Source organism: Xiphophorus maculatus, chromosome 14 (genome assembly GCF_002775205.1).
Source record: "Xiphophorus maculatus strain JP 163 A chromosome 14, X_maculatus-5.0-male, whole genome shotgun sequence".
Taxonomy (NCBI): domain Eukaryota; kingdom Metazoa; phylum Chordata; class Actinopteri; order Cyprinodontiformes; family Poeciliidae; genus Xiphophorus; species Xiphophorus maculatus.
Window position 1 is genome coordinate 3,252,842 of NC_036456.1, and position 287,385 is coordinate 3,540,226.

General features: G+C 39.3%; 17 protein-coding genes, 2 long non-coding RNA genes and 1 other non-coding gene across 32 annotated transcripts; 6 read left to right on the forward strand and 14 right to left on the reverse strand.

Annotated features, from left to right (window-relative positions):
• Nucleotides 1-1,176: 1,176 nt before the first annotated feature.
• On the reverse strand, nt 1,177-2,954 carry LOC111611162. The gene is made up of 3 exons (XR_002753922.1): nt 2,883-2,954; nt 1,965-2,791; nt 1,177-1,252 (listed from the first exon to the last, which is right to left on the reverse strand). It is a non-coding gene; the product is annotated as an uncharacterized LOC111611162 (long non-coding RNA).
• A 1,353-nt stretch (nt 2,955-4,307) lies between these two features.
• On the forward strand, nt 4,308-13,565 carry cd99l2 (CD99 molecule like 2). Of its 2 annotated transcripts, none has more exons than XM_005800043.2 (10): nt 4,308-4,498; nt 5,924-5,983; nt 7,631-7,681; nt 9,107-9,202; nt 9,438-9,491; nt 10,471-10,539; nt 10,637-10,687; nt 10,781-10,900; nt 11,502-11,567; nt 11,819-13,565. In XM_005800043.2, the coding sequence occupies exons 1-10, from the start codon at nt 4,438-4,440 to the stop codon at nt 11,878-11,880; spliced, it is 690 nt and encodes a 229-aa protein (XP_005800100.1). In that variant the 5' UTR covers nt 4,308-4,437; the 3' UTR covers nt 11,881-13,565. The 2 variants fall into 2 exon arrangements, with proteins under 2 accessions (XP_005800100.1, XP_014324620.1); XM_014469134.2 differs by having other exon boundaries at nt 7,634-7,681.
• On the reverse strand, nt 12,551-28,028 carry LOC102235299 (myotubularin-related protein 2-like). 3 transcript variants are annotated; one of them, XM_005800085.3, is made up of 18 exons: nt 26,326-28,028; nt 25,267-25,372; nt 23,723-23,746; nt 22,978-23,065; nt 22,715-22,809; nt 22,504-22,608; nt 21,795-21,893; nt 21,037-21,120; nt 19,249-19,398; nt 18,472-18,660; nt 17,091-17,276; nt 16,792-16,950; nt 16,027-16,074; nt 15,760-15,852; nt 15,536-15,649; nt 15,316-15,359; nt 15,105-15,237; nt 12,551-14,919 (listed from the first exon to the last, which is right to left on the reverse strand). In XM_005800085.3, the coding sequence occupies exons 1-18, from the start codon at nt 26,577-26,579 to the stop codon at nt 14,782-14,784; spliced, it is 2,109 nt and encodes a 702-aa protein (XP_005800142.3). In that variant the 5' UTR covers nt 26,580-28,028; the 3' UTR covers nt 12,551-14,781. The 3 variants fall into 3 exon arrangements, with proteins under 3 accessions (XP_005800142.3, XP_023202871.1, XP_023202872.1); XM_023347103.1 differs by lacking the exon at nt 23,723-23,746; XM_023347104.1 differs by lacking the exons at nt 12,551-14,919; nt 15,316-15,359 and having other exon boundaries at nt 15,205-15,289.
• Nucleotides 28,029-28,098: 70 nt separating this feature from the next.
• On the reverse strand, nt 28,099-46,493 carry LOC102223974 (myotubularin). 3 transcript variants are annotated; one of them, XM_023347105.1, is made up of 16 exons: nt 46,405-46,493; nt 43,136-43,216; nt 42,146-42,218; nt 41,467-41,561; nt 40,934-41,044; nt 40,246-40,347; nt 38,695-38,778; nt 38,412-38,561; nt 38,034-38,222; nt 36,413-36,595; nt 36,189-36,344; nt 36,065-36,112; nt 35,493-35,585; nt 34,198-34,311; nt 32,960-33,136; nt 28,099-31,869 (listed from the first exon to the last, which is right to left on the reverse strand). In XM_023347105.1, the coding sequence occupies exons 2-16, from the start codon at nt 43,190-43,192 to the stop codon at nt 31,678-31,680; spliced, it is 1,824 nt and encodes a 607-aa protein (XP_023202873.1). In that variant the 5' UTR covers nt 43,193-43,216; nt 46,405-46,493; the 3' UTR covers nt 28,099-31,677. The 3 variants fall into 3 exon arrangements, with proteins under 3 accessions (XP_023202873.1, XP_005800101.1, XP_023202874.1); XM_005800044.2 differs by having other exon boundaries at nt 28,099-31,872; XM_023347106.1 differs by lacking the exon at nt 43,136-43,216 and having other exon boundaries at nt 28,099-31,872; nt 46,405-46,476.
• Nucleotides 46,494-51,310: 4,817 nt separating this feature from the next.
• On the forward strand, nt 51,311-80,978 carry nat16 (N-acetyltransferase 16 (putative)). 3 transcript variants are annotated; one of them, XM_023346327.1, is made up of 6 exons: nt 51,311-51,620; nt 69,890-70,116; nt 77,291-77,516; nt 79,121-79,345; nt 79,445-79,779; nt 80,651-80,978. In XM_023346327.1, the coding sequence occupies exons 3-6, from the start codon at nt 77,301-77,303 to the stop codon at nt 80,877-80,879; spliced, it is 1,005 nt and encodes a 334-aa protein (XP_023202095.1). In that variant the 5' UTR covers nt 51,311-51,620; nt 69,890-70,116; nt 77,291-77,300; the 3' UTR covers nt 80,880-80,978. The 3 variants fall into 3 exon arrangements, with proteins under 3 accessions (XP_023202095.1, XP_005800102.1, XP_023202096.1); XM_023346328.1 differs by lacking the exon at nt 51,311-51,620 and adding an exon at nt 62,422-62,495; XM_005800045.2 differs by lacking the exon at nt 69,890-70,116 and having other exon boundaries at nt 51,312-51,620.
• LOC111610976 lies at nt 56,971-69,866 on the reverse strand. The gene is made up of 5 exons (XR_002753843.1): nt 68,308-69,866; nt 65,195-65,267; nt 64,795-64,920; nt 61,013-61,128; nt 56,971-59,245 (listed from the first exon to the last, which is right to left on the reverse strand). It is a non-coding gene; the product is annotated as an uncharacterized LOC111610976 (long non-coding RNA).
• Nucleotides 80,979-91,802: 10,824 nt separating the features above from the next.
• On the reverse strand, nt 91,803-106,128 carry acox3 (acyl-CoA oxidase 3, pristanoyl). The gene is made up of 19 exons (XM_023346324.1): nt 105,889-106,128; nt 104,497-104,644; nt 104,003-104,100; nt 103,723-103,858; nt 102,131-102,205; nt 101,875-101,964; nt 101,018-101,161; nt 99,932-100,020; nt 99,444-99,540; nt 97,730-97,912; nt 97,311-97,433; nt 97,117-97,237; nt 96,921-97,043; nt 95,975-96,088; nt 95,546-95,661; nt 94,824-94,998; nt 94,662-94,729; nt 93,753-93,839; nt 91,803-92,974 (listed from the first exon to the last, which is right to left on the reverse strand). Exons 2-19 carry the CDS (start codon nt 104,614-104,616, stop codon nt 92,855-92,857), a joined length of 2,079 nt encoding a protein of 692 aa, XP_023202092.1. The 5' UTR covers nt 104,617-104,644; nt 105,889-106,128; the 3' UTR covers nt 91,803-92,854.
• A 735-nt stretch (nt 106,129-106,863) lies between these two features.
• LOC111610975 (zinc finger and BTB domain-containing protein 17-like) lies at nt 106,864-112,304 on the forward strand. The gene is made up of 3 exons (XM_023346325.1): nt 106,864-107,703; nt 108,693-108,911; nt 110,679-112,304. The coding sequence occupies exons 1-3, from the start codon at nt 106,962-106,964 to the stop codon at nt 111,377-111,379; spliced, it is 1,662 nt and encodes a 553-aa protein (XP_023202093.1). The 5' UTR covers nt 106,864-106,961; the 3' UTR covers nt 111,380-112,304.
• Nucleotides 112,305-113,466: 1,162 nt separating this feature from the next.
• Nucleotides 113,467-117,009, reverse strand: LOC102235558 (endosialin-like). The gene has a single exon (XM_005800086.2). The coding sequence runs from the start codon at nt 116,864-116,866 to the stop codon at nt 114,710-114,712; it is 2,157 nt and encodes a 718-aa protein (XP_005800143.1). The 5' UTR covers nt 116,867-117,009; the 3' UTR covers nt 113,467-114,709.
• A 13,539-nt stretch (nt 117,010-130,548) lies between these two features.
• On the reverse strand, nt 130,549-138,547 carry rce1 (Ras converting CAAX endopeptidase 1). The gene is made up of 8 exons (XM_005800087.2): nt 138,235-138,547; nt 137,388-137,490; nt 136,698-136,781; nt 136,366-136,444; nt 134,619-134,786; nt 132,902-132,973; nt 132,743-132,805; nt 130,549-131,715 (listed from the first exon to the last, which is right to left on the reverse strand). The coding sequence occupies exons 1-8, from the start codon at nt 138,372-138,374 to the stop codon at nt 131,486-131,488; spliced, it is 939 nt and encodes a 312-aa protein (XP_005800144.1). The 5' UTR covers nt 138,375-138,547; the 3' UTR covers nt 130,549-131,485.
• A 4,935-nt stretch (nt 138,548-143,482) lies between these two features.
• LOC102224924 (arachidonate 5-lipoxygenase-like) lies at nt 143,483-155,626 on the forward strand. Its single transcript, XM_005800048.2, has 15 exons — nt 143,483-143,674; nt 146,497-146,643; nt 147,056-147,257; nt 148,075-148,156; nt 148,236-148,358; nt 148,674-148,780; nt 150,408-150,580; nt 150,723-150,866; nt 151,459-151,662; nt 152,021-152,107; nt 152,629-152,798; nt 153,085-153,206; nt 153,853-153,953; nt 154,097-154,267; nt 154,735-155,626. Exons 2-15 carry the CDS (start codon nt 146,497-146,499, stop codon nt 154,912-154,914), a joined length of 2,013 nt encoding a protein of 670 aa, XP_005800105.1. The 5' UTR covers nt 143,483-143,674; the 3' UTR covers nt 154,915-155,626.
• Nucleotides 155,627-156,663: 1,037 nt separating this feature from the next.
• LOC102236064 (P2Y purinoceptor 3-like) lies at nt 156,664-174,575 on the reverse strand. Of its 5 annotated transcripts, none has more exons than XM_023346619.1 (9): nt 174,222-174,574; nt 173,437-173,682; nt 171,468-171,592; nt 169,253-169,367; nt 169,037-169,165; nt 167,961-168,078; nt 167,811-167,887; nt 167,557-167,737; nt 160,947-161,086 (listed from the first exon to the last, which is right to left on the reverse strand). In XM_023346619.1, exons 2-9 carry the CDS (start codon nt 173,680-173,682, stop codon nt 161,031-161,033), a joined length of 1,047 nt encoding a protein of 348 aa, XP_023202387.1. In that variant the 5' UTR covers nt 174,222-174,574; the 3' UTR covers nt 160,947-161,030. The 5 variants fall into 5 exon arrangements, with proteins under 5 accessions (XP_023202383.1, XP_023202387.1, XP_023202385.1 ...); XM_023346620.1 differs by having other exon boundaries at nt 160,948-161,086; nt 169,037-169,162; nt 174,222-174,573; XM_023346617.1 differs by having other exon boundaries at nt 169,037-169,367; nt 174,222-174,575.
• Nucleotides 174,576-176,272: 1,697 nt separating this feature from the next.
• Nucleotides 176,273-200,172, reverse strand: ache (acetylcholinesterase (Cartwright blood group)). 2 transcript variants are annotated; one of them, XM_005800050.2, is made up of 9 exons: nt 199,929-200,172; nt 185,468-185,974; nt 183,928-184,151; nt 183,557-183,817; nt 181,444-181,666; nt 180,861-181,091; nt 180,589-180,781; nt 179,860-180,029; nt 176,273-179,128 (listed from the first exon to the last, which is right to left on the reverse strand). In XM_005800050.2, the coding sequence occupies exons 2-9, from the start codon at nt 185,892-185,894 to the stop codon at nt 179,007-179,009; spliced, it is 1,851 nt and encodes a 616-aa protein (XP_005800107.1). In that variant the 5' UTR covers nt 185,895-185,974; nt 199,929-200,172; the 3' UTR covers nt 176,273-179,006. The 2 variants fall into 2 exon arrangements, with proteins under 2 accessions (XP_005800107.1, XP_005800106.1); XM_005800049.2 differs by having other exon boundaries at nt 185,468-185,979; nt 199,929-200,171.
• Nucleotides 200,173-206,853: 6,681 nt separating this feature from the next.
• On the reverse strand, nt 206,854-218,284 carry LOC111610848 (mucin-12-like). Its single transcript, XM_023345848.1, has 12 exons — nt 217,975-218,284; nt 217,740-217,855; nt 215,321-215,379; nt 215,105-215,150; nt 214,949-214,998; nt 212,851-212,957; nt 212,689-212,742; nt 210,715-210,889; nt 210,010-210,171; nt 209,191-209,285; nt 208,209-208,390; nt 206,854-208,114 (listed from the first exon to the last, which is right to left on the reverse strand). Exons 1-12 carry the CDS (start codon nt 218,003-218,005, stop codon nt 208,070-208,072), a joined length of 1,122 nt encoding a protein of 373 aa, XP_023201616.1. The 5' UTR covers nt 218,006-218,284; the 3' UTR covers nt 206,854-208,069.
• Nucleotides 218,285-220,419: 2,135 nt separating this feature from the next.
• Nucleotides 220,420-221,189, forward strand: LOC111611055 (putative mediator of RNA polymerase II transcription subunit 12). Its single transcript, XM_023346675.1, has 2 exons — nt 220,420-220,595; nt 220,722-221,189. The coding sequence occupies exons 1-2, from the start codon at nt 220,426-220,428 to the stop codon at nt 221,173-221,175; spliced, it is 624 nt and encodes a 207-aa protein (XP_023202443.1). The 5' UTR covers nt 220,420-220,425; the 3' UTR covers nt 221,176-221,189.
• An 8,914-nt stretch (nt 221,190-230,103) lies between these two features.
• snapc2 (small nuclear RNA activating complex polypeptide 2) lies at nt 230,104-239,928 on the reverse strand. The gene is made up of 7 exons (XM_005800090.2): nt 239,867-239,928; nt 239,541-239,777; nt 237,414-237,587; nt 236,333-236,435; nt 234,035-234,562; nt 230,765-230,853; nt 230,104-230,510 (listed from the first exon to the last, which is right to left on the reverse strand). Exons 2-7 carry the CDS (start codon nt 239,751-239,753, stop codon nt 230,226-230,228), a joined length of 1,392 nt encoding a protein of 463 aa, XP_005800147.1. The 5' UTR covers nt 239,754-239,777; nt 239,867-239,928; the 3' UTR covers nt 230,104-230,225.
• An 8,374-nt stretch (nt 239,929-248,302) lies between these two features.
• On the reverse strand, nt 248,303-252,847 carry LOC111610843 (neurosecretory protein VGF-like). The gene is made up of 2 exons (XM_023345828.1): nt 252,823-252,847; nt 248,303-250,681 (listed from the first exon to the last, which is right to left on the reverse strand). The coding sequence occupies exon 2, from the start codon at nt 250,629-250,631 to the stop codon at nt 248,478-248,480; it is 2,154 nt and encodes a 717-aa protein (XP_023201596.1). The 5' UTR covers nt 250,632-250,681; nt 252,823-252,847; the 3' UTR covers nt 248,303-248,477.
• A 3,735-nt stretch (nt 252,848-256,582) lies between these two features.
• On the reverse strand, nt 256,583-262,757 carry LOC102225969 (AP-1 complex subunit sigma-1A). The gene is made up of 5 exons (XM_023346877.1): nt 262,587-262,757; nt 259,667-259,845; nt 258,807-258,915; nt 258,577-258,714; nt 256,583-257,426 (listed from the first exon to the last, which is right to left on the reverse strand). The coding sequence occupies exons 1-5, from the start codon at nt 262,587-262,589 to the stop codon at nt 257,379-257,381; spliced, it is 477 nt and encodes a 158-aa protein (XP_023202645.1). The 5' UTR covers nt 262,590-262,757; the 3' UTR covers nt 256,583-257,378.
• Nucleotides 262,758-265,103: 2,346 nt separating this feature from the next.
• On the reverse strand, nt 265,104-269,652 carry serpine1 (serpin family E member 1). The gene is made up of 9 exons (XM_005800054.3): nt 269,537-269,652; nt 268,549-268,787; nt 268,063-268,287; nt 267,415-267,609; nt 267,107-267,305; nt 266,908-267,008; nt 266,576-266,662; nt 265,623-265,706; nt 265,104-265,532 (listed from the first exon to the last, which is right to left on the reverse strand). Exons 1-9 carry the CDS (start codon nt 269,635-269,637, stop codon nt 265,489-265,491), a joined length of 1,275 nt encoding a protein of 424 aa, XP_005800111.2. The 5' UTR covers nt 269,638-269,652; the 3' UTR covers nt 265,104-265,488.
• A 16,707-nt stretch (nt 269,653-286,359) lies between these two features.
• On the forward strand, nt 286,360-286,433 carry trnat-agu. The gene has a single exon. It is a non-coding gene; the product is annotated as a tRNA-Thr (tRNA).
• Nucleotides 286,434-287,385: the final 952 nt, after the last annotated feature.

Genomic DNA, 287,385 nt, shown 5'->3' on the forward strand with positions numbered 1-287,385 from the left:
AATGACGAGGCAAATAACCTCCATCAGTAATGTTGGGCAGGTATGTAGGCACATTAGCAGGACTCTGGGGGACATGACTGCATAAATCTCTTTTGTTAGGCTAAACTTTACATATGAACATTTGACAATCAGGAAGTAAGAAAGTTGAAAGAAGTACTACAAGCATTACATTTTATTGTACAAATGATTACTTTATTGAAATAAATCAGTGACTTAATCACAAACTAAACATAGGAATACAAGAGAAATAAAGGTTTTGGTTTAAACAAACTGATACAGAACACCTGCAGAGAAAAATATGTCAACATTTATTTATGAAGGTCTAGCAGGATTTATTACAGATTATGTTCCATCACTCTTTTGCGTTTCACCCACAGCACTAGTGCTATTTTTCAAATAAAACAGAATTAATTTGTCACACACTTAACATTCATATCTCCATATCGTCCACAGTGTAAGCAGTACATGTCAATTTATCTGTGGTTCTGAAAAATAGTCTCTTTTAGGTCTTCCATATGATGGATGACACACTGTAGAGTCAGCCTCATCGTTTGTAATCACAGATTTTGAAGCTTATAAAAGAATGGAGATGATTAACTCCTAAAAAGTTCAAGCCATAAAACTCATGTTGTGCATATCAGATACATTTACTGTATATCAGAAATTTGCAACCTTTTTAGACTCTTAAATGCATCTGTAAATATATACTTACTGTATATCTTATATTTGTTTTAGTTTGTCATGCTGTTGCTTTAGTTTACACTGTATCTGCATAAAATATATTTTACCAATGTGTTTTCTTATATGACTCGGATCAAATGGATGGTGTAGACAAATGGATGTTGGCATTTAAAAAATAATAATTATGACTTAATTTAGTGAACATTTTCCTGTGTTAAAATCTGGCAACAAACAATAAATCTGGGGTTTATATCTTAAAGAAAAGGGATCACTGCTTGTCCTTCTTTCTTGAAGACTTCACCATCAGGCTGCTCTCTCCACTTTAGGGTGACCTCATTCCCTCCGTTCTCCTTCAGCCTGTCCTGGAGCTAGGAGATGTAGATAGCAAACATTTTAAAAAGCATTTGGTTACAAAACCCCCCCTCAAATTCTCAGCATGATTAATACAACCAAATATCGAGCCCTAATAGTTCCAGCCTTGCCATTTTAAGGATGCTCTCTTTCAGAACGGCCTCGTTGAGATTCACAGAGTCCTCAGTCTTCAGTCTCAGCTTCACCCTCTGCTTTGTCACTGGGTTGAAATAAAAAAGAGATTAAAGTTCTGACTAGTAGTCACTCACCAGTTTATTGTATGCAAATTAGATAAGTGCCACGAATTCAGCCTGTTTATGCCTGTTACATGAAATGGTTAATGTTTAGTTTAGTTTTAGGAGGTGGTCAAATTGGATGCATTCTGTAGATCTGTTAGTTTGATCTAACTTCTTTGTCCTGAGACGTTAATGGGTTATTCGTTCACATAAGCAGATTAAAATATACTTTCTGTTGGTGCTCTTTACTGTTTGGCAACTCTTTTTGTTTCACGACGGTTTTCCTGGGCATGGAAAGGGCTTGCTAGCTTGGTTAGCTCGGTGCTAACTTAATTTAGCATCGGCGCTGATCGTTCTGATTCTGTCTACTGCTGTGTCTGTCTGAGTCTTGTCCTCTCTCTTGCTGTCTGTATCAGATGCTTAACTTAATTGGTCCTCTGCCTCCATTAGTGATAATAATAGTTGTAATAAATGTAGAATTTTTGTAGCTTTGGAGGAAACGGCATCTTTTTGTGTAAAGTGCCACAAGACGACGTACGTGACTGTTGTTGTTAATTGGTGATATACTGTATGGACACAATTTAGACAAAAAAAAAAACAAAAACTTTTTTTTTTTACCATGAAGTTTTTGTGATTGATTTAGAGCATAAGTAAAAATAAAAATCAGTCTAAAAATCTCATCATTGAAACACTTACGTGGGGGGTCGTAGTAGCAGACAACAGGTAATTTTGTTTCACAGGACAAAAACCTCCATCTTCCATTACTGTCTCCAGATGTTATGCCACAGATCATAGTCATTGAGTTAATTGGATTGTCGGCATCATCCCAGTTGCTGAACAAGACGCTGCTGCCATCAGACCAGAAAAAGTTTGGAAATCTAAAGAGGCCAATCCACAAGTAGGCTCCAAAAGGCACCAATTCCTTGACCATGCGATTCTGTAGATCACTGCTTACTGTAGCCAGATCTACAAAGTTCTCCCTGCAGTACATCTGGGCACTGGACCAATTCATTTCTTTGTCCACATAAACATATTCAGGTTCCAGCTGTGTGCCTGTCGTTTAAAAGAAGTCAGAGGTCAGTAAGTTGTTGACATCCTATTTTAGAATAATGCTTTTGAAAAATCTTGCTAGACATGATTACCATTGTAACAGAGAACTGAGTAATTTATGTCACAGTAATCATCCCACCACAATCCAGTGCTGCCAATAGACACACAGAACTGACTGGCTCCAATAAAATTGGGCTCATTAAAAGAGATTTCCCAATTGCTGTAATTAGCACCGGCCCCTATGAAGCCATCAGACCACCACCAGTCTATTACACTGTAGAGACCAATCCAGGTGTCAGAGCTGTGCCTAGCAGATAAAAGCGTGTCCATGAGCCGGGTCAGTTCTTCAGAGTCCTGGATTGTGACGATGTCTGTATAAGTCTGTCTGCAGTAGGCCAGAGCTTCAGTCCAAGTCAGAGATAGATTAACAAAGTGGTACTGACGGGGAAGGCTGCCGGAGAGGACAGGGCAGGCTGCAAAAAAGTAGGCATTTTTGAAAACAGTCAAATTTTGAAAATAGTCAATGTATATTTTTTAATAGAAATGTAGATAAAAATATCTGACCTGAAAGAAACAAGACTAGCAGGATCCTCTCCATTGTGAGTCGACACTGTTGACTGCAGAAGAAAACGCCGGCTTTCTCAGAGCAATCTGGGAAAATGACAACCCTTCTGTGTGCTTTATGACTATTTGTCTTTTGGTATGCAAAACATGTTGCAGCAGCAGGCTCCAAGAAAATATTTGAATTGAAACTACGGACAAGATTTGCAACTTGAGTTCATCGTATCTATGCTTCATAACCAAATGATTTACATAAAAGAAACAACTCTCACCCGTATGCACCATTATCCACAGCACAATGCAAAACTCCAGAGCTGCAATTTTGTGAGATATACATACATACTCATTTAGGATTTGCAAAAACATTCAGAAATTTTACTAAGATGCTATATGCTCTGTAGACCTAAATCATGGAACAGATATCAGATTAAACATTCCTAAAAGAATCTGTCAATGTTGTAGAAGTCCACCATAGTTATTTGTAATGGTTGAAGAGACGCTGTCCATTCTAATTGAAAACAGTGGAATGGCTGGAATTGATGTAATAAGCAAGGCAGTAATAATAGTCACTTGGCAGATGATACAATCCTTCTCTTGACAAGTCGAGATTAAATCCCTTTAGCTCTTCAAACTCTGGACTTCAACTAAACTTAAATAAATGTGAGCTGTTTTCCCTGAAGATTATCAACTAAAATACTTGTATGGTGATAACAAAGAAGAATGCTTGGAACGAATGACAAATGTAAGTTGATTCTAAATAGACAGACAGCTCAGTTTTTGTTAGGATATTAGAGTCTCTTCAAATTTGTCTTTGCGGCCTATTTTCTTTCTGCATCGACCAAGGTCATTAAGGATGTTATTAAATTAAATTGTAATTTTATTAGGAGGAATAAAAATCACTATATGTGAAAAGATTGCCTGGTTAACCCTGAGAACATGTGTGGTAGGTGGAAGAAAAGGAATATACTTTGAAATTATGAATGGTATTTTGAAACTCATATGGTTACAATTTTATGTAAATAATCTTTTAATTTAATTTTCATATATACCCAGTTTGGTGTTTAAAGAGACAGGAGGACTTCTCATAGTGGGTTTGAGCTGAGGAGATTGCCAGTGAAATAGTATTTTCATAAACAGGTTCTGCTTTACTTTACCTTTTTGTAATGTAAACCGTTAAAGGATTTTTATGAAAGAAGAGGCATCTTGTTATATTGAGGTATTACAATGAGATAATGCGTAATGAGTATCTCAATACAATGGGATTTTTTTTACCACAGTGACAGAAACGGGCTTCCATAGAAATTTGTCCTTTTTTGCTTTCTAGTAAAAAATTTCCTTAGCGTTTGCAAAAAGCATACTATGGCGGCCATTCTCTCTTTATTTTCTGTAGGTTTTGCATTGTTACCAATTATTCTTCGGTTTTTATTTTGAAAGGTAGTAGGAAGTGGCCCAATGTGGGAGTGTCACTGAGTGCCGCACTCAGAGGTTTCTGCCTATTCGGCTTTATTCTAAGGCGAAGAAAATACCGTTATCGCAGCTGAACTGAAGTCTGCGAGTCATGCCGACCTTTCGCTCTGCGTGGACTCTGTGTGTCCTGGCGCTCCTGCTGCCGCTCGGAGGTGAGAACCCGCGGTCACATCTGAATGCAGCTGCGGCGTCGGCCCTCTTTGTGCCGTAGCAGGTTGGTGAGGTTGGCCGCACGAGGTACAGTGATGCGCCTCAGAAACGCACGAGGTTGAAAAGCTCCGCTTGCTATCATCCATTTGATTGTTTTCATTTTTTCAGCAAACCCTAATAGACCCGAGACTTGTAGGATATTTAATTTATTATAACAACTTGGTATTAAACCTTCGGTTTATGCAAATAAAGAGAAGGCTGCTGACAGAGCAGAATAGCAGTCAGTGCAGACCCTCACCATCCTCATCCTCTTTATCCACCCTGAGGAAGATAAAGTAGGGATGTCCGACCTTTTACAGACCAATTGCTTCTATTTTTTCTCACCAGTCGGCTGAGAACTGACAAAAAAATATAAAATTATATATATATATCATTTTAAATGAAACTATTGACTTGACTTTGTATATGCGATTACACATCAGTTATAGCAGACATATTAAAGTGATAGCCTTTTGACACTGGGAGGATTGCTAGTTTTCTCACCAGCAGGAGCTGGTTGCAGGTGTCAATCAGTTATTGGTCGATCTGAAATTTGGTTTAATGATCTAAATGTGAGAGAATGCAGACTAATAGGAAGAACCAATTAGGCCCCCTCAGTTCATCTTCTGAAGTTGGGACATTTTTTCCTACAACGACACTCCAGACCTCTTACCAGATGTTGGACTGGATTTCTATTACAATGTCATTTGTGAACGTTAGCTCCTCGTTTTCAACAGCAGAGCTTTCCAGACTGAAAAAGGTTGTCAGTTTGGAGAAGATCTTGTCAACATTAATAGTTGCACTAAATGGGAAACGCAAATAGTTAGCAACAGGTTTGATGGAGGAAAAGTCAGCAAAACGCCCCTCACAAACTCAGTGCTCAAGGCAAGAGGCCAGAGAGCATCAAACTCCATTTTCCTTTATATTGGACAATCAATTTAATTTTACATAGTTGTTGCAGTAGGAGTATAGTTTGTTAAATACTTCATGAAATATTTTGTCCTATTTGGTGACCGATGTTTGTTGTGAATATTGTGACGTATATTCACAAAATGCGCAGTGTGCTACAACAAAGGTAAGATAATGCAGAACAGATGAACAGCAACTCAAACCTCTTGTATCTTTTTACTCTCAGTCGGTTTTACTCCAAAGCCATTCAGACCGTGAAACAGAGTGAAAGACTCAAAGCTATTGTAATCTAGTCAACGCGTTGACTTGATTGAAGGGGATTCCCTTTAGCAGACCACTACTCCCTGTAGTTGTAGCATCCCCTCAAATGAAGGATGACCTCCCCTGAGCAGAGTTGTGTTCAGTGTGAACAGTCATCTGGGACAACATAGACAGACGTGTAATTTCTGTTTTTCTCTTTCGTGTCCTCTGTACTAAAGTCCTGTCTCAGTTCGACTTCAATCTGGCTGATGCTTTGGATGATGAGAGCGTTAAGCCATGTAAGTAGACTCTTGACCATGTTTATTTATTTTTATGAATTGGTAAAGTAAGACTTGCTTTATGTTGGCATTATCTTTGTTTGCTTTTCACAGTAAAGTAGTTCTATTTTGCGCAGGCTTTGCCCTTTAAGGCTGCCCCTAGTGGGTTACCCACTTTGTGTGCAGTGCAGAACTGAAAACCTAGTACTGGCCCATCTGTTATGTGGGCCTACTGGCCCACATAACAGATGGTTATGTGCTACAACTACACCTGCTACACCCACATATCAGGTGTAAGTGTAGCACCATGTGCACCATGTGCTACACTTACACCTGTTATGTGGCACCACCTGTTATGTCCATCTGAGTCTGTCCAAATTATGGTGAAACTGGACAATCGGCTCCCAGTTTTCTTCAGCAAATCAAAACATCTGATCATAAGAACAAGAATGAATAATGAGCAAGACGTCTACAATCTCCCTCTGCTTGACCTGCCAGACCAGCATGACCTATGACCTTCATGCCATTTGTGCAAGTTGCCTTGTTCCAGACCATGCCATGATTTGGAGAATGCTCCTAACAATCAGGATGGGAGGCTTGCTGCCCTGGAGCCCTCAGTTAACTCATTAGTTGTTTTACTGGACACGTTACCCAAGAAGACTTGGAAGATCGCTTGATATTAAATAATAAACAGCTGGTGGGTGTATCGGAGGGATTAGAAGAGTTTATCTGTACTGCTTCAGTATTTGCTTAGCCTTGATGCTAACCAATCCTCGACCGGACCCATCGTACATTGCAGGTCAAGCCAACAGAGGGGGGCCCCAGAGCCCGTTGGTTGCCTGTGTCAACCTGTTTCAAGTACGGAAAGAGATTCTATCAAAGGCTGATCGCTCAGCCGCAGATGGTCCAAAAACTTGCCTCTTTTTATTTAATAATCTTGACAGTGAGATAGAGCAATCTAAACCTTTTTCTATATTTAAAAGAAATTAGAAAGTTGCTATGATGATAAGGCGTTGACTGGCTGTTTTGTGTATTTATTTTTTGGGTGTATTTTTTTGTGTATAAATATGAAATATGTTTGTGATAGTACCATGAGTTGAATAGCTAATTTTATTTTTATGTAACTAGGGGGCAGCAATTATAAATTCATGCTTCCTTTTTTATGATTTCTTTTAGATATTACATTAACTATTCATTTTTAGTATGGAGTTAATGAAATAAAATAAGAAAATGGATTAAATGAAAGTGAAGAAGGAGCCAAGTCTGGTCTTTTCTTCCAACTCCATGGATCACTCCTCCTGATGGAGGATTGGTCTGCTGCTAATCCGAGGCCCAGGCCCTGCTTTGTTAACTTTGATTTGATTGCACAGCATTTTGCTTGGGCACAACAGCACAATCAGTATACAACATTTAATTTACTGCTCCTGAGAGACTTTTCAATTAAATTCAAATTCAAAAATACTTTACTGTGATCTCAAACGGAGATTTCTGGATAGATGGTGGATATACTGTAGTTCCAATTGTGGTCTTTTTATTTGACTTTTGTAATTTTGTTGATACAAGCCAGTTAGCCTTCATGTTACTCTGTGCAGGTTAAACATCTGCTTCAGCTTAATCTCTAACAACACAGCCACAGTCTGCATAAAGCCTGTCCTCTCATCCTAACAGCAGCTACTGTTAGACCAAAGCCAGAAGCACCAACTCGAGGAATAGAACAAGGTAAGAAATGTGTTGCATGACTTTTGTTTGACTCTCTTAAATGTGTCATTTAAAGTCACTTTAAAGTCAAATATCCACTTTGGGATGGAGTATGGTCTTCCCGGAAATATTTTTTTTACTTGATTTAAAATAAAATGTGAGCCAGGTGTGTAGAAGATGAATCATTGTGCTGAAGATGTTCTGTTTCGTCAAGATGTTTCACGTTCAAAAGGTTATTTCAGTTCTGAAAATGATTGGAAGCAACAAGCTTATAATATAATAAGTTGTATTCAGAACAATCACACTGGAGTGAAAAATGAGGCAATTTGATCACCGCACACTAAAAGTGTTGGTCATTACTTCAAATTGAGGATTCCCTGGGCTTCTGTTAAGGCAGCTGGGATTTCAGGAACATACAGTTGAGTTTATAGAACCTAGAAGATTTTTTTTTTTGCCATTTTCTTGAGAGTATACATGATAACACAAAAACTGTTTTTCACTTATTGTTAGTGGTCGGAGGAACAAAACTGACCTAATGTTTCCTTATAGATGCATTTAATCCTAAAAAAGAATTAAATGGTTAATTCTTTGGTAATATATGACATTCATATTCTCTTAACAAATGACTATTCCACCAGGGTATGTAAATTTATGAACTATAAATAATTCAGTCCTCTAAAGAAGAAAATAACTGTAGGAACATTTTCATCTCATATGTGTTTATAGCATCTGAGATGAGGATAATAGTCTGGTGTATATTTAAACTCAACAATAATCCCATTCAGAGATTGATTCCATAAAATATCCAAACACAAGCTCATTCGTAGGGTGCATGCAGTCTGAATGTTTAGACTTCTACACTGGAGAAACTAAAGAGCAGCTACATGAATGTGTGGAACATTTTGGACAGGTGAATCTGAAAAAGCCAACTGTGTTGAAAATGAAAAATCAATATGAAATATAGAAGAGGGCTTGAGATTTCATCTTTCTAACTCATACTCCAGATATATGATCAAAACAATTCACATGGCATCATTTAAGTACATATTTGGATTGTCAAGCAAACATCGAGTTGAATGGATCTAGTGACTCATCGTCCCATTAGTGATGTTAATGGTCCCATTAGTTTGATTGTTCTGACTACCACATATAAATAAGTTCCTTACTCCCAACCCTGTCAAGAACTGAAGGACTGCTTTAGACGTGAGGTCTTGAAGAAACAAAAGTAGCCCAGTTGCCTTCAACTGAAGTACTTAGGACTGTCACAGCCTGGATGATGACAGAATCTAAACCAACATGTTGGAGAAGTCCCTGGACATGGACACAAAGTGCAGGCGGACTGGTAAACCTGGAGTGAAAGTCAAAGTCTGCTGAAGTTGAAGACAAATATCCTCCATCATTTACCAGTTACTGTGTCAGTGATTTGTTTTGTTTTTTTCTTACTAGCTACAGTAAGAACTACAACCACCAAAGTCCCAGTAAAGGTCAGGCCAAAGCTCCCTACAAGTACTGAAGTATCAAGGAAGACGAAACCCAAGTCAAGTGAGTTAAACAACTTTACCAGGTTTGTTGCTTCTGCTTTAGATCTAGAAAGAACTTTTTAGAAATTATTATTATTATTATTATTATTATTATTATTATTACTATTAGATGAAGAGCTTTCAGATATAAATACAAGTGTTCGAGTAGATAAAAAAATATTCTGAGTCTTGGTTTCCTGTTGGTGATATAATCTAAAAACAGACGGTGTTTATAATTGTTCTTTTCATCTTTACAGATGGACAAGATTTTGATCTGGCAGATGCTTTGGATGAAAACCAGAAGCCAGGAGGTAGAATTTATAAATGATTATTGATGATTATAAATGATTTTTAAACCCAAGTGATTTGACAAAGATCCACAAAAAGAGAAGAGACAAAAAAACACGGCAATCAGTAATGTATTAAACAATTTTTAATTTCTATTTCAGTTCTGTCTGCATGATGTCAGCTTGTAGTGAACAGTACTTTGCAAATTTATAGTTACTGTAATATCCCTGTATGTATATACCATGTAGAACAGCTTGAAATGCAGTGAGTGTTAGTAATTAATTATTTAAGTACCATGCATTTAAGATATCAATGTTTGTATATTTGATGACACTTGCAGCATCAAATATGGCTGACATTTGACCTTTGTGAAATTGAACAGATTTATTCAGGGAAAGCACAGATCATATACAAAATTGTGAAGATTAGGCTAAACTTTTCGGGGCAAATTTGATCAGTAGGTGGCGCAATTATGAAGGTCAACGTGTTTTGGGTTTTGACTCCCAAACTGTAAGTCCCACAAAATGCTTGTGTTAGCAAAATCCTTGAATCAGTTTAATCACGGACTCAGCACCAGTCTGACTCCTGTCACCAACAGAAACACCAGGGGCCTCATGTGGAGAGAATGCCTTCACCATATTTTACACACAAGTCGGCATGTATAAAAATGAACATGGCGTAAATTTACACAAACTTTTTACCTGCTGTGAAAACGTGCGACAGCCATGAAAACTTTGAGGACAGTTGCAAACTACAAAACTCACAAAAATCCACTAAAATCTGCGGAGGAGCCCCGTTCCTGTAGGAACCAACTCAAATGATGGTGTACTGTCCCTTTAAGGGACATCTCCTCTGAGCTCAGGGTGTTTGGAAACAGGGTTAGGAGCTGGCAGCCACTGTCCCCTGCAGGTCACAGCGGAACAGTTGATGCAGTGAATCATCAGATTTATTGCCTCTAAGCAGCGCGGTGAGTCTTTACCTTCAGCGTTGTTTTTTTCTCAGGAGGATTTTCTGACAGTGATCTGGAAGGTGTGAGCAACGATAACTCCTACAAACCCGACAAAGGAAAAGGTCCGATTTTATTCCCTTTACTGAAAATCAGTCTAAAGTTAATAGTTGTGTTTTTTTAAAGAAAAAATCTGATTCTATTTGACCTCTGTTTCCTCAGGAGGCTATAAAAAAGGAGACGCCAGCCAGAGTTCCCATGATGAAAGCAGTGGTGAGGTTTTATTGTCTGATGTTTTTGTCCTACAAATGGATGGCTTGCAGAGCTTCATCCTTTTTCTGCCTGTGTATGCGGCTGTGTTCACAGAGGTCACTGCAGAGGTCGGCACCATTGCAGGAATTGTCAGTGCCGTCGGCATGGCGCTGGTGGGGGCCATCACCAGCTACATAAGCTACCAGAAGAAGAAATTGTGCTTCAGTATACAACGTAAGGTTCCTCACTAAAGTCACCTTAAGCTGTGAGCACGTTGGAATCGCAAGTTACTGCGTCATAAACTTAAGCCTCTGTGTGGAGAATGTGATTTTCAGGCCTGAAAAAAAGTGGTGAACTTATATTTTAGTTGTGTAAAAAATGTAACTGACCTGAGTATAATTTGATTTCATCTATCTTTCAAAAGAAAAAAAAATCAATGAAGTAGAAACTGTAAATTCCTAAAAACAAAAAACTGCTCTGTCAGCTTTTACTAATTTAAAATTTGAAACTAATTAGGTTACTAATTGCTTAACAATTTTAAAAAGAAATTCTACCAAGAAGACAAATGAATTAAGTAAACATTTTGTATGGATTGCTTGGATTCAAATAGCATTCAAATTAGGACTGGGTGAAAAACGTATCACGATATGAGAGTTTCATATCACTAGATATCGATAATTATTGAGGGGTTTTTGTCTTAAATATCTGAAATACTGCCAAGCTATCATGACCTTTCCTCTTTTATCTAAAGTTTTCACACCAACCTGTTGGTTTTTATTTGTAGGCAGTTATGACAAGGTAACAAATGTGTTTCTAAGAATCTCTCTTTTTACAGAGAGCATGAATGTTGACATTAATAAGGCTGAAATCCCAGAGGGAGTGGTGGCAACCGAACCTCAAGGTACTTCATCTACCTCATTTCCAATGCTTGTTATTATCATTCATAATCATTCATAATCATTCATACACACACCAGAAGTGTTGATGTCTTCATCCCTGAAGAGTTGATGTCATCAAAGTTTGTGGAGACTACTAAGGATTGCTCCACTTTCAAACCACTTTATTGTTTTATGTGGTTTTTTTTTTTGTCTTTTATGAATTTATGTTTTCTGTATGACTGAAAATTTTTTCAATTTACTTTTCTTTCTGCAGCACAACAGACGCTTTTGGAACAACCAAAGTCTGGACCACCTTGTGATGAGAATGCAGTTTAGGAACCAGTCAGTCACTGAGTCAGTCAGACATTTCAGCTGTCCTTTCATCCACATATAGTGTACTAATATATAAACATAGCAAATTCCATGTTTGTACCATTATAGGCTTTGTAAGGCATGGCGCTTATCTAAGCTATAAACTGTTTACACTGCTGAGCATTTCATGTTGTTAGACGTAGAACCACTTGAATTCAGATCAGCATCTCCCATTTGTGTTTGAATTCCATTTAGTGTTATATAATGAAGTTTGCATTAGAAAAATGCACATCTTTGAATGGAGTCTGTAGGAAGTGAGTCTGTAGTTTGTCTCAGTGCTGACCAGTGAATGACCAGCAGGTTCTGTAGTTTCTTCAGAGCTCAGATCAGCGCCATGTCTTCGCTGAGTAGAGAAACATTTGTTTTAGAATTTTTGATGGTTGAAATGATTTCCTCCTGTTAATCTCACATTCTGACACGTGTAAGTAAAACTGCAAAACGACTTTATTTAAATTACTTTTATTTATTTCTCTTGCAAGTTTAGAAATTTGTACCTGACTAGTGTTTTTACTAACGTGTGACAGATCTACTGGCATGGCTGCAAGGGGCAGTAGTTGGTAGCAATGTTGCCTTGCAGCAAGAGAAGGTCCTTGTTTCGAATCCTGGCCTAAACTCAATTTACAATTATATAAAAATATTATGACACGCTGTAAAATCATCTCTTCTAATCTGAAAATGTGGAGCAGAAGAAATTATGAAAAGGTTTTACAAAGGCTTAGATATGAGTTTACTCTTTAATCTTTTTCATTCTTATTTACACTGAAATCTTAAATGACTTCACACACACACACACTGTTGTCTTTTAGATTCAGACATTTTTTTCTTCTGACTGTAGTTATGTGAATATTATGAAATGTCAGCACTACCACAGTCCCAGACCAGATGGGATGAGACCTTTTCTTTATAAGACACAATATGACCATCACTCCTGGTCATATGATGACCTCTGTTCGCTCCACACGCCTGGATTCAAGTCAACACACACACAACTCATTTCTAATTCTGGAAATGTCTTTTAGTGACCTTCACTTACTGCTTTGACCAATTGTTACTCAAAAAAAAAAAAAGAAAAATCACTCGTGATGCCTCTTCAGTGCCTGTTCTAGACATGAATGCTTCTTTCTGCAAATCAAATGATTTGAAACGTATCACTTCTCTGAATGTCAACAAAATTATGTCCAGGTCAGAAATGTGAAAAGCTGCTGCTTGAGTTAGAGACTTTAACCGTAGTTGGATCTGTTTGTGTGCTTTGTACTTCTGCTGTTATAATGCTGTATCTAACTGAGACTGTTCCTTTGTACTCTCTGCTGCATGTTTTTCTCTATGTGTGTTTTAAAATGTTAGCCATTGTAACAAAAAAGACATCCTTTGTCGGTTGTAGGGTTTTGACATAATGTGGACTTTACCAGGTTTTTAATTATTCAAGGTAATCCAAGGGGAACCAAGCCAAATGTTCTAAATTAAGAAATGAATATCTCAGTACTAAAACCCTAGAATTTAAAGGAAATGTACTTTTTTTTACTATGACTTTTTCACAATATTGAACTCTGCTTAAGATGTGCCAGTTAACTGATTTTACTTGAATTATTACTATATGTACTCCAGTTGTCTCCAACATAAACTAGTAAAATAAAGAATTAATAAAGAGACTCAGCTTCCACTGTGATCTCTAAAGGGAATAGAAGAAAATATTGAAATGTCGAACGTGTGTGTGGCTTAAATATGGAAATTGCTTTTATGTGGAACTTAAAAACATGTCCATAATCTAGCAGTTCATCAATTTTTAGATCATATCTCAGATTTTGTTTATGCGATTCAGTGGTAAATACTGATATGATCATTATAGAGGTGGACTTTTAACGTTTATGTCAACACTTGCGGTGACAGCGTATGTAGACTTTAATGCTAAATACTAGATTTAATTGGCTTTACTCAAAGGACTCAGTCCTACATAATTATGGCCGTATTTTAGAGCTTGTGCTGACATATGACATTAAGTATGAAGAAATAATGGTACTTCCCTATTACCCTGTGCTGTCTGCTCATTTTTAATTACCTTTGAGTTTATTTTAACTGGGTATTCCAACCCTGAGAGAAAATGTTATGGTGTCTTTATCAGACAATGATGTTAAAAACCTGAACAGAAGAAAGTTTTTAAAAAGAAGCTGAAGAGTTTCCTTTTGGGAAGCAATTTACCTACAAGCAAAATTATTATGCATTTTACAAATTCATCAACACTTTTGTATAAATTATAATTAATATTTTTGTATGCTAAATCTGTCATTTGTCAAATATTTGAATTCTATTGTAATGAGTGTTTTAACGATGGACCCCAGTAGTAAAGGATATTCTGTAAACTATTCTGTACTTTTATCACAAATTTTCTGCACCGTGTAATCTTATGTTGCAGCGAAGCAGGTTGTTGTGATAAATCTACCAAGTAGGTCACACTAAACGGCCGATCTGAGCACCACAGTTTAAATCAACAATACCCAGAAAATGTTACATAATCTTTGGTCTAAAATGTGAGCCTGGTAAAACCCGGACTCTTGTCTTGCGCTACTTGCTGCGTTCCGAGGCTCTGGGCTCTCACATGCCTGTCAAGTCTCTCGTTTAGGCCAGGAAACCGTTTTTTTTTTTTTTTTTACCCCCTTCCTCGCCGTGCGCCCGGATTGTTATTTTCCTGCAAACACCCCGTATTGTGCCGCCTGCTTTCACGTTAGTTCCGTCGCTGGAATAAAATCCTTTCTGATATTTGACTTTACACATTTTATTTGAGGAAAAAAAAAGAAAAGATTTTCTTCGACTGAAAACATTGTTGTCCCTATTATTTGGTCAAAACTTTGGATAGGACACTTCGGTGTCTCAAACAGCAGAGTGAAGTGAGGTTCCTGTGTAAGGGCTCGGGTGTTCCGGTGCTGGGTGTGTGTTCAGCTCCTCCACCCTCCTCTGCAGCTCTGCTCTGAGGAACAGCAAGTCCTTCAGCGTCTGATGCACTGGCACCTGGGAAACATCACAGAGAGAAAAACTTAAACTACCAAATACAGGGGAGAGAATCAGAATAATAACAAAATGTATGTAATTAACGTGCTTAAAGCCAGATGGATTTATTTTAAATATAATTTTTAAAGCCGCTGCATGAATACTTTCTGCTAATCTGCTAAAGTAAAGCAAACAGCCGCGCTTACCTGTGGCCTCATGCGTGGGTTCCAGCGGGCGTAGTAGCTGGTCCACAGCTCCAAGTGTCTGGAGGAAAGCAGCGGATACAGAACGCAGTTCTCATAGACCAGGTAGAACGGGTTGGTGAATTCACTGGGCTGGCTGGAGGACGACATCAGGGTCACAGCAGGTCAAACGTTTGGTTATTAGCTACCTGCAGTCAGACGGACAGATTTTCACCTGTTGATGTAGGACCACAGGGACACTGTCTTGGTTTGAACCTCCTGGATAAGAAATGAGAACAATTTCAGAAAAAAAAAGTCTCATAATGAAATCGTATTTTTGGTCAATAAGAATAAAATCTACAGATTAAAGCAAAGGAAAAAAATCAATATGTTGACATGTATGACACAATTACAAGAGTGTGGTGTTACAGAAATATTTAGTGTATGTTACACACCTTGGCTGACTTCTCCTGCTCACTGTTGCAGAGGAAGGTGCCAAAGAGGCAGCTGTAGAGATGATCCAGGACGGTGATGAGGAACAGCTCATTAAATTCAAAGGCCGAAGGAAACTGGGAAAAAAATGAGAGGAGAATGATTGAATGATAGTGTCACATGCCGGTGGATACGCATTTCATATTTACAGTCTCAAGCTCTGAAGCCGAACACAAAACGCTCTCACCTGTCGGGTCATCTGCCAAACACAGTCCATAAACTGGACAAACAGAGGTGAGCGCTCTGTGTTGGTATGGCTCTTATCACCGTGTCCAATGCGCTGTGTGGAACAGGAAGACATCCAGCAGTGAGTACACACACACACACACACACACACACACACACACACACACACACACACACACACACACACACACACGCACACACACACACACGCACACACACACACGCAGATACGCAGTAGAAACATTTCATGAAGCTAAACAAATCTTACAGAAGCAAATCTGTGTCCGAAGCTGATCCACTCCTTTTCCAGCAGAACCTGAAGAAACCAAAAAAATGTCAAACTAAATATAAAGGACTTAAATGTGCAATACACTGTTAACTGCGGTTTGTTGTAAACGTAGTGCGTTTTGAATGTTATCTTCTGTTGTAAAACTGCTCAAGTCACGTAAAATATGACATAAAAAGAAATTTAACACCCTGAAATTGGGCCTCTGTCGCTTTAAAAAAACTCCTCCTCTTTCTGAAACTCCGCCTTCAGGACGTCATCACAACATGGCTCCTCTATTAAACCCTTTAACAATGTTTTCACCATCGTTTCACTGAGAAGTGGCTCCTGTAATGAGCTCAGCAGATGTACAGCTCCACCAGGTTTTTGCTAGTTGCTGCTGACTAGTCTGAATAGAATAGAATAGAATTACTTTATTCATCCCAGCAGGGAAATTATTTCACAGTTACAGCATAGAGACAAGACACACGACAACCACCACTGAGTAGCAATTGTAGACAAAATTAAAAGCTCAGAGGAGGAGCTGCGCCTCGAAGGTGGAGCTAGGTCTACCCAGGCATTTTGCACAGCTGAACGGTTGCCATGGAGATTACAGAATTTCTCAAACATGAATGACAGAATCAGAGCAACACTCCAGATATGTCTTTGACGAGGTAATGGCATTATAAAATAATGCAAAGCCTAAATTTGTCCATTTTACATGACACTGCCCCTTTAAAACCGTATTAATGACTTAAAGTGAGTCACCTGGAATCCTCGGAGCGTCCGGTAGTAGCTGTCCAGCATCAGCATTGAGAGGGAAGTGAGCTGGGCCGTTCTGTCCCAGCCGTCACTGCAGTGGACCACTACGGACGTTTTCCCAGATTCCAGCTTGTCGGCTATTTTCACAGCTCCTGATAGTAACAGCTGCACACAACAGGGACAAATACAGGACTTATAATATCCTGTTTATACAATACAGGAACATATTGCATAAAACAAAAGGTTCTGTTGTTTTGTTTAGACTGTAGCACATTTGTATTTGTGGATATTTATAAGAGACTTACTCGTAGATAGTCCAGCCAGTGAGTCTGGTCGATGGCAGAATGCCAGCGGGCCTCATCAATAGTTGGATAAATCACGTCCCTCATCTTCCTGAGAGACTCCCGGATCACATGGATATTCGGAATTTCCAGGAAAATAAGCTCAATGTTGGGATAGAAATTTTCATTTTCATATCCTCCGTCTTTTGCCTTCAGGTTGTTCGGGTGAACAGATGGAGAAAATCAAAAAGGAGACAGAAAAAATGAACAATTTTGTATTTACATGGACTAAATAAAGACACGTCCATTTTGAAATCAAACCTAAATGTTCCTGTTTTAGGTCATTTAGGATCATCAAAACTGTCTATGACAGAATATTAATTGAGATCTTTTATGGATTGTTTACTTTCTTTAATAGAGGAGATATATTTACATTTTCTGAATATTTTGGAAGTCTTGGTGTTTTAAAAGGTTTTAATGGGTATACCGTTAAATAACTCAAATTATATCAATCAATACATTGAAATCTTGGACGGTTTTAGTAAAATTTGTGCATTTAAACTTAAGACTTGGAAAAAAGAAGCAAAAAAACTTTTAATTATCTTGAAATCTAGCAAATACAAATGTTTTTGATTATCATAACTGATCTAATACAGGAAACGTTTGCATTGATTTATTATCAGACATAAATCAGGTTACCAGGTGTTTTTTTTCATTCACCATAGGATTGTGCAAATTGAAATGACAAAAATACATTTGATTAATGGAAACATGATGATTTATTTAAAAAAAAAAAACAACTCGCGTTTTTCACCAAAAGGTTTTTGTGCTGGGATGAGGCTGTTTTTCTGCCACAGTCGATGTATTTCACAGAACTGCACTTTTTTTTTTGCATCACATGATCAACAGCAGGTTGTTGCTACTGGCCAAAACCACAAAGAAGACGACAGGAAGTGGCCTTCTTTGTGGTTTTGTGGTTTCCCTAAAACGCAGCATACAAGTAGGCGGGGCTTGTTGCTCCGATGCCTGAATAAAACGCCGACGTCTCCTCTGATTGGCTGACAGACGATGAGCTCTAACACCACGGCTAAATTATGGATATATCATGTAAATGTTTACATCCGTCACTCCCATCATTTTTAATAACTTAAAGCAGGAACAAACTTATTCACATGTGATTTTTAGTGTCATTTCTCATTAAATAGAAACACAGCAGTAGTGAAATTGTGTTTGGTTTTTTTTTTAACAGAATATAGACAAAGATTTGTGCACATTTGAAATGAAAACACAGCTGGTGAGAAAAAATAGCTTTGTCCTTTTATACAGTGTATATTATCTGATTGCAGATCAAACAAAAATATTTAAAGAACACACATCTGTGTTAGTGTGTGTGTGTGTGTTGCACCTTGCTGGACAGGGCTTCACTGGTCTGTCGAGAATCGAAGACGGTGAGCTTGTGGGACTGCGCGTTGGCGTCCATGACGATCTGGAGGAAGCGCTCGTCCTCTTTGCAGCGGCTGTCCAGAGGGCCGACCAGCGGCTGGCTGCAGCGCACCACAGCGGCCTGAGACTCCGGGTGGATCCAGGACAAGACCTGCAGGAACCAGACAGGAAGTCTCAGACGTGACCTGAACTGTTCCTCGCTGTGCTGCTCTTTTCTATGACTCTCAAAGCCCATCTGTCTAAGATTGCTGACTCTTCGTTTCCTCGCTGTTTGTAACGTGTTGTTGTTTTTCCTTACACTGATTGATCTATAGATGTATACAGTGTCTTTGAAAGGCTCTACATCAGCTCGTCTGGTTGTTGTATATCTGCTCCGTCTCCAGTCGGCCTTGGCGGAGCTCAACACAAAGTTAGCCTGTTTTTCTTTTCTTTTCCAAATGTCTTTTTATTGATTATTGGCAATATAATGAAAAATATGGTACAAAGTATAGTCAAAGTCAGTTTTGTACATGAATATAACTGACTGTTACTTTACAAACAGTCATGATTATTGCTCTATTTCAACAAAATGTGTATTTTCATTTTAGGTTTAGATTCAACCCCGTAAACTTTTGTTTTTAAGATTCTGGTTGGATGTGAAAGATGATTGGCTTTAATCCATGTGATTTTGGGAAGAACTCTGTCCTAATGGAGGGAAACACAACAGAAATTGCCGAATGTGTCTGTGAAAATGACTGACCGGCAGGCGGCGCTTGGCTCTGAATGACGCCACGCGTTCTGTGTCTTCTTCTGTCATGTTGTTGGGGAGAACCAGGATGGAGGGGTAGGTGTCACACAGCTCATAATGGAGGTTCAGCTTACTGATGCACCAGCTCTCATTTGGTAGACCCTGGTGCAGCATGTTCAGACACAAAGATAAGAGAGTGAAAGATGCATAATCTTCATCTTTAAAGGAGATGGGACAAAAAATAAATCCACAAGCTGTTAAAATCTAAACTTTCATTAGATTAAGACAAGCAGAGTTCGCCAACAGATCAAGAAGAAATGGGAAAGCTTAGAACCTTTGTGCTGTGGTTGAGCTTGTTGATTTCTCAACAGTGGTACACAGTTTTTATTATTTGTTTATCAGGAAATCAGATGAGTGAGAACCTTCATTTTTTAGTATGTCAGGGAGCGCACAACACGATAAGATATAATTGTGAAGTCCTGCAGGGTGTGTGGGAGTTTGCCCAACTCGTCTACATGAACTTTGTTGACTTGGAAAAGGCGATGGATTGTGTTTGGGGAACCGGGCCCTTTGATACGGACTGTTGGGTCCCTGTGTGACCAGGCTCTCAGCTCGGTCCGCACTGCCGGCAGAAAGTCTGGCTCACTTCTGGTGAGCGCTGGACTCTGCCAAGGCTGCCCTTTGTCACCGACTCTGTTCATAGCTTCTATGGACAATTTCTAGGAGCAGCCAAGGTGTTGAGGGGATTCTATTTTGGTGGCCTTACGATCACATGTCTGCTTTTTGTAGGTGATGTGGTCCTACTGGCTTCATCAGGTCTTCCCTGGAGCGGCTCGCAGCCAGGATGAGGATCAGTGCCTCTTCCATGGCCGTCCAGGTCTGTTGGCGTTGACGGCTTCACTGGTACTTTCTTTATTTATTTCTCAGGATGTACCAAACTGTACACACTATTGTAGGAATTCCTTGGATGTTTGTTTTCTGTTTTCGTAGCTTAAGGGCGGCTTGTTTCATCTGCAGGGAGAGCTCCTTTGACCGGATGTTTTCTTCTCAGAGAAACCTTCACTCAAACGCGAGCAACAAACCTGAAATCACCTCCAGGGTGAAACAGGATGGCACGTTAAGGAGATGGAACTCCCGCACACATCAGCTAATGTTCATGTGGATGGAAACTGAAAGTCTGGACTTTATGTCCATGGGACGTCCATTGCATGAATATAACTTGAATAGCTCTCAGTAAACAAGTGAAATTAATTACATTTGTGTCAATATCCAAATACAGAAGGACCTAACTGTATTCAGAGAACTTCCCCTGACATCCTGCTGCTGTAGAGCAGCGAGGAAAAGCTGCTGTAAGGACTATTTTCTCAAGGTAAACACAAATTCTGATTTAGTATTTTTTGGCACTCAAATGTTACAGATTACAGTTTGGAGTAAAGCATGTCCAGCACCGCAGACGAGCCACTGCTAAGGTTTTTCCTTTTTCACTTTTAGACCAATGTGTTTATTCATTTGAAATCCAAATATCTGAGACAGAAACGCGTCCAATCAGCTTGTTCACGTCGTTTCTGCCAGTTCAAGACTCAACTAGTTCTTTTCTCACTGTAACATACAGTAGTTAGAACGTGAACCCATACATGTCTCCATCTGTTACACCTCTGTTGTTTTCGCTAGAAAGTTCGACCGTGTGAGAAACTTGATTTGGGTTTATACTGATAGTTTGCCAAGGGAACCAAACTAAAGAAGTGATTCACACCAACAGAGATGTTTTGGTGTGAGCAGCTGGGAGCTGGTTGTGGTTACCTGTCGGTTGTACTCTGCTGTGGGATCGTAGACCTTCCATCCGTCCACAGGAAACTGTTCCTTGTACTTGAAGGCGAAAAACGGCTGAGGAAGAAAGTGACAACGTTCAGTCTGTTGGACACAAAGTTCCGAAACTCAAAAAAAAAAGGCGCAACGGCAAGAATACGTCTGTTTTCGTCATCGCCTTCGATAAAGACAAAAAAGGGTTCAGATATATATAAAAACAAAAATAAATAAAATAATTAAAAAAAAAACAACACAGAAATTACAAACGTAAGTTACAAATTTACACAAACGCCTGTGGTTCCGCATTCTGGATTTAAATCTGCCTGAGCTTCATGCAGCAGTAACATCATGATGTTATTCCTAGAATTATAATCTCCACATAAATCTGTACATAAAGTTACATAATATCACATAAAATGACTGACATCCACCAGTTCATCTCAGCATCCTCACTCCATCATTACACGCCACTCTGAGTTTCTGCATACTGCTTTGCTTGTACTAGGAGTTTGTTTTCATATTAATAATGTGTTTTAATATTCTTATATTCGGTGTGAGAATCATTTTGTTGGGAGCAGCTGTCGGCGTTCAGCGAGAGGTAAAAGGTGTTGTGATCATTTCTAATTGCTGCATGCTGAACTTTTGGTCATTTGATCTTTAAATAGTTTTAATAACCAGTAAGCTAACAGCCTGGTCTTTGTTACCTAGCAACGCCCAGGTTACCATTGTAATCATTTATTAACTGGACTAACCAGACTGCAGCACAGAGGGAAAGCATGTTTGGACAAAACGTCTTCAATGTCTGGCTGGTTCTCTTCTGGTTTGTAGGTAAACCTGGCGCTCCTTGTGTCCTGGACAATGAGAGAAAAAGGAAACGGTCAAATTGAAAGATTTAAATAATAATAAAAAATAAAAAAACTAAGGATGCTCGATATTATCGTCATGGTATTGGCATCGGCCGATATTAGCTGTAAAATTTAATATCGCCCATTCTGTCAAGAAGACGGTGAGATTTTTTGACAGAATGTCATATAAAAACAAAACTGGATTGTTTTTATATGACAAACCAGTGACAGTGATGCACAACGTCAAATTTGCACAGTTCGAGTGTTGTCAGTGTCTTAGAGAGCAAATGTCATGAATAAATTAGACATTAAACATAATGCAAGTTGAAAGTGTTGCATCATTTTCAGCCTCATTTTTAGCATTTGCATTTTTAGCATTTGCATTTAGTAGCAGGTTAAATTGACAAAAATAATGCAGCATTTTAATTCCACAGTAGAGAAATCCATAAAGTTTCAGTAGGCATAGGAAGAAAATATTTGTATTGGTATGAATTTTACTATATCAGCATATCAGATTTCGACCAAAAATCCAATATTGTGCATCCCTAAAAAAAACTGTGTGGACGAGATTTGGAGGTCGGGTTCTTAGAGGAGAGTAGAGCATAAAAGGTTTTACCTTACAAACCAACTCGATTCCCTTGGTGTCATCTCCTTGGTTAGGAACAGTAATGCTCTCCAATCTGCTTATAGCTCCCAAGTTAACATCAAGAATAAAAGAGTCCTTAAAGACAACAGGCTGACATTAGCTCACTGCAGAGACACCGAGGAGAATCCTGGAATGTTTAACACAGAACATTGTAGGAAATAAAAAGGAAGAGAAGGAACACCTTGATCGAACTGGTAAAGTAGATCTTGTAGTCAGTGATGGTCAGAGTACCAGTGATAAGACCACTGAATGGACAGATATACATAACATCTTTAACTGAATACGATTACATCCACAAACACACACAAACACGACAACAAGAGAGAGAAGACAGAGAAAAGGCTGTTAACTGGTTAATGGCAGAGTGAGAAGAAAACCTGGATATGATGAGACTGTGACAAATATGATGCCGGAAGTGAAACGCATGAAAAAGGAGAACAGTACCTGTGATCTGAACAGTTTCTCCTGGCAGAAGAGGCACTTGGTTGTGTGAAAGTTTGACAAGAGCGCCGAATCCCAGAGCTGGACGGTTCTGAAGAGAGCAGAGAGTACGATCACACACCAGTCTACAACCAAAATATCTGTTTTAGGGTCATGTTGATGTGCTGAACCCAAAACTCCCATTGGTTTTGCTCAATCAGGTCAACTTTCTGAACTATGGAGCAACATGAGCATCAAAATGCAGGACTTGTTCTGACATCTGGAGAATCTGATCAATGAGTGATGAGCAGGAGGAGAGATTCCATCAGGACAGAACAGAGACGGAGAATTTTACACAATGAAGACGTCATGTTCAGTTCACATGTACCTACATTTATCAGTGTTTATTATTCAATTTATAGAAATCCAAGTTTGTAACATTTAATTAATGAAAAAAAAAAATTCTCCTGAAACGTTTTTTGGATGAGAAATATTAACAGAAATGAACTGATGATGTCGCAAAAACGTCATCAGTTTAGTCAGAAGATTGAATTTCTCTAAAGCAAATTAGAATAAAAACCTGACCTGACTGAGAAACATGGATGTCACTTTTGGATTCAGTGTTGCAACTGAATCTGTGCAACACTGTTTTAGTTGAAAAAACATAGACAACTTCCAAAAATGTTTTATTAGTAACGCTATGTATGAAATATGATTAACCAGGTGAAGGAAATGCACTGTAAACATGTGAGACAAATATAAATATTACCCAGGAACTCAGCCTTTTGGACACCTGCAGATAAAACAGAGCAGAACACATTCATTCATTCATTCAGATGGAAATGAACTCAAGCAACAATGCAGCGAATAAGATTCACTTTCTGAATTTTGTTGCTTCTTGAAAAAATGGCAGCAGAAATGCACAGTATGAAAATGAACAAAGGTACAAAAACAGAAAAACATGAGACAGGAAGTGATGACTGTATTCAGACAGACAGACAGACAGACAGACAGACAGACAGAGCTGTGAGGGTTGAGTTCAGATCTACACATTTGGAAGTGCAGGTGTACATGGAGTTCATAGTTGGAAGAATAATCCAACAGCTATAATAAAAGGCAAATTTATCACAAAGACTATTAATAGTAACCAGTGTTTAGACATGACTACACATGGCTGACTGCAGCTCAGAGGGTAGAATCTCTTGTAATCAGAAGTTTGTAGATTCAGTTCAAACTTCCTCCCGTCACTTTTCCCCGTAGAGCTTTTAGTGGGAATATAAGGTTCAACGTTTAGGTCAGGGAAGAAATCAGGGATATATTGGTATGGTTTAGAGTTCGGCTAAGATCAATGAAAATTGATCGATTTTTATTCCCCAATTGGCTGCAAAACTTCACACAACCTTCACTGACACAGACGCTCCGACTCACAGAGGTTCAGCAGCAGGTTGTATCAGACGCCCAACTCTGTTGGACGATTATTTTCAGGCCTTATTCTGGGTAACTTATTATTCCATGTGGACTGGTTGAACTGATCAATATGTTTGAATGGGATGTTCAGTTACTTGCTGGTGGCAAGTAACTGAATTTTGGGGGACAGTTTATTTTATTTTCACCCATCCAGAGTCACAGAGCAGCAGAGACACCCAGATCCTCCAGGTATCTAAACAGAGCTCCATTCCATAATAATAATAATAATAATAATAATAATCGTTATCATTATTTTACCATCTAAAAAAGTTTAGATCCACAATCTCTCTTTCAACATGCAAACACCACTTCCATTTCCATTTATCATTTACATCCGTGTAGTGACATATACTTATTTAGTTTTAAACCATCAAACATAAAATAATATGTCGAGCTAATAAAAATATGACCGACAATGAAAATCGACATAATTGTCCTCTTCACAACCTTTCAAATGATCTCCTAAGTCGACTTTTCCCCAAAGAGACAGAAACAGAGGGAACCATTGAATGACTTCAGATTCCTGTGTATCCAGTAACAGTTTCAAATGAACTTGAACTGAGTTAGACTATATGTAGAAAATGCAATACAATATCTTCAGTACCTTTCAGAGGCTGGATAATGTTCCTGTTTGGGCCAAACGACCGGAGCAGTTAGGACTCTATTAAATGGTTTTACTCTAACTGGTGCAATGAAAACATTGGACATATTTTTCTGATCTGTCAGAAATAGCTCAACGTTTTCCAATAATGTTGCCCTGATATCCAAAATGTGACTACAGATTGTCTAGTTTATTCTTAGAATCAGCCTCGAGTTTGTCGGTTTTAGATGGTGTGTGATAGTTACCCTGGTATCCCTGTTCAGAACATCTGGTGGCGCTGTTCTTGGGATCTGACTGGATAAGGTGGCTGCGATTAGCTGCTTACACCACTCCACATGAGAACCTGCAGAACTGAAGGAATGACGGGAAAAGCAGCTCAGGAAAACTTGTTCTTAGTTTGTTCCTATTTCGGTTCCCATTCAAACCGTAAACGTTTCAAAGTTAACTTACAGTGCCTTAAAAAGATCAATATCATCGGTTAAACTCTGAAAACAATTTCAGAAGCAACTGTAGACCAAAGAACTGAGAACACCAAGAAGGTCTATAAATAGGCGACAGATGACGCTTCATCCATTTATAAAAGTATGTAAAAACAGACATATGGATTCAAAAACAATTACAAGGGTTTCTACGTCACAGACCAAACATCAAAGATGCTGAATCTAATGTTAAGTCAACAGCAGTAGTCATAATGTTACTCAGTTCTGTTTTAATCATCTGAAAATCACAACTACAGCTCCGTTAGTCTAACCTGGTAGAAACCAGGCCCTTGTTCTACACGGAGGGCCTGGGCTGTCATTGATAAAACGACAGGCAGACGACAATTCTAAAACCTAGCCGAAAACCGATGTCGTCACTACTTCTCCTGGTCGCTGATTGGCCCGGTAGAAATTCTACCGGAGGGAATCAAAGTGAACGGGAGAAAGTCCGGACTGTTTGTCTGGCGGAATATACAGGAAGGCAGCGATCAGGCTGCAGTCCTGTCCTTCAAAATGATGTTCGTTTCATTTGAAAATTATTTTATTTATAACCTTTTTATCACTTGTTTAAAGCCATGGAAGACATTCGAACCCAATAACTTTTTATTACAACTCCATTATGTACTCTTTGTTTATTAACAAATGCGATAACTTTTATCATAACTTACTTTAATCGTTGTTTTTAACTCAGACGGGAACGAAAATATCGAGAGCAAAAAAAAAACAACAACAAATTGGCGAACGGGTGAAACATCCAAGCAGCCAAACTGATGTAACTTTACTGAACCGGGTCGGATCAGTAAAGCTGGGTCTAAACCTGCTGACCTGTCCGCTGCATCGGAGCTGGGTGGACTGGAGGTCGGAACACTCCAGGCGCTAGGGATCGCTCTGGCTCCATCCTTTTTCTCCATTTCGCCCAAGAGTTCAGTCAGATGAGATCCGGGCAGCTTTCGGCACCGAAGCTGCGCTCGACTCGGTTCCGTTTCCCTCCGGGTCGCTGCTTCGGTTTCGGCTCTGCGGTTTCCTCTCTCTGCAGCGTCTCTTCCTCTCTGCAGCTCCGCCTCCTTCATGCGGCGCATCGGTTGATCTGCGTGATGATCTCCGTATTCAGCAACCGGAAGCGACAGGCCAGGCTGAGCTCAGCCTCAGCCTCTTCACAGCGGCAGGACGTTTCATGGAAGATGTCATCAGAAAACAAAGCCTCTGCAGAAGCTGGACAGAGAACCTGCTCTGTGGTCAGTCAAGTAGAAGGAAATTATTTGCTGTATTTTGTTTGATAGTGATCCCCCCCAACCAGCTAAAACGCCATTTTGAAATGTCTTTGAAATACACATTTTATACTAAATTTTACTATACACTTGCTAGAGGTCGCACTCTACCAAATTTCTTCTACTGTTACTGTAAATATCCACACGGAGTCATTTTGGAGGCCTCATGTGATTCAGCTTCTCTATTTTCTCACATTTATCTTTAATGTCCTTCTAAATAATGACATAATTCAAAGGTTGCTAAAAATTGAAGAGGCATTTAGAGTTTCAGGGAATAAATCAGGGAATAAATCTTTAACTCACCATTTGACTTCCAACTTTTATTTCCTCCATCAGTCAGTAGAACCTCTGAAGGACTCGTTTCAGTGGACTCGTTTCAGTGGACTCGTTTCAGTGGACTTGTTTCAGTGGACTCGTTTCTCTGAAGACATTTTTAGCTGACGGTCTCATTTATCTTTAAATGTTAATCTGCCCAGCACACATTTCTTCAGAAACTATCAGTAAGCATTTTCCTGGCCCTCCCACCATCTTTGCCACCACACTATAACGGAAATCAAACCTTTTTCCAAAACGACACAATTTCAAAAATGTATTATTTCCTGCTTTCTAACTTCTTGGTAACATCCGATTACTCTGGTACCGTTTGGTCCAATAAACTTAATATAAAAATAATTGATGTGCAATTACCTGCCACTCTGTCCTTCTGGTCCGGTCATATTCTATACATCTACAATATTACAAACATCTATTTATTATCTCCAGGATCTATGAACCCAAAATTAACTGAAAAACAATATAAAAGATAATCAATCATAATAATAATTGGACAAAATGGATGAAGACAAAGCTTCAAACTAAGGTGAACTAATCAAATTGTATTGAATAGTTTGAGCAGGGAGAAAATTGCACAACATATTTCTTTGACTGGTAGGAAAACTGAAAGTCAATGTCGTCATAAATGAACATAATAAATATGTAACTCCTCTCCACCAGGAGTTAGGAAAGCATGGAGGTATTAATTAGTGGTGAAAATGAGGATTTCAATGTTACTGATCACCAAGGTTAGCACAGTTAACTAACAAAATAAAAACTGGAATTGAGAAAACATTAACTGTAATAAATAAAAAAGATAATTAATGGGGGGAAAGTATAACTAAATGGAACTACATCATGTGTTTATAAAAATAAAACGTGCTGAAATGACATCTTTTGTTTTTGTGTTCATGAATCCATGTGAAATTGATTCAGCAGCTGAAAGAAACTAAAACGGAGAAAGAAATGGTGCATCTGTCCAAATGAGACACAGCGGCAATCAATGCAGAGGGAAAAGTTGAGATTTCAGAAAATCGGAATTTAATAACAAATATTTACACTGAAGACAAAATTCAGGGAAACCCCTCCAACCCCCCAGAATATTACTTGACAAAGAAACATTAGAAACAAAAGCAAATGGAACTATTTTTCTGATGTTTACAGTTGCTCCGCCTCCACAGCCGTCACTCTGAGGCGGATGAAGACGGATACGGTCAGAGTCAGAGGACAGTTTATCAGGAACATCAGCACCTTCTGATCCCCTCAGCCAAAAAAGCAAAGTTCAATTTCATATCCACAACTTCTGAGTCAACACTCAAAGACTCAACAGAAAGGTAAATAAAGAGATAGGTTTTAGACAATAAAACAGGTTCTGATTGAGCTAACGACGTTATAGTGCAAATTAAATAAACGAGAAAATAGTTTGTAACTAAAAAGCTAACAGTTCTGCCAAAATAGATGTTTGCTGTAGCTTCCACCGAGCTGACGAGTTTCATTTCATTTTCAATTGAGCTGAAACTGACCCACACATACAGGAGATCTAATGCTGCTCTGAGCTTTTCCCTATGTCTCCAGAAGGTGGCAGCAGTACGCCTGTCTGGTGAACCTGCCGTTTGTAGGGTGAAGAGGTAGAATTTCGATGGACAAAGGTAAAATATAGCACTCTGAGCAGGAGATGAAGTCAGACAGCCAGTTCAACGTGTGTGTGCAAGACTGAAAGGCACAAGTAGACAAACAAACCTACGAGCGGATTGAAAAGTCGACTGAGGAAGTCAAAATAAGAGATCCCACACACACACACACACACACACCAGATATCTGGTCAGTGTAAACACTCGTGGCGACTGTGAAGAGGGTTTCTGGTTCTGAGAGAGGAAAAGGAAATGTGGCTGGGTTTAAATTAAAAAGAGGAAGCGCTTATAAAACAAGGCACTTTTCGTTTGACTTATTTGCAAAAGCAGGGTCTGAGAAGGGCTCAAAACAAATCTGATGTAATGACCATCATTAAAGACCGTTAGAGCTTTGAATTCAAGAGTCAAGAACATAACTGATCATTTGTGACATGGTCTGAATATTACTCAAGAGCTGATTTTTAGAAAATTACATTTTTGAAAAACTTTCATAAGCCTAAATGAAAAGAATCGGTTTAGTACCCACAATATCAACTCCTAATGTATGACAAAACCATCTTTCTTTTCCTCTGCATGCCCTCAGTCTCAAACAGTGGCAGGCACAAGGCACGATGTGGCTCCTGATCCCAGGCACATTTTAAAAACCGTTAGCATGTCAATCTGCTAATGCTAGGGCTAACACTGGGGTCTGTTTTTAAAATCAGAGAAATTTTAACCTTCTGGACTCATTTGAAGTCTGGTCAATTTAAACATCCAGAAAAAATTCAAGGTTGGTGAAATATTTAGACAGCCACACTTACACCACAGGAAGTGAAAGAAAGAAGTGTGAGGGAGTTTCACCTCGAGGTAAACAACATGCTGTAGCTGACAGAAACACATTTATCAAGTTAACTCAACAGTTTTCTCGCCACAACCACAGTTCTAACTTCATCCCTGCGAGATTCATTTTACTCTAATAGAACCTTCGATAGAACCTGCAGTTTACTGGAAACTGTCCAAAAGTCCAGCTTTAGCCCTCAAGTTTTTTTTCTATGCGAAACAGAAATATGAATGCAATATTGCTTCAACAACGCATATCTTCTTTTTCCTCTTCCAAGGGTAATGCACAGTTCCAGTCCCTCTGCAAGCCTCAGTTCTATCACCATCCAGGAAGTCAACCTAAACACAGCTAACTAAAAACACTTCACCTGTTTTCATAAACTCTGCATTTCACCATCCAGCTTTTAAATTTGATGACTGGAGCCTCAAACTCAATCCCTCTGTGTTGTCTGCATGTAATAACATTCACAACGGGTTTTTTGAATATTGTCATTTTAAACACTCTTTGCCAGTTTCTGCTTTCAATTGAACAGTCTGGTTTCAACTGATACAGGAGTGGAGCAACTCTTCAAAGGACGCACATTAACTGCAGCTGGACTCATGGCAAAAAATCTAAAGCTTAGCTTACAACTTGTGGGGTAGTGTTTATTATTCCTAGTGTGGTTTCGCTTTGTTTTTGTTTTTTTTCATTTCAATTCTAAAGTTTCATTATGATTTTTTCTATTCAACAATACTAAAACCGCTGTTGGTCAAAATGATTTGTTTTTCAGAAACTCATCTTCCAGATTTGAACTCTTATAGTTACTTTCATGGCTTACTGGTTGTAGGTATTAACTGCAAATACATAATGTCCTGCACCCGTCTTTACCTTTAATCCAACATGGCAGTGAGTTCCACTCAACTGTTATTATTATCAGTGATTACAGAGAGGAAAGAGGCTCACAGTTCCTCCATGACGGCTCGTCTCTGATCAACATCGGTAACAGATGTTTAGAATCGCAAAAAGTTCCTGATAGTGACGACCTCACAGGAATAGCTGATATTTAAATTCATAATAAATCAAGTTTTCATCTGTCTTCAACTGAAAAATTTGCAGACGCAGCAGATTTAATGCATTTTCACTGCAGGATCAGAGCAGGGATAGATGCAGCGCCTGAAGTCTTTATAGCACAATTCTTCCACATTTGGTAATGTTACTCTCTTATTGAAAAGATATATTCAGTTAATTTGACAGAAATCTACATACGACTCTTCTTTTGCAATTTCAATGAAAATAAAAAAATAACTTTCCGAAGCATATTTGACTGCAATCACGACCTCCAGTCCTGCGGTGAGCCAGGTAAAGAAAGTCCTTCTCAGACTAAAACATAACTCATCACCTGTGCAGCTGTGGGCAGCCCAGGTGTTTGCAGCTCACATAAATACATTTGACTCACCGCATGGAAGCTCAAACATCCCTACAGATGAAGCACATCAATCAGTTCCCTTTCAGTCGACCCAAACAGCTGCCAGGTGATTGGGCGTCTTAACGTCGTCGTAATTTCTGATTCTGCGCTCGGCGGCCTGAAGTGGAGAGCATGTGGAAGTGAAAGGGATTTTTCTGGACGGGCTGAGTTTGAGTTTTCTTTGTTGGTAACTGGCCTGAGAACACTCACGGTACCAAACAGTCGTTTTCCTAAATTGTCTGTTCTCTTGTCCTCTTTTAAAAAAATAAAATAAAAATAACCTTAGTCTCTCTTAGTTAATATATTATTCAAACTTCTGATGAACTCAATAATGTTAAACGGTGGTTTATATTAAATAAGAAACTATAGAAAACCCGACCTGCAGCGGCTGTGTGTGCATCCTGTCCTCTGGAGCCCTTAAACGTCAAGCATTGAAATTCTTCAAAGCTTTGCTGTGTGTTTAAAATGTTCAGGTAAAACGCTAAAGAGAGATATTGCATAATTCACCAATTTGTCAACTTTTCTATTAGGTACAAATGAAAGAGATAGTTTTCCAAAACCAAACCAAGCCTCTCCCTGTGCAGTGTGTGTGTGTGTGTGCGTGTGTGAGTTAGAACAAAAAGAAAGAAGACTGCAGATAAAAGAGGACATGAACAGTGCAATCCAAAAAAGGTTCTGCCTCTCGTCTGTGAAGGAAGAGCTTCAAAACGGAGTCTGTAGGTGTGTGTACTGCTGTGAAGGTGTGGAGGCTGTAGACGAGGTGGTGTTTGGCGTGGTGCTGTTAGCCAGCAGATAGGGAGAGGAAGAATCGGATAACTGAAGCTGCTGCAGTTTCTTTAAGTATTCTTCTCTGAGGGCCAAAAGCTCCTTGTAGCGCTGCTCCACTGGACTCTGCTGCTGAAGGCACACACACACACACACACACACACACACACACACACACACACACACACACACACACACACACACACACACACACACACACACACACACACAGAAATGTTATTATAGTTTTCAAAAAAGACAAGTCTATCACACTTCTCACAAACACTGTGCCTTCAGAATTTGAGAATTTCTTTTATATGTTTGCCATTATTCACCTTGTTGGTGTTTAATCTGAAATCTTTGATAGATCTGTCAATGAGAACTGTTGTTCTGATGTCAATGGTGGCTATGCTAGCTAGCCTTAGCATTCAGGACAAGCTGTGCTAGCTAGAAAGAGATTGTGATTGACAACACTAAGACCCTCCTCCTGGCTCTGATTGGTCATTTCTAAGTAGCACTCACAGCGCTGGGAGAGATTATGTGTTTCATACCAAACTGTCACGACATAGTGAGAGTTTCAATGAATATGTAAAAATATATATATATTTTTTAAACAAACGCTACATACTGCAGCTTTAGTGCTTATGCTTCAACACAAGTCCTTAAAAGAGCCGAGAAGCTTCTGCTGGTTTTACCAAAAACTGAAGCTCAGAGGAAATGGATTCTTCTCAACCATGGCTCTAAAATCATAGACAAGTTGTTCATAAATCAAAATCAATTTGGGCTGTTTTACTGTAGAGAACAGTATGAAAACAGCCCAAATTGATTTTGAACAATTTGTCTACACTTGCAGAATTTTTATTCCTGTTTTATTAGAAAACAGTAATAAAACTATTTTATACGGTTTTATTACTGTAAAAGAAAAAAGTACAGTTTTTAGAATACTAACTACAATTTCTGAAATGTTATTCATAAATAAAATGCATGAATACATTTATGAATAAATGGACTACATGATCAGAACAGGAGGTAGGGTGAAATATCAAACCAAATAGTATGTCAAAGTGACTTACACTTATAGCAGAACTTTGTAGGTTTTAATGTTTTCAGAACATTACAATAGGCAAAGAAAATGTGCATTTTATTGCTAAATCATAACAAAAAGCTAGAAAGCATCAAGATATTCTTCAAACACACACACACACACTGGATGCCCTACCTGGTGTCGTATACGTGGGTTCCAGCGGATGTAGTAGGTTACCCACAGCTCTAGGTGGCGCATGCTCGCCACGGGGTAGAGAACCTGTCCAGACTCTGGAGTGTAGAATGGGTTCAAATAAATATCCATCTTGCTGTTGACCAGAGACCACAGGGACACCGTCTTCGATCTCAGCTCCTGAGTCAGAGACAGAGCAACTCAGACTGTTATCAATTCAACTCAGGTTATTGATACACATCATGTTGTCTCAAGGCACTTTACAACAAACAACAAGAAAGTAAATACAATCGAATCAGAGAGACACATTTCAAGTCAATGACAGAAAAATGACTGTGTGTGTTGATCTTTGTAGGGGTGTACTTATACGTACTAGATATAGAGAACCACTTTTGCAGTATTTACCAACAAAGGGAGGCCATTTGTGGAAAATCAGAACCTTTTCCTGGTCCTCACTTTTTCTGCAGCTCTACTGAACTGTACTGGATAGATTTACAGCAGTCTGTCTCAACCTGTGGTCCAAAGACCGTTCTCAAAACACAGCATGTAAACTAATGTTTATTTCCTGACAAGAGGTCAAAGTGCAAGGCGTACTGCTAGCTTATCAAAGGATTGTGTTTAAAAATAACGACGGAAAAGTGGCTTAAGACTAAGGACCTCAAGTATGCACAAAAATATCAGGTGTCATATTGCAGAAATGTGGACAGTGGACAGTAGCAAACTACAAAGCACCAAAACTCACCTAAAGACTCTAAAATTTGACTCTGCACTTCTGAGAAAAAATAAATAAATAAATTAAAAAATCGGCCCTATGTCACCTTTTGGTGTGAAAGTTGCGTATAATACATGACTTCGTCTAACACCTCATATTTAATGTTTTCTTCTTATTATTCTTATTTAGGCAAGGTTTAATTCTACTCAAGTTCTGGGTTCACAGACAACTCACTGACGAAGACAGAAGCTCACAGCCCTGTAGGAAGATGGAACAAAACCCAAAAACTTCTAAAGATATATATTTGAAGTATAAGGATGTGTGTATCGGCGTGTGCGTGTGTGTGTGTACAACTTTTGCAACAGTACACCAACAAAAGTGGTTTTAAGAAGTTTAATTATGGCTGTAGTTGTTTTGAACCAACCTATGACGCCTTCTCACCAAAGTAAGACAAATAAGTTTAGTTGTTTGCCGACTTAAACAGCCATGTTAAAAAAAGTAAGAGAAGGAACCCTTGATGGTCACTTACCTGCTGGTCTCGTATACTCTCACAGTTGTAGAGGAAAGTCCCAAAGCGGCAGCTGTAGAGATGATCCAAGATTGTGAGCAGGAGATGCTCATTGAACTCAAAGGCTGTAGGAAACTGAGAGGAGAAAATCTGGTTACATTTCCAAGACACAATCGTGTTTAAGCTCCTGCACCCAAATTCTCCGTTAACCCTTAGAGCAAACAGCCACAGCTTGACAGACCTTTAGATGAACCACATTTCACTTCTGTTCATGTTTGCGCTAAATATTTGTCTACGTTGAATTGACCTGATTTCAGAAATAAAATGTAACAATTCTTGAGTTTACATTTCTAAAAAAACAAGCTGCTTAGAAAACTTTCTGAAAGCCCTACAGAAGAAATCAAAACGCTAAAGTGAATGTATGCTCACTGAATTCATCTCATATTATACTGTCAGGTCAAAGAGTTTTTAAAAAATATGTTAAAAAAATATATATTTATTAGTGCCATCAGTCAATTAAAATATTTTAGCAGATTAACCACACTCTAGCTTTGTGATTAAACACGACTAATCACTATGCTTAACTTTGTAAAAAACTGTTTTATTATCTCCAAACAAACATGCCAGAAGATTCTTAGTTTTCCAGGTTTTCATATTCAGGAAGGTTTAAGAGAAATTCTGTTAATTTAGAAAAGCTAACTATAAATTGATTGTGCTTCGGTGGAAGGACAATTCATTGTTACAGAAGATAGGCGACATACCATCTTGGTTTTATTCAATATTCTCATTGGGTGTTTTTTTTATTTTGCCACCAAGCACAGCAGCAGCTCGAATAGAAAAACTGTAAAGGTTTACAATGTCAAATTTATTTATATAGCACTTTAAAAACAGGTTTAAAACTGCACCAAAGTGCTGTAATAATAAAATAAGTTGATGAAACAAAAAAAGGAGAAATATTACAAGAAAAAAAAAATCCATATATCTGTTAAAATAATCTGAGTAATAATAAGTAAAAATAAATAAATCCAAACAGAAGAGCTACGGTCTCAGGCCTCAATTAAATGCCCAATAAAAATGAGTTTCAAGAAGCGATTTAAGAGAGAAAGACAAAACTATGCTCCCTCCATAACTTCATCTGCTATAAGTTAAATAGATGCAATTCAACCAAGCTCACAAAACAACTTATTCTAGAAAAAAAGATTTGAAGACTTTGTAGATTTTTTTTTTTTACAGTTTCATCAGATATAAACAGTTAATTAAAAGCAATGCAAATAAATGTCTTAGAGTATCTTATCAATCACTTGTGCTTTACTAACCTGTTTGGTCATCTGCCATACACAATCAATGAACTGAACAAATATTGGCGATCTGTCCTGGTCTGCGTGGTTTTTGTCACCGTGGCCGATCCGCTACACACACAAAAACACAAACGATTAACAGTAAACTCAACTTATTTTTTTAAAGGGGCGTGTTGTATTACGTGTTTTCTAGCCAAAGAATGCCAATTTATAGCAAAATTAAGTAACTAATGTTGCCTTCAGATGTTATAAAATGAGTATTTTATTTTTTATTTAACCGTTTAACGTTTTTACCAGCGTTTCACTGAAACGTAACTCGTATAATGACATTTCTCAAACATGCATGAAAGAATCAAAGCAACAGTCCAGGTATGTTTTTGATGACATTACAGCATGACACAAAGATCAAAGAAGTGGATTTACATAAAACTGCCCCTTTAGTAAATAAGTTGCGCAATCAATTGCATTCATGTGGATATTTCATTGGCATGTCTTATAATAAGTATGACGTAATTATACAAAACTACACAACTGTAGAGTATTCTGAAAAATAAATAAAAAAAATAAACACACACATATCAGAATCTTACCGATGCAAATTTGTGACCAAAGCTGATCCATTCCTTTTCAATCAGGACCTATGAAGAAAAATTTGACAGTTTATTTAAAATCGGGACGAATCCAGCTGGTTCCGGTTGCTGTGAAGTTACCGACCTGGAAGCCTCTTAGGGTGCGATAGTGGCTGTCCAGCATCAGCATGGCCAGTGAGGTAAGCTGTGCCGTCCGGTCCCATCCGTCACTACAATGAACCAGAACTGAATTCCCACTGGAAACCTTGTCTGCCACTTGGATGGCTCCCGACAACACCAGCTACACACAAGGAGCTTTTAGTATACATACAAAACGTTTGAACGTAGAATGAATCTTTCTGTGCTTACCTTAATATGTTCTAGCCAGTGTGTAGACTCTAGACTGGACAGCCAGTGGGATTCCTCCACGTTTGGGTAGACGATATCTTTGAGTTTCTTAAGGGACTCCCTCATGACGTGAATATTCTGGATGTCCAGGAAGACTAGCTCAGCATTTAGGTACTCGTCCCCTTCATAGCCCCCTCCAGTGGCCTGAAATTGCCAACACAATGTGAAGCTAAAGTTACGTCGGTGGACGTTCAAAGAAAATTTCTGCAACACTCTTATTGGAAGGACTAAACATTCACAGTATTCATAACAGACCTAAGCAAAAAATAAAGGAAACTCCTTAGCAGGTGCAATCCATTTATCATGTATATAAATATGCAGAACATATGCTGATCATTAGAGAGAGCAAACTACTGGGAGGAGCATGTGCAAGTGCATTGATTTACCACCCACATTTATTAAACCTGAACCATATTGCTAGTGATGATTTTGTGTCTATTTTTATCACATTGGAATAGCTGGTGCAAACTGGCACAGTGAAACGTCTACAGTTACTGTGGGAAAATAGGTATAGATACAACGACAGAAGACATTGCTTGTCAAATAGTTGGAATATTTTAAATATATATATATTTTAAAAATAGATGAAACATATTCTACAGCAAAGGTAATTTAGAGCTGCAGGACTGCTTAATATTTCCAGGGCACCATCAATTCATCGTTTCGTGTGGACGGCCTGCAGCCAACAAAAGATGGCGCAGATTATATTTGCCTGCCACATGACATTGTGTGGGCAAAAGATTAATGCAGCCATGCTACTGACAATATTCATACAATCAAACCGAAACAAAATAACCACCGCAAAACTGAAATATTGTGGTTTTGTTTGTCATTTAATCAACAAAGCAGCCTTAGCTTTTCCTCTAACCTGCTTATTTCTCATCCTGTCATCTTGGTCACAGAGTCCAAAGGAAAAATTGAAGCATTTTCAACTCTGCCACCTCCAGTTAAGCCTCTTGCTCCAACTCATTTTAGACAGCGTCAGTGCATCCAAACCAAATATCACGGGCAGATTTCACAATTATCTTATTAGCTGTCTTTTTTTTTAACTTGGAGCTACCCTTCTGTATGCTGCAACCACACCCTTACCGTGAACACATCAGTGACTCAGACTGCCACTTTCTCACTCTCTTTATGCATGTCTTCCACTATTCTTTCTCTTTTTTTCTGTTTTGCTACTCTTGACTTCCTTATGCAGTGTGAAAGTTCCTCTTTTGGTCCACTCTCATAATGCTCCTTTTAGATCCTCAAAGACACAGCAATGCTCTTTCTGACCCTCTGACCTTCTCTACAAGACTTCTAAGAGCAAATATGGCTTGTGAAAACTTCCTGTGCATGAAATCAAACAGCAGCAGACTGATTTTATCTCTCTTCATGAACTCGCTTCAGCCTGATGCATTTATTTCATCACTTGATGCTCTTCAACGTTTTTACTAATCTATCCTCCTGTCCATTTCCCTTTCCTAGTTCCTAACTGATGCGGTCAGAAGGTGGACACAGTAACACCACAGTAGTTTGAATTGTTGAAACATGACTCCAGGTTGGTTGCTATTGTTTAAAAGTACTTCTTTTTCCTTCCGACCTTGTTTGCAACGGCGTTGACGTTGGGCCGGGCGTCGTAAATGGTGAGTTTTTTGGTGGTGTCGTTTGCCTCTCTGATGAGGTCCAGGTATCGCTCGTCGTCTTTATTTCTTTTACCAGACATTCCAACGAGGGGCTGACTACAGCGAACAATCACTGCCTGATTTTCCCGGTGGATCCACGACAGAACCTGGACCAAAATCAAAGATGGTTCAATTTCAGGTGAAGGAAATACAGTGGTGACTTCAGAATGGCGAAATGTAGGCACAACTCATGTAACCCAGCTCATGTGCATGCATTTTAGGAATGCATTGAAATGTAAACACTAGACCTCTGTGAGGTAAAGAAATCCTATCTGATTAAAAAAGCTTGCTCTTACCGGTATGCGTCCTCTTGACCGGAAGGAGGCCACTCTTCTAAGGTCATCTTCTTTACATTTGAAAGGGACTGCGAGGACAGTCGGGTACGTGTCACACAGATCATAACTCTTATTGATGAATGTAATACGCCATTTGTTGTTTGGTAAGCCCTGTAGGGAAAAACATTAAATTAGAAAAGACCGACCACAGCACTGTGGTGTTGTCTGAGCGCTGTTTAGATTTGACACAAGTTAAAACACAAATTCTAGCCTGAAAAAAGAAGCAAAGAATCCAGATATTTACCTGACGCCTAAACTCCTCCATAGCTTTATAGACGAACCAGCCATTCTCAGTGTACTTTTCCTGATTCACATAAGCAAAAAGAGGCTGCAAGAAAGGAGACAAGCAAACACATTTTCAGTTGACATCTAAATAACACAAAAGCGAAGGTCAATCAATCAATCAATCAAATTTTATTTGTATAGCACATTTCAGCAGCAAGGCATTTCAAAGTGCTTTACATCATAACAAACACAGAAACACAATGCAACATCAAAACACGACATTAAGTCAGGTCACTTGACCTTTACGTTTACGTTTCAAATACAATCCTAAACAGGTGGGTTTTTAGTGGAGTTTGCATCCATAAAGATTTACCTGTTACACTCCTACTGTGTTATATGAAACAAAATACCTATTGGTATTTTTATCCCCCCTCACAATCACACAGTTTAAAACGATGTAGACAGCATTTTGATGGACTTCCAGCACAAGGCTCCCTACACCCTTTTCACGGAATTTCGAGCAGGGACTCCACCGTCCCTCACAGATTTTTGTGCAATTCTATGGTACCTGTTAGTGTCTAGAATTTACAGGGTTTGTGTTACGTGCAATGACCCTCAGTCACTCGCCATTTTTCTTCCGGCACCAGGTTCCGTACACCTCTCATGGAATTTCGCTCTGGGACTCCGTCGTCCCTCACGGATTTTTGTGCAATTTGAACATAGAATCAATAATCAAAACATGACATTAAGTAAAGTTCCATCATTAAATTTGTAATTGATTACGTTCCAAATACAATCCTAAACAGGTGGGTTTTTAGTCGAGATTTAAAAGAAGTCAGTGTTTCAGCTGTTTTACAGTTTTCTGGAAATTTGTTCCAAATTTGTGGTGCATAGATGCTGAAAGCTGCTTCTCCTCATTTGGTTCTGGTTCTGAGGATGCAGAGCAGAACCAGAACCGGAAGACCTGAGAGGTCTGGAAGGTTCATACAACAACAGCAGATCTTTAATGTATTGTGGTGCTAAGCCGTTCAGTGATTTATAAACTAACAACAGTATTTTAAAGTCTCTTATTTGAGCTACAGGGAGCCAGTGGAGGGACTTTAAAACTTGTTATGTGCTCTATCTTCCTGGTTTTAGTGAGAACGCGAGCAGCAGCATTCTGGATCAGCTGCAGCTGTTTGATTGATTTGTTGGACAGACCTGTGAAGACGCTGTTGCAATAATCAATACGACTGAAGATAAACGCATGGATGAGTTTCTCTAGATCTGGCTGAGACATTAGTCCTTTAATCCTGGAAATGTTCTTCAGGTGATAGAAGGCCGACTTTGTGACTGTCTTTAGTCAAGTTAGTCCTTTTAGATTTGTCTCTGTGTCACATCTGAATTGCATAATTAGCAGGACGCCGTTGAGCTTGATGAATCATTTGATTCAGGTGAGCTGCACTTGGGGAAAAAAGTTTCAGGACGCCGGCTTTGGAGGACACAGATACATTACTCACTATTTTATTCTTCATTGAGTTTTGTTTTTTAAGTCATTTTTCTGCTCATTATCCGTCGCAGTAGAACTTACCAAACTATGCGAAAGAGGAAAAGCATATCTGAAGATCATCTCAAAGATCCCTCTCCTGCTGTGGCCTTCCTGCTTCAGAGCGAACCTCAGATTCCTCATGTCCTGAAGACCCAAAAAATCAGACACTTTACCATCATCACAGGAAAAAACATTAGAGAAGGGTATTCATATTTACATTTTGAAATAATGGTCAAAGTATATAAAATGGACGGGTGTAAGAGACTAATGTTTTAATAAGAAGATTAATAAGAGGATTTTCCACTGTCTCAGGGAACCAACAGGGACAACCTCCTTCCTGACAGCTCACATCATCGCTGGTGTCCAGCAGAGGCTCCAACGGTTGCCACAGCAATGGGCAAGGACATCATGGTCACACCTATTAGAAGCTACATCTGCAACAGAAGCCTCAGGTTGTTCACTCAGCTTGCACGAACCTGAACTTCTTGTGCATTATCTCATTTTTATCCCCTGGAAAACCAGCGAACCTTTCCCAGAGTTAAAGAGTTCTCAAACAGCCCCACTGCTACAAACTCCTAACCCACCATCAACACCTGCTTGGGTTGTAATTAGCACCGAGCTAAAAAGAAATCTCAGAAATGGAATGTGGGAAGTTTTTACTGCTCCAAGCTGCACTCCTCCTCAATTTTTGGACATTCAAATAAAAACAGCAAAAGCACGTGTTACACACCTTGCATGTGATATCCAATCCATATGAGTTTTCTCCACGGCTCGACGCTCCACCCATCTTCTCCACTCGACTTATGACACCCAGAGGAACGTCCAGGGTCAGCGGCACGTCCTGCCGCACAGACGAACAGTTATCGCTGCACTCATTGATAAACAACATGGACGGAAATATAGAATCCGGAGTTCAGGTACACGCCTGATCAAAAATCCACTGCATATAGGAGGAATATTTACATTGAACATGATTACTGGATATTGATTTTTTTTTCTGGTACAAATGTAATGTACAAATTGTGTTCTGGAGTTTTCTGAGTTGTTATTGACAGATTCTGGATGTTTATAGACTACCATTAGAAATATTTCTTTACCAACAAGTTTTTTATTTGTATTTATATCAAAATTTGTGCTATGAAGTTATTAATGTTGACAACAAACTGCAGCATATCAAGCTGAAGGCTGAAGAATGACTGTTAATAATTGTGTTTCCACCGGCAGACGGCCTGCACCGACATACAAACACTTTAGAAAACTTACAGCATCTGAGCTCTTGAAGTACAGTCTGTAGGTGGTGATCAACACTTTCCCTTTAACAGCTCCATTGAATGGACACATGTAAATGATCTCCTGATCTGAAAGTAGACACAATATCAAATTACTGCCACGACTTCCAAATTTTTCACTTTGTGTCATGTTTGAGCCCGTTACAAAAACAGATACAAATAAACAAACCAAAAACAAGAAAGAAACAAATTAGTAGCAAAAAAATTCCAGGGCTGCTTATTCTTAATTCTGTAGAAATAAAGTATTTTAAAAAGTGATAATAAACCGCAAGAGCTGTACTTATAATGAAAATGACCCACATGTGACACTTCTAGGCCTTTTAACTCTTATGTCAGTTTGTAGCTGCATTACAGGTTCACATCTTGATCTTTTGTTTCATCTTATTTCTATTCTGAATTCGAAAAATAATTTTTATTATCACATATACTTGCGAGTTGAGTGTAATATGTTGGAATACTAAAGACCGAGTGTCTCAAAATGTTTTGCCAAACTCAAAAAAGAAAAATAAATAAATTTTTAAAAATACGAACACCGCTCAGGTAAAGTGCATCTGAGTGACTTTACTCACACACGTGATTTTAATTACATGTGTATTTTCTGCAGCAAGGACATTTTTTTTTGCATACATCACTGACAGTTGCTTCATCATTACCTGTAATTCGATCCTCTCCTGGAAGTAGAGAGACATCCGCTAACAATTCCATCTGTAGAGAATTTCTGCCAGTCTAAAAGGAAGAAACATTTTACTTTAGTTTATTTTGCACAATTAAAATATAGATTAAAGATATTGGTAAAATAATAATGATAATAATGCAGAAGGAGGCTAAATAAACTACATAAAAACACATCTACAAAGCATTAATGGGAATTTAAATAGAATATAGGACAATAAAAAAACGTGACAATGACACTTTCACATAAAGTTTACACTGTTTTACAGGAGTATATTGTGTCTGTTTTAGTATAAGAGCTCATTCCAAAGTTTACCTCCGCTGTACTGGAGTGAAAACTGACCTCCACTGGTCTGATACTTAGGAAGATTCCTTCCTCAAGAAGTACAACCTAAACTCCAAGCTGCTGTTGACCTTCAATCCATGGAGAGCCTGCTGACAGGCAGCTGCTCTGCTGCAGACAATGCTGGGCTCCAGAGTCATAACGACAGCTCAGAGGATTGTTGGTCTGATGGATATTTGTACCTGTGAGGTTATGGCTCACTAGGGCCATAACCATCACCAAAGACAGCTCCCACCCTGGCTTCTCCCCGTTTCACCTCAGGGAGGCGCTACAGGTGCAGCCAAACTAAAACAAACGGACTCAAAAACAGCTTCTTCCTGAAAGTAATAATCACCCTGAACTCTCAAACACTGATTCCGGCTTGTCCAAGCTCAAGAGAACATGGTGCCCAGCTGGTCATGGTAACAATGATCACAGTCCCTGAACTGTAGGCACCATGGGCCGTTTTTACACCAAACCAATTACAGGCAGTTGTGTTCATATACTGAATATTATTTTTACTAGCTTTTTAGGCATGTGCTTTGCAAAGCAAACTATTACCTGACCAAAATGTATTCAAGTCATCTCCTGAAATTTGCGGAAAACATTTTGATTCCAAATACAAACAGAACAAACAAATTCAACCTACACTAGCGATGTGAGAGTCCAGAGAGCTGGAGTGGTACACAGAGACGGGTGAGGCCATCGCTCAGTGAGTGGCTTCCACAGTCTGAGAAATCAAAACACAGGCTTAGACGTCATGAGCAAAAATCAAGCATACTTAGAACGTATATTTCGACTAGAAAACGTATATGATAGTCGTAATTATCAAGGGTCTTCGTACGACGCAGGAACCTTTTATTCTGCGCCATCTAAACTGAAGACTTTATTTACTTCTTCCTTCCTGAAGCAGAAGTAGCAGAGGCCAAACCGAGCCGTCCATACCGAGAACAAACGGAAGGCGTTTTGACGAGGATTTTCTGTTTACATGCAGGAACACTGGACACAACACCAAGGTTAAGTCTGATCTCCGAATATTTTGTGGCATTTACTGTGATAACTATAAAAATGTCAATAACTGTATGGCTGTGACTCAAAACTCCACAAAGACACACAAAAAAAGACTCAGCAATTTGCTTGACAATTTAGCAAAATTCTGCATACTGACTCAAATCAATTTAGAAATGCCTTTTGGCAGTTGTATGTATAGGAATTGTGATCCACTCATGATTGTGATTTTACAATAAAAATTGTCATGCGTTTGTCACGATCGCCCACCCCTAGATGTAAAAATGCTAGAATTTGTACATTTAAAAAAAAAAAGAAAAGCTGGAAATCAAATGGGTAAACGTAACAACAAACTTTGCATTTAAGTGGAAGAAGTGGGTGATTAAAAATAGACGTGGGCAGACTTCAAAACCAATAGATAAGCTACGGTTTCACACAAGAAATGAGTACATCCCACAGCAGCCGCCTCACAGGATGCTGATGTCACTTGTAGTTTGGGCGACTTAAAACAGAACGCTCCCCAAATGATTGCCTTCAAAACATGTTTCTCATTGACAGAAACCATCTGAACGGCTACAAAAGACCTGCTTTTATGTGAATACAAGCTTCACTTTGCAGAAGATCTAGCAAGACCAAGCTGGTCAAGCTCTGACCACCCATCATGAAAGCACAAGCAAAGAGATAGCCTGCATCCCACATTAGAGCAGTCTTCAATCACTGGACAAGAAATCCCTGAACAGAGTCGCCTTCCTAATCATAACAGTTGTGTCTCTCGTTTTAGCAGGGAAGTGCGTTCATCTACATTCCACCTACATTCTGGGTAGGTGGAATGTAAGTGACTCCACCCACATTTTAATTGTACACAATATTTATCTTTCAAATGAGTCATCTGCAAAAATAAGATGTCTGTTGTTAATGACTTAAGATGAGAAAGGACTTTACCCAGTTGAACTGGGTAGTTTAAACCCACATAGACACATTTCAGCTAAAAAAAACACGTTAGTTTTCTACCACTCTGGTAAAAACCAGGCCTTTGTTCGATACGTTGCTTCAACAACAAGGTTAGGGCTCTGAGTCCTTATGAAACTACTTCTTCTTGGAGGTGTGGACTGTGCTGAAGTTTTAAATTTTATCCAATCGTCTGTGACATACGTAATGCGAAAGTTTGACGCTACCATGCTTACCGGAAATTGCCTGCGCTGTAAACAATAATCCGCCACAGCAAAGAGCCGACCAGATACTCGATACTGAGGCCTAGATACTCTGATTTAAGGATGAGATCTTGCGGTAGAAATCCACGATTCACGTGTCCTCAGTGTGACACACACATCTGACTTTATAGAGCCTACCTCACTACAGCATGTGGTGCAGTGTTTTGTTCGAGGGGTCATTTTCCCGAAAACAGAACCACATCCATCAACTAAGAATGTTGATGGATCCTTAGTTGATCCATCAACCAAGTCCACGTTGGTTCGCCCAAATATGCTTTTAATTAATTATATGCTAAATACAAGGAAGAGTGACTATAATCTGGTTCCTCTTGTCAACAATAGAACAATCCATTCAAAAAGAATTAGAAACAGGATACTTATGTTTGCTAGCAAATGTAGAAAATGTAAAGGTTGTTAGATCGACAAAGACTGACACAGTCGGTCCTTTCCGACGTAAATGTTTTACCATTTTACTTTTTAAAAATAGAATATTGTCCACTTGGTTCATTGTTGAACAGGTTAAAAAAATACAATATCGGGGTGCTGTGGTGGCGCAGAGGTAGAGAGCAACCCACATAAGGAGGCCTTGGTCCTCAAAGTGACCATTGTAGGTTCAGTTCCTGGCCTGATGACCTTTGAACATGGCTTCCCTCTCTCGTTATCCACTTTCTTGTCTGACCAAAAAAGACTTGGGGGGGGGGGGGGGGGCAAGTTTTTTTTGTGATTTTTTTTGAGGGGGGTACAGTACTTTTGACTCGTCGATCATTTCTTTGAGTTATTATGTATTCAAAATAAAGTTGTTTTGTCTCTTGAGTCGCTATGTTTGGGATTTTGATGCTCTTGTCACATCTAATTTGTGGATGATACTGAACTTTTACAATGAGAGTCTGCCTTTTCAAATCAAGACCATCATAGATTTTAGACACTGTGAATATCAAAGTTGATCACATGCACGGTTTTCATTGTACACATTGTCCTGAAAGGATTTATAACGATCTTAGAATTATAAAGAACCTGCTGTTATTGAAAATGTCCTTTTCTGCCCTTTCCACTGGTACTGATATTTAGATTTAATGTTAAAAAGAAAATAAAAGCAGAAATGCATCATCTCTTTAAAAAGAAATAAAGTGAGTTGCTCTGCTGAGTAATTATTTTTGATCAGGTTTCAATCAAAATGTAGGCAAAGTCCACAGGTGGTGCAGTAAAACAACGATACCATACGATAAGTACTTTCATTTCCTCAAACATTTCTCACTTGGTCGGTTCGCAGTTCCTACATTCAGCGAGGTTACACAAAGAAGAGCAAGGAGCCCAAACCACACATAACATTCAAAACTTGGATTTGAGCACCTAGGCTGCAATAACAGAGACTACAGCTGTTTCCTGCCAGCATACAAATGGCTGCATCAGAATTTACTGAACAGGTTGTGGAGCCGGTGAACACGTCAGAGCTGTGAGCACAGAAAGCAAAAGGCCAGACAGCTCCTTTTAAAACCCTTTTAAAGTTAGCAGCCAGCAGCAGGCTCAGCTGTGGACCTGGACCAGGAAATAGTGAAGGCCCTGACCAAACGGCAGCTTGTTGCTCTACAAATGAAGCGAATTTCTAGCTCACAGTTCAGAAAAACACATATCAAAGCCCGCTTCGCAAAACTTTATCTGGGCTGACATGACGCGGGGGCAAGCAAACGTCTTCACGTACCTGAAAAGTGCGATTGTTTTTGTTGCTAAATGTCGGTGTGTTCTCGTCCAGCCACAGTAGCGACTCACTCTGCGTCACGTGCCGAGCTGTCACAGCTCTGATTGGTTAAGTTCGGGTCTCCTCCATTACAACGACGGCGCACTTGCCGGCGCACACAAGCGGTGTCCGATGGCACGCGCCCGCCTTATCTATCTAAAATGCTATGCACGTGCACCGTATGTGTGATAGAAGCAGAGACACTTTTTCAACACCATAGATATCTCGGTGTTATTTAATGGTATTGTGTTCTAAATGTGCTTCAAGACGTAACCTTTATATTACTGCTATTATTGTTTTTATTCTATTTCTCCAATGCGTAATTCCTATTCACTGTAAGCTGCTGATGACATGATCATAGTTGTTCTATCTTCTTTAATTCTATTCTGCGATGTTATTTTTGCTAGTTAAGAGATAAACTCTCACTCTGCTAATGTAGTGACAGGAAAAGGAGCAGACCCACAAGCTGCTTTCTATGGAATCTATGAGATTTAATTCGTAATATTTCACAAAATGTGACATGTCAAGGAAATTTATCAGAAAGAAAAAAACACATTCAGTTCATTTATACGAATATCCAACCAAATCATATTAGAATCCATTTTAATGTGTGTAGTATTGTGCTTTACAACGTTTGTTCACAGGGAGCCACCAGGGGGAGTGCGTGTTTCACTTTTTGTTATTTATGCAAACCGGGGGTTCCCAAACATTTCCATGTCATGGCCCCCAAACAAGATTAGCATCAGAGTGAGGAGCCCTTTTGCAAACCCACAGCCAATACTACAAAATGTGTAAATAAACATCAGCTTTTAGAATGCCTTTTCTCACCTTTGCTCACTATTAAATAATTATTACGTTCGCTTAATATGAACGCTACCTCACATACTCTACAGTCATTCAGAGGCTTAATAAATGTCATTATATCTATAAATGAGATTACCTTAATAAAATCTTTGAATATCACAAAAGCGATCATTTACTGAAATAAATTCTTAAAGCATTTACAGATATTTTTGTTTCAAATTAAGGTACTTTAGCTACATTTATTTAACAGAAAACCTCCACTAAACCTCCACTCCACTCACAAAATACCTTTCTTACATTTACTCAATATTTTGGTTTGAACTTGAATCAAAAATCTTTGGGAAATAGATATCTATACTTATCAGTATCATAGACTGCAAATATTATGCATTGGAATCGATAGTATTAATCTTCAGCCATAACAGTGAGCTCTAACATTTGTATATTTTACTCAGTACTTTCAAATTGTAGAAAATCATTTAAACACATACAACAAATTGCAGCTGCTGTTGTTAGTCTTAGGGCACACTTATATCTTTATTGTAAGCGTTGTTACAATGTTCTCTTTAATAATAATAATAAAAAAATTGTTTTTGCGAAATGCAAAACATATTATCATAATCATAAAAATATACTAAACCAACTCAGATTAGGTCACCCCACTCTGTGGATAATACATTTAATGAACAATAACTCAAGAAAAGAAAAGAAAAGAAAATAGAAATATTCTCACTAGTTTATATACTTCACTAAACCCAGAACAAGATTCAAAACTACTAGTTGGGACAAAAAGAACCAAAGGAACTCCTATTAGATTATACAAGAAAAACTCCTGGTGTACCTATTCTTATTCTGCCTAGAAACCCACAACAGGAACAATTAGTTTATTTCACTCAACCCACAACAGGAATCAAACCATCCATCCATTTTCTAACACTCTTGTCCCTAGTGGGGTCAGAAGGTGCTGGTGTCTATCTTCAATGAACGTTTCGGGCGAGAGGCGGGGTTCACCCTGGACAGGTTGCCGGTCTGTCTCAGGGCAACACAGAGACAGACAGGACAAACAACAATGCACACACACACTCACACCTAGAGAGAATTTAGAGAGACCAATTAACCTGACAGTCATGTTTTTGGACTGTGGGAAGATGCCGGATCCAATTGAGACAATCATCCTGTGGCACTGCGTAGACTGAATGGAATCCCAGGTTGCTTGCCTTCAGGTCATCTATGTTTGGTCAGGTGTCTCTCATCTTCCTCTTAACAGCCTATTGATCCAATCAAAAACAGGAACACCTTGGTCACTGAACAGCTTTTGGTACCTTTGGCAGCGTGTGCACAGTGCCAAGTACGGCTGAAAAATAAAACCAGCATCTCCAGACAACTTATCAGCAAAGGATGAAACGCTGTAGGATTTCCAGATAAACAGCGTCACTGTGCTCTTCAGAAAACACAGTGGACCAGAACCAGCAGATGATGTGGCACCACAAACCACCACAGACTGTGGAAACTTCACAGTGGCTCTGTTCATCTCCACTCTTCCTCCAGACCCGGGACCTTGATTTCCAAATGAAATGCAGAATTTGGTTTCATCTAAAAACTCTGGACCATAACACAGCAGTCTAGTTCCTTTTCTCTCAGCCCAAGAGTTGTGATGTTGTCTCTGGTTCAGGAGAGGCTTGAAGCAGGAAATGTAATACAGTATTTGTAGAGAATTCTAGTGTGTGTATTCACATGTCATCCTGGAACTAGTCGCATCATCAACTCCCTCAGTCTGGTGGCCTTAAAAACATTCATTCTGAAGAAGACCCAAACCTATTCTGTTCCCAGAACCAGAACCAGAACCTACACCCAGCTGGTCTACGGATACCAGCCTCTCCTCAGCTGAATGTTCTTTGGGTTACCAGCTGGTCCTTTTCCCTTCTGACAAAGGTGAACATGTTAGCCTGGAGTTTCTGCTCAGGGTTAACATACTCAGTTTTCATATTCCCACCCTGGCGAAATGTTTGCTTCAGTAGGACAGTGAGACAGAAGAAAGATAGGGAGCGGACCGGTTTGTGTTTGTGAGAGAGAGGGAGAGTACCGCGGGGGTTGTCACAGCAACAAAGTCAACCAATCAGAGTTTGGTCTGGGTTTTTCATCTGCTGTCTGAAACACATCAACCTGAGTTTAATTTCAGACCAGAGAAAACTAAAGAGAATAAAATGTCGTGTTAATCCATTGATAGTCTAAACGAAGAGCCGGAAGTTTATCTTGAGGGAAACGAATAACGGTGCAGAAGTAAACGGTAGCATGCACAGCATGCAAACAACGCGGATGCCGATATTAATATGATTATAATTTCACGAACGACAACGACATAAATCTAACGCAACCTCTGCTCCAAACTACGAACATAGTCATGGGAACATTGTCAGCGCTAAAACTCACCTCATGCCTCTGATTGGTTGTTTCTAGAGAGCACTAGAAGAAGGCAGAGGAATTAAATTGTTGTCAGATAATCTCTCAACATATTAACGGTCTTAACAAATATGTACTTTTTGTTAATAAAAGTTACATACTGCAGCTTTAATTTCACTGAGGAGGGGACGAGTCAGGAGGGACGTGGCAACACATCTGTAATTTAAATGCAAGCTAAGGCAGGACTATCAGGACTGACAAGAGGCTGCTTTTTTATTATGATTTTATAAATATTGTTTGAATTTCTGTCACTAATAAATATATTGTTTTGTTGTGTAACTGAAAAAGAGCAGTGAGAGGAAAAATCTGCATAGACTCCCTGGAATGATGCTAACTAGCTTGTCTCTGAACACAGTGTTGCTCACTGTTTTCACTGGGAGAGAGAGGAGGGATTATACTGGTATCAGGGTTAGAGCTGCTGCTGACTGACTCATCTGTTGATAAGCGTGGTAAAAGGAACAGGTACAAGTTAAATACATGAATATGTTGGTAGATTTTTTCCTTTGTTCTTTAGATGCTAGTGACATGGAGGCAAACAGTCTGTAGCTAAGCTACCATCCTAAATGGTTGATAATCTCACACAGTCAACTCCCCTCTCTTGGAGAAAAACTGGGCTACAAATTGACAATTGTCTTTTTTCTATCTCTCTTTTCGAAAATCTGACTTTATTATTAATTTTTCTATGAAGAAAAAAACAAAACTATTTTGTGGAGGGCCCCCTGTCGGTCAAGGGCCCTTGGAATTGTAGTAACTTATCCCCCCCTTCACGGCGCCCCTTGTTCCAAATAATGTATAGGAATGACCTGGTCCTGTTACATGTCAGTCAGGGGAGGCCAATCAGATGTCAGGGGGCCCCCCTCTGGCTCCGCCCCTGCCCTTCATGCCAAAGTTGGTGCGGACATGTCCACACCAGTCCTTCAGGAAGTTACGCCTATGATTCTGCACATGGTGGCGACGTGAAGAAACACGACTGTTTTCACCAGAACTCTTGCTTCTGTTTATTTTGGTTCACACACATTTGTTCTGGCACAACTGTGTGAATGTCCTCTTACAGAAACCTACTTCACTCACAATTGGGTCTGGAGTTTTACTGGACCTGCAGCCTGGAGCAGCAATAAATAACAGAAACGGTTTCAACACGAAGACCGTCAGCTACCAAAGGGCTTTTTTCTTCATCTGTTCTTGTTCGCTTGACGTTAAATTGGAATCATTTTAAAACCTGTAAACCAGATACTAAAGTTCTTATTTGTCATTACATCTACTCCTAAATCAAATAACCTTTAATCTCTCAATATTTTCCAAGCACAATAGCTTCCCTCAGCTTTGGGGAGCGTAGCTGTTCCCCCCCCCCCCCCCCCCCCCCCCCCCCCACTCTTTAATTAATGCTGGTTTTGTCCCAGTATGGAGTCAAAATTTTATTTTAACTTTTTAATGAAAAATTAAACACTTCAGTTCTGAATACAGAAAAAAAAAATGAGATGCAGCTTTTATTTGTAAAGCAGACATTTATAAAACAATATTATTTTCAGTTTTTAATATTTGCATTTTTAATATCTAATTTATTAGATCTTGTTGGAAAGGGACAACATTTACAGCAGAGGTGCAGGCGGTGGATGGTGGGCCCGGTGTCGGTGTCGGCAGCACGGTCAGGCTCTGGTCAGTGGATGCCTGCTTTGGTATTGAATGACATTGAAACACTTGAGAACCCGAAGCGTCACTCGAACGGTGACGTAGGGGCTTGCAGTGGGCGGGGCTTGTGACTAATGTCTCCGGTGGTTCTCCGACAGAACCGGTGTGACGGCTGCTCCTCATTCATCAGCGGGACGGTGAGCTTCGTGCAGCGTTGCGATCCCGTCCGCCACTCTGTCTGTTCCGGCATCTGACACCGAGGACACCGCCGCCGGCCACCATCCGCGGTAAGAGCCGAGCTGCGGCGGGGCTGTGGAGCATTGATCGGGTCAGAGAGAATTGATGGCTCAGCGCTGTCCTATAAGGCCTGTGGCTGCGAGAGGGAAAATTACCAGCCATAGCATCATCACTGCAGCATCTCTGCAAAGTGCTTTCCCTCCGAACTCATCCCATCTCATTCACCGCGATCCGCCGCAGCAGCCCGCGATCATTCCCACGCCAGAAACGCGGTCGCCATCAATTGAACGCGTTTCTTGCATTTTAAGGTCATAAATTGGAATTTGGGTCACTACGGTCGTTTCAGGTCCGCTCAAGCCATCCTTTCTCTCTGCCCCCGTTTTCATGGGAGAGCGACAAATAAGAAGTTATAGTTAGGCCATCGGGACACGCTTCCCCTGTCGAAAACGGATGCGCGTTGGACAGAAATGGCCCAGGATGCTTGTTGTTTTTTTTTTTTTCCACATTATGTCCGAATCTCCAGAAAATTTCTTTCTCTTTCTCCGTCTCTCTGCGTAGCCGCTCTGACTGACTGTTTCTGCGAACCAGGCGTTCAGCTGTATGGATGGGAAAGCCTGAGTATGCTTGTTAACTGACAGGTGCAGTAATATCAGCGAAATCCAAATGAATATTCAATAATTAATTAATAGTTACAATAAAAAAAATGTTTCAGTTACCTAGAAGTGTTAACATTTGAACACTGATGTACAATAACTCTATTTTGAAATTGTGTTGTTAAAAAAAAAGTTTAATAAAACAGAGGAAGGCAGCTTTAGTTGGAAACAGATTTATTTGTAGAAAGTACTTGCTTAATTTTTTTAAAAATTATTCTTAGTAAGAAATCATTTTAGATCTTTCCATATAGTTGTCGATAGTTTAATTTGTTCAATTTGACCCTGGTGAGACCTTTGCACATAAATATTCAAAACATAAAAAAAAAATTAAATAATTTAACATTAAATTAAAAATGTGATTTAATATACCTCATTGTTAGGTAGACATTTTCTCAATTTGCATACCGCTGTATGAACAACATGGAAGTTGCATTGAATGTTTGAAACTAGGACATTTACAATAGTAATAAATAATATATAAGTAATAAATACAAATTTTAATTTTTTTTCTCTGCACTGTAGAAATCCTGCCTATTGTCAGGATTCCAACAGTCTTGTAACTTCTGAAAATGTGTGAAATCTGCTTCTGTTCTTTTCCATATTTGGATAAATATGAAAAAAAAACAAAACGCCAAATTTTGCAGAGAAAATAAAATGTAAAGATGCTTCATAAATGTAATATTTTCCCCATTAATCTATTGTAATCTGACATGTTTAATCTTATTTGTCACTTTTCACTTTGATTCTAACAAATTTGGCTTTTTTGACTTTTGAATTGCTGACTAAAGGAACATTTACAGAAATATGTAAGACAATTTTGCCATTTAAATTCAGGTTGAACTGGACTCCTAAACTGGGTCTAACTTGCTGAAAAATGTGCTGACGGTTTTTTTTTTAAGAAAATAAAAACAAACTGTTGAGCAAATCTATTATTTTAACATGTCCAAGAGGTTTAGATCTCAAAATAAAGCTGAGTGCTTGATCAGTCCAGATGCCAAAAAATGTGTTAAAATGTCTGTAAGCCACACTTCAAAAAAAAAAAAAGTCTCACTTAGTGTTGTGTTGTTTGATTATTAGGACCTGTGGATAAAAACCCAGCTTATTAAGCAAATTCAAGGTTACTGTTTTCTTTAAAATGCTTACAATGGTATAAAGCAAAAACAAAAAACAAAAAACATAGAAATCCTGCATTCAAAAAGAGTTGAAATGAGATCATTTCAGAGAATTTCTCCTGTTTTCTGTGGGATTGGAATCTACTGAGATTTAATGTTTTCCAGATTCTTGGATCAATAACAGAACAGAAAGCAGTGAGACTGAATGAGAGGAAGAGAAACAGACCATAAGAGTAAAGGGAGACCCTGTGCTCCGTACCAAACAGCAGAGGACTCAGTGGACAGCCCTGATGATGGATAGATATGTGACTGGATATAGCTCTGTAATTTAAGGCTGGATGTTTTCCAGCCTTAAATTACACAGCGAGGGTCTTTCATGTTTATCTATTTACCTGTAAAAGTTGGACAAATTAGATTTTAAAAAGTTAACAAAACCATAAAGGTTCTTTACAATAACACCTACACTACCAGCCTGATCTATTCTTTTTTTTACACATGAGACTCAGTAATGAGGCTGCACAGCGGCGCAGTTGGTAGCACTGTTGCCCTGCAGCAAGAAGGTCCTGGGTTCGATTCCCGGCCTTTCTGCATGGAGTTTGCATGTTCTCACTGTGCATGCGTGAGTTTCTCTCCAGGTACTCTGACTTCCTCCCACAGTCCAAAAAACATGACTGTTAGGTTAATTGGTCTCTCTAAATTCTCTGTAGGTGTGTGTGTGTGTGTGTGTGCACAGTTGTTTGTCCTGTCTGTCTCTGTGTTGCCCTGCGACAGACTGGCGACCTGTCCAGGGTGAACCCCGCCTCTCGAACATTAGCGGGAGACACCAGCACCTCCCGGGACAAGGGTGTAATAAAATGTATGGATGGATGGATGGAAGATTCAGTAATGATACATACTAAGCACTTTCTGATCAACTGTAAGGGTCAGAGAGTAGCAGCCTGTGGTGGATCAGCAGGGAGTGTATGAAAACACCAGGAGCGTCTTGATGGACGGACAGTAAACAGAGCGTCAGACTCGATTTCATTTGGACCCACATCAAGATCGAGAACGGCCTCAGAGGGCCAGTTATAGCGGACCGTATTGACAAAACATTAACAAACTGTTAAAATATTAATAAGTAGCTGTCTGCATTCATGAGAATGTTTTGAAATGAAATGATATCAAGGCTGTATGCAGACAAAACTGCTGATTTGACTGATAAAATAATATTTAAGCAGACAACTGTAATATTGAAGGTTCTGTTTCTACTGTCTAGAGGGCCACAAAAGAACTTCTGGTGGCTGGATTTGACACATGTGACATGAGGTTTGGACTAGGCCTTAAAATGCGGAAGTTCTGATTTGGCTTAGGCGGTTATATGATAGAAATACCAATGTTTTACAGTTTTAGTGAAAAAAAGGTAAAAGAAACGTTCTGAAATATAAATATTATATTATACATGTCACACATTACATACAAACCCATTTAAAATATAAAAATATTACTGAGAAGTTCAGTTATTTCAGTGGCTTAATTCAGTAAGTGAAGCACAAATTATCTTTATGTTTTAAAGATTACATTTCTGCTAATTATGCTGAATTTATTTTGGTTATGGTAGCATAGAAAAAAAACAACATTTTAGATGAAATATTACTTCAGATCAATAAATAAAGCATTTTCAGATGGACAAACGCAATACCAGATCAAAGCTCGTTATTTTAATCTGACAAACGAGCGCCACAGCCACGCTTACTGTGATTTATTGAAGGCGACTATAAGTAACAATACCACAGAGGGAGGAGTCACTGCATGGAGTTGGCTGCAGTGGGGACTCCACAGTTACAAGCCTGGAAGCCACCGGGACGGTCAAGGCAAAAATAATTTCCCCAGGGAGAATCTTTAAAGAGATCGGGTTTTTCAGCACCGACAATAAAAGTCTCGAATCAACTGGGGAAAAATAATTACCTCACAGTAAATATCTACTCCATTCTACAACACTGATTCGTTTTTTTTTACTGTTCCTTCTTTACTTCCGTTGTCTTTTATTGAACGACAATGCTGCGTTGCTACACTGCAGTGTGGCAATGTAGTAAGAAAGATAGAAACGTAAAGAGCAATAAAGTATTCCTACGAATGCAAGCTTAAGGCAGCTTTAAACATTTTTAAAATCTCCAGGTGAATGTTTAGGGAATGTTTTGATGCAAAAGATTATTTGGCATATTCATTCAGTCATTTTATTCTTTCAAATACTTTATAGTTGAAGCTTCCTAAAAAATGTAAGATTTGCTTCTTTTCAATTAATTTACATTTGAACATCCTTTATTTAACTAAATTTATCTTATCACCTTTGACTGAATAACTGTGATGATGCTTTGTACAATTCTGTTTTTTTTTATTATTCCTTTAAAGGGGCTGTATTATGTAAAATTGACTTTTTTGAGCTTTCCATCATGTTATAATGTTATTCCCTCATCAAAAGCATACATGGAGTGTTGCCTGGATTTCTGCATGTCTGAGAAATCCTTTAATCTCCATGGCAACCAGTCAGCTGTGCAAAACGCCTGGTTGGATCTAGTTCCGCCTTCGAGATGAAACTCCTCCTTGGAGTTCCGCCTCACAGAGAAGCCCTCCCCCACTCTGCTCCTTCAGACTAGCCAGCAGCAATCAGCAAACAACTGCACAGCTGCTGGGCTCTTTACAGCAGCTGCTTCTCAGTGACATCGCCTCATCGCTGGTAAAGACATTGTTAAAGGGTTAACAGAGGAGCCATGTAGTGATGACTTCCTGAAGGCAGAGTGTCAGAAAGAGCAGGAGTTTTTAAAGAGACACAGGCCCAATTTCAAGGTGTTAAATTAGGAAGTATAAATATTATATAAATATATATTGCATTTTTATAACAACATAGTTGCTTGATTATGCAATAAAATTGCACCATGTGCCTGGAAAACACATTATACTGCCCCTTTAAAAATCCAAACAACCAGTAAATTGAGAAAACAGTGAGCAAATTGATCAATAATTTAAACGAAACCATGAATAGCAATAGTATATTAGCTATGTCTTATGATTCTTGTCATAAGTAAATGTTAAAAAAGTTGAATTGATGAATTTTGTTATCTCTCTTACCTAGATTTAGAATGTTTCTTGATGACTGAAAATGTACGCCAACTGATTAAATGAAAATACATATTATTTTAGACTGTTTTTTAGTACTGTACCAAGTTTTTATTCTTCAGCTTGACTGCATTTTGTTTGTTCAGTCTTAGTTCAGAACTGGGGTCTGACTGAGGCCATTGTAATGTGACTAGTTCTTTTTCAATTGTTTGCAGGGGTCGTTGGAACATTGACTTAGCATTTGATTTTTGAAGGCCATCTTTCTCATGTTCTTCAGAAAATTTGACTTTATCTGGATTTGATACTTACTGGTCTCTAGTTCCTCTGTGTCTGCTTGGTGTACTGTGTCAGTGGGCTGGACTTAGACGTTGTTAGAGTTTTCTTCTAATCAGTGGCTTCCACCGTTGCTGTGGCCAGTATACTATGCAGGACGCCAGGGGGAGTACTTGGTGATTAAATTCCTGGTCTGACCAGCATGCACATCTTTTTCCTTTCTTGTTTATATTCTGACAAATGTACAACAGTTGGTGCACTGGCTTTAAAAAAAAAATACAACTTAAACATTACGCCAATAGCTGAATATCTGCTTAAGGCAGCCAAAATGGGGCAGCTTAGCTAAGGGAACACAGCTCACAGGAAAACAAGATAAAGAAAGTATAATGGCTTCTTTCAATAAAGACAAGGAAACAGAGTGTTAAGACAAGTGCATACACAAAAGGAGTGTCGTAATGGGTCTTATCAATAAAAATACAAAAACTGCTACCTTTAATTCAACCTGAAATGTACAGAAAGGGCTGGTTAGCACACTCTAGTCTTGGATAGTTTTATCAGAAGTCTCAATACATGAACAGGCTTTAAAAGGATTGCTGGACACCACATCAGATCTTGGAGCATCTGCCCAAAACAACAGGGACAGTTTTAGCAAATGTTTGATGATACTTCTACTTCACAGCATTGTAGGGTGTCCGGCCACTTTTGGTCCACTTTAAAGACCAGAGTTTGTTTCCTCATTGGTTCATAAACTTTTGTGTGAATACATTCAAGGGAACCACAGAGCATATCAAACAGCTGCACTGAAACCTGCTTTCTGAGGTTGTCTCGGTCCGCTTTCCACATTAACTCCTGCACGGTTCGCTCCTGGTGTGAATTCAGACCTGCCTCAATCTGAACCAGCTACAGGGAGCATAGGCCTTTTTTATACTTCACAATCCACTGTTGCATCATGGGAAGAATTCTCCCTTCAGTGTTGCGAATGCTACCACTGCATGTACTGAAATCATACCTGACTTGCTGTCTCCTGCTGTCAGGATGTTGTGGGTCTGGACGCGTAGAGGATACTGTCTTATTCAGCTTTCAGCGTTCCAAAATTAGAAATATTACATCACAAAACTTGCATTGAATGAGCTGCTCTTGACATTCAAAATGGGATTGCTAGTAATAACAGAATTGCAGCTCACAGAAGTTCCATGTTTGTTTTATTTCCAGGTCTGTGCCCTGACTTTTCTGTCCAATCAGTCATTATCGTCTCCTCGGTGGCTTTGTTTACAATTATGAGACATACGTTTTTTTTTTTTATCTATTATTATGTTTCTAGAACATACAAAGTCCTTAAAGTGAAGCAAATGGGTGTGATTGTTTCTGCAGAGGGGACAGAAGGTGGACAGATGAATTTCACAGAATTTCTTGGGAAAAAGTTGTTCCTTAGCCACGTGGTTATTGTCTTTATGTACCTGTGCCATTTCCCCACACGGCAGCAGTACAAACAGTTTGTGCTCTGGGTGGGTTTGATCAACAGAAATACGACTGACCTTCCTTTGCAGTCTGCCAGCAGTCGAGGTTTGGTAATTGACTCCCCATGATAATTGAGCAGTTTTCACCACCCGGGCCATGTCCTTTTTGTCCTGAACTGTGCAGTTGCTGTACTACACAGTTATACTGAGGCAGAAGATGCTCTCAGTCGTGTCTCTGTAGGAGTTTTTGATCGATTGAACAGGGAATCCATCCCTTCTCAGTTTCCTGAGGAAGAAGAGTCTTTGTTGGGCCCTTCCTTGTCAGAAAAGAGGTGGTCAGCAACCAGATCAAGTCTGAGGTGATGTGGACGCCCGGGAATTTGATGTTGTCCACGTACTCCACCCCTTCCCCTTGAATGATAACAGGTGTGTGCACTGTCCTGTGTGTTGAACAGAAGGTTGTTCACTGAACACCACTGGGACAGGTGCTGCACCTCCTCTGTAGAGGGCCTCATCATTGTTTGTTATCAACCCCTCTATGGTGGTATCAACAAACTTTAGAACCCTGTTAGATGAGTGGATGGCTACACAGTCATGGGTGACCAGTGTAAATAGAACCAGACTAAGCCCACAGCCCTGTGGTATGCCTGGAGGAGGACCAGGGTGGAGGCTGTTCGGTTCCTTATTCTCACCACCTGAGGCTGGTTGGTGAGAAAGTCCCTGATCCGAAGATGTTGAAAAAATCCAAGGTTATGTAGCTTTACAATGAGCTTCTCCAGAATGATGGCATTAGATGTTGAACTGAAGTCGATGAATAGCATGCACTACATACTACACTATACAGCTTAACTACTGTATAGCAGTTCGTGGTCGAACAGGAAGTAGCTGCGCTGCTGCGGCTTACCCTGCCGGACGGCGTGGGTCAGCTCGCCGGAGTGGATCCAGCTCCGAGCTGCGCTCTAGCACATCAGGGCCCTCCCAGTGCAGAATGGCGACCTGCCAGTGTGCGATGGTGTCGATGCTCTCCAGCCGCCGCTTCCTCTCATTGATTAAATTGGCCACTTTCTTCATAGCCTCGTGCGCTTGGCTGACACAAAACCAAAAAGTATACTTTTTTGCAAGTATAGTTTACTTTCAAAAAAGTACATTCTGAAAGCAAACCACACCAAACAGAAGAAATAAAGTCTGCTTTTGGTCTGGACTAAACGAGAGGACCAATGGACTTTCCTGCTGTGAATACAGCCTAAGAATACCTCAAGGATTAAAGAGAGCTAGACAGGGAGTGATGAGGAGAATGCTAATACTCGGGTGTTCCAAGTCGAACCTTGAAGGCCTGGCATCCTGCATTTTTAAGTTCTCTCCATCTCAGGTTGTCAATGTTCTACAGAGGCCTGTTAAAGATCCATCATTCGGTCCTCTTGTTTTGAATCAGGGAGGATTGTGGCCCTTGGGGACCAACTTTGGACACCACTGTGTTATACTTTTGTCAGTAGAGATGAATGGTGTGCTCTCTGTCATTTGTGGTGCTTTTGGTTAACAAGTGATTGCTGACCCTTTGTATGTGCCAAATTAATTTTCAGTTGTGACTTTAGCTTGTGACAGATCAGTACATATTTGAATTGATCATTTCCATTTATTGACACTTGCGCATGTGGACAAACACCACTGGCGTCTCCTTGAGGCGCTATAACAGTGATGGCATTTATAGCACACACCTCAGCCTTCTGTTCTGTAACAGGTTTGCGTATAAAAACAGGTGTAAACTTGATGGCACAAGCAACCAGGACTGCCTTAGCGAAATGAGCATCACAGCAGACGCGATCCATTTAGCATGAATATGAATATGCACAGCATGTACTTATCATCAAAAAGGATAAAATAATTGGGAGTATGTTATGCACCTGCAATGTGATTTATTAAAGGGGCAGTATTACTGTATGTACTATCCAGGCACGTAGTATGATTTTATAGCACAATGAAATAACTATTGTCCCTTTTCCACTGGCTCTACTTCAGCAGCTCTGCTCTGCTCTGCTCTGAAGTGATCACGTTTCCACAGACCCGGCTAGGCCCGTGTTGCCCTGCAACGGACTGGAAACCTGTCCAGCGTGTGCCCCGCCTCTCGCCTGTTGACATGCACCAGCCCCCCCTCGCAAAGCCTGCCAGGATAGATGTGATCAGATAATGGATGGAACAAATATGAAATAAAATTATTGTAAAATAAATGAAAAATATCCCCCAACAACGCCAGTTTTGAGCTGTACCTAATAATTGACATGACGACCGCTCATGCCCAAAAGCAAACCTCCGACAAACATACAGTATTATTATAGCAGAGACAGTGAAACTCAGTGTGCTACACTGTGCTAGACATTTTGTGAGTCTTATTAGCCAACACTGAGTCAAGAAAATTCTCCAAAAAGTCATACATCAGGTCTGTAAGGTTATTTGCTGGAGACAACAGAGAAGTCATCCAAGTCTGAATCCAAGTCTTTTGCAACCAGAGGAAGAATGATGAGGGATCCAAAGTCTCGTTGGATGTGAGTGTGAACGCTGTTGGACGCATTTTGCACTTGCAAAAGCGGGTGAGTAATGACTTAAATAATATGAGCTAGAGAACATCTTGACTTCAGGAAAATGCTTAAAAATAATCAGCAGCATAAAAAGGTGCTTACATGTAAATGCAGCAGTTACTGGAGGTCAGTAGCTACTATATTTACTGGTCTGGAGCTACGTATGGAATTTACCTACATAAATTGAAGTATAACTACTTCCCCGTAATTGTCTTTGATTTGACTATCAATCATACAGTGTCATTATGACAAAAAATGGGATGTTTATCTTCGTCTATTACCTTCATACAGATGAGCAGGAGGGAAAGGCTGCAGATCTCCGTTTCATTCAACTGGACATGAGGTCGACTGCAGGCCTTGATGCATCTCTTGCATTTTTCTAGACTCCCATTGGGCTCTGGAAATGGAATAAATGGCATTTAAACCACAACTGAAACAATTGAAACAGGTAAAACACTTCATCTCTGCCCTAAGAGCCCTCAACTCTTCTTAGAAACAGCACAGTGAAAACAAACAACGCAGTAATACATAGCACAGCTAAATATGTAAAATAAGAATTAAAGGCCTGCTACTGTATTAAGTATGTCCTGATTTTGTCTTTGCTTCCCTCATTCAGCTACAGAAAGATACATTGGAGACTTCCAGTGCAATAGTGTAGATTTCATTGGGCGTACTACTAATGAAGTACGTGCAATACTGTCATTTTTTATGAAATGTAAGTGGCAGAGGGGTCTGGAAACACCCAAAGATTGCAACATGAGTGGAGGGCAGCAAATTCACTCCAAGCACAGAAAACAAAAGCCTTCCAAAAGCCGCTACATTTATCACATCCGTCTTCTGAGAGCCTCAGCTTGGAACAGTGAATTCTATGCAACACTTTAAATTAAATTAGTTCAAGTCATGTGCAAGACGTGGTGGAGCACACCCTGTTAAATCCCCGCTCCCAACGGTCGTCGCTAAGGTGTCTTTTCCCAGTTCCTTCTGTCATGAACCTTTGGTGTTAGAATGAGAATCACAACTTAAATCTTGAATCGATTTGTATGACATCGTCTCCCCTCTGTGCTGGGTCAAACTGAAGTAAACCTTCCTGCCCAGGCCAAGATGTAAAAAAGGGAAATTATAAAACATTTCTGACACAAAATTGCGACTTTAAAAATATCAAAAGCTGTGAGGTATAGGGATGTCAAATTTATTAGATAAATTGGGAAAACTAACAAATATCCTATCTGAATATGGTTCACTCAATTGCTTAACACCTTTATCATGTCAAAATTAAAAATTAGTGTCAATTAGAGAAGGAGGAACATACAGGTGTTAATGACATGGAGGGGAGAATGAATTTAAAATGTCACCTAAATTGGCACCAAATCTAAACAGCATTGGGAGCCACTGGGTACAATGCAACTTTATAAGACAAAGAGGACTAAAATGAAGCCAAAACAGACATTTCTTTACACAATGCATTGAAACGATTGTTGAGGCCTCTACCTGTGTCTACTGGAGTTTCTGACGAAGCAGATCAGGCTGAATTATGTTAAAGGACACGATGCTCACAGCACTGCCTGCTCTGTCCAGATGACAGTGGGCTTGTTGAAGCAGGTGTATGATGGCATTATCAACTCCAACTCCAGGGAAATAAGCAAACAGCTTATGGTCTTGATATGAGCTTGTCTGTTTACTCAGGTGGGCCAACAGGAGTCTCTCCAGGACCTTCATGATGTGGGATGTCAGGGAAACTGGTCTATAGTCGTTGATGACTGATGGGTGAGTTTTCTTTGGTACCGGAACCAAGCAGGATGTCTTCCACAACAACAGAACCTTCTCTTGAGTCAGGTTAAGGTTGAAGAAATGTTGCAGAATCCCACAGAGCTGCTCTGCATTTTCAGAGCTCCAGGACTCTGGGGCTGACGCCATCCGGATTGCAGCCTTGTTCCGGTTCGGTCTCTCCAGCTGCCTCTTTGTCTGACTTCTAGATACAGAAAAGTGGGAGTTGGAGGCAAAGCGAGCAGCAGCGTCTCCTGATTCGGATGAAGACAAACTTGTGGAAGCAGAAGAGGTGGAAGATAAAATATCAGAGGTTTGACAGGAAAGCTGTGGGTCAGAGGAAGGTGGGATGTTTGTCTGGTTGGGGACAGGAGAGGATGATGATGAGATTGTTCCTTATCTGAACCCGTTAAAGAATGTGTTCAGCCCATTTGCTCTGTCAAAACTTTCATCTACCTGATCCTCCTTTTGCTTGAAGCCTGTGATCTTCTTCATCCACACATCTCTACAGTTTATTCTCCAGATTCTTCTTGCTATTTGTAATCTTGACTTTGAGCTGCTTCTGTATAACTCCCTGTCTTGCTCCTTAAAGGTTTTCTTTTCATGTTCAACAGTTCCTTTAGTTCACTGGTGATCCAGGGTTTGTTTCAGGGAAGCATCTTACTGATCTGGTGATGATGGTGTTTAGTTTATATAGACGGTCACACACTCAGTCATGGCACTGATGTCCTCTCCGTGTGGCTGGCAAAGAGCAACCCAGTCTGTAGACTCAAAACAACCCTGTGGGACCTCTTCAGTTTCTTGTGACCACTGTATGTGTGACTTTAATTGCATTTCATATTTAATGGAAACACAGCAATTTTGAAATTGTGTTTTTTTTAGCAGAGTATCCAAAACCTTTTAGGCAGAGTTTTATTGGAAACGCAGTAAGACTTAGAGACTTAGGTAAAGTTCGGCAGAGACCTGCTAGCAAATCTTTTGATTCAGATGTGTTGAAGAAGGCAGAGAACAAAAATATGCAGGATACCAGCCCTGAGGACTGACATGGTATAACCACTGGAGTGGACGAATACACAGTAATGTAAATATATGTTAACTATTATGCAACTATACCAAAACATGATGAATAATAAAGGGGTGGTATAATGTATCTTCCAGGGACATATTGGCATTTTATAGCACAATCATGTAGTTATATGTTACATTCAATTATTAAAAAAATTCGGCATACATCAAGTATAACCTAAAAGAAATTTGACTTTGCAATTTGATGCCTTGAATTTGACGTCTGTCTCTTTAAGAATCTCCTCTTTCCGGTGCTCCAAACATCATCACTGTTGTTCTCCATGATGCCGTTTGCAGCCATTAGGAGCTTTTATCTATGAGTGCATTTCTTGCTGAACACATGCATCACCAGCATTCAGGGCTGGATTGATATATTACTTTATCAATATGATTTTGCAAAACAATTACTATGTCATATTGACAGGAACTCTTCTCCTACTCACCTTTTTTTTAACCATTTCTTAAAATTTTTGAAATATTTAAGGTGATTTTATTTACTATATGGTCTTTGTGATGCTTTCTTAGGAGTTTATTGTTTTTCTGAACACATACGTTTTTACATGGCAGAGAGGTACCGCTCCCACTATTTTGTATGTCCGTTGTAAGAAAATGAGTCTTTATTTTGTCACAATATGGCTCAGAGGGGGTTCTGGAAGTGAGGAATTAGTGTTTGAATATTTGATTTGCCAGATGAATTGATATAGTTTTGTTGCTTACTTGTAGGTGTGAAAAACAAGAAGGCACAGGAATACTTTGCAGGGTGTTAGAGGAATAGCAAAGACATGATAAATGGCTTGTGTGAGTTGTGGAAGGTGAAAAAGCATTTTGTGTCGGTTTGTTACTTTTGACTGTGCAGATAAACAGCACAGAAGAAAGATGAACTGTTTAGACTTCCCTAAACTGTTGGCTGTTGTCAGGGGGACCACCAGGAAGTTTGGGTCCCATGACAAAAAATTAATCCCCCCCTCGCCTTCTCACCTACTGTCATCACGATCTTTTGAGTCTATCTGATTCATCAAAAGCTTTAAATATTAAACTTTACAGGGTTGCAACTGTCTTGCTTCCTTTAGTCCAATATCGGTACTAGCACAATATTTATTCTGGTGAATTCTACATGCAGCTGTGAGGATCTTGGGTTTCGGTGTTTGTATTTTGGTTAATTTACACAACTGTCTCATGCTGTTCCCTATTGGTTCCAGTTTCCTGATTGTCTCCAGTCTGTATTTAACCTCACCTGTGTTGTCGCTCCACGTTGCGCCGGCTGTTCCTGAGTGTTTTCTGGATTTCTGACCACATTAAATCATTTTTCCTCCACCTCAACTCTTCCTCATCACCAACTCCACTTCATGACAGCAGCGGTCTGCAGACAGTACAAATGCACTAAAGTCTGAATCTTACTCCCTATTTTTAATTAAAACACAATTATTCTACACAGTATTGAAATGTAAAAATCATAGACACTTAACGTTGATTAGTGTAAAATATAATTTGAACTTTTGACATGTACAGCTTTATAATTAAAACATATTAACAAAATCCTCTTAAATTTGCGAAAACAGGTTTCTGATCAAGATGAGAGCAAATAAGTTCTGGAAACCCAAACTATTCTCAAATATCACATTTGACTGACTCACCAAGAGCCCAGCGATGAGCCTTCAATGGACAACATGGGAAGACTGTAAAAGCCTGTCTGGAGACAAACTGGACCTGAAACAGTTTTTAATTTACTTTGTATTCTGTTATAGAGTCACAGGCAACGGGCAAAATATACACAAATCAAATCAGACTTCTCAAAAAATAAATTGCTGCTGTTACCACCTCTTCAGTCTATCTGATCCATCAAAAGCTTTACATATTAAACTTTAAAGACTTTAAAGGCCTGATGGGATTTTGTTCATTTCATTTAGGAGAACCAGAGTGGAGAAGGTGGTAGAGAAAGTGGCACCATATATCTGTAACATACCTGCTAACTAAGATACTTGATTTGCAAGTACTTTGCTTGAACCTACACTAAGTAAATCAGTTTTGCATAATAATTACATTTGAAACCATGTGATCGGTCCCTACGTCCGCTCCCGTCGTGGGATGTTTCTTTGGGACAGCGATGATGACGAAATGTTTGATGACCTGGTTTCTGATATGGGCGATGTCGGCAGCTGCCCAAGGCTGCTCTTCTATAGGGCGGCATGAGCTCTCTAGAAATGCATTACAAATCCTGTTTTTCCAATATATTGGTGAGCTCTGGTCTGCTGGGAACCCTCTGCCTGGTGCAGTGCATGGAACCTGCTGCTGATGTCTGACCAACAGCTTGTGAAAGGAGGATTCTCTTGTCTCCCTAGTGGACTTAATACAAATGCACTATGCAACTACTAATGATAATGATTTTGTGATGTAGCTTGGATCCTGTTGAATGACCATTAATTGGAAGAGGTGTGCTTGGTCTACTATTGTGAATATTTCACAAATTGGAAATATACATAAGCCCATTTGTTTGTGTCGAAGTTGTTAGCCATTTGCTATGTCAGTGTTACTGTCTCTTAAACACTTAGCTTTAGCTGGGAAAGTTATGTTAGCCTTCTGTGATTACTTGCATTAGGCTCATCTCAATAATGTTTTTACAGCCTGTTGAACAGGGATGGATCAATATAAAAATTATTGCTAATATCAATATAAAAATTAATACTGCTTTTATGGCTGATAACTAATATGTGCACATGTCATTTGTTATATATGTACAGTATTTCCATACACTTTCCACACCATGTAAAAGTGACCACAATGCTTTCATTACTTTTCTGCTTCAGTGAAACAGCCATTAATCCTGCGCTGCGTCACCATCAGTGTGGTTTGACTGAAGAACCACACGGCAGCCGCCTCACTTTCACAAACACACACACACACACACCTACACACGCACACACACACACACACACACACACGCCAACAAGATGGAATACTAGCAGCGGCCCAGTTTTATTTATCTGACCAAAACTCATTAGGTTAGAAAATGACAAACTGATGTTAGTGTTGATACGTAAATAAATTTAATTTATATAAAACCTTAGACAAATAAAATTCATAAATTAATTCATGCTAAACAAAGCCACACACCGATAGAACATGACTCAAAATAAAAACATCATGACCATGAATTTCTACTACTAAATAACCACTGTGAGCATTATGAATGTTTGATAATGATACAATTGATACATCATGTATCAATTGTTCTGTATGGTGTCTCAATAAAAATTAAGGGGCACTTCTGAAATATTTTGGAGTTTGTTGAAACTGAAACGTATGTGAAGTCCACTATGTCTCAGAAAGTCCTCAGTAACCTCACAGTCATCAGCATATCAACCATACAATCACTCAGAGTTTATTGAGGATAATAGTCTAAAAAATATAAGAGTATGTTAGTGTCTTACTATGTGAGTTTATAGTTGCTTACATGTTTTTCAAATGAAATATTAAAATCAATTTTAAGTGTGCCTGGGATGGCACACGATAATTTATATGACCTGTCACGGCGCAGCATGTTGGCGCTGAGGTAGGGAGCAGTTTATGATGTGGGAGGCAGCAATGGTTTGTACATATGCCAACATTTCTTTCTTCTTTATATGAATGAAAAAGGCTGCTGAATTGGAATTACATGTGAAGAAATCTTTGTCACATCACAGGAAGAACAGTTAAATGAAGTAAGAAAACTGAAATTAGAAGTTAACACAATACCGGAAGCAAGAACACAATTGCAAATACTGAGGTTTAGCTTAGAGAACTTTGATCATATTAATAAAACCACCAAACCTATGGCAAATCAATTGAAAAAGAATCAGTGACAGCAGCAGTACATCAATAAATGTTCCATAAGAAACGGTTTAAATAAACCCCTACTTGGGATTAATAAATGAATGAAAACAGAACAGGTTATGTAGTACGTAGCTTTAATAATGAGGTCTTTTGATTAAGACCACATGTCGTAGATTAACTGTATTAAGCACTAAAATTAATCCTTTTTCTTAACAATAACCACTGAACTCCATGATGCCGTCAAAACTATTCCCACTGGCAGAGCTCCAGGACCTAAACATTTCCTGCAGAATCCCACAGAAATACTCTGACACTGCTGCTCTCAACCGTCCAACGGACGATCACAGAAATTCTGCGTAGCCAGTAAAAGCATTAAAAGCATTAAAGATAAAAACTTATGATGACATGGTCCACTTCCTCATCTGACCTGAACCCAGTTGAGAACTTGTCGGAAGTTCTTAAACAGGAGACAGTACAACTCTAGTCGGTCTTTAACAGATCAAGAAACAGAAACTCCATGAATGGTAAGTTTGACACTGTTATCGAAAAGAAGCATGGTCACTTTTTTTTTTTGAATGTCAGAAATGTTTATTTGAAATTTTTTTAGTTGTTTGTTTAAAAATCTCACAAAAGAAATTAAAAAAAAAGTGAAATTGGATAATGTGTATGATAATGTGTAATAATTTGGTACACAAGTAGAGCCCTCCAAGACAAGTAAAAGTCTTTAGGAGGTATGACCTAAAACCAACAGAAGAGTCTCCCTTTTTGGATCAAAAGGTCATTTTTGAGGGTTTTTGACATTTTACCAGCTTTAGTAAACTTCTCTTAGCTATTCTGCGGTATCGTCTTAAAGCATGGCATATTAAAATTTCTAGTAGTTATGGTGTCATGTGGGATGTGGGTGTTTGGAGTGGGGGTTGTGTGGGTGTGTTCTTACCGGGTTTTTGGGGGCGGAGCTCTCATGAGGCTGTCCCTCATGGCTGGGATTAGTGACGTCTGCGTTAGGGGGCATGTGCTCGATGTTCGGGTGTTGGTTGGGGGTGACCCGGTACTCAACCTCATCACCCTCACTGATACAGCTGAGTCATCCAAGAACTTCTGTAGATGACCAAAGATTCAGATAGGTCCATGCTATCAGGGAGATCTGCGTCAAGTTGGCTACTAGGCTACTTTGGATACTCTACCCTTTGTTCTTGGTTCATAATAATCATAAAGTTCAACTGCCATGTGTCCGAATGACCCATTGACCTGCATGTGACAGTATTTGGGGTGGCAGTTAAAGGGTTAAGTAAGATTTTAAATCCAGACAGGAGCAAAAGTCTCAGAGTGATTCTGAACTCCAAGTCTGAAGACAAATTTGCTAGGGGTCACCATTAATGTCTGGCCCCGGAGTAAAGGACAAAATGCTCTGAGATAGAGAGAAATTATAATGTTTTTTTTCTAAAAAGGAAGAAAGAAAGAAAGAAAAGACAACAGACAGAAATAAATCATACAACATGTATTGCTGTCTCTCTTGTTCGTTCTACTTATTATTTGGGATTCATTGACAGGGTACATGCCCTGTACTTCTGTAGTGTTCATCAGGGCCAGAGGTCCCCAAAGTGCTTCACACTACATTCAGTCATTCACCCATTCACACATACATTTTTCTTCTGCGCATTTTTAAGTATAGCATTAGAAAAGGTTCATGGAAGATGCAAACTCAAAATAACTTCCTCAATTTTGCAAAAACTTTTTTACATAAAAGAGTTCATGTTCTAAAGTGGAGATGTAAACACAACTGCCGAATCAGTTCTGACTTAACAAACTTCCAGGGTCCAAACCTCCAGCACAGCGGGGTAGAAGTGTCAGCCTGGAGTGGCCGACCAGAGGCAGTCCAGCCTGGGACGGGAGTGGTGGGACACCAAACCAAATTGGAGGGGAGGACTCTCTCCACTTTTCTGAGACATGTGGTCCTTGCTAGTTTGCATCAACATCTGACAAAATTTTTTTTTTGTGCAATCTGGTTGATTCGCTTCAAACCACTAGATGGCAACACGCCTAATATGCATTTTCTGTTTTTTCTTTCTTGCAACATTTTAAATATGTTCTCAAAATTCACTTGACAATTGGATGGAAACATGCTATTCACATGTTAATGGTGGTAACCTACTACACATTACCGACAGCTGACCTTGGTCAGTTTGATAGACATGAGGCTGCCATGTATCTGCTATATAAGATACAATAATTAAGGTCCAGACTGTCGTGATCCTGCAGTGTGGGTGTTCTGAGTTGTGTGAGTGTGAGTCATCTGCTCCCTAGAGGATCTCTGTGGCAGTGCGTGGGAATCTGGCAGCCAGCACACCTGGGCGACAGTTCCAATCAAGCTGCCAACAGCATTTAAGGAGCAGCGGAGCCTTCATTCAGTGTCTGATGATTAACCAACACTGGTACTCTGAGCTCCTTGTGCCTCTTTGAGAAGACTAACCCTCTGAGTTTCTCCTTTGAACTTACCTGGTGTTCTCTTGTGTCCCCAGGTTCTGATGAATTCCTAATGGTTCCTCACTTTGGAGAATTTCCTGAGGAACAAGACATCTTCTGGACCTTCAACGAATGGCACGATCGCTTAGCGCTGCTCCCGACACCGCCCACACCTGCCTGCCTACCCGCTCCCTGCTGGACGTAAACCTTTGGGTTCCTCAGCTTTAACTGATCACCAGCAGGATCCCAGCCCATAGACCAAACTTCAACCTCCCCTAACACAGTAAGACTCATCTATTCAAGATCATTTGCTTTCCTTTGGCAAGCTTCTAACCAGTCTCCCTCTTTCAGACCCTGTGTAGCGCCAGGCCCCTAGAGAAGACATCTTTTATATATATATTCATTTGTAAATAAATAATTTTCTTTACCTTGTGTCCGGCGTCTGATTCTGCATGTGGGTTGAACGGCTTCAAGGGTTGAGCAGGACAGACAAAGCCTTTAAGAAGCAAATTGCCTTGTTGTTGCGTGTGTAAGGGTGGCTAGATCATAACATGAAGGATTCATCCTTTTCAGACCTTAACCAAAACTTACTTACTTAAAATTAAATAAACCAAATGACAGACTTTCCTTAACTAAAACAAAATACTAAGTGCACATAATCAGCAGTTCATTCCTACAAACTTCTCAAATGCTTTTAGAGACAGGACAGTGTGGCTGGTTTGGATGAGCAGAGGATGGATAGTAGAGGTGGGTGAATTGATCCAAAATATCTATCAGTACCTAGTCAGAATTGGATTGATACTAGCGTGGTAAGATAGTTTCAGATTCCCTCTTGAAATTTAGTTTTTTGCTTTGCACTTTTGCGATAGAGGCGGTCCAATCAGAATGCCTTCTTGTGACGAGGGGCTTCTTGACCGTCTCAGGTTCTTTTTGCTCGGGCATCTGAACCACATGACCTATAGACAGAAGATTTCTATGTAGTCTTTTGACACTGCCATTTCTGTCTTCTTGAACTTTGTAAAAAGGCAATCTTGGTCGCTTAGGTGGTAGGTTTCCAGCAATCTTTGACTTCTTGTCAGGCCAACATTTTTAACTAAGACGTCAGCTTCCATTTTTATGTGATTCCTTAAATGATCATAGTGAGCCTTGTTTCTGAGATGACTTGTTAGCTGTTTCAGTAGCCAGCTGATAGGCTTCCTGCAATTCCTTTTTCATTTTCTCCACATACTGGAGATAAGGTATTTCACTCTATCCCTCATCAACAGTCCAGATGTCATTAAGCAGCCTTGCCTCTCTCCCATACATTAAGAAATATGGAGAGTATTGTGTGGTATCATCTTTTGTACAGTTGTATGTGTGTACTAACTGACTGATGTGCTGACTCCATTGCGGTTTCTTGACAGTTTGCAATATTCCAGACATAGAGAATAATGTCCTGTTGAAATGTGGGTGGTAGGGCAAAGTCTAATTTTCTTGATTTTTATTTAAAATCCTTCTTTGCATCATCATCTCCAGAAGTTCCACAATCGTCCCCAGAGCAGAACCAGCCTTCTTTATCAAGTTGTTGAGCTTTTTTAAATCCCTGGTTCTGACGCTGCTGCCCCAGCAGATGATGGCAGAAGAGATGATGCTCTCAACACAAGACTTCAAAGATCTTAGGTAACAGGGCCAGTAGAGAAACCCAGACATCCCAGTTCCAAGCAACTTTCTTCAGGTCCTTCTGGGGAATTACAAGGCAGTCCCAGGCCAGAAAATATTGATGGTGCCTCTAGTGAGTTCTGGGTTTGCTCTGTGGTGTCCTTCCATTGGAATGTGCCTGGGTAACCAGGAAGGGGGGTGACCCAGAAGGCATCCTGATGGATGATGATCTATTTAATAAGAAGGAACCATGGCTCGAGCTCCTTGCACCTGGAATTTCATTTGTTTGGTCATGATCCATATCACTGCTGTCGGTGAGGGTTGGAATGCTGTTTGGCTCAGCTTTTCGTTTACCACAACAGACAGGAGATTTGCCTGCACTACTGCAGACACTGCCCCAGTTCGTCTGTCAATTTGCTGCTCCATCCTCCTCATGAACAAGATAACTAGATACTTTAATTACTCCAAAACAGAGGCTGATACTATGCGCAGAGGGAGCAGTGCACCTTTTTTTGGTTGAGAACCATGGCCTCCAACTTAAGGACCCAGCATGGTCGGATCGAAGGCAAATTGTTGACATGTGGTCATGTGGTGTTTGGATGTTTGTCTTTAGACAGACCCTTCAGGATCCATAAGATATGCCACCCCATTCCATTGCAGTACACATCATGGATCAACTATTATAAGTTCACAGGTTCAGAGGAGGGATATATAACTGATGGACTGCAAAATCTCATTGTATTTTTCATATTAAAAATTAGAAAGAAACTCATCAGTGAGCCGTTCTCCCACTGCACTGAACCAGAACCGAGCAGGAGCAGTTTGATATTTCAGTACGTACTTCCTTACGGTCTCGAACAATTGCTCCTCAAGATCAACTCCGACTGTGACTCAGTGGTGTTCTGACTATCTGCTACCTTTTCCACATAAATGAGTGCACGCATGAAATTCAGACCAATCACACAACAGGTTTGCATGAGGGGCAAAAGGTTTGCCTGGGTGGGTTGTGACAGGAAGGGGCGGACGACATGAGGCTGACAACAAAATAACACAATTTTCATCATACAGTTGCGACAAAGCAAAGTGATTTTGTCAGTTTGGCTCAATCATGCAGAATCCTTAGAGGAACTAACTTTCTTCTCAGTCTTCAGTGCATTGCTAAGTTCCTGGTGAGAAGAACAACACCATTTGCAAAAACCAAAGATGAGACCTTATAGTTCCCTAACCAGACATCCTCCACTCCACAACTCCAATCTACAAGGACCAGTAGCCCCCAAAGCCACTCGGATACGTCACACTCCTGGGTGGACCTGACAAAGTTTTATGATGCAGCAGCAGTTCTGCAGAATAATTTATATTAATAGTTTAATAAAAATGTTATAACCCAAAGAGGAAAACTAATGGTAAGTTACTTTACCAAATATTTTGTGCAAGTTAGAGAGTCCTTCAAAGAAAATAAAATCAAATCATTGGACAGTATTTGATATGTGGATGAAAACTACATCATGTTTTGATATTGCAAGATTTAGAAGCCAAAATCTAATTACACCCCGGTGTATGTTTTATGATTGTACAGTTAGCTGTATGCAACTGTATTGACAAGCTGGTACCTTTAAGAATATCAGTTATTACCTCTTAAACTGTATTGACCCAACTGACGTCAGCGTATATATATATAATTTTTCAACAGTCATTGTTGGCTAACATGTACAGTACTACAACAGAAGTTGATGTTGCTCTGGATCAGAATCTGCTGCGAGTCACTGCTCACAAATTCCATTTGTGTGGAGTACACTGCCAGCCAGATGGAAAAAGCCAGCAGAAGCATGAGAGGATAAAAAGAACAATGAATCAATGAGTGCATGTGCGCGAACGCGAGACAGAAACAGGAAAACAAAACAGCATCCAGCTCAGTGACAGGACAGGACCAGACTATTCAGCCAATGTCCTCTGAATGATGGGAAAATACCAGAGTCTGCATAGAGTAACTGCGTCTATCTGTTGTGACTAGACTTTGTTTAGACTGCAAATGCCCGGTACAGCTCACATGACCCTTTGATAGTTTATTGGGACATGATTATTGGAGCAAACCAAAACTCTTAACTATGAAAGTGCTGTTCATGTTTGATGCAGCGACTGTCTCATAGAGTTGTAAGAAGTGATTTAACTAAAAAAAAAACCAACTGATTCTAAAATCAACTTTTTAAAATGAGGTAAATTCCTTCCTTTCATGCTACACATTATGTGACTCATTCAATTGTTTAGGGACCAGTGTGGGACTGAAGGAAAGGTTATTACTTATTCGTTCTAATTTGTTGTCTCTTCCTGCCTTCCTTGTTAATTTAGCTGCTCTTATGGATCTTGACCTGTTTGCGTACTTCTTCATATCGTTCACGTAATGACACAGGGCTTCAAGGAAAAACATATTTGTAAGCATGGAAAACTATTCAGGAGTCAATACGTGGATTGGACTAGGTAATATGAGGGTTCTGTTGCAGAAGCCGAGGATGATCCCGGACTACAGAGGGAATTCTTGGTGGGAAAAATTAAGAAACCAAAAAAACCAAAAGCAACCCTTCGCAGGTGGGCAGAGGCGACCTCTGATGGATTCAGAAAGTAAAGTCTGTGTTTCATTTGGAAATTAAGGTCCCAGAATCTCAAGGAAAAGTGGAGACGCACAGAATCCACTTTGAAGTTTGCAGTTTCCACACTCAGTGATTATTGTGGGTGTTGGCCTGCTGTGTTTTCTGAAGTCCACAGTCAACGCAACATCTACCAAGAAATTTCTGAAGCACTTCATTCTGCCTTCTACCGAACGTTTTTAGGAGATGCTGATTTCATTTTCTTGCAGAACTTCACATCTACAGTTGAAACCAGATATTTGCATTCAGTGAATTAAAAAGACAAATTTGTTTTTGTCATTGTCTGAAGTTCAATCACACCAAACGTTTCTTGTTTTAGCTTAGTAAGAATTACCTAAATTATTTATATTTGCTAAATACCAGAAAACGTGGTGAGAACATTTTTCAGAAATTTTTTTTCTAACTTTCCTCAAATTCAAAAGTTTACATACATTTGATCAGTATCAGGTAAAACTGTTTTAAACTGGAGTTCTTGGGTCAAATGTTTTGGGTCTGACACTTTGACATGATGGGGACGTCAAAACAACTCATCCTTGGGAACAATTTACTGATGCTTGAAGAATCATTTGTTACACAATTTAATGTTAAGCAGCTTCAAACACACTATTAAGCTGAGTTTGGAGCTGTTGTCCTGTGAGCCTTCTGTTAACTCAGAAACCTCTCCTCTGAAACTGTCATGGCTTTGGGTCTGCCAGACCTTTTCCTGTCAGTTTGTCCCAGATTTTATGTACCTTTTTATGGCAAAGGAAATTGTACTCAATGACACCTTGACTTTCTTTGCAATATCTCTGTGACGCCTACATTTTTAGGTGTCATGATGGTCTGCCTCTCGTCTTTTTTAATTGTCTTTTTCCCAGTATTGTACAGTATTGTACTGCAGTACTAAACAGTTTAACAGATTCTCACAAGGGTATGGCAGAACAATGTGCTCCAGTGCTACTTTTAGGCAAACCCAGGGGCTTGTAAGAAATCCAGAGAATCTGGAAGGCCTTTAGGAATTAGTAGCACCAGCTTTTAGGGTTTGATCAATCTCAATTGCTGCAGATCAGCTTTAAATTGTTAACCTGTGTTCACAGAGAAAGGTCTTTTTTGCATAATCCTGAAATGAACATTAATTTTCAGTCTGGGGTAATCTTACTGTTTGTTTTTTTTTGTTGCTTTTTTTTAAGTTGGCAGTTCACCACTTAGCTTTGTACCATTTCAAGCCATTTGTTGAACTTGCAATTTTTGAACTGCATTAAAATCTGGAAAAAAAATTGTATTCTAAAACTTTTGACTAGTAGTCTTAGACCCCATTTCATTATCTTGGTTAGTATCTGGTTCTTTTATATATATATATATATATATATATATATATATATATATATATATATATATATATATATATATATATATATATATATATATATATATATATTTGCTGTATTTTTTAAAAAGTCCAACTGAGAACTGTGCTTACAAATGAGCTTTTGTTGAAAACCTTTGTACAAAACAACCATTGGATTGTTTTATCTTGTAACAGTATCCTATATGCTGCCCTTAATTAAATAAACTTCATTTACTATTACACTCATTTGACTCATTTATTTATTTTAGACAGGAAAAGATGAAAAGAAATCGGGCTTGGCTTAGCTTGAAGGTTTGCAAACTTTTAATTGACTTTTAAGAGGTTTGCTGGCCTCAACACTACACTCACAGTTTCGAACCGTTGCTCCTCAAAACTATCCATGCTGATCTCGTAAAGTTTGTCCAGGAGAGTGTGACAAGAACAGGCAGACGACATGAACCCGAGGACAAAATGATGCCATTTCTGTCAAGCAATTGCAGAAATAAAAACTGATTTCTTCACATCGGCCTTCGAGAAGGATCCAGCTCCACATTGAACTGTCACTAGAAGTTCGCCTAATGATTTATTTATTTTTTTAAAATCTGTGCATCACTTTCACATTTACACTTTTATGATCTACAGATATTTGCAATAAAGAGCTGGTCCATGAGTAATATTGCTCACTATTTCTAGAAAATTTAACATGTAAAGCTCAGAAAAATGAGTTCATGACTCATAGGCAGTGATGGCATAGTTACTTTGAAAAAGTAACTTTAATCGGATTTCTGATTACTCCTTGAAAAAGTAACTTAGATTACTAATTACTTGATTTGGAAAGTAACTAAGTTACATCAAAAGTAACTTTAGTTACTTTCAGCAGCTGCTAACAACAACGCTCCGCCACCTGTGAAAATTACATTGATCTTTGCTAATACTTAATTGCAAGTAATTTTATAAAGGTAATATCAACAATGTGTCTCCACTTATAAGGTTGAACTGAAGGAGATATTGTTTAATGGTTACAACAGTACAAAAAAAATGTTAGTAATTTGTGCATGTTTTTGTGTGTTGAACTATTGTCTGGAAAACTCTAAGGAGTTTAGTTGCACAACTTTACGGACTCGTTCACTGGTGGCTGTTTTCACGTTTATTGCGCTGCTCATATTAGTCTAGATGTTTCCAATGTTCTGGATAACTCGACGTAATTCACAGGTAATATATTAACTTGACATTAACAAAGACACAGCGGGACGGATCATCTGGGAAATGATGGACAGGGAGAGCCTGAGTAAAACTACCTTAATGACGGACAAATTCTGGGATTTATGATGAGTCTCTGCTTATTTCCAAGCCCAAATGAGCAACTTCACTTTCAAAAACGAGCTCAAAAAGCGCAACCCGCCACTCATTAAATTTGCTAGAGACTTTAGAAAAAAACAAGCCCAAAGCCGCTTATAATAATCGGACTTGGCGACAGAAATTCAAAACAGTTCCTGTTTTTCTACCAACAAAATGCGCATCTCCCTCTTCCCTCCATTGTTTACGTTTCTGTCGCTGCTGATGCTGTCGCATAGAAACGGCAATCACTCGACAAGACGCGTAGAGGAAATAAAATAAAGTTACAAAAGAAAATAGTAACGCACAGTAACGCAAAGTGGTTTTGATAAGTAACTGTAGTCTGACTACTGGATTTGAAGTAGCAACTCGTTAGATTGTTATTGAAAGCAGTGGTCCGACGTCAGTAACACGTTACTGACATCACTGCTCATAGGTAAGAGCTGCAGGATGTCTTTGCTGATCTTCCTCTGTGATATTTAAAAATGCATTTCCCTCACTTTTTATCTCATCAGTTGCTGCAGGATGAAGATTGATACCAACCTGACCATTCCTCAGCTTCCTGAGGCCCTCTCCCAAGCTGGTCTTCAGTTTGCTATTGCCACTGAGGAGGACTTTGATGAAATTATGGCAATGAGCAAGGACATCTATGGTGGTCTGGACTACCTTCCCACCAGATACACCAGCTGGCTCCAGGAATCCAACCGCACAGTTATTCTGGCACGCAAAGAGGGGAAAGTGGTGAGTTTGCTACTATCTCACATCTTCATACAAATATATCTATTCATCAGCCGCATTATTAAGAACACCTTGCTAATACTGAGTTTGATCATGTTTTACTTTCAGAATTGCCTTAATTCTTTGGTTTCAACTAGGGGTAGAAAAAAACCCTCTTTATGCATATTTTTTTGTAGCACATCCATGATGTAAAACTTGTGCTGGAACTTGAGTTCCAAAATATCTCAAAGGTGCTTTGTTGGTTATCTGGGGGATGTGGTGCACAATAAACCTGAAACAACCCATAGGAACTGTTCATCTGCCTGTTTCACCTTTTAACTTATTTCATGTTGACTTTTTATGAAGCCACACATTGCGAGATTGAAGGGATAGTTCTGGAGTAATAAAGTTTTGTTAACTTCTGGATAAATCTTTCTTAGATATTTTTTTATGTTATTTATTTCCTTTCAACTCTTCTTCCAGTTTCTCTTTACAGTGTGTTTTGCTGTAGCCTGTGAACAGCTTGACCTCAGTCATATGAAATAAGTCTAGATTTTGCTATAATTGTTTTTTTTCTTAGGATTTGGTTTGTTGGGCCAACCTAGAGTGGCAAGAAAAATATCCTCACCTCGACACAACCATCAGCCTGCACTGCTGATGCATTGAGGATGGCTCAATGTGTTCTAGTTGATTGTGCCAAAAGTTTACCATCAAAATATAACATAAAAAATTGTTATTGTAACATATACAGTATGTTATGTGATATTTATAGATGCTATAGGCCCAAATGCAGAGAGACATAGGCAGCAAGTGAATATGAAGACTTAATAAAGAAAAGATGGGGAAAGAAAATGCAGGAAGCAAGGGCAGAACAAAAAGTAATCCATAACAAAAATGCCAACACGGAGATAGGGGAAGCCAGGGAAGTAATGGAGCATGACAGGAGGAACCAGCAAGGAATGTGAGCAGGAGAGGGATTTAAATACTGGGAGGGTGAATGCTGGAACAAAAGACCTGGGCAGACTGAGGAGAGAGAGAAAATGGCACAGGGGGCGAGCAAGAGCACACAAGAGACTAGGAAATTAACCTAAAGAATACCTGGAGCTAAGAAACATATTAAAACTAGAGTGACTGAGGAATTACTAGACAGACACACAGCTGACCTTATTAAAGAACAGGAACTAAGGAACACAGAAATGAACTAAACCCAAAACCAACTGAAACAACCCAACATCCTGACAGTTTATGTGTTCATTTTCAATTTTGGTGAGGCTGTGTCCATAGCGTCCTTTTGTCCGGGTGTGCTCCTTTGTTGTGTCTCTTTTCCATGCCATTCTTAGAGATGGTTGTGTGTGAAAGTCCCAGCAGCTCAACACTTTTAAAATATTCACTTAAACCCCATCACTGAACTTCTTTGAGTGGTCTTCACTACGTCTAGATGCACTGTAGCTAAAATAATTGGAGAAGGTGCAATACTATTTACATTTACACACCTTTATATTTGCTCAATTATTCTTATTGCTTCATTTATGTATGTTTGTGTGTCACTATACACAAAGGATTAGAGTTTTAATGAAGACTGTGCCATTTTGGTCACTTTTTCTTTTCTTGTTCTTATTCTTTGGTAGATTGCTCTGGAATCAGTGTGTGTGATTGATGACGGGGAGACGATGCTTGTGGAAGGTCTCCGTGTCGCTCCTCAGGAAAGGGGGAAGGGCGTAGCGGGAGTTCTGCTGCGCTTCTGCTCCGAGTTGGTCAAATCCAAGTATCCAGATGTAAAAGTGACCCGCCTGACTCGTGACGATCAGCTTGGGCCCAAGGACTTTGAAAAGTATCGCATCATCACCAAGCAGGTACAATTGGGAAAGCAAGCCCTAGAAATACTTTTGTTCTCTTCCTCTCTCCGTAAGCCGTTTCAAGAATTAAATGAATGCATTCCCTGTACTCCACAGGGCATTCTGCTGGTGCGTTTCAGAGCTGAAGAACTCAAATTGCGACTTCGTGAAATTATTCCGAGTGCCGGCATTCGTTCTTCACAGCAGCCCGGTCCTCCTCCTGTGCTTCTCGATCAAACATCTATCCATCAGCTCTACCTTACCACTGACTTGATGCACGACGTGCTTCCTAACGCCACCATCATTCAAGACTGGCAGCCATTCAAGCTTCTACCGAGCAACGTTGCAATCCTACTGAAGAAGGAAATCGACTGGCTGGTGGATGATGTGTCCAGTCCGACTGTGGCCAGCCTCTGTACCTTCCCTTTCAAGGTGCCCATTGGAGATGATTGGTAACTTTTCTTATTTTTTCATAGAACAAGTTAAATAGGTCCTTCAAATTAATCATCACATAATTACGACTATTTTAGAGGACATTTGTCGCAACATTTCCATCGGCTCAATATGGACATAGTTAGGTAAAGAATAAAACATTGACTACATATTTAAAACTGCCTAGATCCCCGGTTCTCAGACCGCTTCCTATTTGTCTTTGTATGTCTTACACATAACTTTTTGAAACAAGTTATGGAAAATATGGAATGCTTTCACTATATTAATTTACTTTAGATGTACTTGTAATGCAACAGATTTAGACCTCACATATAATAAGGAAAGCAGGTTTAATGGAATTAAATTAACCTCCTGCACATCTACCAAAGAGACGGATTATAAACAAGCACCGTTTTGTATATTCTGTGGATATATATATATATATACATAGTACAGACCAAAAGTTTGGACACACCTTTCTAATTCAATGAGTTTCCTTTATTTTCATGACTATTGACATTGTAGATTCATCAAAACTATGAATAACACATGTGGAAATATGCACTAAACAAAAAAGTGTAAAACAACTGAAAATAGCCCTTATATTCTAGTTTCTTCAAAGTAGCAACCTTTTGCTGTGATTACTGCTTTGCACACACTCTGCATTTTCTTGATGAGCTTCAAGAGGTCGTCACCTGAAATGGTTTTCACTTCATAGGTCAACCTGTCCTGTCAGGTTAATAAGTGGGATTTATTGCCTTATAAATAGTCATGAAAATAAAGAAAACCCATTGAATTAGAAGGTGAGTCCAAACTTTTGGTCTGTACTGTATATATATATATATATATATATTTATCAATAAGTAAATGTATTCTTTTCTTCTGACACAGGTATTACCTGAACATTGACATGTTTGGTAAAGACCTGAGTTTGGCTCAGCAGCAGTTCCTGCGCCACCTTCAGCGCCACACAAACCACCTGAAGGGTCATGTGATGTGCCAGATATTCCTGGAGCCTGGTCTTTGGAGGCCCATGACTGATTTCTGTCAGAACACTTTAAATGTAGATTTGGTGAAAGAGTACACTGAGCAATGTGTGGTGGAGTCAGATCTGATCTAGCAGAAGAAGTTAAACGAGGTAAAGACGGAAGAAAGGAAGAAAGAAAGAAAGAAAAATAGAATTCAAATACACTAAAATAAAAAAATTAAAAAAACATTTTTTTTGGACAGAAAGATACTAAGATAAAAAAGTATATTTTAACAAACATACATGCTGATATATTTTATTCAATGGAAAGTGAACACTTAGGGGGTCATTAATGCTGCATAGTCAAAAGAGTTTCCTGCAGGTCAATAGCACAAATATTTTTGGCAGGGTTGTTCTGAACGGAACCTTGCATAAAGTTCAATGCATGCAAAGTTAGAGACTTCTAGTGCTAAATATGAGGAAAATTGACATTTTCATTGTGTCAGTATGTTTGAGACAAAAAAACAACTAAATAGTAAATCTAGTGTAAGACAAAAATCATAACCTTCTTAGCTTATTAGTGTACTTGATGTTAGCTCAATTTTGTACATCCCGTTTGTTTTAAAGGGTTAAGAGGAATGGAAAGATTTGTTTCGCTGGTAGCAATAATGCATTCTAGAAATAGTACAAGTGTTCTTTTATTTTTGAAGAGATAACAATCCCTTTACCTCATTTTCAAACCTTCTTCTTCTTCTGCTCTTTCTGTAAAAACTGAAACTTTATATATGTTTAAAGGCTGAGTTGGGGTTACTAAGTCTGCACAAGTTTAAAGGCACTTTAACAAAAACAATGGAGGTGTTGAATTATGAGAAGGGATAGTTCATGATCAAATAAGAATTACAGATTCCCTTCATTCCTGTAGTCGCAACAATAACTAGGGTTAGGAATATCAGTTTAAATGTGCATTAAAATTATGTTAATATGCTCTGATATAAATACCTGACAGGTTTGGGGGTCTTCTGAACTTGACAAAATGCTCTACAAGTAGAAACCATTTATAAATTTCACTTGGGGCCAGATGCTTCTTCCCCTTTTTTCAAGTTTTTGACTGTAAAATATGTATGTAACAAATCTAATGTAAAAGAGTCACTTCATTGGTACAGTGTTGTGCTAGTTAATCTTAAAAAAAAAAAAAAAAAAAAAGTACTCCGATCCAGCTTTATTTATGTTCTAAATTCAGTTTGGCCTGCTGCACTGCAGCTGGTCCTCCTCTGTCCGGCAACACAACGCGGACGGAAAGTTTAAAAGTGTTTGTTTATTCTGTTACTAGTTTTGATGAGCCTCCAGTTAATATTCTCACTTGTAAAGAAAGAATATTATATTTAACAGGCGATAAAAAGAGGGATTAAAAAAACCTAATCCAATAATCCCAACGTGTGTCCTTCCAGAGTCTGCGGCTAAACGCACGCAGACTCTGAGCAGTCGGTCGGATCACGGCAAAGGAAAACACTGCGCTTCTGTTAAATGACATCAGGCTGCGCACCCCATCACACATACACACACACACACACACACACCAACACATGAAATATACATATTCTTAAGAAGTGTATGTTTTATTGTTGTGATTTAAGATTTCTCGTTTTCACTCCAATATTGAACTGCTCCCACTGAGAACTCTGCTCTCACACTGACTCTAGTGCCTCTTGCACAAATGCATTCTGCTGTTTGTCAGAAAGCTCCACAGATGTGCACTCTCATGTTTGTCCTCTATGGATCAACATTACCGATACAGGCATTAATATTAGTTCTGGATCGATACTAGAGTGGTACTATTACTTTATTAGTGTTGTCCTGTTTATTAGTTTTTTTTTTCTTTACTTGCAGTAAGTTTAACAGTAGACTTCCTTCCATAAGTGCAAGCAGCCTCTCATGTACAGCCGCAGCTGAACACACGTCTGGGTGTTCGACAGGAATTTGATCCCAAACGCGCAACCAAACCGTTCTGAAACGTTTAGCACTGACGGAGGTAAAATCTCATGTTTTACCTCATTAAGCAATGACGCTGGTACAAAGTACCTGTTTTGGACGCTCTGCTCTTTGTGTTTTACATGTAAATAAAACATAACATAAAGCCACCGCAGCTTTGCTCTGTTTAGCAGCTCCCGAGTTAGGACGGATTTTTACATCAACTTAAAATCCAGCGTCTTCCTGATCTGGTGACAGCCAGGATTCTGGTGTCATACCGATTCTTGCACCATTTTTTTTTTTTACCCAGTGCTCTCGGCTGAGATTTAAGTAGGTCAGGCTCTTCAACTGGTTAACGTGATCATGATAAAATTTACATTGCCAGGTTTAATCGCCACTGTTTCAAAACACGAGAGACTGAATGAAAACCTTTGTATCTCTTCCCATTCTATGTATCATTAAGGATTGCAATGAAGGCTTTTTAAAATGCATTTTTCTCAGGCTTATCTGTCTGTACTTCTCTACAAACTGCAGCACTGCAGACAGACAGGAAGCCTGTTGATTACAGCTGAAGGGCAACATAGTGGTTTGATTTAAAGGCGTTGATGTCTAAATCGACTTCTTGAGCATTACGTCATGGCGCGGTGTCATTCCCTCATCAAAAACGTTGCTTTGATTCTTTCATGAATGTTTGAGAGATCCTTGAACTTCCCATGGCAACCGTTCAGGTTTTTAAGACGCCTGGGGGAACCAAAGGCCGCCTTTCACGCACAGCTCCTCTCCAGAGATGTAGTTTCTGCATTACAGTGCACTCTGCTCCTTCAAACTAGCAGCAGCAATTAGCAAACACATCTGTTCAGCTCATTATATGAACTATTTCTCAGTTCAGTCGTCTGATGAACGTTTGCGAACGCTTCACAGCGTAATGTTGACGCGCTGGAGGCAAAGTGTGGGAAAGAGCAGGAACGTCTTAAAAAGGCAGAGGCCCAGTTACAAGAGGCTAAATTACAAAGTCAAATTTCTCTCGAGTCATGTTTGATGTATACAGTAGTTTTATAATAAGTGATAGTGACAGTTACTGTGTGCCTATAGAAAACACATAATACTGCTCCTTTAGAGGTTGAACAAGTTCACAGTTAAAAAAAGAACTCTGATCAGTCCAGGCAGAGAAAGACAGCAAATTATTAGGTGTGAACATCGCCTCTCTTTTCCTGCAGCCATTTACTTACACTTCTAATAAATCTATTTTTAATCAAAACACTGGCCAACATGTGCAGTGTTTTAGGAGAAGGGAAACGTATTTGTTCTGCACAGTTGCCATTAGAAGCCACTGTGGGCGGTTTTAGGAGTCAGGTCAGCTTTGAGGTGGAAGGACAGAGTGATGAAGGTGTGTGCCTTGTCCTGCTATTTAAATGTTTTTTTTTAGCATGTCAGTTGTTTTTTTGCAATTTTAAAAGGGGACTATTCAAAGTTTTTAAAATTGTTTGATATTTCTAAAAACCCATCTTAAATAAGCTCTGTAAGTACATAGTTCATCGTAGTTACTATTTTTGAAAATTTGCTGAATACATTGGTTGTTGTTTTTTTGAAGACATATAGCTGCCATTATTCAGGTTACCAACGGAGGTAACATGGAGTGTGTTGTTTGGTTTGGACTCATGAAGCTCACACCCATTTTATCAGCTCCATGCACTGTATTCACATTGTATTTAACTTTATTTCTTTGAGTCAAAACAAGAAGTATCTGCAAATTGATTCTTAAAACATTAAAACATTATTTTACATGTTGTTTCACCAGCAATGGAAGAGAAATAAAAACAAGGAGACAGCATATATCTCTGTAGTGATTTGACAGTATTTGTTCAGACGTTCAACATGTGAAATGTAACAGGACCACCATCATGTCTCCCTTTCATCACACATTTCCCTATTAAAGTCACCTTGGTAGATTGTTCAAGTTCCTTCTGCAGGTGTGACTGGCAAATGTTCTGATAAAGCAGTTTCTGTCGCTTAGTTACCCTCGTGACTAAAACAATTCCTAATTGTGCTCTGCCTCCTTTTACATCACTGCCGAAGACGCTTAGACAAACTACCTTTTACTGATCTACGACACTCTCACATCCCATAAAAATTTATTTCGTTCTGGTTAAATAAAGCAAATTAGCAAATCTATCTGCATGTCTGTGTGAATTCTTTTCTTTTTTGATGCCGATCTTAAAACCGATCAAGTCACATGTGGTGATTCCTAAACCATTCAGCGGTCACGTTCTGCCATCCGGGCGAAGGGCACCGTTGGACCAATGAGCTTACAGATATTCATTTAAAATGGGTTTTAAACTATTTTTTTTTAAAAACAAAACATCTCAAGTTTTAGAAAGCCATCATTGTGGGGCTCTGTACATCTTCAGTGATCAGCTTAAAATCATTTCTGGGGTCAGTTTCATACATGTGATGTTTCATCGTGGTTTTAAAAGATACATGTATGTTAGTCAAAATACAGGATACTTATCTCAGGAAGCCGTAGCCGCACACTTAGCCCAACCAATAGATGTAGATATAATCACAGCTGTTCAGTGAGTGGATTCTTGTCTATTCAACTACACATTCCAGAAGACACAGGTTTGTGTCACACACTGTGACAGCTATGAATGTGGAGAAAGTTTGTCAATTGATAAACATACGGGTTAAACAGTAAGATAGTTCCCTCAACTCCATCACTCTGTTCTTCCAACCCTGAGCTGGCTTGACTCATCAAAACATCTCGTTTTCCCGACAGGTCAGACCAGAGGTACTGCACTCTGTGGGGAGGCGTAAATAGGATCATACCAACTTATACCAACAGAACAAATATCTTTACTCGGTTTACATGTCGGCGTGTACATGCATGTTTTTAAGAATGGTGTACGTGTTTACAGTTTACAGTTCTCGTTCAATTCGGTTAGTTTCCCATAATCTGGGATGAACTCCGAATAAAACCAGCATATTTCAAAGAACACAAAAATGTCACAATTATTCAATAAAGTCCAGTGAGATTGTACAGGTTTTTTTTTTCTTCAACAAGAGAGCAGAAAAAAAACCACCTGCGGCCATAAAGGACACAGCATCATGTTTAATCCTGCTAACAGACACAATCTGAGTAAAGGACCAGAAATGAACAAAATGCAGAAGGTATTTGTACATGAGACACTCAACATGTACGGAAAAATGGCTCCGTGGAGAAGCCATTCGTTTTTGCAAGCCAGATGGTTTTGGGACGTGAGATCTGACTTTTGAGTGGAAACATTAAGATGTTATAATTTAAAATATTTGTTCTCGGATTTTGGAAGAATATTTTCCCAGTAAAGGAAGGTGTCAGACACCAAGCATATACTTTATTTATTAATTTTTTTTGCATTAAATATTTAATATTCATAGTTAATGCACGTGGTAAGAGTTTTGTATGGCTTAGTAACATCTTTACACTTTTCAATCTAGTTACAAATATCAATTTGGATTCTTTTTTTACCACTTATATCACAAATTATACATATTATGATTGATTATTCAATCGGTTATTACTCAAGAGAAAGCTATATATATTTTACAAATATTTTCATTACCAGAGTTTTGTACACAATGCTCAGGGCACCAGTTTGTTTGTGGGGGAGGGTGGGTGTGGATGCTAAATACCCCACTTCCAACGGGGTCAGGATTCCTCGATTCTTCACCAAGACCACGTTCAGAATCTAAACGGGGTTTCTGGACAGCGTTGTGCCCCTCCTGTGTGCCGTCCTCTGTGACGTAGCACACCGTTATTTATGCACCGATCACTTTGAGCCAATGACAGCCTAGTTAGGACTGTTACAAAAACAGACAAGGCTGTCCCATTTTCTACACCTAGTCTCTTTCAAGCTTCATCTAGTCGTTGCCTTGGTGACAGTAACGGCAGGGATCGTTTTGACAGACAGATGCTTTGCTAACGTACCCATGACCCTTGAACATTTTTATAGTTTGTCACGTTTAAATTGAGTTAATACCTCATTTTTCAATTGGAATTGAAGGAGAAGACCAAACATGATTGGGAAGTGGCATGAAAAGGAAAGAAGGAAGTATAATATATTCAGCCCCTTTGACCAAACACTTTGTAGAACCACTTTTCACTTCAGTTACAGTTCCTCGGACTTCATAATGCCGCCAGTTCACTGATGTTCTTTGGCAAACCTGAGAACTTCAAGAAACAGACTTAAATCACATCGGACTCAGCAGAAATTTTTCATAAAAAATGTGAAAGTTGTGTATCGCTCAGTGGCGTTGGCAGGGATTGCTTTTTGGGCGGGTCTAAGGAAAAAATGAGATCCCAAAGGGAAATGAAATGTTGTTGTAACTCATATTAGTTCAAATTCTTCAAAGAGGTATTGTAGGTGGTGATTTATGTATTTAAATTTATTCATTTGATGTGACAAATTTATTATTGTAGTGTTTCAATATAATTATAATCCACATCATGTTATCATCAAGCCAAAATTTAACTATCTCTTCTGCCACCAAGTTTTGAAATCCTGTAACTTGTGACTAATTGTAGTGATCAGAAGTTGGGAAGACTTTCTAAACGTTACCTGATCCTGCAAACACTCCCGTCAGTAGAATAGTCCCTCAGCAGTGGTTCAGCATTCCAAGGCTTGTATCGGAACCAGTGGATTTTTCAGTCACTGTTTAAAAATAAACCTTGTCAAAGATTATGGATATTGGGAAAATTATTACAATTTAATCTCATTATAATCTCTAACTGTATCTACCTCAGTGATGCAACCAAGAATTGTTACATGAACGTCGCATGTCCGGCCCACAATGCATTGCGAACAGCCTTTCAAGCCCTGCTACATTAGCGTGACACCAAAACAGTGGTGTAGTTGTGTTTAAATCTTTGTCCTTGGTTTGAGAATTTCATGGCATATTGATATTTTACTCATTGATGGAGCAAAAATCTTTTCTGCCAAGCCTAAAAAAAATGGGTGGGCCAAATAAATGGAAATGTTGTATATTTGTAAGTTCCACTTTTGCTTCAACAGATTCAGAAAAACAAAAGTGGTCACTATACTTTTTTGTTGTCTGCCATTTTGGCTAACGTGGGTCAAAAAAATATATAATCCTGTCAATTGTACCTCAATTATTGATATTTAGTTGCACTTCATTGTTTAATATTTAAACAAGCTGAAGATGTAACTTTTTCTCTACAGTGACACAATTTTGAAATCACTGAACCTTTCGCCAGTTGAAGTGATCATTAGTTGGCTAAACTTTCTGAACTTTACCTGATTCTGCAAACATTCCTCTCAGTGAATGATCATGTAGCAGTGAGGTACCTGAACTAGACTCACACCAAACTTCTCACCAAACCATAACTCCTCAACGCGCCGCCGTCAGCTCTCAGATAGCGTCTAGATGTACAGAGAACGGAGCCGGGAAAGTGATTCTGACTTTCTCTCTTCTAAACCTTGCGAAAGTTCCTCGAGATCTTACCAAAGTCTTCCGAGATCCTGCGGAATATTTTAAAAATCCGAATTAGGTTGTTATATCAAATTATGCGACGCATCATAATCTGTGACTGCCGGATGCCAATTACATAATTCTCTGCACGACTTAAAGATAAAAACTTGCATTGCGTTTAGACTCATTTATTAAACGCTTATTGATTTATTAAATGTCCACTGTGGGTTTCTACATGGGCGATCAATGACAAATACAAAATAAAACATTATGGTGTTCCTGTTAATGCTATGTCATGGCTAATGCCATGAAGCTTCATGGTATCTGAATGAAACCTAAATAAAATACATTGTGCTTGTAAAATATGGGAAAAAAAATCATGTAGGGTAAATATTTGTATCAATATTTCTTGTAGTTTTTAACAAAGAAGCTATGAAGCTTCTTTGTTAGCATAAAGAAGCTCCTGTATAACAGGATCCTGAAACATTTTCACAGGACCTAGAGGAACATTTGCAGGATTTGGAGAAAGTAAATCAGGATCATTTCTTGTTTCCCATGTCCTCTTACAGGCTGCATATTGATGATAAATTGATGGAAGTTTTTTGTGCGTAAAGTTGAAGGTGTTTGTGTGTGAGCACCAAGAGGTGAGGTGTGTGTAAATTGACAAAATGAAAAGGCCATAAGATTTTTTTTTGTCACGATTTAAAAAAAAAAAAAAAACAGTCTTTGAATGTTTTTTTTTCAACAGAGATGAAAAAAAAGAGAATTATAAAATCTGAATTTATAATTGTGAAAAATAACAATTCACACACAACTACTTAGTACAGACCAAAGCCTGATTCAAGTCTATGCACAGGTAACTGATTCAATCAATAAAATAATAATAAAATTCCATCTAATTATCGTCTCTGACCTTGAAAGCATCTTGCTCCACCACGGTTCTCAATCGCCCTAATTTATGGTGCCGTTCGCTCCACTCTGCTGTGGACCCCGGGGGTCCGAGAGGCAAAATTAAAAGAAAACAATAATTCAATATTATGCACAAGTCTATGCACAACAAAGCCAATGATAAATTGGACTGGTGGCGTCATTTATTGTCGTTCTCAACTTCCAAAATGAATATGTTGCCCTCCATCACTCTCTCACTTTGTCTGCCTTGTCTGACATTGCTACTGCAATTTGAGCGAGAAAACTTTGGACATGAGGCTTTTTCAGTGTGTTTGGTGAAGGAGAGCATTCTGTGGGATTTCCTCCTGCTACCCCTCATTCAGAGAACGATATCGACTTCTGATCACTTCACACAGTGAAATGTTCTCTGATTTCAAAAGGTCAGAGACCAGCCTGCTGTCTGCTTAACCCCCAATCAAACACAAAGTTGTTTTTTTTAAAGGAGGTCAAAAAATGTGAATAAGTTCAAGGTGTATGATGACTTTGAAGGTACATTAAGAGTAATTAATACCTGTCTCTACGGTTACCCTGTTTCTAGTTTTATTCCAGTTATTAAAGATGCACAAAAACAAAGTGCAGATAAAGATGTTAACTATTTCTATAAATCAGACAAATCCTTATGGATGGAAAAAAAATATATATTTTAAAGGCAAAACTTCCTTGAATGTAAAATAAGTGTGTTTTTGTACTCTATATAGAAACTATTTATTTTTATATGTAATTCTCTAAACATTGTTCTTGCGACGCTCATTCCAGATTTTGTTAAATAAGTGGTAAAATAAAGAACGTCAGGCCAATATTTATACATCAACATTAAAAATATTTTTCAAGGTCTGTTAAAAACAATGGAAATCTGTGATTGGTGGAAACAAAACAGATTTGTATTTCATTAAATTAGAAGCATTTTTAAACGTTGCATGATTATTATTAAAGTCTCATAAGTGAAAATGTCTTGATACTGATTTTGACTTATTGTGATTTTACCTTGTTTTTCTTTCTTTCTTTCTTATTGTAGTTTTGTTGTAATGTCACCCTCACACTGTAAAGAGGAATTGTGTACACTTACTAAAATCCTTCACAAGACAAAAAAAAAACACATTTAACATAATAAAGGCAATCTAACACAAACAGCAGTTATTTATTCTGCATGAATTTAGAGATGCAGGGACGGACTGGTGACGTGTCCAGGGTGGACCCTGCAGAAAATCAGGTGCAAATAGTTTATTATTCCTAACTATAAGAAATATGTGCAGATATGAAAACAAAGCAATCACAAGACGTTATTTACCCAGGTTGCACTGCAGGGTGAACTACTTCCGTGTGACAATATTTTATTAAAATTTCTAAAAACTAAACAACCTACGGTATTATTGTTTTTGCATCGAAAATAAACATTTCTCAAATAAATTCTATAGCTACAACTAATCATGGATCCCTTTAAATGTTTATGTAGTGAATTGAGAGGATTTCTGGCTCCTCGTCTACAGAGAGATGAATGACATGGAAGCAAATATCACTTTAACAGATTTACTGAAGACACACACTTTACATTTACTTGTACAGCGTCTGTAATACATCAACAACGTAACGTAAATAAACGTGACTAAGTAAGCCATATCTGTAACAGTTAGCTTGCTGAATTAGCTTAATTTGCTCTGTTAACACTGTTAGATCAATCATATTGCAAAGTTGCAGGGGAAAAAACCGCCATAAGCTTCGCTTATAGCCTAACAGAACAATAAAACACAACATATCAAATAATACAGAACTCACATGTTTTCAATCACATATGCAAAGTACCTTGCTTGCCGTGTTGCAATGAAGAAATGGCACAATTAGCCTGACGCAATATTGTACGTCCAACAACGCCTCCTAGTGGCCATTCAGAACAGTTTGTTTAAAATAAATTTCCTTCATTGCTCACTAGTGACATCTGCTGCTGAACTGCAATTATGACAACCTGGTCATTCAAATAAACCATACATCCAAAAACAACAACAAACAAAACCTAGAACACACACCGGTGTATGATCACAAACATTTTTGTCAAACCATGTCCAGTAACAGTAGATCTAGATTTAGGCCCTGTTTACACGACAACAGCTTCTGGTGAAAATGGAAGAGTTTTGTTGTGGTTCTACTGTACGTTTACATGAAACCACTGAATGTTTCCTCCGACAACGGAACAGTTTGAGAACGGGTTCCAGAGTGCAATGGTTCTAAAACGTACCGGTGTCCGTTGTCCTGTAAACAGAATAAATGGATCTTTCCTGTCAGGGAATCTCTAGCTCATTCATAGTATGACGCAAAACATAACTGCTTCCTACAATCCACTGAAGAAGAAACTACTGACAATGTTATTACAATTCGTGTTTCCCCATCAGACACGGTTCGACCCAGCGTCTCTTCTCTGTTCCGCACCAGGTGGCAAAACACACGCGTGCTTGTTCAGCAATTATAACAAGCACGCGCTTGTTCAGCGCTCTTATCTACAGAAATCATACACAATTGAAATATGACTGAATGTAAAATAGATTGAAATAGGAACAAGTATGTAGATGGAAATATTTGATTCTATAAATGAGTCCAGAGTAAACGTAGACATTTAGAGTTGGGTGTGGTATCGCGATATGATATAAATATCTCCCTTCATATGTGCATATATGAGAGAGAGAGAAAGAGAAGCACATCAAGTATATTTTGAATCCTTTATTTTTGTTGCTTGCAATGATCTTGACAATTAAGATTAAAACATTACACCAGAAAAAATCATTTTTAATACAGAGCTGTGAAAATAATAAAAAGTATGTTAAACAGCAGCTTGAAGGTTGTGATTAAAAGGTACTAATGGTGAGGTAAGGTCATTTTATTTATGTAGCACATTTTCAGCAACAAGGCAATTTTAAAGTTTAAAATCATTTCTCAGTTTATAATCTGACAAATGATTTTAAATATGAATAGTCAACTAGCAGAATTTCCTGCTTAGCATTTCATTCATCTCTGTGTTTTTTTTTTTGTTGTCATTGGCAGTAAATATATTATAAAACAGACATTCAACACAAAAGTAAAAATCTGATTTACACTTCGTGGCAGTTCATCACCAGAAAAAACGCTAATCTTTTACCACCAAATTAATAACAAGTAATATTATTGTTTATAAAACATAAGCTCTTTTGAAATACTGCTTATTTCAAAATAAGCACGGGAAATTTACAGTTGGTAAATTTAGCAAAAGTAAAAATCAGATGTTCAGTTTGCGGCATTTTGTTACCAGAAAACCCGCTCATCTCTTAGCAACAGATGAACAAATATTGCTATTGTTCTAAAAACATACAATTTCTTCTGCTCTTTTGAAATATTACTTATCTTGTACTACTTACAGTAAGTAGTATAACTTTTATAGTATAACTTACCATAGAAATGTGTGTTTTTTAGTCATAATATTGTTCTATTCACTGAATTTTAAGCTGCAAATTTGTGTGAAGGAAGGTCCGTTTTTGGCATCACTTTTCGAGACAACACTGGCAATAATTCATAAATTCACCAATGAGCGAGTCTGGCTGAACAAAACTAATAAAAACATTTTTAATGCCACTGAGCTTCAGATTAAATGCCATTTAAGGCCTTAAATTCAACCAAATCAATTTAATGACTTTTAATGCCCCAGAGAAACATTGCAGCTCGTCCTAAGTTTATCTTCTTGTTAAAAATGGATCTGTTGTCTCTTCCATTTTGTTGTTTAGCCTCTAAAGTTTGGAACGAAGGGATCCGACCGTCGGTTTCTTACAGCAGAACTCTTTCCACCAGGAGGGACGCTCCAGAACTTGACTGCCTTGCATCACTGTGGAACACAGGTTCTTATACAGCTGCAGACAGAAGAAATGATCTGGTGAATAAAGCAACTTAAGATGCCATACACACCGGAAACAATAATATTAGTTGATATTGTGTACATTTTGACTTCAGCAGATGCTTACTTGCAGTTTTATACTGTTCACACTTTAGTCCAAAGTTACTCATAGCTTTGGCCAATTTAGGTTACAAGTAGTTATTGTATTTTGCCAACCACTTTCCAGCATTTAGTCTTTAATTCGTTTATTTTACTTTATCGTCATTCTGTTATTGCTCAGTGGTTCTGACTCATTATGGAAATGGAGAAATCGTCACTGAGGTTTGTATTTCTTTATCTCTCCAGGGCTGGGCATTTATTGTATTGTGTATCATTTATAAATTGATAAACTGTCTTATCATGATGAGAATTTTGATTTATTTTTATAATAAATACCAGTTAAAGATGTTTAAAATCACCAAAACGGCCTGTATTGCTGGGATTGTTAACTATTTTCTCCACTGTTTGTTTAATGAGAGAATGAATACATATCAATAAATATTGAAATATTGAAATGCAGTTACAGTGTCCGGTTTAGTCACATAAATAACACTTATTTATGTGACTGTATTCCTAAAGAAGTGTATTGGAAATTGATATGTTGTTCAAGAGCAGTGTTTGTTTTGCAGTGACAGCCAGACAGCTAAGCCAAAAAAGCAGAAGTAATGAATAGTTCTTATCGTCACTTTTGCCATTACCACAATAGAATCATAAAATACATGATAAAACTTTCAGTCCATATTGTCCATCCCTACCTCTCCATCAGCGTTGGCAATAGGGGAGTTGAGGATAAAATCTGTGGGAGCTAAAACATCCACTAAAGCCACCGCTTCATTCTTCAGCTGTTGAGACAAAAAGGAATTTAAGATGACCATTCATGATTCAGGTTTATGAAAACATGAAAGAAATAACAAAACTGAACGCTAATGACTATTCTAGAAAACACTCCCCACACACTCTGCCATCACTATTACCAAGGGAAGGAGGGATGGGTGTTTGTTGGTGCACACAAACTTTCTAAAATAGTTGGCTTCTCATTTTTAATTCAAATAAATATATATTTTAAATAGGGAGGGGCTTAGAACGTCAGGCAACTAAAGTCTTGATTCATGTGAAAGGATGTGGGCAAGATGTTAAATTGAAGAAAGAAAAATACTCTGAAAAATATTCAGAAGCCAAACGGTTTTAAAGCTTAATTGCTTTTGTTTCAATCAGTAATGCAAAGAGAATGAAGAGAGGACCAGTTTAAATCAAACAGGTGAGTGTGTGACCATCCTGTCATTTTAAAACACATTTTCAAGGTACACGTAATTGTTCTTTGTATATTTAAAGTGCAAATGAAGGTATGTCACAGAAAATAATCAAATTTGATATTAAAGTGTCCATTTTGGGTAAACAATGCCTGTAATGAAGTATGAAGTTTCCAAGCGTGTTATCACACCCAGGCTGCTGGATCCTGGCTTCTAAAACACTCTGAAAATACAGCAGCCCAGTACAACACTACTGCATACACTACTGCATACACTACTGCATACACTACTGCATACACTACTGCATACACTACTGCATACACTACTGCATACACTACTGCATACACTACTGCATACACTACTGCATACACTACTGCATACTGATGATTACTTATGTTACACATGACAATATACCTCTGAGCAGAGTCTCAGGATGGTCAACTGGACCAACTCTGCTGGTTTCCTTCCAGTCATATAATCACCTGAACCAGAACAGTATTTTGAAAAAGTATTAAAGTTATGTTACAGGCAAATGTTACTGGTTTGTTTCCATTTAATTCAGAGAGGGTGACATACCCTGGAACAGTGTCGCCATGTGGTTGCTGAGACTCCACAGTCCATACAGGGCACACAGTTTTCTTAGGACCGGTTTGAGGTCAGAGGGCGTGTCCTGATCAGTGGTCAGACTGTGAAACCTCTGCAGGCAGCAGTGTTCGATGTAGGTGATAGCCAAGGACCTGCAGTAGTATACCTGAACACACACATGGACATGCAGGTTAACACTGAACTTCTTTAAAATTGCTCTTAATATTTATTTATATTTATATTAAATTAATATTTATTATCAAGTAAACTCCAACTAAAGAGAGTTAGGTTGCGTCTAGTTTTCTTTTCTACTCTATTCTGACTCTCGTTCAAGATTAGTAAAAAGAGATGTTGCAGAATCCAAACCCCATAAACATATTTAACTGATTCAATTCGTCTGTTCGTCAATATTATACCTGACAAATGAACCGGCATGAAGCTGAACAGCAACATTTCAGAAGTGATTTAACTTTCGACACATTACTGTACACAAGTAAGACTTATCTTTAATGAAACTGAAGGTTGTTGCAAAAATAATACTTTTTTCCCCCTGCTGGCTGAAAAATATAGTATTACCATAACATGGCGTCAATCCACAATATTCACAATATTTCTCTAAGATGGCAGACATTCTGTCTTTTCTGAACCTCCACTAAATTTATGGCAACTAAAATGTGATTCCTCCCAGTGTAAACCTCGGTGTGTTTTGTTACCTGGCTGTTGTTACGGGCCTCAAACTCATCACTGCCTGAGGCGCTCTGTTGTTCCAACCTCTTCTGACTCTCCACAAGCAGAAAACTGATGAGCCACATATAGGCAGCTAAAGACACTGAAGACATAGAAAAAGAAATCATGTTTTAATAGAGGGTTAAAAAAAAAGACTGATAAACTTCATGCAGTAAATATTAATATGTTACTAACATGACAAGCGCCTCGTTCTTTTTTCTCACCAAATAGTTTTGTTAAATTTATCTCAAAGTTTTGATAATACAGACATTTGACAATGATGTGTTAGCATATGGCAAAAGGATTGAAGCTTGTCTTTGTCGTTCTGAATTCAACTCTAATCGGGACACGAAATTTTACGTGTAGAGCAGCGTAGAAGAAATGTATTTTTTTATGAAGTGGACATATCCTCATACCCTCAGGATCCATACAGTCCTCTACTGTTGTTGCTGTAAATTTGCTTTCCAGATGTTTTAAATGATTATCCAAAAAGTCCACAGTGTGAAAGGGAGACTGAATGGGAACACCACCTGAAACCAAATAACAAAGGTGGAGATTAGTAATCAGCTGTTAGAGTAGAGATGACACTTGGGATGTATATTGTAGATACAATTCCATCACTGCACTTACTGATGAATGTACAACAAAGAATGAATAAGGTTCTCTGCACAGCAATTATTAATTCAAATATAGACAGTCAAATTCAGGTATTCAAGTCTGAATATTAATGCTATTAATGATGAATGTTTTTTCCCTCCATTTGCTCTCTCATTGCTTTGGCGAAGGACAGACACACTGTCTATCTGCGGGTTTTCTTCTTGCTGCGCCTCATTCAGAGAATAATGCCGACTTCTGATCATTTCAAATGGTGAACTGATCCCTGATTTCAAAACTTTGGCACTTGTAATTTCAATTTACGGTGCGGCAACAGAACTCGAATGAAGCCTACAGATTGGATTTTTCAACGCCATCCGTCAAATGTCAGAAAGTCCAGCGCGACGTCTTCTCTGGACAAGAAAATGGCATCCTTTCCTACACTAAACTCTGCCCTCTTAAAGTCATTATAAGAACTTGATGTAATAATTCCGATATCACAGTTCCAGGAAAGCTTGTCAATATTGCTGTTTCGTCAATAGCAGATAAATCTGGTGATGGTATTTGAATGGGCCCACCCATTGCCATACCCCTCGTTTTACTATAAACGTTCTATATGTTTCTTGTACATGGTGTCGCTTAAAACTGGTGACAAATTGCCCCCCTTGATTATAACATATGCTTTGTAAAATGAGTGCCGTTAAACAAGTGAGCCGGTTTCATCCTCTTCCTTGATAAGTAAGCTTAAACACTTTCCCCCACACTTACTGTGGAGTTTGGCGTGGAACAAGCTCAGAAGGTAGTTGCTGGTCTGCTGGAGCAACACGTTGTTGTCTCCTTCATATGTGCAGTTTGGGTCATTATCATCACGCAGGTCACCCAGTCGGTTCACTGTAACACACAGAGTTATAGCGCTCACACTGACTCAGTGACCTGGGGGGAGTGTTTGTGATGAGCTACTGACTGGCAAGGTATCCATGGCCACCACAGGCCTCTCTGCACTCCTGGATGCCCCTCTGAGCCGTCCATGAACCCAGTGGTTTACTAGAGCACCCGATGGCATGGATCTCCCTCCCCATCTCTGCCTGTGAAACATGGGATCAACAGAGTCAATGCCTGTGTAAAAGAAAAGAACCGCGTTCCTCATGCTGTACTCACTTGTCTGTCACTGTTGTCCTTCATCAGCTGTCCAAACTGGAACTCAACAAAGTTCATGAAGATGGTTTTAGTGAAGTGTCCCAGGACATATGCTGCCGCCACATAAGGGATCAGACGCCACTGCTACGATCCAAACAAAATATGTGCGAGTATCACTAGTCATTACCTTAAACACGAACATTTTCGTTTTAGAATGTTTGAAGTAATAATAACTACAAATGAAAAGAGGAGATCAAACCACCAGACTGTACTTTTCGAAATTAAGTCTGGTGGAACAAATGTGAAAAAAAATCCTGTTCCCGTTCTTTAACTAAATCCAATTTAATCTTTATTCTTTCTAACTGCTTGAAGGTTTATAGTTCAGAATGTTACAAATGATTAATTGAGGTTTTATTTGTCACTTCTTAAGAAATGATCACCTGTAACTGGTATTCCAGAACTGGAATCTCCTCTGTGTTACTTGGTCCAAACTGTTTCCTTGTGGCTGAGAATCGAATAGCGACAGTGACAGCAAGCGTCAAGTTGACGAAAGCCATCCTGGTGATATAAATCCGACCTCCGGAAAGGGCCCCCAAAGATGCTCCAAAACGCTTGTTAGGGTCCTACAGAAAAGAAAGGGAATTGTTGAAGCTTTTGTCAATATTGGACTCGTCATCCAATTTTGGCGATTCTAAAAAGTAACGAGTTCTTTAACAACAAAGTGTCCACTTGTGTGAAGCTGCATAAGAACAAGCACTTTCAACCTGTGAAACTCTGCTTTCACAGTTTACACCTAATTGGGGGTTTAAAATAATTTTTAAAAAAAGCAAAATGCTGGAAGATGATAAATGTATATTTCCTAAATGCAATATGTGCCGCTTAGTGATCATACTTTTACACATGGCTGGTGTCCTGAAGAAACGTCTTTTAAAAAATGATGTTTTTTAAAAAGCAGTACTTGTACTCTTAGGGCTTTTGATTTTTAGGAAGGCGTTGCATACGACTTAATGCTTTGAAGTGAAACATTTAAACATTGTGCACAAAACATAACGTGCACGCATAATAGCACACGGAGTAAACAATTTGATTATCTTAAGTCGCATTGTTTATGTCATGCAAGGGGGAAAAATGAATTATTTAAGTAGTTTAAGCTTACACTGGGGAGATAAAGCCTCTGGTGAAGAACCCAGTTTGTTTATTCCTCCCTGTCAGCTTAATGGGTTGAATAGCGGAGTAAAACTTTAACTATACAGTTAGATTCTCTTTCCATTCTGACATCAATATGTGAGTGGCTGCATAAAACAAAAACATAATTTGTTTTGTCCACTCAGTACAGTCTGAGTGTTTAATGGATTCTCAGCAAAATATGAGAGCATGAAGCGTAAACATAGAAAGTGTCCCTGAAGGCATCATCCCTGTGAACTCCAGGTTATTTAAACAATGGACCTGGAATATTTGATTTCTATGAATGAACACAGGCCAATGTTCTTTGACTACTCTTGTGTCCAGAATCTAATACTCAGTTTTTAGCGCATTTTATCTAAGATAGTCGGCATCAAACACGTTTTCTGTCTGAGAAAAAAATGACTAAAGGACCCCTGTGTTTGTAGCCAGGAAGTTGCAGCCAGGAGACCTTATATTCTGATCTGGCCCAACTAAAACACCTAAATACATTAAATATTTACTTCCATCAGACAATATTTGATAGTTATTTTTTTAAGTGGCCAGGAGGTATTGAGTAGCTGGTTACATTGGTGTGGACTTTTACTGCTGTAGCTCATCTGCTTCAAAATTGACATGTTATACTTTCGGAAATTATACTCTGCATACATCAGTTATTTCAGTTAGTAATCTCTATAATCTTAAACCAGGCAATTCTCCTCACACCTCTGACATCAACAGGGACTTAATCCAGACAACTACCACCATCTTTTTGGGATATTCTCTCTCAACCCAAGAGAAGATTGTGAGTGAAAATTCCATTACCTCAACAGTTACGTCACTTAAGTAACCATTCTGAGGCTAATTTTGAACTTCACCAATCATCTTCACTATATCTACATAATGTTGAAATGCAGAGTTGTTGCTATGTGACTGGCTGATTTGGTACTTGTGTTATCAAGAAATTGAAAAGGTGTAGGTAGCAACACGTACCTTGAACGGTGTCACATATTGTCCATCAGGGGTAACATCGCCTGTCCGGTTCAGCAGGTTTTCCCTGGGAATTCTCACATTGTGAAACATTGCAAACCTGTTGTAAAAAAAAGGGCCAAAAGAATAACACCTTGTTATGTTTTATTAGAAAGAAGCAATGCAGCATAGATCCAACAAAACTGTTTGTGACGCATTTATGATATTTGGTTCCTGACAGTACTTTACTAGTTCTGACTCTCCTGATTCTCTACACATCATGTATCATCTTCTATTACGACAGAACTCAAAGTAAGTTTGTAATTTAAGTCATAGGTATTATTTGATGACTTTCCACAGAACTGGATTGCATTAGTCCAGGTAAATTATTGTTCAGTCAACTTTAAAAACTGAGTTCAGTAAGTGTTTGTTTTTAGTAAGTGTTTGGAATTTTTATATATATATATATTTCTATGATTTTCAAATTACTGCTGCAACTACCAGCTACCTACCCATTATCCAGTCCATTCTGGCCTAATTTTTTTCCCATGTCTCCAACCAGAACACCGGGGAGAGCCAGCAGGGTTTTGGGGTCTCTTATCTGCAGAACACGGGTTTTAAGTGAGGTATTACAGTAATCGGGTTCTCTCATCTTTAGATAAAGATCAGAAATAGTGAATGCATAATAACAATACAATATCAAGCATGAAAAATATGTTATGTCACATACTGACTAGAAAGGCTTAATTGGGATTAAGCTTTTCTTGTTCAAAAAAATCTTACAATGTTGATTTATGACTAAAAAGCAAAATCTGAGTTTAAATCAGTCCAAATAAACTAGACTGCTGTTCAATCTAGGCCACATAAATTACACACTTTTCAGTGATAATGTCCTGTAGTGCAAGTTGACACTAATAGTTTCACACCACAGGAATAGACACACAGTATTTCTTTACATATGTTGGTTGAGCATGAAAAATGCAGGTCTGATGCACTTTTCCAATATGAAATATTGATTCTGTGCAAAATAAAAATATCCAAAATGTGTGAACCCTTACTTTTGTAAACTTCAGTGAATTACACTTTTTTCTTGCCTTTCTTTTCGCTAGCGCTAGTCAGACTTGATTATCTTTCAACTGCACACTTAAAATGTACATATTGAGCAAAATTTTGTTGCAAGACTACAAAGATAACTTGATAACAACAACAACAACAACAACAACAATAATAATAATAATAATAATAATAACAGTGTGAAGTATTAGTATAAATATATACAATAAAAAAGTTTAATGGAAGTTTAGCAGTTTAATCTGGTTGTTCTGCAGTTGAAGCTGCTGAATCTTTTCCCAGAGGGCAGCAGGGAGGACAAACCATGGTGACGGTAGAAAAGGTCTTTGGTGATTGGCTGAGCGACTGCGAACGAACTAATTTGCTGACCTCACCACCAAACTCTGACTGGTCAGTTTCCAGTCAAAGAAACCAGACTGGGATGCTGCTGGTCAGTAGGCTCTCTACTGTCCCACTGTAGGAAGTGGTGAGGATGGGAGGTTTCATTGACGATTACAAACACATACTTTACGTAATCGGAGCCTTACCGGAACAATAAAAGAGTGCAGGCCATGGCACACCTGGTCAGGTGTGTAGAGCTGAGCAAATACGACAGCATGAGTGGCAGTCTTTCCCATGTTTCCAACCCAGAACTTTGCAGCTTCAAAGTCTGGAGAATTGATGACAAACTCCTGCAGCACAGGCACAGAGTTGAAGAAAGAAAGTTATACATTTTGCAACAAATCATCACAATAACTACTAGTTTATGACATTGCAGCCTCAGCCCAATGCATTCTGTTCTGTTTGTCAGTGGAATATGGGGTATGAGGACACCCCATATTCCAACCCAAACACTGGTCCTCACTGGTGGTTTCTGATATTATGGGCGACATGGGAAAACCTACCTTTCTATAAATGTACCGGTGAAATGCAAAGAGACTAAGAGGGAATTGGTATACTGCAGAAAAATCAAGGTATCATCCCACAATCTCTCCATATAGAGTATCTCAGTAAGTTCAGTTAACCACATTTTAGACTGAGACACTTTATCAGTTTTCCACAATTTGAATATGACTTTCTTGGCTATTATCATTCCATACACCACAGGCATTTGCATAGAGTTGCTATAGTTAATAAGTAAAGAAGAATATCTAAATAATGCAGTCTGGGGATCAGGACCCAACATGCACTTATAGATTCATGAAATCCAGTTGAGCTTGAGTTTCAGACCAGAACAGATGAGGCAAGCCGCCGAAAGGCCAGACTCAGAGACCCACCGGCCTCACAGGCACCCCTACCCTCCAAACCACCACCGTCCCTCCAGGCATAACCCAAAACCCTTAGCTCATTTATAAAACATTTATATAAACACATTTAAAAAGGTGCTGCGGTTGTGTATGCTGACCTGAGAAGAAGGATCATATGTGGCTGTGGTTCTCATGGCTCGAGTGTTGCTACCATGGCTCAGCTCAGTCAGTGCAAAACACCCAAACGTCTGAGAAAAAAGATGGGCAAAATAAAATCACTAAACTTAACTAGCCCTCTTTCTGCATGCAAAGATTCATACATTAAAGGACAATGTGAAGAACAAAACTCACTTTTTTGTTTCTTGTTCAATTAGTAAAAAATAAAGCTGTTTGCATTTTGAAGTTGTCCCTTACCTCCATGTTTTCAATGTCCTTTACATATTTGCCATGTCTACCTGACCCTGAACTGATGATGGTTCCTGCAAACATCTGAAACAAGATTTCAAGAGTTACTCATTTTACTCTGACAAGTATTTTGAAGCAAAACACAAGAAAATTTGAGAGAAAATGACACAGTAGTGTCTTCACAGGTCAGGCTAAAAACCAATCCTCATCCAGAACGCTGCTGCTGGTGTTCTGACTAAAACCAGGAAGATAGAGCACATCACCCAGTTCTACAGTCCTTCCACTGAGAGAAGAGACTTTAAAATTGTTTTGTTAGTTTATAAATCCCTGACGGGCTTAGCACCACAACACATTAAAGATCTGCTGTTGTTGTATCAACCTTCCTGTCCTCTCAGGTTTCCTGGTTCAGGATCTGGTCTGCGCTGCATCCAGAGCCAGAACCAAACATGGAGGACCAGCATTCAGCTTCTATGCACCACAAATCTGGAACAAACTTCCAGAAAAGTGCAAAACAGCCAAAACACTGAGTTCCTTTAAATCTAGACTAAAAAGCCACCTGTTTACAGCTGCTTTTGAAACATAAATGAAACATTGACCACCATATTTCATGTGTAGGATTTTGATGATGGCACTCATAAAAATGTAATGTTAAGTTGTTGTCTGTATGGTGTTTCCTTTATAACTTTGCAATTTGGTGTTTTTATTATGAAAAGCACTTCACTTGCTGCTGAAATGTGCTACGCAAATAAACTTGGAACTTGAACTGTTCCTCCGAATCGGGTTCGCCAGTGATTTGGGCAATTCATTGGCGATATTATTGATGAGGACCAAACAGGATTTATTAGAAGTTGTCAAACCCAAGACAACATCAGGAGGAAACTTCACATCATAGACCATATTCAAAGCAATAAAACAAAAGCTATTTTAATTAGTCTGTTTATCGACAATGTTATTTTCAATTTGTATTAAGCACAACATAAGGATCTTTAGGGTAAACTCAGAATAAAATGTTAAAAATTACAGGAAAAGAGAAAGGACGTATTGTGTTTCCTGATTTTAGAGAATATTGTTATGTTGCTCAAATGACTTCCATAATATATCTAAGTGCTAAAATTATTAAGAAAAATGGAAGAATATAGAGCTAAGAGTGCGTGGAAAGGATTTGCAGGGTATCATTGGACATACGGAGACTATATCTAAGCATGCTAAATCTTTTAGTTGATTCTCAGTGGAAAGATGGCTATACAGAATCCAGAAATACAAGTCTGAAAGAGAATTATGAAATTAACACAACCAGCCTCCAATAAATATTTCATTCAAGACCCGCAATTCAGACAATAGCTAGAGAAAGGTTTAACAGTCTTGTGTGTAGTCCCTACAGACGACCACGTTAAAAGTTTCCATGTTCTGAAAAGAAGATTCCAAACCCTCTGTAGAATAGAATCTTACATCTACACCAGCTTAAGGGATTAGGAAATTATTCCTAAGAATAATGCATGCTCAGCCTAAATATGTTTATTAAAAGCAACTATTCTAAAGCAAACAAATTACTATCACATTTTTATCACAGAATCTTTGTGGAAAACAAAAAAAGATCTTACCACTCTGTTAAGGCCATACTTGGCGTCCAGAGCCCAGTCATACATGCCCAGACAGTCGTCCAAGATGACGGCCTTCCACGGGTTGGCCATCATATCTTCTTTAGTCAGGAAGTTGTAGCGAAAGAGCTGCTTTACCCTGGATGTTGTACATTAGATCTTTCTTCACGCACCATTTTTAGTAAAAGATATTGAGCAAAATCTCCCAGTTACTAATTAGGTTTTGTCATGTAGCATGTATTGTGGTGTAATGTCCAAAACAACTCAAGCAAATAACCAATACCTGAGGAAGTTAAGTTCTCTCTTTTTCTCAACAGAAATGTCCTCTCCAGGCTGACGGGCAAACACGGGATCATTTTCCAAACTCTTGAACACATGTTGCTGCAGCAGACATAGGAGGAGAAAATATATGGAACATCTACATAAAACAGAACAAACACATTCATTTTTAAGTATGAAATTGTCTTTTTAATGGCATGTTTCTGCCATTTTTAAAATGTATTTATGTTGTAAACGAAGCTTGTTTTTGAGCCACACTTCACTCACCCTATGCCAAAAACATAAGGTGAGTTTGTCAAACATAGGGTCGGGGTCAAGTCCAGGCCTCTGACCCCAAAAAATGAGTATTTATTAGTATTTAAAACTCTCCCTTGCTGGGGTGATAACTTTCGGTTACAAACACTTAAAACTGAAATAGAATGTCTAAATTATAGAAAAAGAAAAACCGGATCCAATATTATTTCGGAAAACCTTTGACAGCAGAGAATCTGATCTCACTTTGAACTGTAATATTTCCTCTCCATCAATGAAGTGGAGCATCTCCTTCCAGCTGAAGGAGGCTTTGTTCCTGTAAGCGTCAAGCGGACCGCCGGGGAGGTCAGCCACGACCTGCTCCATGTTCTGCAAGAATTCAGAGCTTCACCTCCTGCAAAGGAACAGCAGCACGTTTTATTAGCGGGCTAATAAAACAGAATAGAATTAAACTTTGAAAAATAATAAATAGTTAAACTTTCAATAACAGGCAATTATTTTCTTTCCCTGAAACATTTTTATTTAATATCTTCCTGCTTTCATTTATTTACCTATATCATGGTCAGTATGGTCATTTTTGCCATACATACCGTGCCTATAAAAGTTAGTCACCCTGTGGGATGTTTTACTCCTTTTAATTTTTTTAAAATATCAATAATGATTAGATTAATCTGTGTGTATCTATTATATCTGATATAAAGGTGATATAGGAGTGAAAGAATTAAAAGAGGAAGAGAATGAAAGGCCCCTTGGACGCCACGCAACCAACAAATCAATCTCCTATAACTCCTATAACTAACTATTCTATAGTGAAATAAATATAAGGCTGGAAGTCCAACAGCTGAAGGCTGGACTACCGTGTATTTAATCAACAAGCCAATGAATGACCAACACAAACACAACAGCCAATCAGAAGAGCTGAAACAGAACAGAGTCAAAGTCCAGACTTCAACCTGATAAAATGCACTTTGAGCTGTGCATTAAAAAAATCCCTACATCGCAACATTGAACTTGGCTGGCATGTTCTCCTTAACTTTGATTTTTGAATTGGGCTTCATTCTTTCTTCATAGCATATCCTACAATTTGTTTTAACATTTGTATACATGTAAAGTTAGACGAAATTATTGTGGAACATCATAAACCATTTATCTAATGCTGTAGGCACTTTCGTAACACATCCTATCAATCTATAACACATTAACAGCCAATTACCTGACTTGTAATTACATTAGAGAATATGGTTATTTACTACTGAGTCCTAAATGTAGTTTCTCCTGTAAAATTATGTGTGTTTTCTGAACAGACCTAAGATATATGACTGTTTGAATAAACAACCCATTATAAACACCTTATTTCAGCTCTGATCCTTTCAAAAGAGTTTAGCTCAAGTCAGAGGGCAGATAGATAGATAGATAGATAGATAGATAGATAGATAGATAGATAGATAGATAGATAGATAGATAGATAGATAGATAGATAGATAGATAGATAGATAGATAGATAGATAGATAGGTAGATAGATAGATAGATAGATAGATAGATAGATAGATAGATAGATAGATAGATAGATAGATAGATAGATAGATAGATAGATAGAGAAAACACACTAAATGTTCTTCTCTCAGTTTTCTTCTTACCCTTTGACCTTGTTTAATTATGCCTGCAGGTTTTCTTGCACTGAGTGAAAAGTTAATCAGAAGTCGTTCCCAATGCTCCCTGCGCCCCTCTGTGAAGTGAACGTTCAGTCAAAAGCACATAAGGTTTCGAGTGCGCAGGTTACAAGCGTGCCAAAAAAAATTGAGAATTGTGACAGCACGGAACTCTGCAAGTCCTTTTGACTCACCAGGTCAAACACTTCCTGTCTGACTCCTTAACAATAAGAGTATCCATTTCGGTCATTAAATTTGAAAATATTTACATGATAACAACAAACCTGTCATTTCCAAGAGACTCCTCCTCTTTTTCATTGGAGTAATAATTCAATGACTTATTGCAGACATGGACTTAATCTGACATATCGCCCTTTAAAACCCGAAGGCGACTTCCTTCATTTATTTTGAAAGTTTGAACTTGTTTTTTTTTTTTTTTTTAAAAAAGAACAATAACTTTATTCGCTCCTATTTAACAAACACCTTAGACAACGTCAAACTTACCAGAGACTATTTTCTTTATTATATATTATCTTTAATTGTTATTATTTAAAAGTACTGCCAATAAAAAAAGAAAGAGTTGTGACAAAAAACAAAATGGAGACATGATGATACAGACAAAAAGGAGGTCATTCTATCAAAATATCTTCATTTCTTTTTTTCTTCCAATTCATTGAAACCTTCAGAAATTTGAATGAGAAAATTAATTAGGAAGATATATATATATATATATATATATATATATATATATATATATATATATATATATATATATATATATATATATATATATATATATATATATATATATATATATATATATGAGCATAGACTCTAAGAAAGTAGGCTTTTTTAGAGTATAGATTAAATCCTCATGAACCACCGTAGGTGTCGGTAATGCTTATTTAACGTTACTTGCCAACCGCCAATAACAAAACCATGAAGAAGACTGTTGTTATGATTAAAAAAAATGACGTCACATCCTCCGTCAGCCTATGGTCAGCATCACCGAGTTAGCTCACAGGCTAGCTTTCAGCTAAACGCGCTGTTGACGGTCATCTATGAGTCGCAGAAGAAACCCCAGTTTCCTGGAAACAAAGCGGTCTCCTGAATTCTACGGCGCATTCATGGACCTCGCCGGGGCAGCAGACAGAGCGGACGATGATTGTCTCGAGCTGGAACGCGAAGAGGATCTCTTGTGCTCGGTCAGCGACATCACGGAGCACCTGAAGCGAAACATCGCGGTGGTTCTGGAGACAGCTCAGGTGGAGATCCGACGAGTGGTCAGTATCCGTATACAAGTCCTAAAAATGGAGCTGCGCGAGAAAAATAAGGAGATTGAAAAGTTAAAAGCTAAGCTGGAGGTGGTTCAGAGGGATGGGAGAGACGGCTTTACGACCCTGGAGCCGACCACCGAGTCCGGCTTCATGAAATTCCCTTTCAACCTGGGGTCCAAGCACGGTGGCATCGACCCCAGGAGAGCCAAATCTGTTATCCCCGAGGTGAAAAGGGAAAATATAGATGCTATTTGTGACTATCTGATGAAAGACAAAAACACGAAGGGTTGTGGCGAAATGGACTCGGAGCTGGTCAGCCAAGCCAGAGGGGAAAAAGAGGTTGATGAAGAACCGGAAATCCAGCCTCTGAGCCTGTGGTCAGACAGCAGGGTGGAAGCTTCGGGGCCGGTGCACGGAGACCCAGACTCCACCTCAGATTACATCTTCAGCATGCCTCCCATCGGCAGCAAACGGATGTATGACTATGAATGGATAGCACCAGCGGCATATTCTGCAGAGCTGAAAGGTAAACAAACGGAATGGTAAATGATTTTTAAGATTACAATTGATGGGGAAATGATACAAATCCTAGCATTTAATGCAACTTATGTAAAATACATAAAGTCTGCAATGTTATTAACTAGGATTAGTCAATATTTTCGCAAGCAAAGGAACTAATAATCTTCCTTCTGCTGCAAATATCGATCATTATGAGATTTATTTATTTATTGTTGTTTTGATGCCAAGGAACTGCATTTTTTCCCTTCTAAATCAGAAAAAACTACTAAACCTGCTATACTTTTATTCTTACACACACACACACACACACACGCACACGCACACGCACACACACACACAGAAAAACTGGCACTTCCTCTGGCATCTCCAAAGAAGCCATTAAAATGACTGTGATAGTGTAATCATTCTGTGGCTTTACCAAGAATCACAAAGCTTAATATCTTTAAATCCTTTTATACATTCATACTCGTAACTTAACTTGTTTCTGCATGAGCTAGATATTACAAAATAAATTGCAACTAACCTGGTCGATGGCTACTGTTAACAATATGAAACATACAGTAGATGTAATGAACCAGCTTTTCTTGTGAAATTGTAGGCTGCTGTTAATTCCCATTTACTGTATATGACTGTTTTCAGTTTGAGGTTTGAAATACCTAAAGTCAACTTGAAACATCGTGTTCTTCTGACTGCACTATGATTATTTATTTACTCAACCAGATAACAGTGACATGACACATTTTGACTACATGCATGGGAGCTATTACACCTGTATTAAGTAAGATAATGTTGCAACTTAAGTCATTTGAAAAGTGCATTTTTAATTTATTCAGATCATTTTGGTCTTTATATTAAAAATAGCCCGACAAGCTGAGACATTGTCACAATGTTGCGTGTCACAACAAAAGCAAAAACAGAAGAACTCACTCGCTATACATACTTTTTCATAGAATTATGTCTTACCCATCATAAGGATTTCCCATTCTTTCCCCCTAGACATGAAGCAGCCTGAATGTGAAAACCCCAGGGCCGCTGCGCTTGAGGAGGATGACCACCACGCTGACGAGTCGTCCAGGGGGGACGGAGGTGGCGGACAGAAGCAACCCCAGGTCTGTTTCTCACACGTCCAGCTCTCGGACTGCTCCACCAAACCCCACGGCTCTCCGGGGACGGAAGGGGCTCCGCTGGAAGACAGCGCAGACCGGCCAGAGACAGGTGGGAAACAGACGCTCACCGCTAATAAGCAAGTTGATAAATGATATTTTTAAGGATTATACAACCCAATACTAGCATTTCTCACATTTTTGCAGGTGGTGGCATAATGATATTTATTCTGCTCTATTATAAAGTGTTCAACCTTTTCTTTTTCTAGGGAGAAAATGATCATTGATTTTATTTTATTTTTTATTCATTGCTGTTTTCCCCCTCAGGTCATGTAATACAAGATTTTAGGAACATTTTCAGTGCTGAAAAAGCAAAACAACCTTCCCCCGAACCCTTTAATAAAATGAACAAGAACATAATAGTAATGATTTATTTATTTGTTTATTTATTTATTTTTTTACATGATATCAGAATTGGTAATTGCCTTTTAAGGCCTCATTTTACTTTGGAAAGATTCTCCTTCTAATTGTATTTACCTTCTGAAGTCCCTATTCATTTAAATGTAAAGGTGGGAGATGTACTTCACAGATTATAGCATGGTTTGACCTTGACACATTCTTTGCAGTGAAAAAAGAAGGAAAAATGATTTCTTCAGATTATTATCAGGAAATTAAGAGAAAAAATAATAATTTTGGTCCATATTACCCACCCCTAGTTAAAAATGTAGTAGTAGGATGATCTCCTTGGTTGTCATTATGTCCTTCTGTATTGAAACTAGGGAGGCAGGAAATTTCACATGGGCCTTATTCCACAGCAGGCTTCCAAACATAGAAAAACAAAGCAGCATTCATGGGCTCATTGTAAAGGAATTACATTTAGCAAGACCAGACAGGTTTTACAGTTATGGTCATTTACAAATATTTAGATCATGTACTTTGTGTATGTTGGGCTTTTCTGATTATTGTGTGATCATAGAAAATGTTACAAATTAAGACCTAAAGGTGCATTTTGGCACTTTAATGCTGTTTTATTAAATGACGGCTGCTTTATGAGAGGATTTTTTTTTTTGGAAGCAGTGAAAACCTATGAAATGTCTGTTTATGTAAAGCAGTGATGAATCTGAGATAATGCAATAAATTCTCTCATTCGTTGTTTTCAGTCTGAAGATGGAAAAGAGTTTACAGAATGCACTGAAATTTTTTTTATTTATTTATATTTTCAAAGTTGTCTGTCAGTGAGTTTAGAGAAGATTCTGATGACAGAAGAGTTTCTTAATAACTTGCCAAAGATTTCAGACCCAGGTAATCCTTTTTTGGAGCATGCTCTAACTTTACAAGAACTGCAGGAGGCGCTGCTGAGCATGGAAAAATGGTAAAGCTCCAGGGATAGATGGCTTTCCTGTGGAATCTTCTAAGTCACGCTGCTCTGTGTTGGACGTCTTCAGTATCAGTGTAGAGGGGAAAGCGTTGCAGAGCTCTGCTCACTTTTCTTCCTAGGAAGGAGAATCTTCATGAAATAAAGAATTAGAGACCTGTCAGTCTGTTATGTGCTGATTATAAAATCTTCTTAAAAGTTCTGGCATGCAGATCAACAGTGATCAAGTTATACTTGTTGATCAGTCTTATTGTATCGCTGACAGATCAATAAGAGATAACATATCATTAATTTGAGATTATTTGGACATCTTTAATTTATTGGACATGTTGACTAAGAGAAGGGATTCGATTGGGTGGAGCACCAACATCTCTGGAACTGTTTGAACACCTGAGCCCCAACAAGCCCTCAAACGATTCCGAATAAGTGAAATATAAGAACGTTATTGTCACATACGTGCACCCAAGAATATATTTAACCGAATTATGTTTGCTTGTTTTTCAGGCCAACAGTTTACCAGCCACACCTACATCTGTTCACTTTGCGGAACCTTTTGCCCCGACTCTGCGTTTCTGGAGGATCACATCAAACTCATACACCCAGATACTGATGACGCATCGGCCGCCAGGGCCCAAAAGTTCATCTCCTCAGCCGGACCCGCTGGGGAAGATGGCAGCAGTGATTCTGTCAGCGTTGGGAAGGGGACCAGTGAGGGCAGTCCAGGAGTGAGCTCCGGTGTTAGCGCTGGAGGAGGACCTGTGAAAAAGGAGATCAAAACTGAAGGGGGTTATGAATGTGGGGACTGCGGCCGTCACTTTAACTACCTTGGCAATCTGAGGCAACACCAGCGTATCCACACTGGAGAAAAACCTTTCATGTGTCCAGAATGTGGCGAGAGGTTTCGCCACGCCGCCCGATTAAAAAGTCACAGGTTGGTGCACAGCGGCGCCCAGAGTCCTTTCCCGTGTCCGCAGTGTGGGAAAGGTTTCTCTGTGCTTTCTGGTCTCAAACGACACCAAAGGGTGCACACTGGTGAGAGTCCGTATGCCTGCCCCGAGTGTGGTCGATGCTTCAAAGAGCTAGGAAATTTGTACACCCACCAGAGGATCCACAGTGGGGCTACTCCTTACTGTTGTCAGCAATGTGGACGCTGCTTCCGCCATCTAGGAACATACAAGAGTCACCGGTGCTCTCCAGCACCATAACCGCCTTTAAAGTACACTGATCGTAATAGTCATAAAAGATGAAGTGGAAACAAGTTTTAGACCCTGAGATCCTTTTTCTGTTACTTTGAGCATTTTGTGACAGTAAAATACACTAATGATGTGGAAAATATGACTAAAGATGATCATAAAGCATCTCAGAACATGTTTTCTAATGCTTCCTGGTTCATTTCTGAGCAGTAGCAATGTTCTCAGGGACGTAAAAAGTCACTTGTTTTATAGGTTTTCTCCTGATCCTATAGTCCACGGAATACGCCCATTAACATTAAAGGTTGAAGGTTTTTGGACTGTATGCATTTAACTGTAATTATTTTTTGACAATATATTACTTGTGACATATCCATGTGAAATAGCAGATTTAATTAAAATATATTTATAGATTTATTCCACCTTGTGAATTGGCTTAAGAGCAGAAAAACATGGCATGATCATTGAGATTGATGACATTACGTTTCGTGTGTTTGTATTGATTGTATGTTTTAGAATTGCTTGTAAAATGTTAGTAAAAAGGTTCTCTTATTTATACATACTGACAAATGACTGACCATGATCGTTTTCTCCTGAAAAGTGATAGTCTTGTTTATCTTTATGCACCACATTGAACTGCACCATAAAGCCGTCTGATGAATTCACACAGATCACACGTGTTCATGTTGAAGACTACAACATCCGTCCCAACCCTGATCCTCTGGCTGCAGTTTCCAGTATTATTTAGAAGCAGAAGGTTAACAGAAGAGGACAATTGGGGGAAATTCTTTCCTTTGGGCTCCTTGGAGGAAGACGGAGGCCTCCACTACGGACAGCAAAACATAAAAGCCAGTCTTGCATTTACTAACATGTATGTTTGCTGAGCCCAAAGTATTCTAAACTTATTGGATGCCATTAAACTTGAACCAGTTTTAGTTCATACGTGTGTTTTCTTACTGTGACAGGGTTAGGGATGGGATTAGGGACGTTGTTACTTTTGGAATTATGAGTTTGTTCTTGTGCACAAAATGTCTCAAAAGGACTGTTGCAGGATAAAGCAGTTTTTATTCATTCAAGCAACAGTTTATAATATACTTTGAGAATCCTTTGATGGTAGTGATGAGGCTGAATATTAAATACATGATATAAAATGTTTTAAGAAAAACAAAACTTACATTACGTTTAACGTATGATCTATATGTATATGTACGTGGATCTACATATGGTAAAATGTTTGCCCCAGGAATCGACCGATATATTTCATAGTTCAATATCTGTTGGTGTTTTAACAGTCCCTCATTATGCTGTTTACATTTTAACACCATGAGGCCAACATGATGCATATCTAATCACCACTTCCTCGCCATTGTGAGCAGTGTGGCATTGACAGCAGGCAAACACAACATGATTAACAAAACAACTCTGGTAATATTCCTCTGTTTACAATGCAGATTCAAGCTCCAGAGATCTAAATGCTCCATCTGCTCCTAACGGATCCCTTCATTCAGACTGCAGGTTTACTGATGATTCCTAGAACTTCAAAACGTAGAATGTGAGACAGATTCTGTATCAGGCTCCCATCCTGTGGAACCAGCTCCATGTTTCAGTTTGCAAGGCAGACACCCTGAATACTCTTAAGATGAGGCTTAAAACTTTCCTTTTTGATAAAGCTTATAGTTCGACTGGCTAAAGTTTTCCTAAACTTCTTCTGTAGTTCTGCTGTTATAGTCGTAGTCTTAACGACTTTTCCTTACTCAACTACATTCTCCTCCTCTCCTATTTAGTATCATATTCTGTTATTTCAATTTTGACCTTTATTCTCTCCTAGTTTTTGCTCTTCAGAATCTACATCTGGCTTGTCGTTCTGTGTTCTCATCTCTCCAGTGAGCCGCGGCAGGTTACCATTCACGCTGAGCCAGGCTCTGCTGGACGTTTCTTTCTTTCTTTCCTCTTCAATTGGAATCTGTCTGTATGATTAGATTGAATTGACTTTTTTTTTTGTAAAATGCCTCGAAATGTTATGTTGTGACTAAATAAACTAAAAACTACATTAAACCAGAGAGTCCCTATGGCAACCAGTGCAATATGGTCAGGGGTTTTTGGTACAGTACCTTTATTGAAAGGTTGATCTATGGCTCAAAAATCTCAGTTTTACAACAAACCATTTTGATTGGACTAATTATCAACATGGAAGAGTGAGAAGATTACTAATATTTTTCACAATCTATCAGCAAGGGGGAAAAAAATTAAACAAGAGTCAATTGTAATTTTAGAACGATATTTAACTACAATGATCTTTATGTTACAGAACATGTACAGCGACATTAAAAAACTGCATTTAAAAAATTTGCGTACAGCTGCAATAATTTCACAAAATAACTGTATTGTAAAAATAAATCAAAATGACAAAATCTTAAAAAAGGTAAAATACAAGTATAATATCACCCCATTGAAACATTGTCATCTTAAAGTGAAAAAAAGAAGTGCTCTTCATATGAAAAAATATTCTTCTGTAAAAGTGTTTACATTGTATTTGATACCAATTTGAAATAAACATAAATACTGAAAAAAATTCAAGCAAAGTCAAGCATCTCAGAAAGATAAAATAATACTAAGTCACTGTTTTCAATAACTGCAGTAACAGATCTCAGCTGTTATAACTGTTTGCTTTAATTAAAATGCAAAAAGGAATTTTGTGTTTTAGTTACCTAGTGACATTGTTTTGTAAATATTAAACATTCATTTTTTTATGTAAGGATCTTAAAATAGGTTTTCCGACTGCATATAGTTTTTGTTTGTTTTACTGTATTTCTTATGAATGTTTGCATCTTGTATTCTTTGTTTTATGTGATGAAATTTAGCATTAAATTCAAATTCAAAAATATGTTATTAATCCCAAAGGGAGATTAGATGTTGTTTTAACTCATTAATTTGGATTCTTCAGAGTTATTGAAGATGGTGATGGCTGTTGGCAGGAAAGATCTCATGTAGCGTTCTGCATTACAGTGATTTATTAGCAACCAGTATATAATACTGTACCTTCATTAATATGAACGGTCCCATTTAAATTATATATATTTTTAAAAAACGGTTATAATAGAAACGTTCTTAATTATCTTTTGAAATCCTAATATGTCTAACTGTTTTTGCAATCAGAAACGTACTAGACACTGTCAATTTGTTTGTTCCTTTACCATATGTTTTTAAGAAAAGCAATAGAATCAAAAAGTTTTCATTTCCACAGTCACAGATATTACTGCACTTAAAACTTTTGCCCACTTGGTTTTTCATTGTCTGTGACTAAAACTGTCTCTCAGTTTAAATCTCAGTTTCTGTCTTTATGATCTAAACAGTGGCCTTGTCCCCTGAGGGGCCAGGTGCCCCCTGTTTGTCATGAGCACCAGATATCCAGTGGTAGCACTCGGTGCCAGTGGCATTCTTGTTTCTTGGCTTCGCGCCACAGTGAGTGCAGTAGAAAATACCCAGTGCCACCATCACCATGATGAAGATGCAGATGGGCACAAGCAGGCCAACCAGGAGCCCAGTGTTGCTCTGTTTATGCTCCCTGTCGTCTTGGACAGAATCCAGGTTGTTCCCATTTCCACCACCCCCATTCAGGAATGGGGGTGGTGGCTTCAGTGTGGGAACAGTGGGGTCTTGAGAGTGTGTAATTTCCTCATAATTCTTTCCCTCCTTTCCAGACTCCTGCCCAGGGAACTGGGGGTAATCATGGGGAGAGAACTTTTCCTGCTCTGCTTCTTTTTTTATGTCTGAATCTGTATGTGGATTGTCCAAACTTTGAGTGGAAGTAGAAAACGATGGCCACCAATTCCAAGCTCCCTCTGAGATTTTAGATGTGGAAAGGAATGGTATAGTTGTAGTAGTTTCCTCTTCATCATCCTCATAAAAGTCATCCACAGTGCTTAAGCTAGTCCTGGGTTTGTCCTGTGAGGCACCGGTATCCCACATTTCCTCAGGTTTGGAGGCTGTTGATGGATTGGTCAGCCAGTCCAGAAGTTGCTCCTGATTTTCTGGCCAGGGATCGGTGGTTGGCTCTGGGCTCCAGGGGGACAAAACAGCATTCCATCCAAGTTCAATCTGTCCAACATGAGGAAAGGGGAGAGTGGTAGATCCAACCTGATCGTTCCCTATTTTCTGACATGTTGACTGATCAGACGAAAGTTCATAGCCATACTTACAGAAGCACTGAAAACCACCCACATAATTCGTACACATCTGCTCACACATCCCAGGAATCTGACACTCATCATCATCTAGGCATTGTGTGGGGTCTTCTCTATCAACTGAAAAACCCAGATGACAATGGCAGGTATAGGAGCCTAGAATGTTTTCACAAGCATGTTGGCATACGTTATCCAAGCACTCATCTATATCCTCACATTCCCCTATTTCATTGATGAGATAGCCCTCCAGACACTGACATTCAAATGTCCCTGGCGAATTTGTACATTTCTGCTGACAAGGAGACTGAAGACACTCATCCACATCTAGACAAGCATGTTCGTCTGGTGCAAGCATGTATCCGTCAGGGCAGGCACAGCGGTAGCCGTCTGAAAGAGGCAAGCACTCAAACTCACAGGGGACTCCTTGACAAACGTCAGGCTCACAGGTCTGTCCGTCGTATCTGAGATGAAAACCTTTTGCACAGTCACAGGAAATCTGACCACCGACTTGTGTGCAGAAATGTTCACATCCACCATTACCCTGCTCACACAACTTGTGTGAAATTGAGGGATTTGAGCAAAACAGCAGTTCAGGAGACCATCCTACTGAACCATCGTTTGTCCTCTTCACACACTGAACTTTCTGATTGGCATTTGTGAGGCACTGTAAATTAGCAACAGATCCGACTGGTAGATGGGTTAGGGTTGTGCTCAGCAGGTTAAAAGGTGTTTTATAAAGGGCAACTCCTGAACCCTCACTTGACAAGGGCGAACACATTCCGTTGTAAGCAAAGTGGCAAAGATATCCATCAGCAGGGATAGAGCATGGACCATGAAACCATTTGAAGTTATCACTGTGTTGCAGTGTGTCGTAGTCAAAAGACACACAGAGAGATACCAAACACATATCAGGAGAGTCCTCTGTTTGCCAGTTGGTATACTCTGTGTCTTGATCGCCAGTTGTCCAAGAGAAACCCCTTAGTGAATTTGAGTTGCACTGACGAGGTTGACGTTGCAAGCCAATCCACACTTTGACCTTGGTACGCGACCACCGCAAGTCCACAGTGGAGAAAAGTGTGGCAATAGCGATGGCCTCCTCTTTGCGCTTGATGGTAGCCAAATTTCCACCTTTCTCTTTGCAGGACCTCCATGAGTCTAGGAAGATTTTATGTTCAAAGTAAATCACAAAGCAGCCTTCTGCATTACAAAGTGCATCTCTTTCTCTCAGGTCCTGGCTTAAGACTGAAGAAAATCCAAAGAGTGAATACAGCACAGAAGACAAGAGAAAAAGAGCAGAACTAAAGAACAGAAGCCCCATTATTATTCTCTTGTGGATATCTTCTTCCAGTGTACATCAGTCTCTGACTTGACTTTTTTTTTGTCCAGTCTGCATGTACTCTTTACTCTGCTGTGCTTAAGCTTATCTTCACAGGCACTGGGATCATGCAAACTGTCCCACGATTCCAGAAAGCACAAAGGGAGGGAATAATAGGGAAGGGGGCTGGAACCATTGACTAAGAGAGGCTGGGCAAGAGAGGAGAGAGGAGGGAAATTGAGGCAAAAATGATTTATTTTTGAAAGAGGTGCAAGTGGTGTCTCTGTGGGGTAGGGTGGGGTATGTGGATGTGTGTGTTTATGGGTGTGCTGGGGGGAGTGAGAGGGATTGCACGATGTGACTTTGTGCTAGAGTGGGGGGAGGAGCAGCAAACGTTGGAATGCTTTCTTTTGGAGAGTATGTCATATGGTTTTCATAAACCCTGTTCATGGATACATTTACTCTTCAACTATTTGCCTGTACAAGCACATGTACACCCCTACATGCACAAACATCTTTTATTGCAATATGTAAAAGCAAGAGATTTACTCTGATACACTTTGCAATAAGAATGAATTCCTTCCATGAATTCAGCAGTTATCTTCTACTTCTTCTGGAATTCTGATCATGCTTGAGGTCAAGTCTTTTTTACCTTTAGTCATGCAAACAAGCATTCTTCCTGCAGTGTTAAGCACCTTATTAGTATGACTCCACTGACTTCACTGTAACTCTTTTGCAGTCAGGTCCTTGATTAAAATTCAAGTCACTCCCTTTGTGAGTTCACAATACTTAACTACTTTGTTTTAGTTTATTGGATAAAATCCCAATAAATACCCAGTATTCATATGCAAGTTTACCCATACGAGTACTTCTGTAAGTCATGGCATGTGAGATTAACTTCTCATATAGGAAATACACAAAAGGAGTCTAATACTTGGACTTCTTGTGTTTTCTTCAGCTTCCTCTCACAGTTAGAAGACATGCACGTTAGTTTAATGAGCCATTTTCAGTTGACTGAAGATGTGAGGTTGTCCATCAGTTTCCATTCTCAGTAACTTTGTGTTGCCACCCACGAGACAAGCAGGAGTGGACGCAGAAAACAGATGGGTGTGATGTAGAGTTTGATAGTGAATAAATAAATATCCTCAGATTATAGTTGATCTGTTTCTCTTAAGGTGGCTGGAAAAATGGAGAAATCTTTCACGGTCAGTGCAGAGTAGGGCTGTTGTAAATGGTTACTTTAATCTATTAACTATTCTGACAATCGAACAATCAAGTAAAATCTTGATCAAATAAAATGTAGGTAAGTACTACCATTACAGTAGTATTAATATCAGATATCAGTATTGGCTCAAACAGCCGTGCCTCCATAATGATCACTTTTCTGTAGCTTCGAAAGTGAACCTGTCATAATAATAGCTCCCTTTTTAAGTCAACCTGGACAAAAATTACACAAAAATCTGTAAAAATATATTCAATTTAGTAATAAAAGTAAAAATGATAAAACAACAGGCTCACAAAAACATGTGTATGTTCCAGTTTTTAGATTAGGACTCGACTTCAATCCGTTTAATAATTGAACTTTCACGTTGCCCAGCCATTTATAGAATTTGTATCCACGTTAGCTGCGAGATCTCACATCTATAAAAAGAATGTTGTATTTCATACATTTTCATCAGTTAATGCCCTGGACAGAAGGTGAAAAGTGGCCATATCAGGGGGGAAAAGGACATTTGGTTTCCATACCCTTACAAAAAAAATCCCATGATCTTCATGGGATTTTTTTTGTAAGGGTATGTTATGCTAATAGCACTTAGCTCCTGTTCACAACTTATTAGCGGCAGTGAGAGTGTTGTGCAACACAAATAATCATCCGTCTGGAACATTTGGCACTACATTGCACCAAAAATTTGAGACAGATCATTTGCCTCAAGAAATTTTAATTCAAGGCAAATTCGAGGTAAAGAATTTAATGAATCCATTTCAACAATTCATCGACTCATTCAATGAAGTGTTGAAATGGCCCAAAGAGAACCTTGGACTTAACCAAGAAAACAAAATCAAGTCATTAAAGTGGAAAACAGTGAAGTTTCAGATATGTATGGATCCTTTATTCAACCAGGGAAAAATAACTGAGATCAAGACTTCTCTTCTAAGAGTGACAAACATTAAGACCAAAACACACAATTAGGAGACATAAACATCAGGACAGCTTTCATTGGAACTGAGACATGGCTAACCATCAGATTACTACAGTATCAATGTAAAGATTTTATGTCATTTAAGACGTTATATCCCACTATCTATTATAATACTTACAATATTATAATGTTAAATGTAAGACTCCATAATTTGAAGTTAATGTCCACAGAAAAATTAACGAAACCACAAAGACTAACCCGCCAATTGGAGGGGTCCACTGTATTTCAAAACTAGGAAGTCTGGTGTCTAAAACAGGAATGCAGAAAAACAAATCCCTGCTTTAGTTACATGCATGCTGGGCTCTTGGTGCTGGGGGTGGAGGAGACTGGTGCTGGTGTTCAGCTGTCTTTGGGCGACAGGCAGGGTCATCCTGGAGAGGTCAACAGTCCATTTCATTGCACAATTGGAATGTATGTTATTGAATTGAAATGAATTTTTGTTAAGTGCCCTGAGACGACGTTTGTTGTGAATTGACGCTATCCAAATAAACTGAATTGAAACTGAACCCAATGAAGGGTCTTCAGTCAGAGGCTTTGTCGGGACTGCTTTGAGACAGACAGCTACAGGAGACTCTTCCTGAATGAACCCATCACCATCTATGACTGGTTGGTGGAAACACTGGCAGTGGGTTAATGAATATTCAATCTTGTTTTGATCTTAATTCAACATTGTTTTATTTAAATTTAACTTGTGATCATATTTAGACTTCTACCTCTCAACATGACGGCTGATTTGTCTCTGTTAGAACATTATGTCCTTATAAGGACACAGACACATGTACACTTTTGGTGTATGCTACTGTGGGAAGTTAGAAAGAGACCCCATCCCTGTGTGTCTCACTCTCTCTCACATACACACACACACACACACACACACACACACACACACACACACACACACACACACACACACACACACACACACACACACACACACACACACACACACACACACACACACACACACACACAGCTATTATTGTCACTGTGGAAAAATTGTTGGATTGTTTTTCCTTTCAGTTGAAGATGTGGACTAGTGCAAGTTTGTTCCTCTAACAAATTGCGTCTATCAATTTAGAGGCAAGTAAGAGGAACTAATACAATTATACACTAATGTGCAAAAACAGACATAAAGGGGCCCACATGGCTGAGTGATGGAGCAGATAGAGGCAGCGGTCCTCAGCACAGTGGTTCCCCTATTTGATTCCCAGGATGCACGCCTTCTTCATGTTCATCTACTGTTGAATGAAGACCATTATCACAAAAATGTTAAAAAACAAAATCAAGAAAAAAATTAAATTAAATGAAAATAACTGCTCTAACAAAAAAGTGGTATCATCTAACTCAGTTCAAATATCTGCAGTGCATTCAGCTAATGCTTTAATAATCTCTTCGTAATGTGTGCTTCTTCTCAAAGCTGTTTATCACAATTCTCTGGGATTTGTTGGAAATTTTAAAAGTCAGACGAAATTGTCAGTTTTTTTTTCCTTTGCATAAAAGACACAAAATCTAAAACTCTGTTTCCATTTCAAGCCTTTTTCTGACTTTTACACCTTTGCTCCTGTGCAGAGAGGCAGTCAGGATGCTGTATCGTCTTTTATCCGCTTGGAAACTTGCTTTTATTTTAGGCAGAAGCAACACATTCTGCTGTTATGGACTGGAATATTAGAACCATCCACCCATTTTCTTACACCCTTCTCCCTAATGGGGTTGGGAGGTGCTGATGCTTACCTCCAGCTAACGTTCTGGGTGAGAGGCGGGGTCACCCTGGACAGGTCGCCAGTCTGTCGCAGGGCAACACAGAGACAGACAGGACAAACAACCATGCACACACACACACACACACACACACACACACACACACACACACACACACACCCCCACACGCACACACACACGCGCGCACACACACACACACACGCACGCACGCACGCACGCACGCACGCAAGCACGCACGCACGCACACACACACACACACACACACACACACACACACACACACACACACGCACACACACACACACGCGCACACACACACACGCACGCACGCACGCACACACACACACACACGCACACACACACACACACACACACACACGCACACACACACACACACACACACACACACACACCTAGGGAGAATTTAGAGAGACCAATTTACCTAACAGTCATGTTTTTGGACTTTGGGAGGAAGCCGGAGAACCCGGAGAGAACCCACCATGCACAGGGAGAACATGCACACTCCGTGCAGAAAGACCCCGGGCCGGGAATCGAACCCAGAACCTTCTTGCTGCAAGGCAACAGTGTTGTATTAGAACCAATATGAGTCAATCTAAAAAATAATATTTCACTTTAACAAAGCATCAATGAATTATAAATAGTTGAATATATTGGCCCTCTATGTGTTGCTCCTCTGTGTTCAACCAAAAGTGTTCTCATGCTCCAGTCGTGCCCTTCCCCAAATAAAACAGGAAGTTTGGGGTTAGACCATCAGAGAGAGGGCAGGCGAGAAGGGGAGGGGGCTGATGTGGTGGTGAGGGGCTGGAGGGGTCAAAGTGAGTGAGTCAAACAAGAAGAATTTTAAGGGACATAGTGTAACTGATTGTTTGTATCAAACCACATGGGAGCAGCCATTTCTCAGCACCAGTTTATTTTTAGGATTCTTTTAACGGATCTGAGTTTAGCAATAATAGCCTATAAAGAAACTTTGCCTTAAATCTCCACATATTTCTGCACCAGAACAGTCGGGCCGGATAAAAATGCAACCCCAAAAAAGATTAGCCACAGCTGGAGAAGTTCACATAGAAAACAAGAGTTAAAGAAACAGGGAGGCGAATGGGACGAGCCTGACATCTATAAAAATAAAATCACGTGACGTGAAGCTTACCCTCCTGCTGAAAATAAACAGCCGTTTGATATGCAGTGTTTATATTCTTGATTTCAGTTTTGCAGTGTCCATAAAAATGTACTCACCCTTTAGATGTTTGATGTTTTTTTTCCTTGGAATTTCCTCACAGAAGAATTGTGTTCCCTCACAATGAATATTATTTATTGTCATGTATTGAAAATACCTTTAAAGAACCTCATTGAAAATGTATTTATACATTCTTAAGTCTAAAACCGAAAATCAATTTATTACTCTGCGTTCATGTTTGTTTGTGTGATGCTGAGATGGGACTGCGGATGAAAATCCCCTTTTATTAGCCAGACTTCCAACAACAACAAAAAGAAGTTACAATCAAAACTATCAAATGAGTTTATTATCCCATGAAAATAACTCAACAGTAGTCCAAATAGTTTGGATGTATTGTTTCTTTCCTTCTTTTCTTACAGAAAGTTTTAGTCTTAGTAGTGATGGAAAGCTCAGGTTTGTCCTGTTTTTCATTTTTCACATAAGTTTGCGGTGCCTAGTGGAAAAATATATTAAACTTCAAATATCTCACTAATGAGATATTAACGTACATAAAAAAAAACTTACAAAAACGAGGGAATGAATAGATAAAGTCAAACAGAAACAGTAACATCAGTTAAAACACAAATGTAAATTCCCGCATCTTGTTTTGTCCCCAAAAGTTCTCGTCTTGGTGACTCTGGAAATGTTCAACGTTTGCCCTCATGTTTCCTTCGCTCTGCTTCTACACACAGTGAAATTCTGGTCAGAATTGTTCAGCATGCGCTTCATGCTGTAGAGAGATGCTATATGTGCTACACACACATATCAGTTGATGAGTAGCTTAATGCTACGCTTCTTTTCCCCACCAGTGCCGACTCACACATTCCTTGCCAATCTCTCAACACTTCTACAGCTAAGAGTGTTAAGGATGTTCAGCAGGATGTTCTAAACACGGCAACTATTTATTTATTTATTTATTTATTTTGAACAAACCAAAAGTAAAAACAAGAAAAAAAAATTAAAACAATTGACATTACGTTATCTACAGGTGGAAGATACCAGATCTTATGATTTCCTGCCCCTCTCAATCTCAACTATTATAAACTTTTAACTCTCCAAACGCCAGATAAACTTAAATTATTTCCACCTTATATGACACTTAAATCTCTCATTCTCCTCCTTAAATGTACAATTATTTTTACATTTTAATTTTTTGGTATTTGAAACACACATCTTGTAAGCTCCTTTTGAAACAGTTTTTTTAATCTGGTTTATATTTGTCCTTTTTTGAACTCATTATTCAATTCATTCCATAAATCGACGACACACTAACAAAAACTCTTTTTGGTTGTTCTGATACAATAGTTTTCTAAAAATGTCCTTCTCTTAAATTATAATCCCCCTCTCTGTCACAAAACATTTTTTTGTATATTATAAACATTTGAAGAAAATCAATGGGACAAAAGAGAGAGAGAGAGAGCGAGCGAGCAACACTAATGATGTTCAGTTCTTCCCTTGTTTAAAGCACAGAACCATTTGGGTTTACCTCAGTGTTCATAGGTTAGTAAGTAGCTCCCATCACTGGCCACTGGGCTCAGTTCATTTTCTGAACATGGAATAGCCTGCCATGCATCTCTTAAGATTAAATGAGAGGAGGTGGAGGAAAACTGTGGGCCTGGATTACAGAGAGAACCTGTTGGAGGGGAACAATCCTCTTCCCTGGGACTGCCTGAAGTCAATCACAGGTTCCTTTGTCTTGAATGTATTTAGCTGTGGAGTTCTTCAGTAAAAGTTAGGTCATTAGCGTACTCGCTATGATTCATTTTGCTCTATTTTGTATCGGAGGAACCCACTTCCTGACCCCCATCTGAATTTCGAGTCACATGTCTGCAACCCAGCAACTACATACGTCATGGCCAAACTTTAGAGGTCCACGCCTCCAGGAAGCAACCGTTTCTGATCAGCCGAGGGTCCAGATCCCCTAGAAGACGTGATTACTTTAAAACTTGGGTCCTTCTTCAAAACACAGAGAAACTGTTCATTAGAAGTGTCAAAATATTAGGAGAAAATTGAAAAACAAATCACCATCACAGCCAGCTCTATAAAAAGACATTTATTTACAAATGTGACTTCAAATGCCCCACAAAAAGATTGTCATATTCAAATGTTCCACAGTCCCAAACTTGAACTGTGCAAAAAGAACCCAGGCAGCATAAAATACATGCACATATCTGTACACTCTGTCAGCAAAATAGATCTGATTACAAAACATAGTCCTCGTTAAAAACACCTCTGGATTTCTTTTACCAAGCGCCTCATTTTTTATTTTTTAAACGTCTTGAAAATGAATACATTTCATTTTTCTTCCTCTTGGTCTTCTATATGAAAATAGTGAGATGCAATATAGCTGCAGTTTGTATAGACGACTTCTGAACGTCATCACTTTTCTTTTTTCTTTGCCTCTTCCACATTTTTAGCAGCAGATTCTCAAAAATAATTAGCAGGTGACATTTTATTTTCTACAACAGTTGAAACAAAAATCCAACTAAGTGCTTCAGTGAGATCAGCAGACAAGGTCATGATTTTCTTGTAGTCAGAGGACATGTATGAAACTGACACAGTGGCTCATATATTTAGTAGGAACGCACAAAAGATCGCTATGTTTTATAGCGAAAACATAGCGCTATAAAGGGTGGGGGGGAGCTGCTAACCAGACAGGGTCAGGTTCTAGAAAAGAGGCCTGAGTTGCACGGAAGTTGGTGTCACGTTGACAATCATACACACATTCCTGACGTTGTCCACTTCCTAATAGAAGTATTTTGCAGAAGCTTGAGTGGATCATTGCACAGGGTGAATCTGGTGAAAACATCTCACAATTTAAGACTTTAACTAGTATTTCTGTACATCTATGCACCGACATTATTACATCCACAAAAAAGTGATAATGTCTGCGTCGTGTATCTATGTTTCTAAAGTTTCACTCAAATTAGCCTCCAAATAAAATGATTTTCTGCATAAAAATCGACTACGGAGCAACAGTACGGCCATAAGTTTCTGCTCCCCATGTTTTTAAAACTCAGTGTGCGCTACATACAACAAACCACTTCGTTTGGAGCTATTGCGCAACAAATTAGGATCTGTTGTCTACTTCTGATCAACACAGTCAATTATTCGTACATGCTCATATAGTTAAACCCAAAATGACTCGTATCTGAAGATGTTTTAAAGCTGCAGTGTGTAACTTATAAAAAATGTTTTATACATATTTGTTAAAGCTGTTGTGGAAGAATGAGATAGATAATCTGTGAAAAAAAAAGAAATCGATCTCCTCCTTTAGCTATTATTGCCATCTGAAGGAATGCACTGCTCCCGACAGAAAACAACCAATCAGAGCCAGGAGGAGGGACTTAGCGCTGTCAATCAACCTCAAAAACAAAATGCAAAACATGCTAATGGTGGCGAAACAGTTTGGCATTATGGGAAACCCATTTATCCGCCGTCATCGGTGGCCAAGTTAACTAGCCTTAGCATTCACGACACGCTCTGCTAACGAGCACTACAGAAGCTGCACTGTAGCAGGCATAAAGGCATGATTGACGGCGTTACTGGTGCGTTCACACCAAACGCGTTTTGCGCGTTGGTTTACAGTCAAAGTCTATGGCGCGTCCAGGGCCCGTTGCAGCGCGTTTGGAGTGTTTTAAGTGTTTGACACGTCCAACAAATAGGCCAGCAACAGAAAACCACGGCTAGAGGAATTTGACACGCTAGCCGTGCTAGCCCTCGTCCACATAGACTTTGAATGTAAACCAACGCACTAAACGCGTTTGGTGCGAACGCACTATCGTCTGCATTCAAAGTGCACACGCGTTGAACTTGAAAAATTGGACGGATTTTTGACGTGTGTGACGCGTTTGGTGTGAACGCACCATAAGACCCTCCACCTGGCTCTGATTAGTTGTTTCTAGTTGGCACTGGGAGGATGCAGAAGACCTTAACTTCTTCACATACCAAACTCTCTCAGCATACATTTCCAACAAATATGTAAAAAAAAAAAAAGTATTACAGTTACATACTGCAGCTATAAAGTTTAAAGTTCTCTTATTTTACAAGCATGTGTCGTCTGACTGGAGCTACTAACGCTTTGAAGTGACCCAGAAAGGTGAGACCTAAATCAGACGGCGGGAGCGAATGATGAGGCTGATGGCAGGTAAGCCTTCAAATGTCAAAGACCTGGAACTCATCACATAAGATTCATCATAAAAAATATTTGTGGAAACTTTTAAATTATTCTAATGCCAAACAAGTTTTTTGTAACTTATTACATAGAAGAGTATAGAAAATGTAGAAAAAGAGCATAGGAAACGTATGCAAGTGCCAGGTGAGGGCTGGGGGTTAAAGGGTTGGTTTGGCGTTTTTGAAGTGAGATTCTGTGAAGTTATTGTCAATAGTTCCTCTACCTGCAGTAGAAAAACTATTGACAATAAAATGTTAGCTGTGGCATCTGTGAGCTCATCATATGTACATCATTTGTTTGAGCTGACTAGCAATTTAACTCTCAAACTAAAAATGTTACATTGTTAGTGTGTGTTGGTGTTAGCGTTGTACTATTAATCTACACTTCACAACATGGAGCTGTTGTGCTTATTGCCGTTTTGTGAGGTTAAACATCTGTTATGATGCAGCCTACCTCCAACTTGTAAGCTTTCCATCCAAGGATGATTTTACTTTTTAACAAGCTCATTGTAATTTCACACCATGCATGGCTACCATTAACAATAATAACTTCAGAGAATACTTCAAAATCAAACCTTTAACCTGCTTTTTCCAATCCAGAACCACAACACATTTCTGACATGGCGCCCCCTAAGAAAGAAGCCACTGTTCCAAAACAAACATTGTTTTGGACTAAAACTTGCAACTGCCCACATAGAAAATCTAAATACCTTCTAGAGTAATGTTTTACATTCAGGTGAGACAAAGACTGAGCTGCTGTAAAACACAGATGTGAGTCCATACATAGATGTGAGTTGCATTACTTGTCCCATCTGTCAAGCATGGTGGTGGTAGGATTATGTTGAGCATCAGTTGGTTTGCCATCACTGGGTGGAATAATGAAGACGGAGGATTGCCTCCAAATGATTCAACTTAACCAAAATCCAACTGGTTCAACGTAGGCAGAGTTGGATGTTCCAACCACCCAAAAACCTCAACCACACAAACAAGCAAGTTACGGAAAGCAAAAAACACTGTTGAAAATTGATGGCGTTTGGGTTATTGCCAGAACTGTGGCAGAAAACTAACCAATTTATATCAATTCTATCAATTTTACTAAGAAGAGTGGTCGAAAATCCAGGCATGCATAGTGTCTGGTCTATGTGTACTTTACTAACGGATATTAAATCAAATATTATTAGCTTAACTGTAGGTATATATCTGACCCTGCCTGAATAAGAGGAAACACAGCAAATTCTACTTTGTGTGCTGCTGTTGTGGTGAGTGACAGTAAATCCAACCAATCAGCTGTAGTTGGCTTTGTTCAGCCAATCAAAGTTCAGGGTGTGTGTTGTGTGTGTATTGTAAACTTAGCACACTTAGAAGCTGGATAGCTACTGGTTGCTGTAACCATGGTAGCTTAATGAGACGTTCCTGGTATTAGATTAGATTAGGTATTAGAACACCAAGTTTGGAATATATGACTGACAGAAGAACCAACACAGAAAAGAATTTGCAACAAAAAAGGATTTTCAGCTCCTCTAAATGTATTCCTTGAAGATGGGATAAGTCTGTAATTTTAGGGAAGAGTTATGAACATGTCTAAGATTTTTTTTGATGGAGGTTAACTTGAAAAAAACCCCAAACAAACAAAAAAACAAAACCAATAAAAAACTAGAGATTTAAACATGTTAGAGTAGGTTGTTTTCTTTTCTCTCTCAATATTTAGAATACCATATAAGAGTCCGGGGGGTTCTCTGACTGTGTGCCCTGAAATGAGTCATTCCCAGTGCAGTAGATGTAAACCTTTGACCCTGCATGAATCTGCACAGCCTTTGTTTCATTTAGCTGCCAAAGCACAAATTAGGTCTGGCACTTCATCCGTCTTTTACCTGAACTCACTGCCTGAACAATGTCCTCACAGTACTTCGAGCCACAACATAACTTATAACACATGATTGAGTAAAAATTATTCTGTTACACAATCAATTTATTGATCATAAACATCACTCTTCATAGAAATGTTCTGCCTCCCAGCTGCCTAATTTCAAATATTGCCAAGTGTAAGGTCCTGCTGAAGTGATCGACTGATGCAGCTGATGTTCTACAAGACTAGCTGAAAGTGCAAAGATATTACTGAGGCAAGACCGGACACACACACACACACACACACACACACACACACACACACACACACACACACACACACACACACACACACACACACACACACACACACACACACACACACACACACACACACACACACACACACACACACACACACACACACACTTCTTAATTATAGCTTTTGTTCTGGTTTGGTTTTGCCCTTAACCACAACTAATTTCCTCAACCCTACCGACTGAGCTACAAACCAGTGGTGGACCACCAAACTGCTCAATCTGATGTGCCAAAATACACCATCAGTTTTAAACACAACTTCTACTTTTATTGTTAATACAAAAGTGGACAAACCCGCCCCAAACATCACACTGTTCCAAGTTTCGCTGCCATATTGGTTGGACTGAAACGCCACTGGTTTCTATAGAGTACTAGCATGTTCTCTGAGGAACAGAAGCAACATTTATTTTTCCACTTGCAGTCGTCTGTGTTGTTGCTGGTCGGCATTAGTGAGTGGTTATAGTTTAAGAACTGAGCTCAGTTCACGACCAATGGACTTACAGTATGTGTTGAGACTATTACACCTTCAACATTTTATTGGACAACATTTCTAACACATTAAGAAGCTTCCATTGGAATTCTACCATCTAAAATGTTTACACTGAGAGCTCACACGCGTTCTTAAAATAGTCGTATTCGCATGAGTTTGGATGAAGTTACTTCAGATCTGTAAATTCAGTATTGCACTTCTCAGTTTTTCCATATTTTCCACCAGTCTGTGTTGCTAGCTGTCTAAAATAACTTAGCAACGTCCCGATAAAGATGGTTTTTTATCACTGATTGCTATCAGACATGTGAAATTTAGGTATTTGATGATGCAGAGTCTGAATCTTTCCGTTTCTCAGAACGGTGACAAATGTTTAGTCCAGAACTGAATTATTAATATTTGGAGTGATTTGTTGAAGCTCAAAGGTAATGCTAAGATGTTATCCTGGGTTGAGAACTTGCTGATAATGTCATAATATTTTAATGCCCTTCAGATGAAGCTGTTCTCATGTTTAGCAAACTGCTCTGGACATCTAACATTCAACCAACCGGCACTGGATGCTGTCTGGAGAGATCTGAAGGGAAACTTTGCTGGTTTCGGCTGCAAAAATATAGCAGATATAGCGATGCTGCACTCTTGAATTAGTAACTGCCTTTCTTCCCCCAATTTGCTTTTATAGGATCGTTTCATGGATTTTAATTAAGGGAAAGGTTGTGGGACATTCACATTAAATTTTCTATCTAGAAGGAACAACCATTACCACAAAAATATTTTTGCACTCTTCAGTGACAACTCTCATCTAGGTGCTGTTCCTCCCAAGCCATTAAATAATTATAATATTAGCAACGCACCGAAAACCCCCGAAGTACCAGAGTAAAACCTGTTAAATGTTCATACACATTGTCAAGAAATTGACTGTTTTGGAACGTTTAACAAGACGCTTGAAAAGAATAAAAATAAATATTTAGTTGAAGCTTTACCAAACTTCTAAGCATTCTATCTTAAGCATGACACACTTTATGAGCAGTACCAACTTCTGGTGATAGAAAATATGAAGATGAATAGAATTCTATCCATACTGCAGATGAAAATCAGACAAAAAGAAAAAGCAGAGATTCTGAAACTATGTGACGAACTTGTTGTCCATGGAGATAACTAGCTTAGCTACTGAATGGTTCTGTATGTGTCTAAAGACGAAACATGCAGAGATAAACAACTGGACCCATTCTATCATCCATGTTCATCAGCAAAATGACTCAACTACTGCCACCTAAAACACATATAGTCAGGTAACTATACAGTTATAAGTACCTTTTGAACCTCGAGGCAGACGTTAAAGCTGCAGTATGTAACCTCTGAGTTATATTTACTGAAACTGTCACCATCTTGTGACAATGAGTTAAATAATCTGTGAAAAGAAAAGAAATCTAACAGAGGTGACAGAGACGATCTTTTCACAGATTATCTGTCTCATACTGTACTGTCACAGCATGGTGACAGCTTTAACAAATATCCCCCCAAAAAAGAAGACAAGCATTTTTTGTAAAAGTTACACACTGCAGCTTTAAACAGACATTTTTTTGAAGCTCACATTTCTGTATTAAAATGAACTTTTATTGATCCAATGAAATATTCCAATCTTAAATGTCATGTTTTCATTAACTGTAAGTGAAATATAATCATAATTAACAGAAATGAACAATTGAAATCTGTATGTAATCTATATAATGTGCTTCCCCCAATTGAGTTATTGAAATAAATGAACTCTTCAATAATATTAAAATTGACTGAATATGACTAAACTTAGGACATATTAAAGATTGAACCTCCGCTTTAAAAACAAAGTGGCAAAAAAAAACTGATGCTAAAAATCAAACCATAAATATAAAAATAAACTAGATATCTTGCAGAATATACTACCAATGACAGAATTCCTGTTCCTGTACTTCAGTGCAGCTACAGCAGTAATGATTCTTCCGGAAGGTTCACACAGCCAGAGATAACAGAAAACCTGCGGAAGATGTCCGATTGCAGTCAAATGGGAAAGTGTCGCTCATAACAAGTAGCATGAATTATGGAGCAGCCAACAAAACCTGGACCTGCTTTAGATCCTCCTATGACCCGACTCATACAGCAGGGATGAAGGCCAAACCCAATCATCACCATTTGTTTGGTTGTCCCAACGAATCAAGATAACAGCAAAATAAAGCATCTGATTACCTCACAGGCCTGAAAGCTGCATAATAATTTTTTTTTGTAAAAAAACTGGAAAATTTCACCAAATAAGCCTTTACTAAGTTTGACTCAAAGTTTGTGGAAGCACATAAAAAACCATGAGTCGTGAAGATGATTTGTGTTCCGGTCATCAGGTCAGTGAAGGAACAGAACATTCCCCGGAGCATTAACCTTAGTTTCAACACATTCTGAGATGTGACTGCCTTTCGTATAAAGGAAACCATAAATAACGCTTACTTAGAAATTTGGCTCATTATAACCCCCAAACCTGTCAGCACTGTCCAGTCAATTTGTAAAGGACATCAGCGCCAGTTCACCCTTAAAACATACCAAACCCTTGATTGCCTAAATATTGTACAGCAACAGGACAAAAGCAGATAAGCCTGTGTAGGTAGAGAAAGGGCGGGGGGTCAGGAAAAACAGAGAGAGCTGGGGGATGAGGTGAGGGTGCAGACTGGGGTGGGGACGCCATAGTAAGAAGGGTTTGTTAAAGGAAAGAGCAACATGAAAAAGAGAAGAACTCCCATCAGGTAGGATGATAAAATGGCGAGGCGTTGGGGGTGCTCCAGTGCAGTGCTGATGGCTGGGAAACCCATGTAGTTACAAAAGGAGTGACAGAGAACCGGACCAATCAGGTGACCTGGAAAAGACACGTAGAGAGAGAGGTCAGAGTGACCAAAAGTCATGAAGACACACAATCCTTCATGGTTACCATACAGTGCTTCCCCCTGTAAACATGGCAACCTGCCAGGCTGAGCGCCACTCACTTGTTTATTTTGAATAAACATTTAAATCCCACCATGACGTTTAATACCAGCTCTGTTGAGCTTCTGTCTACGTAGGTCAACACTTGAGAAGACGACGTTCATCATCTTGGCATGTAAATTTACACAAATCCATAGAAAATTCATACTATAAAATAATCTAAATATTCTCAGATGGTAATGTCAGTTTAGAATTAGCAATATATTTTACACTTAGCCAAATGAATATTTCTGAAAAGAATTCTGAATTGAATCCATAATTGAACAAAAGATATTCTGTAATGGCCATGCCTACATCTGATATATTATTATTTTTATGTCCCACTGTCAAATGTCAGAAGTTTTTAATGGGTTTTTCTACCAGACTGCATTAAATATGCACGAATGAAATTTATTTTACAATTTTTCATTCAGAACACTTCCTCCGCCTGACCTGCTGGTGTTGGTCAGAGGGTCCAGTGGCGCCGCTGCATGGCAGCCTCGCCTCTGTCAGACTGTGACTACTATCCAGTAACTTCCCACCATCAGTGTGTGAAGGCTGGTGGGACCAAAGCGCGTCCAGAGGAAGACGCTTTGGTCTTCCTCTGGACATGATAAAGTGCTGTAATATTACAGGCCATTTAGGATAATATTTACATTATTTTTTCACACGTTTGTTTGTTTGAAGAACCACTGGGTGATTAATTTATTAGGACTTATCTGAAGTGCAAAAAAAATGTGATTATTGGTTTTATTTTTCTGTGATTGCCTTTTTTTTTCAAGAATATTTTTGGTGTTTATGTTTCGTGAAAAATTTGTCTTGTCATGTTTTCAAACTTCAAACATTTTTTTAAAACTTTTATTTTTTAGCAACTTTTATTTATCCAGACCCAGAATGTAAATGAATAATAAACGAGACCAAACCTGTTCTGATGAAGATGAATGCAGTGTAAGCTCCAAACACTGCTGTGTAGGAGAACTGAAACACTGCAGCAAACCAGAAACGCAAACATTTCATCAGAAGATTATTCTTCACGTTTGGTGATGCTAACAATAATCAGTATGAAAAAGGTCACCTCTCACCTGCTGAGAAGAAAATTCCTGACAGCGTGCCCTGTCTGAACCTCAGCAGCTCTATGACATGGTGAAAATGAGCTGAAATAGAGGCCATAGAGAACAGTTACAACTGAAGCAAAAAAAATATAGAATTTATAATTGACAACAGAGACACCAGCTGACGGGTCTAATATGTAGAAAATACAACAATAGGCTGCTGACAGACAAACTCTTCTGGACAATCAGTCAACTTGTGTACCCTACAGAGATAACCTGAGGGAATACAAATAGCAGTTTTCAACTGTTGATTTCATTTATAAATGGTAAAAAAATAAAATAAAATTTGGTCTTGTAGATAAATGTAATTCAGTGATGCCAGCCTGTTTAGCCAAGGCAGGTTTGGCAGAGAAGCAAACAGTTGGAAATTCAAAGTGCCTTAAATTATAAACTCAAAAAGGAAATAGGATTTAATAATTTGCCTTGCAATGGTCTTAATATGCAGAACTACTAAAAGCACTGAGTAGATAAAACAAATGTTAAATACAGACACTTACAGGAGAATTTACGTTCAAATAAGAACATTAGGTCCGATTTTAATATTCAAACCTGATTCCAAAGAGCAGGCTGTTTCCTGAGCTGAGGAGTTAAATGCTGCCTCACCTTATTTAGTTCTGGTACTGAGAACATGGACTAAACAGGAGTCTGAAGACTTCACTCTGCCCCAGTGTGCTTTACAGATCAGAAGAAGAATATTAAAATCTATGATTTGACTATGATTATGAACGGACACAGAGATATAAAGTTGCATCTCGTCAGAGCTATGTTTAACCAGCAGCCTGAGAATCGAGCTTTGGTAACCTCACACCCAGATTACTAATTACTAACCAAATGACACAAAGTAGTCCCTGCCACCCGTTTAAGACCTGAAGCAGAGTCTTAAACAATCCCACCTGTTTCCTCAGTATGTTATGATCCACTGTATTAAACAAAGCACTGAGATAACGGAATATCAAGAGACAAATCCTAGAACTATTGTTGTTAAAATGTACATCATTTGAAACTTTTACCATGTAGCCAGTTAGCTAGATAGCTTTATTTTTCCCCGTAGGAAAATTGGTTTGTAGCATTGAAGCATTCATATAAAAGACATTCACAAACATGACAAACAATGAATAAATGCAACATCAATAGCAAACAAGTTAAGTCTCTGTAATTTGTACCATTTTACCGTTTCATGATTTATTCACTTGTGGCATGCAAGAAAATTTTGTCCTGTTATGGGGGAATCTAAGCCGTGACTGAAAGGTGGAGAATAGATTTATTTTTTATAGTTTCTTATTGTTGGTGTATCTACATTTGGTTTCCTGAGATCCTGTGGAAAGTGACTTGAATGAAGAAAGTATTTTCTATCCATGGCTCCGTGGTTGGATCTGCTCCGGCTCGCTCACCACCTTTCACTCAAACTGGATGATAAGGAAGGTGTTCTTGCAGAGCAGGTTCACCTGTATCAGCATTTACATGAACCCCTGTGAGGAGTCATTTCTCTTCGGAGAACACCGCACCACTCCGTCAAGTAGGACTTGCTCTACTTGTGCAAAATCAATGTGAATAGTCGTGCTGTTAGAGGTGCATGTTGAGCTTGCTGCATAGTGAGAATGATATATCTTTGTGAAAAAAGATTTATGTGCGTTGTGTGCGATTCCCCCTCACACTCGCCCAGAGTTTGCTGCTGAGTTTTACTCACCCACTCCAAAAAACAGAGGGCAGGTGAAGATGGCAGTGGAAGGACCGGCACACGGCACCAGCATGGGCAACATGCAGGCTCTGAACACCAACTCTTCTGTCAGTGGTGCCACCACCTGATTCCTCAACCAGCGCATGTCGCTGAGGCACAGCGTCCAGAAGCACGGGTCTTTAACGAGAGGCAAACCAGAAGTGAAAGCTTTGCTGCTTGCTGTAAGTCAGTGCAAAATGTTTTTCTCCAGAAATAAAATTCATTTGTAAGTTTATTTACAAATGAACTGACCGATGCATCAAAGAGGCTTTAAATAGAGATTCACCAATCAGGGATTTTTGGCTAATTCCCATTTTATCATTTTAGTACAATTCTGACTTGCTGATATAAATTTCAGCCAAAACCAACAGCCCTTCCTGTTATTGGTCACTGTTCAAGAGCCAAAAAAAATGTCTGGGGTTTTTCAACTGTTTTGGGATCTTGTTATTGTGCTGAATCCTAAAATCCCATTGGTTTTGATCAATCAGGTCAACTTTCTGAACTATGGAGCAACATGAGCATCAAAATGCAGGACTTGTTCTCACGTCTGGAGAATCTGATCAATGAGTGATGAGCAGGAGGAGAGATTCCATCAGGACAGAACAGAGACGGAGAATTTTACACAATGAAGACGTCATGTTCAGTTCACATGTACCTACCCTTGTCAGTGCTTATTATTCAATTTACAGAAATCTGAGTTTTAATACACTCTGTTAGAAAACTTTTTTTTCTCCTAAAACCTTTTTTGGATGAGAAATATTAACAGAAATGAACTGATAATGTCACAAAAATGTAATCGATTTAGTCAGTAGATCGAATTTCTCTAAATCAAATTAGGATACCAACCTGACCTGATTGGGAAAAATAGATGTCATTTTTGGATTCAGTGTTGCAAAATAGTCATAATTCAGTTGAAAAAGCATAGACAACTTCCAGGAAATATTCATTTGTAACCCAGTGTTGTTACTTAGTATTGGGAGCAGATGTGATATCACTGTTTTACTGCAACACAAACCTTCATGGTGCAAATAAATAGCTCTCTACATTCTCTATGAGGGCAGCCATATTGCCCACATAGAGAATGTAGAGGACTATTTCATATTTTAGTCCCTGCACTGTAGGGACTAAAATAGCTAACTCAATATTAAAACTATTTCTCATGTAAGAGATTATGATTTTATGAAACCCAGACTGGTATTCATCTAAAATGTTTTCTCATTCCAGTAAACAGACAAAAAACAATAACAGCTTTTCTTGTTCAAAGTAAAAGGTAGTTTAGCTGTAACTATGTAACTATTTGGCTAAAGGGAATCTGAGCTTGCTTTTATCCCCCAACCACAGAATGTTTAAAATGGGAAGAGACTGATCATGTTTGGAGCGATAGATTAATAATATCCACTAAGAAGAGCCAGTCACTATGTTATTAAATGACACAAATATCCAGAAAATAAAACATTATAATTAAAGTATGAAGCACAGCCATATTTATAAAGAATGTGGATAAAAAATTGGCAACAGATCAACTGGGATGTTTAACGTGCAACATAAATGTGCAAAAAACAGAGCTGGCACTAATGTTTCAGAAACAAAGAGGCAGTTAGGTTGATATGGGATTCGACCTGACTCCTTAATGTGTGTCTGCATAGGCAGATAAACTAAAGTTTAAAATGAAATGCTGGTTTATACAGAAAAGCGAAAAGAAAGCTTCTGGACTCACCAAGCACCACACGAACACCATCTGTGAAGCTCCAGGGACTGTCCATGGACAGCTGCATTAGTGGGCCCAGAAACAGGACCTGCAGGAAAATGCAGCATCAGTTCAGTTTTATACATAAAACACCAGATTCCACCAGATTCTAATAATGAAATAATATCGTATGTGGTGGATAAACAACAACCACAAACAAACCCCTAAAACATTAAACGCTCCTATTACATGTTTCTACAGTCTAACTAGCTCAAGCTGTAAGAACTATTTCCCTTCTGTTGTTATTAGGATTCGACTTCAGCATTTTTCCAAGAATTCATTTGGAGTGGATGATTTCTTACCATAGTCAGCAGCAGAGGCAGAACAATCGCAGGAATAAAACCTTCAAGGCGAATGCCCAACAGGGCCAACAATGGTGAGACAGTCTGACAAAACACACAACAACAAAGGTACAGTAAGGATAAAAACAGCATTTACTTAAACATGTGCCACTTTTGCCTAATCAACTGACATTAAGGCAAAGAGGATATGCAAACTCATTCAAAACAAAACATTTCAAATCAGTCATACATCTTGTCCATGAAGTTGTTAGCGGGAAACCACAGAGAAACGCTTTTAGAAAAAAATGGAAGTGTTTTATACGAGGCTATAAAGGAACTTTGAAAGGGGGGAATTCTTTTTATTAGTTTGATCTTCAACACCGCTTTGGCATCGTGATGGTTTTCACGAAATTCATGAAATTCATTTTTGCACTTGCAAAGAGCAGGGGCCTCATGCATAAAGCGTGCATATAATGTAATAATGACAAAACCTGCGATATGATGGGATGTTATATAGACCAAGAAATTAAATAAAATCTACTTTTTTAAATGAAAAAATGATTTTCTTTTGAGGAATGCTTGGAGGTATTTGGCACATAAATATATGGATATATTTCAGTACAGTTTATTTCTGTACTTTCAGCTCTCTGTAAAAGAATGAATCCCTGGAATACATCGTTCATTTGTGAACAAAGTTTGTTTTAAACTCACCTTGACTGCTGTGAATTCTCTCCATGCCCAAACAAAGAGAGGCGAAAGGCCCGACACGACCAGGACGCTGGTGAAGCGCCTCTTTATCACCGCAGGATGATCCCTGAGGACAGAGGACAGGCATTAGGGTCAAAGTGCACTAGTGGGATTTAGAGGGCCACAAACACACTGACACATCAGGGCATGTTGCTGCCACTTGGGAGCATTTCTAAGACAGACAATCTTTGATAATGGAGGAGGTATACCTTGTCTGGTGGCGGTTTTTCTAAAGACCGATAGTTTGCTTTGTGACTAAAGAAAAATTGGATCTATATGAAAACAGTTCAATAAGCTAAGGGAGCAGCTGACAGGACGCAAATAAATCTATGAACAATCACCTTTAGAAAGCCCCAGTAGCAGCAAATCTCCATTTCTAAACTGCTTTAGCTTTATTGTCATATGTTGTTAAAATGGGTGAAAAACTATCACAATCCTACATTTGACACACATTTTCTTTCATATACCCAATGAAGCGTTTGGAGTCATAAAATGTGGGCATAAGCGGTGAGCTGAAAGGGACAAGGAACAGAAGAACTAAAGTCACAGAAATATGGGCTACTTGACAAGGTTTATTGGGAATTTTTTTTCAGCTAGAGACGGGATGGATGGAGATAAGAGGGAAATTGAGAACAGATTTTTTGTTTTGTTTTGTTTGAACGAGTTTTACAAACTAGTTTTAATAGATTTTGCATTTACTGTAGAAGAATCCAGTTCAGTTGAGCATTCTAGGTATGTTCTGGAGCAGCCGTAGCTTAGAGCAGCTAAACACCGCGGAATAGCCTTTAGTCTAATGCTCGTTAATACTCACCTGGGCAGGTCGCTCCTCCAGACATATAAACTGCCAACATAGCAGCAGGCAAGCAGCAGGCAGGACAGCACTGACAGCCAGCACAGTCCACCCGAAGCCTCTTCCATCTGCTCTGTCACAATGCCTTCCTCCTCCGCCATGATGGCTCACCCAGGTGAAGAAGGAGCACTAAGCAGAGCCGGCCCGGCTCCTGGACCATCTGGCACGCGCCGACATCAGCACAAATCAGAAGAATCTGTCAAAAACGCTGTTATAGCTGTTGGTTGGACTGCTAGCGATTCGGCGCTTTCTAACTGCGTCATCATCGGCTTCCTTCTTTTTCCTCGGTATGTTGTAGTTTGAGACCCTTCTGGGTATGTTGTCGCCCCCAACAGGTGGAGATACACATGTACCCCAGGGTTATAGCAGTTCGTTTTCCAGCCCGTCTGCAGCACTCTGTTAATGTGAATCAAAATGGTTTAAAGTTTCATTCTCTAAATTAGAATTTTATTGAAAAGTCCATTCATTTCAGGAACTTTATCACTGTGAAAGTGATGATGGTATTACATAGATTAATTACGCAGACGGGTTTTCCCCAGCCTTTATTTCTGTTAATTATGATTATTTGATCCTGCTTACATTAAGGAAAACATGACATTTAAAATTAGAATATTACAACAAATAATATAACAAAATAAAAACATTTTTTAGAAACCACCACTGAGGAGATAATCTAGATTAGAAGATTTTTTTAGGTGTCTGTGAAATTTCATGTGGCTGTATGATGCAATGGGATTTGAAGACATTCAAAATAAAAATAAAATTAAAAATAAAAACAAGGAAAATGTCAGCTTTTTAAAACATGCAATGCTTAGAAAAATATCTTGGGACCAGATGTATAGATTACCCAAAAATTGCACTCAAGTAACTAAGAGCAGAACATTCCTCCAGGTCCATGCCTGGCAGATCTAGAACAGTCTGACCCTCCAGATCTTTTTATTTTTCCCAAGGAATATTAGATCTCTCTTGTTTTCAGCAAACACAGAGATGAACGACAGTTTGTGTATCTTATGCATTGCTTGGGTTGTTATTTACTTTAGTGGTATTTTTCACATTTTTGTTTTTCTATATTCTTTCTGTGGACTTGCTTATTTGTTGGGATCATCAAGTCAAGCAACGACAGCTTTGCTTTACATTTAATTACAACTGGTAAATACATTTTACCAGTTGTAATTAAATTTCCTGTTTCTGGTTCTCTCTGGTGCTCTGGCTCCCTGGCCACAGTCTGAAATCATAACTGTTTGGTCAACTGGTCTTTAAATTCTCCTTAGGTATGACTAAAAAATAAATGTAATGAGTAAAATATTCAGGTCTGCACAGTGGCACCATAGGTAGCACTGTTGCCTTGCAGCAAGAAAGTCATAATAGTAATAATAATAATAATAATAATAATATAGTAATAATATTCCCACACAAAGAACAGAATATTCAGTCTGTAACAGTTTATGTTTTTAGGCTTGATGTCTATTTGAGATTATTAGATTAGCTACCGCTATTATTAGCTAATCTAATACAGTGGTGGTTGATTAGGTCACTTAAACACCTGCTCTACTGATGATCTGTCAGAGAGTTAGTGTTTAAGTTGCTTTTTGAAATATTTTTTAACTAAACCGAAACACACAGAATTCCACACCACATCTACATGTTAAGGTTGTCAAAATCAGTGTTGTCAGTAACTTTGTAACGACATCACATCACTGACTGTGACGTCTCGTTACTACTTTCTTTTGTAATTGTATTTCCTCTGTGGGTTTTGAGGAGCGACCGCCATTTCTACCTAACAGTTAGCAGCTGTGACACAAATTAAACAATGGAGGGAGGAGGCAGATCTGCAATTTGTTGCTGGAAGAATTGGCAAAGCTCAATGTAATTTTTACAAGTGGCGGCGGGTTGTTGTCAACAGGTGTTGAAAGTAACTAAATAAGTAACTTGTAATCTAACTTGGTTACTTTCCAAATCAATTATTCATCCATCCATCCATTTTCTTCCGCTTTATCCAGGGTCGGGTTGCGGGGGTAGCAGCTTCAGAAGGGAGGCCCAGACTTCCCTCTCTCCAGCCACTTGTGCCAGCTCCGACGGACCCTCCTCACCAGGACCCCTGAATAGACCTTGCCAGGGAGGCTTAAGAGTGTGACCCCCCTATAATTGGAGCACACCCTACAGTCCCCCTTTTTGAACAAGGGGGACCACCACCCCAGTCTGCCAATCCAGGGGAACTGCCCCCGATGTCCATGCAATATTGCAGAGTCATGTCAGCAAACGCAACCCTACAACATCCAGAACCTTAATTAACTCCGGGCGAATGTCATCCACCCCAAAGGCCCTGCCACCGAGGAGCTTTTTAACCACCTTGGCGACCTCGTCCCCAGAGATTGGAGAGCCCAACCCAGAGTTCCCAGGCTCAGTTTCCTCAATGGAAGGCCTGTTGGTGGGATTGAGGAGGTCTTCAAAGTATTCTGCCCACTGGCCTGCAACATCCCAAGTTGAGATCAGCAGTACACCATCCCCACTATAAACAGTGTTGGTGCTGTACTGCTTCCCCCTCCTGAGACGCCGGATGAAGGAACAGAATCGCCTCGAAGCCATGCAGAAGTCTTTGTCTATGGCCTCTCCAAACTCCTCCCAAGCACAAGTTTTTGCCTCAGCAACCACCTGAGCTGCATGCCGCTTCTGCCCACCGGTACCCATCAGCTGCTTCTGGAGTCCCACAGGCCACAAAGGCCTGATAGGACTTCTTCAGCCTGACGGCATCCCTCACCAAAGGTGTCCTCCAACGGGTTCGAGGGTTGCCGCCGCGACAGGCACCGACAACCTAGCGGCCACAGTTCTGATAAGCCACCTCGACAATGGAGGCACGGAACATGGTCCACTCAGACTCAATGTCCCCCACCTCCTCTGGAACGTGTTCAAAATTCTGCCAGAGATGGGAGTTAAAGCTCCGTCTCACAGGGGATTCCACCAGATGTTCCCAACAGACCCTCACAACACGTTTGGGCCTGCCAGGTTCTGACCGGCATGCTCCCCCACTACCAGAGCCAACTCACCACCAGGTAATGGTCAGTGGACATCTCCGCACCTCTCTTCACCCGAGTGTCCAAGACATACGGCTGCAGAGCCGATGAAACGATGACAAAGTCGATCATCGAACTGCGGACTAGGGTGTCCTGGTGCCAAGTGCACATATGGACACCCTTATGCCTGAACATGGTGTTTGTAATGGACAATCTGTGATGAGCACAGAAGTTCAACAACAGAACACCGCTCAAGTTCAGATCGAGGGGGCCGTTCCTCCCAACCACGCCCCTCCAGGTCTCACTGTCATTGCCCACTTGAGCATTGAAGTCCCCCAGCAGAACAAGGGAGTCCCCAGGAGGGGCACTCTCCAGTACCCCCTCTAAGGACTCCAAGAAGGGTGGGTAATCTGAACTGTTGTTCGGTCCATAAGCACAAACGACGGTCAGGACCCGTCCCCCCACCCGGAGGCCGAGGGAGGCTACCCTCTCATTCACTAGATTAAACCCCAACGTACAGGCGCCCAGATGGAGAGCAACAAGAATCCCCACTCCTACCCAACGCCTCTCACTGCAGGCAACTCCAGAGTGGAAGTATGTCCAGCCCCTCTCAAGGAGACTAGTTTCAGAACCAGAGCCATGCGTCGAGGTGGGACCGACTATTTCTAGCCGGAACCCCTCAGCCTCACACACTAGCTCCAGCTCCTTCCCCACCAGAGAGGTGACATTCCACGTCCCAAGAGCCAGCTTCTGCAACAGAGGATCGGACCGCCAGGGCCACCTCCCTTGGCCGCCACCCATCTCACATTGCACCTGACCCCTTTGGCCTCTCTCATAGGCCCATGGCAGGGGGACCCATGTTTCCTCTTCGGACTGAGCCCAGCCAGGCTCCGTGGGTAAAAGCCCAGCCACCAGGCGCTCGCCATCGTGCCCCTCCCCCCACCCCCTCCAAGCCTGGCTCCAGAGTGGGGTCCCGGTGACCCGCATCCGGGCGAGGGAACACGGAATCCAAAGTTCTTGTCCATCATTGGGGTCTTTGGGCTGCACTTTGTCTGGTCCCTCACCTAGGACCTGTCTGCCTTGGGTGACCCTACCAGGGGCATAAAGCCCCAAACAGCATAGCTGCTAGGATCATTGGGGCACTCAAACCCCTCCACCACGATAAGGTGGCAGCCCGAGGAGAGGCAATTATTCAGTAATCTAACTAAATTACTTTTTCAAGGAGTAATCGGTAATCCGATTAAAGTTACTTTTTCAAAGTAACTGTGCCATCACTGGTTGTGTTCCTTTGCAGTTTAACCCTTTTACACAAAGTGTGCTCTGTTCTTACTGGTGTCATTCTTCCAGGAGTTCTACATCATCCAGCTGTTTGGTAGCAGAGACAGAGGCCTTCTCACTCACTGCGGAGCCAGTTCAAAATATTAAGGAGAGAGAAGAGAGATGAACCAGAACTGAGAGCAGTCGGACAGACAGAAACCAGTGAGCAGTCAGGTGACAAATTAGGTGACAAGGTGACAGCTGGTCTCTGATATGCTGTGTGAAGCCTCATCATCTCATGATGCTGTGCTCAACCTCACAGAGTGTTTGGGTGTGTGCTCCAACAGTTTCATGCTAAGGCTCAAATAAGAAGCCCTTTGCTTCTCTGCCAGACTCCATCAAAGCATTTGCTGCTAACTGTCTGACCAACGGGATGATGATGACTACGAGTGTGTGTTTCCTTCCATTACCGTCTCTCCTGCTTTTCCATCAGTAGGCAGTGTGTCTGTCAAAAACTTCACTGCTAGGTTGCTTTGAAGTCTTTGGGAAGAAAGTCTTGCACAACATCAGTGTGAAGTTACTGAATCTACTCTCTGTGGTAGAGCTACGGGTGTTCATGTGGACTGAGTTGTTTACTGCTATTCACAATTTCAATGGCTTTCTTAACAAAAGTGTTGCTCTGTAAGTTGTGCTTTCTGTGTGAAATATAACCTTTTACATTTGGAATCCATTGCAAATAAGAAACATTATACATGCAATCAATTTAGTTTTTGAGCATGGTGTCACTGGTTTTGTCATTCCTTTTGAAGCAACCTCCTTCATCTTGCTAAATCTTTCTTTCCTTCCTCTCTCTCTATGTGTGGGGGTGTGTGTGCGCGTGTGTGTGCGCGTGTAGGGGTGTGTGAGAGTAAGGTGAGCTCCCACAAAGGGCTTGTTTGTTCTTTGTCACAGTAGTGAAGAGTAGGAGTGACCGAGAGCTGCGCAGTTACTCAGTAGCTATAGCCAGTTGAGTGTTCCTGCTGGAACTATTCAGGAGGAGGAAGAGAGACGAAACAGAGCTCCGAGCTGAGAGGACAAAACCAGCAAGTAGTCGGGCGACGAACTGGTTGAGAGGAAATCTGCTGGAAAACAAGGTCAGTTTGATTTGATGACAGGTTGATGTTGTAGTGGGTTTTTTTCTTCTCCTAAGATCAACAGTAAGAGCGTTTTAAAGACTTCACTTCACATGATGGCTCTCACAGGCTGCGTTCTAAACTTTTATTGACAAGTGCTGCTGATTATAAGTGAAAATCAGCGAGAGGTCAAACAGGTGAATTTTTAGCCAAAAATGTCTTGTATGTAGAGTTTGGAGCTGACCGGAGAAGAGCTTTCCCTGAGTCCCTGAAGCAGGAAATGCTACCCGGTTTCATAAGACAGAAATATAAAATATTAGTGGGGCCTCATCCCTCACCATATTGTCAGCGCCAATATTCAGGTATTATAAAGATGAATGTTAAAAGGGCTCCAATTTTAATTTATTTGTTAAAGCAAAGAATTAGCATGTTTCTCTATATTTTGCTCAAATACTCACTTGCATTTATTTGTGTGTATGTGTGTGTTTATTGTGAAATATTATTTGCAACAAAGACTTGGTATGTATTGTAAAATCGTAAGTGGTGAGAAGACCAAGATGTGACATGTGAACTCAATGGCAGTCATGATGCCTGGGAAAAAAACCAAGCAACAAACAGTTTCACCTTCCGTATCACACAATGCGTCTCTCACTTTATCTGCACACTTGCAAATAATGTGGCTTAGACATTTGCTTAAATGTGATATTCAAATCATTCAGACAAGCACCCACCTCGCTGAAGCACTGTTTTAAAGCATGGCTCTGTTTTGTTTTCACATATTGGGAAAATTTTCCTGGAGCAAACTATGTAGTTTCTCAATGAGTTCAGCATGTTCCACCTATCAAACCATGAAATAATGTCACTCCTGTTGCAAGCAGAGATTCCAAACTGCAGGGTTTGGCTCACCATAGCTGCTGATTAAGGTGAAATACGCTGTGTATTTCAGCGTGACATACACACGCATGCTTCGATTTATTCTCATTTAAACTGTATTTTTTATTTAAATACTTTAAATAATAATTAAAAGAAAACAACCAATCTGAAAATGTGTTTTTATTTTTTATCTTTTTTACTAACGTCTGCAGTTTAAAAAAAATACTTATTGTTGACTTTAGGCAAAAATGAGAACAAGTCTTTAGTTTAACTGAGGAGTAGGAGTGATGTATGATGTCCATGAATTCAGGGCAGTGAGGGATTTTTACTCCTGTGATTGTATGACAAACATTCTCAGTTTATGTTATGTCATCAAATATGTGGAGAAGAATAGACCCATATAAATGTTATACTAAAATGTGTTCTTTTTGAAATGATTGTTCCTCTTCAACAGTACCAGCATCAACACGGTTGTGAGCGTCAAGTCTCACTCTAGTGGGTTAACGTCTGATCCGGTTCTAGCTATCTTGGTTCTGTCTTGCTTGCGTTCTGGTTTCTCACTATTGTGAACGTGAATATGGGAAGGAATGTAGGAATGTGGGTGGAACAGGAGCACGCAGGAGCTGTGGTCGATGCTACGATGATGTCATTTGAAGTAAAACCTATCAATAGAGAACCGTGAGGCGCAGCGGTGGGACAGGCGGCAGAACAAGCAACTGACGTACTGAGACCTCAGTCCTCCACGCAGCTGACCTGTTGACCTTTGGCCTTCCCCCTCTCTCACAACCTGCTTTCCTGTCAGCCTACTGTCAAACAAAGGCTGCTAGAGAGAAAATAAAAATCCTTAGAAAGAACTCCTAGGTTGTGGTTTTGATGGACTCAAATAAACTCAGATATTCTGTTTTGTCTTATAGAAATTTACTGTTGCTCAAACATAAAAAATTTATGTTAACTGATTACTTTACTATGTGTACAAATCTATGTTATGGCACTCACTTTACATTAACATCCAACCTAGATGGACGCCAATGTCCACATATGAACGTTATTGAAAAGAAAAACTCAAAGAATTTGCACGTCACTATAAAACTAATGTCATGTGGTCCTGATGCAAAACTGTAACTGACAGTTTCTTGCGTTTTTGTTACCTGGTCGTTCTTTCATTGCTGCTGGAGATGCGCATCCTTCACAATGAGCAGGTCTGACAGCTGACGCCAGGTCCACCCATTCATTTCGGTGGTTGATGTGTGTTGATTGGAGTTTGTAAGTTCTAGCTTTCACTCACGCATCGAATTAAATTATGGGCCAATAAATGAGCGCAGTCTGCTTGTGAGGAATGGACAGCTGGGGTGCAAAACATAAGGAAGAACTGAGCAGGATCTTGCACCTGGAGGTGAGTCTGCAGAGGGGCTGACAGCAGCACCGGTTAAAACCACGGTCAGGGAGAAGGAGCCATTTGTAAACAGTTTAGATAAACCTGAGTAGAATGTCCTTATCTGGAGATGGAACATGTTTTTTCCACACTGAAGTATTTCAGACACACATTGTAGCTGTTTCTCACCAATAACAGGAAAATAACTCTCCAGATGCCCTGAACTGATTTTTTATTTTTACATTTGGATTACTCTAGCATGAGAATTTCACTGATTACACTTTTCCCCAGTTTTATTGAAGTCACTTTATTTGTGACACACAACATATTTTTCCAAATAGAAGCATTTTGAAGTCAAACAGCAAATCAAAATCGACACAAACTGTAGACGTTTCTCACCATTTTCTGATGTGGAGGAAACTTACGGGGAGATTGCAGTAAATAATTTTGTTTCACAACTGTTTAAATAGTAAAACTGTCCTTAAATTCATCATGTGTGAATCTGGCAGCCAGCTACCAACAGAACAACATATAGTGACACATTTCGTCTTTGTCTTTCCGAACATCACCAGTTTGATTTCTGTATGTACATCTTCAGATGGAGGTCTACACGGTCACCGTGGCAACTGGGACATCAGAGTACTCAGGCACCAACAACTATATCTTCATGACCCTGGTAGGGGAGAAAGGGGAAAGCGAGCGCACCCTGCTGGACAACCCTGGACTTGATTTCTGTCGAGGAGCAGTGAGTGTGTGAAATTTAATGGTGGCAATCTGTCCCATGATGAAGACACTGCATCTTTCCATTTCCTTAGGAGCCAGGCTGGGTTGTATCTGCAGAGACCCCTATAAGCACAAACTAATGCTGCAGTTAGATTTTATTCATGCATTGGCTGCATGACTGAAAAATGTTGCTTTGGTTGAAAAACATTTTCCTACAATCGTGTGTACAATCATAAAAATAATGTCTCCTCAAATTAAAATAATCCTAATGATCATAATTATCTTATTGATGATCATAATAATCAGCATTATCATGAGAATGCACTCATGAATACCTGCACAAGTCCTACTGAAATGATGTTAAAATGTCCTTAACTGAACCCAGACATGTTCAAGTTACAGATTGTTTCCCTTTTCTTTCCATTTGTCATCAGGTGGACCAGTACAGGGTGACCAGCAAGGAGCCTTTAGGGTCCCTCTTACTGGTTCGACTGGAGAAAGAAAAGTACTTTGTTGAAGACAACTGGTTCTGTCGATATGTCACAGTGGAACCTCCAGGAGAAAAACCAGTTTTGACATTCCCATGTTACCGCTGGCTTATAGGAAATGCCAGGGTGGAAATAAGAGAAGGAACAGGTAGGAGGAATTTCAGGCGTTTGCATTTAACTACCAAGACTCGACTTCAACTGAGATAAGATGATGTACATTTAAAGAACTGAAAGTGAATGCTGCTTGCATGCTGACTTGACATGTTTGAGTTTCTTCACTTACATGGTGTCACTCTGGCATCTATGTGACCCACATGTTTGGTTATTGAATGATCCAAAAAATTATGGCACAGCACCAACTGCTCCCAACGTGCATTGAGAGGAACATGGATCTGTTTAGGCGAAGACGCCAACAACTCTTGAAATACTAAGGAATAACTTCATTATTAGGCCAACATGTATTGGTCAGTGTAGCCATCATCAGACATTTTAATTTTCAAATGAATCAATCACACATTCAGAGATAGTTCAGACGATACTCTCTGACGAGGAGGGATGATTTGCTGTTCTTCTCATTTAGATCATTTACCTCTCAGGAACAAGAATAGCCAAACTGAATTTGCATGTCGTAGCCATTATGGGTCTGAAGAGTCTTTAAGTTTCATGTGTCGATGGCGAAAACTCTGCAGGCGAACCGTGGTGACACACAGGTCTTCATCTAATACTGCTCCACTGGGTTACACACAGTTCACTCTGAGAGATAAATGTTAAAACCACACTGTTTTAACTGGGTTAAAACCTGGGTTGTGCACTGACCTTCCCGATTTGAAAGGTACATGGTTTGATTTTGGGTAAAAAGAAAAAGACGGCAAAGAACAACAGTTTTATTCACACATGCTGCCAAATCCATATGTTAATCTGGCCTAACAACAGAAGATGTCTGATTTTACTTTCTGCATTCACAGCAAAGACCCTGGTGGATGACTCCTCAGCAAAGTTGCTGCAACACAGGAAGGCGGAGTTGCAAGAGAGACAAAATACCTTCAGGTCCCACAAATACAATAAAACAATGAAGAATTCATTCTTATTCCACCACTGCGATTTAAAGTTGGTCTGTGTTTGTCAGGTGGGTAACGTGGGCAGCGGGGATTCCTAGATGTGTTGATGCCAAAACAGAAACTGACTTACCCCAAGATGTTCGCTTCGACAATGAGAAGAGAAGTGATTTCGAACATTCATTGCAATATGCGTGGGTGACACACACACACACACACACACACACACACACGCACACACACACACACACACACACACACACACACACACACACACACACACACACACACACACACGCACACACACACACACACACCTTGTATCGACTTCTATTCATTTCATTTTAGTAAGTGCAAACCCAGACATTTTCCCAAAACTAAAGGATATCACGTTAGAGATTATTTCCATCTCTAACCAAAACCTTTCAGACCTGACCTCCCCAGCACAGGACCGGTCATCCTTGATACTGTAAGCGACAATAAATGTGAAAATGGGTCTTCTTCCTTAGCTTGCTTGAGCTGTCCCTGAAGAAGCTGGCCATCACTTTTGGGAAATCATGGAGTGACCTGGATGACTTCAAACGCATCTTCTGGAAACTGAGGAGCCCAATAGCTGGTAAGCAAACATGTATCATATATAAGCATCTATTATAGCTGACAGCAAAACATCTTTAGGTTTTATTCTCAAGAAATGATTTTGAGGATGGTTTTTAGTCAGAAGTGTCACCAAATCATTCATGAGGGATTCTAAAGAAAGAAAGAAAGAAAGAAAGAGAGCAATATGTCAACTATGCAGAGGAAAGGAAAAACATCGGAATTATAATTTCAGAACTACACACTTTACAAATAAATTACTTAATTGTTCATAATGAGAAAGTGCGCTGTGTTGTGATAATATGCAGTAATGCAGAAATGGTTTTGTTTTCCACTTACAGTTTAATCACAACTACTGTTTTGATATAACATAATTTAACTAATTTTAGATGACTTTATGAATATGCCGCCAGTTCACAACACGCATCATTTCAACACACTTTTCACGTGAAACAAGTTTAACTCAAATCCATCCATCCCTCCCTCACTCACTCAGAGTTGGGTTCTCTCTCCCAGCCATTTAGTCCGGCTCCTCCGGGGAAATCCTAGGGTGTTTTGAAGCTAACCGAGAAACATAGTCCTTCCAATGTGTGCTGGGTCTTCCCCTCCTGGTGGGATGTGCTCATCCCTGACCAGATGCCCGAGCCTCCTCATCTGGTTTCTCTCGACATGGAGGAGCAGCGGCTCTACTCTGAGTCCCTCCTGTACGACTGAGCTTCTTACCCTATCTCTGAGAGAGCGCCCAGACACCCTGCGGAGAAAACTCATTTCGGCTGTTTAAATCTGTGATCTTGTTCTTTCGGTCACGACCCACAGCCCATGACCGTAGATGAGGGTAGGAATGTAGATCGACGGGTAAATCAAGAGCTTCGCCTTTAGACTACTCTCTCTTCACCACAACAGGCAGGTACAGCACTTGTTCACTGCAGACCTGCTGATCTCTCGCTCCATTTTCCCTTCGCTCTTGAAAAAGATCTTGAGACACTTAATCAGCTGCTTCTGTGCATTTAGATTATTCATGCCTCTGATTAGAATGCCTCCTGGTCAAAATTTCCTGGGTACGTCCAACTGGAAGAAGACCTGGGCACAGACCCCCATGCTCTGCAGAGAGTGTACATATAATTTCTGGACTTTAAAGTACATGTCTAATGGAGAATATCACTGGGCAGAGAGGCGTCTGAGTTTCCCTGTTGGACAAACTAATCTCAGGCTAGCAGAAGACAGGAGATTGATTCACCAGGATTCCCACCACACAGAGGCAGACGAATGGCAGGGGTGGTCAATTTTAAATAAAAAATGTTTTTGTTAAAGTTCATTTTAAAGACATGTATTTTCAGTTTATGTACCTCTTGCTGGAATTATTTGCCCAAGCAGAACAGGAAGTGACTTTGTGAAAAAGGCCTGAAGTAGGGTTTTTAGAAAATACAATGATTCAGTTTACATGAACTTACAAATTAGATTTTGTGCAAAATTTTATTTAATATTCTAACACACGTTACATCACCATTGTAGCTGATAGACAGCATCCTAAACTAATGTTTGCTGCTTTTTTAATGAGGACAATTAAGCAGATCGGATCAAGCTGAGTTACCTTTTTGATATTTAAAAAAAATTTTTTAGTAATGCAGACACGGATGTTGTGATTTAAGAGTATTGCATGGATCACTGGAAGGAGGACTGGCTCTTCGGCTACCAGTGTTTGAACGGCAGCAACCCGAGAATGATCACGAAGTGTTCGGTTCTGCCAGGAAACTTCCCCGTCACATCAGATATGGTCCAGAGCTCAATGACAGCAAAAACCAACCTGGACAAAGAACTCAAGGTGGAGAAAAATTCAGCATCTGTTTTCACAGCAGATGAGCTTATTTATCAGATACACTTTTTTTGTCCATTCAAAAGGAATATTCTCTAAAGTTACACACTCCGGTCCTTGTTTTCTTTGCTCCTGTGTTTGATCTCTCCAGGCAGGAAACATATTCCTGCTGGACTACGCCATCATGGACGGGATTCCTGCAAACACAATCAAGGGCAAACCTCAGTTCATCGCTGCTCCGCTCTGCCTCCTGTACCAACATCCAGACGAAGGACTCATTCCTATTGCAATTCAAGTATTACATTTAAACTGGTTTTACTTCAAAAATGCTAAATGATTTAACTGCAAACACAGAGAAAGTATTCAACTGATAAAAGGTTCTTTGAGAGGTTGTCGGTATGAAAACAAAGTATTGGGAAAAAGTACACTTGAAAAATTTCCATCGACTTATGTGATTAACTAAATATATTGACTTTGCATAAACTCAATGTTTTATGTCTAAAATATTTCAATTATTCAATAAAACATGTCACATCAAAATTATTCATCTCTCCTGAATTAAAATATTTTACCAGTATTACTCAGAAACCCTGTGATAAATCTGAGAATATCACATATATTTTTAAGTCAGTCAACTTTCCATATAGTTATACCAGCGCAGGTGAAGGTGGAATATTCTTAGGAATGAATTATAAAATGATTAATTTAGAGGACTTTGGAGGAAGACTTTTTACTATGCAAATTATGTTTAGAATAAGGTATTAGCATATTATAACAATTAAACCAAACGATAACAAAACTGATGGTTGGTGGTAAAACCTCATGGTTTTTTTTTTATCATGTGTAGGAGTCGCTAATGCCTTCACTCTCCTTTGCTTTGTCTTCAGCTGGAGCAGACTCCAAACCTGGACACGCCCATATTCCTGCCCAGAGACCCTCCTCTGGCCTGGCTGCTGGCCAAGATGTGGGTGCGTCACTCAGAATTCCAGGTTTTCCAGCTTTTGTCTCACCTTCTCCGGACTCACCTGGTGGTAGAGGTGTTCTGTGTGGCAACTCTTCGACAGCTGCCTGCGGTCCACCCCATATACAAGGTAATTATTGCTCGTGGCATCCATCACGTCACAGTTTCATACGTGTTGACAGAGTTTAGTAAATCACACAAATTAAGTTTTGGAATTTGAGCTACTTGAATGTGGAATTTTCTGACAATTAGTGCTATGCTGCTTACATAAAGTATATTGTTCCAAAAATGTGTCCAATCATGCAGATCATATGTATATTTGGGAAGGATGAAGAGTTTAGTTGTTGGAACAATGAGGTGATAGAAGAGCTGAGTCATTTCTTTTTTTTTATTACCTGAAACCTGCCTGCCTTGTTTGATTTTGATAATGGTTATTATTTTTATAATAATACTAGTTCATGTTACTCCTTGTGTTTTCATTTTTGCAGCTGCTGGCTCCTCATCTGCGCTACACACTGGAGATCAACTGCAGGGGGCGAACTCAGCTCATCTCTCCCAACGGCATTTTCAAACGAGTATACCGCCACATTATTTGATGAAGTGCAAATATCTCTAGATATGCCAACGACACCAAGAGCAACAATCTACTTATGGTAACACTTTATTTGAAGGGGTGTGCATAAGACCGACATGGCACTGTCATAAACATGACATAACATCTCTGATGAAGATGAAGGAGTCTTCATGAATGTTTATGTTGTCATGAAGTGTCATTCGGTAAATAATGACACTTTCAATGCAAAGTTGCACTAAAAGTTGCATTAAAAGTCCATTAAAAGTGTCAACTTTACATTTAAAGTGTAATTATTTACCGAATGACACTTTGACAATAGTCGTAAACATTCATGAACACTAATTAATCTTCATGACAGGTGTTTATGACAGTGTCATGTCAGTCTGATGCACACCCCTTCAAATAAAGTGTTACCCTTTTTAATTAATATCATGTGACAATAACAAAAATGTGTAAGTTCTCCCTCTGTAGCATCAGTTGCAGTCTGAGGATGGTGGTGACTGTCGTCCTGTTTGTGGACAGGTTGTGTCTACAGGCGGTGATGGCCTCCTGATTCTTGCCCAGAGGGAATACAAGGTGTTGACATATCGCTCCCTTCAGCCACACTTTGACTTCACTGATAGAGGAGTGTTTCAGGTCCCCAACTATTTCTACAGAGAAAATTCCCTGATGCTGTGGGAAGCCATTCATTGGTACCTTTACCTTTGTACATCTGACTTCTCATCTTTAGTTTTCCTTTATTAGGAAATGTAAAAACCAGTCTTACCATATACCTCAAACCAGTCCTGTTTGTGGTATATGATCGCTCAATTCTGTAGAATGATGTAGAACCATTGTATGATATAATTTTTACAGTGTTAACTCACTATGTTGTCAAAGCCTCCTATTCTCCACCTGGAGACTCATACAGAACACATCTCTGAACAGGTCTTTAGCTTGTTATAGGTGCATAATAAATAACTGCAGGTTTCTGCTTAGTTTTGTCTCAGATATGGTGAGTCTGTACTACCACACAGACCAGAATGTGGAGGAGGACCCGGAGCTGCAAGCCTGGATCAAAGACGTAACAGAGGAAGGCTTCACTGAACTTCCCAACTTTGGTAAGTCATTCTTAGTGATTCTTTATGGAAATAGTTGCATTTATTTATGTTGGAAACATGCCAACGAGTGTCCAATGATCAAGCCTTTACTCTTGGCCAGTTCATATCTGTAAAAGTGTCAGGAAGCAAGAGAAAGAGGGATGTCTGGGTTGTCAAGGCAACAGGTCTAACACCTGTTGGACAGAAGAACAGGCAGAAATCAGACCACGGCTCTAATGTTTGCTTCCCCATGTTGTTGCACTTCTAGTGACATCCATCCATACATCCAACCAGCCATTCTAACTTTACTCTAAAGACAAGATCTACTTGTCTTGGTACCATATGCTGCATACATTCATACCTACAGTATGTCCAAACATACATATGTGTCAGGTTGCAGGGAGGTTAATGCCTAACTCCAGCTGCCATTGAGTGAGACAAGGCAATACAGAAACACAGAAAACAACCATTCATTTATGCCCTCAGACCAAAGAGCGTTTACTACCAGTCTGCCAGACCATCAGGTGTGAAAACACTCTAAAAGTCCCAAAGCTCATGACATGACTTCATGAGAGAGGCGTTTCTGTGTATGTCATCGGAGGGGTGAAGAGTAGATGAGGTATTACAGAATTTTTTGTCCTCTTTGTTGTGTTTAATTTTTTTTTAGGCCTGTCAAATAAACTCTGCAGCAAAGAGGAACTGTCCACTCTACTGACTGTGGTCATCTTCACGAGCACGGCTCAGCATGCCGCAACTAACAATGGACAGGTACCAACAAGTAAATCACACTAAAAGCTCTGAAATGACCAAACCAACTAAATTACAGCTTCAAAATGTCTTGCTGATTAAACCTGAAGGAGGCGCTGTTCTGTCCACAGTCTCCACTACAACCAGTGTTCTGTTGTTTTTAGTTTGACTGGTGTGCCTGGGTTCCCAACACCCCATGCACCATGAGACTCCCCCCACCGTCAGATAAAGATGCTGTTACCATGGAAATGATCATGGCCTCCCTTCCTGATGTGGGCCAGTCCTGTGTGCAGATGGCGATCACATGGCATCTGGGACGAGCGCAGCCAGACGCAGTGAGTCTGTGATTTTACTCATTTACTCAGTCAGGAGTAAAAAATGAGGACACCCTGTGAGATTCTGTAAGAGCATTTAATTTAAACACCACTTCAGAACATAAGAGGAATAAATAATCTAAACAGAAGAGAGGAAAGTTTTCTGTCCGATGCCATTTTAAAAGCTACATTTCCTCATTATTTCACTTAAATTGACATGTTGCATTGCATAAGGTGCAAATCAGTAATTTAGTGCATTTAAAAGTCAGGCATTGTGTTCATGACAGGTGTTATGTCATGTTTATGACAGTGTCATGACAGTCTTATTGACAACCCATCAAATAAAGTGTTACCCTAATGGTGAAGTACAGTCCACAGTGGTCACATTATTGATGATGCCTTGTTATCCATAGTCTTTACTGTTTTATCCAGTATTCAGTGAAATGAAACCACTTCTTTTTAACTGCTTGCTGTTTGTTTTTGCCCAGATTCCTTTGGGCCAGTACACACAGGAACACTTCACCGAGTCTCTGGCCCTGGAACTGATTGAAACGTTCCGGGTGAAGCTGAAGGAGATCGAGAACCAGATCCTGGATCAGAATGCAGGACTGGACCTTCAGTACCTCGTCCTTCTGCCCAGCCGCGTGGAAAACAGCATCACCATATAGAAACACATTCGATGTAATCATCACACCACTTCCTTTGTCTACCTTGAGCAGTGCTTGATTTCTTTTGAAACTTTGAAGAAAACCACGTTGCCATGGAAACCCCAGGGGGAGGAACCAGACCGTCTGTCTGATGCAGTAAAGGATGGTGATGGATTTCATCAAACATGGCGATAGGTTTATTTAATCCAAAATCTAAGCTTTATGCCAAGTTATTAGCACGATTAGGTGAGTGGTTCTATTAAAACTATTGCAGCATTTTGAAAGAATCCATAATTATGAACCAAGAAACGATGCTGTGTTTGGGTCATAACCAAGCAAAGCATACATGTGAACGCTGGACATGGCTGGTATTTTTACAATGTTCTGGGAATAACTTGCATGTTTCTCTGGCGTCTGACAGTTTATGAAAACAGGAAACCAAGGTGACCAAACATATTCAGTCATATTCAATATGTTATGTGGTCCAATGAATAAAAATACCTTTTGAAAAGAATCTAAGCATGCAATCAACCTTCTTTTTGTTAAGTGCACATAACTATATTGCAATGATTTTATTGATCTGATAAAATATTTTAATCTTAAATGTTTCATTTAACTATAATTAGAAAGTTGTTGTAATTAACAAAAATAAAGCCTAAAAAAAAACATCAGCCTGTGTGGAATTAACCTATATGATATGCTTCACTTGATGAATTGAGCAACTAAAATAAAGTTACATTTCAATATATTCCTAATTTATTGACTCTCTAAAAATAGAATGGGAGATTCTTTTCAGGTTCCTGTGCAGTGGAAACAGCCAAGCTTAAAACTTTCCTTTTTTGATAAAGCTTATATCTTACACCTTACATCTTAGCCTCCTATCTGAGTCGATCCTGCCTCTTTGGAGCCAAACTATGGACACTAACGCTCTACAGAGGATGACCCTGCACACAGCAAAATAATAATAACGACGTCCTGCGAATGTGCACACCGCATGAGAAAGGAAGGGTGGTTCGGAACTCCCATTTTGGAGAAAGATGTGAATTAATGTCATGCACTAAAATTTCATTAAGGGTTCAGAATTCAATTTCAAAAATACTTTATTGATCCCAAAGGGAAATTAAATGTTGTAACTCATGAATTCAGATTCTTCAAAGTGTTTTTGTAGATGCTAATTTTTTTAATTTTACATTTAGATTTTTTTTTTTAATGGGTGATCTTTATAATTGAACTTGAGACACAGATACTGTTCAGGGTGAAATTGACCCGCTGATTAAAATCAAGATAAATGAGTCATGCAGAGAGTATTGATGTTTTCCTCCACTTCTGCTGAGTGTCACTCAGTGTGGGTGGAGTTTATCCACAGGAACAGAAAAGATTCCCGTCATAAGTTGTGTGAACACTTTCTGCTTTCTCGCAGTTTCCTAGTGCAGTAAAGAGAATAGTGAGAAAGTGGGCTTGTGTGTGTCGGCGTGTGCATGTATGTGTGTGGTGTGTTGTGTTTGTGTGTGTGTGGTGAAATATGGTTCATAGCTGCAAGGAAACATATAACAATGGACATTTTTTTAATTTTTTTTTGCACTTTAACCTGACTGCCGGGTCAAATTGACCCGAACAGTATCTATGTAAAAAGTAGACGCAGTGGGGGCTGCAAATGTGTAAAATGAATTTTCAATTTATATGTAGAGTGCACCTATTAAGACAAATAGAAAAAGTTTCATGCAAAAAAAATATTTCCAACTATTTAAAAAAAAAAAAATTCAACTTTAAAACGGGTCAATTTGACCCGCAACATAATAGGAGGGTTAAACCACCCGGTTAAGCATCATAACAAAACAGCAAAAATATGAAAAATATTGCCCAGAATCAGTCCAACTACACAGTATCCAAACAAGAAGGAACAGTTGTCCAAAACGAGCTATTTTCCTCCAAAAAGGCAGGAATGAAATTTTGAAAGAGAAAAAAATCTCAATGAAAGTTCAGAGCTACTCCAACACGCTGCCACCCTGATAGGACAGATCAGACTGTGACACATCTGGACGAAAAGGGAAAGACTGAGTGAAGAGAGGAACCAAAGATGAATAAAAGTGTGTCTCTCACAGGAAGCTCTGTATGTCAGAAGTCTACTTTAAATGCCAGAGATGGGCAATGGGAGATTCTTCAAAAACTGGATGGACAAAAAGGTGCCCAGTTATTTTAGGAGCGTGTGCAAAAAGCAAAATGATGGAGCTGCATCTGTAGACAACAGACTGGTCCCTGTGCTCAGTGTGTGCCTGACTCATGTATTTTTTAATGTAATTTTTTCACAAGTCAAGCTTGGTGGAAAAGAGGCTGTTAGAGAGATGAGAGCGCTGGTCTCAGGCCACACCGGAGCGCTAAACAAGGAGAAACATTTCATAACTCTCCACCGATTTTGACGTAAACCAGAACGTCACCATGGCGACATCATGAATATTGTTTTCCACTGCCACTAAATAAAACATGATTTCTTTTTTTCAGCTCCACATACAGATCCATTTAATAAATTAGAGTGATTTTTTGAAAAGCTGTTTCGGTAAAGTTCACTAACTGAAGCGTCACATAGATTAATTACACAAAGAACAATGTTTTCAAGCCTTTATTTCTGTTAATTATGATGATTTTCCACTTACAGATAAAGAGAACATATCATTATAGACAGCGCATGTAAAATTAGAGCAATACAAAATATCTGAATACAGAAATGTGGGCTACAGAAAATAAAAGTCTGTTTAAAACCTGATTCAAAGTTTTAACGTTCAAAATGAACCTCATTGGAACATGTACTCTGACATACTGAATATGACTGTAGTTTGTGATTATTATGTTCAAATCTTCAAGGGTTGACAGGTTCATTTGCAAGTCAGTGTTTATGTTGGCACAGAAAGTCCGTCAGTTGTTTCACCGACCAGCTGCAATGTGAAGAAGAACGATGGATTAAAAAGACAAAATTAATAATCATAAAGTGGATTGCTGAAAGTGTGAGACAGGAATGAGTTTCTAGCACAACAACATTTTGCTGTTTATTAGACAGACAGTGTCAACTGAACTGGAACATTTTAAGTGCCAAACATTTTTGCTTATCTGTTTGTAAGGGTTTGTATTGGACCTGGTGCTCAACGTCTGGTGCTCAAACAATGAGATATGAAAATCACAAAGATTTCTTAAATCAAAGTGAGAGGATAAAAATTTGACCAAATTTACCAAGATGCTGGACAAACAAACAAAAACTAGAACAGATAAAACAGATAAATGTCTCATACGTTCCGACAGCCTGCAGGTTGTTTGTCAGAGTAAATATGCAGAGAAGAAGGCTTCTGTCAAATAAGAAGTTTTATATATTTATTCTCTTAATAACTGAGTTTGTTTGCTAAATAGACAAAAATCAAACCAAACAATGGACCAACCAACCTGCTGTTTTTCTGTTCTTGTTTTATTAATCCAAACTTAGCACACATTGTTTAAATTTAGAAACAAAATGTCCATTAGTGGATGGGGTGACATTTTGTCCAGCTTAATGAAAAAACAAACCAAAACAAACAAACAAAAAAAATCTGAAGTTATTGTTTTTTGGATTCAAAAAGACAAGATTAGAAATCAAAGTGGAGAAATGGAGCTAAAGACCACAGAGCGAGAAAAACACATCCTGGATCCTGAACTGCAACAACTAAATGTCACCCTGCTGTCTGCTATTGCAAGTTTTTCACCAAGAGGATGACACAGAAGACATTTTCAATAAATTAGGTTCTATCCAGATCTCTTTAAAGAAGAAGAGAAAAAAAAAAAACAATCAGCCAGCTGATTCAGGCTAAATGACTAACAGGAAATATACATTTTCTGGAATCCCAGCAAAGCCTGAGATGTTCAGAAAGTGTTTAAATCAGGGCTGAAAACATTATTGTTTACAATTGTTTTTCCATGAAAGCCAAAGATTGCTTTACAGCAGCGATGCTGTCTTGTTTCAGATTTTGATTTGCTTAATTTTAGTTTAACTTTTAACTTGTGATACTTCCTCTGTCTTTTTAAGTATCAGGCTTCCCCCCGCCCCCCAATTTCTTTTCCGTTGTTCTTGCTGTGCAGCACTTTGAATTTCCCTCTACGCAAATAAACGTGCCTTGCCTGGTGTGTTTGCTCTCCTCCTGTGCATGAATGGAAAGATAGGTAAATACAGTCATATTTCTCTACGGTCTTATCTGCTTCTAAAAGAGTGGTAGGGATTTTTTGGAGCTGTTATGTCCCAGCAATAACTCATCTCCAGATGATCTTTTGATGAAATCATTTTTTTAAATCCTCCACCAAAGGGTTAAGAAAGGTGAGACCAAGACAACGTTAGATTTCTGTGATGCTTGAACTCTTTCAGTTTAATATTCCTGCTCTCTTTAAATGGTCACACACAAACTGCAGCTTCCATAATGGTATAAACATCATACAAATGTAAATAACTACAAAGTTGAGCTATGTGATGATAAACAGCATGTTTAAAAATGTATTATTTGTGTAATTTATACCATCATCAATATCATTTAGCAAGAGACGACACACAGTATTTGTGTTAATAGTCAACCAATGTCATTCAGTCATTGGTTGACTGAATGACTATTTCATTCAGTCAACCAATCTACTTATCTATCTATCATTCAGTGTTTTTTATCATACGTTTTTGTGTGACAGATGGTGAAATTCTTTCTCTTCCTCGTTGTTAATCTGGACTCCCATAGTTTCCCCAACTGGACTGTCTCCTTTTCCCATCATTCTCAGCGGCAGCAGCGGTCCAGCCTGCTGTGGGCTTTTAGTTCTCCCTGCTGGACAGCAGTGAGCTCCCACCTTGTCTTTGGTCAGAAAATATAGAAGAGCATTTAGCCATGCGTTGAAGGACGCCAGCGGCCGTGTCACCTTATAGCACATCGACACTGTCGTCATGGTTTCACAGGGAACTTTCCCGGTGACTTTCAGCAGCAGAAAGATGGTTCTGGTCACATGGAAGGGGAAAAAACACAAAGCAAAGAGCAAGGTGATGGTGATGATGGTCCTGATGGATTTACGTCTGCGGCTCGCATACGGAGAACGAGCTCCCAGGAAAACAGAAATCTCTTCATCCTTTTCTACCCCCCTTAACAAGCCGTTGCTTCCTCTTCCACCTGCTGCAGAGCCACTTCTGCCTCTTCTCTCCACAACCTCGCTGTTACTATTTCTGGGTCCTTTGCGGTATGAGGGTTGGGAATGCAGGGTCTTAAATATGGTGAGGACTACACGAGAGTAACACCAAGCAATTATGAAAAAGGGTAAAAAAAAGCCAATTAAATGTAGAATAATCCCATAGGGAATGTAGTCAAGAAATTCTTTGTCTATGGCATCGTCCCAACAGTTCTGGTATTCCTCATGGGGCAATCCCAGGCTATTATAGCTGATGTTGCCCCTTGATGATGGCATGTTGTGACTCTTGTTGTAAACAGTTTTACTTGCATTGGTCCACGTTTCTGCCATTCTGGTCACATAGCTTGTCTGGGCAAACCGGAAAATAGGGCAAGTCAAAGCGAACACCACGATCCACACCAACACACAAGTGTTCTTGACAGCTCTCTTGGTCTCCAGGGTGATCACTTTTATCGGGTGGCAGATACCCAGGTATCTGTGAACAGAAATGCAAGTGAGGAAGAAGATGGAGCAATAGAGGTTGAAGTAGAAGAGGAAGCGAACCAGGCGGCACATGAAGTCCCCAAACACCCAGCGGTCACGCATTATGTAACTAGCCACAAGAAATGGCAAAGACAGTCCATACATAAAGTCTGTGGAGGCCAGGTTGACCATGTATATGAGGGAAGCATTCCAGCGCTTGGCTTGACGGAAAGAACGGTAGAGGATGATAGAATTCAAAGTAATGCTAAATATGAAGGTAAAAGAGTAACAAATGGGGAGGAAGATGTACTTATAAGATTCATTAATACTGCAGGATGAAGCTGGAGGAGTCATGGGGGAAGTGGAAGGAGACAAGGAGCTAAGGACATCCTGGAGCATAGTGGCACTGATGTCTGGAAACTCTTCAGCTCTGGATGACATGGGCGGGATGAAGCTAGGTTAGCTCATCTCCAGGAATCCATCAGGAGAATTGTTTGTAGTTTTCACACCTGCGCGCCGTCTTGGATGTGGACGCCCATGTCAGTGACCTGTTGTTGACCTAGAAACACAGATGGAGAATCGTCACCTTTGATCAGCGTTAGTGCGTCACAGGTGGCTGATGTGTGTGTTATATTTCTTTCCTCCTCAACTGATGTGACAGAACTTTCCATGCCAGCAGCAGACCCAGTTAACAAAAACACATGACCTGAAATGTTACTTCCACCTTTTTTTTCCCAACTAATAATAGAGCAGCGTCGTAAAGTATCACTGGGCATTGTGCCAAGGGATGGGTTACTGCTATAACTGAAACAAACAGACCAGTGTCATTTACCAACAAATGTTTGTATATTATTTTTGCATTTATTACTCGTTGTGTCTGAACCCAGCCTTAAGAAAACCTTTAGCAAGACAGTAATACTAAAAAGTACAAATACTAAAAAGAATGAACCTCAGTAAAAACAAGATTCAGGACTTTGCTGCATAAGACAACATTGTATATTAAAAGAATGGGACTCATCAGTTATACTATTGTATATTTATACATTAAAAACCAAAAGGAGTCAAAGGAAAACTTTCTAAAAATGAAATGCTTGAATGGAACCATAAAAACTATAGGATCGAAAAGGTCCTACATTATTCTTATGTGAAAGTAAATTTATTTATGTTTTTGGACTTTGACAACATTACTCTAAACTAGTGGTGCCCAAGTCCAGTCCTTGAGGTCAGCGATCAGCCGGTGATCAGCTGTTCGTTTGATTCAGGTGTGATGGAGAAGAGACGGATCTAAAAGTTGGTAGCTGACGCTCTAACAGACGAATACGAGTACTTTAATGTTTTCACTCGAAGTACAGAACAGCATCACTGAGTGTTTTTCATATTTAAAAATCTTTTATTGGTGTGTAATTTAAGGTGAAATGTATTAGCATAGTTCCAGACATCCATTACCACAGGATATACCTGCTGATATCTTTATATTTGTTTTGTTGTTTAATGTAAAACAAAGAAAAAGCTTTTATGAGTTCTGCTGCCATTAAGATATCATTCATGTTGGACTACAGTACCGCATGCATGAACCCTTGTGACTCCCCATGCAGCTCTAGTGTGTGAACAATTGGCAGGGGAGAGCGTTATGATTTGCCCTCTTGCAGATTTCCACCATTTTTACTTTTTTGTTACTCTTAAATGTTTTCTTAATTAGCAAATATTTTTTATATGAGCCACACATGGCCTGAGTAAATACCTGGATGAGTTTTCCAATGGTCATTTATTCATTTACGGGTGAAAATATTCCAAACCAACCTGGTCATGTTAAAAAGTGATTATCCTGTTTGTCATGAACAACCAAGTCAATTCAGTTCAAACTGAATTGAATGGGGGTCAATTCCCAACAAGCATACATACATTGCAATTGATCCTAGATATCAAGCAGTACAATAAGCTCAATTAATCATTCAATGTAGCTTATAAAGAAACCCAGTAAACTGAGTCATTTTTTGCACCACACACATCCTCCAAGACCCGGAGAATCAAATCATTAATCCAGTAGAAACAGTCGACATAAAATCAGCAAAAATATCTAAAGCAGCAAAAACATCTAAAACAACAATCTAACAAAGTAAGAACAGATGAGTCTTTCAGTCTGGAAAGAGTTTCCAAACTATTTCTTCAGACTCCAGTGAACCTCACAGTGACACATTATCCTCCAAACGGGAAGAAAATGGAATATCGATTATAGGAGCCAACCTATGAAAATTAGTCCAAAGGTACGTCGAAGATTTATCCAAATGGTCCAAGCCAAAGCAACATATAAAAAGCAGCATGCCTCACTAGCCTCAGTTAAGGTCAGAGGTCATGACAGAACAATAAGAAGCCAACTGGAAAGAAATTGCACCAACAGGAGAGTTCAAAGATCAGAAACACCACTGAGCAAAAAGAGGACAAACACACTAAAGCCTGTCTGACTTTGACCAAAACATTTTTACTTTGATTTCAGAGACTTTTGTGAAAATATACATATATTCTAGAAAGTGGAATTTTCTAGACAGTATGTCTTCTGTTACACATGGTGCAATACAAACATAATTACAAATAAATAAATGTAAAAGGTTATGCATCACTTAACCTCAGCGATGAAAATGTGACGGCCTGGTCACTCCTGAAGGTGGAGTTTCAGAAGGAGCAGGAGTTTTTAAAGAGGCGGGAACAATTTCAAGGTGTTAAATTACAAAAGTTAAAAGATTTTTAAGTCATATTTGACGCATATGGCATTTTTATAACAGCTGAAGGTAACATAGTTACTTGGTTGTGCTATAAAATAATCCTGGATAACACATAATAATTCCCCTTTAATGGTAACGCTTAAAACCTCAACCTGTAGATGGGTCACACGTCTCTTTCGGTTTTATTTTAATAAAACTCTTCCTGTGGTATTTTGTGGACCAGCAACTGAGAGGCTGTATGCACCTTTCTAGAATACTTCTGTCTGAATTGATAATGTAGGGGAAATTGAATCCAACACAGCGTAGAGACTGTGAGTAACGGACTGAACGGCGGACATTACGACTTCTTTATGACAAATGGAAAGAGCCGGTGGTTTCCAACAGCCTCCCTGCTCTCCATCGTTGGCGTGGGTCTTTGCTCGGTTTGTTTGACCTCCTGTCGCATGCTGCTGATTCAGAGTGAATGTTTGCCTTCCTGTGCACAAGGGTATGTTGCTGATTCAGTCCCTTCTACCTCATTAATTCAGCAATAAGTAACCATACCTGACCATGGTCTCGCCATGCATCCACCGTACACAGGTCATTTTGTCCCCCACAGGATTGATTCCTGTCACAATTAAAGTTAAATGTCATGTCAAGCCACGTGCTGAGATATCAGAGAATTTCTACAGAAGAGGATTCAGTCAACCAGGTTTTTTGCTCTCAGTGTGTATGAACTACGGCGACAAAAATCAAAACTGTAGGTGTTAGTGGGCCATCTACATATGTATATATGTACATATGTATGAGCATTTATATATGTGATGTAGAACACAATATTAATATATACAGTACCAGTAGGACAACATGAATAGAAAATAAAGTTCAGTACAAACTACAACATTCTCCATTAGGTGGGCTGATGAGTTTGTCCATCGAAGAATAAGACAAGTTCAGTCTTCAATGTTTCAGTGAGTTCTTTCCGCCCTCATGCAGATCTATTTTTGTTCACTCGTTTTAGTGCATAATGTATAATAAGTGAGGAGGCTGCAGAGCCTGTTGACCTGGCAATATGGCCGCAGAGCTTCAGGTCATCCTGAACGCCTCCGGACCTTGAACTGGGAAAAAAGCCGTCTCTGAAGGGCAGCTTGTGTCTAATGCTGGTCTGACGTTGCATCACAACTTCATTTTATAGGACTTGGTAACCGCAGCAACCACAGCAACCACACACACACACCCTGTAGCTTTCTGTAACTCTAAAACAGTCACGTTTTTAAATGACAAAACAAGAAAAGCAAAAATACTAACTGTAACAGTGCTCATAAAATGTTTGGGATAAACATTGATGAATTGGAGTTGATATTCAGACCAGATTACTGGGAGCCATGCATTTATAAATGAACACAAACTCCTGGTTACCTGAAATTTTTTTGTTTTTTTTGCTTTAAAAATAATTTAGACATCCCACTTTTAAACTTTTTCTAGAGTTATAGCGCTTCACCAATTTAAATCCATATATTTTACAAAACATCTTTTTTTTTTTCTTTTACTGAAAAATAACTTTCACTGCTTCAGCTAATGCTGTGATCCACAAATAAACACCGACATTCCTGCATCGCAGCCAGTAACTCGGCGTTCGGCCAAGGAAGCTCCATCAAACTCTGAACAATCTGCCTACCTGATCTCAGGAGAAAATTGACCCTACAGCTCCAGGTCCATCTGCTGCTCATCAGCTCCCAAGATGGGAAAGAAAATATGAAAAGATTCCAAATTCTTAAGAGTTCAACACAAAATACCAAGCAGAACCAAAGTGGACTTTCCTCAGGCAGAACGCCTCCTGGTCGTCGGCAAACAGCAGCAGGAATCAGCAGACGTTCACACAGTTGGACCGCTTCAGCTTTCGCCTCAATTTGCTGCTTCTCAGAACAGTCAGAGTGGTTTCCATAGTGACCCAGTCCCTCCCTCTGTGCTTCGGTGCGTGTCATCCGGTTCTTCTTCCACACTTCACCTTGGAGAGACCATGTTGTCTTTACCTGCTCTGGTTCAGCTCGTTATGATGAATGGACTTCAATACGACTTTTCTAGAAGAAGTAGTTTACTAATTATGTTCAAGAAAAACCCAGAGACTATCTCTAAATATACTGTAGTTCCAGAAAAAAGGTACACAATGCCCCTCAAGTAAAACAGATTATTTTAAAGCCACAAATATATCTTTCATCCCTGGTGAGAAAGAAAATAAAATAAAACCAACCATTAGCACGAACCTTCAAATTGAAACAAACCAGAAAGGACTTCAAAAGAAATTCTGACGCAAGCCATCGTTGCTCAGTCTGTAGTCGTCTTGGAACTGGAAGGTTGTGGGTTTGATGTCAACTTGCCCCTGAGCAGGGCAGCTGGCCCCAAGCTGCCTAGCGACGTGTGTGTGTGTGTGTGTGTGTGTGAGCGGACAGAGTAACGTGGTCAGTTATAGAAACTCATTTCTACAGCTGAAAGATCAAATTCTCGTGAATTTGATCTGCTATGAATTTGCTAAATTAAATAAACCAAGAAAAGGCTCATGTTTATGTACTTTAATGTTATGGATTTTTTTTATACATATATAAAAAATGTTCAGTGTAGAGAATATATGACAGACCGTACATGAGATCTTTAAAAAGTTCAAAGTTGTTTAACAGGTTCATGATGAAATTACACAACTGGTGAAAGTTTAGTGAAAAAAAAATTTTTAGTATAAAAAAAACAAAACAAAAAACAACTGAATAAACTGAGCTTTTTGTATGTAAACTTCTGACTGACTCAACATATTTGATACTACCATCTACAGCCTGCGGCCCGATTATCCCGGGTCAAGGAGGGAGCGGGGTTCGATCCGACAACCTCCGGGTCTGTGACCAACATGCTCCAACATGCTTGTTCAGCTTTGAATTTCCAAAAACTGAAAGGCTAAAAAGTCCCTTATGAAAGACACTGATTCCCTACTGAAGTCCCAGTTTGTTTCAAGCTCATTTTGGATTTAATGACTAAATGAACAAAATGTCCTAAACAAAATCTCACATTATCACTTTCACATCATTTATTTAACAATAAGAAACAGGAGTTTATGTGGGATGGAAAGGTCGATGCTCCACAGTTTAGAGTTAGTTCTTTTATGTCCCAATAAGAAAACTTATGTTCAATTAAAAACAATATATAGAACTGATGTAGACCCACATGTGCCGGTTCTTGTTCCAGAACAACTATTATGTGGATGCTGGTGTTAAAAAACTACAGCAAATTTTAAAGTATGAGTATCCGATTGTCATTGTTCTTGTAAACATTTTAATTCTAAGTTGACAGAAGCCGTGACCTCTGGGTCAGTTAGAGCGGAGCGCCAAAACAGCAGGCGGCCACAAGAGAAACTGGGTGTTTTGTTATTGCTGAAAGGACTGAATGAAATGAATCAAACCATCAGACCTTATGATCTCAGCTTTCCTCACATCCTCAGCAAACAGGAACTGTTCTTGTTTTCGGGTGTAGATCTAGAACATGTAGAACACGGCAGTCCTCAGTGGTTGACTAGAAAGCAAGTGGACTTCATCAAAAAAACCTCTTCAGTTCTGAAGACGTTTATAAGACTCTTACTTCCAGCTAGGCCTGTCACGATAACAGATTTTACAGGATGATATATTGTTCCAGAACTTATTGTGCTAAAATGATAATATTGTTGTTTTGAGATAGTTTCAAGTAATATAACAGCGACAATGGCAGAATAATGGCAAGAACACATTCTCACTGATCAATAAACTTTAAATTCTAATGAACATTTAATCACTGGAAGTGGAAGACATTAGAAATATTCTAAATATTCTAAATAAATAAAAAGAAACAACCAATAAAAAGAATCATGAAGTCTGTGTAAACAAAATAGAAAACAATAAATAAAAAAAAGAGATAATTGAGAAAAAAAAACACACCAGACTGAAGACTTTTATCATTCAAATTTTGGTAAAAAGAGAGAGAAAAGAAAAAAAACGATAAATCAAGCAGATAAAAAGTTTTGAGTTTCTTTTAAGTTACCATGCGATAAATTGATTTATTGTTTATTGTGACAGGCCTGCTTCAAACATGTTCAGAACTGAAGAAGCAGCGAGGATGAGACGCCAAACGTCATTAGGAAACAAGAGAAGAAGTCCAGCTGCCTCCTGGCTGTTCTTCTTACATTCTGAGTTGTGTGACCTTAAAACATCTCCAAAAGCCACCGTCCACAGGAAGGTCGCCTGAGGGGCAAGTTAGTGAGAGAAACTGACTGGGATTAGTCTCTCTCATGTGTTCATGCAGTGGAGGAACTCACAGGTGAAGTGGTGATGACTCTCAGCGGCCAGATGAACAAACCCGGCTGGATTTGACTGGAGCGGGTGTTTCTTCTGTCCCAGTGCAAACTTTGGAAGTTTGTATTCAGAGTACCGACAGGAACACTGTGGTGGTGAATGTCTACCTGAGCTATATGCGTTCATTCTCTGTTGAAATGGTTTCTGTGCAAAAAAAAAAAAAATCAAGATGCGATGCTCGAGACGGGACGCATCACAGCGCGGTCAGATCCTGCACCTCCAGCAGCATGGCGTCCTGCTCCGTCCTCAGCTGGTCCCGGATGTGGAGGCGACTCACCAGCTCAGAGCTCAGGTCTGTTGAAAAGAGGAAACCCAATGAAGCTGGAAGCGCTGCGGAGCCGCGCTGGGCGTTCAGACGCCGGCTCACCTTGGATGTCCTGTCTGAGAGACGCACAGAGCGCCGTCAGCTGCTGCACACTGAGCCGCTCCACATCGCTGAGCTCCAGGTGGGTCCGCTGGGCCGCTGCTTCTCTACGACCGGCTGTCTGAGAACACAAGAAAGCTCGGCGTTTTAACATTTACCCGACACACACACACACACACACCAAAGTCTGACTGAAAGCCAAACACAGATAAAAAACGAGGGTTGCCTCTGCGTCAGGTAGAGTCTGTATGTTCAGGAATGTCACTGTGCTATACTTGATGCCGTGGCAACATTTTTTGAAAGAACAAGAAAGATAATATTTTATGCTTTTTAGTTTATAGCATAAAATATGATCGATCAATTACAATATGCTAACTTCTTTAACTAAGGCAAAACCAATAAGTAGTTGAGAAATGTGTAATTTAAAAATGTCAAACTTAACATTGGAATACAGGAACCAGGACTTTAAAACTCCAGTTCTACAGTCCGTCCACTGAGAGAACGGACTTTAAATTACTGCTAGGTTATAAATCAATGAAGGGTTTAGCACCACAATGCAATAAAGATCTGCTGTTGTTGTATCAAGCTTCAGACCTCTCAGGTCTTCTGGTTCTGCTCTGCATCCAGAACCAGAACCAGAACCAAACATGGAGGACCAGCATTCAGCTTCCATGCACCACAAATCTGGAACAAACTTCCAGAAAAGTGCAAAACAGCCAAAACACAGAGTTCCTTTATATCTGGACTAAAAACCCAGCTGGTTAGTTTCTTTTGAAACATAATAAAACATTTAACAAAGACACTTGACTAAACTTCTGACTGTGTTCTATGACTTTGTATGTTTGTGTCTTTATGATGTAAAGCACTTTGAACTGCCTTGTTGCTGAAATGTGCTATACAAATAAAATGTGATTTGATTTTGATCTGATAAACACTCAAAAAAAAAGAGTTAATGTTAAATAATGTTAATATTTATATTCTTGCCCATTGGTGCAGGGCAGCATGTAGCTCTGTGACACAAAGCAGCTGCACTTTTCTACATTACTGTGCTCTACGCAGCAGCACACCGGTCCTGCTACCTTTTTTCTCTGGTCGGTTCTCAGCCGGTCTCGAAGGTTCCTCAGGGTGTTCCTGAAGCCTCTGGACTTCGGCTCTTCAGACATGGAAGGATTCTGGGAGTTTTTCTGAGTCGGTGCTGTCCTCTTCTGCTGTCGGTGAGGGACAACAAGCAAAAGCACTGAGAGGAAATAAACGAGTCTGGTTTGATACTGACGGGTCAGGCTGCAGGCTGCTACCCAGGAGCTGCTGCTCTTCTTGCTGCACACATCTTTCTCCGGCTCTTCATCCTCTTCCTCCTCACTCTCACTGTTGTTGATGAAGCAGAGCTGGAGATTCATCTGTGTGTGCAGGCTGGAGCAGAAAATAGTCCCAATTCTTTTAGAAAAATAGTGAAAGTAGATCTTTTTCTGGGTAAGAACTCTAGAATAACAATAAAAACACTGCATATGGATTGAACTGTAGAATTACACAGGCTTTAAGAAAGGGGGGTCGAGGGGGAAATCCCTTTTTATGTATAAAAATGAAAAGATATCACATAAGGGAGACAGTAGGCCTTGTTTATGAATGACACCATATAACATCAGCTAAAAACGTTCACAGTGAACAGAATGGAAAACATCACACATGAAGAAAGTAGTGGAACAACAATCTCAACCTTCCTTTACTTCTGCTCAAACTTCACATTTCTGCTTGAATTTGTGTCTAATGATTTTCTTTTGGGATTAGACTGCGCTGTTGGTTTGGTCAATTGATCCTTTTCCACCTGGAAATGCAACGTCGCTGCTCATTACCGCCCCCAAGTGGTATAGAAAATATTAACCAAACAAGTCAGACAAACAGTGATGGCTTAAGGTTAAAATTCTGGCTTCAATTATCTCACACTCATTCAAAATGTGAATGGGTCAGTTTGTGTCAACTTTCAAACAAATGAGCCTTTTTCAATAAAAATGTATTTAGTATATAAATTTGCAACTGACTGGCGACCTGTCCAGGGTGACCCCGCCTCTCCTGGAACGTTAGCTGGAGATAGACACCAGCACCTCCCGACCCCACCAGGGACAAGGGTTTAAGAAAATGGATGGATGGATAGTATATACATTTTTGTGACAACCCTAACTTGAAATGAATAACCAGATCATTTGGAAAAGTCAAAGCAGAACTCAATGCTGATCTGATGAATTAGCAAAACTGTTGGCTAAAAAAAAATTAAAAGTCAATCAACAATCAGCTGAAAACTGGAAAAATGATAAAAGGTAACCCGGGTGTGTTGTCGGGAACAAAAGCAGACTTTAGATTTGTTCTATTATTAAAGAGATGAAACATAAGGACTGACTAAGGAAGAGGTAGAAATGTCCTCTTACCTCCACCCACCGCCGGAATAATCTGGGTAAATGTATAAAGTGGTGAGTAAATCTGAACAACACAGACCAGTGTGGAGGCTTTGGAATTAGAACAGAAAAAAAAAACACAACAGTGTTTAATTTGTACAGCCGACCTGTTGGGGGCAGTAATGTTCCAAAGAGACGCTGCTAGTCTGCTCTAAACACAAAAACACACAGCTAGTTTGGTACACTGCAACTTATTGGCATAGCAACGTGTGCATTTCCTAAATCGTGTCACTCCATCCTAAAACTTGAACCATATTTATAAAAACAGCAAAAGACATTAAATGTTGAATCAGACATCTGTTGTTAAACATTTTAGAGTTAAATGGTGTTTTTTTATATATATTATAAGGAAGTAATCCGGTTTCAAAAAGCACCTGGTTCAGAGAAGAGTTTGAAATTCTTCTCTATTCATTTCAATGAGGCATAAACCTGAAAAAGAGCTAGATATTTAAAATATATATATATATATAACATATAATTAAGTAAGTAACAGCTGGACTCAACTGAAAAGTTTTCTAACAATTAAATAATTGTTAGAAAGCCAGTAAACAGCAGGTAAAGAACGGAAAAGAAATAGAGTTCAGATTCAAATCTACTGGAGCAAAGCTAATCCATCCCTGGACACATTTCAAACAACTGCAACAAATCATTCTGTTCTTCAACATAAAATGAAATGTGTGACAATATTTCTTTTGATGGGATGTCATTCATGTTGCCTTTCTATTGATTGTTTAGGTAACAAACTGAAGCAGTTCCTGCAACTTTCTAACACTGGAAAATATTGTGATAAACCTTTAAGTCCACCTGACCCTCCGCTGCTCTCACCTGATGTATGTTTTTAGCAGCTATCATGCTAAAGGTGCTGAGGTGAATCACAATTAATGTCATCAAAGTTTCTTGATATGGTGCAGACCTGGTCAAGATCTTTTTACCTCAAATCATTACAGGATTATTAGCCCCGCCCTTTATTCATCTGGAAATGTAATGTGTCACACCTGAATGCAGTGTGTGTGTGTGTGTGTGTGTGTGTGTGTGTGTGTGTGTGTGTGTGAGGCGAGCGCACCGTGATGTCAGAGCCAGAACGTGGCTGTTGCAGGCATCGCTGCCGTCGTCCCAGCTGCTGGCGGTTCTGCCCCGGTCCTCAGTGCGGCCCCTGGGGGCCCCGTCACGCTCCAGAGAGGCTCCAGCCTGGAAACAGCAGCAGCAGTTCATCACGCTCTTTTCTAGGGTCACTTTTGACATTTTTAAATTTGATATCTGGAAAATGGAAAGTGGTGTAGCACCAAGAATCCTTATTTTCTGAACCTGAAACAAGGATTCCTTCTTTAGGTTTTTCTTCCATGAACCAATCGACCTTCATCGTTTCATAAGCTGAATCCATCATCAAAATTGTTGCTTTATTTGAAATTTTACGAGGAATGAAAAGCCCTCAATTCACACAGTTTTTTTTCTCTTATATTGCACCTCCATTAAATATTGATGAAACTATTCCAAACTAACATGAAAGATGAATCAGTACTGCCTCAGTCAGAGCGAATACGGCTCCATTAAACTGAAATATAGCTCTCTGTTTGAACTCCAGAAATAGAGAATTTATCTGAACTGTGTCACTGTGCGTTTCCAACAACATATTTATGCTACAGATTTAATTTTTTATATATATTTTTTAAATACACCTGAAAGCATCTGGCCCCCTCATCTCGGACCCAGACGGATGGAACGGAGACAAAACCTCACACACCAGGCGTGTTTAATCTCATTATTGAATATATTAATATTTATATTTACTCATGTTCTCATGGAACCGACAGTGGAGAAAACTATGAAGATATTTCCAACAATAACGTTTCGGTGGGTTTCCAAACATCATTAACTGAACTCACTGCTGGTATGATGCATCAAAACTCTTCAGATAACAATAAACCATATAAATAACTCGCCATGCGGGAGTCACAGGCCATCACTGTCTGACTGCGACAGGAAGAGGAAGAAGCTAAGATTTAAATCTGGATGACCTGTCGTCATGGTTTCAGGAACAACTCGGCTACCGAGGTTAACGCTGCGTGAAACATCATCGCTCTGTCTCATTTTTTTTTATTTATTTTTTTACCCCTCCAGGGGGTCTTTTGTGGGCTCTAGTGCACCTTATATGACAGTAGGCTGACAGGAAACAGGGAAATAGAGAGGGGAAGACATGCGACAAATGTCGTCGGGTCCGGGAGTCGAACCAGCGACGGCCGCGTTGAGGACTCAAGGCCTCCAAATATGGGTCGCGCTAACCGCTACGCCACGCCCTGGCTCTGTCTCTTTAAACTCGTAGCTGTGCAGGTTCATCACGTCCACCTGGGATTTATGAATGGCTCTTCTTTGCTGGTTTATGACGAGAAACATTTTAAGAAGGAGGATTCGGGATTGGAGGATACGTCATCACATATTTAACAGCATTCTGACGCTTTACTGTTAAATATTTGCAGCTCTCCATCGTCATGGAAGACGCCGAATTTCAAACACATACGTAAATATAATATTCCAGCCTCTTAACACTTCTGCAAAGTGCAGCTTTACAAACAGAAGACAAACTTTTCAGAGTCGTCTGATGCACACAACTTATAAATATGACTTACAGTTTCACGTAAATGATCTTTTACTGAAATCAGAAGACAAAATGTTATGTTCCACAATTAGAAGCCCCTTTAGCACAGCAAACAACATAACATCTAAATCAGCAAAGTCTTCCTGAAACACAGCGACCTTTGACCTCAGAATGTCATAATGATAAGCCTGACTGCTTCAGATTTAACGTGAATAGATCCTCAACAAGAACAGTGTAGCACACTGGTGGCTATCTTTCATCAAAAATGAAGGTGGCATCTTTAAAGATGCGACCTCTGACCTTTTGGCACCAAGCTGAGTTGTGTGGAAGCCTCTAATGCAGAAGGTCAACAAGTTTAGATCAGTCTGAGCTACAATTTAGAATTCATTGATCTGAAAAACCAACGGTAGAAACCCGTCGTTAGGAAAGACGCCCTGACCTTCGCTTTTTTCTCCTCCTCCTGCTTCTCAAGCTCAGCGATGCACAGGCTCAGAGCCTCCCAGTGCATGATGGGATTGCCCAGTTCGTCCTTCTCATGGCCCTCTTGCCACACCGTCACCGCCCTCTCAGAGTTTCCATCCTCCACTTCGTTGCAGGTTTCATCATCGCTTCTTGTGTCGTCCTCTGCTTCGTTGCTTTCCTTCTCCTCTTGCTGCTCCCACTGCTTTTCTTTTTCTCCTTCCATCTTTAACAGGGAAAATAGTTTGATACAAGTCAACATGATTTGGAGAGAAAAAAAACACTAGAAACATTGCAGCAGTGTAAAATGTTAGACGGTGTCAGATACTGTACACATGTAGGTCTTCACACATAACATTGTGGCCCCGTACATTGCGTTACAGGAGAACCACGTTATTATTTTTAAAATAATGTAATTTTTTTCTGAAATCCTATCTTTATTCAGCCACGTGTTACTATTAGAATCATTGTGACTACTGTGTTATACAACATATAATTAATAAAACCACAAAATAACAATTTAAAAAAAATAACCCAAACATGAAATTAACTTTTTTTGTTGTTGTTGGTTCTTTAAAAAAAAAAATAAAAAATCAAACATGAATTAATATTTGACTACTGGAGAGACGGGCGCTTCAATTTGTTTCATGAAAACATTCGTTGTTTGTTGAAAGCTGTATAAAACTTTTCACCCGGTTATTAGACAGAACTATAGGACGCGCAGACTGTTAGAAACTAGAGGAGACAAGTTTTCAAAAAGCTAACCTGAAGCTGTGCAGTGAACCTCTCACAGGAAGCTTCACGTCTTCTAGAGGAAAAATCGGCCGAGGAAGTTTTCGAAGTTAGCTCATCTTGTTCCGCGGCTCCTCCCGGGCCATTTTAGCTCGTCTTCAACTTTTCTCAGATGCTTCACTCCGTCTGTCGTCTTTGGAGCAAAACCAGAGGAGCTTGGTTCAGAAGACGCCCTCAGCTCTCGTGTGTCGGGGTTTGAACTTTTGTTTTTCTGTCTATATTCAGGGGAATCTCTGTTCTGCTGACTGTTCCCTAAAAAAAAAAAAAAAAACAATCGGGAGAAAGTTCGAGGAATCTTAAAGAAACACATTAGCGACAGCAAAAGTGGAGAAGAAGAAAAGGAACTTCCTGTTGCTGCCTTCAAAATAATTGCAGTTACATTTTGGCAAAGTGACATAGAATGTCACAAATTTAAACATCCTGACTGAAAAGATAGATAGATAGATAGATAGATAGATAGATAGATAGATAGATAGATAGATAGATAGATAGATAGATAGATAGATAGATAGATAGATAGATAGATAGATAGATAGATAGATAGATAGATAGATAGATAGATAGATAGATAGATAGATAGATAGATAGATAGATGTGTATGCACATTTACAATATCAATTTGAATATTATAGCATGACCTGGCTAAGTGCAAAGGTGTAAAAAAACAAAAACAATAGCAATCCAACTTCTGTTAGCTTCTGAGAGTTGAGTCAGATAGAATGATATGAATTGATGGAAACAAAGACAGAAGTCTGATCAGTTCACACAGAACTAAGAAGTTGTGTGCAACTGGGGCAACCAATGTAGCTAAAATGTAATTGTGTGACTTTTATTCACTTAAATCTCTCAGAGAGATAGTTTTCAATGGCTTGAAGATTCCAGGGAGGAACTACTAAACCTCTAATTGTCTTTAGACATTTAACAGCCGCAGGATTCATACAATTTAGGCTCCCTAATAAAGGGGCAGGAGACTGATGAAAAAACATTTGAATGAATCATAATTTTAAATTTATATTAAAAACCGTGAGTCATGGATGCGGTGTGACAGTAAGATCTTTAGCTTTATATTTATGCTTTTGGATAAGTTTATTTGATAGTGACAGATACACAGTAAGAGAGAAACTGAGACAGATTCCTATATTATGATGCTTTTAGCATGAGCTAATTTGCAGCTATTGTCCCTAAATGAGCTTTTATAAACAGTATGCTTAAGATACAACAGAATAGTGAAGCAACAATAAAAGAATGGACATAAATAAACAGACAGCGTAATAGAAAATATTAGAGTAATAGGACAAAAACTCAGTTGTTTGCTTGCTGCTGTGATCTCTTTCTTCAACGTTTTTCCATGTCTATTCTTTAATTTTGAATGAATAGTGTAGACCTTTCATCGGTCCCATTGGTTTGATTATGGCGACCTCTTCTGGCTGAAAAGCATACAGAGGAAGTCATCAGCTCCTCCCTTCCGTTGCCCGATAATCTGAGGTTGAGGAGTTGCATCAAACAATATCATGTCTTTTTCTATTACAGAGTGAACCATGAGCACCTACCTGAATTGTTCCTTTTAGTCAATAGTGAAGCAAAATGCAGGGTCCCCACATGCATTACTGACTGTTGCATTAGACTGTTGTAATAAATCAAATACAACTTTTATGGTTCTGATATGCTGAAGCAAGAGTCCCAATTAGAATTAAAAAGAGAAATCTTACTTCTCCAATTTAAACTTCTCTTGTTTCTTGTTAAAAGCAAGAGCAAATATAAAATGATTCCCAAACAGGAAAGTCTGAATGATTGGGACCAAACAAGTCAGGATCTTCAACCGCTTGATGAACCTTATCAGAGAAGGGTTTTATTAAGTCACTTTCTGTCTTCGGTTTTTACTTTTTGAACTATGTTTAATGAAGTTAAGATCTTGGTACAATGATTGTCATTACTCACAGAGCTGTAAAACGGATTTCAGTTTGGTACACAGAGCACCAGAAAGCCCTGCTACACATGCTGTGACTCAGTGAACGGGTTAAATAGACAGATGCTGCAGAGTCTTTATTTTTGTTGCAATAGGTTAGCATTGATGATACACAGCAATGTACTATGAAGCTAATGAAAGCCTTTAGCACTTACAGTATTAGTGATTGGAACAAACGACCATTAGGCAGAACATTGATACAAACAGAATAAACAAAAGGGAAAAAAAAAGTTTATGGCACTTATGTTATACTCACAATAATATTGCTTTAAAAACACATTTTCAATTCTTGATACAGTTTGTTAGTTTTACTGCATTTAAATATCAAATATATTCCTTTACTGATCTATTTATGTTATTGCTAACATCAAACATAGCTATCAATATATGTTAAAATGACTTAGCTGTATAATAGTTTTGTGTACAGTACAAATTCTACAGCAAATAACAGTCTGAGTTTGGCAGGATAATCTGGGCATAACAGACTTCAGGACATGCACAACAGTTGTATTGAAGGACAGTGGTAGAGGTACATAGGCAGCGTTTTCCATTAAATAAGAGTGGAGGACTTTGTCTCTCCTACAGCCTCTGACATGCAGTCCTTACTTGTAGTAGATACAAGGTACAATCTTATTTTTTTTAGATGTACTTCTTTTTAAAGCCGGCAACACAAGTCAGAGCCACGAAAAGGAGCTTCACATGCCAACAAAGGTGCTTGTGAGTAGAAGTCAATTAGGACAGTGAGATTTAACGTCTCACACACACACACGCACACACCCATTTGTTTTACCACTCGTGTAAAATAAACCTTTACATAACTCTATACCATAATTAAATCTTCTAAACCCTGACTCCGTTCACTCATACACATCGTATGCACACAAGTGGAGGTTAATGAAATGCTAATGAAAAGGGGAAAAAAATGAAGGAAATGAATTTTCTATTTCTTTTGAATTTAAGCAGACGGAGTGAAGACCAGTACAGGTCACTCTGAGGCCCTGGGCTTATCAAAAAGACAATTAATAAAAGTTTTAGATTGAAGAACAACATGGTCTGTCATCTACATAAAACTACAGATTTGTTTTATTTGACTAAAATCACTCTCAGTGAATGTTTAATACAGAGGTAGAGGTTTTTAAAGGAACCCATTAGCTGTCTGAATGACAGTCTTTGACAAAATTATCTTTTAAAAAATATTGATCTAATGTTTTGGACTAAATTACAGAGGTCTCAAATTAGATTCACTAAAAATATGCTGCATTTGTGAGAATAATTGGAAGTAAATATCATGAAATCATAATGTTTTAGATAAAATCAGTGACGGAGTAGAACTGACTGCTTTATTTTGCTCCAACACCAGATTTTTTAGAACATATAAAAACTTGAACTCATTTTTTGGGACAGATGTCAGTGTTATGAAAGGCTGCTCTGGCCACTAGGGGCTCCAAAGACTATTATATGCTAAGTACAGGCAAAGACAAAGAACTCAGAGAAATCTGGCTCTACAAAGCAAACAGACGGTCTTGAATTTATGTTGGCAATGAAGAACTAAAATGATTAGAGCTCTGGAAATGGAGGGTGCAACAAATACTGGGTGTCATTTCCAGTTCGGTCACATTTTTAGTGCCAGAGGAAAAAAGACGCAAATAAAGGATTACGCAATGCTTGCTTTTCTTCTGTCCCCCACATCTCCACCTCTCTTTCCTTCCCCCTCTTTTCCGTCTTTGCCTCCTCTCTCTTCCATTTTGCATCAATTCATTGAATCATGCTGGCTGGCAGGCCAGAGGCTGAGCTAGCACTCTGTCACATTATCTTTCTGCTGAGTGAATTACTCTGCCTCCATTAGACTAACAAGAAAGGAGGACGACACAGGAAGATGGAAATGTGGGTGGTGATAAAAACTGTGAGGAGGACAAGGAAGGAACGAGGGATGGATCAGAAATGTAGCTCAGAGAGATGGTAGAGAGGACGCGGCTAAGAGATGGGAGAGTAGAAAAAGGTTTCTGTGGAGCGAGAGAACAGCAAAGGGAAGAGACAGGAAAGACCAGAAAGTGGGTGGATGATAGTTTAGAGAGGAAGACGACAGGTTAAAATGAGTTAGGGATGAACAATAAAGTAGAATGAGGACAGAAGAAGAGGAGGAGGAGAGTGCAGATGGGGAAAACAAGTAGGTAAAGAAATATTGAGACATGTTGAGACATGCTGTGTGTAACTTTAAAACCCAGGTTGCTATGACTAAGCAAAGAAATCACAAATGATGAGTATAGTGGTGTTTAAAGCACTAAAAATAAAATATAGGACACTGAGACTGCAACAAAAGTAAAACACATTTGTAACTGCTCCAACAGACAACATACAGGGATGCAGGAAAGGAAACATCATGAAGCAAATGTTCACTCTGATGAAATACTGTGAAGAGGAGGAAAAAAAGAGATAACCTCCCTGCCCCCCGTGCACCGGTGTCACACTTTGATCAGGATCCAAGATAAACTCAGAGCTTTCAAGCAATTCAAACACACATACACATGCACACACACACACACAGATGGTAACATCTAGTCTTTATGATTAGTTTCTTCCAGTGTCTTCTCTTTACAAACACAGAAACCCACATTCAGTGAAACAACACGTCAATAAATAGTTTAAATAATATAAATAATATAAATAAGGATAAAAAGAGTGAGCTTGTGTGTGTTGAGAAACCAAACAGGAACAAAGTCAGTGGGACAAAATTAAACAAGTCGTCTATCTTTCGCCGTCTCCACAGCGTGAGGGTGGTCAGTGTGTGGCTCTCAGAGGTCAGTGCAGCGCTCCTGCTTGCTGTAGTGATCAAACTGACTCTTCCAGTGCATCATGTAGGAGGACCAGCGGTGAAACTCCACCTTCCACTGACGCTCTGCCTCATCGATGTTGCCTGAGGATATGAGAACACAAGAGGAGCAGGAAGCAGGTGAGGATTAGAGCGCCACAATAAAATGCTCTTGTAATGCTGTAATGCTGAGACTAGTCGCATCCAGCAGACGCAAAGGTCAGCATTTTAATGACATCAGACAGACACCTTCACTGTTATTATTTGCACTTCACATTTTAATGTAAGATAACATGAAATGTGTTGTGACATTAAATAGTTGAGTTGCTGTTAATCCCACTGAAAGAAATATAGTCAATCACTTCTATTAAAGGCTCAACACCAGGGAGGCAACGTTGCTCCCTCTCCATTCATTTTCTATGGAAGTTGCACGATGAGGCGACAACCGCTTACCCTCCTCCAGCCAAGACACGGGGGAGGTTTGATCCCGTGAATTTTCCAGGATCAAGCTCGACGCAACGCAAGAAAGATGAAAAATGTTCAACTTTTAGCGCTGGTGTTGTGATCATTTCTTCTGTGTCGGGTTCACCCAGAAAGGCAGAAAACGTTTGCTTCGCGTGTGTCAATCCTATTAGTTCTTTTCTACATCAACAACTGCAATATCAAAGACTGTAGGAGACTTAAAATTATCATTGATGTCACATCCCCAATAAAAGTCTTTAATGCTCTATAATCCAAATAACGCCTATCTTCAAATGTGCAGGTTTTCTTTCTTAAAATAAAGGTTGTCTCAATAAATCCTTATGTGTAACAGTAACACGTGTAGCACAGTTTACCTGTGATGTTCAGAAGGCGTGGCAGGAAGCGGTTCCAGAAAGCACACATCTGGTTGCGCAAACCTTTGTGGATTTTGAGAGGGTCGGTGTTGAGTGCGACATGTTTCTGCTCATTCGCCGTAAACAAAGGCCAGCGTTTCCGAGTGTCCAGCAGCCCGTCGTTAGGATTTCTAACATGTAGCAAAATGAAGCAGACAAAGACAGCGAGAAAAAATGAAAAAAATTGTCAAATTGGGCAGAACAGGACATTCCACAACTATAACATTTCCAGTGTTGGAAGGTGTCAGGTCTAAATACCTATTAAACAAACACAGGAAAGACAAGAGAGTTAGATTCTTTGTTTCTATTACATGCTTAAAGACAAGTAGTCCAGAAAGTTAAAATGTTACTTCACTATAAGTCTTCTGAAGGCAGGAATCAACGGCCTTTGATTAGATTGCACTTTGAGGTAAATCTGTTTTGGTTTTAAATGTTAGAGCTGGTGATGTGTCCATCTTTCACACAACCTTTCAGTTCTCTTTCTAAACACTAAATGAGGATTGCCAAATGCTCCACAGAGGTTTGCTGCACGGTAAGTTGATAACATTACTTGTAGTGTCGTGCTAGCTTAAGGCTACTTTCAAACAAAGGGACCTAATGAATGTAAACTGATTTGTCTTCTTTGGCCCGCTCTACTTTCACTGGTGTCCATCACAGCAGGCTAATCATATTCAGTCTCTGATGTCTTACCCTGTCCGTGCAAAGTTTGCCCAGTATTTCATCATGCGTCGACTCAGATTCTTCTCTTCAGTGGTGTAATTGAGTCTCTTCTCCAGTGGCAACCCAAAGACAAACTCGATTTCATAGCCATGGATGACTCCCATCCACTCTGGCCAGGCTAAATTAGAAGCCCGGTGGTCAAACAGGTAGAGGTACACGCCGCCTTTGGAACGCACGGGAAGAAAAGTTTATAATGAGGAAATGAAGCAGATAAAGCACAGAGACACTAACATGTGACCTACCTTGTGAGTTTCCTGCACTGTTCATCATGCCCAGGTTCGCCTTGAGAGTGTGATGCTGTGCATATGAACGAGCAAAATGTGCCAGTGGGCAAATTACATTGTGATCGCCAACAATGTCGTCCATGGCGTCGCGGTTTTTCACTCCGTTATTCTCATCCATCCAGTCGGTGTACTGCAGCACCACTGCCTCCAAGCCGATATCATTTGCGTGTGGTACGCTCAGTCGTACACCTGGCAAAATAAAATGAAACAAATAGATAAATGACTTTAAGTACTGCTCCAAACTGTGCTATCTGTAGACGTCCTCAGATGATACAGCTATAGCGTGATGTGTGTCGGAGGGATGAGATGTGGACCACAGGATTTCGGTGGATAATGTTATGACGTGGGCCAAAGAGAACCAACTCCAATTAAATGTAGACAAGACCAAGGAAATGGTGGTCAGTTTCAGTAAAAAAACATCTCTGCTTCCAAACACAAACAGCTCTTCATTTTGAAGTTGTTCTACTTTAATTGGTGGTTTTATATTGAACTGAATTTCTACTTATCTCTGCTTATATCCCTTTAATTGATTCATTCTTACCTTCCAGGAAGTCTTCTTTGGAAATTAGACTCTCATTGTCCTTGCTGAATCCCGGCGCTCCATACAGCAGAAAGTAAGAGCCCTCATCTTGGTTGACACCAAGAAGAATCTGAGTGTCTTTAAAATTGCCTGAGTTAATCATTGCTTCTGGAGTATCAGGCAGAAAATCACCATCCACGACTGGTACAAAGGAGAACCGGAACAGAGCTGACCATGGTAGAACCTGCCCAGAAACACCGAAATATTAATCCACATAATTTGTAAAAGTAATGAGTACTCCACAGTTTCTAATAATAAAAACTAAATGTTCCTATTCTGGAAGAAGTTTTTCTGGATTCTAAGTTCGTTCTAATTCCATTTCTGGGTTGCAATAACAAGAGTCTCTCTGTATAACAATCTAAAAATCAATGTAAGAAGTATAATATTGGTCTAAATAGTGAGTACTCTACGGTCCTAAAAAAATAAGCTACGGAGTGACTAATAAACTAGAGTCTCTGGATTCCAAGTTTGTTCTAATTCCTTTTCTGGGTTAAAGGCAAGAACTCCACAGTTTCTAACAAGTAATAATCTAAAAAGTAACTGATAAGTAGGATGAAAAGAAAACATTGGGTAGGATATGGCACATATAGCAAGACAAAAACAAAGACATGCTGGCAAAGATGTTGAGATCAGGGAGTTTGTCTGTTTGTTTGTCTGTAAGTATGACGTGTTTGCAGATTAGCCCATGTCTCTCACAAACAAGTCTCTGTTCTCACAAACAAATCTCTGATAAAGGTGGAAATATCAAGAGCGAGTCCTTGAGAGTTCAGCCATAAGATTCCACGGGTGACTTCGGGAGGGGTGAGGAGATGGGAAGGAGCAGTTTGTCTACATAAACTCCAGGAGATTTGAGATAGCCGCCAAGGCCACAGGGAGCCAGATTCAGAATAACAAATTATTTTTAGATCGGGCAGACTTAAAATTTCTGCCTGTCCTAGAGTCTTTAACCGGTATGTCTCTTAAAGTTCATCCCAATCATCCAAATTAGTGTGGCCGTTCCTCTGAACCAAAGCTAGCAACTTCTCCATGATCGATTCCATCCCGCTAGTGGGTTTTTGAGTCCTCAGTAGGGCTGTGAGTCTCAACAAGACTCGCATCCAACCTGCGTCTCTGCCCCACAACATACAGTCTGAGTGTTCGCTAGCTTGGCCAAATCCGTCACAGATTTGTCGATAAGCCAGGTATCCACAGCAGAAATCCTGTTATCATGAATAAATCCAGGGTGAATCCCGCCAGGTGTGTCCCCGTAGGACAAGACGGCTCTCCTATGCCCAGTCTTCTCATTGAGAAAATTTTATCAGTCGCATTGAGAAACCAGTTAACCAGACCCATAATTTGTAGATTCAGAGGATGTGCAAAGAAAAGCTCCAAAAAACAGAGCAAGCAGGGAGAGAAAGGGGAGGAGCAGAGGAAAAAGCGTCCACCTTCACCGAGAGCTAGAGAGCTCTTGTGTACTTATGCTAGAGTCAGACATTAAGAATGGTCAATTTCAGTTTTACACCATTTACCTCTGACTCAAACCAAAATGGAAAACATTAATTGAGCAAATAATCTGCAGCTAAAACAGAAAATGTTAGAAATTGTTGTACGAACTCTGCTTTTTCAGCTTACTTACTTTCTGTGTAGGTCTAATAAAATTATTTAATAAGTCATTCTGAATGAAAGTTATTACTTCATCTCTGTGTGGCCTTATAACACACTCACCGGTGTACAGTGGGTCATTCATAAGTGCTTAAAAATATATTTTAGGTTTTCAGAAATTTCTTGAGAGACATAATATGGAGGAGATTTGTATTTCCCTTTTTCATTAGACATTGCTTTCCGTTTTATACCATTGCTACCTTAAGAGTTTCCTGTAATGGGTAACGATCATCTCTAAATAATATTTGCAACTCAGTTTGCTGACAGTGTCAGATTACATCAAGTATTGCAAGTCAAAAAGGTGCACTCATTAGTGATTATATATGATATATTATCTTTACAACCTCACAGTAAAGTGTGTTCAATAAATAAAACTTCAAAAAGGCTTTGTGAAAACAGTGAAAAATGTAAGCTCAAATTAAATCTGCATTACCAGCCATTCTTGGTCGATAAGTTCCTGTGGAGTTTTGTTGCGCAGACAGTCCACCAGCTCAGTGTCGTTGCCTCCATTACAGTTAACAAGCTTTGCCAGAAGCGTGGCACGTCTTCTGGCCTCAGCAGGGCTGACAGAGGCCCACGGACCGTTGGGGACCCCGCTCTGAAGGATGGCCCTTGTGAAAAAAGGTCTGCTATCTGGAGACAATAGGTGGAACCCGACTGAAGCACCGCCAGCACTCTCACCGAAGATAGTCACCTGTTTTACACAAACAGACAACCAAGAGACCAGGAAAATGATGAAACCATCTTTAATACCAATATAGAGGATGGACAATAACTGAAAAAAACAAAACAAAAACAAAACACCTGTTTGGGGTTTCCACCAAAGGAATGGATATTTTCTTGCACCCACTTCAATGCCAACCTCTGGTCCAGCAGACCGACATTTCCTGGAGCCTCTGAAGAGCCATGAAGAGCGAGGAAACCAAAGGCTCCAATACGGTAATTCATGGAGACCACAATGACCGTCTCAGTGTGAGCAAGATAACGGCCATCATACACATCCAGCGAAGAAGAGCCACTGTAGAAACCTAAAAAGCCATTATCATTACAAGTTAGAGTTAGCCTGTTTTGTTTTGAATAGATTTTTAAAAATAAAAGTTGCAAAATCATAGATATTATTTTGTACTCCTTAGGAAGCCGTGTATGTCCAATTTCAAAAGTAAAGTAAAAAAATACTTTATTCATTCCAAAGGGAAACCAAAGGTTGTTGTAAATTATTTCAAAATGAAACAGCTGTTGGTAGGAAGGATCTTCTGTAGCTGTCTGGAATACAGTAGGTTTGAAATAGCCTCTGACTGAAGACTCCCTGTTGTTGATTGACAGCCTTATGAAGAGGATGGAATAATGTCCATCAGCTTATGCAGAATCCATCAATGCATCATCATCTCAAGAGGTTCTAAAGCAGTCCTGAGAACAGAACCAGCCTTCTTTATCAGCTTGTGGAGCTTTTTCCAACTCAGTGGTTCTGATTCTGAAACGCTAAAACAAACGACCACAGAAGAAACTGTATTATTTAGAACAGAGTGGAGGACTGAAGAGTCCTCTAGAAGTGCAGCCTGCTCTTTGCCTTCTGGTAGATGAGTCATAATAATGGGAAGGCTTTCATTCAGAGACTGATAGACAGCTAGAGACACTTCTCGTTGAAGATATTTGATCTCATCAGGAACCACAAGCTGTTGGCCAGCCAGGTTACATAACTTTCTTCAGCTGGATAAAACATTTTTTCTCTTCTGTTCCATGAATTAAACAGGGTTAATTTTTTCCACTTTCATTTCTAGAGATATAATAAGGGAGACTAGACATCAATATTTAAACATCCATCCACCTATTCATCCATCCATCATGGTTTGCTCATCCAGGGTCGGGTCGCAGGAGGTAGCAGCCTAAGCAGGGAGTTCCCAGACTTCCCTCTCCCCAGCCACCTGTTCCAGCTCCTCCAGGGGAATCCCAAGGCGTTCCCAGGCCAGTAGAGAGACATCATCCCTCCAGTGTGTCCTGGGTCTCGCTCTAGGTCTCCTCCATGTGGGACATGCCTCAACACCAAGAAGGCGTCCAGGAAGCATGCCCGAGTCACCTCAAATCACCATTTTAAGCATTTCTTACATACAGATCTATTGGCCTTATTGATTTTGTTCACACATTTACAAATTTGCTTCAGTAAGTTTTAGTCATTGATTAAAACTGAAATAAAACGATTAAAAGTCCAAAATTAGCATCACATTCTTGTCCATTTTCACTCTATGTAAATATCTCACTTGAAGTCTAATACTGGAGGTGATTGTAATTACATGACTTGCAGCAGTACACATAGCGTACACTCTGGCAAAAAAGTGTGACCACAAACCTCCACCATAGATCCACACCATAACCGAGAGATTGTGGGGCCTGGGCGAGGCAGGCACCCAGATGTTAAGGTACAGGCAGTCCTCGCTCATGTCTCTGTTAGGATTCCACATCTCAGTGCCCTGGAAGCCTGGGTACGACGTGTCCACATACTGGTAACAGGCGTCGGGGTAGGCATTAGCCTCAAAAATCCCCGTCCATTTTCGCTTTGGCTCAGGAGGACGGAAGCGACGCTTACCCACTGGTGGCTCACCAAAAGGGATGCCGAGGAAAGCTGTGACATAGCTCCCATCCGGCACCGGAAGGCGCACACCTTGAACTAGACCGCTATGTGTATTAACAAGGTCTCCATCATTTTGGGAAAAGCAGGTTGGGATGAGAGCGATGAGAAAGATTGACAAGAAGACGAGATAAGTGGAGAACTGCATGACGGTGGTAAAAAGTGTTTGTTTGCCGGGAACTGCAGTCGTGATTCCCTCTCGTTGGCAGGGCCTGCTCTACTTGACCTCTGATCTACAGAAGAAGGAGAAAGAGGGAGAGAGAGACAGAAATATGATTACAATAAAGAAGGATAATGCTGATGAGGCAGGTAAGATTAAACTGAAGGTGGAAAAAAGGGAGACTGAAGAGAAAGTGCAGTTTTCATGATTTGCTAAGGTAGATGGACAATCTAGTTGTTAGTTTAAACAATTTGGTCAATGACAGCGTAAAGTTACATCAACTAAAATGTTTTCATTAGGAAATCATATAATCCTGTAATCCTTGCCAGGTCAAGCCATTCAAATTAGTACATCAACCCTGGCTACCAAATAGTTAGTACAGGTTGATATGTATAAAGATGAAAATCTTAAGACATTTTTTGTAGAATGCAATCACTCCTGGATCACGTTAGCCTGTAAAAACCAGCCTCTGTTCTACGCTGTTTGCTTTGTCCCGAGGGTCTCGGCACTCGACTGTTGGGAAACGATGGCTTCCAGGAGGTGTGAACTGTGATGAAGATTTAAATTTTACCCTGTGACTTATGTAATGCTATAAAGCTGACTGGAAGTTGCCTGCACTGTAAACAAACATCCTCCACTGTAAAGCTTGAAGTGCTGGCAGAACGGGCCGGCTTTTGCAAGAATGTCGTTACATTCCCTGATGGTACAAATTGGTTATCAGCAGATCTAAAAACTCATAAATAATACATAAATCAAACAATACAAAAAACCGAAAAACTACCAGCAATGGAGCACAGGACATATTCAAAACATCTGACTCAAAAGGGTTTTGATAAAGGTGTCAAAACCGTATTTATGTCAATTAACCTGCAAAACAAAAACACCTCTTTAGTACTTTCTTGGATAAGAAACATGATCCCATTACATCCATCCATTTTCTAACACCCTTGTCCCTTAGAGGGGTCGGGAGGTGCTGGTGTCTCCACGTTCCGGGAGAGAGGCGGGGTTCACCCTGGACAGGTCGCCAGTCTGTCGCAGGATCCCATTACATACATTTTTAAAAGTTGCCTCGTCTGTCATATTTCAGTTGTCTCATCGATATGTGGGATTTTAGAGCAATGACAATGCAATTCTCAGCAGGCTTGCTCTGGTTAGCATAATGATTATGCTGCTATTGATAAGTTAATAAGATTTATTTTTTTAAGTGTTAATGATTATGCTCTTTTCTTCTGTTGCTGTTCTAATGTACGTGTTCTGGGTCAGATGACCATTTTGATGTGTTGTTGTAAAAGGAGGAAGTTCTCTTTGCTGACTCAGGTCTATGAACATTCATATCCAAGGTTTTGCTGAGCTCCAGATTGTCAAATAAATCTGGGGGTTTTGCTTGGTCTTGTGGTTCCAGCAGAACTTGGTTAAATCTCTCTGATTTCTGTTCATTTTATGTTAGGTACTGTAATTATTTAATTCTATGCCAGTTTGCTTTAGTTCATTTTGTTAGGAAGGCCTTTGCTGTCCGGTGTCATTAGTTGATTGTCAAAGTTCAGTTTCCAAAGAATTAAACTGTTTGTTCAGTTAAACTTCTATACATACATAATGCACATTAGTTAGATTTGTTTTCACAGTTTTGAGTCTGATTCAGTATTTATGTCCACAATCTACAATAATTCTTAAGAATCTTGACTTAAGATGTTAAAATAAATAAGTAATAAACTACAAAGTGTGTGATCCTAACAGCCTTTTAACAGTTTATATGCAGTCTGGTGGCCCTGCTTCTCCTGTTGTGGTACATTGTTGCCAGATTGTCACATTTCACACTTTACCATGCAGTGATTGTGAAAGTAAGAGCTTTAGCTCACAGTCTGACGCAGCATGACCATTTTTTCTAAATGCTTTATTTGAACATGGTTAACTGGAACCACACTGATATTAAAAACAACCATTTCGTTTCATCGAAACAAAGAGTAAGAATGCTAATATTAGTCTACCAGTTTAGTCAAACACTCTGAATGAAACGATCAACAAGAAGACAACACAAGTTTAATCAAAACTGTAGCTGTGTGTGGTGAGTTTAGAATATCTTTGGAACTAAATTATACAACTTTGGCCACTTTAGGAGATGTATTGTCAGATCATTGTAGTGACTTACTTAACTACGTTCGTCCCGTACCAGAGCAGAATGTTGGGGGTCTTTTAATGCACTTACAACAAAGACTGTAAAAAAAAAGTAAAAAAAAAAAAAATTTCTTATTCTATGTTTACATACACTGCTTATCTTAAATTAAAGTAAAGATCCATTATTTCATCTAAAGCAGTCATTAGTACAGAGAAAGGTTGGAAAGTAATGTCCTTCTTTCCCCACCACTTTGAACAAGCACATCACAAACAGCTGTTATCTGTCCCTTACATCACTTCTCAGTTGGTCTTATTACTCTGACAACCATACATTGCTAAACATAAACAGCAGTTGAACAGGTGGGAGGAAGACAACTGTCCAATTCATCAGTGCACCTCAACCAACAGGAACAAGGACGTTCTTTTTAAGCCATTTTGGAAAATAACTCTTCAACTGTCAATAATTTTAGAAAAGCAGATTTGCCAGAAAAGTATCAATTTCAATCTGTTCGAGGTGATACTTCATTTATGTTGTGTCAACATCCTGATGGTTGTGTATGTGCTTTATTGACAGAAATCCTATATCTATGTATAGAAGTAATCCGCAATAGGGTTGGGCCATATTGCCAAAATAAATCACATACATACAGTACTGCTTATTGTATATATATATATATATATATATATATATATATATATATATATATATATATATATATATATATATATATATATATATATATATATATATATAAATACTTGGACAACGACACCAAACAATATTCCACATTTTCTGTCCAACCAATTTGATCAACCAATGTAAGTTCTTTTAAACACAGTTTAAAAGACAACAGTTGCTAGAATAAAAATATGTTGATACATAGATATATACAAAATCACATGGTGCATCAAAGACAATATTGAATAGATAAATGTTTTTTGATTTTCGCCTTCAAAAAACCGACTGAAATCAGCTAAATTAAAATACTTAAATACATTAAATGAAGCAGGCTGCTGTGGTTCAACAGAACAAAATGTTAAAAAGTATTTCCCTCTCATATTTTTAAGTTAGCCAACATGTGAAAAGCTAAGAATCTCAATTTAATACAAAAGAAGTTTTTCCTTTTAAAATGCTCAACACCAAAAATTATGTCACATGAAAGAAAAAAAAACTGACAAAAAATACAAGTTTGTTCTCACTTCCTCATGATCAGGAATTGTGTTCACTTTCATTTCTTCCACTATTACCCCGCACCTCTGCAACGCCGGTTTCATTGCTGTACCAAAATGAATGGAGTTTGTTTCATTTTTTTCTTAAAGGAATATCTGATTCAGAACAGAGCAATAAGGACTTTCAACTCTCACTTCTACTGATTTTTTAAAATGTTTAGGAGTTAGCAGACGGGACTAGCTGAAGCTAGCTTGCATCTTCTCTATGTTTCTGAGTAGCCTTGTTTCAAATAACTCTCTGGCCCTGAACTTTGCTCTAAGCTTCTAGTTATTTATTTACTTTTTGGGAAGATGTCTGTGTTTCAGAAAGTTTTTTCGCCAAAACTGACTGGTTCATTCTTTCTGCCAGCAAACACAGAGCCGAGCTCAGTGTATCCAAGTAACAGCAGGTACAGGAGCTGCAGTGGCCAAACTACTACTGTATATCCTTCCTTTCTGGCATATATCAGCTAATAGAGTGAATTCAGTCCAGTCCAGACTGTGGAACAGCTGACCAGCTTCTTCTTTGTTTTAATGACGGTTGGCAAACAACTATAGGAAGCATGACCACATAGCGCCTGACGCTGCACAGGTCAGGCTCAGTTAGATGACATCATCATTTGGTATCGCAATACAAAAACTCTACGGGCATTACCTTATATACCCACGGTATATAAGGTAATATACCATGGGTATATTACATATATACCCATGGTATATAAGTTAATACCCGGGTATATAAGGGGTACATTATATACCCCTTATACTCCCAATGTACCCGGGTACATGAGGGGTGTGCCATATTGCCTCAATACCTTACATGAGGCAATATGGCACACGCCTAATGCACAATTTCTAATACAGGTAATTACAGGTTTGTTCAATGACAGCATCATGTGAACAAACCATAGCAACACAATAACCAAAGCAAGCTTTTAACAGCCCAACTTACTGCTTGAGTAAAGACAGTCCTTATCTGCAATAAAAAAGACTTGTGCCAAATTAAATGTTTACAGACTTGGCAGGGCTGACAATTAATAATTGAGAAATGTTACATATTTGCTGTAATTGTCAAAAATCAAAGACACTGCGTGCTGACATCAAATTCTGAACCAGATGTGAAATGTATCAAGTTCTCACTTAAGCTCTGACATTTTTAAAAATACTTCAGGAACTTAAAATATTTTTTAAAAGTGATATAGATAGAAACTTTACTCAATACATTGTCATCCCACACCCACCATATATATTCCATTGAAGACTATATTGACCAGTGCAGCTCTTTATCTGTCTGGGTCCTGTGACCTGTTCTGTGCGCTGGGCTCAAATATCCCGACAGCTGTCCCTGTGAAGGAGAGCGGCACAGCGTGCAGCTGAAACATTAGCCATTAAAATTCACAGCATTGAATGCAAAGTACTAAATTTACAAAGCAGAACAGTGTTTCTGTAGGTTTTGTGCACACAATAATCTAAAAACAAAATTATAGCAAGCATGGGCCAAATACATGTCTCAAGGTACATGTACTACTCAAGGTAGTTTAAAAAGTAAAAAGTTACCGTTTCAAAAATATTATATCTTTATCTGTTTAACAGCACTCCAACAGTTTAAGAGGATCTATAAAAATGCCAGGGAAAGCTCCAGAGTGACTGGAGAATGGAGCAGGGCTGCTCTGCAGTTCGCCCCTGCAACAACTCCCATCACTCATTTCTCTTGCTTACAGAAAAGACAACTGGCTTCTTGGAAATCCATGGCCTGGAATCTGAACATTAGTTTTATTAAGGTAGTGCTCATTGTCAAATAAAGTGTAGTGCTAAAAGTGTAGAGCACTATTTGTTAAGCAGAGTGCAGGGCCCAAAAGCCTGGGGTCTAATTATCAAGCTTTTATTAGCTTGCAGTGCTACTATTAACAGTAGACTAAAATGAAGACTAGCTTAATTTTAGTAGAACAGCAAGAAGATAACAACACATTAAGCAGATTTTTCTAAACAAAATGTGTTGGTATTCCACATTTTGTTTTAGGTTTTTAAAAGATGCTAAAATAGTTAGACAAAGACATGATGATGTTTTGTGTCTTGCTGTTGGAGGACCTGAAGTGGGAGTCCATCTTCTGAGGAAGAAGGCCAGATTTTAACACCTAGAGGCGTTACTTGACTCCTTTCTCATTTTGGGATCTTACAAGCTCCTCCATTGAGTCTTAATCCTCTCCCATACTTCATTCCAAGCTGAACAGTGGAAGCGCGGTTAAGTTTCATACACACACCTTTCATAACCAGCACATACCACCGGAGGGAAACCCCTCCCGTTTTCATATAAGTCATACCCCTGTCCGGAGAGGAAAAATGGACTGATTGAAGCTAAATATTAACATCACTTTCAGAGAGTATGTCTACATAAAACATTTCCACAACTTATTGCCAATCAGAGCTCTGTGTGAAGTAGTTTGACTCGGGCACTGTGTTGAGAAAGGGAGGCGAATGTCTATGAAAGCCGATTTTGACCCTCTGGATGAAGTATGGGAGAGCTCTTACTTCTCCTTATCTTCAGAGTTCCACCTCAAACCTGCTCCACCTTGGATTCTTGGGGAATCCCCAAGAAGGGTCGGTTGTAGTGGTCTACGTACAACCAGATGTGAAGAAGCTTCAGAATAAAGAATCTCTGTTTCCAGATCGTGAAGATGATGTTCAGGGCTTTCCATTAAGATTTTTCAGTTTAGGACACATCCATCTTTTTACAATCAATTCTTAAGGCTCCAGAACAGTACCCAGAAGAGAACTAGTCTTCATCATCGTCTTTCTCGTTTTTAAGGCACTGGTTCTGAAGATGACCGTGACCCAAGGGAACATAGTGCTGATGTCAACGTTGGACATATTTGATTTAAACTCACGTGCTCTGATTTATGACTGGGAGGAGAGCATTCAAAGGAAGCTCGTCTTTGTGGGTTTATGACAGAAATTATGGTGAAAGAAAGTGATTCCACTGGTGAATTTTGTCTACATTTTCCATAACTCATTTACTTAATGACAAAACATCCAAGGGACGAAAAAAAATCTGCTTTCACATGCAGAAAAATGGGAAAAGATGAGAAACCTGGTAACATGCAAGACAGTAGAGAGGGGAACACCATGTGGCGCGGTCTAGGATTGGAGGGATAAACTGTGTCACTTCTCAAATTAGGTTGTGGAATCTGTGTTCACAGGAGGATCAGATTCACATTGGTGTGTGTTTGTGGGGGGGGGGGTAGTGTCGTGTCTCGAAAAAAAAAACATTGGTAGGAAAGGAAAGGTTGTAATATTCTTTACTTTACTCAGAAAACTATGGATTTCTGAGTGCAATTTTTTTTTTTTTTATCAAATATAACTCCATTGGTTAAATACAAATACTAAGTGCACATGGGTCAACAATGTCTAAATATAAACATAATATTTACACATAGGCACTGTTGGGCATCCAGCTATGGAAGACTGAAGGTCTGAATAAGCTGGCATGATTAATTGTTTATTTAAAAATACTGTGTAAATTCTGATCCCAGCAGCAGGAAGAGGAGGAGATTCGGAAGGAAACTCTGTGATGTCATGGAAGCTGAGGGGATTCTGGCATCATTCTGCCTGTACTGGAAAGAACCAACAGGGCGCTTCCCTAACCCACTTTCTCCTTCCCACTTTCCTGTGGCCAGAGAAAGAACCTGCTTATGAAACTCTAGAAACTTTTAATCCAAAAGCAGGACCGTGAAGGCTGCTGTCGGCAACTGTTGCTGATTAACACTTCCATAGGGAGAAGGGCAGCAGCTGCTCCAGGACTGCAGCTGAAGGAGCAACGCCTCCTGGCTGGGTGTCATTGCTGAGCGCCCCAGACACACCTGACCAGTCACCCCAAGCTAATAGCCAGCAGAATTCCCTCCTCTCATCTATCCATCGGAACTGTTCATAGTAGGTGTGGTACCTGGGCAGTTATTGGCTTAGGATAAGTGTTTTTGTGTATTTTTAAGCATCCAAATGGAGCAGGCTGCGCATGCTATAGGCAAAGAGAAAAACAGAGTTCAGACTGTTTAAACTTTTTCCACAAAGTGTTTAAATCACAGATAGTCCAGTGAGGTCAAACTGATCTCTTCCATCGGTATATGTCTTGGTTTCATGACACTAAATAAACATAGAATAGCCCTATGACTAGCTAAGATGTTCTGTGTTCTTAAAGCTAATGGCTGAAAGCTACGAGCTACATACAGCTTTCCCAGCATACAGCTGAAACCAATAAACAGTTAATATTGTTATTTATCGTGTTTTGGACTCAAGATTGTTTAAACAACAAAATAACTCATTCTTAGTGTTCATTTATACACTTGATCCGTAATTCATAAATTGCCGATCAATTAAGAAGACATTTTTCCAAAGGGTTATTGATTTCTATTTCATTTGAGATTTAAAAGCACATTACTTATGCAAAATGGTGTTTTGTCTTGTGTATTGCAAAATTACTTGGAGCACATACAGCAAGTTTGCCAATTTGTCTAAACTAATTCTTTAACTAGCTTAAAGCTAATTGATCTCACTGACAAAACCGTTCAGTACAATCCCTGCACTGCGTCATTGGTTCTATTTTTTCTTCTAGAAATGTTCGTTTCTTCCTTTTATCATTATGTCAGTAGTTTTAATTGTGCATGTTCTTAGTTTAGCGAGTTGCTTGAATAAAAAGTTTTAACTTTGAAGTTGAATACATTTTGTCAATAAACACTTGTACATTTGAAGGAAGTTGTTTGTGCCTCTTCAATACACATGTGAAGCATCCTGCTGTTTGAAATTACTAGTTTTATTTAGAACTGCCAAATATAATAATTGTTCAGCTAAACCTACTAAAGCACAACATTTTGATGCTTCTGTTCAAAATGTTGCAGGAGCATAAAGCTAAGGCTCTGGTGAGACAATGACATGTGAATTATGAAGCAAAACAGGTTCCATCAGTTCAGGCGGCACCGGTTATTCAGGAAGCAATCTCAAACCAAGTTAGATCCTGAGACATACAAGATCTTGTAATGAAGTCTCATCATAACAACACGAAACTAAGTACTGTTTTTTGTGCCTATTAAAGTTTAAGGCAACATTATCTGACTCCACGTGAAAATTATTTTAAAAGTAGGAAGGCTTAAAAAAAACCTCATGCAGTCTCTTCAGCTTAATAATTTTGCTAGGTGGTTGTATTTATTCAAAAACCAACACCTCTGATGTTATTGTATGATATATTTTACTTGTAATATTCTTTACTTTATTGTTATTTTTATGTTCATTGTGTCACTCTGAAGGTACGGCATGTTTTATGTTCATAATGTAACAAATTTTACAATAAAGTAGCATTCTACTGCTTTATTTGTTTAGTTCATAATTAAATTCTCAAAAACCTCCCAGCTCCCTCCCAACAAAAAACAAAGCACTTGTATTCAGACAAAACAGAGTATATTGTTAATTTTCAATTTATGCTTCCATTTAATTGAAGCCTTATGTTGAAACCAATGTAATAATTAGTTTTGTTTCCAAATTAAACAAGACAACAAATGTAAGGCTGGGCTTTAGCTGTAGATCTTTAATAAATTCTGATTTGATTAGCTGTGTTAGAATAATTGGTCTTTAGAGTAAATCTGTAAACTACCTGTTAGCAGATAAACAGCCAAGCTGCAGTTCCTTACATAAGACTCAAGCAGCACATCTGGGCAGTAAATAATAAATGATGGTAGACTACTCTCCACTCAGTGCGCAAGCTTGACACTTTTGCGTAATGTTGAAGCTGATAATATATGCTTTTAGACATGATGCAGAAATACAACAGCATCTGTGTAAAATGTGACATGTGCAGACACACTTGTTTACAGTTCCACAGATGATCACAGGACAGGCACTTCAGGAACTGCAGCTTTCTGTATGCGTGTGTCTGTAGTTCTAATTTTCAGAAGCAGAGTATACAAATGCACATTAGTTCACAGATCAGCTAGAATTTTATAATCAGGACGTTTTGTCTGCCTTCTCCCAGTGCTTCCAGTACTAACTGAAGAAATACACCACTTGGTCTGAAGCAACCAATCAGAGCCAAGAGGAGAGTCTTAGAGCAGTTGCTCATGCTTGTGTACATGGCGCTCACACTGTCCCTCTTGCTCTCTGTTACGCTACAGCTTCTGCCAGGATTGCCAAGGCTAATTAGCATGACGGCACATAAACGGTTTCCTGTAACAGTAAGATGTTCATCCGCCATTAGCACAACTGATCAGTGCATACCCGAGGTTGATGACCAGCGCTAAGACCCTCCTCCTAGCTCTGATTGGTTGATTTTGATTGGGAGCGGTGCATTTCTACAGATGGCAATAGTAGTTCAGAGACAAGATGGGGGAGCTAATTTTTTTTCCACAGATTATCTGTCTCACACCACAGTGTCATGACATGGTGACAGTTGCAACAAATATGAAAAAAAAAAACAAAAAACAGACTTATAGAAAGTAAAGTGAAATGGATTTTTGTGTGTCTGATACCACTAAAACAAGTTTCTTGCTCAAGATGTCTGCATATGATCAATACAACATGTGTTAAATTACCCAACCCTATTGTAAATGTGAGTGATGACATACATTGATCTCCCGTTGCTCTTAGAATCTCCTCTTGGTCTCTAATGAGGCAGTGAAATAACTGGCAGTTCAAGAGCTTAACTTCTTTACAGATATGTTTCACAGTAGCAGTTAGAAATAGCAACCTGGCTAAAAGCAGCCACGCAAAATGGAAAACCAAGCAAGCCGGCCCCCAGAGGAACAAGAACAATCAGTATCACATGTAGTCCTATTGACAGAGGACCTTAAATCAAATGTTTCCTTTTTGAAAAATTGCAGAAAATTTTCACAAAGATCTAGGAATGCTGTAGACACAAATGATCTGAGAGAAAATAAAACGGTTAGGAGTTTATTAGACCATAGTGCCATGGTTGAGCAGGTTTCAGGTCCAAAGCAAGGCCTGTGATAGTACATAAAACAAGACAATGGGCAAATGTACTATTCAGGAACGTCCCTGGAGTATTGGCTTGCTTTTACAAGTACAAGTACAAGTACCTGACACTGCTGGGTCCACTATCTTACGCTTTATTAAAAAATAATTAAACTGACCATCAAACATTTGCAGGACACCCCGTAACAAAATGAATGCTGCAGAAAAACACTGGAGTTATAGCACATCTGGTAGAAAGGATTGAGGTTTTATAGTTTAAAAAAAAAAGTATTTTGTTCACTTTATTTTTTATTTATAAAAAAGGGATATTGAATGTAAAGGTAAACAAGTTAGCAAAAGCTTTTTCTTTTACATAAATAATCCCTCAGTCGAATAAAAAGGTTTCTGTAACCCAAAGAAGGAACAATATCAACAGACAAATCTAATATAAAGATTTTACAAGGAGCATGCTGTTCTCAATGCTTTGTTGAGTTTGTGAGTGTGACTGTGTAACAACAGTACTACTCAGGGTGAAAAGTTTCTCCCAGTGTAACTTCATAAATAAAAAGGTGAAAAGATTAGAGACAACATTCTAGATTTGTCAAATTAGCAAAAGCAGAGTAACGACTCATGGTAAGATTGGGAGCAAAATATCACAAATCACAAATGTTATCCCAAAGTACATTAGAAATATGACTTATTGTTACCAACGCCATTTAATCCAGTCCAATCCATTAAACGTTTTGCCTATTATTGCACTTAGCTAATTGGCAGGTACTGTGGAGTGCAAGCTGTCAAAAGTGATTTAAAAGTAAATGAACCAGCGATTCCACACCGGGAAGAAAACTGGTGGGTTTTTTTGCCTCGTCATACAAAAACATACAGCAACATTATAGCAACCAAAAATATCTGTGCTTAATTAGGTCACTGAAGCAGCCTTCCATGAGAGCTAAGTGTAATGCAGTATACACTGCAGTGCTATAATTATTGCAGGAGATGGGATCTGATCTGCTAGCATATATCGAGCCATCATACAGAGTTTGCAACCTGAGATACACAGCTTCAGTAATGACATAGAATCATGCAGTAGCTAGATTAAAGTGACACATCTCATAAAGATTGACATTGTTTAGGTTTGTTTACATGCCAAATTGTTAAAACAATAACCATGGTATCAAGCCAGATAAGTTGAACCATCAAAGCCACATGGAAATAATGTAGATACACTGAAATAGTCCTTGAGCACTAGATACACAGACTGGATCCCTCAGAGTTTTAAAAGGATTTTTAAACCTCTTAACTTCCTAAACATTTCATTATTTGTTCAGTAAAAAAACATTTACTGTTTTTTTACTGAACAAACTTTTTCCATCAGTAAAAAAATAAAAATAAAAAATAAAAGTTAATTGCCACTTATTATACTCTGGCTGCAGAAAGCTTCTGTACCTAAACACTGACCAAGGCCTTTTTTTGTTGACTTTGCATGTTCTCCCAACTCCCACCAAATATTAATTTCTGAACTCTTCCTGAGCTATAGTATTAGTATTGTTGTTTCTAAATGAATATGAACTGGTTTTCTTTGCATTATTTGGGGTCTGAAAGTGCTGCATCTTTTTCATGATTTTGACCATTTCTCATTTTCTGCAAAGAAATACTACATTTTTGCTTGGAATTTTGGAGACATGTTGTCAGTAGTTCGTAGAATAACTGAACAATGTTCATTTTACTCAAACATATATCTATTAAAAGTCAAATCAGAGAAACTGACCATTTTACGTGGTCTCTTAATTTTCTTTCCAGAGCTGTATACATATATCAGAGGAGGCAGAGAAGCTTGTACATGTCGTAAAGGTAATACGCCACTGTAATCTCCAATGAGAGAGAGTGATCAGAATGCAGTTTTATAATTTCTGGATTAATATATTTTTCGCCACAGTCAGTCATTTAACTCAATAAAATTTTAGCCCGCACGTCACTCATAATGCACAACAAGGACATATTCTTTGTCGGAATGTTACTGAAGCACTTTAACTGTTGCTGAACAGCAAATGACGGCTGCCATTTCCTGGTCGATTGCAAAGGCTTGTTGGAGTTAGATATACCTCCATGTAGAGTGGTGTGTGAATCTGCTTAAAGTGTGAGATACTGGAGTTCGATACCTGCCAGGTGCTGTGTAAAGCTATTCTATTTCTCTTTTACGTTATTTTCCATCAAGCACAAATAGCTTAGTGTTAGTTACATTTTATTTTAACTTAACATTTTAGAGAAGAGCCCTCCCAAAAGTAGATCACTTTGACTTTAACGTTTTGAAGAACCTCCCAATCTGAAAACTTTGGCCAGCCCTGTTTTACAGTTTTGTGGTGTTTCCTAGTCACAAATCCACAAGAATAATAAAAGAAAGACAACACAGAACTGCAAACATTACTGCAATTCTGTGTAATATTAGAATTATCTATCTATCTATCCATATATTTTTGGGTTTCTGTGCATAATTGGCTGCATGGGTAGCAGTCACTCTCACTACTCCTTCACTAAATAGAGGAGATTATGTTTGATTTTTAGATTTCCTATTATATTACAGTTTTTCATCTGCCCAACAAGGGCTTACGTATATTGATGCTGTCATGAGTGCCACCTGACTGTGCTGCACCTCTAATTTACTGCCTTTTTTATGACCACACAGTATGTTCAATAATAAATTAAATTGTATTCATTCTGTTTTTTCTTCCGTTCTTTACTAAACAGCCAACTACAACTTTTTGTAGCGACTGTTATGTTATGACACATTTTTCACGAGTTTATTATTAGATAGATAGATAGATAGATAGATAGATAGATAGATAGATAGATAGATAGATAGATAGATAGATAGATAGATAGATAGATAGATAGATAGATAGATAGATAGATGTGCATGCACATTTAAAATATCAATTTGAATATTATAGCAATACTGTGAAAAGTTCTAAACCAGCCCAAATACCTTTTTTCCTGCGAGACAATCAAAGACTGAATTATTTGAGAACGCACCGAGGACTGTCGATAGAAATATCGAGCAGAACAGTTCTCCATAGCCGAAAGCGTCTCGCCAGAGAGGCGCGTCACGCATCGATTTTCCTAACTGTCTCCTACAGCCACAAGCGTCCATCCTCATCCTCTGTAGTAAAAGGACATTTTGCGTCGTTACTGTACAGCAGTTTAGACAGTACTGTAGGCTGTGTCACAGTGGGCAGCAGTACACACGTTATGCTTCACTGCATTTTTTTTTTTCGCAGTCGCAGCTGCATTTCACCGACTCTAATTTGCCAAAGTGCGGTACTCCGCTCTACGGTTCGCAGACGGACTCGAACCATCTATTCATGGAGCTTCGAGTGCTGCTCGTGAGCAGCCACAACATTTAAGCAGAGCACAGAACAGTCTGTCACCGTGCCATGTTAGAAAAACCTGCGTACGCACCACAGAAGCCTGGTGTAACATGGCACTGATTCGGCGGACTGGGTTTGTATTAACCAATGACGTAGAGAGAAACATGTTCTGTTAAATGTGTCATGCGCCAGGGAAGGAGTATTTATTTAGGCACGAGCGACTGTCAAAAGATAAAAGCACTCAACCAGCCCGAGCCCTGAAAAGATGTTCTCCAATGATAGTGTCAGTTTGATACAAATTATAGAAAATGATAGAAAATCTTAAACGGGTGGGGAAAAAAAGCAACAAAAAAACAAACAAAAAAACATTACGCTAAGGTCTTACCCGGCTGCTTCTGCGGGGAAAACTCGAGCGGAGGGATTGTTGGATTATTATTTTTCTCCTCCCTTTGCCAGTCCGAGTCTCTCTGCTCTGTTGCTAATAGTTGTTTTCCAAAATATAGGGTGATGCGCTGTCAAAGAAGAAATGTCGAAAATGCCTCCTTACAGCAGCAATGCGTTTACCAACTGAGCCGAACTGTAGAGGGAGACTGCTGCTAATAAATACTGCATGCAAACACCATAGTGATAGTTTGTATCGCGAGAGCACCTGTTATTCTCGGTGCCAAATTTTCTCCCGCAACGAGTTAAAAGCCAGAAACAGACGAATCGTCGCAAGTGAACATCAGGAGCTATATCTATATACAGAGGTAAAGATAAAAAGACACTCAGCGTGCATTACAATACACTGCAGCATCACCGAAAAGTCAGCACACTGCAGCGATCCAAGTAAAAAAAACAATTAATTACTTATTATATGAATTATACATTTCAAACGTTTAATTTGTGGTATTTTCTAATGACTGTGGCTTCCAAAAAATAATCCACACTCAAAATTCACTTTCTCAAAGAAACTGGAATATCAGACAAATAAAAATGATTTTTAGTAAACAAATGTGGGTTTAAAGAAATGTGGAAAGAACATCCTGCTTATTTACCAATTTATGCTTGTTGGTCCAGGATCTTTTGGAATCGTAACCATGTGGGATGGATGCAGTCAGTCTGTGCTGAATTGTGAAGAAAAATGATTAAGGTTCCTCTAAAAATAATCTCATCTGTATTTTTGGCTCTCACATTTTCCATGGATTCTCTACAGTGTTTTGATCAGGCCAATTTCCTCGTAAGTGAAAGTCAATAAATCAGCTTTCCTTTTTTTCTCCAGACACTAATCGTTAATAGAGGAGAATGCTCATATTCTTACAGGTTGCTCAGACATGTGGAAGTGTGTGAACGTTCCTTTCCTAACTGTATGTTCTTTCATTTTCCCCACTGTGCCACCCTACCTTTTATGTTTTCCCACAGTGTAGCCATGAGGTCTGATTCTTGTGCGTTGTTGCCGCAGTGACAGCTGTTTTAGCCCTCCTAGATATCTGTGGCCAAGATTCACTTCAGCAATATTTTCTGGATTCAACTTACTCCACTTCTTATGCTTCACACTCCTGAGCACAACCTGTCCACCCTCCAACGCTCACTCTGTGTTCCTGCTCCAGACTCCAGCATCCTCAGCTCCAGGACTCATTATTCTACCTCCAGCTGCACTGACGGACAGTCCCTGGTGTCCGTCGTTGATATAATGCCAATTCACAAACCTGAATTAGCTCCAGGTCAAAATCTTTCATGTTTGCTTCCACAAACTTCTGGCAAGTTAACTGACACATTTGAGTTAATTGGAGCCACGCCTGCTGATGTATGAACATGTAAATTATCATTAACTATATAACTGATGGCAAGGTATATACTGTTCTGGCTTTACATTAGATTCAGCAATCACTAAACTACAGTCTGAATTGAATGTTTTTGAACAAAATTTGACCGCTTTAAAATTGGGATTAAGTTACAAGAAAATTAAACTGATGATTTTTTTCTCTGAGTAAACCCATATTCTTAAGTGATTATTGTGTTATATTTTGGAAAAAATGATGGATTAGATGAAATTAAGTATTTCATGTCCAAAATAACTTAACTTAACTTATGTTGCAAGTATGTCTGTCTTAAAGTGGTTTATCTGGTTTGCGTCCCAGAAGCAATACTGTTGAAGCCCTTTCTTGTTTTTCTTTTTACCTTAAAGCTTTTATGAATTTTTTTTTTATTATTAGAACTATGTCACTACAAATAATCTGTGAAAAAAATTGAGCTCCTCTGTCTTTTCTCAGTGCTAACTAAAACAACCAATCAGAGCCAGGAGGAGGGTCTTAGTGCTGTCAATCACAATCTTGTGTAGTGCTGTTACAGTTTCTCCCCAACAGCAGATCCTGTTGTAAATTCTCAGGCTAGTTAGCATAGCCACTGATGATGGCGGATAAATGGTTTTTCTGTAGCGGTGAGTTGCTTCTCTGCCATTAACACATTCAGCAGCAAGTACATGAGCATGTTTGACAGGGCTAAGCCCCTCCTCCTGGCTCTGATTGGCTGTTTTCGGTCAGGAGTGATGCATGTCTTCAGGTGGCAGTAAAAGCTCAGAGAGGAAGTGCAAGATCTATCTTTTCACAGATTATCTGTCTCATGTTACACTGTCACATCCTGGCACTTTTAACAAATATGTAAAAAACATATTCTTTATAAAAGTTACATATTGCAGCTTTAAGCTAAATATCTATACAAAGTAATCCTGCTACTTGTTTAAAGGATCTGACGCTGAAGTATCTCTGGACTGTTGATGATTTGTGTTGAAGTTGGGTTTCTAAGACTCTTGATTTTCAAATTGTTTAAATAAAAGGACAATGTATACATATTTCAAACAAGAGGGGGTGTGCTCACAAGTTTATCTCAAAAAACTTTTTAATAAAAATCAAGAACACACACACACACACGCCTACAATCAATGCTTCTGCCAAACCTGAAGGAACAACTGTTGGCTTTTATTGGCACTGGGGACACTTGTCCTCCTCACACTCCCATAAACATATCATGCCAAGGTTTAAAGTTACACAGATTGTGTGTGTGTGTGTGTGTGTGTGTGTGTGTGTGTGTGTGTGTGTGTGTGTGTTATTACGGTAACAGTAGACTGAGGCTACGGCTCAGACAGGTAGATAAAATTGAACGACGACATGTAAAAACATAAGCTTCACTTTCAGTTTTTGAAACTTGGTGTAAAACCTGAAAATAAATGATGTGCAGTGACTGATGTGATTATAAGCTAAACAACTTTTGTCCTACGTTCAGATTAATGTATTTTTAATTCCCTAATTAACTGTACATCGAAAAGTGCAAAAGGCTGAACATAAAACTGATCAAACAAGGACAATATTAGACAGAGGTCAGCAGTGATGGGTTGGCTGACCCCTAAATGTTATCCTGCTTACCTGTATGCGGTTCCTCCATTTGTATCAAATGTATCTGATTTTCTTTGTTTCTTTTTCTTTTTCCTTTACAATTACCGAATCCAACCAAATCCACTGGTGGACAGCTTTTAGGGAATTAAAAGAGTCGAGGCCGACGCTCAAGTTATTTATTACATGATCAATACAGTGTGGTCTGGAACTGCAGATGCTGTTCAGTGAGTTTCACTAGTCCAAGCTGCAATCCATCCACTTCTTCTTAGCAACTCTTTAGCAGTTGTCTTTTCTGATTTACAAGCATTAATGTGAACATCAGTCAATCTAAGGGTGTATTCAGACCAACCCAGGATTAGAGTCCTGAATCAGACTCTAATCCGTTTGTCTAGGAATCCCGAGTTTTTGAAAAGGTCTGAATGCAAATTCCAAAACGGACTTAAAAATCGAATTTTGATCCGCCTGAAAACCCAGATCTCGGTCCGGTAGAAGTGGACTCTAAAATGGTAGAAATCCTTTCTGAATGAGCCCTGACTAGAGACCCCTCCAAAAGCAGGAAATGGACTACTGTGCAGGGCATTCTGGGTAAATACAACCAAAATAAACAAGCGTTTCCACCTTTAGCTAAAAAAAGGCCTGTGGTCAGATGTGGAGTGAAGAGGAGGTAAAGGCGCTGACTCATTTTCACCTCTTCCAGAGTCCATGTTTGTTTGATACATGCGCCACAGACAAAATAGAAATCCTTAACCTCCATGCAGCTCTATTTTTGTTTACAGAAAAGTACCTGGGCTCTTTGTCCTCTTCAGAGGTTTTTGTGTCCGATTCCTTCAGTAGTTCTTGGTTTCAGCGCCACCACAGGTGACGGGGGTTAGTTTTAGTGGTTTCAGTTAGTTTTAGTGGTTTCAGTTAGTTTTAGTGGTTTCAGTTAGTTTTAGTGGTTTCAGTTAGTTTTAGTGGTTTCGGTTAGTTTTAGTCGTTTGATTCAGTGCAGTGTGAATGCAAACTACAATTCTGAAAATGTAACAAATATTGCAGTTTTAGTCCCCAATCGAACCGAGTCTACCGGGCCATCCGGTCTGAATACACCCTAACTTCTCTTTTTAAAAAAAAACAACAACTCATACCATAGTTAAAATAACTCATGATATTAGACATTCTATTTGTTTCAAAGTGAAACAAATAGATTTTCGTTTCTGGAGGTTTGACTTTTTTGTTTGTTTGTTTGTTTTGTTTTTATCATATGGCAACTTTATTACAAACCAAACAATTAGCTGCTAACTGCAAACCAACTTGATAAATGAGACAAACCCATGTTTGCTCTGGGAAACACTTAAAGTGGTAAAATTGATATTTTTTAGCTTTGCATCATGTTTTAATGTTATTCCCTCACCAAAAACATACCCGGAGTGTTGTTTTGATTCTTTCATGCATGTTTGAGAAATCCTTTAATCTCCATGACAACCACTCAGCTGTGCAAATCACCTGTGGGAACCGAGCGCTGCCGTGGAGACGCAGCTCCTCCTTGGAGCTGCAGCCTCCAAACCTCCAATCTTCCGCCTCACAGAGCAACTCCCACCTGTGACGTCGTCACTCAGATCCTTCAGACTAGCCAGCAGCAGTTAGCAAACATGTGGTGGAACTGTGCATCTGTTGAGCTCATTATATCAGCTAATTTTCAGTGAAACTCTCATGAGAACAATGTTAAAGGTTAAAGGGTTAATAGAGGAGCCATGTTGTGATGATTTCCTGAAGGCGATTTCAGAGAGAGCAGGAGTTTTTAAAGAGACAGAGGCTCAATTTCAAGTCATATTTCTTTCATATATATATATATATATATATATATATATATATATATATATATATATATATATATATATATATATATATATATATATATATATATATATATATATATATATATATATATATATATTTGTTATTTTTCTAACAACTGAAGGTAACATAGTTACTCGATATTGCCACTTCATTGCACAATGCGCCTGGAAGCCCCATCAGTCATGCTAGTATTTAAATGTATATCTGGTTCTGGTTCTGCTCTGAATCCCCAGAATCAGAAACAAACATAGAGAAGCAGCATTCAGCTTCTATGCACCACAAATCTGGAACAAACTTCAGGAAAATTGTAAAGCAGCAGAAACACTGAGTTCCTTTAAATCTGGACTAAAAACCCACCTGGCTAGAGTTCATTTTGAACCATAATAACTGAAACACTAACCAACATTTTGATGTGTAAGTACAGCACTGGAAAAACTGCATTGTTTCAGTTGTTGATTTTTTGTGCTTTTATGGTGTGAAGCACTGTGAACCGTCTTGCTGCTGAAATGTTCTGTACAAATAAAATTTTATTTGATTTGATAAATCCCTCCACCAAATTGGTTTGGTAATTTTAGGTAAGTAAAATATGCAAGTAAATGGCTCCAATAGTCCAGACCTAATGTTAAAGACAAGAAAGAAGGCTAATAGAAAAGGGTCACTATTACTGAGTAATCCAACAAAAGGCTAGAGAAGATTGTATTGCTGGAGAAAAGAACAAGTCACCTTGTCTGTTTACAATAAATATTTGACTATTTAGTGTAAACTGGTATATTTGATAAACAAATATACCAGTTTACACTTTCCTGTTTCATTGCATCAGCAAACATTTAGAGAATATATGCTGTTCTGTTAGTGTACAAATGAGATACACAGAGTTAAGTGCTTCTGTTGGTCTGCATCCAGCAGGCAGTGAAACAGCTCTCTCAGGCTAATCTCTAATGGCACACAGAATACTGTGTGCTGCTGAGCCAGATCTATTATCTAAATGCTACTGCAGCAACACTGTCTTGGCATAATACATCAATCCGCTTTTTGCTTAGCCTCCCTGTTGCTCCACTTCACATCCACTTTAAGACGCTGTAATTTGCACCACTTACACACCCTGTGCTCCCTGACATCAACACAGCCACATGGTAACACTGCTGTGCACTTTATGGTTTCACATCACCATTATTTTTAGGTGAAGTCTTTGACTTTCAAATGTTCACAGTTCTTGCCACTTTGTGTTCGCCGTCGGTCCACTTTTGTCAGTAACGAGTAAACTAACGCGTTGCTAATTCAAATCCAGTAGTCGATCAAATCACTGTGCGTTACTATCTTCTTTTGTAACTTTATTTTATTTCCTCTACGCGTCTTGTCGAGTGATTGCCGTTTCTATGCGACAGCATCAGCAGCGACAGAAACGTAAACAATGGAGGGAAAAAGGAGATGCGCATTTTGTTGGTAGAAAAACAGGAACTTAGATTATTAAAAGTGTTCATCCATACAAACTCGCTGAATTACACCGCAGAGCATTGCTTTAAACATAGGGGGCAGTGTAGGGCAAAGCTGAAACCTATTTCAGCCAATCATAATCTGTCAAATCAACCTCGACGTCCTGTCAGGAATTAAACATGGTACCAGGAGATCCATTGGTTTGGACAGACAGAGAGGTTGAACAGTTTCTAAATAACGTGTTGGAATACAAAGTCAACAAAACACTTTACTAGCTTTGTAATAAAGCTAATAAAGTGTTATTATACGGTTAAAGTCCGTATGTGCCCGTGTGTTGACACGTGATATGGAAACATGGAGATAGAAGGTCGAAGGTCATTTTGCATCCATATTGGGAGGGATAGCTGGTGTAAAACAGTTGACCTCCGAGGACTCTCTCCTTTGCAACTCAATGTATTGGAGTAGATGAACTTATAAAAAGGTAGAACGTATCTGAGCAAACATAAAAATCAGCAACTTTCTGATAGCAGCCATCTTTCCTCCACTGCATGCCCAAGGAGAAACAATGTGACGTCATGATTTAGAGGTCATGCGCTTACCTCTAAATCTCAGGTTTCCAACGTTCACAAGCAAATGCAACAAAGGAGAATTCACAAGTCTTCACTTTGACTGGAGGTTTTATTATTAACAGTTTTTGTGATATTAAATGTAAGTTACATGTTGATGCGAGGTCAAATCGCATAAAAGTCTATTGAGTTTATCAGAAACCTGGCTGTGTGTGAACAAGTCCTGGGAGGAAGAGCAGTGGTTAAATATTGGGAGAGTTTGGTGAAACAATGGACTGAGACTCATTACTGACTGACTGCAGCTGTGAGGGAAACGGCACAGAGGAGGAAAACACAAACAGTGGAGCTTTAACATATGAATCTAAGTGAGAAAAAGTATAACTAAACACAATAAATTAATAACACGATCTGGGTAAAATAACTTAGAACAGATGGAACTAAAGTAAAACAGGTAAAAGGCTGAGCTAAACAAAATAAAGAATAACTTAGGACTGAACTACAAAGCCAGGATCCTGTGAAGGGTTAACACCCAAACTGTATGGAGGACGATCACAGCACTCTGTGGTGTGGGTCCAACACATCGACACCGATTCTGAGTCAACTTTGCTCAATAAATAAGTGAACATATACAGTTTAATATACAGTACATCATAAAGCACAGCTAGATCATAACAAACTGCTTTTAAAGCACTCAGTAAAATGTGCATCATCATAAGGACTTTATTCATTCTCATCTTATGAAATAATACTTAGTAGTGTGCTTTTTACAACAGTAACTAAAAATTACAATCTTATCTGTGCTCCATATTCTGACTCAGGATATGGAAAATAAGTGAAGAGAGGATTCAGTTCAAGCTGTTTTTCACCATATAGCTTTTCATGAACTGGTATTTTACCAAGCAGTTGGGTTGATCCACACAATATCACAGGATTTGTGATATTGTGTCTTATTAGAATGAGTCTGCAGACTGGAAACAAGTTCCACAATCTTCAGTTGCTTTTTTCTGATCAGCTGCTTGCTTTGTTCAAAGGCTTTGTTAGCATTACACTGGCTGATTAGTCAAACATGTTTGTGTAGTAACAATTTGTTTTTGGTGAGATTTCCTTTGCCAAGGTACAAAAACCTGGGATTGGAGCTTAAATATCTGTCATATTTTCAACAAAGACTTAACTCTAAGCAAGAGCTTATAGAAGAAACATCTCAAATCTAGCATCTAAACATCCACAGAGACACATAAATAAAAAAAAACATTCAGATCTTTCTAATTTTACAAGTAAACAGAAACAAGAAGGAGTTTCTTCATCAATCAATGCTGAGCCTAGACATCCCAGGATCCCCGGGTCTCCGGCCTGACAGTCCTCATCTTCAGAAAAAACAAAAAGAAGAAAAGAACAAGTCAGAAAACGGGCAACCTCAAGATTAAATTTGACCAGGAATTCATGTTTGTCTTCACCAACCGGCAGATTGAACCAGAAATCCATGTTGGGTGAGGGTGAGATGGCAGGCTCGGCATATCCAGGATTAGGAAAGAACGAGTCTTGTCTGTGCTGGTTCTGCGGCATGCGTTCTGTCGGGTTGGACCGATTGCTGCCATATGTGAAAGGCGTCTGCTGGTTCCCGCGCATAACTGATCCGTTTTCTGTGAAGGAAAAGGTTTTATATATGTGTCAAAGTCTTTCCATCGTTCAAAGGGATTTAATGTGTTATCTGTGCTTTACTTGGTCTAATAACATTATGTGTTCTTGTAAAATTCAGAGAAGTGTCCAGAGATACAGTTCTGGAAAAAATGAACAGACCACTGCTCTGAAGCCCATTGGAAACCTCAAGGTTATTCCACCAAATACTGATTTCTGAACTCTTCCTGAGTTAAAACATTAGTTTTGTTGTTTCTAAATGAACATGAACTTGTTTTCTTTGTATTATTTGGGGTCTGAAAGCGCTGCATCATTTTCTGCAAATAAATGCTACATTTTTGCTTGGAATTTCAAAGACATGTCAGTAGTTCATAGAATGAAAGAACAATGTTAAATTTACTCAAACATATAACTATGAAAAGTAAAGTCAGAGAAACTGATCATTTTAAATGGTCTCTTCATTTTTCCCAGAGCTGTACGTGACAAATTTATACCCAATGATTTACTTTTTAAACTCAAACTAAATAGTATAAATGTTGCATACAAATTTTAAACCTTTCTCTTTAGTATTTTTTATGAGTTCCGCAATTGCAAATTATTTTAGAATACTTCCAACATGTATTTTCAAAAAGAAAAAAAACTTTTTTAGTGCAAGTACTTTTTTTTTCTTAGTTTTCCTATTTATTTTAGCCCAGATATAAATAGTTGATAAAGAAAAAAAAATCATTCATATTCAAATTTCTATATCTTGGACCCATTACTCACATGCACACATACAGCGCATGCGTATGGATTAGAAACTTACTTGCTCCATATTGGCCTATTGGACTTGCAGCTCTGGTCCATTCATAGTCATCGTCCAGCCACTGGTTCACCAATTTCTGCTTCATGTCTTTCTTTCTGCAGAAACAGAGTTTAAGTAAAATACTGAGAATTTTTATCTGTTCTTAGATTATTGCTGAGCTGAAAATCAGCTTGGATTTAGACTAATATTATTGCCTATAACCTTTAACTATTAACACTGTTTCACTTATAATTTATTAGCAATCCATCCATCCATCATACATGTTCTCAAATGAGTCAACATGGAAGCTACTGGAATATATTTCAGTTTTCTATCTACTGTGAGATCAGCTAAAGTGTTAGTAGCTAAATAAGGATGACATTAACTAACTAACACCAACAAATCTCTTGCTAAAGCATCATTTTCTGTGTGTGCAGCACACACTGCTACAAGAAAGTGAACAACTGATGTTTCATTCTCTGTACATCCAGTGACAGCAAGAAGAACTCAGTGAAAAAATACTTCATTTCTGTATTTAAAGATTAGTAGAACAAAAGTGTGTGACCCCTTTAAAAACCCATAAATTACTCTTTACTGTTCCCAAGCCAACGGTCCCTTCCATCCCAGCCTCCCTGAGTATTCATAGTTTTTCATGTGAGTTAGTGCTCTCTACGTAACACTACATCACTACACCATGTCTGTAGGAAGCTCTGCTTGCTGATGTGAAGCACAAAGCACGTTTCATGGATAAGACAAAACACCTTGTCTTTTTCCCCCCTTTTGTTAGTTGGTGTCATGTTTTGTAACAAAAAAAAAAAAAACATATCACAGCTCACTTACTTTGTGTGTTTGTGTTTGTTGACAACAGCATATGCAACCAGGGTTACCACAGCAACCAGCAGGACAGCAAGGGTCACACTTAGCCCTGCATAAAATGCAACTTTCTGTATGGGAAAGTTACAGTCCTCTCCCAAGTACCAGGTGTCATTCACATTTTTACATCTAAGGAAGGAATAAATCAAAAGACAATTAAAGACTAACAACAAAGTGTAGTGCAGAATGTAATTAAATATTCATTTAAATATTGATAGAAAAATAGAATCGAGATGCTAAAAATTAAATCGTATCACAACCTGTTCACTAAAAGTTATGTTTTTCCTTCGGTTTATTAGGAATGTTTATTAACTGATCTTTTACATGTTCAGTGTGGTCGACTGTGATGCACTGAACTGGAGCACAGGACAGTGTCTTCAATTCAGCATCTTTACAGTTAAATAAGCTGCAGTGAGGACTGAAGAACTGCTCTGCTCCTGGAAGACTGCGTGTCTATTTTGACCTTCATGAATTTACTTACTGAAGCAGTTCTCTCGTCATTTGGAAATACAGATAAAGTTTGACTAATAAGACAGAGTATAATATAGTAAACTGCAGTTTTTCTGAGTTAGAGTCTTCATCTCTATAGCAACATAGTTGCTAAAATTGGAAAAGAGAAAAGTTGATATTGTCTGTAAAGTCAGTATTAAAAAAACAAACACATTAACGTACATGCAGATCTCTCCCAAAGCTTTGTAGATGTTGCAGATCCCCCCGTTATGGCACTGTATAGTTTCACTATGCTCTTGGTCACATCTGCTTCTGCAAACGATCGTGTCATTTTTTAATTGATAAGGACTGAAGTATTCAGCTATACCCGAGCCCTGCAGTGCATTCTCACATAGACCTAGAGAAAAAAGATAGAAGATTTTAGTAAGATCATGCCAACTTAATACATCCAACTCCTTTCAGAGACCATGAGAGTACCTCCCCCGATAAGAGGGTGAGAGACAGGATACATCAGGGGTACACAGGTTACTACTCCATCACACACATACAAGGCAGGAAACAACGAGGCAGCCGCAGACTTACACACAGGAGTGAACTGGAGCGGACAATTATCTGACCATTCATCCATGTCTGGGGTTAAACCAGTGTACCCAGAGAGAACTCACATACAGCAAGCATGAGGAGAACGTACAAACTCCCCACAGAAAGAGCCCAGCCAGAGACCAAGGCCAGGATCCAAATTTAGACCAGTTGATCCATTGTTGCAATAATTCATGCTTGCAGCTAAATGTTTCAAAAACCAAATATACTGATGGATGTTTGAAGAAGTCAGCCTATGTTTATGATTGTACCAACATTTGTCAGTGGTAAATGGCAGAAATTGTCAGTCAGTATGGACGCCGTTCCAGACAACAGGCTAGCTCTGAGGCTAACCATCTGCAAGAAGGCCAAGCTGAGACTTTTTTTAACAAAATTGAATGGTTTTAATGTTTATCAATCGCTTAAGAACGCATTATTTTTCTTTTACTGAACTTTTGTGACAGTGTACTGGTTTTTTTAACCTTAGCATGGCAAACAAAAAGGTTGATGAGAATATAATTTAGGTCAGTACAAAGATTGCGGGTGGTGGTGCTTAAAAACCTTTATTGGTTCTTCAGAACAAGAGTCACTAAGAGGGAAAGATTCATCCTTCATCTGCACACACAGTTCAGACTACTGCCATCAAGAATGAGGTTTATAAACGCCCAGAGGCCAAGATCAAATCAGTACGTGAGATCTTTTATTTTCATGTACTGAGAATAAAAGAAAACCAACAGGTCATTTCAAAACCTGCTGGGTTCTGGAATGATTCCAGATGAATCGCGCCACCGGAGTCCTGATGTAATTTTGCGAACATGAGGTTTTTTTTTGTTTCTCTCTCTGGAATGGGACTGTTGCTGTGGGAGGATTTTGACAGTGTCATTTGACTAAAATTAAAAATCTTAGTCAAATGACTAATTAAACTCTAATGTAATTAACAATGATTTCTGGAGTACTCATCCATAGTTTGTGTGATCGTAGATACATTTGTGAATCAGAAACACATTGTGTTCAGTAGTTGCTGCACAATTATTTGCCAATACTAATGTACAAAACGTGATGATGACTTTTTACAGTAAAATCTCACATGCATGTGGCTACAGATGTGAACGTAAAAATAAGCTGCTGATTACTGAACTGGAGGCAAAAACCATTTTATTGGTATTTCCACTCCATAGCATATAGTGAGGTTGATTGGTGTCAAACTGACACAAACTGTACATCCACCAGTTGATGAAACATAACAGCTTAATTTAAAATGCACCAATAAGACATGAGAAGTGAGAACCTGTCTTAACTTTATTAATAATGTGCAGATTCTCATAAAAGCACAAAAATTTTCTGCTTAATATTTACTACAAAATTTTAGTCATTTAATTACATTTGGAAATATTCACAAATCACATTGGTTTTTGGTAAAAGAACAAATCTGACACATTCCTTAAACCTCATTTTTCCCTCAAATGTGACTTTCTCCATGTTATGGAAATTCCTTTTAGTGTTCTAACCCAACCCAATGCTCACGCACACATTGTTATTATATGATAATATTATTTTTACTTGTTTTTACACAAGTAAAACATAGTTTGCCGATAGATAGAGTGCTTAAACACTTACCTTTCATGTCTAGGTCTTTTTCGGTCGCTGTGAAACCTGTGATATTATTAGAAACTAATAATCAGAGGAGAAAGAAAACAGTTATTTGATCTGGAACAGAAAAAAACAAGCATCACTAAGAATTTGAGTTGTGATTTCTTTAAGAATGATTTTTTATATTACCTGTCAAATCTTCAAGTATTTCTTTAACCTTTTCAAAGCCCTCCAGATATTGTTCTGCCTGGTTGCCGTTATTAACTTCCAGAACCACATTGTGTGAGACCTTTACACTGAGGGAGACACATTTTTCTGAATTAGCTAAAACTACGACATTAATCCTTATCTTAAAACCAGATAAGGATATATGAAATACATCATATATCCTGTGATGTATGATGGGTTCTATACATAGAACCCATCATACATATATGAAATACATTTTTTTTCTGTTACTGTTTGTGTTTGAGACCAACAAAATATTGTGAATGTTATAAGCTTTCAAATATCAGACAATGTCAGCTGCTGCTCCTCTCAGATGTGGTGTACCACAAGGCTACGTTTTAGTCTTGTAATATTTTTCATATAGCTGGGTCCATTTTCCAAAAGTATAATACATTATTCCATTTTTATGTAGATGACATTCAGGAAGTCTGTCTTCCTGTAAAAGCCAGCTGATCCCAGTCAGCAGAGAATCTACTACAGTATTTGTACAGAGCAGAAATTCCTCTATGTAAACAATAGAAAGACAGAAGTTTTTTTTTTTTGGTAAATCCAACCTGCTGACAGGAAGCGCCAGCGTTGATGGATCGTTGAACTCGTCTGGCTGTACATCTATTAGGAATCTTGGGGTCAATCTTTGATTCAGATTTGAAATAAGTCACTGCAGTAATCTAGCTTTTATCATCAGAGCCTTTCTAGTAAGATCAAGAATTGTTTTCCCCAAAATGCCTTTGAGATGGTTATTAATTCTTTTATTACTTCTTGGCTGAATTTTCCCAACTCCCTCTACCTGGATTGACCTGTCTCTTCTTTGTTATCTTCATCTTATTCAAACTGTCTGTTAATATGGATAAAGCAGAAAGAACATTTTGCCCCATTATATTGAATTTCCTTCACTGACTGCCTTTTTTTTTAGAATTGATAAGATCTTGTTATTACTTTGAAATGTCTAAATGGTTTTTCACCTCTTTATCTTTCTGAGGTTTTACATGCACAGAAGAGCTCCACCAACAACAGACTCTTCCCAGAACTCAGCTTGTTACCAGGGAAGCTTTTTCAGCAGGCTCTGGAACAGTCGCCCACGTCTGTGAGGCCTGGAGGATCTTTGAACCAATTCAAATCTGTCGTGGCAGAAGCACCCAAATGCAGAAGCATCATAGGCCAAGGCAAGTTCCCGGTATAATGATGTAAGGAAAAGGCCTACTGGTGCGGTTTGACCGAAATGACGTCCGCTACCACATCTGGAAAGCAAAGTCTTTAGCGCACTTAAAAACCATCAACCTCAAAGACGCTGTCCTGGGAAGTGAGTTAGCAGCGGGAGCTAATGCACAAGAAGCTGCAGGGGTAGCCCGTGATGTCATTCAGATTAGTGGGAATCATATGCAGATGTTCCGGATGGAAGAACAAGACATATGATTTGCACCAATGATTTGACTTATTAAATATATTGCATAATTAATATGAAACTAACTAAAAAGCTCACTTGAGGGTTCAGCTGTGGGAACCTCACCCTCACCTTCATTCTGAGACTACTCATCCCTCATCAGAGAACTTTAGTTACACTTAGCTGGGCAGCTGTTACATTTCCAGCATGTGATCTGCAGTGTCCCTCCTTTTATTGATTTCCCACTGAGTACTGTGGTGAATCAGTGTATCTGGACTCCACTCATAATGACGTTTCACTCTGAACAAGGCCCAGTCAGGGTTTATATACTCAGAGTTGATTTTATTTATTAATATCAGTTGTTCCGATAAGAAGAACTTGCTTGCTTAGCAAAGCCAACAAAGAGTTCATGGAGGCACTCTGAGTTTGTTAAATCTCTATTTTTCAATATTTCCATTGAGAAATAATGTATCTCAACAGAAAAATAGAGGTTTTTGTTTTGTTTCTTTTTCTGAAGTATTCATAGAAAATCTTTTCTTTTTTCCTAAATCTTTTCATTTATTTATACCTGTCTGTAGAAGGGTTGTCTTTAGGTAGATTCTATTTAGCATTGTTTTGTTCAATCAACGAAAAGGTTTTCACTTTTTGCTTTGAAAAAAAAAACGTGCACTTATTTACTTGTCTGTGCTTGCTTTAAAATGGAACGCCGCTGCTTTGGCTTCTCTTATCTGAAATAAAGATAAGATAAGGAAAGAAAGAAATTAGTCAGCTATGAACTTCACAGTCGGGTTTATTATTTATTTTTAGTTTGCTAGAGTGTTTAAACTGCTTTACCTCCAATGCAGTGCTAATATCAAACGTTGAAGCAGGACCTGCACGGCTAAGAAACGTAATGACAAGAATCTCGTCAAATATGACTTTGCAATTTAGAAAGAGTTTTATACACTTTATTGCTTAAAATCACATTACTAAAATATTTCTTTTGGAATGACCATATCTTGACTATAACATTATAAGCAAATGAAAATATACCATTAAAGGTGTGTTTACCTTAAACCGGTCACATTAAGATATTTGAAATGTGGAACCCCTTCGTATTTCGGTCTCATCTGGAAAGGAAAACACAGTAATGATAGTAACTGAATTCCATTTGTATAAACATATTAGTTCTAATTTCATGAGTGCTAGCCTGTGTGTAGGTTATTTTGCTGCCACAATAAATTCTCTGAATATCAAAGACTCTAGGAAATTACAGTTGACTAATCAGAAAAAGAGGCTTAAGTTACAGCTCTGAAAATGTGTCCCACTACAGATTTATGGATTTGTTCCTATGGAAGTACTGGTAGAAAAGTGAAGAGATGCTTGTTTTGTTTTTCAACGACCCATTTTCTAAATTTGACCAATTTTATTTTTCTTGCTATGCTACTTTTACTGCAAGTTAAAAAAAAAAAACAACATTCTAGAATAAAATGAGGAAGTGAAGATAGTGGAACATGTTTACAAGGAGCTGGTTTTCAGTAAAACTGTAACATTTTTGGTGTGATCCAGACATGTGCTTACATTAGGGTGACTGTGTTTTCCACAGTAGGGAACAGCTGGCCCAGTCCTGAAATGTTTAAAGCAGTGTTTCCCAACCCTGGTCCTCAAGGCACACTGTCCTACATGTTTTAGAGCTTTCCCTGCTTTAATATGCCTGATTCAACTGATTGCAGTTCAACAAAAGCCTGTTAATCAGTCATTAATTGAAATTAACTGGACTGAAGCAAGGAAATACCTAAAACATGCAGGGCGGTGTGCCTTGAGGACCAGGATTGGGAAACACTGGCTTACATCATCCTTTGCTTACTTAAAGCAGACTTTTAGTAGCGTATTTAAATTGTGCCTTCTATAAGTATCTAGAAAGAATAGCAAAACCTATCATGCAAAATTCACATTTTCCTTGTTTTTGTTCTTGCTTTTGAGACTCAACTGCTTCTAAAAACAGCTCAAACACTAATCCAGCTGTTTTTTGGCAATAAGTTGATGCTTTTTGGCAACTTGAAAACAAGCTGTTTCAAAAGCCTCCTGATTGTTGAGTCACACTGCATCGTTACCTAGCAACCTCAGCCTAGTCCAGTTCATAGTTGCACAGAACACACAGCTGCTGAGTTTCTTCTACCAATGCACGGACCGATAACATTGACAACAACAAAAATGGCAGATAGTATTGTGCTATGTGTGCAACTTCATTTGTTCAGCTGAACACAACTTCTGATGTGGAATATATATTCCATATGTGTTAGATGAGCATGAGGTTCGTTGGAGACGGGTTACTGTTTACATCTCATTTAGAAAACAGTAACACTAAAGGCCCACCTCAAAACATTAATTTGAGGGGGAAACTAAAGGTCAACAGCTCATGCACACTTCAGTGACATGTCTCATATATTACCCTAAGGTAACAAAGTAAATTCAAGGTGCCCATCCGGTCTTGTTCAAATGTCTTGTCTTGTCTTGTCTTGTCTTGTCTTTTCCCCAAATCAACATCCAAAAGGTTTTCAGACAGCGGTTTTGTATAAACGTAACCTAAACGATAATTGGAGGTTTTGTGACCTGTCTTGTGGTCATACTGTTTTTACTGTAATGTTTTTGAGAATTAAAAAAAAAAAATTAAGAATATTTGGGAAAATGGGTCGAAGATTTTGTCCTCTCTTGAATACTATGAAAAATTATAAAACCATATTTAGTATATGGAACTTTTTGTTTGTTATAGGTCAAATACTGTAATACTATCATTATTATTGCACTTTATGGTATTGCAGCTGTACTATCTGCACTTCTAGCTAGGTGTCTATGTGAGAGGATGCCAAAATTTGATTTTGTTGTTATAATAATGGCATTAAATATTGAACCACTAAACCTTTAGAATTTAAATAAATTAAAAAATATATATTTTAAATCAAATTAACAATTAGCATTTGACAGTGATTTATAGACTATAGATGCAGACTTTAATAATGTCTTCTTAGGGTAAAATGTAGGACTGAGCAATAAATAGATTTACTTAAACTTGGTGCCTGTGCTGTTACGTTTTGAAAAATTGTGACTCTTTTATGGACTGCACAGTGGCACCGTTGGTAGAGCTGTTGCCTTGCAGTAAAGATGCCCTGGGTTAGAATCCCAGGACATCTGAATTGGTGCTACATGAAAAATGAAATAAATGTAATACATTTTTTCATGTTTAGTGTGCTACGGTCTGTGCTACATTAAGATTAAAGTTCAAATTGTGATTGAATTATAAGAATTTCATGGAAAGTGCCTCAAGTTGACATTGTTAATTGCCCCTATGAAAATAAACTGAATTAAATATGATTAAAGCATCAGAAGTATGATAAATGATTATTTGCAGATACTTATTTTTGCAGACCAGATTAAAAATTAAACATTTAGAAATAACACTCTAAAGTCAAATTGATATGGATTAATTTACCTTTGTCACAAAGCGATTTACGAATCCTTTGTATTCATCTGACGTTGGGTTGTCATACGCTTCATAGTAATTTTCCCCGACGACCACGTCAATGACCACTGTCTGATTAAATGCACCTGGAAAGAAAAAAGTATAAATAAATTAGTTCATTCATTCAAAGTTACAGGGCTCTCCACATGAAAGTGAAATCTATGGTTGAGAGGAATAAAACTTAACAATAGAAAATTGATAATACCTGGCACAACTGCTACTGCAGTTTCACACATGGCTCCAGAAAACCCAAGGAAACAGATGCACGTATGTCCATTAAAAGTACCACCATTGTGACATGTGCCAGTAACTGGTCTTGAAGTTGTCGTTACTGAACCAGGTGGAGAAGTTGTATCAACAGGGCCAGATGTTACTGAACCAGGTGGAGAAGTTGGATCTACAGGGCCAGATGTTACTGAACCAGGTGGAGAAGTTGGATCTACAGGGCCAGATGTTACTGAACCAGGTGGAGAAGTTGGATCTACAGGGCCAGATGTTACTGAACCAGGTGGAGAAGTTGTATCAACAGGGCCAGATGTTACTGAACCAGGTGGAGAAGTTGTATCAACAGGGCCAGATGTTACTGAACCAGGTGGAGAAGTTGTATCAACAGGGCCAGATGTTACTGAACCAGGTGGAGAAGTTGGATCTACAGGGCCAGATGTTACTGAACCAGGTGGAGAAGTTGGATCTACAGGGCCAGATGTTACTGAACCAGGTGGAGAAGTTGGATCTACAGGGCCAGATGTTACTGAACCAGGTGGAGAAGTTGGATCTACAGGGCCAGATGTTACTGAACCAGGTGGAGAAGTTGGATCAACAGGGCCAGATGTTAATGAATCAGGTGGAGATGTTGAATCTACAGGGCCAGATGTTCCTGAACCAGGTGGCGATGTCGGATCAACAGCGCCAGATGTTACTGAACCAGGTGGAGAAGTTGGATCTACAGGGCCAGATGTTACTGAACCAGGTGGAGAAGTTGGGTCAACAGGGCCAGATGTTAGTGAATCAGGTGGAGATGTTGAATCAACAGGGGCAGATGTTAATGAACCAGGTGGAGATGTCGGATCAGCAGGGCCAGATGTTACTGATCCGGGTGGAGAGGTGGAATCAACAGGACCAGATGTTACTGAATCAGGTGGAGAGGTTGGATCTACAGGGCCAGATGTTAATGAACCAGGTGGAGAAGTTGGATCTACAGGGCCAGATGTTACTGAACTAGGTGGAGAGGTCGGATCAGAAGGGCCAGATGTTACTGAACCAGGTGGAGAGGTCGGGTCAGCGGGGCCAGATGTTACTGATCCGGGTGGAGAGGTCGGATGAACAGGGCCAGATGTTACTGAACTAGGTGGAGAAGTTGGATCTACAGGGCCAGATGTTAATGAACCAGGTGGAGAGGTCGGGTCAGAAGGGCCAGATGTTACTGAACCAAGTGGAGAGGTTGGATCTACAGGGCCAGATGTTACTGAACCAGGTGGAGATGTTGGATCAACAGGGGCAGATGTTACTGAACCAGGTGGAGAGGTTGGATCTACAGGGCCAGATGTTACTAAACCAGGTGGAGAGGTTGGCTCTACAGGGCCAGATGTTAATGAACCAGGTGGAGAGGTTGGCTCTACAGGGCCAGATGTTAATGAACCAGGTACAGAGGTTGGATCAACAGGGCCAGATGTTACTGAATCAGGTGGAGAGGTTGGATCAACAGGGCCAGATGTTAATGAACCAGGTGGAGAGGTTGGATCAACAGGGCCAGATGTTAATGAACCAGGTGGAGAGGTTGGATCTACAGGGCCAGATGTTAATGAACCAGGTGGAGAGGTTGGCTCTACAGGGCCAGATGTTACTGAATCAGGTGGAGAGGTTGGATCTACAGGGCCAGATGTTACTGAATCAGGTGGAGATGTTGGATCTACAGGGCCAGATGTTACTGAATCAGGTGGAGAGGTTGGATCTACAGGGCCAGATGTTAATGAACCAGGTGGAGAGGTTGGATCAACAGGCCCAGATGTTACTGAATCAGGTGGAGCGGTTGGATCAACAGGGCCAGATGTTACTGAACCAGGTGGAGAAGTTGGATCTACAGGGCCAGATGTTACTGAACCAGGTGGAGAAGTTGGATCTACAGGGCCAGATGTTACTGAACCAGGTGGAGAAGTTGGATGTACAGGGCCAGATGTTACTGAACCAGGTGGAGAGGTTGGATCTACAGGGCCAGATGTTACTGAACCAGGTGGAGATGTTGGATCAACAGGGGCAGATGTTACTGAACCAGGTGGAGAGGTTGGATCTACAGGGCCAGATGTTACTAAACCAGGTGGAGAGGTTGGCTCTACAGGGCCAGATGTTAATGAACCAGGTGGAGAGGTTGGCTCTACAGGGCCAGATGTTAATGAACCAGGTACAGAGGTTGGATCAACAGGGCCAGATGTTACTGAATCAGGTGGAGAGGTTGGATCAACAGGGCCAGATGTTAATGAACCAGGTGGAGAGGTTGGATCAACAGGGCCAGATGTTAATGAACCAGGTGGAGAGGTTGGATCTACAGGGCCAGATGTTAATGAACCAGGTGGAGAGGTTGGCTCTACAGGGCCAGATGTTACTGAATCAGGTGGAGAGGTTGGATCTACAGGGCCAGATGTTACTGAATCAGGTGGAGATGTTGGATCTACAGGGCCAGATGTTACTGAATCAGGTGGAGAGGTTGGATCTACAGGGCCAGATGTTAATGAACCAGGTGGAGAGGTTGGATCAACAGGCCCAGATGTTACTGAATCAGGTGGAGCGGTTGGATCAACAGGGCCAGATGTTACTGAACCAGGTGGAGAAGTTGGATCTACAGGGCCAGATGTTACTGAACCAGGTGGAGAAGTTGGATCTACAGGGCCAGATGTTACTGAACCAGGTGGAGAAGTTGGATGTACAGGGCCAGATGTTACTGAACCAGGTGGAGAGGTTGGATCTACAGGGCCAGATGTTACTGAACCAGGTGGAGAAGTTGGATCAACAGGGCCAGATGTTAATGAATCAGGTGGAGATGTTGAATCAACAGGGCCAGATGTTAATGAATCAGGTGGAGATGTTGAATCAACAGGGCCAGATGTTCCTGAACCAGGTGGCGATGTCGGATCAACAGCGCCAGATGTTACTGAACCAGGTGGAGAAGTTGGATCTACAGGGCCAGATGTTACTGAACCAGGTGGAGATGTTGAATCTACAGGGGCAGATGTTAATGAACCAGGTGGAGATGTCGGATCAGCAGGGCCAGATGTTACTGATCCGGGTGGAGAGGTGGAATCAACAGGACCAGATGTTACTGAATCAGGTGGAGAGGTTGGATCTACAGGACCAGATGTTAATGAACCAGGTGGAGAAGTTGGATCTACAGGGCCAGATGTTACTGAACTAGGTGGAGAGGTTGGATCTACAGGGCCAGATGTTACTGAACCAGGTGGAGAGGTTGGATCTACAGGGCCAGATGTTACTGAACCAGGTGGAGAGGTTGGATCTACAGGGCCAGATGTTATTGGACCAGGTGGAGAAGTTGGATCTACAGGGCCAGATGTTACAGAACCAGGTGGAGAGGTTGGACCAAATGGGCCAGATGTTACTGAACCAGGTGGCGATGTCGGATCAACAGCGCCAGATGTTACTGAATCAGGTGGAGAGGTTGGATCTACAGGGCCAGATGTTAATGAACCAGGTACAGAGGTTGGATCAACAGGGCCAGATGTTACTGAATCAGGTGGAGAGGTTGGCTCTACAGGGCCAGATGTTAATGAACCAGGTGGAGAGGTTGGATCTACAGGGCCAGATGTTACTGAATCAGGTGGAGAGGTTGGATCTACAGGGCCAGATGTTACTGAATCATGTGGAGATGTTGGATCAGCAGGGCCAGATGTTACTGAATCAGGTGGAGATGTTGGATCAGCAGGGCCAGATGTTACTGAATCAGGTGGAGAGGTTGGATCTACAGGGCCAGATGTTACTGAATCATGTGGAGATGTTGGATCAGCAGGGCCAGATGTTACTGAATCAGGTGGAGAGGTTGGATGAACAGGGCCAGATGTTACTGAATCAGGTGGAGAGGTTGGATCTACAGGGCCAGATGTTACTGAATCAGGTGGAGATGTTGGATCAACTGGGCCAGATGTTACTGAATCAGGTGGAGATGTCGGATCAACTGGACCAGATGTTACTGAATCAGGTGGAGAGGTTGGATCTACAGGGCCAGATGTTACTGAATCAGATGTGGAGGTTGGATCAACAGGGCCAGATGTTACTGAATTAGGTGGAGATGTCGGATCAGCAGGGCCAGATGTTACTGAATCAGGTGGAGATGTCGGATCAGCAGGGCCAGATGTTAATGAATCAGGTGGAGATGTTGGATCAACTGGGCCGGATGTTAATGAATCAGGTGGAGATGTTGGATCAGCAGGGCCAGATGTTACTGAATCAGGTGGAGAGGTTGGATCTACAGGGCCAGATGTTAATGAATCAGGTGGAGATGTCGGATCAGCATGGCCAGATGTTAATGAATCAGGTGGAGATGTTGGATCAACTGGACCAGATGTTAATGAATCAGGTGGAGATGTTGGATCAACTGGGCCAGATGTTAATGAATCAGGTGGAGATGTCGGATCAGCAGGGCCAGATGTTAATGAATCAGGTGGAGATGTTGGATCAACAGTGGCAGATGTTACTGAACCAGGTGGAGAGGTTGGATCTACAGGGCCAGATGTTACTAAACCAGGTGGAGAGGTTGGATCTACAGGGCCAGATGTTACTGAATTAGGTGGAGAGGTTGGATCTACAGGGCCAGATGTTACTGAATCAGGTGGGGAGGTTGGATCTACAGGGCCAGATGTTACTGAATCAGGTGGAGAGGTTGGATCTACAGGGCCAGATGTTACTGAATCAGGTGGGGAGGTTGGATCTACAGGGCCAGATGTTACTGAATCAGGTGGGGAGGTTGGATCTACAGGACCAGATGTTACTGAATCAGGTGGAGATGTTGGATCAACAGGGCCAGATGTTACTGAATCAGGTGGGGAGGTTGGATCTACAGGGCCAGATGTTACTGAATCAGGTGGAGAGGTTGGATCTACAGGGCCAGATGTTACTGAATCAGGTGGAGATGTTGGATCTACAGGGCCAGATGTTAATGAATCAGGTGGAGATGTCGGATCAGCATGGCCAGATGTTAATGAATCAGGTGGAGATGTTGGATCAACTGGACCAGATGTTACTGAATCAGGTGGGGAAGTTGGATCAGCAGGGCCAGATGTTACTGAATCAGGTGGAGAGGTTGGATCTATAGGGCCAGATGTTAATGAATCAGGTGGAGATGTCGGATCAGCATGGCCAGATGTTAATGAATCAGGTGGAGATGTCGGATCAGCATGGCCAGATGTTAATGAATCAGGTGGAGATGTTGGATCTACAGGGGCAGATGTTACTGAATCAGGTGGAGATGTTGGATCAACTGGGCCAGATGTTACTGAATTATTTGGAGATGTCGGATCAGCAGGGCCAGATGTTAATGAATCAGGTGGAGATGTTGGATCAACTGGGCCAGATGTTACTGAATCAGGTGGAGATGTTGGATCAACTGGGCCAGATGTTACTGAATCAGGTGGAGATGTTGGATCAACTGGGACAGATGTTACTGAATCAGGTGGAGATGTTGGATCAGCAGGGCCAGATGTTACTGAATCAGGTGGAGATGTTGGATCAACTGGGCCAGATGTTACTGAATCAGGTGGAGATGTCAGATGAACAGGGCCAGATGTTAATGAATCAGGTGGAGATGTTGGATCAACTGGGCCAGATGTTACTGAATCAGGTGGAGATGTTGGATCAGCAGGGCCAGATGTTAATGAATCAGGTGGAGATGTTGGATCAACTGGGCCAGATGTTACTGAATCAGGTGGATATGTCGGATCAGCAGGGCCAGATGTTAATGAACCAGGTGGAGATGTTGGATCGACAGGGCCAGATGTTACTGAATCAGGTGGAGATGTTGGATCAACTGGGCCAGATGTTACTGAATCAGGTGGAGAGGTTGGATCTACAGGGCCAGATGTTACTGAATCAGGTGGGGAGGTTGGATCTACAGGGCCAGATGTTACTGAATTAGGTGGAGAGGTTGGATCTACAGGGCCAGATGTTACTGAATCAGGTGGGGAGGTTGGATCTACAGGGACAGATGTTACTGAATCAGGTGGAGAGGGTGGATCTACAGGGCCAGATGTTACTGAATTAGGTGGAGATGTTGGATCAACTGGGCCAGATGTTACTGAATCAGGTGGAGATGTCGGATCAGCAGGGCCAGATGTTAATGAATCAGGTGGAGATGTTGGATCAACAGGGCCAGATGTTACTGAATCAGGTGGAGATGTTGGATCAACTGGGCCAGATGTTACTGAATCAGGTGGAGATGTCGGATCAGCAGGGCCAGATGTTAATGAATCAGGTGGAGATGTTGGATCTACAGGGCCAGATGTTACTGAATCAGGTGGAGATGTTGGATCAACTGGGCCAGATGTTACTGAATCAGGTGGAGATGTCGGATCAGCAGGGCCAGATGTTAATGAATCAGGTGGAGATGTTGGATCTACAGGCCCAGATGTTACTGAATCAGGTGGAGATGTCGGATCAACAGGGCCAGATGTTAATGAATCAGGTGGAGATGTTGGATCTACAGGGCCAGATGTTACTGAATTAGGTGGAGAGGTTGGATCAACAGGGCCAGATGTTAATGAATCAGGTGGAGATGTTGGATCTACAGGGCCAGATGTTACTGAATTAGGTGGAGATGTCGGATCAGCAGGGCCAGATGTTACTGAATTAGGTGGAGAGGTTGGATCTACAGGGCCAGATGTTACTGAATCAGGTGGAGATGTTGGATCAACTGGGCCAGATGTTAATGAATCAGGTGGAGATGTTGGATCTACAGGGCCAGATGTTACTGAATCAGGTGGAGATGTTGGATCAACTGGGCCAGATGTTAATGAATCAGGTGGAGATGTTGGATCTACAGGCCCAGATGTTACTGAATCAGGTGGAGATGTTGGATCTACAGGGCCAGATGTTACTGAATTAGGTGGAGAGGTTGGATCAACAGGGCCAGATGTTAATGAATCAGGTGGAGATGTTGGATCTACAGGGCCAGATGTTACTGAATTAGGTGGAGAGGTTGGATCAACAGGGCCAGATGTTAATGAATCAGGTGGAGATGTTGGATCTACAGGGCCAGATGTTAATGAATCAGGTGGAGATGTCGGATCAGCAGGGCCAGATGTTAATGAACCAGGTGGAGAGGTTGGATCTACAGGGCCAGATGTTACTGAATCCGGTGGAGATGTCGGATCAGCAGGGCCAGATGTTAATGAATCAGGTGGAGATGTTAAATCAACTGGGCCAGATGTTACTGAATCCGGTGGAGATGTTGGATCTACAGGGCCAGATGTTACTGAATCAGGTGGAGATGTCGGATCAACTGGGCCAGATGTTACTGAATCAGGTGGAGATGTTGGATCAACTGGGCCAGATGTTAATGAACGAGGTGGAGAGGTTGGATCGACAGGGCCAGATGTTACTGAATCAGGTGGAGAGGTCGGATCTACACGGCCAGATGTTACTGAATCAGGTGGAGAGGTCGGATCAGCAGGGCCAGATGTTACTGAATCAGGTGGAGAGGTTGGATCTACAGGGCCAGATGTTACTGAATCAGGTGGAGATGTTAAATCAACTGGGCCAGATGTTACTGAATCAGGTGGAGAGGTTGGATCTACAGGGCCAGATGTTACTGAATCAGGTGGGGAGGTTGGATCTACAGGGCCAGATGTTACAGAATTAGGTGGAGAGGTTGGATCAACTGGGCCAGATGTTACTGAATCAGGTGGAGTGGTTGGATCTACAGGGCCAGATGTTACTGAATCAGGTGGAGATGTTGGATCAACTGGGCCAGATGTTAATGAATCAGGTGGAGATGTTAAATCAACTGGGCCAGATGTTACTGAATCAGGTGGAGAGGTTGGATCTACAGGGCCAGATGTTACTGAATCAGGTGGAGATGTTAAATCAACTGGGCCAGATGTTACTGAATCAGGTGGAGAGGTTGGATCTACAGGGCCAGATGTTACTGAATCAGGTGGAGAGGTTGGCTCTACAGGGCCAGATGTTACTGAATCAGGTGGAGATGTTAAATCAACTGGGCCAGATGTTACTGAATCAGGTGGGGAGGTTGGATCTACAGGGCCAGATGTTACAGAATTAGGTGGAGAGGTTGGATCAACTGGGCCAGATGTTACTGAATCAGGTGGAGATGTTGGATCTACAGTGTCAGACATTGTCAAAGTCTGATCGTGAGTCACACCAGTCTTCTCTGCCGCTATATCTGTGAAATTAAATGATAGGGATATCAATATTTTTGAATATTGCCTCAGTTATTCAGGATCAAATTTTTCATACCATAATCTTAAATTGAAAGATTTTGAAAAAAAAATGCATAATTTTAAAGCATTATTCTGCATTTTTTTATTCTTCTGTATGTTACAAGCTCATTTGTCACAAATCCCCCCAAAAACATAATAATAATAATAATAATAATAATAATAATAATAATAATAATAATAATAATAATAATAATAATAATAATAATAATGACAGACCTACACCTGGTCCGCCATACTGTTTAATTATGATACCTTCTTGACGCGCGGCATTGGCTGAGATAATGCTGCCATTAGCTAATCCTTCTCTCTCTGTTGCTATTAAAATTTTGGTTTATGAAACTGAAAATAATCCCACATTAGTTCGTCTGCTCTGTCTTCTCAAACCTCCTGTCAGTGGTTTCAGTTGTTTCCTTCTTGTGCTGCAGTCTGTGCTACATTAACATTAAAATCTAGATTATAAACAAAAGCTTTGGAGCTTCAGACAGAAAGAAAATTTGGCAAAGTTAGATTTTTTTATTCAGCTGATAATCTGAACAATAATTTGCGATTCCCCTCATGTTTCCCTTTAATTAGTTTGATTTCATGTTTGCTTATGACTTTCTTCAATAATCAGATAAATACATTAGTGATTACTAGTAGAATAATTCTTCAGTTTGTAAGTGATTAGATCCAGCACAATTACTCAGTTTTCAACTGAATTGCTTACCTTGTCATTATGAGAAATAAATAATTCCGTAATATAGCCTCATTCTCATTTTTTTTGTATAAAGTCACAATTTAGGAGCCCTGAAAAGGAGACTTTACCTTTGAAACACTCCAATTTTTGGAATGTTTCAGGCAAATATCAAATATCATGAGGAAAATGTTGAAGCATAATAACAAGACATCAACCAAGAATTCGAAGCTTTGTCTTAAATTAGTTTTCCACATTGGCTCATCAGACCAGAGAATTAAGCCACAAGACAGCACAGTCGCTGTTTTGGACAGTCAATCACAAAACAACAATCTCAATCCTGTAGACAAATTGCCAGCATATTTGAAAAATTCTGTTGAATCCAGGGAGTTAGGACAAATCTGGGCAAGAGAGCCTTTAAACAGCTAGGAATGACCTACAAGAGTCTAAATTCACAGGGAAAGTGACTCTTTCTGAACCAAAACTAAAGACCATGAAGAAGACAGTTTAACTGGCATGCTATGTTTTTATTAGCCATTTTAATTACTTTATGCTTTCGTGCTTTTTAAACTAAACAAATCTATTTCTCTGGCTGAATGTAGACGTCGATACTTGTAAATGGTGCTGCTATTTTGTCAGGTCCCTCTCGAAAAAGAGACTGTAGATCCCAGCAAGAATAGCAAAAAATGTACTTTTCACCATATTCTGAAAATAAACATATTGATAACAGAATGGCTGTCATCAGAAAGCTGTTCTAAAGACACCTGGTTCTAAAATTACTATTTTCCAACATAGTTTTTTCAACTAAATTTGTTCTGAATGTTTTACAGCGCTACAATGGACTGGCAACCTGTTCAAAGTCTACTCAACTCCATGACCCTTCAACGATAAGCAGGTACAGTCCATATATAGAAAATAAAAAATAAAACTTGGAACATTGATTACATTTAATCAATATAAACAGTTATATTGATTAAATGATTCATCTTTTGGTGTAACTTGTATCGCTAAAGGTTTCAGAAGAGAAATGTTTCCATATTCATTATATTGTATCAATGATGTTCTTTCTTAAAATCCTGATCAAACTTAAACTAAGGATTCATATAAAATGTAAAAGTGAAGTAGTTTTCAATCTTACCATCAGATGAACATAAGCCAATGATTAAAGCCGAAATCATCAACACACGTAAAGAAAATGCCATTGTATAAATATATTCCTAGAAGTATCAAAGACGAATATTGAATATCTTGAATCTTAAATCCTGGTGTTTCCAACATAAATTGTCGGCATGTCACAGGACACTTCGCTCTATAAAGTGACTGACTTCAGAAGACTGACTTGTAATGACAATGGTCCCACCCATAGTCCAGTGTCTGAGACTGTTTATAGCTGAGGAAAGCCTCAACCTGCAAGAAGAGAAAACACGTTTAAAAAAAATGAACCTTTCATAACTCAGAGAGACGCTCATCTTGGGAGAAATGGCCACTGTATCACAATTCCCATCTTGAAGAGAATGTGGATGTAAAAGAAACTCTGCTAGAGATGTCTTTTCAGTGTTTATTCAAATACATAATTGGTGTACGTTTTCACAGCTACTGAACTCTGCAAAAAATATTTGACAAAATTTCCATTTATAAGTTACAGACCAGGTCCGGCTGAAGTTGGTTTATTTTGAACGATGGATCAGAGAAACATAAGTGCCTACTTGCTTATCTCTGGTATCTTAGTTGTGACATTGAACATTGATGGTGTGCAACATCAGGCCAAAGATCGGCAACAAACAACCTTATGATGTCATTTCTCCTCAGACTATAAATCCTTATCAACCAGGATATCCTGTCAACGCCTCCCTCTGGGTTGGTTCCAATGTTCCACTCATTTCCAGTGTTCAAGTAATCACCAGCACCTGTGTGCTACTTATTGCTATGTGGAAATGGTAAGTTTTCTTAACCTGCAACACAATTAAAGCCAAAGCACTGAAACAAATCTCAAGGAGGAGAAGCCGTGGCTCCAAACACTTTTGTGGAATGGAAAAAATAATATTTTAAATCAACAGCATTTTAGTTAGTAAAGCAAAGCAAAGTGAGAGAGATCCTCACTTTTTTGTTCTGGTTTAAGAGAGTAAAAATGTTCAAGTTAAAGACTATTAAGTTCTCTTTACAAGAGCAACCCTGTGGTTCCTCCTGTAACAGAGAAATCACCGTAGATAAACCCTTGAATCAAAAATTATGACGTGTGACCTTTACCTTTGAGGAGATGGGGTGTGTTTATGAATATGAATATAATTTCTCTTGTAACCCTGGTTGACCTGTGGTTCTTGCTGGTGACGCTGGTCAGTCTGTGATTCCTTCCTGGAGGACGGCATCGGCTGAGATAATCGACCATTTGAGCATTTAATCGAGCATTAAATATTATGTGCGATCAAGAAACCCCTTGTACAAGTGAATGGATGCGTTTGGTTTAGAGAGGATATAATACTTGTTGTGGTCCTTGAATGCATTTTGTGTTCACAGTGGTTTTCATTGTGCAGTTTTAGGAGTTTGGATTTAATTCAAGACGAACAGAACTCTGAACACTGATCCATAGAGCAACGGATCTACTCGTCTACGGTGTGATAAAAACGTGAATCACTGTCAGTAGTAATAATAAGGTGCATAATGCAGCCATTTCACTGCAATTTTAAAAAAAAAGACTGATTAGCCTTTTATTGTGGTGGTTGACGCAGCTTGTCACAAAAATTGTGACGTTTTGTGCCGTTTAAGGACGTCAAATGTTTTAAAGTTTTAATGGCATGATTTCATCATGAACAGGAAGAGTAAGTGGGTCAAATCAGAATTAACCTCTGCTAACAGAAAACATTTCACAAAACTCAATCCACTGCTGACCAGTTTGTTTAGGAATAGTAGAAAAGCCAGAGACTTGAAGCCACCATCTGGGTTTGCTCAAAAGGACTTTTTTTTATTACTATCTGTTGATTTTGAATATAATCCTGTCTGAATTAAATTGACAACATACTTCTGTAAATAGTTTGCATATGAATAATTTAAATACAATTCAAATTTATTCAAAATTTGCATAAAATACAAAAGCAGAGTGATACTGTGACAATGCCGATGGTCATGACTCTGCTGCTATGGCGACAATGAAATAAGATAGTCTGAAAGATTTCTTCAAACCAAAAACAACAGTAAACACATAAAAAGCCAAACTTCTCATTGCATCGGTATTTAATGTGACATTAAATAAAAGAAACAGCCTTAATTTTCTACACCCACTTAATCTTTGAGGGTCACACATGTGAAAGGACTAAAACAGTTTACGATGTTTTATTCAGAACTCTGTTTTCGCATCAACAAGCTCAGTGGAACCAGGAAAGGATTAAGAGGTGGGAGGAAGTCTGCCATGTCTGCATCCTCAGACTGGCCTGAAGAGGTGGCTCCTCTGTGGGCAGCGCCAGCAGCTTCTGCCTCCTGGCTGAGATCTGCAGCTGCAGCTGGAGCTGGAGCTGCAGCTGCAGCTGGCCCCCTCTCAACACGGCGCGCATTCTGCAGCTTTGACATCAGCTGCTTGGCAGGCATGGAGCAGACAGGAGCAGAGAGACTCTGATACATCTGAAACCAGATCAGGAGGGAGAAGGCTTTCAGGATAATGGAAACCAAGACAAAAATTTACACATAGACAAAAATGTCGGTGGGATGACCGAAAATCCCTGAATTACATCATGAAAACCTGGCATCTGAGTAGGTGTGTGTAGGCTTTTCATATCCACTGTGTTCTTCTGTCTGCCAGTGGAATCCCACCCAGCAACGTTTCCAAAACCAAAGGTTTAATGTTGAATAACTTTCCTAAAAGCAGCAGAATCTACCTGGATCAGATGTTTCTGCAGGTTTTTGCAGTCCAGATAATGAAGCTCTTCTGGGAGAGACATCAGCAGGTCCAGGACGATCGCACTTTCTGGACGGCAGAAGACAAAAAGAAGAAAAGACTGATTTCATTACTGTGGCTATTAGGATCATGGCATCATTTTGAACAGTAAAATAAAATTTTCACAAAATGTTACAACGCCGAATTTTCTTGCCAACAAATCTTTCCTGGGTTGTTTTTCATGTTTTAGCTACAGTGTGTGTGTGTGTGTGTATGTGTGTGTGTGTGTGTACTAGGGGGAATTGATAAACGATTTTTGAAGTGAACTTCCTAAATATTTATTTGCCTAAAGATTTTATTACATGTGAATGTCAAAGGTAAGAATGTATATATGTAGAGCTTGTTCCTTGTGTGACATTATAGTAATTGCATTACTAAATATAAAATTGTACATTGCTTAATACACAACAGAATCATAATACGAAACCATTATGAGGCCTGACTGGAAACAACATGTTGCCACGGTGATCCATGGATCAGAGCTCTGGTAGCTTTGGGAAGTGAGAGATTCTGGGGCAGATAACAGTTTCATGGAGGCAGCATCACAGTGAAAAAGTGAACCTTGAGAGGACGACTGACTCTGACCTGCTGATAAACCTCATGTATATTGACATGAGGCATATGGAGCAATTAACCGATTACTATAATGGAGCCTGTGGTTTAGATTACAGTACATTCATGCAGAACTAAAAAAATAAATAAAAAATGCTACTTTGAACCCAATTACTCTTTTTAGTGCTCCGTTTTATTGGTTTTAAGATTCGTAACATTCTTCTCCATCCAGTGTTTTGTGTTTTGCTTATCCTGGTCGCTAAGAACGACTCTGGAAAAAACTGCAGCCTGGATAACTGTAGGCTGATTGCACTAACCATTATCTTATAGTTTACAGACTGCATATATCTCATCCCTAAATAATCAGTGTAGCTTTAAACCAACACAAGGCACTGACAAGGGTATACAAGCGCTTCTAATATAAACGGGGAAGCAGCATCTGTGCATCAGCCTTTAGTTTAGTCCCCAGTTTTGTCCAGTTTATATGCTAAATATATTTAATGAGCCAGTAAACACTGCATAAAAGGTGAAACACTAAAAACAATCTAATGTATGCAGATGATGATGGTCTCCAGCCCAGGAGGTGCTGATCTACAGCTGCTTCTTTAAAATATGTACTGAATATGGTGCACAATACGATATCAGGCTTATTATTATTATTCTATTATTCTAGGTGGAGTTTTGAGAATAAATTGGCAAAATGTTCCCTGATAAACTGTACAGCAATTTTCTTGATTTTTATAAAAAGGAGAAATACCTAGATCCTTTTATTACTGATCAAACGAATGAATGATGATGATGATGATGATGATATATAGAAAATGTTGAGTAAGTTGAGCTTCTGCTCAGTCCCAGTATTAGCTCTCATTCAGTCAAAAAACAAAAATAAATAAATGAATAAAAATGTTTGTTTTTTTAAAAATGTTGTTTTTATACTTCAACTTATTTTATACTTTTAATTATGGGTTTTATAATTTGTGTTATTTTTATTTGTGTAACAGTAGACCCACGTTTGTTAATAAAGTTTGGAGACAATAAATTTAAGTAAATGTGAAACACAATTAAATACAGTTATCAAAAGAAAAAAACTACTCAAACCAATCTGGCCTTATTTAAAAAAGGAGCTGCTCCCCAACTGCCATCTGTGGTTTTAACAAATGCTGCAGCATCTCACTAACCTTTGACTATGCCATTCCAAAAGCTTCACTTTTTACCCAGGAAAACATGCGGTATGGTATGTGATGATGTCAGTGAATGAGGCAGTCCTCATTGCCCTCAGCTCACATTTAGTGAATAATGACTTGTGATATAACCAGAGCTGCACTGACTGCAGTTTTCTGGTTGATCTCTCAAAAAGCCTGATCTGCCGATTCATGTTCTGATTCCAATACTGATTTTTTTTTTTAAATAACTAATCCCGTCAGGTGTTATAAATTCACAACACGTCTTCAATGTTACAATTTCATTTTATCGAAAGACTTAACTGCACATGAGGTAGTGTTCTGAAAGATAAATAAATATTTTTGAGGGTTTTTTTAACCGATGCACTTGTTGGGTTTCCATAGCTCAGAGTAGATTCAGCCCCAGCAGGGGGCAGTCTTTCTGCCTGGAGCTCAAAGCAAACCTAGACTCCAAAATCTATCCAGCTACGGAAAAACTTTTTCTATATTTTATTTCAACAACATAGTTTTATTAGAAATGTTACTCCTGGCTGTTATCCACTGTTTTTTTTTTTTTTTTTTGGGGGGGGGGGGGGGGGGGGGGCACTAGACTCTGTGTTTCATTAAACAACAAATGGCACCAAATAAGCTTAGAAGGGCAGAATAGATGGCACTGAAATAATGAAAGTTTAAATTCTGCTTCAAAGTGTATAGAAATATGGAATTAAATTGGACTTTTTATGCAAATGTATTAAATTTATCAGTGTCTGTTCTGTTTGTTTCTTTATGACTGAAAGGTCGTCCAGGGTACGTTAAATTAACCGATTTAAAAAGTACAAAACGTGAGACGTGAGGCTGGGTTAACAGGTGATTGATTTTTTTTTTTTTTTTTTAGGGAAAATGCTTTTTTAAATGTTAAGGCCTGATGCCCTGTAATAACCTACAAATAAAATGGTCAAGTGATATTTGGGTTGTTTTTGTAAGTTGGTATTTGCAGAAATGACTGAATTAGATGGACATATGACATCACATCGTACTGACTGCAGACTTATGAATTAAAATCCTACCAAGGAACTGTGTTGTTTACCAAACAAATCCATAAAATATCAAACTGTGATAAAGCAGCTGATTTATACCCCTAATCAGCACAACCATTTTAGAATTTGAGCGAAGTTTGTTGATTTTTGTTAGCTTAAAACATCTTAGTCAAGGAAACATGTAGGTCACCACTGTTTTGTGCCATAAAAAAACTAAACAAAAACACAGAATATTAAACAGAACTCTTCATCTTCTCCTAGTTTTTCCTGAATGTCTGTACTTGCATGAATATTTCAAAAGCTAAATGTGGGAGTTAGTACAAACTAATTAAAGCTAAAAGTTTGTCAGTATTGTAATGCTAACGTCACTGATGTTTTCAGGGAAACCCAAAGTTTCCCTTCAGTCATCAGATGATGTAAGGAGGATCTTAGCATATGCTAAACGGCGCATCGCTGACTCACCCATGGGCGTTAGATTATAATCCTCACTGGGGTTTTGGACAACACTCAGGAACTTGTAGATCTTTTCAAAGTCCACAGCAAAGTTAACTCCAACTGTCTTTGGGTCATCTACCGCAGCATGTTTACTTGATTGTAAAAACGTAGCAGGCAGCTCAGCGGCTGCGTGGGAGAGTGGGACTGTGGAGTGGGGAGAGGAAAAACTGGAGACGGGCAAACACAACGAAACAGCAGACTGAGCTGCTGCTGAGACAGAGGAGAGGCCAGAGGCAGCCGGAGCGAGAGGCTTTAGAGAACCAGAAGATACGAATGCAGGAAGCGTTTCTGAGAGCAGCGGGGCGGCCGGATCTGGACATCCGGTTAGCGAGGTGGAGGTGGAGGCAGCAGCGGCAGAAGGAACGGCTGGCTGTTTCAGACGTGGAAGGATCTTCCTGGTTTGACCTCTAACAGCCTGAGATGGTGCTGGGAGTCTCCTGCTCCCTGACCTGGCTGGAGCCGGAGCCATGAGCAGCAAGGCAGAAGGACGCTCTCCTGGGCCGAGGCAGAGAGAGAGAGAGAGAGAGAGAGACTTCTTATTCAAGGCTAAAACTTTTTGCTGCAAAAAGTACAAATTTCAAACTTTATTTAGGATGAACAAGCATCTGAACCAACTAATATGACAGACAGTGAAGGCAGAAAATATTCTCAGCTCTCGACTTTTTACACATTCTTATGTTACAGCCTTATTCCAAATTGTATTGAAAGGATAACTTTTCCTCAAAATTATGAAAATCTGGGATTTTTTTTAGTATTTTGTACATTTATTTAAAAAATAATTTTAAAAACATTGCCTTGTTTTGTTTGCATTTACAGTCTTTGCTTAAAGACTAGGAGAAAGATGAAAGAGCACAGCTGGGTCATAACTTTACAATCACTTCATTTCATTGTTTGTGTGTGGTTGCTGGGGTGACAGTCAGTGGGTTTAGTTACATGTATTCATCTGCTGAAGGAGTATTGGCACACACTGGATTCTCTGTTCGGCTTGTTCAGACTGAATACCAGTAAAACTAAATGAAAATAAAAAAATAATGTAAAAACAAAATCTTACCAAGAGTTTTTGATCTAGTTTCTAGTGCAAATATCTTAGTACACTCGAAATAAGACAAAACTGACTTAAAAGTAACTTTTAGCAAGATGCAGGAGCTTGTTTTAACTAAATGATTCCTCAATATTGACGAAAAAGTTCTTGTTCCATTGGAGGATTATTTAACTAAAAAGACAATTCCCTATGTTATAAATTAATTTATCTGCCAGTAGAACTAGAACTTTTTCATCAATATTAAAGAATTATTTACTTCAAACAAGCTCCTATATCTTGTTGAAACGTTACTTTTAAGTTGGTTTGTCCCATTTCCAGTGTTATAAGACATTTGCATTAGAAACTAGACCAAAGATACTTGGTAAGCTTATGTTTTTGCAGTGAATGCAACTGAATATTTCGTTATCAAAAATCTAGCGCAGCCTCTGATGCACTCATTTGTTTGTGTTGCATATTTTTAATAGGCATTTTGTGGAAATCAGTTTAGCCTCTGACCAGAAGTTAGTTTTTTTTTTAAAAAAGGTAAAACATTTAGTTAATTATGATACATTTGCAAAAGCAGGAAAGGTTAAAATATCTAAGGGGGCGAATATCTTTTATAGGCGTTGCAGCTCTGCTAGTAATAAAATTGTTTCACATAAAACCACCAGCAGAATTTCAGCTGGATCAGCAGCTTTTTAACCCACAGAACACAGAAGGTGAAGCTTTGAAAACTGCTTTTCCAGTTGCACAAATCTTACTATTGGATGACTTTACTAGTAATAAAACTTTATCAGATCTTTTTTATTTTCAGCATTTGACCCTCTGGCAGGCAGGAGCGGCCAATTCAAGGTCTCCTCCTGGAAGAGCTTAGACTTTATTGTTCATAATGTTTAGAGTCATGATGTTCAGGTCCAGAACTTCCACATTAAAACAGGAAAATGGAGACGTTTACAGGTTTCATGACATCAGAGCACAATCAAAAGGTTTTTGACATCAAGGACAGGATTTTAATTGTTCTGTGATCGTACAGTCGCTAATAAAAATACAAGATAAAAAAAAATTCTTTGAACTCTTCACATCTCTTTTACGATGAAACTTTAATGGCGTTTGTCATTCATGATTCATTCAGCAGTGGAGTAAAAAGATAAAAAAACATCCCGTCAGCTTTGAAGAAGAGGTGAGATGATGCAGCAGATCTTTTACACGTCTGTTGTGGAGAGTGAATGCATGAATCCACATACCTTTCACTGGCATGCAAGGCACTGGTCCAACAGCGGGCCTGGGGTCCTGCTTGGGGTCACAGTTCCTCAGAGTGCAGGGCTCTGTCGATGACACAACCAGCATCTGAAGGAAAAGGAGAAGAAAGGATGGTGGGATATTTACTGGTTTAGTTTTGTGAGAAGTTTTCTTAAAATCAGACAAGAATCAAAACAGTTATTTTTTTTTTTCCATATTACAGGACAGTAAAGCCAGTGCGTGTTCTGAAAGGGCTTCTTGAAAGATGAAATGGAAAAACAGTATGAAAATTCACAGCTCGTTCATTTCAAGACAGCATAAACTTTACCTTGAATTTAGCAAATAGAGTGGGTGATGCTCCTCTAGATGCGTTACGTTAGATGCGTTCCTTTTTTAACGTAGGGAGACCTACTTCCTCCATTCGTTTTCCTATGGCAGTCAAACTATTCCCACAGTGGACATTATTCTTTTAGATGAGGCAAAAAGTTTCCTTCAGCCATCATGTAACCTGCAGAGCTGGCAGCTACACTGGGGTGTTTAGGGAGTTGAGTCCTAATACTGTAGCTACATACAGCCGGACGGATTTCCACTGACAAGAAAAAAAAAAATGCTTATGCTGGAAGAACGGTGTGATGGGAAGTCACTCTGACTGACTGCAGTGCCGTAACTTTTTCAAATGGCGCTTTACCGGCTCATGCCTGTGTGGCCCGATACATGAACCTCTGCGAAGGCAGCTGCAGCATCATGAGTCTGTGCAGCACATAAATCAAAAGACAGCATAATCTCCCAGAGTCCGCCTGATTGTAGAAATATGTTGGTTCTGATAAAGATACCATACTGCAAACGGGACATAACTCTAACAACTTTGCTTATATTTAAACTCCTTTAAGCATTAGATCCATTTGGGTCAGGATCAAAACTCAGTGAAATCTGCTGCACACGTCTTGTGCATTTTTCAGGTGAATGTCGAGTCGTAAGCCATGCCCCTTTGGTTCTTTTGGTAGTCTATGCTGCTATGATCTCGAGGGGCACAAGTCACTTATATTTTGGTTGACTGGTCACTTGATTGCTCTTGTTCTAGCATACCTGAGAGAAAGCAGCAGATATGACTTTCTCAAGGGTTCCAGCAAGAGTGGAGGCCATGTGTGTCCACTCTTCAATAGGCCTTCTGAACTGCTTCTCCTCCCAGTTCTTCATTTGCAGCTGGAAACGTGCAGATGATATGGTCTTGTTTTTCAGAGAGTCCACCATAGCACTGATCTGCAAGGCAGGACAACACACCTCACAGGATTAGTTTTTGTGCTGACATTTCACAGCACTCTACTCATTTTATTTCAGTAGAGTAATCAGATGCATAATAATGGTCTATGAAAGACACAGGATTAAAACTTGTGACTGAGGCATCAGTCATGGGTGCCACTGCACCTCCGATATTTGATTCTCCTGCCCCATCAATTAGTAGAAATTTAGACACATGGGCCCACAAACAAAAGCCGACTGGTTTGGCTCTGTTCGGACTGGTGTTAGTGCTGGGATATATGATGGACTGGGGAGTCAGGAGGCGTACTGGGGGCCACTCCTACTGACAGGGGTGCAGGGTTCTGGTGTGTGGCCAGCAGCAGCCTCCGGGGTGAAAAGGTCAGCGGGCAAAGTCCTTGAAAGTCGTTTCAAACATCACTACACTAATATGAAAATAAACATCCCAAATGTTTAACATCAGTATAACAAAAAAAATAGAGTCAACACTAACCAAATCAAACTCACTTGTTGTATGATCAGCTTCAAGTATTTTAAAAGCTGCTCTTTTCCATAAAATAAAAAGAGCAGGTCTTTTTTTTATATGGGAAGAGAACAGAAACATAAACTGTCCAAACTCAAAGAAAAAGATATTCTAGTACCGCCACCTAGTGGTATGTGTGAAGGAATATCTGGAGGTATGTTTCTATGGCTTCGGTTGGTCTGACATATTTGTGACCAACAGGCAATCTAGTACAAACTCCCAGGTTTTATAATCTGTGAAAATCATGAAAGTAATTTTTTTCTGTTTTGTCAATTTCGAACAAAGCTACTATTATTAAATTCCTCATAGAGCTAGGTTACTCTAAATAAAAATAGTTTGAGTAGATTTTACCTAAAGTATCTTTTAATCAAATCTCTAAGTGCAGTGTATACATGTTCCACTCTATTATTTTTAGGATTAAATTGAGGCAGACATCTGTTGCCAGCGCTGAATGTCTTGTCTTTAAATATGGACCACTGATATTTAATTGAAAAGCAAATAAAATCCCTGAAGACCTTTAGATTTTTTTCTATACCATACAAACACAAAGCATCTTACACCAGTGTTTCTCAAACCTTTTCAGGCTGAGGATCATTTAACCCATGTAGGAAACACTTAGTGACCACCTAAATAGCCCCACAATAACACAACATCTTCATATACAACCTGAAATGAAAAATATTAGTCTCTTAACTCACTTATTGTCATGAACAATTATCCTGAGAGCATTTTGATTCATTTATATAATTCTGAAAGTGTGGATTCTAAGCTTGCTCATTATGTCCAACACATGGAAATATGATTAAAGCACAAGTTTTGTGTGCATTAATAACATTCAGGTCTTTTTGTCATTTAGAAGCACAATTGACTTGAATTGCTTTGGCAGAAACAAAAATCTTCTTCTGCACCATTAAATATGAAAACAATAAATATACACAGTATTTTCCAGGTTTTTAGGTAAATGTGAGACTGGCTTTAATGTCCTTTAGAGTCAGGAGCCCATTCTGCCCAGCCAGTCTTCCTTATTAAGTCCTTGTCACTAAACAGAAACAAACTCAGATTTGAAAAATAACTCTAGTTTAACCACAGTTAATACATGATATACCAACGGGCCAATGACTTTTCCCCCCAGGGGGCAATGCGAGGTTTGGGTGGCTTTTTTCCACCAATGAGTGAAATTATCATTTAAAAACTGCTTTCTGTTTTTACTCAGGTTATCTTATCCAACATTACAGTTTAGGATATTCTAACACATAAGTGAGACAAATTAAAAAAAGTTTTTAAAAATCCCTCTTTTATAGAACTGTATCAGCTGCTAAGAGTTGTTGCTGAACTATCAGAGTCAAAACCACAAAAAGCTAAAGGTTTTTGGAAGAAAGGTTTTTGGAAGAAAGGTTTTTGGATGGGTTCTGTCGTGGACTCGTCTCGGTTACCTCTGAAATGGACCGAGTAGGAATGTGTTTCTTCAGGACAGCATAGTCTATCTCTTGCAGGCCTCCGGTGGTCTGGCTGAGAGCTTGCAGGGCTTTCAGAAGCTTCTTCAGCTCAGGTCGTCCCCACTTACAGGCCGCTTTCCTGCGGGACTCCGGCGTCTCTGTCCAACAGCTCAACTGTCGTTTCGTTCTGTTCCGAGGCGGCGGCTTCATCCTCACCGGCTCTTCTCACTGGATCTAAAGGAACAAGGAAACGCAGCTAAATAGTCTCAGCAGGTTATGAGGGGAATAGTTACTCCGTTTAGATTGAAGCTGAACTATTTTACCTTTATCATTGTTGTTACTATCAACTTCTTCTTCTTCTTCTGGTGTTGCTTCTTCTTCTTGTGGTATTTATTAGCGACTGACAAGACACGTAATTGTCCATTACCGCCACCAACTGGTAAGGAGTGTGGCTCAGGATTCTAAAACAAATAATACCAAAAAAGTGAATTAATTAATTCATAAATTAAATCCTTCAAACTAACCCAGTGGATCGAAAAGAACCGCAATATAAATGTATAGTATCCGACTTACAACTTTTCTGATAATCTTATTTCAAAGGTTTTCAAGGTTTAGGATAATAATAATAAACCTTTCTATTTCACGTATCTGTAGCAATGATAAGGAAGCATGTTACATAACATGATAAACAGTCTCTTCCGCATCACAAAAGTCACAATTTCCTGCGTTATTTTTCCTCTGTTTTAAAGAGTGTGCAGATCCATCCAGCTTGTGTCCAAATCTAAATCTCGATATTGTTATATCTTCTCTCCTCCTTCCCCCTTTAAACCTGTTTGAATTATTTGTTTGAATTATTCATTCTGATGACTGTAGCATAACATGCGACATTATCATCTCTACAGTACTCATACTTTTGATTGTAGTGTTTTCCTAAAATGAAGAGTGTTTCCAAATCTTGGCCATGATTGTCTCTTCTCTCTGAACTTCTTAAATCTCAAGTCTTTCCTTTGGGTTTGATAAAATCACAGCTCTGTGTTGCTGTATTGTTTTGGCCCTTTCTTCTTTGTTTTCAATTTTAATAAATTTTGTTATGCTTTATGAGCTAAAAAAAATCCCATAATCTAATGATGTTTAGATGTCAGCATAAACGTTTCTGCAAATATAGTTAGAGAATATATTTGGATATAGTTTATATATTATTTATGTTTTGATATTGTAGGTTCTTTATATGGCGCATGTATTCGTGTTGGAGCATACAAATATAAGGTATATAAGGTATTACCTGCCGCTGAGTGTTAGGAATGTTCAGTGATTTGCCAGCAGGGGTCAGTATTGTTCCGTAAATGACGGACTCACGGCTGCAGGGATAAGCGCTCCGGGAAACGTTGTTGTCAGGTCAGATTAAGCGACTGTAACCCAACACTGAGATGGTTTTGTTGTTGTTTTTGTTTGTTGTTTGTTTGTTTGTTTGTTTGTTTTTGTCCTTTTTGTGCATTTTATTTACTCAGCAGGTAGCCTGGTCAAGTCAGTGAAATATTCTCTGTTGTAATGTTGAGTTCCCTGGAATATAAATGTGCATATTGAGTTAGGTTTATTTTAATTTAAATGCGCGGAGAGAGTAACACACCTTACTGTATTTACATCAATAACTCTGCCTTCAGACTGCATAGAGGAGTGGATAATAACAGAGATATGTGAGTAAAAGTGTATAATTGAAATATGTAAAAATAATAACAATAAATTAAATGCAACTTTACACATCAGATGGTCATATCTGACCATCTGATACATCAAATGTATTTCACACATTTGATGTGTGAAATACATTTCACATATCAAATGTATTTCTTTTAGCCTTTTGATGTCAGATGGTCACTATATTCTTAGGTGAAAACAAAAGACTGCCATACATCAGATGGTCATTCTATTATAACATCACCTAATTATGGTGTTTCTAGTTTAGGACATAAGCTTATCATTTGTCTCTCCTCATATGACATCAGATTTCTCGCCTTTTCTCACCTTTGTTCATAACATGTTCATTCAGACCTGACAGTGTGAGAACAGACGTTCATCCTGTTTTCACCTCTTGACCTCAGATGTCCATGCTAATGTCCTCTCTATATCTCATGTTTTTTTAATAGTTTTTCTCACCATAATCACAAATGTTTATCCTAATTTGACTTATGCCTCGTTTCCACTGGGTGGTATGGCACAGCTCGGTGCTACACGTTATTTTATGGTCCGGCGTATACAGGAGAGTGTTTCCTCTCAGAAGGTGAATGTTACATGATACTGGTGCAATGACAAACTTGAACTTCACTCCAACCATTATAATATATGGTACTGTATGACGATAAACATAGGCTTTATCATGTCCATTGGGTTGGTTCACACCACGTTCAATCATTTACACGTTCACACACACACACACACACACACACACACACGCACACACACACACACACACACACACACACACACACACACACACGCACACACACACACACACACACACACACACTCATATGCTGATGGTAGCACGCTGGCAGTAGCCTCAGCTGCATGGGCCCGGTGGCTGCCATGCACCGGCACCACCACTTTTGTTTCACCCTTGTTGGTCATTCTGGTTTTATTATTTGAGATTTCTTATTTTTGTTCAATTTAGCCTGTTTATGGTTTCCCATAATTTAAGTCCCTTGCAGTGTTTATAGTTATTTTTATTTTTACTCCAGGTCTAATCACTCTTCAGTGTCAGTTATCATGTTTCTTTAGTCAAAGTTGTTCTTTAGTGTTAATATTATTTCCTGTGCCACTTTCTCTCTCCCTCCTCAGCCTGACTCCTGCTCTAATTACTCACACCTGTAATCAGTTAAATTATCAGCTCAGGTCTTTTGTCACAGTCACTACTCCCCAGTATTTCAGCTCCTCAGTCTCACTCACAACTGGCTGGATCCTCATTTCTACTCACGTTAGTCCCTTTTGACTTGCTTATATTTTCCTCATGTCTCCTGGTTGGATGTTCCTTTGGATTTATTTATTTGTTGTTAGCCTGGTTCGTGTATTTTTGTAAGTGTTTTTTCAGCACTTTTTCAATCTCATTTTTTTTCCCCATTTCATTAAATCACTTAAGTCAGCCGCTGTCTCCGCCTCTCTGCATTTGGGTCCAACACACTGTTTTTGCATATATTTTCATCAGTCTTATGCCTTTTTCTTGTCGAATTTGGTCTTTAAAGTGAGCTGGTCATCATCCCATTTCTCAGCATTTTTGTTTTTGTGTCTGTTTGTTGTGGTTGAATTGGATTCCATTGCTCAGAATACAAATCCTCTCTGAGGTTTAATGATCTCTTTAGATTTCTTTCTCAAGCTCCATTGTTCAATATTCTTGTTTGTAATCTGCTTCTTCTTTATTTGATTTGTCCCTCTGTTGCCATTGTTTGCTGGATTTAAAGGTATTGTAAACCTTGAATGCCTTCAGGCCTGAACGCCTGCATGGCTGTTTGTCTCTGCCTCGTTTTGATTTGGACTGGTCCATCCTGCCCCACCCCCACTGACTGCTGCTGATGGGCAACATCCCAACCAGCTGTATAAATAGTAAAGGTGCTGCGTATTTTTGGTAGCTTTCAGCTGATATAAAAATCAACTCCTTTGTTTTAGCAATTGTCATCTGCAGTTTAACACTGATGCTTTAGGAACATGTCACTGATAATCCTAGTAAAAAGGTGGAAGTTCAGCTCATTTTATGTTGAGTCTCCCTCATGAGCCGAAGCTCAAACCAGTTCACAGAATTGAAAGGTAGCCGCATGAACACAAGCAGAGGTGTGTGATCAGTAGGACCACCATCGATGTCTGAACACCTTTAAGCATTTACTGTCTTGCATATTAAAAGCAGCTCCATTTAATTGAGTAGAATGATCATGTGTGTTTTTCATTGTGTGTGTGTGTGTGTGTGTGTTCACTTTGATGCTCTGCAGTGGCTGTACAATGATGTTGGTGGATGAGTCACCCTGTTTTCTCCACGTGACATCATGAATCACTGCACCTCTGTGTGGGCAGAGCTGCAACCATCCCCACTGCATTCCTCCCTGCTCTCTTTCCTCACCCTCTCCTTTCTTTCCCAGTTAATTCATTTTCTCCTGCTTATTGTTTGTTTGTCTCGCTTCCTCTGTTGGCTGCAGCCAGGATGCTGTTCAATCTCTTATTGGGTTGACATAAAAAGCTTCAATTAGCATTTTGTAGGAACTTCTTGGATGTCAGACTGACTGACTGAAACACGCCTCGGAGATTCAGCAATCATCCAACCAGCATGTCAGAATCCTGAGTTGGACGCTCCATCTCTGACCAGCTCTCTATTTTCTCTTTGCTCTGTAAACTGAAATTTCATGATTTTGCATTATTTTTTCTTTTTTTTTTGACATATTTTTGATGAGAGGCTGATAGTATCAGGAAATATTCCTACAGTGGACTGTTACATTTACAATCAAATCAGTCAGTAATGCTTTATTACGTTTATATTTAAAAGTAATTAATTTTTACTTAATGTCAGATTCACAATATTGAAACTTCAAGTAAAACTAAAAGACTATCTTTGAAAAAGTAATTTGCTGAATGAATAATTATCATGTTAAGAAATTTTAGTCATTAATAAAATAAAGTAAAGCTCAGAGTACTTTATTTTGAAACAAAGATTTAATTTGATCAAAATGTCTCTGAACAGTAAATGCAAGGTGTCCAAACATAATTAGGACTTTGATTTGAAAATAATTTGAAACTAAATTGCTACCTTGGAACTTTCTAAATAAACTGGATTGGGTTTCCGTAACAATTAGATGTTATGGAAAAGTTATGGTGAATAATGTTTTTATTATTCAATTGGAAAACCAAATATGGACCAAGTCATGATAAATCTGATTGGGTTTGTTTCTGGGGTCTGGTTCTTTATCTCTGTTGGTCAAACTTACTAGAATAAAGAGAGTGAGTAGCTTATTTATTGACAAGCTACTCCATCCAGTGTTAAATATTCATAAATACAAATATAATCTGCGGTCTCTGGCTTTCTGTCCCCCAGAACTCCTCCATGCTGTAACTTCTGGTTTCGAATCAATCTAGACGTGAGCTGGGCTTCACCTGGCTGTCCTCTCTGTTATAAAAAGAACGTGTGGGTCCACAAGAAAACATTATTGTAACAAAAATAATTGACTTTATTCACTTTTCCATGGGTAGCAAAAGTAGTCATGAACATGTGCTTGTTTACATTCAGCAAACGCATGTTTATTACGACGTTTACAACAAGGTACAGTTAGAAAGACTGACACTCACCCATACACATCTCACTATTTTTTACTTGTACTGAAGTCATTGTTTCCTTAATCTTGAGGATTTTTTTTTTTTTTTTACTTTTTAAAATGATGCAATTTTTGGATGCATTTATACAGAAACGTGCAAGACTGCGCCCTTATTTCTGATGTGTGCATTTTTAGCTCAGGGCTTCCCACCAACACTTCCCATCTTACTTTCATAACAGACCCAAAAAATTGTCAAAAATACAGAAAACATGTTAGTTAGCCAACGTCTTGCTTTCACTTCACTTTTTTTGTCGATGAAAGGCACAATGTTGAAACTCTTTTTATTCCACTAAATTCTTCTGTTCTGACTTGGAAACACATTCTGAGACTCTCCAAAGGTCACCTACACCAACCGACCATCTGTTTCACATTGGTTTAATATCGATTTTATACAAACTTGCTTCTAAAATTGAGACTTAAAAACCGTGGAGAAAAAAAGTCAATGTTTTTGCCATTTGTAAAGTTACACATTCAAATAATTAACAACCTGATAAGACAAGGGCGCTTGTCTTATCAGAGTATCATATCTTGTCAGATATGATACTATGCTGCCACAACAAAGTGACATTTCTAACAAACAAGCCAGATATTTAGTTTGAAGCTAAATTTATTTAGCAAGCTAAATATTTAGTTAACCAAATAATATTTAACTTAAAAGGGAATATTTAGGTAGCTCTGTGATAATTATTTAGTTGGAACCTTACTAAATAATTAGGTTATTTTTGTTTGAAAATATCTAATTTTCAAACAAAATTAGATATTTTGTTTGAAACTGTGATATAAAAAAGAATACATAAAATGGTGAAAATATGACTTTGGAAAATGCACCCCTATTTTCCCCTCTTATGACAGGCTAAATAAGCCAAATTATGGCTGCTAAATTTTGACTGTTTAACTTTACAAATGGCATAGCAACTATCATCATCATCATCATCATCATCTCAAAACTATTTCAGAATTTAAAAGATAAAAACAGAGAAATTTAGATCAAAAGAGACTTGAATAGTCCCAAAGTTAATTTAGGTTAAATTAATCTTGATAAAAGTTTACAAGTTCAAAGGTCCACACTTAAGATAATTTACTATAATATAATTTCCATAAAGGGCCAAGTACTCAACAAATACACTATACAAATCTTACATGTTGTTGCAAACTTGTGGGATTTTTTTAGCTATCAAAAAGCAAAGTTTCCCTGTGATTAGTTATTGAGAAGCAACAACTGTCTGTCTCTTTTTGTAAAGTTAATTATGGATATGCAATTTAGATAATAATGACCTCTGTACAGATTGACACCAGCCTCAGCTGATGGGTCGAAGCTGCACTCTCTGAAGGCGTCAGCTGTATAAGAATGTCCTACAGACCCATGGTTTGGCACCATGGCAACAAGGTACTTTAAGTTATGCAGAAAGATGACTCATCATGAGAGCAAGTCGTTTTGTGATGTTTGTTAGTTTATGTGTGAAATATACTCTACAATGTTGTACGATATTTTATTAATAAAAATTTTCATGAAAGTGTGCTTTTCAAGTTTGTTGTTAAGGAGACAAAACAATATCTATTTAATATCTATCTCAAAAATCAAGATATTTTAGATTCATTTTTTTAAAAACTCTGCCCAGTTTTTGATGGAATATCTTAAATCTCAATAAGTTTGGAGTCAAACTTCCTCCTAATTGAGCCAAACGTGCCTACTAAACTGGAATTTGTTTAAAATCTTATTTAAAATGAATAGGATTAAATATTCTCTCTTTAAAAACATAATACAGCACTGCTTAGGTTTTAGAGCAGCATCTGAACATTCAAAATAATCGTAAAGCATCTGAAACAAACATAGGTTAACATATTTGGACAAGAAAAAGCAAAGATGCATGTTCCCACATCAGGAGAAAAACAAAGCGACCGTGTCTTCACAGCAGACATCTTGTGTCAACTGTGAAGTAACACCAGAGGGGAAACTACGACTTTGCCTTTATTTCAGGATCTTGCTGTCTGTGAGTCAGAGGCGGTCCTACCCTCTTTGGCGCCTTGAACGGCACCACCTTTTCGGCGCCAGCCCCCTTCACCAAGTTGCTGACACAAGATGGCGGTTACACGTGTCGCCCATTTCAGAAACCACCACTGCTCTGAGTTGACCAATAAGTTTGTTTTTTCTGGTGAGATTTTATGGGCAGCAGGACACACATGTCAATAAACTGACACAGAACTAGAAAGAGTGTTTTTGTGCTTCTTCCCACTTAGCTATCAACTCACACAAAATATAGTTGCATCACATTACTGTTGTGAAGAGCACCATGGTAGATTTGTTTGACCGGGATTTTATATTAAAAGTTTTATCTTTTGTTATTTTTGACTACTAGAAGTTTAAAGGCATGGCCACATCTTGTAATCTGCATACAGTGAGTCTGGGGTTCATGTGAAACTATATTTTTTCCAATGTAAAACCTTGACAAATGCAGCGATAGGGTGAAGAGTGTAGTATTTTCATTCACTGTTATGAAAAAAAACGAAGAAAATCTTCAAATTGGGAGATCAGAGCTCCTTACATTTCATCTGCCATGCAGACGAAGCCTCCACAACAAGTTAAAATGTGGAGGCAACTACACAACCACAATAGTGACAGTGGTGGCAGATAGTAGAAACTATGCCCAGCTTCATCCATTTGGAGCCACATGCTTATGTGAACAGTTTAATTAACTTTGTCAAATGGACCTCAAGATCACATGGTTCATCCCCTTCATTTTTACCCCCATTTTCTAATGCAGGAATGTCAATATTAAGAAAATTTTCATGCTGGAATTTAAGAATGGCTGGACCAACAGACTAGACTCATCATGGTCCTCTCGGCTCCATCCAACGTCTTTACATTGGGATTCAGAACATGGCCGTGTTCACATCTCAACCAATTCTAACAGAAAGACAAAACTTGGAACAAATGTTAAAGGGGCAGTATTATATGTTTTCCAGACACATTTTGATGCACAATCAAGTAACTATTACCTTCAGTTGTTAAAAAAAATCCACATATAAATCAAACATAGCTTAAAAGAAATTTGATTTTGCAATTTAGCTCTTTGAAATTGAGCCTCTGTCACTTTAAGAAATGTGTGCTCTTTCTGACTCCCAGGAAATCATAACAACTACACTTCACTATTAAGTGCTTACAAACGTTGATCACAGCACTGGGCTGAGAAACGGTTCATATAATGAGCTCAGGAGATGCAGAGTTCCACCAGGTGCTTGCTAATTGCTGCTGCTGCTAGTTTGAAGGAGCAGAAGCTCGGCTTGGAAACTGCTCTGAGGATTAGCTGCGTGTGGAAATGGCGCTCGGTTCCCTAAACATTTTACAAACCAGAATGGTTGCCACGGGAGATTCAAGGATTTCTCAAACATGCATAAAAAAAACAAAGAAACACTCCAGGTATGGTTTTGATGAGGAAATAACATTATAACAAAGCCAAAAATGTTGATTTTACATAATACTGCCCCTTTAGAAAAAACATAACGCAAAAACATCTCAAAGAAATATAGCTTTCTGCTGATTCATCTTTAAGATGTCGGAATCTTGCACTAATGTTTATTTACTTCCATTTCAGTCCAGCCTCTGTGCTCTGTTCATGAGAATCTGCTGGATGTATTTCTCCACATCGTCATGGATACTGCTGTCTGGCTGTTTTGCACCATTATGATAGTCTTTGTTTTTTGATGCTGCGGGTTCCAGAGCGGAGATCAGAAACTGCTTTCGTTGAGCAGCTGTCTGAGGAGGGGAATTGGCTTGGGATGGAGGTATTCGTTGAAATGGCTGGGAGTAAGGACGTGGGTAGTAGCTGGAGTAGAAAGACTTAGGCTGAAGGGCGGCAGGTGATTTTCTCAGCTGAGGTTGGACCCAGCTTTGATAGCGCCTTCTTGGAGGGAAAATGTACGGATCTTCCACAGAATTACCAAAGTAATTGTTGTGTGTTAGAGGAGGTTTAGGTCGGTAGTAATGGGATTTAGGTCTTGGCATGGGAGGAAAGTAGAAAGGATAGTAACCCACGATGGGTTTCCTTTGGTGGTAGGTGGAGTAGGAGTAGGGATACAAGGAGTAGCCAGTCCAGACAGACTTCGGTAACTTGAACCAGCGCTCCTGTTTCACCGGAAAGGGCTTTTCAGGTTTGGGTGAAAAATTATATGGTAGCAAAGGTTTAGGAAGTTTCTTTTGGGAAACGTCTGATTTTGGCGTGTTTTGGTCTTGAAACCAGGTTTTTAGGATATTTACAGCTGGAGACGGTTGCTTCAAGGCCGGAAAGCTGTTTTGATTTGACGAAACTTGCCAACCGGAATGAAAAGAAGGAGACAGTGGCGCCGAGGTATACTGCCGAACAGATGCCATCTCGGGTGGCACATCTTTCTTCTTCTTCTTCTCAACATCAGTGATTATGTCCACGACGTCATCAGCGGGGAGGTGCAATTTACTGGAAATCTCAATCAACTTGTCAATGGTCTGAGGGTCAAGGTCGTCCTCCTCTGTCACTTCCTCATCCGATCTCTTATCCTCTGCCGCATTCAACATAGACAAGCTGTGCTTCTTGTCACCTTTATTTTGTTTACCCATGTAGCTCAGCAACATGTCTGAGGCGATGTCAGCCAGCTTTTCCTCTTCCATTTTGGCTTTTTGTGCCTCTGCTGCCTGCCTCATCATCTCCTCCTGCTCCACTTTGGCTCGGGCTTCCTCCTCCTCTGGGCTGAGCAATTCCTCCTCCTCTTCCTCGTCTGTGTAATCATCTTGCACCCCTTTCTGTTCAGTTGGAGTTGGGGGCTGGGTTGCTTTGCTAATATAGTTGCCGTCCTCTGATTCCTCTACAGAATTGCCTCCGGTAAATGTTGGGAAGTACACTGCTTTCTGTGTTTCCTCCTGCCATTTTAATTTTTTCTTGGTCATGGCGAGGTCACTGCCCTTATTTATCGGAATGATGTCGTTGTAGCTGCTGTAACCTCTAGTGTTTCTCTGCTGCTCCTCCAAAGCACCATCTCTTTTACTGTTAAGACGTGGAAACTCCTTCATCACGGTCTCCAGACTCTTCAGCTCCTCAGGATTGAGCTGCTCCTCCTCTTCGTAGCTGCTTTGCTCTGGGTTGGATGATCCCTGCTGGTTAGCAGCACCGCTCTCTGCTGTTCCGTCTGAACCATTTGGCTGCTGCTTTGTTTGAATTTGGACCGTCTGACTTGTTGTGTGGCTTGTCACCTTCTCAGTTATCTTCTCCTCCTCTTCCAGAGCTTTCTTCTTCTCCTCGTCCTCCTCCCGTTCCTGTTCTTTGCCGTGTGAAGCAATAAACCGCTCCAGCTCTTTCTGCCCGTCTCTTTCTCTGTTTCTTGACACTCTCTCACCGTGTGGTTCTTCTTTTTGAATCTCGTCTCTCTCAGTCTGTGTCTCTTCTTCCATGCTGTTATAGTTCTCTTCATCCCTCTCTCTTTCCATGTGTGTGTGATTCAGAGCCTCCAGTAACACAGCAGCTAGTCTTTTGGGATCTACATCTTTAAAGAGTTCCTCTTCTTGCTCAGTTTGGTCTCTCAAGGCTCTTTTCCGTCTCTCCTGCGTTCGTTCGGTGTTTTCATAAACTGGAAGCCTGGGAAGAACCTCTCTGGGTGCGTCGTCATAATCTCCAAACGTAGAAACTGGGTTGGGTGTGGAGAGATGAAGGAAGGATAAAGATGTGAAGAGGACCATGATGGTGAGGACACACGAGGCATGGCAGTTTCTTGTCATGGTCTGATAGAACAGGTCCTGAACTGGGTGCAGAGAGTGACCAAGAACACCTAGAGGGAAAAATAAGAACACAAAATCATATTTAAAGCTTTAAGAACTCTTTTCAGACAGCAGAAAACCAAACCAGGCACTGCAGGGCCAACGTCATCAGCAGCTGAAAAATAAGTCACCGGTAAAATATTAGAGACATCCAGAAAAACACACGTTTCACATTCACATGGCTCATCTGCCCAAGGCTCAGACAGAGGAAATTTTATGTACTGTTAGAAGAAAGTATTTGTTGAGATGCATATTAAATTCAGCATGTCTTAGACCCTAAGTTGTACTCAGTGAAAGTTTTAGTTTAAAACTTAAAAATCGGAATTGCGTCTCTTCATGCTGCAGGGTGAACGTGGCCTTATTCACTCCAACTTTTCGTCATTGTTTGTGGTTAGTGATTTAGTTCTGAATACCGAGGAAAGAACCCATGGCAGTCCAACATCTATGCCACGTCTTTCAGACAGAAAACTGTGAAAACAGTCATGTTCATTGAGAGACCCAGGTCAAGAGCAATGCAGACTGACTGAAAAGCTGTTGGATGAGAAGACCAGAGCTCAGTTGGTTTCATGAATATTAACGAACGGCGTTTGAACTGCATCTAGTGCAGGTAATGTTTTCTAACGCACCCCAAGTGTTTGGGCAGACCAAAAGTACAATGAGTAACTGTAGGTCACCGGGGTAACTGCCTGTAAAACATCGCTATGGTGATGCTACCACTTAAGCCCTCTTGTGGCTGAACTAGATATGACAGCTCATTGAGTCAAATCATTTTCATAACGCTGCATGTTTATTGTTTCTTTGTGGTTATTTATTTATTTGCAAACTTCAGAAAAATAAAGGATTGTGTGTTCCATTTAGGGGGGTATATATTTGATTATATCACGTTTTCACGTATGTAGGAAGTCAGAAATCACACTTATCACAAACATATTAAAATCCATTTTAAAAAAAGATACATAACTTAGCAACAAAGGTGGTGTCAGGCTATCATGAGTTCAATCAACGTGTTCACGATCCAAGCACAGAGTCGTCCAAGCTTAAAAACCTGGGAAGACAGGACGTCATGGAGTTCAATATTAAAATAATTATCATAACCCAAAAGAGAGAGATCCTCACACACAACCAGAACTCACTCCAAGGAATACATATGTTCTTTAATCAAGGAATGGTTTCCAGAATGAGAAACCATTCCTCCAGGATCTGTCGCTCTACGTTACATTAAATAAATAAATCATTTTATTTGAACAACTTATGAGCAATTCACCATTAATCCATCACACTATGATCAATTTGTGATTATACCTGCAGCTTAATATTCAACAATGTCATGATAAAAAAAAATGCAACAACCACCAGCAAATGAATATTCCACGTTTAAAACCGGAATATTAAATATTTTAATTTCCCTCCACATACTTTTCAATTAAAAGTATGTTTCACCTCACAGCTTTCAACAGCATCATTATTCTGCTGTGGACCTGATGCGTGCTGCCCTCGTTGCTCCTGATTCTGCCACACTGACGCAAGATGACGACATTCATTAGCGCTTTGGCCTTATTCCATCCTACTTATCAAATAAACACATTCCTTCCATCTGCTCCAAAGGTCCGATCAGCTCATATCACTGCAGCAAAAAAAAAAAAAAAAAGAGAAAAAAGAAAAGGATGTAACGACCCCCTGCCCACCCACCCCCACCCCAACCAACACCTGCAGCTCAACACAAGGCGAAGAAAACCTACAGATAACACTGGCAGAGTGATCTAAATGAGGGTGCCTCCTCTTTGGCCCATTTGTTACCCAAATTCCATTCATAACAAAGAACCGTGGGGAGGGGGAGGAAGAGGAAGAACAGGAGGAGGAAGAGGAGGAAAAGGAGGATGAGGAGGAGAAGGTGGGGGTGGGAGGAGGAGGATTAGAAGGATTAGGAGAATGAGAAACCGAAGCTCCCAGCAGATTTGACCAGCATACAATGAAGGTCCAACGACGCGCTGCCAGTCCAGGTTCTGCTCTTCACTGACTGGATTCCAGATGTTCAAACTGTTTGAGAAACAACCATGACTGGACTGGAGGTGCAGGTGATGCGGTCCCTGCTCCTCCGCTGCAGCGCAGCGGGACCCAGCCTGCTGTCTGCCTCGCATTTGTTGCTGCTCACCTGAGCGCAGCTCCAACTTCCTCCTTTAGCGCTTGTCCAGGAATGAACCGGGCAGTGAAACGGTTTTCTGCCTTTGGGGGTTGAAGGGGAGTGGGGGGAGGGGGAGGTAAACAAGGCTGATTGATTAGTTGCCACTTACTTGCCCGTGAAGGGAGGGGGGCTTCGGGGATTCCAGGTCCCGTTTTCTCGTCACGTCAGGTGCAGAAAACCCCGCGGTCACGCGCACAACCAGCTCCAGATGTCGCTGATATTTCTGAGTCGCAGTCAGATGTTGGAGTTGGTTTTTGTCGACGTGTCCTGTCGGGGTTCCTCTCCTGGAATGCCTGTTTTCAGAACTATGGACAGCGGGGCTGTGGATCTCAGGATCTCTCCGCCTTCCAGGCTCACGTGACATATGCGTCAAGAGGTCCCTTTGACGTCACCAACTTGCATTTCATTCATAGTTTTTGGGCAACAGAAGAACCCCCCTGTCCCCCGACCCTCCTCTGCTGTCCTGGCAAATTGAGCCCAGACTTTCTCCACATGTCCTCAATAACCAGATTTATACCCACATGACAAGAAATAGCTAAAGAAAAGCTTAAGCAAGGTAACCCTAAAACACGGGGTTCCATTAGTGCCAGAAACCTTTGCGTCGAGATAAAGTTTGTACTTAGCAATTCCCCAAAAGTAATAGAACTTGCTTATGTGTATATGTAAGGTGCTTGTGACTGGAAACATCTGGAGTCTTTGTGTGATGAAAAATATCTCGGTTCAGCTCAAAATAGCAAATGTAGTAATCCACACAATTCATCATAGCACACAGGGGAAGTGTGAGTTACTTTCTAAAATGTGTTGTACAAAAGAAAATCCAGAAACTATCTGTAAAATAGACAGACAGACAGACAGACAGACAGACAGACAGACAGACAGACAGACAGACAGACAGACAGACAGACAGACAGACAGACAGATAGATAGATAGATAGATAGATAGATAGATAGATAGATAGATAGATAGATAGATAGATAGATAGATAGATAGATAGATAGATAGATAGATAGATAGATAGATAGACACCCAAAAATGAACTGAAGTAGAAGTAGCACAACTTAAAACATATTTTATTATATTATATTTTACTTAAGACTAAGAAGTGTCCAGCCAAGAAATTACTCAAAAATAAAACAGTAATTTATAAAAATGCTACTCATGTGCTAACTAATCACATCTGACTGAATATTTGAAAATGATGCAATCAAGCAGGAAAAATGTTATGCAAAAATGTTTGCATTTTAATGACTAAAATAAAAATAAAAATTGTATGCAAGTGACATGGTAACAAAACAGATACGAGCAAAAGAAACCATTTTCCGAATTTTATTTTTAAGCTCACAAAAATCTATGAGACAGTATGCTGTCTGTTTGAACATAGTACTTCCAGAGCTGAATGGCCCAGCAGGTAGAAAATAGCATTAAAATAACAAAATGAGACATCTCACTTTAACATAAACTCTGTTTGTCTCTGATGGATTTTTTAAAAGTTTTTTTTCTTCTTTCGAATAAGTTACTCGCAGTCGGTGGAGGATCCAGAAATTTCCCCCAAGATTAAAAGGTAGTGTAGTAAAGTTACACCTAAAATTATTTTTTTCCCCCACAAAAGTTCCTCAACAGTAAATGCATCTAGTTACTTTCCAGCTCTGTATGGGTCAGTTCTCTGTGTAAAGTGTTGGTGTTATTAGGAGTTTAGAATCAAACACAAAACAGTAAATCTCATCCTAACAAACTGAACATATTAACTTAAATTTAAAGGATGAGCAGTAGTTGTACCTCTGTCGTAGGGTAAGCCATCCTGGCAAGAGGCCTGTGGCTTCCTTTCTGGATATACATGATGACTCTTACATTTACAAGTTATTTTCATGGTAAAAACCAAAAACCTCAAATGTAATATGGTATGAAGGAAGTTGGCTAAAGAGAAATGATATTAAAGTCAGACAGACAAATCACCTAATAAGAAAGTTGAAGAGGTTTCTGAAACGACAGGCTTTGGTCCCATGACTTTATTATAAAACACCACATGTTAGCAACCAGAAACAATGCCCCAAAATTGTTAGTCATTCATTTACTTTATAGCACTGAACCACCAAGGAGTCGCAATTCAAACTGTAACAACTCTCTTTCACCACAAGGGGGCGTGAATGTTGTACTATTGGCGGTTGCTTAGTGTTGCACCTGTTTAATCCACATCTTTCAGTTAGAGTATTTAAGAGTCGTCAGCAGCTTTACTCACCTTAGCTAAGAGTGTTGTCAGTAATAAACCTCCATAGCTAACAGCTCTTTTCAGAATGAGACAGAACGTCACATTCTCACCAGCTGGTATCAGCTCTAAACCAAAATGATTCGTCACGTTTCATCAGGTCCGCGTTGTCTAACATTACACTGCATGTCAACTTTTTTCCAAATCCATTTGTTAGCTGTAAAGTTTTAGAGTGCTAATATGGTCCAGAGTTCATCCAACTGAGGCAGAAAGAACAGCTTTCTTCTTCTGGGCTGTTCTGAGACGAGGCTACCTGGGTTCATACAGGAACGCTGAGCAGCCAGCAGGGGGCGCACCCACTGCTGGCTGAAGAAGGAAACATCAGTGCTTTACACAAGCTACTGTGGCTATATGGAAAACAGATGCAACCATTCAGTGCCAGGAGCAGGCTGTTAGTGCTGTGAGTAAAGATTGTGTACATGCTGCTAAATGTGCTACTGGCTTACCTTTCAAGGAAGTGTTTATCTGCAGTCAGCAGTGTCCATGCTAACTAGTGTCAGGAAGAAGCTGTAGCATAGCACAGAGGAAGAGGGAGGGAGAGGTACGTGTATGAGCCTGATTGACAGCGCTACAGCCAAAACTTCGATTGGCTGTTTTTGAGAGAGCTGCGTATTTCTGCAGTTACAACTGGGAGCACTGGGAGAAGGCAGAAGAGCTGGGGTTTTTTCCAGATTACCTCTCATATCATACTGTTATGCCAGTGACATTTTTAACAGATATTTAAAAGTTACCTATTATATTTCCTTAAACAGGTTGGGTCTATACAAAGGAGATTCATTACGTTTTTTTGCACAAAATCATTCTGAGATAATGAAACTTCAGTCTGCTCAGTTCTTTCCAGCTCCTTTCAGAATGAGCTGTTGCAGAGCGCTTTGTCACTTTAAATCCAAATAACTTGCTGCTGGCCACACCCTCCAACAAAATGTAAACTTGGCTGCAAACAGATGCGCACTTATACAAGTGTACATCTTTGAAAAGCAGAAGAAGAGCATCCTGCACAACCTATTTCTAAGCGATTAGTCAACAACAAAACTTGTTTTTTTTCAGCAGCTGCTGTACAAAGTATATAGCAGTAAAACCAGCTTGGGTTGCTAGGTGACAGGTTGGGCTTTGATGGGGTTGATAGGTTAGGGACAGTGCCTGCTAATTTGTGATGTTACATTCTGGAGGTTTTAGAGAAGTCTCATTTTCCAGACACCAAAAAACATCAACTTATTGCCAGGGTGTTTTTTTAAGCACTTGGACTTAGAAGTAGTACAAACATAAATGGAAGTACAAAAACATGCAAAAGGTGAAATTTGCATAATACATCCCCTTTAAATAACATATTTTTTTTTATAATAGTTATGCCACTGTAGCATTAAAACCCAGAACCAACATCCAGAGATGGTTCTCACATCTCCATTTTGGTTTGGTACTGCAGTCAACTCAAGCTAATGGGTCAAGAAACGATTGAATGTCTTTTGTTCATTTTCATTGATGAAGTTTATCATTTTAGTTTTCGGTGATATTACATAAACAAAGTGGAATCTTCAACTATCAAGAAGCATAGAATAAACAAATCTGACAGTTAATCAGCAATTCTAGATTAAGGAACAATTTGAATGAAGACAGAAAACTAACCGGAACAAAACTCTAGCCTCAGTCCTGAGCCGGTTCTGAGCATGTTGAATGTCCGTTGTCATGGAGATAGCTGGAGGCACATGGCTTGAACTCTAATACGCCAACGAGAACTCAAGTCTTTACAGCCATGATTTTAGGTCATTGAGAATGATTTGTTTTCACCTGACCTGCCTGGAATAAACCTGGTTCTGGACACACTTATAGAACCTGTGACCTCTCACAGTTCTTCGATGTTCTGACCCGGTCCTCATTCACATTCAGTTGTATCGGCAGGCCTACATCCAGGCTTGGCTTTGCTTGTTTGACAAGCGCTTTATATCAGCCTGCAAGCCTGCCTCAGTATGACTACAATCACAGCGAAGCTTCAAACTATGTCACATCTGTAACAATCAGAACATGCACTGCTCCTCCAGGCACATAAAAGTTAAATATAGCCCATTACCATTATCCCACACTTAGATAATGCAGACACACACACACGCACACACACGCAAACAAAAAAGAGAGCCAAAGGGCCAGTCCAATGCAAGGATCCACTGAGTCTTATCCCCAGAGGAGATGTTGCTCCAGGATCCCAGAGTCCAAACTGTCCTGCCTTCTCCTGCCTTTTGTCTCAAACTTCGTACAGTTTCACTGGGACTACGCCAAGCCCATCTCCTCCAATACACTCCTGGGAGACTCGTCCTCCTGCAAACAGCAAAATCCCAAATGAAAACAGAACACTGCTGCATTATTCACATAAAAGTAAAGACAAATGTAGATAATGTCTCTTCTTTCTGTAGCCATCGCAAGAGAAAATGTAAGAACTGGAGCAACAAAGTTGTTTTAGGTGCTGGTGGGATGTTGATTATATTGTTAATATTATTATTATTATTATTATTATTATTATTATTATTATTATTATTATTATTATTATTATTATTATTATTATTATTATCCATGCTAACAAAAATATATCAAACTAGAAAGACTATCAAAGTTTTAACAATGTGAGCGACTAAAGGAAATGCAGGGAGGGATGAAAAACAGAAAGGAAAAGAAAACAGAGCTGTAGAAGAGATATTAATTCCTAGTGAGCAGAGTGACATTTTCTGATCTGGATCTTTCTGCTCCACCAAGAGTCTGATGGATATCTTTGGCTGTGTTGATAAAAAAAACATGGGCAAAGTACAGACTGAAGCTGGATAACATATGCACTGCTGTTTTCTTTGATAACTGATAAAAATCCAGAACCAAAATGGTCAAAATTTGTAAACTGCTACTTATAGTAGTGCCTACATCAAGGCCTGCATAGTAAATGCCTGAAGAAAGTATTTCTAGCAGTACAAGAGACGTTTGGAAAACAAACGCAGTTTAGCCGGTAAAGACTGATGCTTCTAATGCTGCTTATTCAAGTAGGTTTCACTCATGTCATTGAATAAAGATATTAGAGACTACCAAAGGCTTTATGAAAAAAAATATTTCACAGTTAGACACTACAGTCTTTCTGATAAAGCAGCCAGTCTCTGATCTGTCTCCTACCAATCACAAATCAAACCAGCTTATCTCAGCACGTGTGAGCCGGCACTATTGGACCAAACGAGACATGGAGTGAAACTCACGTTTGCTGCAATCAAGTCACAAAGTCCAATCGTTTTAAACACATAAAAGACAATATGGGTTTACTACAAACTCTGACTTCACAAAGCCAGAAAAAGAGAAATAGTGAAAAGGGGAGAAAGAGCCACAGCATGTAAATACAGATTTGGATCATGTTTAGAGAAATAATGACTGAAAGAAGAGTTTTTAATAGTCATTTCTAAACACTGGCTGACTGGGTGAAGAAGGAAGGTGTTACCTCCTGCAGCAGATCAGCTTGTTCGATGGCTTTGAGGACGCTCTTCTTGGATGTGTCCTGGATCTCTCCTCCCATCAGGAACTCGTCTAAAATGAAGTAAGCCTTCTCAAAGTTAAAGATTATGTCCAGCTCACACACCTGCAGAAATACACAGAAAACAGCTTTATAATCAGGCTTTAACTAAACCATTAATATTCAGAAACAGAGAATGCTTCAGTTCCGTGACTTACACTGCCAAAGTATTTATCCAGCAGCTCTACAAAGCGGTGGATGATCTCCAGTGTAATCAGCTCGTTGTCCTGCTCTTCAATAGCACAACAAAAATATAGGCTGGCGTACCTGCGTGGGTATAAACATAGGAGAAGAACGACATCAGCGTTTACATCTGGAAGCTGGTCAAAATGAATCAAATCGGTCTGAAAAATAGATGTCACTCCATGAATGTGAAAATTTAAATAATTTACTCATTTGTTCTAGACAAAAAAATTAATCAATCCAAATATCACAAAGCAGGACATCAACTCAGGGTTTCCCCCAGTGTAGTACAAGCCAAGCAGGCCGCCAGGCTTTACTTCCTCAACGGCCCCGCCAGGCTAAGCCTTGCTTGATTTAGTTTTTATTAAATAAATAAATAAAAAATCTGCGGCATTCTTTTTTATTTTACATAAGCCGGACTGCAAGCATATTTGCTATGCTGAGCATGTCACCAGCAGAACAGAACTGTTCCTGAAAGATGGGTTTAAAGTCGATGCATTGAGTGGAGCATGAAGTCTCTGTGAATTGGCCGACTAGCAAGGCTGCATCTCTGAAGTTTACCTCGGCACGGCTCCCACGCCTCCTTTCATTCAAACTGGACAGACATTTATATCAACCCTCGGTGAGGACTTGTGTTTCTTTGGAGAATTCGTCATCAAAGTTTGAGTGAAGTTTAAAAGCCAAAGCTCAACGTGAGCCGCAAACATAACCTCTAGTCGCGCTTTCAGAGGTGTGCACTGAGCGTGCAGTGAGAGTGATATATCTACTGAAACGCCAGTCAGTATTAAAAATTACTAACAACTTGAAATGAAAAAAAGGGAGTTTGTTTTAGTACCTTTTGTAGACAATCTTAAGGTCCCTCCATTCAAGAAAACTGCACATCTTTGGTTTGCGGGCAAGAACTATCTGCATCAGCTCCCTGACCATCTTCTTCTTGTCTCGCTCCGCCGTAGCCGTGTACCATTTCTGCAGTCGCAGCTTCCCCTGCCGACTGAACAGCAGCATGAATCGCATCTAGAGGGAAACAGAGATATCATTAATATTATTTTATTTTTAGCGTGTCCCGTACAGCAGTGTGGCACTCAGAATTGTTGTGCCAAGGTGAAGAACAACTTTTACTTTGGCAACATTGGCTTTCACCATAATGCTCCACTTGCCTGTGAATAGATCATGCTCCATTTAATATAGATAAGAAACTTTATTAGACGTCACTTTGGGTTTATTTCAAATGTAATGAACACAGAGACACAAAAGAAAGGAGAGATGTGAGGAAAACGTTTAATGGGAAAGAAGGAGATAAGAGTTGACTGGAGAAAGAAGCTGAGATTGGCCTTTCTGACCAACACAAATGTGGACTTGGTCATTTTATGCAGCACAACAGCACATGAATAAAACAATTAGCTGATGTGGAAAATATTTGGGTCAATTTACTTATTAAAAATTGGATTAAAATGAAACAGAGACCTTTAGAAAAGCTTGATGTAAAAAAGACTTTAAGTCGGTAAAAGCCTACAGAAGCGAAGGTTAGCTTGTGTTTTTGCCCCTAGTCAAAGTAAAAAAATTGCATTTGTTGTTGTGCATATGCAACCAGCAGACAGAAGAAATATAACGTTAGGATCAGTTTTTATTGTCAAAAAGCTACTTATTTTACAGCTTCTTTGAGTTGTGGTATCAGCGATAGATTTTCTTTTTATCAAAGTACTGATAATTACAGTTCATCAAATTTATGGACTAAACATTTTCACTCTGCGACAGGTAATGCTGACTGGAATAAAAAGATTAGACTCTTTATTTAATTTCCTTGAATTGAAGACAAAAATAACAGAATTTGCAACAGAACATGAAATGACAAACCTTGACTGGATTAGAGAGGAGGGACGTCTGCTCAGTGTTTTTTTTGTTGGTTTGTCTTTTAAAGCGCCTGGCAGTCAAAACTCGCCTTCTTAGGGCTTGGCGATGCTCGGTCCAAAACGGTACAGGAAACTCCCTACAATGTGGGCCAACCAACTGCAGGGGTGGATGTTGAGGTCAGGGGGCATTAGGGACATGGATGGTTACCTCACAGGCCTGATGGGGCGTTAGCTCCTCTGACTAAGGCCTTTGCACTCAAATGATAAAACTGGACCTCATTCCAATAAGGAGTGAGGTCCTCACTGGTTCAGGACCTTCGCTCCTCAACCAGTTGAAATTGAATCTCCCTTTTAAGATTTTCCAGACCTGTCTGAACAGAGATCCCATGGTAGGAACCAAATGTCTCTTCTGGCTTGGAAGCGCCGTTAGCCCCCCAGAATGAGCTGGAGAGTGTGTGTTTCCTTCCTGGACCTGTTGCCCACGACCTGATCTCACATAATTAAAAGACAAGGGATGCATCACTGGACTGAATTGGAATGCATGGAAGTGATTTTGAACCTGTCTATATTATTGAATTGATCTAATAATGCATCCCTGCATGCACATCAGATCTGTTCATTTTGTGAAGTGCCTTTCCATTTATTACAGAAGGAAAAAACACTCAAAGTTAGTAACTGCGAGTATCATTTAGGTTTTTAGAATTAAGTCCAATTAAACACAACATCAGTCAGACGCTTCTAGGAAAGAGGCTGTGTTCTATGAACGTTCATTCTCCAGCCTACAACCTTAAAAAAGGAAGGAATATTCACAGGAAGATAAACGTTTCAGCAAAGCTGCTCTGTTTTATCCTTTCACCACTCCTACTCTGTCACAGATTCTAGATTATGAAATATTAGGTAAGGTTGGACAAGGTGTTATACAAGGAATACAAACTTAGAAATGCTATCTTTAACTATCATCATTTTGTCTTTGCTTTAGAAAAAAAGAGAAAACTTGTAAGCGTTTTGCTATGTAACCACAACTTCTCAAATGATGGGCAACATTTTCTGATGAACAGGACAGAAAAGCTACCTATAGAGTGATTAAGTGAGTTAAAAGCTCACTGATAGGTCAGTGTATCATATGGTCATTTGATTTTCACTTTAGAAATGGATATTTAAAAATAAGAAATAAGTGGGGTATTTTTGTTTGTTTTAAAGTTCAAAAATTAAAATTAAAATACAAAGCATTCTTCTTTTTCAGAAACCAGGAAAAAGCTGAAACACTCGACTTGTATCCAATTAAATCCAGACAGAACTGAAGATCAGAGAGCATGTAATGATCGACAGAACCTTCCAGTTTTTCATAGTTTTTGTGAGAATGGCTCAAGATCACAGCTGAGAGTTTTTACCCATAAGTGAAATCTATGAAATAACAAGCATTGATATCTTCGTGTTGTGTGGATTACTTGGGTTGTTGCCAATATCTGGTGTAATTCTGTCAGTGGTCCCAGTAGGAATATGTCTACTGAGAAAAACATTGATGTATACATCCAATACTTATTTTACATGATGTATAAATGACAACCAAAAAGTGAATTATTATTAGTGAAAACCAAACATTTAAATAAGCTCCGTGTCTGAGGCTTTTAAACGGGACTGGAAGATGAATCTGGAAACTTCAGCAGAAAATATTCCAAACTGTGAGGTCTAAGGTGAATATGAGCAGCACCGACGCTGACTGGAACAGTAAACACGGCTGCTCCGTTTTCACCCGCTCTGCTGCCTAACATGCCGAAGGCCTGTTGGCTGACTACAGCCAGGTAAACGTAGCGCAGGTGAGCACTTCCTGGAAACATACACCTTGCTAGCATTAGCACAGTTTAGCTTCCCTCTCATTCAACCTGGTGAGGGACAGTAACTTACCATTCTGCAAGATTTTCGAACGTGTCTCGAACGTCACAGCCTCTCACTTCCGATTCCGATTTACAGTTTGCACAGCGGCTAATGCTGAAGGTCCATTGCAGCCTGGTGTTCCTAAAAAATTCAACGAAACGCAAATACAGCACTGCCGTGAAACGTCCACTACTGAGCACTTCCGCCTCTACTGAGCATGCGCACACCGACGTAATACTTATAAATTATAACTACCACCACCTCTATTATTATTATTATTATTATTATTATTATTATTATTATTATTATTATTATTATTATTATTATTATTATTATTATTATTATTATTATTATATAACATATATGAAACTCACCTTTTTCGTTCGACTAAAATCGTCTGCACATTAAGACTCATGGATATTATCTGCTATTACAGTAACAGAACATTGTAATTTTGAACATATGCTAAATTTTCTGATTTGATCACTCAAATTGATTAACAACAAAAAGAGCAATATGTTATTTCTAATTACAAAAATATTTTTCTCAAAACCTCGAATGATTTTATTTTTCTTAGTTATTTACTTTGTGTTTTTTGCATTGTTTTTCATTTTTCTTTTCTTTCTTTTTCCTAGGTTGAGATATTTTGTATTATTATTGTTGTATTTTTCTTAAAATATGTATTTCTGTTTATCTTGATTAAACGTGTCCTATAATTATCACACAATGGACTCTTTACACATTCCACATACAATTTTATTATTAGTAGTAGTAAATAATAGTTGTAATACCACACAAACTACAGATATATAGTCCAAACTGAAATTGCACTACATTACTACTCTCACGGCTCAGTTTTTAAAGTAAGGAAATGGGTAAAGTTTGGTGAAAATGCTGATTTTCTAACTGGCGCCTTAGGAACGCTGACAGCAAACTGAACCCTCAGTGCAGTGGAGACTCATTTCACCTTTGCCTTGGATTCCACAACACCAGAATGTTATTTGAAAATACACATATGGCTCTGCTCTGCTTGGTCAGTGACAACAAGCATGACGAAAAATTATGACTCAAATAGGGAGGATTCTTTAAAGCAGGACTTCTGTGTGTAAACGGCTTCTGTTAGGAGAGGAAATGGCTGAGATGTCTCAGAGATGACAGTGTGAGGTATCTGGTGAATCTAGCTAGGTACATTCACCAGTGGAGTCCCCATGACCTCAGATTACGGCATGTTTCCTCCTAATGTCATGTGCCAAACGATCTGTGTTTACTCACTGCACCTGTACTGACTTTGTGTAAACTTTAGCACAACAGCCCCAAGTCACACAGTGGGAAAACAAAACCTCTGTGACTTTAAGGAATATACCTACATATACCTACATATTTTTCAATATCAGCTCTCATCCTACATATTGTATAGAGACTGTGAGGTCAGTGGTACATTAACAGAGAAAATCTTCAAAATATATAATTATCTGAAGACAAAATTAGCCCAAATTATTGTTTTTACAAAAACATCATGTTGAAAGGAATCGCATTTTAAATACAAAAAGGCTTTTATATGGTTTCGTCAGCCAACCCCTTCAACTCTTCTGGGAAGAGCCAATTAACAAATGCAGTCGGTTGTCAAGTGATTTGTTGGACAAAACCTGGTGCAGCTTGTATCCCTGAAGTGTTTATGGAAAATGGAGAAAAGAAGTGCAAAGTGAAAAGTGATTTAATTCAAGTTGAAGTCAAAACTTTGTGCAGACCTGCTAAATTCTTACACATCAAGCTCTTGAGGAGTGACCACTTCTTTAAAAAAAATTAAAAAATTCTTTCACCCTTAAAGCATTCTCCAGGTCTACAATAGATGATTGATTTTTGTTCTTTTTTACACCAGAGGTATAGGGAAGTGATTAGAACACTTGCATTCAACCATTTGAAGAGAGTGTCTTAACACAACGGGAAGCTGAGGCAGTGACTTCTCATCCTGAGCCTGGTTCTGTGTGAAAACAGTTGATGATTCCATTAAAAACTTAAATAAACTCAAGTTTATTTAACTTGCCCCTTACAATTGTTAATGGAGGGCTACAAGGCAGATATGAGACGTTGGCCAATTGTGCATCAATTTGCTTATCTTCATCTTTCTGCAAAAGCAAATTGAAATGATTTCAATAATTTGAGCTGTAATAACTTTTCTGATGGATTAGACAACTCAGACCACCTTCAGTGCTCTCCTTCATCAGTAGGTGTTTGGCACGGCCCGGTCACCAGTTCACCCGTTTTTCTTCCTTGGACCATATTTATTTGATCTTGCAGAAAGATCAAATAAACACTTCCTGGCAGTTACAGCTGTCCAGGCTGATCATCCTTTGCACTTAAGGTGAAAAATAATTGAATAATTTTGAAAACATACTGTATGTGCCGTTGATATGGAGTGGCAGCATTCATTGGGAGTTGCATTTTTGAAAAATTGATTAAGTCAAGACTTCATCTTTTGTTTGGCATTAGTCAAAGTCAACAAAATTCTTCTTCATTTTTGGTTGCAAATGTAAACTCACGAGACCATTTATGATTTCATTCATTTTTAATGAAACCAATCCAAAAATACACATACATGTAATGAGACACAAATATTACACACTGCAGTTTTCAGAATATTTAAATAGATAAAAAATACTTAATATTTTGGTACAAAAGCAGGCATATCTCTAAAGGTGCAACATCATTAGCACCTCACTTTGCTTAAGTTTGAATGTAGAAAAATAAAAATGTTCTCATATAACGTCAAAGCAGTCCCAGTATCAGTCATTATAAATAAGGGTGTCAGTGAATTGAACCATCGCTGAAACATGTAGCGTCACTGAGTGTCACAGGTCTTTAGGTCAGGTCATCAGGAGGAGCTCCAAACAGTAGTAGTCACAGTGCAGGATAAGAGAAGGTGTGCTGAGTCTTACTGTTGAGGTTGGTTCAACTGACCCATGAAGAGAATAGCACCTGAAAAGAAACGAGAAAACAATCAGAACCAATCTTCTCTACTGGTGTTTTATTTTATGGGAATGAGCAAACATATTTAGGGGCTGTTACCAGTTTGCTTATGCTGAATGAGGAAGAGGAAAGGTCGGTCCAGTGTGATCTCCTGAACTGCCATACGGGAGAACATGACAGCAGCTAACAAAGAGAAGAAGAGAGAAAATAAATCAAATTGATTAGTTAATCGATTCCGTTCAGCCTTCACAGAAACCTCAGTCTTAACACTGATCTTTGCAGTGTGTTGTCTGCATGAGCCAGCTGTCAGCATGAGAAACTATCAATGGGAGGATTTATAGTTTATAATCTTAAACTGAAATAAGTGAAAGTTTTGAGAATACTGTAACCTGGATTATTTCTTATTCTCACTCTCACTCCTACATCCAAAGGAAAGTTTGCACAAGGTATCTGTAAATACCTTTATCTAGCACAAGTGTATATTAACTTTGTGTTAAGATGCAATTTATTTTTGCATTAAAATGCATCAACTCTGACTTGGTTTGATTCTTGCTGTCAACAGATTGTCAGAGTTGAAATGACTACCAACAGTCACAGGCTGACCCTGGATCCTTCATGTGTTTGGAAAAAGATCCTTCATGTGTTTGGAAAAATCTCTGAACTCAAACTTTTGCAGCTCAGCTAAAAATGTCACAGTCGTGTGTGTGTGCGTGTGTGTGTGTGTGTGGGGGGGGGGGGGGGGGGGGGGGGGGGGCGTGTCGGCGTGTGTGTGAGTCGATGAATGAATGAGGACCATTGTAAATAGCATCACCATTTATCTGTGACCTGAAAAAAACTATGGAGCTCCAACTTCAAAACATTGTGTTAATTTGTTTCATGCAATTGAATTTATGTTTGTTTAACATATAAAAACTTAATACATTTATTTGAATATACTTAATTAGATTACTTGTAACAAATTAACTAAATTTTTAATTTTTTTTTTTTTGAAGTTAGATGACCTGTTTTCATATTTAGGGTCTGTGATATGAAATGTTCAGTGAGGAGTCTACCTGTTGCTGATGCTCCCTTGGTTCCACGCTCATCCACCTCAATCTTCACCCTCTGCACCACTTTTGAAATGCAAAGCCTCTCATCAGCTGGTGTAAAAAAAAATGGAAACGGATTAGACACAAAGTGTATAAATCGCCGTCTTTTATTTTGGTATAGAAAAGCTGCACAAATCAAAGCTATGCCACAAAAAAAGCGATTAATACGAAGCAGAATATGTAAAGGAGAGGCATTGTTGACTACAAACAACTTAATGATCTTAAAGTTAATAAGGAGCTTTACATTCATGGAACAAGAGTCTGTCGAGCAAAGCTTCAAACAAACATCAACTTACATGTTATCCGTGTAAAGTCAGCAGTAGCCAGGTTGAACATGCCTCCAAGTCCCATTTTAAGTAGAGCACTCTTCATATTTATGTCAGAGTTTAGAGAAAACCTGAAGACACACACATTCTTTAGTTTGCTAATGGACGCTTGACATGTGAGAAGAGAAACAAACGAATGTAGTCCATGGCCACAGCCCTTCTTCCTCACCTGGGGAGAGCCAGCTGTCTGTTGACCTTCCTCAGCTCTGACCTCCACTGCTGAATCTTCTGGCTGCTCAGATCTGCACTGAGGACACTCAGAGGAATTTCAGGCTCGAAGGGTGATACCAGGAGCATACTCAGTGAGTCGCCCTCATATGGTACCTCTATCACATCGTAATCCACCCCATCAGCAGTTACAAATTCACCTGAGGATTTAGAAGGAATGAAAAGGTACAATTTTGCGTTTGGGTTGGGAAGAACAAACAAAGACGTTTTCTTCTAGAACCTGCAGTTTAGATTATTGGCATGGCGTACCATAGTTGAAGAGGTCCGTGAGTTTCATCATGTGCACAGGAACAGTGCTGCCATTGGCACAATGGAACATTCTCTCCTGTGTTAGTTTGGGGTCAAAGGGAACTTTCCATAGGCGCTGGAAGTGGAGAGCATTAAGGAAGACCAGCCGCGTCTCATCGTCCAGGGATCCAGAGGACAAGAACTCTGGGATGGCACCTACAGGAAGGAAGAATACATTCCACTTAGCTGTTGATATAAAACACTTCACTAACCATAAGAAACTTCAGGGACTGGTGCTGTGGAAGGGTTTGCCTGTCTCTCCTTGACAGTTGGGATAGACTCCAGTCCAGTTCTACAATCATGAACAGAACTTTGTTGAAATTTACTGAACTGTCTGTGAACTTGTGTCCTTAAAGGTTTGTCAGTGTACTTTTTCTTTTCTCTTAGCATCAATGTTTTTGTTGTATCATTGAGTTCCTTGATATGTGCCTGAAATGTCAGGGTATTTGATCAGTCTGTCACCTATCTGAAGCTGTGATGAAAGAAACTCTGGACATAAGAGTTTCACCTTCTGTGCCCTAAATCTTGGTCTTCTACTTTTAACAGGTACTCCAAGAGTTCTGCCTCTCTGAAGATGATTGATAGCTGTTAACAGACAGAAGTTAGTACCTGCAGTGTGATCTGAGACCCACGCATTGATAATGCTGACAGCCTGTTCTGGTTTGGTGAAATCCATCTGATGGGGGTGAGTCTGGAAGGTCTTGGCGAGGGCCCGGCGGAATCGCTTCTCCAGACTCATCTTCCGCTCCACCATCACCCCGCTGGCTATCTCCACCCCATCCTCACTCGCCAGATCGAGTTGCAGGAGGCGCTGCTGCCGAGGCATTCCTCGCCCTGCGAGAGAAGAATGTTTGGCTTAACTGACTCAAAACAATAATGTGGACATGCTAGGAGGAGATGCAAGATGGGAGGCAGTAAATGGCTGAGTCCAATCCACAAAACAAGAGCTTGTTGACTTGATTAGATGTCCTTACCTTAAATGGATGCGGTTATAGATTTTGAGATACATGTTTAGGGTAATGTTGCAGTTGATCTAACAGATTTGAGGTACTTCAGGACTTTAGCACTTCTGTACTTCATTTATTTACCACTCACCTTGTAGAGAAAAGCCCATAGCTGCAGTCAAGGCCCTTTGTGTGTTTCCATTCGCGCCAAGCTGAGCCATGGCCATAATGCTCGCCATGCCATAGGGGGAGAACGCCAGGTTTGTGTCTGCAGCGTCCGTAGCGAGCTGAGAGAAAACCTTCAGTCCGAAGTCTGTCTGCTTATCTTGCAGAGACCCCAGGGCCCCACTGCTGAGGGCCAGCAACACAAATATGCTCACACAGATCATGCTGGGGAGACAGAACCAGAGAAAAAAGCTGTGGTTGGCTGCATAAAAACTGAATGTTTGCATAAAACACTCACGTCTTCTACTGACAGCACACTGCACTGTTTAAACTGCTCTGACTCATCCTAACACACACCTGTAAAATGTTACAGACATGGGAACATCTAATAAAAATGACGCCAGATTCCAAAAGAAAAGATTTTTCAAATTGAGTATGAATTCTTAAAAGTTATAAACATGTTAGTTTGAAACAGTACTATAAATCTGTGGTATCTTACATTGTTCAGCATTGATAAAAAAACTGTCCTCAATCTTCATGGTTAAAAGACAGAAGATTTCATAACATAGGAAAACAATAAAGAATCTATATCAGTGATATGACAATAAGCATTCTAAATCAGTGCATTTTGCTTTTATCAAAATAATTTTTTTTAACTCATTCCTTCTTAGAAATACATAGCTGAGCATGGGTGTGAGACACACCCACATTAGTGTGTGTTCAGCTTATTTCTATGGTCAAGGTTTCTGTACATTCAAATTCAAACAAAGGCCACCGACAGTGGAGATGAACTTCTGTTTCCATGTGTACTACAAAGAAATAACAAGACAAACAAACAAAAAGAAACAAAAAAGCACTAAAGATATTTCTGGATAAAGCTAACTAATTGTTTTATTTGAAATGTCAGATTTCAAATACAACCATCAAATACAACATCTGCCAGCATCGATTTAACAGCTGACTGTGATTCTTACCTTTGGCTTGGATTCAGAAAGAAAACTGGAGATGTCTGCTGCTGCTGCTGCTGCTTCACTCTGAAGAACTGGACCAATCTGTCTTTTTGTACTGTAGGCATAACCCCGCCCCACTGGCATAACCCCGTCCCACTCCTCACCACACACACGTGTGTGCGCGCGTGTAGACACACATACGTACACACACACAGAAAAGCCATTAGAGACGCTGATGTCATCTGATGCTGTCTGGAGACACTTCCTTTTTACGAACACACAGCCTTTCCAAAGCCTCTACTGACTAAAGCATGAGAGAGCATATGGAAAGTTGGATAACTGTTTTTCAGCTTGAACTTGCACGCATCACTGTGCCCCTGTGAGTCATGCAGGAGAAATGGACGGGAAATTCATGGATTTTCTTTGTCTCTGAACATCTGAAAAGAGATAAAAGTTGCTGAAGTGATGAATAAATAAACTGTCTGACAGTTTGGTGCTCCGTCATTACATTCTCAAGGGAAAGCACACCACCATGCTTTGATTGTTTTTTTTTCCTTCTTTAGTTATGTAATTCTTGATGCATTTATTTGTTGGTAACGTAATGATTAATGCCACCACATGTGATCTTTTAAGTTTAAAAAACACAACTTGGCGCGAATGGAAACACACAAAGGGCCTTGACTGCAGCTATGGGCTTTTCTCTGCAAGGTGAGTGGTAAACACAAGTTTTTTAAACTTGTGTTTAAAAAACACAAGTTTCAAATAAAAAACGTATTTGAATGCACTTTAAATGCATTATTTAAAGTGCATTCAAATAATATTTGGAGCATTTGATACTTAAGTTCAGGGATTTTTTTTTCTTAACCCAAAACAGTTTTTACCACCTGGAGTAGACTGCAGTGCGTCGCCTTTGACTAGATCCAGTAGAGAGGCGGCCCAAACCCTAACAGGCACACACACACGTCATATTCCCACTTGCACTCCCCAAACAAACTCTGTGCTGCCAGATCCAGGTAACATCCCCCCAGTGGGACAACATGTCCCAGAAAGAGGAGAGAGTTCTCTTCTTTCTGGGGTGGACAGGAGCAGACCGCCCAAACCTCCGCAGCAGCCTGGACGACAGCCGGACACCACCTAAAACCAGCCATAAGAAAACCAGCAGATCTGTGTGAAAGTTTCATTAAACACCAGGTAAGGAAGAAAACCCTCACCAACACTCCCCTCAGCACAAAGATAAAAAACAAAACAAAACAAAACAAAGAGCAGGCGCATCTGGTCATTGCAGGGACTTTCTCTTAGATCTACCCAGACTGTTAGCGACACACATGAGCGGCTACGCCCACACACATACACACCCCACAGCGCAACATGGTCAAAATGCCAGCCAGATATTGTTAAACCATTTTTATTTCATTTACTTAAACTTTATTTAACCAGGTAATTTTCAACAACCACATGTTCAGAAGACATTAAAACATTACATAACAGAAAACAGAATATTATCAAAAAACACAGGGAGAAAATAATAAAAATACAGCCACATTCATACTGACTAAATATACTATACCACACATGAGCCAACCGTGTTTAAAAGCAGGTCCATTGATCATGTACTGGGGTTTTTACTGAGTTGATAATGTTTTTATATTTAAGTTAGCGTTCTGACTACAGAAGAAACTAAAGAAGAGCTGCAACATAATGAAACTAAAACCTCATCTCACACATTCTGAGTAGCTCTCTCTGACAAATATGAATTTTTCTTGCTCTTTACATGCGAAACAAGTAAGGCAGACAATGTAATATTCAGACAATGTTGAGTTTCCTGACCACATGCAGAATCACACGCTACAGACATGCTAAAAGGCTAAAGAGTTTATTTACAAGAATTTTCACATAGAATGAGAAATGTGCTGACGTGCTTCTGTTTGTTCTCAGGATCCAGGAGCCGTTTTGTCTGGAGGACGACAGGATGAATTATGCAGAATGATGAGCTGCTCTGACTAATCATGACATTTTTCTGCACACAGTAAAGTTCCAAGAGTTCTAGTTATTTGTGGGGTATTAACTGTACTGTCTCTGTGTTACAGCCACCTTGTCATAATGTGTTGCTGGTTCTAATATTACTCACTGATACACGAGCAGACAGGATATAGAACAGGAACCGACGCTCAGAACTTTGAATTTACCTGGAAACACTGGTCACCATTGGTTTCATCTACATACTTGTGAATTTGACAAATATGTGGTGTTTACAACACAAATAAAGTTATAAACAGATGGATGCTGTGGTGGATCAGGGGTTAAACACAACCCATATAAGGAGGCCTCAGTCCTCAATGCAGCAGTTGCAGGTTCGATTCCTGGCCTGGGGACCTTTGCTGCATGTCTTCCCTCTACCTATTTTCCTGTCTTAGCACTTTCAAATGAAGGCTACCAGAGCCAAAAAGAACTTAAAAAAACAGAATTGTAAAACACTTGGGAACCTGTATTTCCGGATGGAGCATGTTTCCACAAGCACAGCATGACTTGAACACACCATCCTTCCTGTCTTCCTGTAAATCTGAAATCTGTTTATCTGTAAAAGACAAAGCAAAAAAAAAAAAATCATCTGGATTGTTTGGGTTTTTGGCTGCTCAGGTTTTCTAATGTTCCTAACTTGTCAAGACTGGTCGTATCAGTCATAAGCAGAAGACAGATCATTACTCATTCAAATTACTGAACATGTGTGTGTCCCAGCAGAAGTCCTTAGTAAAAACTCATCAACCCGGTGAGGAACCTGGACAGCTTGGAGGAAGAATATCTGATGCAGTTGCGTGACTCGATGAACTCTGCTGGGTTTTATTAGATAGAAACACCTTTGAATAATTAACTGAGCCTGCTGTACTGTTGGATAACCAGGATAACTGGAATGTTTTATGTGGGATTGAATTGAAGGGATTTTTCTTTAAGTGTCTTGAGACAACCTTTTTTGTTAACTGGCAATGTATAAATAAACTGAACTGAAATTGAAATGGCACTTTTTACATGTAGAGAACAATTCTATTATTTATCCAAGCTTTGTGGGTCAGTTTCCTCCAGCAATGTCATCAGAAATCCTTCAATAAAGTTCACCCTGATACTCTTCACAGTATATATTTATCCCATGCTGCCATGTTGTCTATAAACGTTGCATGTCTTTGCATGGACATCATGTTTTGGGGAAGAATTATTATCCCACTCTAAAGCGTAGATTTTAGGCCTGAGCAGACCCAAAATTCAGGCCGAGTTGAGAGAAAAATAAACAGCTTGATGGTGAGTTCAGGGTGCAGTGGTGCTCGCGCTTCTGTGGTGTGTTTATTAAACTTACAGTACGTACATCACAGAGAAATTTAAACTAGAATGCTCCCTATAAAAGTTATGTTAATCTACTTCCTGTAGTCTAAATACAAGAGCAGGCTGTCTACTCTGTTGAGGAAAGAAAGAAATGAAGGTGCAGAAGTTCATCAGACTGTAACAACCCAATCACTTCCTAGATGATTTGCGCTTGACTCACCCTGCAGTTGCAACAAGCAACAACATGGAGCTGGAAGATGTTACACAACATCTAAAAACAGGAGAGGTTAGAATGCTCATTCAAAGTGTGACCTAAAAAGCAGTAATACCTTAATTTATGTCATATATTGCGTCTATTTCAGGCTCAGGCAGATAATTAAAGTTAATTAGTGGGATCGGATCGGGCACAGACTCCATGCTTATGGGACTGGGTCTTGTCAGGTTGGATATTTTAGGTCTGATTATAACTCTACCCTGTCCTGTACATTTACCAAAATGATTCTGACATCACAAATCCTGACAGAAAAATGGTTAAAATGATTTCACTGGCAAAGAAAGCTACAAGGCTCCTGAACTGTATCATAATAAATCTTTGCTAAGAATAAGCCTAAAAGATATATTACTAAAAACTACAAAACTAAAAGTTAATTCAAATTTTTTAATCTATTCTTTCATATATGGTCTTTGCCTAAACCATAATTATATTGCTTGCTCAGTTCTACTTATATAACATATAGTCCTATCTTGTCAAACATCATAGCCTAAGTTCTGCGAATTAAATAAAAAATAAAAACAAATCAAAATGAACAGAAACGATTTTAAAGGAAACCTTGATTTAAAAATAAAAAACATTAAAGGTGCAGTATTACGTAAAAATTTGTACTTTCAACACATTAAAAAATTTGATCCAATAATCACACTCTGACGCTGTGATTAATCACGACTAATCACAATTAATCACTATGTCTAACTTTGTAAACTTAAATTATAAATATGCATGCAGTTGTGCAAGCCGAACCTGCTGCACTCCAACCAATTAATATGCAAACAATTATCAATTTTTCGTCAGTGTGTGTAGCAGAAAGCAGGTAACGTCGTCTCCCAGAACTCAATAGTGACTAAGGGAAAGTTACTGCACTACACATGAACACGAGTAGCAAACTCGTTCCGGAGACAAATAATAGATACGATTTTACTTTTTAGTTGTTGCCAATTTCGATTTTCTTTACAACATTTAGTTGGTTTTAGGAAGTGTTTATATATCATATCAGTCATTTGTTTGCCAAAAGTGACTTTGGCAATAAAAAAAGAGCAAAACAAAAAAAAACCATAAATTGTGAGGCTACTGAAGTTGTTGTCATTGTGTGTCAGAAAAGCACAAGACCTGACAGTTCATTTGAAGCCCTGCAGATCAACAAGCAACTGATTCATGTAAGAAGAATCCCTTTTTCAGCAGTGCTGCTGCAGCGGAGGTCACCCTGCTGTTCATTCAGTTCGCTTTCCCTCCATTGTCAAGAGAGACGATCAACATTTTTACTGTAACATGGAAAAACTTCCACATCCCCAAGGATCTGATAGATTCCATAAAAGGTTGTGAAGGGGAACTTGGTTGGTACCACCCACTCATGTCTCTGTGTGTGTTTATTCACTGTAACTGGGGCTCACAGCATCCATTGTGTGTCCTTTTCTGCCAGACTTTTCACCGGTTTTCACAATAAAAACAATGTGAAAGTGGTGCTTTAATTTTATGTTTAATCAGTAATTAAAGCACTAAACTTTGCTTCTAGTCCTTGAAAGTTATCGATATTTTAACTGAACAGTTTTGTAATAACATGTAATTTAACTTTGATTAGAAGATTAAAATTTGGAAAAGGTTATTTGCAGTTGAAACCTGATAAAAAATACACACATTTATTTTCTCACTAGAAACCATTGACAATAAGAATTACATTGTGCCTTTAAAAAGCTAACGAAAACATACTGAAAACATAGATTACAACATTCTTTGTTTTAACTGACAGCCATCTTGGCAGGCAGTTGCTATGACAACAATTAACAAGACACAACAATACTAGTACATTACAACTATTACTCATTTACAATTTTTGAGTAATAAGCCTGACATTAAAAATGAGGCTTAATCAATCCTAACCAACTTTCAACAAGATTTATAAATCAATAGTTATAGTTTTGAACTTTTACTTTTTCACGTTGTTTACATCTATTTATTATTAATTTTCTTTCCCACTCTCTTTTTCCACTACACAAAAGAAAATAAATGTTTGACTAAACAAGCAAAATTAACTTCCCAGTGTATAGATATTGAAAAAAGTTCTCGAGATTATCAAATATGATTATCAATTCAAGGCCCGAGGGCCAAATCTGGTCCGGCATAGCTTTTTATGTGGCCCTCTAGACTCCAAACTTATAGCAATAGGCCCCTCCAGTTTTCCACAAAACTGCAAAATTCACACAAAAATCAACAGATCCCCACATTTTTTTTGAGTTTATCAACATTTTTTCTCAAAATTGGCCAAAAACATTTGTGCTCAAGTGACCGCTGTCTCAGCCTTACGTGATGTCAAGTTATAGTCCATGACCAATAGAGCGATAAATAAAAGATCACATTTAACATCATATATTAGCACAAATATCGTAAAAATTCCTAACAAATATTTCTAAATTAGCACCACAAAATCTGTGATGTTGATTGCAGAAAACCACAAAAACAATCCTGGATGGACTCATTAGTGTGAAAAGATGGTCAATATTATGTTATTTTAAGAAACACTTATTGAATGCTGAAACACCTATTTATTGATATTTTAACAATTGAATTGGTTTGTATCAATACGATCTGGCACAACAGACCCTTTATAAACATTCAGATTTTTCATCTGGCCTAAAATGGAAATGAGTTTGATGCCCCTGATATTTGGGATAAAAACAAATGAATCATGGACTATTTTGAATGTAAACAAGAATAAAGAGTAAGATATTTGGTGGTGGAATGATGTCACTCCACCAGCAAAAGAAGACTCTGTGATGTCACTGGTGATGCAGTCTGTGACGTCATCAACTGCAGAATTGTATGTAACACAATTCTGCATATTTTTCATTGCTTGCAATATCACTGACCAGTTCAGACGCAAAGCTCTTTCACCGTTCAGGTAGTTTACCAATCAACAACTTTAGCGATTACATTTAGGAGAAAATGTCTCATCATACGCAAAGATACCACAGTGGAATGATGGGACCCCACGAGAGAAGGGGAGTCCATCAAAACCCCCAAGGCAGGTTCCCTCCTGCACACCCGAATGCCTTACAAGGGGAAATCCAAAGACTGAGTTCCCTTCTGGAAATGGAGAGCGCCGGTAGGTCTGAAGACAACCAAAAACTGGCCCACCTGGAGGCCGAGCTCGAAGAGACGAAGCTCCAGTTAAAAAGGCAGAAAACTCTCAAAGAAATGTTTATCAACCAGGCCAAAGAGGCAAAGAGGGAACTTGAGAGACTAGAGAGGTTCAGTGATCCAGAGGTCCTTAACGCTGCGGCGATTGCTTCCAAGGTCCACAACGATGTGAAATACAAGAAGAAGAAGCCCTTACAACAAGACTTTGTGGAATTAAAGGTGGCCTACCTCCTCAGCCAGGAGGCATTTGTAGCTGAAATACAGGCTGAGAGGAAGAAAAGTAAGGCCATCCAAGAAGAACTGGACCAACTCCAGACTTCCCACGAGGAGCTGCGCTCTAAGTATGACGCAGACGTTGCTCAGGTGAGGCAGGAGTCCAAGACACAAACGTCTTATGAAGCGAGGCATAGTGAGGAACAACGGCTCCCGGGGAATCCAAGAGCTGAAAAGGATATGTTTCAAGAAAAGAGGGAGAAACAGACGCTAAATGAACTTGATCAGGTTCAGGTTTCATATGAGGAGCTAAAAAGTAGGTATGAAACAGACATGTCTGCCAAGAGCCAAGTCGGCCTGGTTAAAGTTTTAAGCCAAGGGGTTTCTTCAGAGGAGGAACTCTCAGGTTGTTCCCCGGATCCGGAATCCCCGGAACAGACCGAGATCTCTGGAGATCCTGGAGGATTTGGACAATGACAAACTAGAAAATAGATCCCTTCCCAACCCAGTTGGAAAAAACGTGGGCAGCACGGTGATGCGGCGGTTAGCGCTGCGTCTTCACAGAGACAATCTGTGTGGATTTTCATGTTCTTCCCGTGCTTGCGTGGGTTTTCTCCGGGTGCTCCGGTTGCCCCCCACATCTCCAAAAACATGTAGGTCAGGTCAGTTGGTCACTGTAAATTGCCCCCAAAAGAGTTTAAGAAACTCCAGACACGTGCAGTATTATTGTTAAACTTGTAAAATTAAATGAATTAGCTGTACATTAACTCCACAGTGCACAGTGCCGCAACAACACTCGGCTCAATTTTAATAGCAACGTATTGATTTAAGAATTTAAATTTCTTCTTTTAATAGTAATGATTTCTGTTTATTTTCACTGTACCTGTGCTTTTATGGTTTGTCCTTTAGCTTACATATTCTACTCACTTTTTATATTAAATTGCACTGAATTGTAGCTTGTAATATTGTGTTTAAATCTGTATTTTAAAGAAGATTACCAAAAGGATCATGCAGTGGCTTTTTTAGGGTGACTGTGGCTCTGTGGGTAAAGTGGTCGTCTTGTGACCAGAACATTGTAAGTTCGGCTTCAGTTTTCTCAGCCACATGCTGAGGTGCCCCGGGGCAGGGCAGTTAGGGGCAAGTTGCCCACTGACCTGCATGTCGGTGTAAATGTGTGTGTGGGTGAATGTGACTAGTGTGAAGCGCTTTGACTGGTCATCATGACTAGCAAGGCACTGCATAAGTTTAGTCCATTTACCTTTTTTACTTTGATAAATTCTGATTTTCTTTTTATACCAAACATAAAAAAAACAGATTTAATATGTTTAGACTTCTTCAGGGTCCAGGGTGTTAAATTAAGATTAGAATTAAATCTGTACATAATATTAGATGATTGTAATCATAATTTAATACTCCAGACCATGAAGAAGCCCAAACTTGTTATATCTGGTTTGTTTGTTATAAGAAAAAAAAACAGGTTTTATCAAAAATAAAAGTTACTGTGTGATTTTTGTTAGTCTTTATTTAGAATAACAGATTCAAGATAGTTTAACAAACTTAAGAAAAAAGTGCAATTTAAAAACCGTGTAGAAAAGGGAAAAAAGAAGAACAATCCATGAAAGTATGAAAACAGAGAACTTAATCAGAATCATCTCCATTACAAGAAGAAATCAATTCTTAGATGAATACTTTGTAATAAATATAAAGCTTTTGTGTTGTTGAGCGTATATGTATTGCAATAAGTGCACTTATGCATTCATTGCACTTATTTAGCAGCGACTGAACCTCATTCACTCACTGCTAAATGTGCTAATGGGGAAACAACTTATCATTACAGGAAAAATGTTTATCTGCTGTCATTGGTAGCTATGCTAACTACTGTAGACTGAGCATTCACAACAGGCTATGCTAGCTGCAGTCTAGGGATGGGCAGCCACATGAGATTGTGATTGACAGCACTAAAACTCTCCTGTCTCTGATTGGTTGTTTCTACAGAGCGCTGGGAGGAGGCAGAGGAAATAGATTTGTAACAGATTATCTCTCATACCATACTGTCATAACATAATGACAGTTTTAACAAATATGTAATAATATCGTTTTATATCAAAGTTATATATTGCAGCTTTAATTTCACTTAGGAGAGGACAGGTCAGGAGCAGCGGCGCCTTTATGTTTGAGGTGGGGGGGCGGGGGGGGGGGGGGTGGTGGGTCCTTCATCTCTGTTACGCACTTTGAATGTCAGGCGCGCGTCACTTGTTCAAGTGATATGATGGCGCCTGTCAATCAGTTCAGTGGGTTTGTCACAATTTGTCCCATAGTAAACAGTAAACGTCTCTTACCTGGAGGACAAGGTTTTAGGGTCTACCACGCGCTGCGGTCTGGATAGATTTGATGATTGTTTGCTATTAAATGCGCTGCGGTCATAGAGATTTGGTGGAAAATAATCAGAAAAAAAAAAGTTAAAAGTTGTCAGTGGGGAACATGCAGAAGGCAGCTTTACACAGAGCATTCAGATGGCGGAATGGACTTTATTCCATTTTCAAAACTGGAGTCTGGAAAAATGTAAAAGAGGATAACTGCCTGCAGCTGATCTAAGAACAGCTGAATACAGATCGACGGTATGAAAACACCATGTCTGTATGAAGGTTTGGTCATCATTACGTCATTGGTGTGAACGCACCAGTAGCGGGTTTAACAGTTGTCCATCCGGGTGACCCGTCAGCTTTCCGCTTGTGGGGACCAGGCTTCAGTCCCCACAAAGAGCAGCGGGTCCCCACAACCTAGTATGTTTCAGGAAAATGGTCCCCACAAGGTATTAGAAACAAACGCACACACACACACACACATACACACACAAAAAGCTCATAAACCAGCGACCCGCCAGAACCTCGCACACGGTAAAAAGCTCTGGCAGGATCCAAACGACCGATCTTAGATCTACGGGAGGATTCAAACTCCGCTCGTTCATTTTTAGCTTAAAGAAAAAGCGCCAAGCTGCCAAATGTACAAAAGTAAACTGACCAATAACATTCAGGCTTTGGCGCGCGGAACTCCACCGACTCCATAGACTCGCCAAGATGTTTTGACACAATAGATCTTTTCTTTTTTTCTCCTAAATGTTAACAGTAAAGAGGGTTAGATAATAAAAAAAAACTAAAATTATTATTTTCTGTTTTACTTAAAGGAAATGAAAAAAAAGAATTCTGAGATGAAAGTCAGAATTCTGACTTTCATCTCAGAATTCTGAAAGTCAGAATGTCAGAATTCTGAGATTAAACTCAGAATTCTTTTTTTTTTTCAGTGGCCCTTCCGTAAAATGGTGACAAATATTGAAATCTCATTTAATTTTTAGGCAGAATTGGTTCCGACCTGGACCGAATCAGAGTCAACGCCTTTTTTCAGATGTCTGACGGGTTCATGATCCCAACCCGACCTGAAGCTGCCGCATGTGCGTAAACTTTTGGGTGACTGTAAAGATCTGGAGCCTTAGATTTGGTCCAGATCTCAGTGCTGTAGGTTTTCTCTATGCTTCTGTCTGTATATAAACACAGAGAGATGTCAGTCACAGATTGTCAGAGTTGTGTGCCGCCTGTGTAAATGTCTGGCTGGACCCCTGTTCCGGCGCCTTTGGTCAGGAGGGACGTGGGTTAGAGCTGCTGATGACTCATCGTGGTAAAAGATACAGGTTCAATATATGAACATGTTGGTAATTTTTTTCCTTAATTCATTAAATGTTAGTGAAATGGAGGAAAACAGTCTGTAGCTAAGCTAACTATGCTGAATGGTTGATCATCTCACACAGTCTACCCACATCTTGGAGAAAAACTGGGTTACAAATTGACACTTTTACCTTTTTCTCCCTCTGTCTATCTATTTTTTGAAAACCTGATTTTATTATTTATTCTTAGCAGCATGATAAGGTCCACAGTCGTTCTTGTCTTCCACTGTCTGCTGCTGAACACCGTGACCGTCAAGCTCTCCAAGCAGGAACCAACCACTTCATGCAGATCCAGGGAGGTTCAGGGCAAATGTCTGCTTTTTGGTCTGAGAGGGGTAAACATTTCATTTTTACTGCCAAAATCAGTTTTAGAAAACACAATATAATAAATTTTGTAATTGACAGGGCTCCATTTTTTAAAATTTTGATTAACAAAAAAAAAAAAAAAACAATTTGGAGGGCCCCCTGTTGGTCAGGGGCTCTTGGAATTGTCATATCTTTTCCCCCCTAAACGGTGCCCCTTCATCTAACGCATGATGATCATTGAAAAGTTATTTTGAGATAATGTGATGTCTGTTGAGCTTTAAGTGTATATGATATATCTGATGTTATTGATGGAAGTGATGGAGGCAGAGGATGAGAAGTAGTCTTTGGCTGTCAAGTGACCATAAAACCCAGATTATTAATGAGGTTTAAACTGGCAGGTGGAGCTATTATTTGCCAGATGATGGGAAATTAATCCCATCAACATAAAGGAACTTAGATATACAATAAACTCAACAAGATATTACCAAATGCAAACCTCGTTAAGGCTTTAATTTTTGTTAGATGATTAATTTTATGTAATGTCTTATCGTCCAATGGGAACACCTTAAATTTGGAGAGTTTGATGTGTAAGAGCGACTAATCTAATAAACATTGTCTGGAGTTTTTCAACAGTTTTAGGGTCATGTTGATGAGCTGAATCCTAAAATCCCATTGGTTTTGCTCAATCAGGTCAACTTTCTGAACTATGGAGCAACATGAGCATCAAAATGCAGGACTTGTTCTCACATCTGGAGAATCTGATCAATGAGTGATGAGCAGGAGGAGAGATTCCATCAGGACAGAACAGAGACGGAGAATTTTACACAATGAAGACGTCATGTTCAGTTCACATGTACTTACATTTATCAGTGTTTATTATTCAATCTACAGAAATCCAAGTTTGGAACATTTAATTAATACACTCTGTTGGAAAACTATTTTTTCCCCTAACACCTCTTTTGGATGAGAAATATTAACAGAAACAAACTGATAATGTTACAAAAATGTCATCAGTTTAGTCAAAAGATTGAATTTCTCTAAATCAAATTAGAATAAAATCCTGACCTGACTGAGAAACATGGATGTCATTTTTGAATAAGTGGTGCAAAAATAGTCATAATTAAGTTGATAAAACAAAGACAACTTCCAAAGAATAGTTTTTTGTAACCCAGTGTTGCGTACTTTCATATTACATTGAGTGAAACATTTCAAGTCTTTATTTCTTTGGTACTTTTGATGATTATGTACAGACAATAAAATTCTAAAAGTCATTCTCTCAGATAATGTGACTATTACATAAGGCCCTGTTCCTGTCCCTCCGCCCCCTTTGGAACAGATTTTTACCTTATCTGTGTTCCACAGACTCAGTGACACTGAGCAGAACAATGCAGAAAGCTCGCTTCCAGATGCTGGAAGGTTTCTGGAAATGAATCAGTCCCATTTTTGTAAATGATCTGTTCAGTGATGTTGATTGTGTTCTCTTCTAAATTTGACATTTCATGCTGAAAAATGTGATGAGGTAATGTTTGTTTTATTTGCGTCTCTGAAATGAACACTTCAAACGCTCAATCAAATAGTTAGAACAAATGCGAAATGTAAATTTGCCAGCATCCTGTTTTAGAAGAGAAGCTGTTCTGAAAGTGACTAAGCAGAGCTGAGTCTGATGAGTCACCGGCCCTTTAACCACAGAAAACTTTCCTCTGCTCTTTCTCCTGCTTTCCTTGGCAACCAAAAGAGAAACTTTTCAGATCTGTTAGAGATCAGGAATTAGCCTTGTGTCATGCTTCCTCAAATAGCATCTTGTATAGTTGCCATCAGCAAACATTAATGCTTTTAGCAAAAGTGGAGGGAGCGCCGAGAGTCACTGAAAACCACAAAATTGTTTCTGCTGAACAGAGGAAAACATCAAATAACTGAAATACTCTGCTGTTGCGCTTTGTGTGTTTACTCAACCAGACACCCACCAGGATTACTTAACTTTCCATGTTCCCCCAACCCGCCTTGGCTGTCCTGGAAAAGCCATTCACACTAATAAAAAAGTATTGTGTAAATGGTGAGATCTTATCCACAGCCCCTTCAAAGGATGTTTGTGTTTTGCAGGTTCAAGGAAAAGACATTTCAAAGCAAATGTTTGTTTTGAGCCCAACTTCAGGCCTTGCTGGCCTTACACTCACCGCATCATCACTTCGCTCTTCTCATTTCATTTGGTGATGATTTGGCTCCACTGGCAGCTGGCCATGCTGGAGCAGATACAGACATGGACCCTAAGAACCAAGATCCAAAGGCACACCCCACCCTCCACACCGAGCACTCAGACCCACCACTGCACCAGTGGTAGAGAAAATGCTCCTGCTCCCAGACGGTGAACAGACAGCAGGGGTGTGGAAAGACCCCAAGCCTCCCTGCACCCACTCAGATGTGGTAACTCTGTTTTCTGGATGTGGGAGCACAACATTCTCTCAGAGTGGGATCTGGAATGCAGACGTGTTTTACTGTCGCCGTTCATCTCCTCCAACAAACAAATGACTTCATCTGTTAAACAATGTTCTGCCATTGATTCAAAGCCAGCCCAAGGCACAAACAAACCAGGCTTTGGGAGCCCAAACCATCAGGGGCCGCCCATAAAAGCTTGAATTTTAGCAAGAAAGCCGTTTCAGCATAGACAAAATTTAAAAAAATTAAACCTTTAAAATTTGAACATAAGATTTAAAGGTTGTATCAAGTTTGTTTTGAAAAAGTTAAAAGTAGAATCTTTGTTTATATTCTTAAAATGGTTACTGCCATGTTGTAAAGTTTGAAAGATGACCCAGGATCCAAAAACCCTCCGTGGTGATGATGAGCTTTAACAACCAGAAAACAAAGAGAGCTTACAGCTGTGAGACAAGAAGATCAGGACATGGAACCCAGAGGAGTGCAGCAGAAAAGCAATCATACGCTTCAGTCTTTTCTGTGTGCTTGATGATGGTTTGTTCACAAATACATCTCAGCCAATAATAACCAATAACCATAATTGCTTTTCAGCTCTTACTCCTCTTTCCCAGAATCTTTGTAGCAAGAAAACTGGAGCCATTCTGCGTAAGGGTCGTGTGTTTAATCAATCATTTTGTTGTATTCCAGTTTTTAAATGTCAATTAATACAAAATCATTTTGCTAAATCTGCAATCTGCTAAATTAGATAGAAAACTTTCAAAACTAGTTTGAGTAATGAACTGAACTCGACAATACTGTTTGATAAGAGTGTAAATTGGAATAGATCTGATCACATTGACTTTTTCAACAAAGCGGCTTGAGATGACATGTTCTGTGAATGTAACTGAGCTGAATTGTATTTAAACTGAACTTTGTTTCTGTCTATTGTTTGTTGATTCTGTTAAACGTTCTCCATGGTGGACCTGTTGCTAATAAACTCTTTTTTAACTTCTTAACCATCGCTACTGTAACACATCGCACCATCAGCCCTTCTGACCAACACTTTTGTTCTGCCGTCCAAAAATACGTCTTAGGTTGATTGGCCTCTATAAGTTGTCTTTAGTCATCAGTAGACCAGTGCTTTGTTGTGTTGCTCCTGGATGGACTACTGTAGCTACCTGTCGTAGGGTGGAAGCTACCTCACGCCTGTCGCCAGTTGGAGGAAGGCTGCATGAGACCAAAGAATATAGGCATATACAGAAAAAGTGGAAACACATTTCAAAATGTTTTGCCATTTTTATAGACTGGCACACCAGTCACAGAATATTCTAATATTGAGGTCTTGGCTTATTTTATATAAATAATCAAAGAGACAACTGGATGATTCTTATTTTTTTATTCTGTAAATTACTCTGATTAATCCCTTCTGTTGTGTTCCTGCTTCTCTTGTTAATTTTTACAAACATCATCATGTGGATTTCTTTAGAAAAGACAAACTTATCTAATAAGGTGGGGATATTTTTTACAGGAGGGAGTTACATTTTTTTGCTGTTAGTGTCTTAGGTCTATGATTGGATAATCATGACAAGACAGATAATTAAAAGAACATTATGTTTGTTCCAAATGATGACTGTTGTACTAATAGAGTAAGTATGTGGTTAGGGCATAGGAAGCCAAAAAGGTCTGTTTTTTGGATAAGAACCAGGAAGTTACTCATGGAAAACATAATCACTACACACTGAAGATGTGTGTGCTTCTATTTTAAGAACACTGATGAACGGAAAGTTGAAAAGTTCCTGTATTTTCAGCCCAAAGGGAGAAATAAAAGAACCATTACAGTCTCAAATGAATCACAGATGTCTCTGCTCTCCATGACAAGATGTTTTTGTGTGTGTGTGTGTGTGTGTGTGTGTGTGTGTGTGTGTGTGTGTGTGTGTGTGTGTGTGTGTGTGTGTGTGTGTGTGTGTGTGTGTGTGTGTGTGTGTGTGTGTGTGCGCGTGTGTGTGTGTGTGTTTGCGTGTGTGGGCGTGTGTGTGTGTGTGTGTGTGTGTGTGTGTGTGTGTGTGTGTGTGTGTGTGTGTGTGTGTGTGTGTGTGTGTGTGTGTGTGTGTGTGTGTGTGTGTGTGCGCGTGTGTGTGTGTGTGTTTGCGTGTGTGGGCGTGTGTGTGTGTGTGTGTGCGTGTGTGTGTGCGTGCGTGCGTGTGTGCGTGCGTGTGTGTGTGTGTGTGTGTGTGTGCGTGTGTGTGTGTGTGTGTTCCGGCAAGGAGGAATTTCAGAGTGATTTTGCCATTAAAAATGTGACTAAATATAGTGCCCTGCAAAGGGATTTCTATTGCTGCTAAGTTACACAATTTAATGTACAACCCTAATCGTCTTCAATGCATTCATATGTCATTCAGGTGCTGCTTCCTACAAAGAAATGCTTTCAGCTTAGAAAGTTTTATGCCACTATAAAACTCACACTGAGAGTTCACAAGTCAGAAAGGACAAGGCACTTTATTATTTCAACATTTCCAATAGATGTTTTTAAGCAAAACTTTGCTCACATTTTAATCTAGATTTTCTTAACAATGATCTATTATTTTCAATTAGAAATACCATCTCATTGTCTGATTAGTTCTGCTCATAAAATCTAGCATTCTTGACTTAGTTTGAAATCTTTATTAAAGGTTACTAATGAAAGCTTTAATGCACAAAATGTTTCCACTGGATGGAGACTGGAGGAACATGCTAACCAAGAAGGTATTGGTCAAAAGGTCCTGTGCAATCTGGCTTAATTGTTTATTCTTATCATATATGGAATTATGAATAGATTTGCTTATTTAAATGGCTGAAACAGTTTTTCTGCATTCCCCATTGGGTAGATTTGATTTTGAAATATTACACTTTTAAAACGATTTTATGTTGCTTTTACTCTTTTAGTTGAATTATTGCGACTTTTTATATAGCTTTTTAAAAAGGTTTTTATTTATTACATTTACTCCTAATTATGAAAGGCTTGGTCGTCTATGCCGGGATTATTATTGACCATATTTAAAAATACTCATAATTTTATAAAAAGAAAAATCCTAATTACAAAATCGGTGTTCCTTTCCAGGGCTATGACACCTACAGTATATTTATGATATAGTAGCTGGCATATCTGGTTAAAATATCATTTTTCTGTCGTACCTTTTAACCATTGATGGGACCCGTACAACTATGACCTGTTATTTTTAACTAGCAACATCTGGAGGACCAGTTATGGCTGCGTTGACGGCGAACGTAAACGTTTTTCATAATTTAAACAGAGCTTGTCAACGAGCTGAAAGGACACTGGCGAAAGTAAATACCTCCGACTTGCCACAAGTCTGAGGTAGTTAACCGTGGGGGAAAAAACCCTGAAAAGAAAATCAACAACGTGATAAAAATGGGCAACAAACTGGAACTACTCTACACTATGAATATTGATAAGCAGTACCATCGTCATGTGACGACAACGGCGCCGTGGCTTAGTTGGTTAAAGCGCCTGTCTAGTAAACAGGAGATCCTGGGTTCGAATCCCAGCGGTGCCTTTTCCGTTTCAGAGTAACTGTCATTCATTGATTGGTGCATTGTAATGGTTGATTCTTCATAAATAATTAAAACCAACTTAAGAAGCTGTTCTTTTCAGTAAAAACCATTCCTTAAGAATAGTTTTCTTTTTTTATAATAGAACACGCTTTTTTGACTGCTGTGTGCTGCATTGAGGCGCCACCTTATGGAGTCAGTCGGGAAAGTAAATTCAGTCAAAACAGATTCTGCTTGACTGTTAGTAGGTTCTGAGTTTCGACTTGCTGCAGCATTAAGAGTCTTAATCAATAGTAAAATATTAATAAAGACGTTTTACCATTAGCCCCATTTCCTGTAAATTCACTTCTCAGACAGCCAATCAAGAATAACATTCAGTTCAAATTCCCTCATTGGCGAACGTCAGCAGTTTTATGAGACGGGGACTTCCACAATTAGTACTGCACAACACACACACACACACACACACACACACACACACACACACACACACACACACACACACACACACACACACACACACACACACACACACACACACACACACACAAAATGTGTTATCTTTCAAGTCCATTAAACAGCCAAAGGTCAGCAGGGTTTAAAAAATCTTAGGATTTTCTTCCTTGTTATTTTCACAAATAAAGTGTGAGCTGTTCAATATCGATCAGAGATATTGTTGACGGTACAAAGACTAAAACACCTTTTAGCGTTCCAGGAAAAGCATTTTAATCTCACTGCTTGCAGATCAATTATGAATCCGACCAAAATTTGGCCAAACAATCAAAGTTCAAAACTTTTCAATGAAAAAGAACAAACAGACTTAACTGACTGACTTCTACCAACAGGTAGTTCAATAAGAAGTGGCTTCAACAAAGACTTCGTTTCAAGGTGTGAACACTTATGTTATGCAACCAGGTTATTGTGACTTTTTTGTTTGTTGGAGGACTTCACCTCAAA

Excerpts from the sequence above, each read along its gene's own strand:
- LOC111610975 (XM_023346325.1), top strand. The coding sequence starts at position 106,962 with ATGAGTCGCAGAAGAAACCCCAGTTTCCTGGAAACAAAGCGGTCTCCT. Across the intron at positions 107,704-108,692 it reads ATATTCTGCAGAGCTGAAAG|ACATGAAGCAGCCTGAATGT; the intron begins GTAAACAAACGG and ends CTTTCCCCCTAG. Across the intron at positions 108,912-110,678 it reads CGCAGACCGGCCAGAGACAG|GCCAACAGTTTACCAGCCAC; the intron begins GTGGGAAACAGA and ends CTTGTTTTTCAG.
- LOC111610843 (XM_023345828.1), bottom strand. The coding sequence starts at position 250,631 with ATGACAAGAAACTGCCATGCCTCGTGTGTCCTCACCATCATGGTCCTC.
- cd99l2 (XM_005800043.2), top strand. The coding sequence starts at position 4,438 with ATGCCGACCTTTCGCTCTGCGTGGACTCTGTGTGTCCTGGCGCTCCTG. Across the intron at positions 9,492-10,470 it reads TGAAAACCAGAAGCCAGGAG|GAGGATTTTCTGACAGTGAT; the intron begins GTAGAATTTATA and ends TTTTTTTCTCAG. Across the intron at positions 10,901-11,501 it reads ATTGTGCTTCAGTATACAAC|AGAGCATGAATGTTGACATT; the intron begins GTAAGGTTCCTC and ends CTCTTTTTACAG.
- nat16 (XM_023346327.1), top strand. The coding sequence starts at position 77,301 with ATGAAGATTGATACCAACCTGACCATTCCTCAGCTTCCTGAGGCCCTC. Across the intron at positions 77,517-79,120 it reads CACGCAAAGAGGGGAAAGTG|ATTGCTCTGGAATCAGTGTG; the intron begins GTGAGTTTGCTA and ends ATTCTTTGGTAG. Across the intron at positions 79,346-79,444 it reads ATCGCATCATCACCAAGCAG|GGCATTCTGCTGGTGCGTTT; the intron begins GTACAATTGGGA and ends TGTACTCCACAG.
- LOC111611055 (XM_023346675.1), top strand. The coding sequence starts at position 220,426 with ATGTTGGATCTACAGGGCCAGATGTTACTGAATCAGGTGGAGAGGTTG. Across the intron at positions 220,596-220,721 it reads TTACTGAACCAGGTGGAGAA|GTTGGATCTACAGGGCCAGA; the intron begins GTTGGATCTACA and ends CCAGGTGGAGAG.
- acox3 (XM_023346324.1), bottom strand. The coding sequence starts at position 104,616 with ATGGAGCAGGTCGTGGCTGACCTCCCCGGCGGTCCGCTTGACGCTTAC. Across the intron at positions 97,238-97,310 it reads AGGACAACAGTGACAGACAA|GCAGAGATGGGGAGGGAGAT; the intron begins GTGAGTACAGCA and ends CATGTTTCACAG. Across the intron at positions 97,044-97,116 it reads TGGCCATGGATACCTTGCCA|TGAACCGACTGGGTGACCTG; the intron begins GTCAGTAGCTCA and ends TGTGTGTTACAG.
- serpine1 (XM_005800054.3), bottom strand. The coding sequence starts at position 269,637 with ATGCCTACAGTACAAAAAGACAGATTGGTCCAGTTCTTCAGAGTGAAG. Across the intron at positions 266,663-266,907 it reads TGACTTTACACGGATAACAT|CTGATGAGAGGCTTTGCATT; the intron begins GTAAGTTGATGT and ends TTTTTACACCAG. Across the intron at positions 265,533-265,622 it reads CATTCAGCATAAGCAAACTG|GTGCTATTCTCTTCATGGGT; the intron begins GTAACAGCCCCT and ends GTTTCTTTTCAG.
- LOC111610848 (XM_023345848.1), bottom strand. The coding sequence starts at position 218,005 with ATGTGTGAAACTGCAGTAGCAGTTGTGCCAG. Across the intron at positions 215,151-215,320 it reads CTTAATGTGACCGGTTTAAG|CCGTGCAGGTCCTGCTTCAA; the intron begins GTAAACACACCT and ends TACGTTTCTTAG. Across the intron at positions 208,115-208,208 it reads ATTTCTGGTTCAATCTGCCG|ATGAGGACTGTCAGGCCGGA; the intron begins GTTGGTGAAGAC and ends TTTTTTCTGAAG.
- LOC102236064 (XM_023346615.1), bottom strand. The coding sequence starts at position 160,968 with ATGTCATCCAGAGCTGAAGAGTTTCCAGACATCAGTGCCACTATGCTC.
- rce1 (XM_005800087.2), bottom strand. The coding sequence starts at position 138,374 with ATGGCGGAGGAGGAAGGCATTGTGACAGAGCAGATGGAAGAGGCTTCG. Across the intron at positions 136,445-136,697 it reads TGCCTCTGCTGCTGACTATG|GTCCTGTTTCTGGGCCCACT; the intron begins GTAAGAAATCAT and ends ATTTTCCTGCAG. Across the intron at positions 134,787-136,365 it reads TGGTGTTCGTGTGGTGCTTG|ACCCGTGCTTCTGGACGCTG; the intron begins GTGAGTCCAGAA and ends CTCTCGTTAAAG.
- LOC102224924 (XM_005800048.2), top strand. The coding sequence starts at position 146,497 with ATGGAGGTCTACACGGTCACCGTGGCAACTGGGACATCAGAGTACTCA. Across the intron at positions 148,157-148,235 it reads GAGAGACAAAATACCTTCAG|GTGGGTAACGTGGGCAGCGG; the intron begins GTCCCACAAATA and ends TGTGTTTGTCAG. Across the intron at positions 152,108-152,628 it reads CCAACGGCATTTTCAAACGA|GTTGTGTCTACAGGCGGTGA; the intron begins GTATACCGCCAC and ends GTTTGTGGACAG.
- LOC102223974 (XM_005800044.2), bottom strand. The coding sequence starts at position 43,192 with ATGGCCTCACCCGTCTCTGTGTACCACTCCAGCTCTCTGGACTCTCAC. Across the intron at positions 41,562-42,145 it reads AGGAGAGGATCGAATTACAG|ATCAGGAGATCATTTACATG; the intron begins GTAATGATGAAG and ends GTCTACTTTCAG. Across the intron at positions 36,596-38,033 it reads TCAACGCCGTTGCAAACAAG|GCCACTGGAGGGGGCTATGA; the intron begins GTCGGAAGGAAA and ends TGGCAATTTCAG.
- snapc2 (XM_005800090.2), bottom strand. The coding sequence starts at position 239,753 with ATGAAGCCGCCGCCTCGGAACAGAACGAAACGACAGTTGAGCTGTTGG. Across the intron at positions 236,436-237,413 it reads TATCTGCTGCTTTCTCTCAG|ATGCTGGTTGTGTCATCGAC; the intron begins GTATGCTAGAAC and ends CTTTTCCTTCAG. Across the intron at positions 230,511-230,764 it reads TGCAGAAACATCTGATCCAG|ATGTATCAGAGTCTCTCTGC; the intron begins GTAGATTCTGCT and ends ATCTGGTTTCAG.
- LOC102235299 (XM_005800085.3), bottom strand. The coding sequence starts at position 26,579 with ATGCGCCGCATGAAGGAGGCGGAGCTGCAGAGAGGAAGAGACGCTGCA. Across the intron at positions 21,894-22,503 it reads GAATCGAGTTGGTTTGTAAG|GACACAAGGAGCGCCAGGTT; the intron begins GTAAAACCTTTT and ends CTCATTGTCCAG. Across the intron at positions 16,075-16,791 it reads GGACGCTCCGAGGATTCCAG|GTTCTGCTGGAAAAGGAGTG; the intron begins GTGACTCACTTT and ends TGGTTTCTTCAG.
- LOC102225969 (XM_023346877.1), bottom strand. Across the intron at positions 258,715-258,806 it reads TGGATAAATACTTTGGCAGT|GTGTGTGAGCTGGACATAAT; the intron begins GTAAGTCACGGA and ends GTATTTCTGCAG. Across the intron at positions 257,427-258,576 it reads AAGCTGATCTGCTGCAGGAG|GAGGACGAGTCTCCCAGGAG; the intron begins GTAACACCTTCC and ends TGCTGTTTGCAG.
- ache (XM_005800050.2), bottom strand. The coding sequence starts at position 185,894 with ATGCAGTTCTCCACTTATCTCGTCTTCTTGTCAATCTTTCTCATCGCT. Across the intron at positions 181,667-183,556 it reads TTATCGACCAAGAATGGCTG|GTTCTACCATGGTCAGCTCT; the intron begins GTAATGCAGATT and ends GTTTCTGGGCAG. Across the intron at positions 181,092-181,443 it reads CAAAGAAGACTTCCTGGAAG|GTGTACGACTGAGCGTACCA; the intron begins GTAAGAATGAAT and ends TTATTTTGCCAG.
- LOC102235558 (XM_005800086.2), bottom strand. The coding sequence starts at position 116,866 with ATGGGGCTTCTGTTCTTTAGTTCTGCTCTTTTTCTCTTGTCTTCTGTG.